The sequence below is a fragment of the Meles meles genome, chromosome 9 (genome assembly GCF_922984935.1).
Source record: "Meles meles chromosome 9, mMelMel3.1 paternal haplotype, whole genome shotgun sequence".
Taxonomy (NCBI): domain Eukaryota; kingdom Metazoa; phylum Chordata; class Mammalia; order Carnivora; family Mustelidae; genus Meles; species Meles meles.
In genome coordinates this window covers 38,672,348-38,915,873 of record NC_060074.1, presented here as the reverse complement: position 1 = coordinate 38,915,873, position 243,526 = coordinate 38,672,348, and the positions used below count along the sequence as shown (strand labels likewise).

Sequence of the window (243,526 nt, the reverse complement as noted above, 5' to 3'; positions counted from 1 at the left end):
ACAGCAAGTATAACAAAGCCAGCTAGCAAGAGCACAGTAGAAGCACTGGGAATGAATTGAGGCAGCCTCTGAAAACTGAACATATTTATACCCTAAGCCTAAACCTGAAGAACATTCTAGAAAATACAAAAATAGACAAGCATACTTTCCACTAGCCATCAGAGCACTGACCTCACGACAGGTTATGGATCCTCTGAAACATTCCACTGTTCACTTGTGAAAGAACGAGAGGAAAAGACCAATAACGTCTTGGGATCATTGTGAAAATATTTTTGACCTCAAAAACTGCCAAAAGTGTAACAGGGACACCCTCAGAGGGCCAACAGCACACTTTGAGAACTGCTATGCTAGAGGAATCTGAAGGAGAGAGTCACTGGAGGTTGAAGTGGCCTTGAAGGGTGGGCACGATTTGGTTAGGGGGCTGGCACTATGACGGGGATATGAGCAGAATCACGAAAGCCCAGGAAGAGTTCAAGTTCAACAGTTGTCTGAAGTGATGGGTGAGGGTGGGACAAGACCTTGACAGACAAGCTAATAAAAGAAGCTGTGAAGTTCACACTGTTAAGCTCAGCCTCTGCAAAGTGGGAGGCAAGTCTGTCAGGCAATGGGTCTCGAGTGTCCTTCCTACCGGAAGCACGTGTCCCAGAAGAACAGAATGGAGCAGAGAGTACCCCCATCTCCCTGCGGAGCATATCAGACTCTCCAAGGGGTGGGGGGGGATTTCAAATTATTACCCTCCAACCCTCAGTACCCTCCTCCACTGCCGTCACCAGGCAAGCTCTGTTACAACAGGGCCCTGGTCCATCTTCTTCAAGGTGTCCCCAAGCCCTCGGCTCAGTGTCTCCCACTGGGCACAAAGCAAGAGACTGAGAAGCACCTGGAAAAAACCCCCTCGTGGTGCTGTGTTTGGTGGTGGTGAGCATGAGCTCCAGCAGCCTCTCTCTCTGGCAGCACCACACCACACAGGCCTGAAGACCTAGCATGGAGGTAAGTAGAGGCACACCTGCAGGACGTTTAGGGGTGGGAGGATAGGAGCAGGGAGCTAGGAAGCAAGCCCACTACTGGAGAACCTGACATTACAGGAGAAAAAAGCTGAATGTTTACTGCCTGTGAACGTGCCGGTGGGTCGAGCTGGGTTCTGTTTACAGGAGTGTCCCCTGTGCAGAGTCCAGGGCGTGGCGCAGAGTAACTAATACAGAAACAGTGTTTGGAAATGAATTAACAAGGAGAAACGGGGTAGCCGCTAAGGTATTCGCTTCAGAAGATTGACGGAGGCAGGAAGACCAGAGGATAGAGTGGGAGCCGAGGTGGGGGGGTGGCGGTGGTAGTGAATGAAGAGGTAAAGAGTTTTGGCAGCTGCCAAGGAGAGAAACAGGACGGCACTAAGAAGGACAGTAGGATGAAGTGAAGTTTCTTTCAAGGAGCGATGGATGCAGGTAAGGAAAGAAAACGGATGGACAGCTGCGAAGAGAGCCTGAAGGTACAAGAGAACAAGAAAACGGGAAAGACCATGGTCCCTGCAGATGGGAGGGAGAGAGCGTGGGAAATAAGGTATCACCTGCCTCTGAAGGTAGAAAGAAGAAAAGGCAGGACCGAGGACGGGGAGATTTATTTAAAGCCAGAGAGAAGAGCAGCTGTGAAGTTTACACTGATAACTTAATCTCTGCAAAGTGGGAGGCAAGTTTTGAAGATTCACTGTGAGGAGTCCAGGAAATGGATGAGACAATAAGTGGACTGTTATGGGGTGGCAGGAAGCCAGATGAACTTGGCCGGATTCTGTGGTGCACCAAGGCTCATCTGAGCATGTTCTGAGCAGATGCTCTGTGCTCTGCCGCAGGGAAGGGGAAGTTGTCTGCCAGCCTGTCAGACACTGAAGGTGGAGGGGGAGGGCCGTCAGGTGTCATAGAGGGTGTCGCTGATCACAGAGACCAGGGAGCGTGGGCTTCCAAGTACAGCCAGTGAAGGGCTACTGCCGGAACGGGAAGACATGGTCTGCGGAGCCCCAGGTTAGAGCAGAGTCGCAAATGCTTGCAGCAAGGGGCGGATAAGGAGACTTCCCTCCAAAGGGAGCCTGGCCTCCCCCAGAAATCTCAGATGGGAATGATACAAAAGAGCCAGCCATGTTGGCCACATGGGAGTGTGGCTTCCAGGGGCTGGAGGTCTCCAAAGTCAAAACATCCACAAACAGCGAAGTGAGGAGCGAATGCTGATGCTGGATTAGGGAGGCTAGGAAGCAGCACATTTGTCACCCAGGAAAGGAAAAGGGCAGAGGTCCCTGGAAAAACATTAAAGGTGCCAGAGGTGAATTCTATGGACCTCCAATAAGGAAGTAGGGAGAGTTGCCTTGGAGGGTCTCACATGGGCACTGGGAGCCCTTTCCATAGTCAAATGAAATAGAAGAAGATAAGAGTCTTTGAGAGGTGCTGGTTCCTAAGTGGAGGAAGTGGCAGGAAGAAGGGATGGAGTCTGAAAGTCCCAGTGAGCCATATTCAACCATCCACTCAATCCCTTACTTAGTTGTCCTGAAAAGTGTGTGAGGGTTTGGAAAAAGAATTAACTCCTTATTATTAAATGAACTTAAATACTTATTTATAGGGGGAAAAAGGGCAATAATTTAATTCATCAAGAACCTAATGGAAAAATCCTCAACAAAATATTGGCAAACCAAATCCTATAATACGTTAAAAAAATCATTCACCACAATCAAGAGGGATTTATTCCCAGGATGCAAGGGTGGTTTGACATTTGCAAATTAGTCAGTGTGGTACATTGCTTCAACAAGAGAAAAGATAAAAATTATATGATCATTTCAATGGATACAAAAAAAAAAGAAGAAAAGCATTTGACAAAGTACAACACCTATTCATTATAAAACCCCTCAACAAAGTAGGCATAGAGGGAACATAGCTCAACATTATAAAGCCCATATATGAAAAACCCACAGCTAATGTCATACTCAATGGAGAGAAACTGAGAGCTTTTCCCCTAAGGTCAGGAATTAGACAAGGATGTCCACTCTCACCACTTTTATTTAACATCGTAGCAGAAGTCCTAGCCAAAGCAATCAGACAACAACAACAACAACAAAATTAAAAGCGTCCAACTTGGTAAGGAAGAAGTAAAACTTTAACTATTTGCAAATGACATGATACTATATATAGAAAACCCTAGAGACTCCACCAAAAAACTACTAGACCGGATAAATGAATTCAGTAAAGTTGCAGGATAACAAAATCAGTGCACGGAAATCCATTGCATTTCCAAACACCAATAATGAAGTGGCAGAGAGAGAAATTAAAGAAACAGTCTTGTTTATAATTGCACCAAAAATAATAAAATATCTAGGAATAAACTTAACCAAGAGGTGAAAAACCTGTACACTGAAAATTATAAAACAATGATGAAAGAAACTGAAGATCACACAAATAGAAAGACATTCCATGCTCATGCATTGGAATAACAAATACTGTTAAAATGTTTATACTATTTGATAAGTCTTTGTCTGGTTTTGGGATCAGGGTAATGCTGACCTCATAGAACAAGTCTGGAAGTTTTCTTTCTATGTTTTGGAAAAGTTTGGGTAGAATAGGTATAACTTTTTTAAATGTTTGGTAGAGGGACGCCTGGATGGCTCAGTCAGTTAAGCGTCTGCCTTTGGCTCAGGGTCCTGAGATCGAGACCCAAATCAGGCTCCTTGTTCAGTGGGGAGCCTGCTTCTCCCTCTCCCTCTGCCTGCTGCTCCCCCTGCTTGTGTTCTCTCTCTGTGTCAATAAATAAATAAGATCTTTAAAAAAAATAAATGTTTGGTAGAATTCCCCTGGGAAGCCATCTGGCCCCAGACTCTTGTTTTTTGGGAGGGTTTTGATTACTGTTTCAATTTCCTTGCTGGCTATTGGTCTGTTTAGATGTCTATTTCTTCCTGTTTCTGTCTTGGTAGTTTATAAGTGTCCAGGAATACACACATTTCTTCCAGATCACCTTGTTTGTTGGCACACAGCTATTGGCAATAAGTTCTAGCAATTGTCTCTATTTCTTTAGTATTGGTCATGATTTCTCCCCTTTCATTTGTGAATTTATTAACTTGGGTCCTTTCTCTCCCCTCTCTTTTGGATAAGTCTGGCCAGTTCATAGCAACAATGTCCACAATAGCCAAACTGTGGAAGGAACTGAGATGCCCTTCAACAGATGAATGGATAAAGAAGATGTGGTCCATATATTCAATGGAATATTACTCAGGCATCAGAAAGGATGAATACTCACCATTTGCACTGACATGGATGGAACTGGAGGGGATTATGTTAAGTGAAATAAGTCAGGCAGAGAAAGACAATTGTCATATGGTTTTACTCATATGTGGAACATAATGAATAGAGCAGAGGACCACAGGGGAAGGGGGGGGGGGGGAAACAAATGGAAAGAAATCAGAGAGGGAGAAAACCATGAAAGATTCCAGACTCCAGGAAATAAACTGAGGACCACAAACTGAGGGTTATAGAAGGGAGGTGGTGGGATGGGGTAGGGGGTTAATAGGGTGATAGGTATTAAGGAGGGCACGTGTGGTGATGAACACTAACCACAGCTCATTAAATGCAACTAGTGAATCATTGAACCCTACATCAAAAACAAATGATGTATTATATGTTTGTTAATTGTATATGTATTATATGTTGGCTAATTGAATATTTTTTAAAAGTCTATATTATCCAAAGAAACTAGAGATTGAAAGCAATCCTTATCAAAATACCAACAGCATTTTTCACAGAACTAGAACAAGTAATCCTAAAATTTGTATGGAACCACAGAAGACCCCAAATAGCCTAAGCAATTTTTTTTTAAGATTTTATTTACTTATTTGACAAAGAGAGAGAAAGTGCACAAGCAGGCAGAGAGGCAGAGGGAGAACCTGCTCAGCAGGGAGCCTCACACAGGGCTCGATCCCAGGATTCCGAGATCATGACCCGAGCCAAAGACAGGTGCTTCATTGACTAAGCCACCCAGATGACCCTAGCCAAAGCAATCTTGAAAAAGAAAAACAAAAACAGAGGTACCACAATTCCAGACTTCAAATTATATCACAAAGTTATCATAATCAAAACAGATTGGTACTGGCATAAAAAATAGACACACAGATCAACAGAACAGGATAGAAAGCCTAGAAATAAACCTACAGTTATATGGTCAATTTATCTTTGATAAAGGAGGCAAGAATATGAAATGAAAAAAGACAGTCTCTTCTACAAATGGTGTTGGGAAAACTGGACAGCTACATGCAAAAGAATAAAACTGAACCACTTTCTTACACCACACACAGACATAAACTCAAAATGGATTAGAGACCTAAATGCGGGTGCCTGGGTGGCTCAGTGGGTTAAGCCTCTGCCTTCAACTCAGGTCATGATCTCAGGGTCCTGGGATTGAGCCCCGCATCGGACTCTTTGCTCAGCAGGAAGCCTGCTTCCCTCTCTCTCTCTCTCTGCCTGCCTCTCTCTGCCTACTTATGATCTCTGTCAAATAAATAAACAAAATCTTAAAAAAAAAAAAAAAAAAAGAAGACCTAAATGTGAGACCTGAAACCATAAAAATCCTGGAAGAGGGCACAGGCAGAAATTTTTCTGACATCGGATGTATCAACATTTTTCTAAATATGTTCTCTGAGGCAAGAGAAATAAAAGCAAAAATAAACTATTAGGACTACATTAAAATAAAAAGCTTCTGTACAGCAAAGGAAACAACCAACAAAACTAAGCTGAATGAGAGAAGATATTTGCCAAAAATATATCCAATAAGGGGTTGGTATTCCAAATATATTCTAAATGGTATTCTAAATATATAAAGAATTTATACAACTCAACACACACACACACACACACACACACACACACACACACACAAAACAGGTAATCCAATGGAAAAATGGGTAGATGTCATGAACAGACATTTCTCCAAAGACATTCAGATGGCCAACAGACACATGATGTCTTTATGTGCATGAAGACACGCTCTTCATATCTCAATATCATTCCTCACCAGGAAAATGCAAATCAAGACCACAATGAGCTATCACTCCACAACTGTCAGAATGGCTAAAATCAACAACACGAGAACAACAAGTGTTGGTGAGGATGTGGAGGAAAAGGCATCCTGGTGCATAGTTGGTGGGAATGCGAACTGGTGCAGCCACAGTGGAAAACAGTATGGAGGAGCCTCAAAATTTAAAAATAGATCTACTCTAAGATTCAGTAATCACACTAGTGGGTATTTATACAAAGAATACAAAAACACTAATTTGAAGGGATACATGGACCCCAATGTTTATTGCAACATTATTTGCAATAACCAAATTATGGAAGCAGCTCAAGTGTCCACTGATCGATGAATGGATAAAGAAGATATATATATATATATACACAATGGAATATTATTCAGCCATAGGAAAGAATGAAATCTTGCCCTTTGCGACATGGACGGATCTAGAGAGTATAATGGTAAGTGAAATAAGCCAATCAGAGAGAGAGAAAAATACCATATGATTTCACTCATATGTGGAATTTAAGAAACAAAATAGCAAACAAAGGGGAAAAAAGAGAGATAAACCAAAAAGCAGACCCTTAACTATGGAAAACAATCAGATAGTTACCAGAAGGAGGTGGAGGGGAGAGATAGGGGAAATAGGTGAAGGGATTAAGAAGACACTTATCTTGATGAGCACTAAGTAATATATAGAATTGTTGAATCACTAGGGATGCTGGGTGGCTCAGTCAGTTAAGTGTCTGCCTTCAGCTCAGGTCAGGATCTTGGGGTCCCAGGATGGAGTTCATATCAGGCTCTCTGCTCAGCAGGGAACCTGCTTCTCCCTCTGCCTTCCTATCTCCCTGTTTGTGCTCACTCTCTCTCTGATAAATAAATAAAATCTTTTAAAATAATAATAATTTAAAAAATAAAAAAGAAATTATTGAATCACTATACTGTACACTCAAAACTAATATAACACTGTATATTAACTGCACTGGAATTAAAATTTTAGAAATAAAAAATAAAGGACAACTGGGTGGCTCAGTGAGTTAGGTGTCTGGCTTTGGCTCAGGTCGTGACCCCAGAGTCCTGGGATCAAATCCTATGTCAGGCTCCCTGCTCAGTGGGGAGTCCGCTTCTCCCTCTACACCTGCCCCCCGATTGTGATCTCTCTCTTTCTCACTCTCTCTCTCAGATAAATAAATAAAATATTTTAAAAATATATAAGTAAATAAATAATAAATAAATAATTTAGTTCATCAAAAGCTCGGAATATTCTCTGGACAACTAAATTAGAATGTTCTCTTATACTGTGCTCAGGGTCTAATAATTTCAAATGACCTTGGGTAAATCCTATCACCTTTTCAAATTCCATTGGTCAAATGTGGTATTGGCTCCAAAAGAAGTGATATGTGGCACTTGTGGTTAAGAACACAGACTTTCAGTACAGATTTAAACCTCAGCTCTACCACTTATTTGTCATGAAATCTTGGGGAACTTGTCCTCTTTGAGAAGAACTTCAGTTCTGCAGGCCATACAGTCTGCATTGTGATTACCTAATACTGCCATTGTTCTGTGAAGGTGGCCATAGATAATACACAGACTGTGTGCCAATAAAACGTTATTCCATAGACACAGGTGGCTGGTCCAATTAGGCCTACGCCATAGCTTCCAGATGTCTGATCTATGAGACAGAAATAATAAATAATCACTTACCTTCAAGTGTTATTGTAGGAATGAAGTTGGTTTCTACCTGTTTCTTGGCACCTGATAGACACTCAACAAATAGAAGCTGTTATCCTTATCATTCTTATTATTATCTTCACTATTTCTAAGTTTATTCCAACTCCGTCTGTGACCATGGATCTATGGCTGTAAGACTTACCGGATGTGCAGCACAAATTTCACAATGGAAAATTACTTTTCTGAATGGAGATCTACATGGAAGGGACACAGATCTGGGAACATAATAAACAGGAAACATGGGGGTTTTCTGTGGCTCCTGGCCCTGAGCGTTCCACATTAGGAGGACAAACCCCTGCTATTTCGCTTCAAAACAATAAATATGTAAAGCTAAGATATCAGTTTTCCTTTGTAAAGTGACCTGGTACATGGCATGATGTTCCTAACTACTGGGGCATGTTTTTCTTTCATGTGGTGGTAGCTTGTCTACGCAGCATTGTTTTTTGTTTTTTGTGTTAATTTTTTTTATTTTTATTTATTTATTTGACAGAGAGAGATCACAAGTAGGCAGAGAGGCAGGCAGAGAGAGAGGGGAGGAAGCAGGCTCCCTGCCAAGCAGAGAGCCCAATGCAAGGCTCGATCCCAGGACCCTGGGATCATGACCTGAGCCGAAGGCAGAGGCTTTAACCCACTGAGCCACCCAGGCGCCCCTACGTAGCGTTTTTAACATCTAATTGAAGACACTCATTGTCATTTGAAACCAACTGTTCAGAGTTGAAAAACTTGGATATTCTCCCACAGTATATTATCTTAACACAAACTGAGATAAATGTCATCCCATCAAAGCTCAGAGCAAAAGACTATGCCATGCAAATGTTTATGTTTTTAGTAAGGTTGTTCTGTATTAGTCTTGGCATTTTGGGAGTCAGTCTGGGGTAATTAATGAGGGCTGGTGACTGTTTTGGACAGAAGCAGCTGGGAAAACAATGATAAGTGGCAGTTAGTGAGTTGTCCCTATCCCGCTTCCCATCCTTCACTCCAGTCAAAATCTCAGTGTGGGGCGCCTGGGTGGCTTAGTCCGGTCAACGACTAACTCTTGACTATGGATCAGGTCATGATCTCATGGTCGTGGAACCAAGCCCCACATTGGGCTCCACACTTAGCACGGAGTCTGCTTGTCCCTCTCCATCTTCTCCTCCCCCTGCTTTCTCTCTCTCTCTCTCAAATAAATAAATAAAATCTTCTTAAAAATTCATAATCTCAGTCTAAACTCTTGAGTCAAGGGGTGCCTGGGTGGCTCAGTGGGTTAAGTCTCTGTCTTCAGCTCAGGTCTTAGGGTCCTGGGATCGAGCCCCGCATCAGGTTTTCTGCTCAGCAGGGAGCCTGCTTCCTTCTCTCTCTCTCTCTTTGCCTGCCTCTGCCTACTTGTGATCTCTGTCAAATAAATAAATAAAATCTTTAAAAAAAACCCTTGAGTTGACTCAGTGCACAACATTTTGGATTCCCTGTAACTGGGGTTGAAGGTACCTGCTATGCTAACTTCTTCAGAAAAAAAAAAAAAAAAAAAAAAAAACAATAACAGAACTTGATATATATTTATTTTTTGTTTATAAATTTTCACGCTTGCTGTTATGTAGTTGGTCTTATAACACTCAACATATAAATCATCAGAAGATATCAGCATTTTGCTTTTATTATTACAATGGGAAATGAGAGCAAAGTAGAAACACTTCTGACTTAAAAGATAGGAGAGGACAAGGTTATAAAGTGCTGTGTCATTTTGCCATGAAATGGTATGTCAGGCACAGAGCAGAGTAATTCATCTACATGAAGGCTGTCCATGGGGGCAGAGAGACACCACCATAGCTATCTATTTCCAGCTGATGGGATTGCCATGTGGGATCTAACATGGAAAATGAGTGGGAAGAGGGGCAAAGTGTTTCAATGGCTGAGGGTACCAGTCCCCCGCAGGATTTTAGGTTGGTGGTATTGGTTGGTTAGTTGGGTTTTTTGTTTGTTTTGACCAAAAAATGTAATTGGGTAATAAGGCACCCAAATTATTAGGGCTAATAATCACGGGAATAATCTAATAACCTGTGTTATTTTAACTGTTATCAGCAATAGTCAACGCATCAGTAACTCATTTGTCATTGTTATTTGCCCTCAGCATCTATTTTTGTGTTATATTTTCCGTAGATAGTAAGCGTTTTCTAATGGCCTTGTTTGTGATTCATGCTGATTCATGCTGACTCTAGAACGCCCTGCCTGCCCATAAGCTTTCAGTCTCAGTTGATTAAACACGACATACGAAATGCTTCAGCCGCTGACATTTACATCGATGTTGCGAAGGAGCTGGGGCTTATTTATGCAGTCGTGTTGCGCACCAACTGCGCGTACACACGGTCGCGGCACACACGTGGTGTCAAGCGATGTTCCCGCCCTGAGTGAAGTCAGGGACTTCGGGGAGAAACAAGGACCTGTGCAGCAGCGCATGCTCCCGGCCTGCCAGCCTCTCCCCTGCATTACCCTGGCAGAGGCCCTCCTGGGTGGCGAAGGCAGCCGGGCTCTCTCACCTGTTAAACCTTGCTCTGCGCTTGGACTAAATCCAGAACAATGCTGACAGGCACCTCAGCTGCCAGGAAGCAGACTGTGCTCACTTTAACAGATGTCGCTGGAAATCTATGAGTGAGTTTTAAGGGGGTGAGTTTTAAGGGATGGGGGGTTAAAACCTGGTTGGGTCTGAACACAGGGTCAGCAAAAAAGAAAAAAAGAACCCAGCACTAAAGTCATGGCCCCGAGCCGTTCAGGAGGACTTGCGTGGGGAGATCAGCTCCTGCGGACGCTCAGGGCATCACAGGAAACGCCCCTGCTCGGAAGGCAGGGGGTCATGTACTATTTCTTCCAGGCACTGAAGTGCAGGTTGCAGGACAGAAGAAAAGGGAACCGTTCATAAAGTGATGGGAGGTTGACAGCTACGTTTTTCTGTAGCATAAGAGGAGTCATCAGATAATTCGCTGCTTTGAGTGTGATGGGAGTGGTGTCGGGGGTGGGGGAATTCTTCATCCTCTTGAAATCACTGGAAGAAAACAATTTGCAAATTACCCATCTTGGGAATGTAGAGTTTCCTCCTTTCAAATGGTACTATTTTTACCCCCTCTTCCAGGTTAACAGATCACAAAGGGCACTTGGGTTTTCACTCAGTTACCCACAGCTTGTGATCTTAAAAATCCCCAGGGTAGAAGGGGTAGCTGTTCACATTCCTAGGGGGAGGACCAGATCCCAGGCTGTCCACAAGCAGGGAAGAAGCCTGGCATCCAGGGGCCACATGACAGGGCCCTGAGTTCAAATGGAGGAGAAGAGAGCTGGGAAGGCAGCCACGCCCCCAGGACTCCTGTGGCCCCTGCCCCTCCTGGTTGCCCATGGGGACACCGAGCCTCCTCTATCAGGCAAAAAGTCAGGAGCACAGAAATCCTTCCAAATGCCTACAGAAAAACAGATATGTAGTAAAAACCTGCGAATAATCATTTATTGTTTGTTTCTGTACAGCAGAAGCCTCTTTTCTTACGGGTGTCTCGGCTTCCTGTCCTGCAGCCCTTTGTGGGGGCCACGATTTGGACATAGTTCAGGCAAGGCCCTGCCTTGTCGGGTTGGGTGGCCTGTGTGTGCAAACCCAGGAGGCTTTCCCGATGGCTCCTTGAAGCAGCAAGTTCAAATCTGAGTTCTTAGTCGAAGGAAACGGAAGAGATTTGGATACAAAAGGGAACTACCACCAGGCCTCAAGCCCCACCCCCACCGCAGGTAAGAAAATGTGTCCCTAAAATTGACTGTCTCTCTGGCTTCCTTGTCTATGTTTCCTCTTGCGAAGCTGTCGCTGGAGCTGCAGCTTGCTGGTGAAGAACATCTGTCTCCAGCCCACCTCCTCGGCCAGGGCGCGCATGTCCGGTGTGATGGTGTCGCAGGCGGACTCCACTATCTTCTCCCACAGTTTGTCGGACGTGCACAGCTGTGGGCGGGAAGAGCCAGAGGTGGGTTATGTCAGACACGGAATAAGGACAACTCACTTACTCACAGGATCACTATCTGATTCCTGTCGTCTGCAAGATACTGGAGGAGATGTGACGTGGGCACGAGGATGCACCAGACACGGTTCCCACCTCCTTCCTCTCCTCTTGGAGGAAAGGCTAGTGCATGAATGCCTGAAGGACGAAGCGATATTTGATTCATGGAATAAACCAAGTCATGATCTCATTTAAGAATAAAAATAGGTGTCTGTCAAGATATGTCTCCAAAGGCAAAGGAAACAAAAGCGAAAATGAACTTTTGGGACTTCATCAAGATCAAAAGCTTCTGCACAGCAAAGGAAACAGTCAACAAAACAAAGAGGCAACCCACGGAATGGGAGAAGATATTTGCAAGTGACAGTATAGACAAAAGGTTGATATCCAGGATCTATAAAGAACTCCTCAAACTCAACACACACAAAACAGATAATCATATCAAAAAATGGGCAGAAGATATGAACAGACACTTCTCCAATGAAGACATACAAATGGCTATCAGACACATGAAAAAATGTTCATCATCACTAGCCATCAGGGAGATTCAAATTAAAACCACATTAAGATACCACCTTACAGCATTCAGTCAACTTACACACAATGTTGCTGAAGAACCATGGCAGGCAAGGAAGGCAGATCCGTATTTAGAATGGGGCCAAGATCCAGGAAGGACAAACTGCTGCTTCTTCCATGATGAAGTCTGGGTGTTATTCACCTGCCCCCAAGTGACTGACTGGGCCCCAGTGGAGTACAGCCTTTCCTGGGGGCTCACTGTTAGCCTCTCCTGAGGCAATAGCCAGACTTATCTTGAGAGGAGGAAGCTACTGTTGAGGCCACACACATGCCCCATCCTTGCCATTTTGTTCATGAACCCAGCAAACAGGAGGGTGCCTGGGAAACGCACTGCCTTTCACAGACGAGAGCATTTGACCCACCGAATTACTAAAAACCTTCTCTGCATTAGTGCCTTTTGCTGAGCAGTCCCATGGGACACAGATATCTTTATCCTCTGGCTTATCCTGAGAAGTCCATCCAAACACCCCTTCCCTAGGAATCACCACAAATCTCCAAATTTGGTTCTCTTCAAGACGTTGACCGTCTAGCCAGAACAGTAGCCTTTAACCAGGAGAAATCCAAGAGCTGTTTTTCAAAAACAGAAACTTTCCTAAAAACAAATTCTGGTCTTGACTCTAAGGCCCTTGAGTACAAGCTGTCCTTTCCCTCTGGAGGCGTGCCCACAGGTCTCAGCAAGGACCCAGACAGGCCCCCGCCATGGAGGCTGCAGACCCTTGAAGCATCATTGACTCTGCAGGCTCACAAGAAGCACGGGGCACACGGCTGCTTACAACAGGATCCAGACCAGCAGCTGGGCCCCACTTAACGACTGGCGGCTTTAGAGCTAGGTGGAAAAGCACACTCTAATTGCATACGTACCTTGAAAACTTAAAAAACGTCCACAAGGAGCTGTGGCTGCTTTCTTATGGTAGCAAGGAATTCTAAGTAAGGCACGGGATCTTGGGTTTAACTTACTGAGATGGCAGGCCTCTCCGTTTTTGCACGGCTCATCCCCACCCCCTTGGCATACGCATATGTTGCCAGAGCATCTGTGGTACCGGCTACCTCCTGCTTATCGGGATGACATCATCAACGTTGAGCAGCCCATAGGACAGCGCCAGGATCAACAGCTCTGTGGTCTAAGACCCTGGCCAGAGAACTAACGGGATCCAGATGCCAAATGAAGAAGGTGTACTGTCCTGCCCATCCGGGGAAAGCAAGTCCACTGGAAAGTCCAGGAAGACAGGAGGATGGCGTGTGACAGGGTGGTGGCAAGGGAGGAGGTGAGAGAGGGCGGGACTGCAGCTCTGTTTTGAAGGTGGAGCTCATCGACTTGTGAATGAATTAGATGAGAGGTGAGAACAAAGAGAAGAATTAACGATGAGTTGTTTGGCTTGAGCTGCTGGGTGGATGGTGTTGCCAGTGACTGAGAAGATAAGACGGTGGGAGAAGCAGAATTGGTCAGTAGGTATGTGGTGGGGGGCGGGGGGCGGGAGGAGATATCAAGAGGTCTGGTTTTGATATCAAGAGTGATGTCTACACTCCTCCTAGGTGGAAGTGCTGAGCATGCAGTTAGACTCAACAGTAAGGAGTTCAGGGGCGCCTGGGTAACACAAGGGTTAAGCATCTGCCTTTGGCTCAGGTCATGATCTCAGGGTCCTGGGATCAAGTCCTGCGTCAGGCTCCCTGCTCAGGTGGTAGCACAGGTGGGAAGCCTGCTTCTCCCTCTCCCACTCCCCCTGCTTATGTTCTCTCTCTTGCTGTCTCTCTCTCTATCAAATAAACTTAATTAAATTAAAATTTAAAAAGTCAGAAGTTCAAGGAGGCAACCTGGCCTGGAAACACACATTTGAAAACTATCAGTGTGTAAATACTATTTAAAGCCCTCGGGGATGCTTGGGTGGCTCAGTGGGTTAAGCCTCTGCCTTCAGCTCAGGTCATGATCTCAGGGTCCTGGGATCAAGCCCCGAATTGGGCTCTCTGCTCAGCAGGGAGCCTGCTTCCCCCTCTCTCTCTCTGCCTGCCTCTCCCCCTACTTTTGATCTCTCTCTCTGTCAAATAAATAAATCTTAAAAAAAAAATAAATAAAGCCCTGGGATTAGATGCTATCACATAGGTGTGACTATAGAGAGAGAAAATGCCCCGGGAGGAGCTCTAGGACATTCCAACATGAGAGCAGTCAGAAAATAAAACAGTTTCCAGCAAGGGAGTCTGAGAATAAGGAAGAAAACCCGGACAGCAATCCAGTGTTTCAAGGCTGCTGAAAAGACAGGAATTTACAACTGACTGGTGTTTTTGTAATTATCATGGGCAAATGGTAACCTTGACAAGAGGTTCCCATGGCAGAGTGGGGACTGAATGTCTGGATAGAGTGAGTCCAGGAAGGGACAGGAGGAGACAAAGTGGCTATAGCAATTACGGTCACTCTTTTGAGGGAATTTTGCTTGAAGAGCAGAATGGGGAATCAGGTCAAGGCGTTTTGTTTTTTTTTTCTGTGCTGATGGAAATGGCCCAGTAGTGGGGGTAGAACTAGTGACAGAGACAGCTGCATGCGCAAAGGAGCTGAGCAGAGGAGCTGAAACGCACAGGTGGAAATATGACCTTGGGTAATAAGGAGGAGAACTTCTTACCTGGGGCAGGAGGTTTACAGAGCTGATGGGCAGAGGGATGGGGGAAGGGACAGCAGGGCAGTTCTCTGGTGACTCCTTCCAATTCCTCCATGAAATAAGAGGCCACAATATCAACGAAGAGTGAGGAATCAGGGGACTTCAGGAGAGAGAAGAGGGTGTAACATAGACATCTTGGAGGGTAAAGGAGAGAAAGAAACTCAGTTTCTAGGACAAAAGAGGTATTTTATGTATAATGTCGTGTTTGGTTCTGAGTCGGTTCTTAATGCCAGACACACGTTGAAAAAATATGGTCCCACGGTCGCCAAACTATGGAAAGAACCAAGATGCCCTTCAACGGATGAATGGATAAGGAAGATGTGGTCCATATACACGATGGAGTATTATGCCTCCACCAGAAAGGATGAATACCCAACTTTTGTAGCAACATGGACGGGACTGGAGGTGATTGTGCTGAGTGAAGTAAGTCAAGCAGAGAGAGTCAAATATCATATGGTTTCACTTATTTGTGGAGCATAACAAATGACATGGAGGACATTGGGAGATGGAGAGGAGAAGGAAGTTGACGGAAATTGGAAGGGGAGGTGAACCATGAGAGACTATGGACTCTGAAAAACAACCTGAGGGTTTTGAAGGGGCGGGGGGTGGGAGGTTGGGGGAACCAGGTGGTGGTAATAGGGAGGGCACGTATTGCATGGAGCACTGGGTGTGGTTCAAAAACAATAAATACTGTTACGTTGAAAAAATAAATAAAAATTAAAAAAAATATATGGTCCCAAGAAACACGGAAAAAGAGAAGTGAAAGAATGAAGGCCTCTTGTTTCTAATGCTGAAGATGGGAAAGCAGGGCCTTGTGTTCAAGACAGCACACTATTACGATCCTGCCTGCAGGTAGATGGGTCTTGATGTGTGTGCATCTCTGTTCTGGACAGCCAGTTTGTACAGCAAAAGATGGCAGCATCTCCAGTCCCAAATGGTCCCCTAAGCAACCGGCTCTGGCTAGCGAGAGGTGAGGAAAGCAGTAGCCTTCACCCCCTAACCTGTGGGCTCAGACTAGTATGAATAGCACCACATCAGAGGGTTGATGCCCAAACATTGGGTCATGGGGAAGCCCAGCTGCCTCCCTTATCTCTGGGAGGAAGGCCTGAATGATTACCAGGCAGCACCCTCCCCCAACACACACACACACACACACACACACACACACACACACACACACACACACACGTGCGCGCGCGCACACACACACACACACAGCAGAGCTGATGTCAGCTCCCGGCCCTGGATACAGCCCTGCTCTGCCTGTTAACGCCGCCATTTCTACCTGTCCCTCACAAGACGCACCCCGCCCTGAGTACCAGGATTGGAAACCACGCCAGCATTCAACAGCCATCTGAAGGGGAACCGTGGGTGCCCCTGATTTCTGTCCTCCTATTATGGGCCACCATTTCAGCTCACCTGGCCTGTAGGCTGACACCCACTCCCCTCCCCACCCCCAGCCCCAGGCAGCCAAGCATTCTCACTAGCACCACCCAGGGCCTGGCCTTGGCTCTGTCCTGCCTTGCTCTCCTGCATCCTAACTTCCTTCTAGGGAGGGGGAGACACATCAGTGTCATGTCTATTTCAGGACACCATTACATTCCGTTTTAAGCAGAAATCAGCCAGGACTTTTTACTTTTATACTTCTCTATATTTTTATGCTACTCTAAAAGTACTCTAATATAGGAAAAGAAGGAATTACAAATAGAAATGATAGTAAAAGAAGGCGTAAGAACTTAAGATCCTTTCTGCATAAATATCAAAGCAAAAAGTATTACACATTCACATAAAGGTTACCGGGACACAGCAATACTGAATCTTCTGATATTGACAGCCCCCCAAGCATTCTGATATCAGTCAAATCATTGTTATCTTAGCCCATCTTCAACAGTCCTTCAAGATCTAATTTCTCACTCAGATCACAACATATTCTAAATATAAACAACAAAGGGAAACTCTTAGAAAATGTCTTAATATTTTAAAATTAATGGATCTTCCGATCCTCCTTTAAAAGATTTGAACTCTTAACACCAAGGTAGATGACTACCCCTTTACCAGCACGATTCATCTCAGGATATCAGTGTGCCTCATATAATGAAGAATTATTGAAAAGAACTGTGAGATTTGGAGGGAAAGAAAAGAATTCTCAAAAGGGAGCTAAAACTTTCACCGGTGTAACTTCATTTGTGACTCATATTTTATATTAGAAATACTTACAGTTTGTTTTATATTATAAATTGGTCTACATAATACCCCCATTTAAGATGCCCAAACCCTGGGGTTCTTTGCTTGGTAGATGCCAGGCGGAGAAATAGAGGTATGTGTCCTGGCTGTGGTTCCTGGGACTGTGAGCCAAGGCACAGCTAATCGTGGATTTAGCTCCCCCTGGCGGTGGTGCATGAACCTAACACACATGATGCTATCTAAAAGTTGAAGGGGATGGGAGGGCTTATCTAGTTAAGACCTCTCCTTTTACAAATGGGGAAATTAAGGGTCTGTAAGAATAAGGGTGGGGGCACCTGGGTGGCTCAGTAGGGTGGGCATCTGCCTTAGGCTCAGGTCATGACCTCAGGGTCCTGGGATCGAGCCCGGCATCGGGCTCCCTGCTGAGCAGGGAATCTGTTTCTCCCTCTCCCTCTTCCTCTGTGTTCTCTCTCCCTCAAATAAATAATCTTAAAAAAAAAAGAATAAGAGTGCTGTCCAAGGCTCCTGGTGGGGAGTGGCTGACCGGGGAACAGAACCCAGCTCTCTCTCTTCGTCCGATTTAAACACCTCCCCATACCTGTACACAGCAAAGCTAGGAAAACACCCCCAACACCCCCACCCCCAAACTTCCAGCCTTTTACAGTCTCATGAGACCTTTTATCAGTACCATTTTAATATCAAATTCTTGGACAGGATTCAGAATTGGGTTGCTGTAAATACAAGCAAACACACAGATGCTGGCTCCGACTCAGACCCGCCCACTGACCAGGGTGTGGGCCTCCCATCTCTATTTTCACCTGCTCCCCAGGTGCTTCGCCTACTTGGCCAGACATGGGAACCACAGTCATAGGGAGTCTGCAGCTGTCCCTGAGTCACGACCAAGATGAGTATGTTTATATGCCAATCACTGTCATCATCCTGCCATGTCTGGGCCTTACCCTTTCATCTAGCTGCTGAGGTTCTTTTGGGTCTACTCTGCTGTAGTTTGCTGGAGAGGGATAGGATCAAGGCCTGGTGCTTCCTGGGCCAAGGCAGGTTCCCTCCTGGCAGATTACCTGGCAGGACTTTGGGGCAATCACAGAGCTGGCCCTCGGCTGCCTTTCTCGTATCCCATGACACGAGATTCACCTTTCAAGTGTGTGCTCATCTTAGCAAAGCTCCCAGAGGATGTCTCTTTGTTGTTCACCCCGAGAAATACAACCACCCAGCACCCAGGCTTTCAGGAATTCATCCATGGAGGCTCCACAGTTGGGTCAACATGGAATGAGAACAAGAGCAGAGGGAGGGAGTTAGAGGTGGGTCGGAAGCAGGAGATTCCTAGGGAACGGAACAGTATAAGCAAATGCCAAAAGAGCCTGCCCAGCACATGAGAGATGGCCAGGAGAAAAGCCAGCAGAGAAACCTGGAAACAAAGATGGGTCAGGGAGTGGAAGGCCTAAACAGGCCCTTTAGGTGTGACAACAAAGGGGTTGCTGTGAACAAGGCCAGGGACATTTACTCATATTTCTGAGGCATGGACAGAGGAGGAGGGAAAGAAGATGAGGAGGTTGAGAGGAGACTAGTGGCTGTAGGGAATTTAGGATGTCATAAGACCAGTGAAACTTTTGGAAATCAAACAAAACAAAAATTAAGAACCAAAATAAGGTTGCTAACTTTTTTAAATTTTTCCAAGTGATGGAGTGGCTCAGTGGGTTAAGCCTCTGCCTTCAGCTCAGGTCATGATCTCAGGGTCCTGGGATCGAGCCCTGCATCGGGCTCTCTGCTCAGCAGGGAGCCTTCTTCCCCCTCTCTCTCTGCCTGCTTCTCTGCCTACTTGTGATCTCTCAATCTGTCAAATAAATAAATAAATAAAATCTTAAAAAAAATGTTTTTCCAAGTGAGGATAATTTGTTAAAATGATTGTGTTTTAAGGCCATTATTTCATAAAAGAAAGGGCATTCGGGGGCACCTGGGAGGCTTAGTCAGTTAAGCATCTGCCTTCCAGTCAGGTCATGATCCTCAAGTCCAAACTGAGTCCTACATTGGGCTCCCTGTTCAGCAGGGGGTCTGCTTCTCCCTTTCCCTCAGCCTCTCCCCTGGCTTGTGCTCTCTCCCTCTCAAATAAATAAAATCTTAAAAAAAAAGGGGGGGAAGAAGAAGAAGGAGCATTTTAACTCTTCCTAAAATAGGAAGGCCTAACCTCCAGTAAAGGATGGTCATTTAGACTAGCTCACTCGGTAAAGCATGAAACCCTCAATCACAGGGTCGTGAGTTCAAGCCCCACACTGGACATGGAGCCTACTATTAAAAAAAAAAAAAGATGATGATGATGATCATTTAAATGGAATAAACTTGGTTTGATAACAAACCTTTCATATCTCATTTACTTACTGTTTTCATTTCATCGTGGATTATAAAATTCCACTCCCACTGATGATGCTAGTTTCCTGAGGGTGAACTACCCTGTAAACTTGTTTTGTTTTGTTCTGCTTTGTTTTCCCAAGGAGAAAAGGAAAGAGATTGGCTGCAAATCGAGTCTAGAGTTTTTGCGTTCTTAAGGATGAGGCTGATTTGAAAAAATTTCCGAGAGGAAAAAACAAATGAAAGAAAGATTTAAAAATAGGAACTAAGGGGGCCTGCTTCCCCACTTCTCTGCCTGCCTCTCTGCCTACTTGTGATCTCTGTCTGTCAAATAAATAAATAAAAGCTTTTTAAAAATAAAAAAATAAATTAAAAAAATAAAAATAGGAACTAAATGCAATATAGTATGCCAGACTGGTTCCTGAAACAGCAAAAAGACATTAGTGGAAAAACTGATGAAATATGAATAAAGTCTGTGGCTTATAGTTAATAGTCTTTTATCAGTATTAATTGCTGAGTTTTGATAAATATCCCTGGTTATATAAGATGTCAGTGTTAGGGAAAGCTGTGAGGGTATATGCAAACTGTGTGTATTATCTTTGCAACACTTACAAATCTAAAATTATTTGTAGGGGCACCTGGGTGGCTCAGTCATTACGCATCTGCCTTTGGCTCAGGTCATGATCCCAGGGTCCTGGGATCCAGCCCTGTCTTGGGCTCCCTGCTCAGTGAGGAATTTGCTTCTCCTCTCCCTCTGCCATTCCCCCTCCCCTGCCCTCGTGCTTGTTCTCTCTCTCTTTCTCTCAAATTAATAAATAAAATCTCTTTAAAAAAATAAAACTTTTTTTTTTTTAAGATTTTATTTATTTATTTGACAGAGAGAGATCACGAGTAAGCAGAGAGGCAGGCAGAGAGAGAGGAGGAAGCAGGCTCCCCGCTGAGCAGAGAGCCTGATGTGGGGCTCGATCCCAGGACCCTGAGATCATGACCTGAGCCGAAGGCAGAGGTTTAACCCACTGAGCCACCCAGGTGCCCCCAAAATAAAACTATTTGTAAACAAAAAGGTTTTTAGGGCCGCCTAGGTGGCTCTGACTCTTAATCTCAGCTCAGGTCTTGATCTCAGTTCAAGCCTCGCACTGGGCTCTGCACTGGGTATGGAGCCTTCTTGAAAAAAAAAAAAAAAAAAGCTTTTTAAAAATAACAAAAACCCAGAAGAGAAAGGAGATAAGTGGCAGACTAAATTCCCTTGGCTCGGACCTTGGAGCCAGGTGGCAGGCAGCACTGGCCTCTCAGAGGAGAGGAACACCTCCCTCCCACCCAAAGGTCAGAGGAAAGGGTTAGACTTGGACACAAATAATTTGCTAATAAATTTGCCTGCAGAAATTTGAAATGGAAATTTTTTTCTTTTCATTTCATTTGAAATGGAATTTTTTTTTCAAGGTAGCAAATGGCAAGACAAAACAAAGTAATTGACAAATATAGGTGAAAACTAAGTCAACGGTATGCAGATAAAATATAGACTGAAGACAGAAATGAGCAGTAACTATTACATGGAGAGAAAAAGGCAGCAGCAGCCCTGAACCATTCTCCATCTTCAAAAAATTCTGCTCTGCAAGGATACCGAGAGCTGAAATCAGCAACCCAGAAAAGGCTTCCTTTAGAACAGCAGGTAAATTACGGAGGATATTTCCAAGACAGCACTGAAATAATGGCAGGACGCTAAGAGGGAGCCATCGAGAGCGGAAGGGAGCAACACCTGGGGAGAAGACAGTTGCTCAGCGTCGGGAATAAATTGCACAAGACACCGCGGTTGCTGCCACTCTCTGACAAATCCTTCCATTTCATTTTGGGAACAAGTGTGGGCCCTAGCAGAAGTTTTCAGTAGATCCTGACTAGTATATTCATGTATTTAAAATTCTTTTTCATAGAAAGTAGAAATAATCAGCTTCTTATCAGCAGCAAATCTTTAATACATATTTTAATGGAAAAAATATATAGCGATTAATTATAATACTCCCTTCTGGCTCTCCATTTCTAGGGGGAAAACCAAGTAAAAATATAAGCTTTTACCCTCAAAGAGGATACATGAAATAATATAGGTTATATTATTTAAAATGTATATATATATCAAGAAATATGATGGCATGATTATGAAAAAAAGTGTTGACCTTTTAGGTAATAAGATTATGAATTAGGGGCACCTGGCTGGCTCAGTCGGTAGAGCATGTGACTCTTGATCTCAGGGTCCTGAATTCAAGCCCCACATTGGGTGTGGAGCCTACCTAAAAATAAATAAATAAATATAAATAAAATAAAAATGGGTGAATACAGTCTTTTTTTTTTAAGATTTTATTTATTTATTTGACAGAGAGAGAGATCACAAGTAGGCAGAGAGGCAGGCAGAGAGAGTGAGAGGGAAGCAGGCTCCCTGCAGAGCAGAGAGCCCGATGCGGGACTCGATCCCAGGACCCTGAGATCATGACCTGAGCCGAAGGCAGCGGCTTAAACCACTGAGCCACCCAGGCACCCCTGGGTGAATACAGTCCTAAAGATTTTTTTAAGCATTTTATTTTATTTTTTACTTTTTTTTTAAGGTTTTATTTACTTATTTGACAGAGAGAGAGGGAACACAAGCAGAGACAGTTGAAGAGGGAGAAGCAGGCTTCCAGCCGAGCAGGGAGCCCAATGTGGGACTCCATCCCAGGACCCTGGGATCATGACCTGCGCCAAAGGCAGACGCTTAACCAACTAAACCACCCAGCAGCCCCAATACTTATTTATTTTTAGAGAGAGATGGATCTGATGCATATGCCAGGAGCAGGAGAGTGAGAAAGAGGAAGGCAAGCAGACTTTCACTGAGGGCGAAGCCCTATGCAGGATTCAATATCATGACCCTGAGATCATAACCTGAGCTAAAACCAAGAGTCAGATGCTTAACTGACTGTGCCACCCAGGCACCCCATGAATAAATGTCTTTTTAAAAAAAGATTATGATTTAATTCATCTTGGGAAATGTTGCATGTTCTTTTATAAATGGACATTGCCCCAGTATATTACAACTAAATACCAAGTTAGGTTTCTTCTGTTTCAAACAAAGTCCAACTCTAATTAATTTAAGCAAAAAAGGATTTAATGGAAGGACGATATGTGCATTTAGGAATAACTAAAGGGGCAGGAACGAAGGCACCTTCCAGGATACAGGGAGAGGAACCAACAATGGTTGCCTCAAGGCCCTGACGTTGCGTGAAATCCGAACCAAGTGCATCTTCCGATCTCATCATTCTGCTAAGGATTCAAAATAGTGTGAGAGAGTCTATTTCGTCAGCCTTGGGCATGGAGGAGGACAGGGCACTATGATGAACGATTTCCCCAAAACCATCAACATTGTGAATAGATAATTCTGCGAAGGGCTGTTAATGGAAGAAACGGAGACAGATAGAAGACTCACTACTCAATGCCTTCTTTCATGTGGCCATGCCTCTGCCTGAACTCTTGCCTGGACTTGGAATGCCCCTCGACCTGAAATGCCCCTAGTCTTCCAGACCACCTCGTGAGCTCTTATTTTACCTTGAAAACCCAGAAAAAATAACTCCTTCTGTGAAGCCTGACAGAGGAAATCACTTTGCTCTCTTTGTACCTCATACACACATCCTTTGTTGAACTGCTCACATTATACTGTAATAATCTGTATCTGTTAGGGCCTCTCCTATTAGACTGTAAGTTTCTTGAGGGCGGGAATAATGTCTTTTCATGTCTGCTACCTCTGTGCATAAAACAGTGCTCATGATCAAGTAAGTATTCAACAGATGTTTGCTGAAATGAATGCAAACAATAAACTATGAGGAAGGAAAGAAGGAAGGAAGGGAGGGAGGGAGGAAGGGAGAGAGGAAGGGAGGGAGATAAACTTTGAGGAAGCACAAGGAAAAACCCGCATAGACACAAAATAATTATCTGTTACCTGCGCAAATCTGCGTGATGTTTGAGAAAGCCTGGCAATATCTTCAAGATCCAGATAAGAAATGATATTCAGGAGCAAATTGTCTGAGAGTCGTTCAAGGAAGTCAAATTTACCTTCACATAAATTGAAGACATAGTCTAATATTCTTGCACCAAATATTAAGGCAATTTGGACTGTAATTCAAAGAAACCAACAAACCAACAAAGTTACCATGTGTTGACAGGTAAAAACTATGATCTTTATCAGTAAATTGTGCTATAAGGCATTCTTCCCCAGGGAGTAATGTTGGATTATGCCGAGTTATTCCCACCTTCACCAAGCTTTGGTGACACGCATTTGTGAGACATTTGTTTTCAAGCACTGTCCCTGCCATGAGATTGGAACCTTTGAGGGACACTCACTGTTTTAACCCAGTGATGAACCACATCCCCTTAACTTCATCAACACCAAATTCCAGTCCAGGCAACTGACTTAACTAGTCCAGCTCCATCCTCACTGTCACCCCCGAATGGGCAAAGACGCTGGTCCATGTGGGTTTTCAATGACCCTCCTTATCCCCAAATTGGTCTGAAACATATGAATATCTCTTCATTTTAGCAGATTTTTGTTCTCTTATTGATATACATTGTTTCTTCACCAAACTTTCTTCTTCCCTCTTTACCTTCTTTCATCCCTACCTTTACATCATGGAAAAAAAAATAGAAGCAAAGAGGAAAATAAGTGGATAGTTCATGAAAACTGAGTTAACTTTTGCCTAATATTTTCTATACTTTTCAGTTGTTTCCAAATTGGAAAACAGTTCCAAAGAATCAACCAATTATAATGGTCTATGTTAAGTATGTTCAATGCAAGAAAGTTAGTTTGTTTTTTTTTTAAACTCAGTTCCCTTAAAAAAAAAACAAAAACAAGAAATAGTTAATAAATGGGAAAACATGTTTGGAAGGATACATATTCAAATTTTAATAGTGGTTAAATCTGGGTGGTGATTTTCATTTTCTTCCTTTTGTTCATCTGTATTTTCTCATCTTTCTACAATAAACCTGTATAACCAGTGTAATTTTTTTAGATCCAGGAAGGAAGGAAAGAAGGGGGGAGGGTAAGAAAGAAGAGAGGGAGGGAGGGAGAGAGGGACGAAGGAAGGAAGGAAGGAAGGGAAGCCCACTAGGAAGACAGGGTGATGATGGAGGAAGCATGTGGATTCCAGTGATCCCAAAGCTGGGAACTTTCTTGGTTTCTTGAAGCTCCTTTTTTCCCTTCTGACTCTAAAAATATCAATAAAACTAGCCTTTCTAGAGACCTGTTCTTAGAAAAGAGAGCTCTCTATTCTACATGGACTAAATACCCAAGATTTGGGAACCACCTTCCTTCCTCAGCCTGGAGCATTTCCTCCGGAGCAAGTAGAATGGCGCTGTCAGGAACCCTGGGCTCTGTTGCAGAAGTCAGCAGAACCGTGATTTAGCTGGTTGATGGGTCTCTGATTTCAGGATGGATGTGGGGTGAGGGCCATGTTTATGTCAAAGCTCTAATTGTGCAACTCAGAAGAGCCAGGTATATAAGATTTCTCTCCAAAACTGGTTAGTCCAGCATTCCAAAGGCATTAAGGGTTTTAGTGGCTTCTGAATTCCAAGTGCTTCCCATTCAAAGCACTTCTGAAGTCCAAGGGCTTTCCAGAGGGAAAAATAACCCTGTCAAAAATTCAGCTCTAAAGGATAGGTATCGTGGAGAACTCCCAGCCCACCAGCAGAAAAGAAGAAAAGGCAATACTTAGTTAATGGAGGGAGAAAAAAGCCCTTAGTATAAAACATCCCTTAATATAACTGGAGATGTTTGTTCATTTTTAAATGCCAGGAAAACATGTTCAATGCATCTTCAGATGTATTTTATGAAGTCTCTACCAGTAAAGTCCTTAAAATGTAAAAATTATAAAAGGATGTATGCACCTAGGGATGTAATGTGACAGTTTCAAAATGTATGGGCGTTGGGGTATCTAGAAAAATATTTTTTGTTTATTTGTATTTTTTATGTGGCCAACATTTATTTCTTTTGAAATAAGAAACAAAAAAGTTAAAACAAAATCCATTTTGAAAAGTAAAATCACTGCTTTCTTGTTGGACTGTGTGTCCACCAACCTCCAAGATGGCTCCACAGAATCTCTTCTCCTGGATTTATTTTTCTGTGTTTCCATCCCACACTGAGTTAGAGCTGATCTATGTAACCACTAGGATATTGTCTAAATGAAATTCCAAGTCTTTGTCATAAAAGACAGTGGGGATTCTGCCTTGCTGCTGCCTCTTGGATCACTCTCCCTGGGAGAAGTCAACGCCATATGCTAACAATGCTCAGCAGCCCTCTGGAGAGTTCCACGGGCAAAGAAATTGAAACTTCCTTCCTGGCTACAACTGCCACTTTTTCGTCAGCCACGTATGTGAGTCATCATGGAATCAGAGCCTCCAGATGACTGAGGCTCCACGCAACACCATACAAGACCCAAAGACTGAGCGAAGCTGCTCCCAAATTCCGGACCCACAGAAACCGTTTGAATTAGTAAACATTTATTATCGTTTTAAGCCATTAAGTTTCTGGGCAGTTTGTTACACAACAGGAGACAATAAGGATTTGGGTACTTCCAAGTGTTGTGGTGCCATAATGAATGTGGGAGTATCTTTGAAATTGGAAAGCGTATGGAAAATTTGAATGAGTTTGAGGAGGGTGTTAAGTGCAAGGCTAAAGAGATTTCAACAAATAGTATAATAAATAAATAAATGGCTGGTTAGTAGAAGCTTGGTAGACTCTGAGGAGGCTTTACAGGCAAGGGCTTAAAGGAAAATGAAGAAAATATGATTGAAAACTGGAAGATGGGAGACCCTTGTGATGTAGTGGCAGAAACATTATTGCCTACTGAGATATGTGAAGTAAGAAATAGACTTAAGGGGAGGTGATTCAGCTACGTAGAATTCCAAGTGAGGTGTTGAACATGCTATCTGACTTCTTACTGCTTAAAGTAAAATGTGAAAGCAAAGAGAGAAGCTAAAGAAGGTTTCTTAAAAAGCTGCCAGGATCTGCTGGTTTTGAATTTTCTCTGCCTCCTCAGATGGCAAACAATGCTAAAATTAAGAAATGGTTCCAAGGCAAAGATCAAATCCCGAACAAGCTCAGGAAAACCTGGTATGAAGATCAAGCTGAGTGCATGGCTGAAAAATGCTTCATTAAGAACCATTCAGTCAAATTTTAGTGCTTCCAAGAAGCTGAAGGGTATTGCCACTCGGGAGTCAAGAGCAGAAACCAAGGTAGAGAAGAGCTTGTCTCAAAAAGGTGTGTAGGTGTGGTTTTGCTTAATGGAGTGAACCCAAAAAAAGTCATAGACAACTATGACATTTTAAAGAGAATTCTATGGGTAGAAACACTGCTTGCTGACTTGAACTGAAAGGGTCAGAGGCAGTGCAAAAGGAAAAAGACCCCAGACACTCAAACTCCTACAGGCAGGAAGTAGGCTGAGAAAACTAAACCTACAATGATGGGTTACCTTTTGTGAACAAGGAGGATGACTCAGGATGGATCCAAGGGTCCAGGAGGTAAAACCAAGAGCCATGAAGAATTAGCAGAGCTCTTGAGTTCTCATCAAGAACTGATAACCTCACTGAACTCTACCTCTAAAACTAGTAATACACTGTATGTTAATTAATTATGTTAATTAAGTTGTCTCATGCCTGTCCCACCATTACATGTCACATGGAGAGGGACAGAAAACTTGTCTAATTCACAGCCTTCATATCTAAAGGAGCTATTCCTGGGGAACTGCACTTAAGGCCTTGTACCTGAGGTGCCCATCCACCTATGGACTTGATCTATGTGATGAGATTTTGAACAACTAAAGATACACCACAAGAAGAAAGAAATTTACATAGGGAATGCCTGGGTGGCTCAGTCAGTTAAGCGTCTGCCTTTGGCTCAGGTCATGATTCTAGGATCCGAGGATTGAGTCCCTCATCGGGCTCCCCACTCGGCAGGAAGCCTGCTTCTCTCTTTCTCTTTGCCTCTCCCCCTGCTTGTGCTCTCTCTCCCTCTCTCTGACAAATAAATAAATAAAATCTTTTTAAAAAAAGAAATAAAAGAAAAGAAACTCACATAAAAGGAAGGAAAAGAATTTCAGAAGCAATGATGAAGACAGAAAGGCAGTAAACATGGGCAAATCTGTATTAAACATATTTGAAATAACAAACTGTCAGAGTTGTCAAACAAGGCAAATCAAAACGCCATTCCATAATTGTAATTTAAGGTAAAGGCTTAGAATGTAAATATTCTAAGGTTCTTGATATTCCAGAGGCAGATAGAAATACCAGCACAAAGGAAGGAAGGGAGGGAGGGATAGAGAGAGGAAAGAAGAGAAAGAGAAAGGAAGGAAAAAATATATCAGGATAACTTCCAAAATAATGGCTCTATAATCAGCTGGAGATTAGCTCACAGCAGAATGAAACAGAAAACTCATTTTAAGGTGACTTAACAAGTAGGGGGTTATTTTTTCCTCAGTTAGTGTGTAGAGATGGGCAGTAGGGGCTGGTGCAGGAGCTCCATTATGTCATTAATATCCCCGGGTTCTTTTATCTTTCGGTTCCATGTTCTTACGATGTGGTTGTCACACTAAGCGTCACTCTACGATGGTCTCTGTCCCCTAGACATCATAATCGTGCCAGTTTAAAAACTCTCAGATAAATAACACTTGCATACATACACACACACACACACACACACACACACACATAATTCTGGTTATACTATTTATAAGAGACATACTCAAAAATAACAATATGGAGAAGCAAAAGTAATAGAATGGGAAACAGACCAATTTAAACCAAAAGAAGCTGATACCGTTGTATTACCAGACAAAACATATGTTCCAGTAAAATTCCCCATTGGAGATAAGGAGGAACCACCAAGGTGTAATTCACCAGGATGATTTAATACTTCTAAACTGGTATACCCCTGTGGCCCCTGGATGGCGCAGTTGGCTAAGCCTCTGACTCTTTGTTCTGGCTCAGGTCATGATCTCAGGGTCGCAAGATCAAGCCCCACATCAGTCTCTAGGAGCAGCAGAGCATCCAGGAGTGTGCTGAAGTTTCCCCCCTCACTCTGCCCCTTCCTGTGCACACTCTCTTTCTCTAAAATAAATAAATAACTATTTAAAAATAAGTAAATAAACTAGTATACCCCAAACAAAATACAGAGCAAACACTGATAGAATTATGAAGAAAAAATGATAACCCTCCACTACAGTGGGAGCTTTTATAACCCTCCTATCGATACTTGATACATCACACGAAGTGAAGTTATAGAATATTTGAGTAACACTATTTAAAAGCGTTATTCAGGGGTGCCTGGGTGGCTCAGTGGATTAAGCCGCTGCCTTCGGGCTCAGGTCATGATCTCGGGGTTCTGGGATCAAGCCCCACATCAGGCTCTCTGCTCCGCGGGTAGCCTGCTTCCTCCTCTCTCTCTGCCTGCCTCTCTGCCTACTTGTGATCTCTCTCTCTGTCAAATAAATAAGTAAATAAATCTTTTTAAAAATAAATAAATAAATAAAAGCGTTATTCAGTGGACATTGCTGTAGAAAGACAAAGATCAAATATTAATGAGCTATGCATCCAAATTAAAAAGAAAAGGTTACCACCCTCAATCAGAAGAAAATATAAAGATAACAGCAAAGATTAATAAAATAGAAAAGAAACAGTGGAGGTGATCAGAGAAACAGAAGGGTTGATTTTTTTGAAAGATTAATAAAGTGATAAACTTCCAAGAATAAATAAGAAGAAAAGGACAAAAGCATAACTCAGTCCTATTAGGAATAAAAAAAGAATATAACTAACTTCAGCACTTGCTTTTAAAGAGCAAGGTATAGGATACAATGTAGAAGATTCTTCTTTTTGTGTTAACGTATTTTACCATTTCTGGAAGGATATATAAGAAACTGTTAATGACGGTTGTCACAGAAACTGGGAACATGGGGCCAGAGAGAGACTTACTTCTATTCTAAAACCTCTTTAAACTGATTTAATTTTTGTATTACTATGTGTGTGGGTTCATTTTTTTTTAATCTCAGATATTAGTTAATAAAAAAAAGTGATAAAATACAAGAAGAGTGTTGCTGAGATCTGCCTTCCCTGCTCTGTAGCCCAGTGCCAGGCTCCCACACTTGCTCTAAGTGCTTCTGCCTCCAACACTCTCCCACTCTACCTTCACCCACAGGCCCCCATCCAACATGGGCAGAAACGAGAAATCCAGGCTGAAGTCAAGGAGTAGCTGATTTGAGAGGACAAAAAGAAGGAGGGGACTAGGCTAAGAGGTGGTGGGTAGCCCCGAGAAAACAAAGTTCCAGGTCAAAGGCTAAATTATGGGCTAAGTGAAGAAAGGACCCAGAGGAAATGGATCATGGGTCCATGGCATGGGACTGACAGATTGGGAATAAGGTAAAGCCAATAGTTTCCCACTCTCTTATTTCTGTTGTACCAACATCCCCAGGATCTAGAACTCAAGCCAATACTCCAGGATTATTAGTATTGATAGTATTATCAATTTTCTGTTATTGTTCCCTATTTCAAACATGCAGTCCTGTTTTTTTCATAAATTATCTAAATGTCCAAGAAAATTTCAGTTCTTTGCATCTGAACTATATCACCCACGCTTCCTTTTACAAGCAGTAGCAGAAATAAAAAAAACCTTTGTCAGTCAGTTCAGAAGATATGGTTGTTGAAGCCATTTGGTTTTATCACAGGGATTTTTGTGGATTGGCCTAAATACTTAACCACCACTTATAACTCATTCAAAGATCAAAGCAATCAACTTTAGAGTGGACTTAAGTTAGGAAAACAACTTATTTTTAGGTTGGATTCAACCTCAACTCATGAGTCAGCACTTTCAACTGGCACATTTTTGCTTTAAACTCAATTTTAACAATATTTCCAATAGCTAATTTTCTGGCAATTCCTACTTCTTTAACTCAGGGGAAAAAAATCCATAGATGTTTCTTCAGATTTTTAAAGGTCTCAGAGGAAAAAAAAAAATTAAACTTCATAGACAAGTGGACAAAGAATACAAACAGGCAAATTACAGAAAGGATATAAATGGTAATTAAACATGACAGGATGCTCACCTTACTAGTTATCAGGGAAATGCTAATTAAATATGACACTATTTTCACCATCTGACTGGAAAAGATGAAAAAGAATAGTAATACCCAATTAGTGATGGCAAAGGTGCAAGAAAGCCATATCCTGTCGGATAGAGTATAATTAATACAGCAGTTTTTCGGAGCCCCGTCTGTGAGGACAGTGAAGTAATTGGCATTTTATGCAAATTTTGGATTACTCAAAATTAAAGTAGGGTGACATCAAAATATTAATGAAGTCTCATTTTATGAATAAATGCTGAAATAATATAAGTTGCCCACTTTAAAATTCTTTCAAAACTAGCATAATTAGGGGCCCCTGGGTGACTCAGTCAGTTAGGTGTCTGCCTTTGGCTCAGGTCATGATCCCAAGGTCCTGGGATCAAGTCCCGCATCAGGCTCCTTGCTCAGCGGGGAGCCTGCTTCTCCCTCTGCCTGCCTCTCCCCCTGCTAGTGCTCTCTCTCTCTCTCTCTGACAAATAAATAAAAAATAATCTTAAAAAAAAAAACAACCTAGCATAATTATAAAGGTCAAACAAATTAGAGATCATGGCATCCATCCCATGGCAGGCCTACTCAAGCTAGCTAACAGAAATACCATTGCTGGTCAAGTGAGCCTTGGGCTACAGATTCAGTAACAAAATAAAATACTCAAAATAAAATACTTTACCAAAATTTATAATGTATATTTTTTTGGTCCCAGTAATTCCATGATGAGGAATCTATGTTACTAATATTCTCACCTAAGTGTGCAAAGATAAATATGCCCCAGAGTGTGCCCAAAGGCTTCTGAAAATGCCCATCAATGGAGAACTGTCTATTTCTACCAAGAAACAGCACACAGCCTTGGAAATGGACGAGGTATTTCTTTATGCATGCTAACAGAAAAAAAAGTTCACAATAATTGCAAGTATAAAAATTAAAGAATTCAAGATTGTATTTTTGTAAACAAATACGCACAATCCCAAACAGAAAGAATTCAAATGCAAAAGAAACTATTTATAGTGGTTATCTCTGGGGAGTAGAGCTTGGAGGAAGAGAGAAGTTTTCACTTTAAAAATTTTAAAAACTATAATAGCTGGTTGTAGGTGTTAGGCAAATTCTTAGCCTTCATTCAATTACTCCTCATAAGGACCCTATGAGCTAATGCTGTTATTATTCCCATTATCAACAGTCGAGGAAACTGATACCCAAAGAGACTAAATTAGGGGTGTCTGGCTGGCTCCCATGCTGGAGCATGCTGCTCTTGATCTCACGGTTGTGAGTTCAGCCCCACTGGGTATAGAGATTACTTTAAAAAAAAAAAAAAACAGACTAATCATTTGCCCAAGGTCACACATGTAGTGTGTTTGAAGCCAAGATTTGAATAGAAATAATCTTTATTAGGCAACACTCGACTGCCTGCTAATAGTTTTCTGTGTACATAAGTATGAATGGCTTTTTAAATAAATATATGAATTTTGTCTCTTAAAAAATGCAAATCTAGGGGCACCTGGGTGACTTAGTCATTAAGCATCTGCCTTCGGCTCAGGTCATGATCCCAGGGTCCTGGGATGGAGCCCTTTGTCAGGCTCCCTGCTCAGCGGGGAGCCTGCTTCTCCCTCTCCCTCTCCCCCTGCTTGTGTTCCCTCTCTCACTGTCTCTCTCTCTCCCTGTCAAATAAAAAAATAAAATCTTTTAAAAAAATGCAAATCTAGGGGTGCTGGCAAGAAGGGTGGAGTCAGAGAAGAGTCAGAGATGTGACCACGGAAGCAGTGTGAAAGCAAGAAGGGCTGGACAGGCAATCATCACGGCCTTGGAGGACGGAGGAAGAAGCCAGAAGCCAAGGGATGCAGGCGCCTCTAGAAGCTGGAAGGGGCAAGGAAACAGATTCTCCCCTAGAGCCTCCAGAAGGAAGGCAGTCCTACTCACACCTTGAGTGTAGCTGGATGAGACTTCTGATCTCCAGAAATATAAGACAATAAATCATTATTATTTAAGCCACTACACTGGTGGTGGTTTGTTACAGGAGCAATAGGAAACCACTACAATTATTACTAATTTAGTAATGATACACCCTGTTTACAAGATTACAGGAATTCCCCTACCTGAAAAGTATGTATTTTGCTATGGGCTAAACTATGTCCTCCTGACCACCCCCAAGTCTGTGCACTGAAATCGTAAACTCCAGGACCTCCGGAGTGTGACTGCACTAGGAGAAAGGACCTTTATTTATTTTTGAAGGTAGGCACTGTGGCCAATGTGGGGCTTGAACTCATGACCCTGAGATCAAGAGTCAATATGCTCTACCAACCCAGCCATCCAGCCCCCACCCCCACCCCGGGAGAAAGGACCTTGAAAGGTGAGGCTAAATGGGTCATATGGGTGGGCTCTAATCCATTCTGACTGTTGTTCTTCAAAGAGGAGGAAATGTGGACACGTGGAGAGACACCAGAAGTGGGCACACACACACAGAGGACAGGCTCTGTGAAGACACAGTGAGGTGGCCATCTGCAAGCCAAGGAGAGAGGCCTCAGAAGAAACTAACCTTGCCAGCACCTTGAGCCTGAACTAGCCTCCAGAACTAGGAGAAGGTCTATTCCCGGTGTTTCAGTCATCCAGTCTGTAGTACTCTCATGGCGGCCGAGCACACTCAGGCAGATTTATGTGATGTGTTCCTCCAGAGCTGCTTATAACTACCGTAAGCATAAATATACTAGTAAGTTCTAGAATTTACTCCTTGTGTTCTTATATGAATTTAAAGCCATGAAAATAAAGTTTGAGCACAGTAATTTTGTTATTTTAAACAATATTCCTTCATCAGAAAATGTATTTTCATTCATTTTAACAAACATATACTAACTGCCTACCAGGTACCTGATCTTGAAAAAGGAATGATTAATAAGATGTGGTCCCTGGGCTTGAAAAACCGTCTTAAAAAAGTATCAGTCTGGTAGTGTGACCAGACTTGGTGTAAGGGCTTTTTTCACCCTCTGGAAGAAACCATTGATCAGAAAACTGAACTCTGTTAGGACCAGATTTATAATTAAGAAGGATCTGTTTTAGAATTTACCTTGTCCCAGTCCCTAAGAGTTCTCTCAAATAATTCATACAGCAACTATTTACAGAGCTATGTATTGCTCTAGGTGGGTGCCAAAGATCCACTGGTAAGTAAAACAAAGTCTTTACCATAGTGGAATTTACATTCTAGTGATGGAGACAGACAATAAATGAACAAATAACATAGATTATATCATGTGGTGAAAAGTGTTATGGGAGGGGCACCTGGGTGGCTCAGTGGGTAAAAGCCTCTGCCTTTGGCTCAGGTCATGATCTCAGGGTCCTGGGATCAAGCCCCACGTCGGGCTCTCAGCTCAGCAGGGAGCCTGCTTCCTTTCCTCTCTGCTTGCCTCTCTGCCTACTCTGTCAAATGAAGAAATAAAATCTTTAAAAAAAAAAAAGTGTTATGGGAGATCCGGTCTTCCAGGTTAAGGAAGGGGGGTTGTTGTTTTATGTGGTAGTCAGGGAAACACTCTCTAATTAGGCAGTTTCAGCAGAGACCTGAATGAAGACAAATCATGGGGACATCTGGGAAAATATATTCTTAACAAAGGGAATAGCAAGTGCAAAGGCCCTGAGGTAGGAGCATGCTTGGTTTATTCAAGAAGCACCAGGGAGGCCAGTGTGCCTGAAGTAGAGTACGCAAGAGAGGAGAGTGGCTGAAGATCACTACAAGACTTGGATTTTTACCCTACGTGAGATGGGAAGCCACTGAAAGGCTTAAAGCAGACAAGTAATGTGACCTGATATATGTCTTGAAGGGCTGATTCTGGCTACTGTGACGAGACCACACTATTGTAGGGCAAGGGGAGGAAAAGTGAGACCAGTTAGAAGATTAACTCGGTAATCTGGGTGACAGGTTGTTGTTGGTTCAACCAGAGTTGGAATTGGTGAGAAACGTTCTGTATTAGTTATCTACTGTTGAGTAACAAATGATTCCCAAATTTACCAGCTTAAAACAACAAACATGTATTTTCTCACAGTTTCTGAGATTCAGGAATGTGGGAGTGGGTGGTTCTGTCTCAGAGTCTGTTTCTCCTGAGGTTCAGTCAAGACCTTATGTGGGTCTGCATGATTTGAGGCCTTGACAGTGGTTCTAGGGTCCACATTCAAGAAAGCTCCTGAATATGGCAGCTGAATGAAGGCCTCAGTTCCTCATCACACGGGCCTCTCCACAGGACTGCCTTGAGCCATAGCAGCCAGCTTCCCCCAGAGCAAGTGATGAGAGAAAGAGGGAAAGGAGAAAAGTCAGACGTTGTAGTGTCATTTATAACCTAACCTCCAAAGTGACACAACATCACTCCTGCCAGATTGTACTGGTCACACACGTTGACCGAGTACAGTGTGGGAGGGGATGACACAAGACTGTCAACACTGAGAGGTGGGCATGTTTAGGAACCATCCTGGGGACTATGAACCACCGTTCAGATTCTGGTTTTGTTGATGGATGACATCTAGCGTGTGAGAGAAAGAAAGGGACCAAAGCTAACTGTAGGATTTGGGCTTTTTTTTTTTTTTTTTTTTTGGCAGGAGGGAAGATCAGGAGCTATTTTTGAACATGTTACATTTGAGAGCCCATTAGAAGTAACTCAAGTGGAGATGTCAAGGGAGCAGCCAGATAAAAATCTGAGTGGGGAGTTTCTGGGGAGATGGGCCAGCTGGAGATATCATTTTGGGACTTGTCAGTGTATGATGGCATTTAAAACCGGAGCCCAGATCCAATCCCCCAGGATTTAAGCCCAGACAGACAAGGGAACAGGCACTGGAGATAACCCTAAGCCCCCAGCGGTTAGATTTTCAGAGAAGAGGAGGAGCCAACGAGGATGCTGGGAAGGGACCAGTGAGGCAGGAGGAGAACCAAGAGCTTGGTGCTCCTGGAAGCCAGGAGAAGAAAATGTCCCCTCCAAGTTCAGTGCTGCTGAGAGGTCAAGGAAGTAAGAGTAACATGGTTCCGGTCCTCTGCCAGGACACCAAGGGTGACCCAGATTCTAGAGACCTATCGCCAGTGTGTACCATAGGAGTTGGAGAGGAACTTCAGGTGAGGAAAACCTTGGGGGGATCTTGGGAATATGATAAGAAGTGAATGGGAAAAATCAAACCAAGTCAAACATCAATACTTAAAAACAGCAAATAATGATTACGAGTTGATTATGTAGGATGTGTGGCTCTAAATATGGTTCAGGTGTCAGATCACTGAATGCCCACAGCGACCACATGGAATAGCCATTTTTTCCCCAGGTATGAGGAGAAAGTGGGCTTACAGAGGGAGTCAGGGTCAGCCTGTGGTCACACAGCTGGGTAGGAGCAGCAAGGGTTCAAATTCTGGTCGCTGACCAGTGAGCCTCTCTCTGGGCCCAGTGCACGCCTCTTCTGCTGTAGGGATGCCTTCTGAGGGATTCCTTAAGGACCAAGGAGGAGAAAGGGGCCAAATAAAATCGCTGTCTGGAGTTTTCTCCTCTGCCAGAGACCCGGATGCTGTAGAAGTCTAAAAGTGAAACACAGGTGCCTTTGAACTTGCCAGGTGATTTAATTCAGTGTCTCAGTGCTCCTCCTGTCCAGAGACCACCAGCCAGTCCTGAGACTGCAGCTCTCAGACTGCTGTTCTATTTTATTTTATTTATTTTTATTTGTTTTATTTGATTTTATTTTTTAAAGATTTTATTTATTTACTTGAGAGAGAGCAAGAGTGAGAGAGGGCACAGAGGGAGAGGGAGAGGCAGACTCCCTGCTGAGCAGAGAACCCTACGTGGGGCTTGATCCCAGGACTCTCAGAAATTACTACCTGAACGGAAGGTAGATGCTTAACTGACTGAGCCCCTCCAACTGCAATTTTAACTGACTGAGCCACCCAGGCATCCCCTCCAACTGCAATTTTAAAAGCCCCACCTTATTGCCTATTTTCCCAGGATCGGGAACCCCATAAGTGTTATCCACAAGCCACTGTTGCCCCACCCCCTACCCCTATATCCTAGCAGGGGGCAAGGGTGTGGAAGGTGTCTGGGACAAGGAAGAGACTGTACTCAGAACACAAGCAATGCCAATGTCCCTTGCCTGATTTTGTGATTGGAAAAATCACATGGTCTGCCCGTGAATATTTCTTGCTTAGACATAAGCTTTGCGGTAGTTACTACAATGCTCGGAAAGTAAATTGGATTCTGACCTGAAAGTGAAATGTGTTATATGTGTTATATATTTTTATTTTTATTTTTAAGATTTTTAAGATTTTATTTGTAAGTCATCTCTATACCCAATGTGGAATACAGTCACTCCAAGACCAAGAGTCATCCATTCCAATGACTGAGCCAATCAGGGTCCCCTATAGCAGTTGACTTCATCACTGTAGAAACCTGTCTATTTTACAGTTAAATAAGCAAGGAGTGCCTGGACTGATTTTTATTCAATGAAAAGTGGACAGCCTTTCCCCAACGTGGTTCTTTTTAAACCACTAATGCGTAAGTGCTTTCTATAAGGAGGTTAACTAAAGAAGATGTATGCAACATCAGGAATTGAAGTCAATCAACCCAGACTTTCAACTGTTTAAGGAAACAAAACCAAACCAAACCTACTCTCTGCCTAAAAAAACAACTATTACACGCTATAATTTAAACAGTAGAAGATCTTTTAAGAGTGTTGATTATCAAAGATCCACCCAGAATGTGTCTTTAAGAATAAGATTAATGTACTTAATTAATGTACTTAAAGCAACTGGGTGGCTCAGTTGGTTAGGCCACTGCCTTCGGCTCAGGTCATGGTCCCCAAGTCCTGGGATCGAGTCCCGCATCGGGGTCTCCGTGCAGGGACTCTGCATCTCCCTCTGACCTTCTCCCCTCTCATGATCTCTCTCACTCTCTCTCTCAAATAAATAAGTAAAATCTTTAAAAATAATTAAATAAAATAAATAAATAGAACTTCTAAACTTAAAAAGAAAAGAAAAAGATTCAGGCACTTGATTTTTTCCCCTCTTGGTGTTTAGTCCTGGCAATGCCCGTAATTAGCTGTGGAACCCTGGAAAGGCATATCTATTCTTAACCTTATTAGTGAAATGGGGATAATACTGGCTATTTCACAAGGATATTGTAATGAAAAAATGAGAATGCATATATAAAAGTTTGATATTAACTCCTAATAAAATAAAAATTTCTAAAATGGCTTCTAGTTTTCCGGTTTTGTATTGAAGGTAAATAATTATTAAGGAGGTAAGTTAAAGGGACTCCTTTTAAGAGACACATACTGAAGTGGTTTAGCATGAAATGATGTAAGAACTGAGATTTGCTTCCAACTAATCCAGTAGGAACAGTGGCTTAGTGTGGAGATTTGGGCCACATTTTGAGTTTCATTGAAGCCAGGTGACAGGTATCTAGGAATTCATTAAAAACCATTGTTTGCTTTTTATTTTTAAAGATTTTATTTATTTATGTGACAGAGAGAGCTCAAGAGAGCATAAGCAGGGGGAGAAGCAGCAGAGGCAGAGGGAAAATCAGGCTCCCTGCTGAGCGAGGAGCCCAAACGCAGGACTTGATCCCAGGGCCCTGAGATCATGACCTGAGCCAAAGGCGGAGGCTTAACTAACTGAGCCACCCAGGCACCCCAGCTTTTTATTGGAAATTTTCATATTATGAAAGCAAAAAGCACAGGGGAAACCAGAGGGCAAACCATGTGCTTCCTGATTAAGGCTACTTCTGAAGCAAACCTTGATGTTAAAAAGAAATGGCAGCAATTTTGCCAAAATGCATGAGAGTCCAAGGATTTGAGAAGTTGACTGTGTTTTCAAATAACCTTTCAATTTATTGTTAACTAAAAGAAACCCATTTTAATTAAATGTTGTAGGAAAAAATTCTATTTATGCGATTTAAGATTATTAATGGAACTGACACATTAACCTGGAGTCTTAAACACTTGAAGATTTTTCCCAAGAGAAATTTCGGGATATGTTAGCAATTATCTGTCTTTGAGTACATAATAACATATCAGTATTTCAAATGACGATATGCTGGCTATTTCTGTGACAAAATCTGTCACTAATTAAAGGAAACTGAGGGCGCCTGGGTGGCTCAGTGGTTTAAGCCGCTGCCTTCGGCTCAGGTCATGATCTCAGGGTCCTGGGATCGAGTCCCACGTCGGGCTCTCTGCACTGAAGGGAGCCTGCTTCCCTCTCACTCTCTCTGCCTGCCTCTCTGCCTACTTGTGATCTCTCTCTGTCAAAATTAATAAATAAAATCTTTAAAGGAAACTGAGCAAGAAGTACATAACGTGCTCCCTTCCTTACCTTGAAGGTGGGAGTTCTCTAGGAACTCTTCATGAGAGTCTTTTGCTTCTCCAGGCTTTGCTGATCGATACTCACTCCTCAAAGAGATCTTCCACCACCTAAAGACTACCTGTGATTGAATAGAGATGGATAGCAATAAAACTGATTCCGAAACCCAATACCAACAAGTACAGTTTGGTGTGGGATTTTGTAAAATCCCCGCAGTAGCCACTAAGGCTACGTGTCCAACGTCAGCTGTAACTTTGCCATCTGGTGTCACATCACATCAGAAGTGAGGTCTGCGCATCAGTCAACATTCTCCTTAGAGACTGGGGTCACAAAATCAAAGTGCTGGAAGGAATCTTAAAAATCTATCATGTCAATCGATGTTAAAATCACGCAGACCAAAATGGCCATCTGTCTCTTGAGGGTCTCTGAGAGTAGGCGTTCTCTAACTTGGGGAGCCAGTTCCAAAGTAATTGCTCCACTCTCTGCCTCCCTTCCTGTCTGCAGGACGGACACAATGAGTGGATACTTTCTTACATGACCAGCACGGGGGAAAGCACCATTATGCTTTGCCTGATGCATGTAAGGGTCATTACACAGGACGCTTCTTGGTAATGGACCTGCTCGTGGCCCGTTGGACTTCTAGGAGCCTGTTGGTTTATCTGGAGCAAACCTCATTTCCATGGTTACGTACTGCAAGTTCTATGTTGATTTCACCGCAGTGTCAACTCCTGGCCCCGATGAGGAGCCCCCTGAAGCCTATCCAATTTGTCTCACGTCCTTCAACCTATAATGGAACTGGGGAATTATTGAGATGACAAAGCTTCCCCCAACTTGACAAGCAAGCCAGATTCTTTCCACACTTAGATGAGGGCTACGTGGGAACAGATGGGTAAGGGGACGGTGCAGAGAAACTGCTTGGCTTCCTCTCTCACTAGCATCACCGTGTAAGGTTACAGTGATGGTCTGGAAGGCTTTGCCCAAGGCAGAATTGTTAAGCAGGTGCAACTTGCTAGGGGCCCTCCCCTTATTTATAGTTTCCTCTCTCCCATCCCCACCTACCTATCACTCCCTGGGGTCCTCACAGGTCCTGGGTATGCCTTTTTGGGCCACTGCCCTAGTCCCTACAAGCTCTTTGCACCGTCCCTAGGCCCTTGTTGGTGTGGTTCTAGAACCCCTCCTCCCCAGCCTTTGAACTGCCTGACCACCTCATTGCTCGTCACTCCTTTCTCCCTGCTTACAGGCCTGGGCTTCAGCCAGCTTTCCACTCCTTGTAGGGCTGCCTTCCTGTGCCCTTGTCGTCTCCTGAGGTCCTTCTCCCAACCTCCTCCCCTTCCCGGATATCCAAAAGGTAACCACCCAACTCTCAGGGCTGTGGAGACTCTTTACATCATCTTACCTGGCACCCTGTCCAACAGAAAGTAGGACTTTCAATTAAAGGCTTACTATTCATAGAGGTTTACATATAGAATATGTAAGTTATAAACACCTAAAGTCTCACAAAACTTGTAGAAAATCCCTTAACCTGCCACTTTTGATTTTCCTGAGCAGGATCCTCACCAAAATGGTTCTCTTAAACATCTTTCCACCCCAGGCCCACAGAGGTGACGGTGTTTTGGTCCCTAGGGCTGCTGTAACAAAAGACTAAGGGCTTAAATGACAGAATTCATTGCTTCACAGTTCCGGAAAGCTGTCGACAGGTTTGGCATCTCGGAAGCCTCTCTCCTGGGCTGGCAGACAACCACCTTCTCCCTGGGGCCTCATATGGCCTTTCCTCTGTCCGTGTGAATCCCTGGTGTCTGTCTCTTCTTATAAGGATACCGGTCATATTGGATTAGGGTCCCACCTTTATGACCTCATTTAACCTTAATGACCTGTTCAAAGGCCCTATCACCAAATCCCAACCCTGGGGATTAGGGTTTGGACATAGGAATTTTAGGAGGACACAATTTATTCCCTAGCAGAGTCATCTGTTACAGTATCTTTTACTGTATCTCTATGATACACGGAGACATCAGCAGAAAGAGCATGAATTCTTGAGAGAGACAGAACTTTGCTATTTAATCGCTCTAAACTTCAGTTTCCTTTTTTATTCCCTTTCTATTAGACATCATTGAAATTAACATTAAATATGATAAATATTTCTTTTCTATTGAGGAAAGATGCCAGGCAATCCGAATCTAATGCTGTCTCTATACCACATGATCTGGAACTTTTAGAACTAATGGGCAGGTCAGAAATAATTTAGTCCAACTTTTGCAACTCATACAGAGGAACAAAATGTTTCCAAGAGGTTACGTTAGAAGTGGTGCGTTGTCTCTCTCTACGACCACATCACCGGAGGTACGTTACCGTGAAAGCAAGTCTCGGGTTGAATTCTGCCACAGGAAAGACACCACCAAGCAGGCACCACAAGAGTCCACACTACATTTCTGGAAGCTAAATGGAGTCTCCTCTCTGCCGTGCACTTGGGCACGCTGCGGGAGCCTTCACAGGGAATTATCTCTCTGGGGCAAGTGCGCCCATATTACAATGATGTAATCAGCTACCCTTCTAGCCAAATCAAGCAACTAAATCCCTGGGGAAGTGGAGATTCCAGAACAAATGGAGTTCTAGATGAGGCACTACTCCAGCAAAGTTGTTACCAAGCTTATTTCTTCTGTTGTTTGAAAAAAGGCAGAGAGATGTACACAATCGTGGAATCACAGTAACGTATTCCTGAAAATAATATAACCCTGTGCGTTCACTATACTGGAATGAAGGTAAAATAAAAAATTTTTTAAAGGCAGGGAAACACTTCTACAATCTTGTCTCCTATCTTGCACATCACTCATTTCATCAGTGAAAAATTATTCCCAATATTCATTAGACTAATTAAATAGCCCTCCGGAACTGATGTAGGAGGCAGTTCTTGAAGTGCTTGCAATACTGTCCTCTAGAGGGAGGATTCCCTGGGCACAGACTCAGGTTAACTTGCACACAGATAAACATCCTACTGGATTCAAGGGAAATTACTGAGAATATAACACTTGCGTAAGGAAAGATGACTGGCTAGAACCAGAATCCAAGCCTCCTTACTTCCTACTCAGAAACACAGGGTTTGTTCTGAGGCACAAACCTTTCTTCAAATATGACCTTTATGCTACAGGTCAGCAGATCAGTTCTCCACAGCAGAACACAACAGTCAGAATCACTACTAAGCCTTGTTAAGACTCAACTATACTCCATATACTATACTTATTAAAAGAGAAAATTGGGTATTTTCTATCACTTATTGTCTCTCAGATTGGTAAAGTTGTGTTTTCTTTGTTTTTTGTTTTTTTTTTTTAAGTGATAAAGCCTAATATTGGTAAGGACAAGGAAAAATAGAAGCCCTTAATGATCATTGAGAAGGGCGTAAATTGATTTGGCAATACTCCTCAAAAACCTGATGTTCATTCGTACCCTTGGACTCAAACATTCTACTTGTTAAGAATTTATCCTCATGGTCCCGGGGTGGCTCAGTGGGTTAAGCTTCTGCCTTCAGCTCGGGTCCCTGCCTGCCTCTCTGCCTACTTGTGATCTCTCTCTCTGTGTCAAATAAATAAATAAAGTCTTTAAAAAAAAGAATTTATCCTCAGGAATTTATCAGAAACGTGTATAACATGTTTAATGAAGGATAGTTGGGAGAAAGGCAGGCAGGGACAAGAGGTCCCTGCCCTAAGAGGTTACCACCCTTAAAAGGATTTGACACCACCCCGGAAGGAGCCCCACCCTTTCCCACGTGATAGGTAGATGACAAAAACCTGATTGGATGACAGGCACACGGAGTTAATCAGATTAAGACAGGCCAAACCAAAAAACCCATAAAACCCCTAGACCTTGGGGCACCTGGTCAGTTGGTTAAACATCTGCCTTCATCTGAGATCATGATACCAGGGTCCTGGGATTGAGCCTTGCATGGAGCCTGGCATTGGACTCCCTGCTGAGTGGGAGTTGGCTTCTCCCTCTCCCTCTGCAGCTCCCTCTGCTGGTGCATTCTCTCTCTCTCTCAGTGAAATAAATAAATAAAATCTTTTTAAAAAAAAATAAATAAATAACCCACGATCTAAACACCAAATCAGCAACCCTCGTGTGTCCCCTCTCTCTTCAGGAGCTTTGTACTATGGCTCAATGAACTTTGCTTTGCTGCCCATCACTGTTTGTCTGGTCTACCTCTTCATTCTTCTAAGCAGCATGACCCGGAACCATGAGCACTAAAGAAGAAATCCTGTAACATTTTGATATAAGAATGTTTGTCATAGGTTAATTATGACAATGAAAAATCAGAACTGACCTAAGGGTTTGATACTGGGACTAATTGAATAATTATGGCACACTTAGAAGATGGAATACTTTGCAGCCAATAAAAGAATATGTGAAAAAATAACACAGAACAATGTTAATGATCATTCGTGAAAAGGATCAAAATATATACCACTAATCCAAATATTAAAAGAAAATATTTATATATGCAGAGGGAAGGAACATCAGTGTAGCAATAAATGCAACTGTTTCACGTGACAGATCCAGCTTGAAGAAAGCTGAGCTAAGGGGTATCCCCCAAATATTTGTAAAGTGATTGCTAACAATTCTGGTATTAGCTCATCTTATGCCAAGTCATATATTCATATATAGTTATTCACATATAGTTATTGTTACGTATTTATCTCTTATTTTGAAAATCTTAAAGTCTATAAATACTGTTTTATTTATTTTTTTAAAGATTTTATTTATTTACTTATTTGACAGACAGAGATCACAAGTAGGCAGAGAGGCAGGCAGAGAGAGGAGGAGGCAGAGAGAGAGCAGGCTCCCCGTGGAGCAGAGAGCCCGATGTAGGGCTCGATCCCAGGACCCTGAGATCATGACCTGAGCTGAAGGCAGAGGCTTTAACCCACTGAGCCACCCAGGTGCCCTATAAATACTATTTTAAACACTGTTCTTATTTCTTGGCCACAAGAGTGTGCACACAGGCACAAGATGGAGGGAGGGGCAGAGGGAAAGAATCTCAAGCCGACTCCGCACTGAGCATGGAGCCCAAGCAGGGCTCATCCCAGGACCCTGAGATCATTACCTGAACTAAAATCAGGAGTCGGAGGCTCAACAGACTGAGCCACCCAGGCACCCTAAGCATCTTGTTCTTATTAAGTGTGAATGTTTTGTTAATGAACATTCCAGCAAGAAAAGCTGCAGAGGAGTTTGCACTGTTTTCACAGGACTGTTGGGATTTGGCTGGAACACGCGCTTTACTGTGCTCCCCCCAGGTCTCCTGAATCTCCCAAAGGCCTGTGAGCTGTAGGCGACTCTTTATGCATGAGGAAACTGACCCCCACAGCTTAGAAATCTTGTGTCTACTCCTGCTGCCGAGGCATCTGCTGACCTTGCCGGTCTAGTTCTCATGCATTGTTTCATACCTGCTCCAGGAAGGATGGGCAGTGAGCCTTATTAGAAGGTACATGCCACAAAAAAAAAAAAAAAAAAAAAAAAAAGAAGAAGGTACATGCCACTATTTGGTAGTTTAGTAGAAATCACGTGACCATTGGAATTCTTAAAAATTTTTATTTATATTTACCGTCTTTTTATTTTTTTTTAAAGATTTTATTTATTTGAGAGAGAGAGATCACAAGTAGGCAGAGAGGCAAGCAGAGAGAGAGAGAGAGAGAGATAAGGAAGCAGGCTCCCCGCCAAGCAGAGAGCCCGATGCGGGACTCAATCCCAGGGTGGGATCATGACCTGAGCCGAAGGCAGAGGCTTAAACCACTGAGCCACCCAGGCGCCCCTATTTATATTTACCATCTTTTTAGCTCTCTTATGTATTTCCAGTAAATCTTAGTAATAAACTTGGAAATTGAGTTTCCTTTTGAAAAAGAGGTCAAAGGCTTCTCACTAATCCCTTGGCACCTCTTCTTTACCATTTATGAAGGCAAGATGATGAGGCATTTGTTGTTCATCTGGCAAAGGTCCCTAAACGTTAGGTCCTTTCCCCCACTGGGCCCGCAACTCACTAGGCAACTCTTGAGGGGTCACTGGGAAAGAAATGGGCCCAGCTGGGCATCTCAGTATCTGACAATATTTGGACAATGCACATCTCGGTCCTCACTCCCGGGCTGATATTGTGCTAATCCCACCACTCCCCTAACTGAAAAATCCTTCCACTGGGACAAAACCAGAAAGAGTCTGTGATTAGACAGGTCTGGATTTAAACCCTGTTCTTTGTCTTTTACCTTGGGCAAATGTCTTCATCTCTTCCGGCCTCAGTTTCATCTCCAAAATGGACATAATGACGATGTCCCCTCACTGACTCGTGGATGGATGACATGAGATAAATCCAAAGAACCCAGCCGGATGCCAGATACGGGGTACATCCCAAAGGAGGAGGTCCTTGCCTCTTTCTCCCTTCCCCTCTTGTTCATCTGCTGACTAGTCCCTTATACCTATAAGAGCCAACTCAGCCCCAAATACCAAGTATCTCTTTCCTCCTCAATATTTGGTTCTTGATCGTATTTTTCAAAGACATTTATTTCGGCTTTTCACTCTGACCAGGTGTTTGATTTATTAATCATCGACAATCATTAAGAATTGCATGCTCTTTGCTGTATTTCCTCAACAGTTTAATTATCATCCATCCAGCTAAAAAACAAAGTTGCTCATGAAGGTTTGGAATGACTTGCTAGATACCACACACTCAATGGGGGATTCCAAATCTTTCTAAGTGTCTGTCTAGGAAATAGGTTTGTAAGTTAGTATGTGGCTGTTTCTGCTTTCTCTTGCAGACCACTGTTATTTTACCAGATCAAATTTCTCCCTGCTTTGGAAATCATATATAATTAGGGGATTTCACACAGTGGAGCTGAGATACTGTGTCATGGAGAGTTTGTGGAATCAGATCTTTTTTTTTTTTTTTTTTAATTTTTTTTTTTTTTAAGATTTCTTATTTATTTATTTGACAGAGAGAGATCACAAGTAGGCAGAGAGGCAGGCAGAGAGAGTGAGAGGGAAGCAGGCTCCCTGCCGAGCAGAGAGCCCGATGCGGGACTCGATCCCAGGACCCTGAGATCATGACCTGAGCCGAAGGCAGCGGCTTAAACCACTGAGCCACCCAGGCGCCCTGGAATCAGATCTTTTATGAGGGGAAGAAGGATTTTGTTTTTAACAGGCCACCAAGAAATGGAGATGTGAGGACTGCAAGGTAAACCCCATATGTAACTTTAGCTCTCGATATTACTCAAAAGCTCACAAAGCACTGGTTTTCCAAAAGGCAGAAAGATGTTATTTTTTAAATGAATTATGAAGATAATTTTATTTCACCTTATCTAAACCAGACAACAATTATGAAGGTTTCCATGCAAATTTACAAATCAAGTATGTGCTATCAAGTATGTGCTCCTCTCTGTTTCTGTGTTTGGTTCAATTTTTCTAACTACAGCAAAACTTAGATATTCAAAAAAAAAAAAAAAAAAAACTTAGATATTCAACTATCCAAAATTTCACTCTGGAATGGTAGTAATTTTTATATATTAGGAATAAAAGAAACATTATTTTTAATATTAGTAGTAGTAGTATTTAAAGAGAGAGAGGGAGGAAGGGGCAGAGGGTGGGGAAGAGGGAGAGAATCTTAAGCAGGGTCCATGCCCAGTGCAGAGCCCAACATGGAGCTCCATCTCACAACCCTGAAATCATGACCTGAGGTGAAACCAAGAGTCTGGTGCTTAACTGACTGAGCCACCCAGGCGCCCCAACATTATTAATGGATAAAATGAGTCTAAGATGAAAACGAAATTAAAAGAAATTTATAGTAAGAGCTGACTGCATTGAAATATTTCAAGGATTCAGTTGCCCTTGGAGAATCCAGTTAGTAAATTCCAAACACAATGAATGTGATTAGGAATTGATAGCAGACAATGTCGGTTGCCACCCATCTGCCTTTCCTAGTAGAGCCGGGTTGTCCAGCAGTCTCTCTCTTCTGTATAGCTTATGCACAGAGTGCAGACCTCATCTCTAGCTCCAAGAGGCAGGACATGATGGGTCCAGTGATTCTTGGCAGTTTTTCCCCTTTGCCAGGGATTGGTATGGGCATATGATAAAGTTTTGGCCAATGAGACATCAGGAGAAGGCTCCAGAAGCTTTGGGAAGATTTTATCACTTACAAGGAGAAACAGGGCACCTTTTTGGGCACTGATCATTGTGCTTTGATGTGATTGCTGGAGTTGCTGTAGCCATTTTGTGACTAGGAGGGGAGCCAGGCTGAGATGACAGCTGTCACCTAGAGGAGACAGAAGCAGTATATTGTGGAGAAGCGGAGTTTGAACACTGTCACTGTTCTGGGAACCTCTTTTTCTTTGGATGTGTTTCATGTGAAATAATACCATATTTCATCAGATCTAATACACTATCCATTGTACGTTATGTCACAGCATTATTTTATGTGCGATGTGGAAAGAAATAACACTGGCAAAAAAACTGACATACAATTTTTTTTTTTGAGATTTTATTTGTTTATTTGACAAAAGAAGAGAGCACAAGCATGGGGAATGGCAGAGGGAAAGGGAGAAGCAGGTTCTCTGCTGAGTAGGAAGCCTGATGAGAGCTCGATCCCAAGACCCTGAGACCATGACCTGAGCGGAAGGCAGATGCTTAACAGACTGAGCCACCCAGATGCCCAGCATGTTTTTTTAATCACTTATTTTATATTTATTGAAAGGCTCTTTTATTCATCACTAGACGTGTATTTTGTTATGTTATTTTTATCATTTGTATTACTTCATTAATTTTATAAATTATATTGACACAATATATGTATTTTGTTAATTCCGATATAATACATTTATACTGTCCTTGTACGTATCTAAAAAAGGAAAATATAAGTGGAATAAATAGATGAAGCTATTCCTGAAACTTCCCCAGATTCAGAGTCTGAGTTTTCTGGATCACACTGTGGATGAGAGCCTTCATTGTTTTATTCAGAATATGGTCCTCTGTGACATCAGTAACATGATGATGACCACAAAAATATAGAGCTTTTTTTTTTTTTAAGATTTTATTTATTTGAGAGACAGAGAGAGAGAGACCGCGAGCGAGAGAACACAAGTGGGGGATGTGGGACTCAATCCCAGGACCCTGAGATGATGATCTAAGTGGAAGGCAGACACTTAGCCAACGGAGCCACCCAGGTGCCCCTAAAGTACTAAACTCTTAAGTTGGCTTTGGGGCTATGGAGAGTTTGCCTCCTTTTGGCTTCTATTTTGGGAATGCTGTAAACATGTCTGATTCACCTCCGCACTCTCATAGCTTCTGGATTTTCTTCCAAGCTGCTGCTTTGATGCCTGGGCATCTGAGTTGTTTTCAGTTTCTAGCTCTTATGAATAAAGTTTCGTAAACATTTGTGTACTGGCTGTTGCCCTCTTTTACTCCTTTTAAGTTGTTAACCATCCTCTAATCATTAACAATTCTTTATAATAAACTGTCCCTAGTAAAAGAGCAGTATGGTTTCTGTCTCAGTGGACCTTGCTTGAGATACCTGATTCAAAACTTCCATCACTCATTATGTAGGGCACTTGGTAAGAGCTTTTAATTTGGGGCTACTTCACGTCTGGGACATTTTCTTGTATAATTTTTTTCAGGATTTTTTTTTCCTAGCTATTGGATGTCCTGGTCGGATTCCTTTCTTTTCTTTTTTCTCTATTTTCCCTCTTTTTTTCTATAAGGATTCCTCAATTTTATCTCCCAGCCCTTCTGTTGGGTTTTTCATTTTTCCTATCCAGTTTTTTCTTTTCTAAAAGTTCTGGTTAATTTTCTGAAATTTTTTTAATGGCGTGCTGTTCTTGTTTCATGGTTATCATACCTCGTCTTACCCTGCCGAGGCTATCACTGATGAGTATTTTATTCTGTCTGTGTGCATTGTCTTTATTATCTCCAAAATTATATTTTCTGGGTTTTGGTGGTGGTGGTGGTGGCCCTGATGATTCGTTTTGCCTTTCCAGTCTGAGAACTCTTAGCTATCCATGAGTATCCAGGAGTGGGGCGCTCGGAAGATGATTGGCAGTTCTAGCATTAAGCAGGGCTTGTCCAGAGGAGGACCTCATTATAGGGTGGTCTGATGGGGTTCTTTGGTTGGAGGATCCTCAGTATGAGTCTCTTTTGATCTCTTCACCTGGCCTGGTCTGATTCTCCAGAGAAGAATCTTCTAGCTTTCTGCCTAGAGGGCAGGAGGCTGGCTGCCTACAGCATCCCGTGAGCCTCGGGAAGTCAGAGTGAGTCTCCTAAATCAGGTTGTGGATTTTCCTTTCATTTCTTGCCATATTCAACACTGAGTCCTTCTGTCCCAGTGACCTGGGACTTGAGGCCATGGTATCCCTCCTTACCACTCCAGAGACCAAATCTCTGGAGTCTTCTGGAGGGTGAAGCAAACTGTTGATGGTTGTAGAGGAGGGGAGGAGATGAGGAAGGTGGTTCTAACCACATCTCAAATAGTTTAATCATTCCTATTGTTTTCAGGTCCTTCTTTACCCTTGCTTTCATTTTTTTTTTAAGATTTTTATTTATTTATTTCTTCGACAGACCGAGATCACAAGTAGGCAGAGAGGCAGAGAGAGGAGGAAGCAGGCTCCCTGCTCAGCAGAGAGCCCGATGTGGGGCTCGATCCCAGGAACCTGGGATCATGACCTGAGCCGAAAGCAGAGGCTTTAACCCACTGAGCCACTCAGGCGCCCCTTACCCTTGCTTTCAAAAGAACCCATTATTACCCATTCTTGAGCCTCCCTGCTGAGTTTCTGGGGCACAAATTTGATTGCTTCCTGACTTGCCCACCACTGGCTTAGATTTCAACTTTCCTGGGGCTGTTGAACCCAGCTACCAGTAGATCGTCTGCCTTCTAGCTTGCAAAATTGTTGCCTTTCCTATTCTCTTTGTCTCTGCGGGTTATGCTTTAGAAAAACACTGTAATTGTCATTTTAGTGGTGTTGCTAGAGGGAAGGAAGGTATATAACAGTTGTTTTTTTTTTTTTTTAAGATAGCATTTGTCGGAGAGAGAGAGAGCACAAGCGGGGAGTGGCAGGCCGAGTGAGAAGCAGGCTCCCTGTTGAGCAAGGAGTCCAATGTGGGACTCAATTCCAGGACCCTGAGATCATGACCTGAGCAGAAGGCAGACACTTAGCCAACTGAGCCACCCAGGCATCCCTATATAATAGTTCTTTAACTGGAAGCTGTGCTTTGTGTATTCTTAAGATGCTTAAAATGCCGCCATAGAGAATCTGAGATACTATATTTCTCAACTTAAATACACAGAGTAATGTAAATAATTGAGTTGGTAGCCAGTATTTAAACTTGGGAGTATCTGTTACATTTATAATAATTTTAAGATATTTAAAAGAATGTGATCTACATTTTTACATTTGTTTCATTACAGCTTTGCACACACTTGGTTTGATTTTGTTAGATTTGTTATTCTGTCTCTTCAGATTTTAGAAATGCTTGAGAAAGTCAAATATATTAAATCTGTGGTATAGATTGAAGCGTTTAAGACGATTTAATTAAGTATGTAGAGAGTATTTACATTTAAGATAATTTAATTTGTTAAATTTATAAGTTCCATCGCTTTAATTAATAATTTCTAAGATAATCTGATTAAGTTTGTAAACAGTGCTTAAAAGTTTAAAGGATTATGATTTGTTAACTGTAGTAAATTCATTTACCGTTCATCAAAGGATAACAAAACTAAGTGTTTTGCATTGTCATTCAAAATTACATGATTTAGGGGCGCCTGGGTAGCTCAGTGGGTTAAGCCTCTGCCTTTGGCTCAGGTCATGATCTCAGGGTCCTGGGATCGAGCCCCACATCAGGATCTTTGCTCGGTGGGGAGCCTGCCTCCACCCGCCTCTCTGCCTGCCTCTCTGCCTACTTGTGATCTCTGTCAAATAAATAAATAAAATCTTTAAAGAAAAAATTTCATGATTTACAATTGAATTTACTAGGTTTGTATTTGACTGTTTAAAGAAAAATAGGTTTGGGGTGCCTGGCTGGCTCAGTCAGTGGAGGGCTGCCAGTGGAGGGCTTGCCAGACTCTTGATCTCAGGATTCTGAGTTCAAGCCCCACCTTAGGTTTAAGGCTTATAAATAAATAAACTTTAAAGAAATATAGGTTTTTAATTTTTAACTTTAATTGAATAGCAGTGATAAACACAAATAACTAATAATCAAAATATTTGTATTAATTTACAAATTATAAATGATTATAAAATAGTTCCCTAAATCCAATTAAAAAGATTGATTTAGGTGTTTGGGGACAACTTAGCCATTTGGGGAAAAAAATTTTAATTTATGCCTAACACCAGGATAAACTCTAAACAGGTCAGAGATTTGCGAGTAAAAAATGAGAGCATACAGGAGCTAAAGGAAAAAATGGTGAATTCCTTTATTATCTTTCTATGTCTCAAAATCCAAAAGCCTAAAAGAGAGGATTGGTAAATTCGACTATATAAATATAAAAAACTTGGAAACATAAGAATGTTTAAAGCAATTTATTCATAACAGCTCTGGGTTGAAAACAACCAAAATATTCATCAACTGGTAGAGAGACAAATACATCCATATGACAAAATATAACTCACCAATAAAAGGAACCGCTGATACCTGCATCACAGAAAGGCAAACAGAAATCAGGTGAGTGGTACCCAAGGGATGAGGTGGGAGAGAGGAATGACCGCAGAGGGAGATGAGGGAAACCTTGGGTCGACAGAAATGGTCTCTCTCTTTAGTACGGTGCTTGTATTAGGGTGATTTTTACTATACTGAAAGTGTACCTTGAGAATCCTGATTTTCTTAAAGTTTATTTTTTTTAATAACCTCTACACCCAACGTGAGGCTGGAACTCCCAACCCCAAGATCAAGAGAAGGATGTTTTTCTAAGTGAGGCAGCCAGGTGCCCATAATAAGCCTGGTTTTTTAAAAAATGTATCAGACAAAGTCAAAAGAAAAACAATACTCTGAAAAGAACATCTGCAGTTAAGATCACGACAATAGGCTAATCTCCCTTAAAAAAATTGTAGAAACAGAGAAAAGGCCAACAAATTAATTTTTTAAAAAGATTTTATTTATTTATTTATTTATTTGACAGAAAGAGACAGACAACGAGAGCAGGAACACAAGCAGGGGGGAGTGGAAGAGGGAAAGCAGGCTTCCCGCTGGGCAGGGAGTCCGATGCAGGGCTAGATCCCAGGACCCCAGGATCATGACCTAAGCTGAAGGCAAATGCCCAACCATCTGAGCCACCCAGGTGCCCCAAATTAATTTTAAAATGAGCCAAAGACATGAAAACAATGTTCACAGGACAAAACATTTACATGGCCCAGAAACATATGAAAAGATGCTCCATTACACTCAAATAATAGAAAAGCATATCAAAATCACATTGAGATATCATTTCTCATCTATCCAGACTGGCAACATCCAGCAGACTGAAAATTCCCTCTGTTAGCAAGAACGTGGGCAAACAGGTACTCTCAATGTGGTACAAAAGCTATAGAGGGAAATCTAGCATAATCTAATAAAATTACAGAGAGGAAGAAGATGGATGACTATTTATTTATTTATTTACTTTAAAAGATTTTATTTATTTGACAGAGAGAAAGCAAGCACAATCAGGGGGAGCAGTACAGGGAGAGGGAGAAGCAGGCTTCCTGCAGATCAGGGAGCCTGATGTAGGGCTGGATCCCAGCACCCTGGGATCACAACCTCAGCCACCCAGGCGCCCCAGGATGGTTTATTTAATAAATAATGTTGACATGAGGCGCCTGGGTGGCTCAGTGGGTTAAACATCCACCTCTTGATTTCAGCTCAGGTCATGATCTCAGAGTTAGGAAGGTTGAAATCTAGCTGTCTCCGACGCTGCTGGGCATGGAGACTGCTTAAGATTCTCTCTCCCCTAAATAAATTAAATTAAAAAAAAAAAAAAAAAGATTCTCTCTCCCTCTTTGTCTGCCCCTCCAACCCCCCTGCCAGTGTGCACAAGTTCTCTTTAAAAAAAAAAAAAAAAAATTGACTTGATAAGCCATCCATCCAAAAGAAATAAATTTAAACCCCTACCTCCAACATTCAAAAATAAATCTAGATAAACGAATATAATAAATGCAAAAAGTAATAATGTAAAATGTATTGCTTTAAGAATAATAAAAAATACCATCTTCATTTTAGAAAATGGTACAGGAACCAGGGATAGTATCACACTGAGCATGATTATGCCTGTTTTTTATTATTTATTATTGCAGGGTAGATGACATGTACTATTTTATTAGTTTCAGGTGCACGACATAGCACAATTTTAAACATTAAGCAACGCTTGCCAAATGTAGTTACCATCTGTCACCACACAACGTTATTACAATATTATTGACTGTGTAACCTATGCTGTACTTTTTCAACTCTGTGATTCATTATTTTAATACTGGAAGTTTATACCTCTTAATCCTTCACCTATTTCACCCATTTCCACCCCCCCCCGCCCCCACTACCGTCCTCCCCTCTGGCCACCACCCGTATGTTCTCTGAGTTCAAGAGTTTGTTTTTTAATTATACATGCTTTTAATATCATCCTATTCTCTCGCTAAAACCTTGGAATCAGAATTCCAGATTTTGACTGATTAGAAGCTGCTATTTTAACTCAATAATTCACTACAGAGGTTGTAGCTTTTAGTTTTGCTCCCGCAACTCGGTTTTGAGACCCAGAAGTGCAACTTTAAGCAGTATTCTTTAGAGAAAAAATTCTACTACAATAGAGCAAATTGGACGTCCTACAGAATTTACAATGACTGTAATTGTCTCCTTACCGTGCTTAAAGACCTGGGAGTTTATACACCAGACACAATAGCACATTATGAAGATTTTCTGCAAGCAAAACTTTCACGAGATTTTGCACAAAGGAGGATATGTAAGAAAACCACACATACTAACAGTAGGACTCTTGGCAGAGGAAGGGCAGCTGGGTGGCTCTGTCATTTAGGCGTCAGGTCATGATTCCAGGGTCCCCACATCAGCCTCCCGGCTCACCAGGGAGTCTGCTTCTCCCTCTTGCTCTGCCTACCTGTGTTCTCTCTCTCTATCAAATAAATAAATGAAATCTGTTTTTTAAAAAGTATCTTTGCAAAACAAAATGGGTAGGACGCCGGGCTGCCTCAGTCAGTTCAGCATCCAGTTCTTGACTTCCCTTTAGGTCATGATCTCAGGGTCATGGGACTGAGCCCTGTGTCAGGCTCCACGCTGGGCATGGAGCCTGCTTAAGATTCTGTCTCCCTTTCACTCTGCCCCTCCCCCGAAAAAAAATAATACATTGTTTAAAAAAAAAAAAAAGTAAGAAAGAAAAGAAGACCGGTAAGATCCCACATGAGTCCTTACAATCCAGGAGAAAAAAGCAGTAAGAGGTTAAAACATATGTCACACCAAAGTAGGGGGGATGTCACTGACTGTTCTACAATGTGAAGGCACAATGTCAAGGGGGTCCAAGCAGTTGTTTTGGACCCAGAGGGACATTCCAGTGCTAGAACTTAGTATCAGGATGACCTTGGGCCCATCTCATAATCTCCACTTGCTCACTCCTATCAGTCCCATCTTCTGGGAGGACTAAAATGAAATGATACATATAAATGGGCTTAGCAGAGCACCAGACAGGTTTTCATTTTCCTAGTCTACCAAATTATCACTGGGATTTGTTTATGCAAGAGGTCAAAAATGGGGCGCCTGGGTGGCTCAGTGGATTAAAGCCTCTGCCTTCGGCTCAGGTCATGATCCCAGGGTCCTGGGATCGAGCCCCACATCGGGCTCTTTGCTCAGCAGGAAGCCTGCTTCCCTCTCTCTCTCTCTCTCTGCCTGCCTCTCTGCCTACTTGTGATCTCTGTCAAATAAATAAATAAAATCTTAAAAAAAAAAAAAAGGGATGCAGATGCAGTTCCCCAGGTTTAGAAGCACAGATCAGCTCTTGCACTCTGGTTAAGAATGTGATGAAAGCCATAGTTTCCTCAGGCTGGAAATGGTGGGCTCCTTGTCAAGGGTAGCGAGACAGTGTGAGTCAGGGCTCCACCAGTCAGTTCTAACACACACACTGACCCCAAAACACTAAGTGTGCCTGTCAGATACGTATGCAGAAAAATCTCAAAAGAAATTCAAAGTACTCAGAACACCTGGTGGCTCAGTCGGTGAAGTGTCTGCCTTTGGCTCAGTTCATGATCCCTGGGTCGTGCTCAGCGGGGAGCCTGCTTCTCCCTGTGCCTCTGCTGCTCCCCCTGCTTGTGCTCTTTCTCTCTCTCTGACAAATAAATAAAATCTTTAAAAAAAAAAATCAAAGTACTCAATAAACAATAAGATCAAACCAAAACAAAAAACAAAACCCCTCCAAACATAGATGCAATTGCTTCTTTAAATTATTATTATTTTTGAATCAGTACATTATTATTTTCTGGAACAACACCCAGAAAAAATAATACAATCTGGAATCCTCTCTCCCAAACCACAGGTAAGGGCAGAAGTGACCAAGCAGGAAGAAGGCCCAGGTTTCCACGGCTCCACTTCAAGGGCCCCATCTTGGGATGTACATGCCTTCAGGTGGCAACCTGCCTTCTTGATAAAATTATTATTTACAGCTTGAAAGTATCTTTGCTTTGACTTCCGGTTACAAAATAGTAATCTGCTTGTACAAAATCTTTTTTTTTTTTTTTTTAAACTTCCCCCAGCTTTCTTGGGTGTCTAGTTAGAAGGAAGTCTGCTTGTACCTCATTCCCTGGAGGGGAAGGGGAAAGTAGACCCAAGTGGTGGAGAAAAGGACAGTTTCTCTCTTGAGGAGGCAAACATCTGCTATCAGAAGTATGGTCGCCTTCTCTCTCAGCTTTCTCTCAATCACCCCAGAGGAGATTGACTGACCCATTCTGTATTACTGCTTCTTCAAACTCATCCGCAGGGGAGGGCAACCCCTCAGGAAGGAGCTTTCAGGCTCTGCCCATGTAATGTTTCCCCCTTCCCGATGGTTTCTTTTCTTCCTGTTTGTAGAATGAACACCTGCTACTGAATGCTCTGATCTCTTCCCTTACTTCTCAGTGCCTATCTGCTAGTCAAAACACAACCACCTAAGTCCCTTCGTTTCTGGGAAATAAAGATGACCTAATTACCGAATGTATCAAAATTGGAGGTCCTTTGGCAAAACCTTCCTCGCCTTCTGTTATGGACTGAACTGTGTCGCTCCCAAATTCCTATGCTGAAGCCCTCACCTGGGGACAGGACTTTTGAACAGGTAAAGGTTGAACAGGTAAATGAGGTCGTAAGGGTGAGTCCTAATCCCGTTCGACTGACGTCCTTAAGGAGGAGAGGAAGAAGCAGGGGGATGCACATTTTCAGAGGAAAGACCACGTGAGGCCCGCATGAGAAGGTGGCCACTTGCAAGGCGCCAGGAGCCTTACCAGGCACCAAACCTGCCAACACCTTGATCTTGGGCTTCTAGCCTTCAAAATCATGAGAAAATAAATTTGTTTTTTTTTTTTTTAAGCCACCCAGTCTGTAGTATTTTGTTACAGCAGCCCTAGCAGACTCATACAGACCCCCAAATGATGACAAAATAATAACAGATGTTTTCAAGTGTTTGCCACGTGCCACGGGCCATGTACTTTGGACTTTGCCCCATTTCAACTTTACAACAGCCCTGGGAGCTTAGCATCATTGCACATTTCACAGATGAAAAACTGGTTCTGACTCACTCGCTGTTCAGTGAATCTGAATACGAGTCTACCTGACCCCAAAGCGTCTACATCTGCTCACCATGTCGCCGCACTGGAATGGCGGAAGGCACTGACTTCTCCATGTCCGTGATATGCAGGGAAGCGGTTGTGGTGTTTACAAAGCTAATGGCGTTAATCCTCAAACCCTGAAGATTTCGCAGCGGATGGGTTTTTTACTTACTTCTGGTGGGTGGTATGACTGACGGGCTAAGTCACAGCATCTCATGTACTTCCTCCCCATTCCACGAGCACATAGGGCATCTCACTGTTCCAGAAAAACTGACCAAGGGGCGCCTGGATGGCTCAGTCATTAAGGATCTGCCTTCGGCTCAGGTCATGGTCCCAGAGTCCTGGGATAGAGCCCCACATCGGGCTCTCTGCTCAGTGGGAAGCATGCTTCTCCCTCTCCCACTCCCCCTGCTTCTGTTCCCTCTCTCGCTGTGTCTCTCTCTGTCAAATAAATAAATAAAATCTTAAAAAAAAAAAAAAACCTGACTAAGCCCTATGCCCGTGAAGCTCACATTCCATGGGCATGTGTGTGCAGGAGATGGACAGTAAACAAAACAAGTAAGTATATGTCCTGGTGTGTTAGAATGTGAGATAAATGCTGTGAAGAGGGGCCCCTGGGTTCAGTCGGTTAAGTGCCTTTAGCTCAGGTGGTCCTGGGATTGAGCCCAGCCTCGGCTCCCTGATCAGCAGGAAGTCTGCTTCTCCCTTTCCCCCTTCTCTTGCTCTCTCTCTCTCGCTCTCCCTCTCTCATGCATGCACTCTAATAAAAAAAAAAAAAAAAAAGTTTTTTGTTTTTTTTTTTTTAAGTGCTGTGAATAAAAACAAACTAGGGAAGCCAGACAGGGAGTGCTGAGCCTGGGATGAGGGTTCCATATTAAACAGGGTGTTTGGAACAGGTGTCATTTGAGCCCTTCCGAAGCCAGATGGTGAGAGGAGCCAGTAAACTGCTTTGCTTCTCACCCAGCATGCCCCCATGTAACGCTTCCAAACATGCAGGTGATAAGCAAAATCCCTTTCTAGCAACCGACCCTAAAGCTGAGTTGCTCACTGGAGACAAACGGTCCCCGTAGCCTATCACGCAACCCCAGGGTGACATCTAACAGGCTTTCCTGCTCAACTGCAGACTGTAAGGGAGAATAAGAACAAAAAGGCAATTTCGGACGCTTTCCTCAAGTGCTTTGGTATTCACTCATGCATTTGTTTTCACAGTGTATGCCAGCCCCTTGGAAGATCTTGTCTGGAGCCCAATGCCTCGTCCACTTGGAAAATGCTAGCAAACGCAATGAGAAATTGGTCTGGGCAGGATCGGCATCCTTTCTCGCTGTCCAGTATCATTTCTAATCATCACCCCAGCGAGTTGTGTGTGCCATGTCTGGGTTATACCACGGTGCATTTGCACACGCATGCCCAATGCCTAGAGTGTCCTCCTCCGCCTTGTCCTCCTGAAAACTTATTCTTCAGACTTAGTTTGAGTCACTTTCTTTGGGTCATCACAGTCCGTAAAAGTTCTTACTTGTCTGCTACTCAAAAGACCTGCCGCATAAAGAAATGTTCTCAGTCTCTCCGGAAAACAATTAGGCCCCATATATGGTCAAAATTCCAACAGGATTTGAATCAACTCTTCAAAAGGTCTGTAGTGATGGTCACAAATCCATGTCCTTGAGTCAATCGACCGATCAATCAAATAAATACTTACTGTGTCCCTACTACTTGCAAAGCAGTGAGCCTATCTGTGTATGGAGATATCTATATACCTATCTGAGCCAACTGTTTGTGTATGGAGATAGGGTAGTGTAAAAAATGAGTAAGTCTTGTTTAAGAAGATCCTACCTGTAGAGCCAGAACATGAATTCAAAGTGATATAAAACAATTATTTATCCTGGCTTGTAAAACGAATATACAGCTTTAATTCCTTAGAATTTATACTGTTGTAACAATGTAGTAAACAGGACACTCACTTGCTTAACACACATGTGCAAGAAATAACATCTTTTCTGTAAATGAATATTATTTTATTTTTGTATAGGTAATAAATGCATATGGTAAAATGAACAGGGTAAACAGGGAAAAGCATCTACCTCCATCCGGACCCCACCGGAACGTGTTTCCTAACCCTAATCTTGGTCCCTTTGGCACCTCCTTCCTCTCTGCTGACGTTGAGTCCAAGCTCCTGGGGAGCAGTGAGGCCTCTGTGCCACTAATGGTGAGCCAGCAACAGGTGAAATGCCCTCCATGCCATCTGTTCTTGGGTTATCCCAGCGCAGAACACAGGTAAGGGCTGTAGCAGTGTCCTCCTGGTCCCCTTATACCAGCTTTTCCCGCCACTGCTCCCCACTCCCACCCCCAACGGTGGCTCGCAGAAGAAGGTGGCCAGGAGGCTGTCAAGAGGCGGGTGGGGCCAGCACCTTCTCAGGCCACCTGCTGGGATGGGAAGGCACTTGAAACCTCTCGGCACTCTCCCCTATTCATCTGCCTTTCCTATTCCTCACTGGGGAGGAAGAGGGCAAAGGTCTGCTCAGTTCCTAGAACTTCAGTCTACCTGGGGAGTCCACTGGGTTTTTGACCTTCACCCCCAAACCAGCGTGGAGGGAAATGGGCAAGGGCTCTTCTGGTGAGCCAGCAGCAACTAACTCCTCTTTCTCTCCTCTCTGAAGCACACCCCACCCCCCCCCCCCCCCCGGGCTTCTCTCTACAATCTGGGAGGTTTTCTCTACTGGAGAAGGGGAGTGGGGGGCGCAGCCGGAGAACCACTTCCATTCGAACTGTGGTCTGTGCCAAAACCTTTAAGCACCCAGCCCCCACCCAGTTTGGGCTTTTGAAATTTAAAATCCCAGGGCCTTGCATCTCAAAGCCTGATCTTGGGAAAGTCCCCCAAGGCCATGCATGAAGCTGCTTTGAGGGAGGAAAGCAGGTCTCGAAGGGAAAACAAGATAAGAAAATTCAAGAGGTCCTCAGTCAAATTTAAGGTTTTGCGTGGCCTACAGTCTGGTGTGATAGTGTAATCTTTCAAATGTACAGTTTAAAATAAAATAATCCCTAAAAATATTTAAATTAGGTACAGTAATTAATATGATTTATTAATATGAAAATGTTCTCTTGAGCAGAAAAAACATTTTCTTGAAAAAGTGTAAGTGAAAAACTTGATTCAAAGAGTTCTCTACCCACCCCAAAAGGAGTTCTCTCCCAAGTTACATTAATGCCCACAGTGCAAAACTTGGCAAGTTTTCTTGTCCATATAGACGAGGTTCCATTTAACAGCTGGGTTTAACAGCTGGCCAAGCAACCCATGGTCCTTTCTGTTTAAGCTACACTGGAATCTGGCAAAAATCATTTGTACATATTTGACAAGCTACACAAGCCAGATTTTTCTGGTTCCAGTCCCCGACTTCTGACCTTGGACAGAACCTGCCTTATCTCCTGTTAAAAAGAAACCACAAGCCCAAAATGGAGTCACTTGGGCCAGGTCAAGTCACCAAACCAGAGCTTACTATTTAATCTAATTAGAGTTTTATTCTCCCCCACATATGTGGTCTTAACCAGTCAGGCATTCTCTGGTCAGCACAGGCACAAATGAGGTAACCTGTCACCCGGGCCTTCTCCATCCTCGGCCCTGGTGAAGATGAGGTAATCACCAATAAGACCACCCTCCCTCCCCCTAAGCGAAGGTGATTCTGCCTGAAATAATCCTTTCTTTTCTTTTGTTAATTGTCTTGCCCCTTCTCTGCCTATAGAATCCTTCCATGCTGCTTGGATCTCCTCTCCACTTGCTAGGTGGGATGGGACCTAATGTATAAATTGATAGTAAAGTCTATGAGATCTTTAAAAATGACTCGGTTGAATTTTTGATATTTAACACTCCATACCTCCTCCCCTGCTTCCCTCTCCTGCAGGCTCAGCTCTTGACTTTTTCTTTTTTTTTTAAGATTTTATTTATTTATTTGACAGAGAGAAAGCACAAGTAGGCAGAGCAGAAGGCAGAGAGGGAGAGGAAGAAGCAGGCTCCCTGCTGAGCAGAGAGCCCAATGCGGGGCTGGATCCCAGGACCCTGAAATCATGACCTGAGCAGAAGGCAGAGGCTTAACCCACTGAGCCACCCAGGCTCCCCTCTTGACTTTTTCTTCAAGCCATGATTTTCACGTGAGGTCTTGTTCCCACAGCTCTCATCCACTGCCCTGGGGCTAGTCCTTAAGCTACATGCTAAGATTCTTTCTTCCTGTGACAAAGTAATATACAATTTCCTCCAGATATCTCCTGTTTGAAGGAGCCTTTTCCAAGTGTAGTCTATGCATTGGGTCAAATTCCTCATCCTACCACTTTTCAGCCCAGTGTATAAGGCTCTGCACAACTTTGGGGACATGGTTTAAACCAGCAGTGATCTCAAGTGGTTTAATGGGGAAACATTCATTCATTCAACAAATACTTAGGGGGCGCCAACAATATACCATGCACTGTTCTGGGTGCTAGGGATACAGCAGCGTACAGAAATGATGAAAAGTCCCTTCGTCCATGGAACATTCTAGCAGGGGGAGAGGGACCATATAGGTTTGCTTATTTCTTTATTGTCCCCATTTCAGTGATACACCATCTCATTAAACAGAACTCTAAAAGTGCCTGTAGTTCCTCACCTTCCATTCAACTGGTTACCAACTTTCAATTCAACTCCTAAATCTTGCTCTTAATCCACCCTTTCTCTGTATTCCTACAACTGGCTTTAGTTTGGGCATGACAGAAATATTTACACACAAAAAGTGGCAACTGCCACAAATCAGGGATCCCCCCATCCAGAGTCAGTCTTAAAGCATCTCCTAGCACATTACTGATTAAGCCCTTAAATGTCTTCCCCTTGGTCAGATAGAGGATTTTCTTTTTAAAGATTTTTATTTATTATTTGAAAGACAGAGATCACAAGTAGGCAGAGAGGCAGGCAGAGAGAGAGGAGGAAGCAGGCTCCCCGCTGAGCAGAGAGCCCGATGTGGGGCTCGATCCCAGGACCCTGAGATCATGACCTGAGCCGAAGGCAGAGGTTTAACCCACTGAGCCACCCAGGCGCCCCGTGGGTTTTCTGTTCTCCACCCCTCCTCCCCATGGCACTCTCCCAAAAGTCAGTCTTCACACATCTGCTGCTAGGATGCCTACTAGGCTTCTAAGATATCCCTATGATCGTGTCAATTCTCTGCCTGAAACTCTTGCAGAAATCCTCACTCCTTTCAAAGCCTTAGTGTTGCACATAAAACATTCCTGATCTGGCCCTTCTTATCTCTCCAGCCTATGTCTGATGTTACCTTTTGGTCTACCTACATATCAGCACTTGTTTTTGTTTTTGTTTTATTTGTTTTTTAAGATTTCATTTATTTATTTGTCAGAGAGAGCACAAGCAGGAGGAGTGGCAGGTAGAAGGAGAAGCAGGCTCCCTGCTGCACCAGGAGCAAGACAGGACTCATCTGAGGTCTGAGGACTCTGAGATCATCACCTGAGCCCAAGGCAGATGCTTAATCAACTGAGCCACCCAGGAATCTCTAACTGCATACCAGCCCTGGTATTTGTCTCCCACTCCTCTGTGCTTTTGCATAGGCTGTTCCGTCTGCCTGGGATACATGGCTAATTCCCAGGCATCTCACAAGACTGTGAAGGCATGACATCTTGAGCTCCCTTTCCAAGCTGAAGCTGGTTAGATGCCTCTCAGTGTGCGCTCACAGGATCCTTTGCATAAGTCCCTCAGACACATAAACCACTGCACTGAGACTGGTTTCCTTTTTGTTGAGCTCTTGGTTAACCTATGTGGGACTGTGATCCTCACTCTGATTCTGGACAAAAGGACTTTTTGTAGGTTCTTCCTTAGGTTTTCCTTATCTTACTCGTAGATTACACAGTCTTCCTGGATGATCTAATCCATCCCTGACTTCCTTGGCTTTCTACCATCTGTGTGTTAATGATTCACCATTTATATCTTCAGCCCAGATCTCTTGGCTTAATAAGCATCTCTACCTGGATATGCTGCCTTAATATATGTAAAACAGAATTCAATTATCTTCTCCAAGCCTCCTCCTCCCGGGTTCTTGTGTCAGTGAATGGCATTACGAGGCGTTGGCAAACTCCAGCCAATAAGCCAGCTATCCCCACAGCTTAGGCAAGAATGGCTCCTACATTTTTTTAAAAAAGAAAAAACAAAACACAAAAAATAATACAGAATATAGGAGGCACCTGGGTGGCTCAGTCCTTAGGCGGCTGCCTTCGCTTGGGTCATGATCCCAGGGTCCTGGGATTGGGCTCCACATCTGGCCCCCTGCTCAGTGGGAGGCCTGCTTCTCCCTCTCCCACTCCCCCTGCTTGTGTTCCCTTTCTCACTGTGTCTCTATCAAATAAATAATAAATAAAAATATTTTTTAAAAAAAGAATACAGAATACAGACCATATGTGGCCCACAATGCCTATAGTATCTTCTATCTGGCCCTACATACAGTTTGCCAACTCATGGGTATTCCCATTTGCCAAAGAACCTGGGTATCATAACGGTATTAATTAATTAATAGTAGTAATAATTAGCAGAAATTGACTTTACCCTTTTGAAACCCTGGGTGTTGTACATATTTCACTTTATTCTCCTATCAACCTCTATCCATTAGGATGCTTTTGGCTACATTTAACCAGAAACCCTGATGAGAAGGCTGAAATGGGAGTCTAGAAAGAGGGAAGACTCAGACACGTGTGATCAGTGGTTCAATTATATCATCAGGGACCTAGGTTTTTCCATCGTTCTGCTTTCTGGAGCTCAGGCAATATTGGTGGCAGCTAAAGTCTCATTCCCATATGGTCATGGACTTGGCTATCTGGGGCACACAGGTAGCAACTGGGGCTACGTGTGTTCTCATGAACATCTGCTGAGAGAGGGAGAGACTCCTCAACCATGGAATAGGAGGACTTCTGTAGGACTGAGCCAAACAGGACAACTTGCCCCACACCACTGTCTACTGTATAACCTTCTCCCTTACCCCAGATCCAAATAGTAACTGAGACTTCAAAACAATCTCTTGAATTTATTTCTGTTCTTCACAACTATATCCACCAGTCTGTAACAGCCTAGGAAGAGAGGACAATTGTCTTTGATGCATGTCCAGCATCAGCCATCATAGTGAATTATAGGAATGAATGAAGAAACTTCATGCATGTATCAGGTTATCATTTTATAGTGGAGGAAAGTGAGTTTCAGGGGGCCAAAGTCACACAGCTACTAAGATTTACTTTCGGTCTGACATGGAAGCTCATCTTACTTGAATTATATACCATGGTCCCCTTCCTCTTGTTTTGTCATCTTCTCCTTTTCCATTGGCTCTTTCTTCTTAGCCTTAAACATGCTCAAACCTCTCCTTCCTAACAATCCCTTTGGCAATGCTTTCCCTACAATCTGAATCTTCTCTGACCCTTCCCTTTATAAACAAGTTTCTTGGAAAAATGTCCCCTTGCCTGGTCTTTACACTTCCTTCTTTTCCATTCACACCCATTATGTCACTGACTCCATCTTGCAAATGTTACTGGGATCCTCCCAGCTCTGTACCAAAGGGCAACCCTCTCATCTTTATTTCACTATTCTCTGCAGCATTTGACTCCTTCCCTTCATCCCCTCTTCTTCCCAGAATCTTCCCTGATTTCTAAGGTTAAGTTCTCTAAGGATTCCTTGCCTTGTAATGTCTCCCTGTCTTTGCACAGGATGGCCCAGAATCCCCTCAGCTTCTATGGCCCCAGTTTCACCCAAGCTTCATGATATCTACTGTCTCTGTATATTATAGCCCACTGAACCACAACTATTTGTTTATCTTTTGTGACTATTACTGCCCTCCAAGACAATCTTCAAGTCTTAGTTGGAGACTTTTTTGTAGCCTGCAGACAGCCTCTGGTGAAAGACACAGAATGGCTATCGATAAGCTTGCTGAATGAATGAATGAATGAATGAATGAACACACCGACTTATCCAACAGCACATAGCCCGAAAATGGCAGAAAACAAATCGAGAGGGGCGCCTGGGTGGCTCAGCGGGTTAAGCCTTGCTTTTGGCTCAGGTCATGATCTCAGGGTCCTGGGATCAAGCCCCACATCAGGGTCTCTGCTCAGTGGGGAGCCTGCACCCCCTGCCACCTGCCTACTTGTGATCTCTCTGTCTCAAATAAATAAATAAAATCTAAAAAAAAAGAGAGAGAGAGAAATCAAATCAAGAGAGGTCAGAGATTTTTCCAGGAGATGATACTGCTGAAAATGACAGTAAGGGGGCGCCTGGATGTGATCTCAGGGTCTTGGGGTTGAGCACCAAATCGGGCTCCCTGTTTCTCCCTCTCCCACTCCCTCTGCTGTGTTCCCTTTCTCACTGTGTCTCTCTGTGTCAAATAAATAAACAGAATCTTAAAAAAAAGAAAGAAAGAAAGAAAGAAAGAAAGAAAGAAAGAAAGAAAGAAAGAAAATAAGTTTCCTAGGTTTTAGAAGTCATCAACATGTGGGATATAAACTCCATAAAGTTATACTTTGGAAGATACAAAATTCAAGTAACCTTTCTATTTATAGATTTATATTCACAAACATTTAGATTTACTTTGCATTAATTTACTTCTGTTTAAACAAAGCTTAGTATGTACACTCATTGAGCATTTATGTATTTCATTTAAAAGTCAAAAAGAATAAACTAGGGATACCAAGCAAGGGAAATCTAAGCAACTGAGAAATTCTTACTGTTACAAAAATACCAGAAAAGCACTTTTCTGTAAATGAGCAGACTATTTTCTGTTAAGTAAAATTAAATACTTTAATCATACTTAAGCATATTAAATAATTTAAAAATTAAGGCAGCAATTCAGCCACATCTTCTGATTTTACAGCCTAGGGAGCAGTAGAGAAGGGGGGGGGATGTTACCAAATAATGACTGCCCGCTGCTTTTCTTCCTTTTTGAAATGCTAAGTAAGGGCAAATCCTGGAGAAATCAACAGGATGAAAACGAGGACGGGATTCTCCTGCAGTGTCACTCAAACGGCCATAAAAGAGGAAAAGATTAAGCTCCACAAAAGGGCTAAAATTTTTGCAGACTGGACTGCAGCCTATCTCTAGTCAAAGTGGCAAGCACTCCCTCAAAAAAAGAGGTGATATATTAGAATTGTAAAATCGGGAGGTCCTACAGTGAATAGATGTATTCTATTAATTCTAATAGATATTATTCATTCTAATAGATGAACATTAGCCTTACCTCTTTAGGGAGCTACCCTATTTTATTCGCATTTAACTGCTATGAATTGCATACGTGCATTGCATGTCTTTGTAAATAAGCTTTTCATACCAAAAAATAAAATGACATAAAACATAAAATATAATAAATAACCCGAGATTGTGGTGAGGAGATAAACTGCACAGAGTTACTCTGGGGTAGGAGTCCATCTTTAAAAACCCATACTGTGTGCATAAAAAAATATCTTCCCAGATTTGCTAAAAATTACTGTGGATACATTTCTGAAGAAAAAATAAAAATAAGGAATCCTAAATGAATGAAGTTTACACGGAAACCATAAATATATTTCCTTTCCCCACCCCAACTCCCCAGATCTACAGAAAGTAAAATCGAAGAATTGAAATATATTGTCCATTGAGGAGGGAATCAATTAAGATCCAACTATTTTTTTCAGTAGAAAGCTTTAAAAATCTGCCCATTAGGATGTCTTCACCAACTATAGACGACCCACCAAAAGCTGTCAGTTTCCCTGCAGAGTGTTTTCATTTATTTGGCTTTTAGCAACAATGGCTACACCTCTTTCAGAACAGTTTGCTGGTGATAACCCCCCATATTACTTTCTTAATGATATTAATTGTTTAAAGAGAACATTTTTAAAACATCAAAAAGCCCTTATGGTTTTTATAAGGTAATAAAGCTGATTGCAAACAGTTCCAATAATAACACAAAGCACAGTGGTAAGTTAAAAAAAAAAAAAGACAAAATCTAAAACCTCATTTCCAGGTATTAAGCAGACTCTACAAACACAGATTAATCTGTGTGTGTTTGCCTATGTGTATACTTATCAGTTTTACACAAATGGGATAATAGTGAACATGCTCATTTGTGAACTATTCTTTTATTCTGTCATAGACATTGATTCATGCAATGTCTAAATATAAAGTCATTTCTAGTGGTTTCACAGTGTTCCCTTATACAGAAGTATTCATGATTTATTTAACCAATTTGCTACTGGAGGGCTTTTAGTTTGCTCCATCTTATTTTTGGTTATTATAAACAATGCTGTGATGAATATCCAGTTTATGTGCATTTCAAATGTGGGCAATTATCTCCTGAAGGTAAATTCCCTACGGTGGAGTGGTAGGCTTAGGACACACACACTGTGCTCAACTTGGGCAGCACACATACTAAAATTGGAACGATACGGAGAAGACTAGCATGGCCCCTGCGCAAGCATGACGCCCAAATTCGTGAAGTGTTCCATATTTTAAAAAAGAAAAAAAAAAGGACACACACACACTACTTGACTAAATATTGCCAAACTGTCTTTGGGAAGCAAATCGGTAAGGACGAGGTTCAGTGGACTTCAAGAGAACACCCAACAAGATGGCTTACACAAGACAGAGGGTTATGTAGAAGATGAGGCAATTTTTGACCCAGAGGACAAGGCACCTTTCATTTTGGTACTCCATCATCTTCAGAACTTGGCTGTTTCTGTATGGTGTGAGGGGGCTACTTAAATTCTAGCATTGAATCTGCATTCCAGCCAGCAGGAAGAAGGAAGAGACAAGAAGGGTCCAACTCCCAATGCTCTCGTGTGAAGTCACACTCACCACTTCTGGTGACATCCATTGGCCAGAATTTGGTCCTGTGGCTACATATAGCTACAGGGCAGACTGGGAATGTAGTCTTTTTTTCTGGGAAGCTCTTATGTTCAGTTAAAAGTCAGGTGTTCTTTTACTGAGGACAAGGGAAAGTAGATACTGGGGACAACCAACAGTTTCTGCCATAGGAAGGAGGAACCAATTCACACCCCTGTGAATACCACACAACGGGTGCCATTTCCCAAGCCTTTACCAACCCTGTTACCCAACTGTTCCCACTGCCATTGCATTGTGTTAGTTACAAGGACAAATATTTAGCATATTCTCAAATAGCATGTGTAGTTCATGCTACCAGTATCAGTGATGTACACGGCCCCACCTTTCCATCCCTTCCCACAAAAGTGCAAAGAACACACAAATGTGGGGATATATGTGTTACTCTGCCTTGATTTGTGCTTCAGTGTTAAAGCTCTGTGCTTAGCTGACTTCTCTCCTCCCTCCAGGTCATCTCATCCATAGCTTTAATGCTGCTGAGTCAAAATCTTTATTTTCATTCCTGATCACCAGAGACTTAGCAAATGAGCCAGCTGATGACTGTGTATACCCATCTGGGTAATCTACCAGCACGTTAACAATCAACTACCAAAAAAATGGGTCCCCTCATCTTGTCTTACAAACACTTCTTCCTGCATTCCTTACCTTGGTAGCACCAGCTGAGTCATTATAGACGCTTAACTTTCTCTCATCAGAACATTGACTTCATGACCAAATTCTATTGATTTCACTTCCATAACAACTGTTGACATTCCCCTCATCTCCTGTGTGCTCTTGAGGATCAAAATCAAATCTCATGACTCTCTGCCTCCGTGCTTGAACCAATCCAGGCTACCCTCAACATGGAAGCCAAAGGCTTCTTACTAAAATGCGAGGTGAATGGGATGGCTTTCTCTCACTCTCCCCCCGACCCGCATAAAATCCTTTAAAGGCTCTCCATAGACAAAATTCTTGGTATGGCACATGAGGTCTCCCAGCCAGTGACCTTTATCAGCATCGCCTTGCATTAACCCCGACTGTGCCCCTCATTTCAATGTATCACTCGCAGTTCCACAATGCAGTGACTTTGCTAAAGAGGATCCCTCCTGCCTAGAATTCCTGGAGATCTATTCCTTTTTCTCTCTCTCTTTTTTTTAAGATTCAGATCCTATAGACACATCCATAAAACCTTTCCCGACCACACTCTCTGCCTTGTGGCCACTTCTGTGTTTTGTGCCATTTTTGTGTTCCATACTTCCTTCTAAAATATCACAGTTAAGAGGGTTAATATTTATTAACCCAACAAATATTTACTTAATTCCCACTGTGTGCTCAGCATTAAGCTAAGCACCCGATTCGGGATCATGTGTAAGCTGAACACAGACCTTAGGCACTTGCAACTTTTAGTCTACAAAGCTTATATTAGCAAAGCAACTTTCCATTCATCATCTTGGTTTGTTAGAAAAGAAATTGCTTCTCTCTCCCATTAGTCTCCATGGGAGCCTAAGAAACTGATGTTGCCCTGTTGCTGATATCATGTCAAGAGATATTTTCTTCAGGGTCTTTTTGCTTACTCAAATACTCATTTATTTGTGCTTTTATGACTGCATGCTGTTGGCTGCCACTATCCAGAGTCACTTGGATGTTTAAGAAGGAAAAATTGGGGGTAACCTTATTTGACCTATTATTTCTCAAGCTCTTTCCTCAAACTTAATGCCTGACAAAGGCCCAGTTAAGGGGATTCCTGGCAGAGATGAAGATAGACCTAAGAACAGGATGAATATGCAAGATTGGGGTAAAGGGTGGCTGGGGTATGTGCCTGGCAGGGGCAGTGTAAGCAAAGGCTGAACGACAGAAGTGACGAGATGATGTCTACAGGAGGACAAGAGCCCCCTAAACAAGCAGCATGGGGTGAGCTCATAGCATGTCTCAGACACAGCAGGACACAGATTTGGCTGCACCCACATGGATCATACAGGATCCACAGAATGCAGTTCTAAGGCCTGAGTCACGGGCCCCTGCTTCCTTTCTCCCTCCTAGGGCTGCACGGCAAGCTTGCTCCTCCTGTGTTCCTTCTTTCCCTTTCAGATCTTCCCAATTCCCAGCTTCCTCTTTTACCATGTATCCAAAAGAGGAAGAGACTTGAAATGAAAAATCTTACAGAGAAGATTTACAGAAGGCAATCCAGGTACACTCAGTTTTGCACAGACAAGAAATCCCCGTTAGGGAGAAACCCGTGATTTAGAGTAGAGTACTAGAATGCATTCCAGATAGATCAAAAATGTCTGGGTGTATTACTCAGGACTGCCTGAGTCTCAAGAGACAGAAATTCAATCTGGAGTTTAAATAAGAAAGCAGTCGTGTCAGGTTATATAACTTGGAAAGACAGTGGTGTGGCTAGCCTCAGGCATGATGGGATCCAGGGGTGCAAAATGACAGCCTCAGATTATCAACTCTCCCTTTCCTTCTGTTTCTGACCCTCTCTGTTGTTGGCCTCATCATCTTCTATCGCAAATGTGTGTCACTCATGCAAGTGGGGAGCCTGGCAGCTAGAAACTGCAAGTCTACATCACCCCGTTGGAGGATCCCCAAAGAAAATAGAAACTAACTCTTTCTAATTGAGGGTGAAAAATCCCAGGGAATAATTGCATGGGGCCAGTCTGTCAAGTATGCACAGGTGTCCTGGAGGTGGGGGGGGGCAAGATGGTGATGGGCCTGAGTCATGTGGCCATCCATCTGCTTGCCCCTCAGTGGATTCTTCACAGGTGTGGAGGTGGAAGTAGTGGGGAGGAGCAGCGGCTGAAATGAATTCTGGGCAGAAAAAAAATTTTTGTGGCAAAGATCAGTAGACGCATTAAGAGTGGGAAATGGGGCCGGATTGTACAGGTCAATATCCCATAAGTGAAATGGAGAACCAAATACTCCAAAAAGTCTGTGTGCGTGTATGTGGACAGCTGATTCTTGTTATGCACAGAACTTAGGTTCTAGAAAGTCACTGCTGTTGCTGAATTAGCGAATCACTGTCCTAAGGGAACGGCAAGGACAGGTTCCTATGAGCCTCTGGTCACATTTTCATCAACTAATCAATACATAACCTTGTTTTATGTATGCTCCTGCTTAAAGACACTTTATTTAATATATATTGTTGATTCATTAACACAGGCCTCATAGTCAAAAGCACTACCACTCACGTCTGAAGGAAGCTTGTCCAACACATGTATTTTCTGCATCAGGCATATCGCAGCTTTTTTGCACTTAGGAACACCGGGCTGCCCTTCAGCACGAAGCTTGGGGCCAATTTAAAAGTGAAATCACCAAGAAAAAGCACAAAAATAAGAAAACCATGGCACTGAATGGACCATGAAATGCACACTGGGTTGTTTACAGAATGAGAGCTGACACATGAAGGCAGGTGCAAGTTGCCCTGTTCTGCCTCAGTTGGGATCATGCCAGTGGGTGGACTCAGTTTCTCTCTCTGCTCTGCAGGGATCCAAGAATGACTACAGAAATGTCAGGAGAACATCAATTTGGGGGTTATACAAATTTCGGTGAGCAAGCAAATTCACAAATACAGGATCTATGAATAATGAGGATGGACTGCATTTTCCCCCTCAATATTTCAGAAGAGTCCCCTGGCAGTGGGGGGCAGGTGGGAGGATGGCACTGGGTGTGGAGATCAAATGGGAGAAGCAGCAGAGCTGGTGGGAGGCACTGAGGGAGCACCACGGAGGTAGTGACAGATGAACACGAGAGGAAGGGAGGACAGACTTGACTTCCAACCGGACATAAAGGGGTTGGGGGAGGAGGACCACATCAAGGAGGAGGGAGCACTCAGCAGCCTGAGTGTAGAAAAACAAAGAACCAAGTCTGGATCAGAATCTGACTTCAAGGGGCAGAATATGACTTCATTTTTTTCCCCACTAATTTATTTATTTGTTTTTTAAAAAAGATTTTATTTATTTATTTGACAAAAAAATAGCACAAGTAAGTAGAGTGGCAGGTAGAGGGAGAGAGAGAAGAAGCAGGCTCTCTGCTGGGCAGGGAGCCTGATGCAAAACTCGATCCCAGGATCCTGGAATCATGACCTGAGCCGAAGACAGCAGCTTAGCCAACTGAGCCACCCAGATGCCCCTTATTTATTTTAAAGCAGACTCCACACCCCTGTCTGGGGCTTGACCTCATGAACCCCGAGATTAAGTCACACACTCTCCCCATTGAGCCAGCCAGGCGCCCAACTTCAGTTCTGTAATGATTTATTCGTTGGTCCTATCAGATGTTTTGTGTTCCCTGCTTCAGGGTGTTTAAAAAAGCGTACTTTAACTGACTTAAAAATAGGGAAGAAGGGGCGCCTGGGTGGCTCAGTGGGTTAAAGCCTCTGCTTTCGGCTCAGGTCATGATCCCAGGGTCCTGGGATGGAGCACCACATTGGGCTCTCTGCTCAGCAGGGAGCCTGCTTCCCTTCCTCTCTCTGCCTGCCTCTCTGCCTACTTGTGATCTCTGTCTGTCAATAAATAAATAAAATCTTTAAAAAAAAATAGGGAAGAAGTACTGGTCTAGTATTAAAATGTCTCCACTTCGAATCAACCAACCAACCTCACTAATAATAATAGTAATAAGAAACCACATATCGCACTTACTATATGCCAGGCATTGTTCTAGGCTCTTTATTTGCCCATATATTTCTCACAGACTATGAGGTATCATAATTAGACCCATTTTTAGATGAACAAACTGAAGTAGAGGGTAGTAACTTGCCTCCAATCTAGCAGCTAGTAAATAGTGGAATCTGCTTATAGAATCCGTGTTTTTAACTACCATGTTATATTGGCGATATCGATTATGGTTTCCTTATAAAGTCTTTTACCACACTGCTGTCTCCCTGCCTCCCTCACCGCCGTGCCAATTCCCCCCACCTCCCTTCTACCCAACGTGTGGCTTTGTCAATGTTGTTCACTATTTCTCATCTAAAATAGAACAGTAATAAACCATGTCTATCCTAATTTCTTTCTTCTTCTTTTTCTCTTAAAAAACCCCAACAACGACCTTTAGCTATCTAAACCTAGGTCAAGCTATAGCACACGTTTCTTTTCTGCATAAGCCTAAACTATTCATTTTCTTTTTTACAGGCTCCCTGCTGAGCAGAGAGCCCGATGTGGGGCTTGATGCCAGGACTCTGGGATCATGACCTGAGCCGAAGACAGACGCCTAACTGACTGAGCCACTCAGGTGCCCCTAAACTCTCCATTTTCTTATAAAATACCAGTTTGCTATTCTCTCTCAGAAGTTGTTTTTTCTTTTCTTTTTATAGTTTTTAAAGTAATCTCTACCCCCAATGTGAGGCTTGAATCTATGACCCTGAGATCAGGAGTCCCATGGCCTGCCGACTGAACCAGCTGGGTGCCCACTTTTTCTTTTATAGTTGAAGTAGTAATAGGGATGCCTGGGTGGCTCTGTCGGTTAAGCGATTGAGCATCTACCTTTGGTTTTTGTTGTGATCTCAGGGTCCTGGGATGGAGTCCTGCATGGGGGGCGGGGCCCTGAATGAGGAGCTTGCTTCTCCCTCTGCCTGCTTCTCCCCTGCTTGTTCTCTCTGACATAAAATCTTAAGAAAAAAGTAGTAATAAGCTGGACTTTCAGGTACTAATAATTCTTTTTGCCTTAAGCAACTCATTCTTGACAACCTCATGATTAAAGGAATAATACTGGCAAACCGTAAGTAACTCTTAACTACAGAGAGCAAACTGAGGGAACTGGGTGGGGGATGGGCTAGATGGGTGATGGCCATCAAGGAGGGCACTTGTGATCAGTTATATGTGAGTGGTGGATCGTTAAATTCCTGAAGTCAATATTACGCTGTATGTTAACTACCTTGAATTTAAATTTAAAAAAAAAAATAAAGGAGTGATACTTGGAATACTATAATAATTAGTATTTATAAAATAACTGGAAAGTTGGGGCACTGGGGTGGCTCAGCTGGTTAAGTATCTGTCTGACTCTTGATGTCAGCTCAGGTCTTGATCTCAGGGTTGTAAGTTCAAGCTCTGCATTGGGCTCCACACTTAATAAAACAAAAACAACACCAAAAAAACCCCTGGAAAGTTATAAATGGAACTGTTAAATAAATGCAAGTGTTTTAATGTGGAATTGCCTAGAACATCAACACAAACATCTCTTTGTTTGCCAGCTTTATTTTAGTTTTGATTTTGCTTTGATTTCTCAAACACAGCTGGTTTTTAGCTGTGGAGAATTTGGGAGAGGTTGTGTTCAAGAAAGGTGGGAAGTATTTAAGTCAACAAACACATACTACTCTGTGGCAACCCTCTTTATTCAGCACACACAACCTCATGCAGTTTTTGTGAAAAAGATTTTGGGAGATGTCCACAACAGCAGTCTGTCTAGGGTCAAGTACACAACCATGGAGTGCCTGCAAAGTTGCCAATGGGCCAAGGCTCCTGAATGCTTCACATACTTACTCAAGTGCTTTTCTTTTTTTTTTTTCCCCTTTTTTTCTTTTCATTTCTTTCTTTCTTTTTTTTAAAGATTTTATATATTTCTCTGTCGGAGAGAGAGCACAAGAAGGGGGAGTGGCAGGCAAAGCCGGCAGAGAGAGAAGCAGGCTCCCTGCTGAGCAAGGAGCCTGATGTGGGACTCAGTTCCAGGACTCTGAAATCATGAACTGAGCCAAAGGCAGCCACTTAACCGACTGAGCCACCCAGGCATCCCAAATGCTTTTCGAGGCTACTGTTCTATATTTTTGTTTTTTGTCCTATATAGCCATCATAACTTAAGAACCCAACACTTTTTTTTAAAAAAATATTTTATTTATTTATTTGACAGACAGAGATCACAAGTAGGCAGAGAGGCAGGCAGAGACAGAGGGGGAAGCAGGGCTCCCTGCTGAGCAGAGAGCCCGATGTGGGGCTCGATCCCAGGACCCTGGAATCATGACCGGAACCGAAGGCAGAGGCTTTAACCCACTGAGCCAGTCAGGCACCCCAACACTTTTTTTTAAAATAAAGATTTTATTTATTCATTTGAGACAGAGACAGAGAGAGAGAGCATGTGCAGAGGAGAGGGAGAAGCAGACTCCCTGCTGAGCCAGGAGCCCGATGTGGGACTCGATCCTAGGACCTGGGATCATGACCTGAGCTGAAGGTAGATGCTTAACGACTGAGCCACCCAGGCACCCCAAGAACCCAAAACTGTTAATCTTGCCTTGCATATCCTTCTCATTTATGTTTGGAGAAGCTGAGCATCGCACTGCCTATCTCAACCACATCTCCCATCTCTGGAGCTGAAATTCCTTGAGCACACTTTTTTCTGCAGGTGACATCTGGCCTGCCACCCTTGCCATGGCAGATTGGGCCAGGGTGACCATGTGACCTGGACCAGTGAGGACGTTTTCAGTTTTAGGTGATGGAAAACCCTGTCAGCCTAGTTTGGGTGAAAAAGAGAAGCTGACTGACTTACACAGCCATAGGCCCAGGTGGCTCCAGAAGCTAAAAAGGAGGCCACAGAGACCGGATCTCTCTTTACCTCTTGGCTTCTTCCTCTGTGTTGGCTGCATTTGTAGGCAGGTTGTCCTTGGTGGTGACAACCTAGCAGTTCCTCGGTGAGGACAAGATGGCTGCTGGTAGCTCTAGGCTCCTGTCATTACACCTCTGAGTCCAGGGGTAAAAGGAATGTTCCTTTCTCGACAGTTTTTTTTTTTTTTTTTAAGATTTTATTTATTTATTTGACAGAGAGAGAGATCACAAGTAGGCAGAGAGGCAGTCAGAGAGAGAGGGAGAAGCAGGCTCCATGCTAAGCAGAGAGCCGGATGGGGAGCTTGATCCCAGGACCCTGAAATCATGACCTGAGCCAAAGGCAGAGGCCCAACCCACTGAGCCACCTAGGCGCCTCTCCACAGTTTTAACATCAAATTGGCTTTCGTTGGGTTGTCAGTCCGTTTCCCAGTAACCAACGCTACTTGACGAGGTCAGGGTCAGCTTTTTGGTCTGTGTTCATATACGATGAATACGAGGTAGGGGTGATTTCCTGGAGGAAAATCAGGGCACTATTACCACAAGAAGGAAGATAGACACTGGTGGCAAAACCGTCAGCTCTTCACACAAGACCCGAGGACAGGCAGTATAGTGGCTTGACTGTGGCCAAGGAGGAGGCCTGTTGGAAAAAACTCCCCAACAGGGGCAAGTGGCTGAATAAAAACATGAGATCCTCTCTCTGGAGAAAACGGGAACTAGATCTAGAACTGAGTAGCAGATAGGGGCAGCATAAGCAGGACACAGAGACTAGAGCCAAGGAGGGAGATGCAGGGGCCGAGTCCCATAGTAGGGCAGCAGATCAGCCCTGATGAGCTTCGCTGAGTGGAACCAGGCTAGTCCTGTGGCCCCTGGGATCTGCAACGCCCTCAAGTCTCTGAAGCACAGCTGAGCTGCCAAGATTCCTACTATCACTAAGTCTAGGTCTTCTCATGACAAAGACCCACTCACATTAAGTGGGCTGAAGAATCCCAAGGACCTCACCAACATGTAATTCAGGAAAGGTCAAGATAAACAAGAAGGAAAAGAGATAAAGGGACAGAATGTGGCATACGGTGGGAAGGCAGAGAGCACTACATCCTATGCTCCTTGCTGGGCCAGGATGTGGTGGGGGGTGGCGGGTAAGTTGTCTCCCATCATCCTTTCTCCCCCTTCCTTGCCCAAGAGGTTTATTTCTAAGCAGCCAGCTGGAGAGGCCCCTCACCCCACCCCACCCTATGGAAAATGTCCTGGGAGTCTTGAATACTTAGCTTCAAGGTCACATCTGGCTACCAGGGAGGTGGAATGTGCAATCTCTTAGCTAGGCAGCTTTAAGCACACCTAAAAGTTCAGTTCTTTTCTAAAAGGTGACATTGGCCGTAGACAGATGACCTGCCATCTCAGCCACATCCCCAAAGCCGAGCTCCCCCTCCTCTGTGCCACCACAGCCACCCACGGTCGTGTCCCTTCTTGTGGTGTTTTCTCCTGCTCCTCTTGTCCAGTAGCTTCCATATGGTTCAGAATGGCCACTTTAAACCTCTTCTTTACTTTCCTATTTCAGTTCCCTGCAGCTAGTTGGCTATATCTTTTCTTGTCCAAATTGTCAAATGAAGGATCACCTTTTCAGACCAGGCCCTACAAGTCATACAGTTGCTGGTCAGCTAATGAATTCACTGACCTAAAGACAGATGTCCATCTTGGTCCAATTAACTGACAAGGGGAGGGACTGTACATTTCGGATGGTGACTTACCTCAGATGGGGTTGAGACAGGTATGTAAAGACTGACATATCCACACAACTTTGTTTTCCCTTGATACATTCAGGTGAATCAAGTAGGTGGGCAACAGATGTCCTTACATATTGTATTAGTTTCCTAGTATTGTTTTAACAAAGTAGCACAAACTGAGTGGCTTAAAACAGTAGAAATTTTTCTTTTTTTTTTTTAAGATTTTATTTATTTATTTGTCAGAGAGAGAGAGAGACAGAGAGCGAGCGAGCACAGGCAGACAGAGTGGCAAGCAGAGTTAGAGGGAGAAGCAGGCTCTCTGCAGAGCAAGGAGCCCGATGTGGGACTCGAACCCAGGATGCTGGGATCATGACCTGAGCCGAAAGCAGCTGCTTAACCAACTGAGCCACCCAGGCGTCCCACAGTAGAAATTTCTTGCCTCAAAGTTCTGCAGCCTGGAAGTCTGAAATTATGGTGTTGGCAGAGCCATGCTCCCTCTGCACCCTTCCTTTTCTCTTCTAGCTCTTGTGGGTTGCTGACAATCTTTGGTCATCACATGGCTGTCTTCTTATAAACATTGGTTGTACTGGAGTAGTGTCTACCCTACTCTAACATGACCTCATCTTAACTAATAATATCTACAACAACCCTAATTCTTCTTTTGTTTTGTTTTGTTTTTAAAGATGTTTGAGAGAGAGAGAGAGAGAGGGAGAGAGAAAGAGCATGAGCAGGGGAATGTACAGAGGGAGAGGGGGAAGCAGACTGAGCAGGGAGCCTGCTGATATGGGACTGGATTCCAGGACCCTGGGATCATGACCTGAGCCGAAGGAGACGCTTAACCCACTGAGCCACCCAGGCACCCAACAATCCTATTTCTAAATAAGGTCACTATATGAGGTAAAGGGGGTTAGGACTTCACCATCTTTTTGGGGGAGGACACAGTTCAACGATAACACATACCTACTTGGGTTGCATAACCAATTTCTCCACAAATCAGAAAGACATCATTATAGCAGACTTAACTACCAGAAGTACAATCCTTACTCAAAAGGTATATGACTCTGTAGTGAGTATATGATAAATATGTGTTCACTATGTCTTTCTGTATTCATCAAATGTTCTTAGTTATGCCAGTAATACAGTAGTCTTGGTGTTAGTAACCTTCCTCCAGAAAAGAAAAAAGAGTAAAAAGAAAATCAGTATTGAAAGGTAATATAGAAGGAATAATTTTTATTTATTTTATAAATATATGAAATATTTCACTGCTTAAAATCTATTAATTGGAAAAAATAAATTTATCCAGTAGACAACATACAAAAACCAGTAAAAATGCATCCAACTGCCTCTTATTCCCTGTAGTGTCTTATGTGGAGCCTTTGCAAAGGCCAAGATGGCTGCCGTATTCAAGGAACAGAGAACCTGTGTTAAGTAATGACCATGTGGAAGAGAGTAATGGAGGAGCTAGAGGCAACGACTGAAATGCAGCTTGGCATAAAAGGATATGAATATGTAAATAACTTTTTCCTGTGGAATGCCAACCTCTCTCTTACAAAAAAAAATGCCATAGAGACATTTTAATAGTTTTAGAGAAGACAAAAACTCATCTTGGAACTAAAGGAATGTGCCAGAATATAAGGTAAGGTAGGAAGGGAATTTTGCCAATAATTTGTATATGTGAAATCCTTAAAACATTACTATGAAGTAGTAAGTATTCTTTCTCTCTCTCTCTTTTTTTTAAGATCTTATTTATTGACAGAGAGACACACAGTGAGAGAGGAAACATAAACAGGAGGAGTGGGAGAGGGAGAAGCAGGCTTCCTGCTGAGCAAGGAGCCCGATGTGGAACTCATCCCAAGACGCTGGGATCATGACCTGAGCTAAAGGCAGACGCTTAATGACTGAGCCATCCAGGCGTCCCATATATATATATTTTTTTTTTGGATAAGAAAATGAGACCCTTTAAGAATCTGACTGCCAATCTCTCTTCCATTCTCATGGAACCTTCCTCCCTCTCCCTCATGCTGTCCACACAGCTGCGTTCATGCCATTCTCCTCGACAAGAAACCTTGCTGCATCCCTATTACCTAGAACAGACTTTTTCATAGTAGAACCCTTTTATTAAGGGAAACTCTATAAGACGTTATTTTCATTGACTTATGTGGATTTATATCAATTTATGTTTATCAAATAAACAAAAGGGATATTTTATGAAGTTTTTAAATGTTTAGATTAATAGTATTATGAAGTTAACAAGAACAAAGAAACTATTCTCATAAAAACAGCATTCTGAAATTAGGCAGTGAAACACAGACGAAGATGAATATTAGTGTAACTCAGCACCCACAGTCAGTTAATTTCAGCATTTGGTGATAAAATAAAAAGAAAACCCTGATCCATGCAGACAATCATAAATCTGTTCCCTACATTATATCCTAGCGATCTTTTAAAAATGCAAACCTGATTAACATATTTCGTCAACTCATTAAAATGCCATCGACTTTAAGTTGCATCATTATTTTATGTATAGTCCAAAAAGAAGAAAAAAACTAAATGTTGATTTGGGAGATATTAAGATGTAAAAAAAAAAGTGTGTCTCACAATTATCGAAATATCGAATGCCAGCCACTTCATCCTCTTAAACATATCCATGGTGTCTGCTTACCTCAGAATCAGGACACCGCTCCTGATGTTCTAAGAAACCTCCATGGCTTCACCACCATGTTCTCTGCATTTGAGCAGCACTGGCCTTCTTTCCATTCACCCAGTCTTCCAGATGGCAGATCAAGCTTTACTTCCTCTGGAGAGCCTTCCCTGACCTCCCAGACCAGGCCATATCCTTGGGCACTTGGGCGCTTGACAGCACTTACTATGGTTGACATCTTTTTTTTTTTTTTAAGATTTTATTTATTTGACGGAGCGAGCGAGCAAGCAAGAGAGACAGATCATAAGTAGGCAGAGAGGCAGGCAGAGAGAGAGGGGGATGCAGGCTCCCCGATGAGCAGAGAGCCCAGTCCGGGGCTTGATCCTAGGACCCTGGGATCATGACCTGAGCCGAAGGCAGAGGCTTAACCCACCGAGCCACCCAGCTGCCCCTATGGTTGACATCTTGTTTGGTTCCCATCTTAGTTTGGCTTATGTGTTTATATGATCAGCATCTAGCTCCAGTGAGGGCAGAGAACATGCAGTTCTGCTCCCCACTGTAACCATAGTGCTTGGCACAGCAACTGATAACATTGGATACATAGAAAGTATTTAAACATTTGTTGAATAAATGAATTGAAATAAAAACTTTAAAAAATTCATGTTGCTGCTTTTAGGATATCAGTTCAGAGGATCTAGAAGATCCATGAATGTGAGTAGTAAGACTTCCATTTCACGGTTGAATCATTAACAGTATCTACCAAATTCTTTTTTTTTTTTTTTTAAGATTTTTAAAAATTTATTTGACAGAAAGAGAGAGCACAAGTAGGCAGAAACGCAGGCAGATTCGGCTCAGGTCATGATCCCTTCCCTTCCTCTCTCTCTGCCTGCCTCTCTGCTTACTTGTTTTATCTCTGTCTGTCAAATAAATAAATAAAAAAATTAAAAAAAAAAAAAAAGGCAGGCAGAGAGAGAGGGAAGCAGGCTCCCTGCTGAGCAGAGAGCCCGATGTGGGGCTCCATCCCAGGACCCTGAGATCATGACCTGAGTCAAAGGCAGAGGCTTAACCCACTGAGCCACCTAGGTGCTCTATATCTACCAAATTCTTGTCTCCTTATCACAGATACCAAGTTTAGACAAAAAGCTTGAAAATTACTTACTACGTGTTAAAACTCCCTCTAGCTCAATGATATTATCGCAAGGTGGTCAATGTGTTTTTGTAAACTCTCAGTTCCAGGATTCTGTGCTGAGCTGGTAGGTCTGAGTTTTTCCTGATTTTTCAGGCTCTCTCTCTCTGCTCTGATTATACCTGCCTTGTACAGGCATGAACCCAAAGAGGGTTGGTCAGAGCTCAGCCTTCTGAAACAATGACACATTTGTAAGAAATTCTACTGTGTTCACAGTGATGACAGACGCTCTCCTGCCTCTGCCTGGAGATCTTTGGCCTGCACCAAAATATGTTCACCTAGATGATGGAAGCACAAGCTAAGGCTTTAAAATTTGGTGTATAAAAAACATCTGAGGTTGTAGGTATTTCTTTTGTATACCAAGTTTTAATTTAGTGAAAAATATTCAAAATATTTATTTGAATAAAATGCTAGTGGAATCTCAAAGGTACATTTATTTGCAAAACCAAAGGGTATGTGAAAACCACTGATTGGTTCTATTGAGTGTTTTTTCTTACTTTTTTTTCTTTTTAAAATATTTTATTTTTTACAGCAAACTCTGTGGGACCTGAACTCATGACCCCAAGATCAAGAGTCGCATCTCTAATGACTGAGCCAGCAGGTAGCCCTGGCTGTATCGTTTTAATGCTTGATTTGCCAGGGACTTCCTGATCTCTCCCCTGGCTGCTTCTCAGTGGGGCCAGCACTCAGCTTCACATTTTGCAAGAGTACAATACTTATGACTCGTCCCTGGAATGAGCTCTGCCCTCACACACCTTTGGCACAACAGACTGTCCCTAATTTTTCTGTTTTGGTCTCCGCTCACATCTAGTCTTTGTGAGTCTTCCCTGACATGCTGCCATCCCAGGATTCCCTCCAATGCTCTCACCAGACAGCTCAGATCTCTGGTGGATGTGACCTTGCTAAGTCCGTCTGTCTCCCCACTAGACTGCACTCTTCCTGAGGGAGGTGAACTCATCTTTGCTTTGTTGGCATGGTCTGGGACTTGGTGTACAGTAAATACTGAAAGAAGCCCTTTCAGAGCCTTCCCAACCTGAGTAGTTTCAAATTTTGCCAGTGGAAAATATCTATCTTGTGGTTTTAAATTGTATTTCCTTGATCACTAGTAAGAGTAAGCATCTTTTCACATTTTTATTTATTTTTTAGACAGGGAGACTGTGCACGAGGGGTGGGGGTCGTTGAGAGGCATAGAGGGAGAGAATCTTAGGCAGATTGCATGTCCAGCTTGGAGCCTGACCTGGGGCTGGATCTCACAACCCTGAGATCATGACATGAGCCAAAATCGAAAGTTGGACGCTTAACCAACTGAGCCACCCAGGCACCCCTTTAGGTAACTGTTTCTTCATGTTCTTTGCCCACTTTTCCATGAGGCAATTTATCTTACTAATTCGCCTTGAAACTTTCAAGACTATTGTTTTTTAAAGATCTTATTTGTTTGGGGGGGGGGATCAATTTGGTGAGAGGAGCAGAGGCAGAAGGAGTAGCAGCCTCTCCACTGAGCAGGGAGCCTAATGAGATTATGACCTGAGCTGAAGGCAGAAGCTCCACCAATTGAGGCAATCAGACCACCTGAAACTTGCAAGGCTATTTTATTTTACTTTATTTTTAAAGATTTTATTTATTTACTTGACAGACAGAGATCCCAAGTAGGCAGAGAAGCAGGCAGGGAGAGAGCAGGAAGCAGGCTCCCTGCTGAGCAGAGAGCCCAATGTGGGGCTCGATCCTAGGACCCTGGGATCTAACCTGAGCCGAAGGCAGAGGTTTAACCCACTGAACCACCCAGGCACCCCAAGGCTATTTTAAAAGATCTCCCAAGCAGTAAATTCCATATCCTCTCATAGTCCTTTATCCTGCTGAGCTAGTTCTTCCCTGTGTTTAACCTAAATCTCACACATGGCAGTGGGCATTTGTTTCCTCTTGTGTTGACCCCTGCTATATAAATGGTTACTAGCTGATTATCAATTATGATGAAATCATTCCTAAAAAAAATGTATTAAATAACCCAGGCCTCTCTTATGTAGTTAAATAACAAATTATTTCAACCTATACTCAAAGATCTTATTTTCTAATTATTTTTCTCTTTACTACTGAACTCTTACATTTTTATTTTGTTAAAGATTTTATTTATGTGACAAAGAGAGAGAGAGCGCGTGCACGCACACAAGCAGGGGGAACTGCAGGCAAAGGGAGAGGGAGAAGCAGGCTCCCCGCTGAGCAAGGAGCCTGATGTGGGACTCGATCCCAACACCCTGGGATCATGACCTGAGTTGAAAGCAGATGCTTAACCGACTGAGTCACCCAGTTGCCCCTGAACTCTATATTCATTTTTCAGTCTAGAATCTAGAGACAAAAATGGGGCCCAGTGACTGGCTAGTGGTAGGCATAACTGGAAGACGACTTTATGGTTCCTGATGTCTGTACTTTTATGCCATATGCCTCCCATATGGTGTCCCCACTCCTTACAGGGCTACTTTCTTATTTCATTGCTTGATAACCACTTCTAAAATATCCATCAGCCAGACTGAAGAAGACTACAGAGCAAGGATTCCCTCTTAGTAGTTCTTACTCTGTCCCAAGTACTTGACACTCTTAACCAAAATTTTGTGAATCTTGTACCATTTGTCCACAATAGTAAGGAATCTACATTAATAATGCCGAACCTATCCTCTAAAATGGACACCATTTTAGCAAATGAGTTTTAAGACAAATTTATGGCTATATTTCTTCTTTTTTTCCCCCTAGCTTACTGGCTACTTTGTCCTCAACCCTCCATTCTCCAAGTTAGCATGTATTTTCATTACCATGCTCTGAGTTTGGTCCTCTGTCCAGGGAGCCTTTATACGATGGTTGTAATCTGATACCTTAATACATGGGTGTTTTCCATAGAATATAATTTTAAACATGTTAAAATCAAAATAGACTGCATCAAGTCTTCCAAATTCCCCTTTCAAAGTCATAAGGGATGAGTCTGACAAGGCTTTTCTCTTCATGAGTATTCATGTATCTGTCCAAGTTTTTTGTTTGTTTGTTTGTTTGTTTGTTTTAAAGCTTTAATTCAGGTCATCCTTTAACTTTAGAAATGTATTATTCTCCTAGAGTTGTCCTTACACAGTACTATAGACTGGATGGCTTAAGTGTGAATTAATTATAAGATAGAAGTCAAGGTGTTGGTATGTTGGCTTCTTCCGAATCCTTTCACCATGGCTTGTAAATGGCTATCTTCTCCCTGTGTCTTTACATCTCTTCTATCTGTGCAAGTCTGTGTCCTAATCTCTTTTTGTAAGGACACCATACTGGATTAGGGCCCACCCTAATGACTTCCCCCCTCCCCCACCTTTTTTTTTTTTTTAACAAAAAATAGATTGAAAAAAACTAAGGCTGAGAAACATCAACATTAATGTGGGCATAAAGGCAAGCAGCACTTGAGTTGCCATAATCCAAAAGAACCTGGAAATAAGAATCCAGGGGCTATAAAGAAGGGACACATTTCAAGAAAAGGCTGATCAACAGCATGAAATGTCAAGTACGCTGTCATAAGGTATCCTTTAGTTTTGGCAATTACAGAGTTACTGCGTAACATACCAGTAGTAAGAGGAAGGTAGGAGTTGTCTTAAGGAAGGAAAGAAAGGGTCATGGAAGCAGTGACTACTTTGTGAAAGAAAAGATTAAAAGATGAGAGACACAAAGGGACGCAGGGTCAAGGATGTGATTTTTTTTTTTTTTTAAGGTGGAAACTTGAAGGGAGGAGAACTTCAAGAGCAACTTGTTACATATTAATCTCTGAATCATTCTGAGTCATTTGTTGTTTTCACTGAAAAATTTTTTCTATTTCTTTTTTTAAAACAGAAATGGAGATGTAGCTATAGCATTTGGAAAAAGCCCAGAGAGAGTAAGTAAGGCTGGCTGGCCAAAGGTTATTCTCTTCTTGGCCATAATATACAGATTTCAGGCAATTTATTTAAACTCCCTAAATCCCAGTTTCTCATCTATATAACAATCATACTTATTTTATAAGCTCGTTACAAGGATTAAATGTCTCACCTGTTATAAGCACTCAATACTGCTTACTATTATTATAATGATTAGGTTTGTTATTAAAAGGTGGCTTTAGAGGGATTGAAAAAATTCTAACTGACTGACTGGATTTTAAGATACTTCTTAGGTGAATAATTGTTCATTGAGACCTTTAGTAAATAAACAACAAACTGATTTTTTACTAAAGTAATCATATCTGTTTCAATGCTAATTCATAGTAAAGTTTTATTCTTTTTAAACCCACAGTAAAGATTTATTCTTTTTAAAGATTTTATTTATTTACTTTTGAGAGAGGGAGCACAAGCAGGGGAGAGGGGCAGAGGGAAAAGCAGACTTCCTGCTGAGCAGGGTGCCTGACGCGGACTCAATCTCAGGACCCTGAGAGATCGTGACCTGAGCTGAAGGCAGATGCCCAACTGACTGAGCCACCCAAGTGCCCCTAGAAATTCTAAATATGAGATAGATCTTAGAATACCAGCATAGTTATTTACTTTTTTAAAAAATCAATTTATTTAAACTAAAAAAAAAAAATCAGCCATTTCTCCCAATCCCAACTCCCTGGTTCTGGTAATCTGTTCTTTCTATATATGAGTTTCATATATACATTTGTGCATGCACGCATGATACACACACATACATATATATGTATATACACATATATTAAATTTCACATGTAAGAGAGATCATAAGGTATTTGTCTTTGTCTGCCTTATTTCATTTAGCATAATACCCTCTAGGTCCATCCATGTTGTTGCAAATAGCAAGATTTCATTCTTTATTATGGCTGAATAATATTTTGTGTGTGTGTGTGTGCGTGTGTGTGTGTATACTACACCTCTTTTTAAAAAAAAATATTTTATTTATTGACAGAGACAGACACAGCGAGAGAGGGATTACAAGCAGGGGGAGTGGGAGAGGAGGAAGCAAGCTTCCCGCTGAGCAGGGAGCTCGATATGGGGCTTGATCCCAAGGCTCTGGGATCATGACCTGAGCCAAGGGGCACATGCTTAATGACTGAGTCACCCAGGAACCCCTGTACTACCACATCTTTGTCCATTCATCTGATGGTGGACACTTAAGTTGTTTTCATATCTTGGCTACTATAAACAATGCTGCAATGAACATGAGGGTGCATAAATCTTTTAAATTAGTATTTTTGCTTTCCTTGGATAAATACCTTGAAGTCGAATTGCTGGATCATATGGTTGTTTTATTTTTAATTTTTTAAAAAGATTTGATTTATTTATTTGACAGACAGAGATCACAAGTAGGCAGAGGCAGGCAGAGAGAAGAGGAAGCAGGCTCTCCTTGGAGCAGAGAGCCTGATGCGGGGCTCGATCCCAGGATCCTGGGATCATGACCTGGGCCGAAGGCAGACGCTTTAACCCTCTGAGCCACCCAGGCGCCCTTATTTTTAATGTTTTGAAGAATCTCTATATTGCTTCCCACCAACAGCCCGTGAAGGGCTTCTTTTCTGCACATCCTCACCAACATTTGTATCTTTTTGAAACTAACCATTCAGACAGGTATGAGGTAGTATTTTATTGTTGTTTTGATTTGCATTTCTCTGATGATTAAATGTAGAGCATCTTTCTGTATCTCTTAGCCACTGGTATGTCTTCCTTGGAAAAATGTCTATTTATATCTTTTGCCCATTGAAAAATGGGATTTGTTTTTGTTTTTGCTATTGAGTTGTATGAGTTCTTATATATTGTGGATATTAGTCCCTTATCAGTTATATCATTTGTAAATGTCTTCTCTCGTTCAGTACATTTCTCTTTCATTTTGTTGATGGCTTCTTTTGCTATGCTGAAGCTTTTAAGTTTGATGTGGTCGCACTTGTTTACATTGCTGTTGTTGGTTTTGCTTTGGGTATCAGATTGAAAAAATCATCACCAAGACTTCTGTCAAGAAGCTCACTGCCTGTTTTCTTCCAGGATATTTATGGTTTTAGGTCTTAACATTCATCTTTAGGCCATTTTGAGTTTGTATATGGTGTAAGATAGTGGTCCATTTTTATTCTTCTGCGTGTGACTAATTTTCCTAATATCATTTACTGAAGAAACTGTCCTTTCCCCAGTGTATATTCTTGGTTTCTTAATTTAATTTAATTCTTTAATTTAATTTCTTAAATTAAATTAAATGACCATACATATGTGGGTTTATTTCTGGGCTCTCTATTTTGTCCCACTGATCTATGTGTTTATTTTTGTGCCAACAGCACACTAGTTAATTACTAAAGCTTTGCAATACATTTCAAAATCAGGGAGCATGACACTTCCAGCTTTGTTTTCTCATGATTGGTTTGGCCATTCAGGGTCTTTTATGAATTCATAAAAATTTTAGGACTGTTTGTTCTATTTCTGTGAAAAATGCTTGTTCAATTTTGATAGGGATTGCACTGAATCTGTAGCTTGCTTTGAGTAATATGTATATTTTAACAGTATTAATTCTTCCAATCCATGAATATGGAATATCTTTCCATTTATTTGTGTCTTCTTCAAATTCTTTTTTTAAAAAAGAGTTTATTTATTTGACAGAAAGAGAGTGAGAGACAGTGAGAGAGGGAACATAAGCAGGGGGAGTGGGAGAGGGAGAAGCAGGCTTCCTGCCAAGCAGGGAGCATGAAGCCCGATGTGGAGCTTGATCCCAGGTACCTGGGATCATGACCTGAACTGAATGCAGATGCTTAATGACTGAGCCACTCGGGCACCCCTTTAAATTCTTTCACTAATGTCTTGTAGTTTTCAAGGAGGTCTTTCACCTCCTTGGTCAAATTTATTTCTTGGTATTTAAATCTTTTCGATGTAATTATAAATGGAATTATTTTCTTAAACTCTTTTTCTAATAGTTCATTATCAGTGTGCAGAAATGCAACGGGTTTTCGTGTATTGATTTTGTATCCTATAAACTTCCTGAATTTGTTTACTAGTTCTAATAATTTTCTGATGGAATTTTTAGTTTTCTAGAATATGTCATCTGCAAATAGTGATAGTTTCACTTGTTCCTTTACAATTTGGATACTTTTTATTTCTTTTTCTCGCTTAATTGCTCTGGCTAGCATTTCTAATACTATGTTGAATAAAACTAGTGAATGGGCATCCTTGTCTCATTCGTGATTTTAGAAGAAAAACTTTCAGTTATCGCCACTGATTATGATGTTAGCTGCAGGCTTGTCATACATACAGTATATGACTTTATTATGCTGAGGTATGTTTCTTCTATATTGTCTTGCTGAGAGTTTTTGTCATAAAGGAGAGTTAAATTTTGTCAAATTTGTAAAAATAATAATCTTTAGGTACTGGGTATGTTAACCCTTTGCCTACAAAATCTGTAGCCAACATTTTCTCCCAGGCAATTTATTAATTTTAAGTATCATTCATGAAACAAACTTTATTTTTTATTAAAAAAAATTTTATTCTTAAGTAATCTCTACACCCAACATGGGGCCTCAAATTTACAATTGCGAGATCAAGAGTCACATGCTTGAGTAAGCCAACCTGGCACCCACAAAACTGTATTTCATTTTATTTATATTTATTTATTTTTAAGATTTTATTCGTGTGAGAGAGAGAGCTTACAAGCAGGGGGAGCAATAGGCAAAGGGGGAAGCAGTTTCTGTGCTGAGCAAGGAGTTGGCTGAGCTGAGCAAGGAAGGAACCCCATGGGACTCAGTCCCAGAACCAGAGCTGAAGGCAGATGCTTAACCAACTGAGCCACCAAGGCATCCCAAAACTTTATTTTAAATGTACTTGATCTGCCATTCTTCTTTTATGGCTCCCAGATTCAAGTTTTGTGAAAACTCTACTTCTAGACTCAAATAATATTCTCCTTTATTTTCTTATGGTACTTTCCTAGCGTATGTTTGTGTGCATAACATGTACTTCTTCAATCCACATAAAATATTTTTTTTAAAGATTTTATTTATTTTATTTAACAGACAGAGATTACAAGTAGGCAGAGAGGCAGGCAGAGAGAGAGAGGAGGAAGCAGGCTCCCTGCTGAGCAGAAAGCCTGATGTGGGGCTCAATCCCAGTACCCTGGGATCATGACCTGAGCTGAAGGCAGAGGCTTTAACCCACTGAGCCACCCAGGCGCCCCCATATAAAATATTTTTAATGGACAGTATGAGATAGGGATTTAGTTAATTTTTTGTGGCTTTTTGGTAGCCAGTTATTACAATACTCAATGGTTCTTCATTTCCCCACTGATTTCAAATGTTAAGTGGGCATTTATTTGTTTATTTTTATTAAGGAGATTGGGGAAGGAAGGGTAGAGGAAGATGGAGAGAGAGCATGAGAGAAGGGAGGGTCAGAGAAGCAGACTCCCGCTGAGCTGTGAGCCTGATGTGAGGATGAATCTCAGGACCCTGAGATCATGACCTGAGCTGTAGGTACACACTTACCACTAAGCCACCCAGGTGCCCTGGAGAGAGACAATCTTTTTTTTTTTTTAAGATTATTTATTTATTTGACAGAGAGAGCACAAGTAGGCAGAGAGGCAGGCAAAGAAAGAAGGGGAAGCAGGCTCCCTGCCGAGCAGAGAGCCCGATGCGGGGCTCGATCCCAGGACCCTGAGATCATGACCTGAGCCAAAGGCAGAGGCTTTTGCCCACTGAGCCACCCAGGCGCCCCTGGAGAGAGACAATCTTAAGCAGGTTCTGTGCTCAGTGCAGAGCTGGACACGGGGATAGATCTCACAACCTGAGATCATGACCTGAAAGGAAATCAAGAGTCGGATGCTTAACTGACTGAGCCACCCAGTTGCCCCTTAAGCAGGCATTTTTTTTTTTTTAAGATTTTATTTATTTATTTGACAGAGAGAGAGAGAGATCACAAGTAGGCAGAGAGGCAGGCAGAGAGAGTGGAGGAAGCAGGCTCCCTGCGGAGCAGAGAGCCCGATGCGGGGCTCGATCCCAGGACCCTGAGATCATGACCTGAGCCGAAGGCAGTGGCTTAATCCACTGAGCCACCCAGGCGCCCCAAGCAGGCATTTTAGATGAGACTCAAAGGAGGGGGAGAATTTGGATGTGGGGATATGACAGGAAGTGATTCTAGTGATTGGGGCCAAAGTCACAGGGACAGCATGAGAAAATAACGGGTGTTCTTTAAGGAATGCTGAATATGATGGTCCTGGAGCCAGGAAGCACCCAGTTTATAATAACCTCAATAATAATTTAGAGAAAAACAGCAACCTTGAACTTTAGAATATAGCTGAAAGACCTTAGTGGGTTCTTTTAATTTTTTTTGAAAAATAAAATTCACTATCCATTCAGAATAGAAACTTTTGGCAAACCTGAAATAAAAGGAAACACCTTAAACCTGATTTGAAAAAACCTACAGCACACATCACACTTTTTGGCAAAAACTGAAAGCTTTCCCCATAAGCCTAGGAACAAGACAAGAATGCCTGGTGTCATCATCTTTCTTCAACATTTTATTTTTATTTATTTATTAAAGATTTTATTTATTTATTTGACAGACAGAGATCACAAGTAGGCAGAGAGGCAGGCAGAGAGAGAGAGGGTGGAGCAGGCTCCCCGCTGAGTGGAGAGCCCGATGCAGGGCTCGATCCCAGGACCCTGGGATCATGACCTGAGCTGAAGGCAGAGGCTTTAACCCACTGAGCCACCCAGGCGCCCCTTTCTTCAACATTTTAGTGGAAGTCTTAGCCAATGTCATACAGTGAGGACAAATAAGACATGAGGATTTGAAAGGAAGAAATATATCGCTATGCACAGAGAACATGAATTTGTCATAAAATCTGAAAAAATATGAATCACTAAAATTAGTAAGTGACTTGGTAGGATCACCAGATAAAAGAATATTTACTAGAAGCAAAAATCAATTGTTTTTTGGGCACCTGGGTGGCCCAGTTGGTTAAGCAGCTGCTTTCAGCTTGGGTCACGATCCCAGAGTTCCGGAATCAAGTCCCGCATTGGGCTCCCAGCTCCACGGGAAGTCTGCTTCTCCCTCTCACTTTCTCCTTGCTCATGCTCTCTCTCACTGTCTCTCTCTCAAATAAATTTTAAAAAATCTTAAAAAAAATCAATTGTTTTTATTAGTAGCTACAAATAGAAAATACAATTTTGAGAAGCAATGTAACTTAAAATAGTCAAACAATTAGAAATCTAACAATATATATGTAAGATTTCTATACTATAAGAAATCCATAACCAAAATTAAGGAATACCTAAAAATTTTTTTAAAAGACGGATATACTATATTTGTGGATTGTGATATTGTAGCGATGTCAATTCACCAAAAATAGAGCTATATATTCATTGCAATCGCAATCAAAACACCAATAGGTATTTTTGTAGAAATACAAGCTAAGTGTAAAAATAAAAAAATTAAAAAAAATAGGATTCAAGAGTATCTATAATCATTTTCATGAAAAGGTGAAATTTAGGGGTGTCTTGGTGGTTCAGTCAGCTAAGCATCTGCCTTCGGCTCAGATCATGATTCCGGAATGGGAGGGGCAGGTCCTTGCTTAGCGGGGAGCCTGCTTCTTCCCTCTCCCCCTACTCATGCTTTCTCTTTCAAAAAATAAATAAATAAAATCTTAAAAAAAAAAAGGGTGAAATATGGCTGATCTGGCATTGGGAGAAGACCATGTAAATATTTAAACATTTCTTCAGTATTTGCTGCTCTTGTACCAGGCACAGTGCTGGGTATTTTCCAGTTAGCATTCCCCAGAACCTTAGCTCTGGAGATGCTCAGAGAGAAAAAAGGGTCCCACAGTCATCAGCCTACAGGAAAAGCTCCATGGTACAGTCTCCTCTTGGGAGATTCATGGTAGACAGCAGGATTTTAAAGGCTCTGACAAATGCGGGAGAAGAGAAGAAAATAGATTGTGTTTAACCCAGGATTGTCCAATCTCATTTGATGATACAAGCTCTCTTTGAGAAACCCTGGCCTGGAGTGCTTTTTATATGTATCTGTTCTTCCCATATCAGTGAAATAGCCAAGAGTTGATTTTTTTCATTGTTCATTTTATGGATGAAGAAATGGAACCTCAGGCAGGTAAAGACTTATATAGGTCACATAGCTACTAATACAGAATTTTCAATGCAAATCTAATTTTTCTTAAAAAAAAAATCCATTACTTTTTCCAGGGTGAAACACTACTTTCATGCAAAATAACACTTTAGAAATGGACTAAACCTTTGTGATCTCTTAGAGTAGTAACCTTATAATGTTGATGAGACAATTGGGGCCCAGACAAATTAAGTGCCTTGCCCCAGGTCAAGAGCCTGCAGACTAGCAGGAGGAACAAAAGAATCCATGACTCAGTGACTCCCAAATTCAGCGCTCTACTGCCCCATATAATTAGGAGACAAATATGTGTCAATGCAGGGTGAGACCAAATTAACTGCCTAGATTGAGGAGGTGCTTGCAGATGCTGAATGAACGATTTACCTGAGAAAAGATGATACTGGAGCTCTGTCAAGCTGTCATGGAATTTTGAAATGAGGGTTTAGAAGCCACTTGACAACTGGGTTATAATATGCACTGAATGTTGTCATTTTCAAGAATTTAACCCCTTATTTGTATTTTTATCCCTCTCTCCTGGAAAGTGCCACATGTCACCTTGAAAAATTAAAGGGAATTTAAATTTCTGATCAAAAGCAATTTCACAGCTGGAATTGGGTGCATTCCGGAGTAGCACAGGTTAGGAATCATTTTTCTGAAGTGTGTCAGATCTGAGGAATAGAAGGATAATGCAGTAGGCAGGAACACCTGGCAGAACCTGTAGGGCAGGGAAGGGTGTTCACTGCCAGTACTGCTAAGAGCGGGAGGGAAAACCAAAACACTCCTGAGGAGGGCCTCCGGGAGGGCTGGGCTGAAGCTGAAAGTTCTAAGAGTGAAGAAGGGAAAAGCTTATATTTAACAGCAGAAGAAAAAATGAGGGATTTTCGGAGGCAAAGAGTCAGCCTCCCAAAAGAGGAGAAGTCAATCGTAAATAACAGGGAAGAGGAAAATAAGCGAATGCAAGCATTCCACTGAATTCTGGACATTCTGTGCAGAAACATTTTGGTTGTGAATGGTGACCATTGGACACAATGGGCGAAATAGATTGCAGAAACATTGTCCATTAGTGGGAGACAGTCCCTTAGGGACAAGGAAAGAGTAACAAGAAACAAAAAAAGGAATGTATGTTTTACTTTCCTTTGCTTTATCTTCTCTATGCCAGTGACTCTTGTGGACCTTATGTGGGGAGTGGGGCTAGAGTAGACCATGATTTAGGGGTTCCTGGGTCCCCTGGGGAAATACCATCATGATCTCAATTTGACTGCACCCCACCTGCCATCTAAAATGTGCAACCTGAGGGGCGCCTGGGTGGCTCAGTGGGTTGAAGCCTCTGCCTTCGGCTCAGGTCATGATCCCGGGGTCCTGGGATCGAGCCCCGCATCGAGCCCCGCATCGGGCTCTCTGCTCAGCGGGGAGCCTGCTTCCCCCTCTCTCTGTCTCTGCCTGCCTCTCTGCCTATCTCTGTCTTTCAAATAAATACATAAAATCTTAAAAAAAATAAAAAAAATAAAATGTGCAACCTGGTGTCTAGTTAATATAATTTTAATTCACTTGAGAAGTTCTGTTCCTTAATGGCTCCTTAATACTATCTCACCCCCAACAAAGCAACAGAAGACAATCTTTTACTTTCTCAAAAGTAAGTATTACCTACATTAAAAACTAAAAGCAAAAGACCCCATAAAATGAGTAATTTCTAGACATTAAAATTTCATAAGTAACAATCAATCCATTTGCACTCTCTGAATTTGTCGAACTAGAACCACTCCCTCCCCCTGGTCAGTAGTCTCTGGTGACACAGTTATTAATGCTGTCCATCATGTAACGTGGGAGGTGGCTCAGAGGTGATACCGGTTCAACAGATGCAAGTTCAAGTACAGAGCAGGGCAACTTCTCAGAATAAGTGCTATCCGCTCACATTTTCATTTTCAATTTTTATTGCTTTTCTCGGATTATAAAAATAAATGTTCACTGTAGAAAAACTTGGAGCTTTCAAAAATATATAATGCAGGAGTGCCTGGGTGGCTCAGTGGGTTAAAGCCTCTGCCTTCAGCTCAGGTCGTGATGCCAGGGTCCTGGGAGCAGCTCTCTGCTCAGCAGGGAGTCTGCTTCCCTTCCTCTCTCTCTGCCTGCCTCTTTGTATACCTGTGATCTCTGTCTGTCAAATAAATAAAATCCTAAAAAAAAAAAAATATATATATATATACATATATGTATATATATATATATATATATATATATATATATATATAATGCAGAAGGTGAAAGCAATCCAAAATTCCAACCCTCAGAGTAAAGAGCTTCAACTGTTTCCTCTGACATTTATTTAAATTTCATTAACATTTATTCAAAACAAAATACAACTGTTGTGGTGGTCGTTTTTTTCAAACGGGATCATCACAGTATCTGTGATATCACGGTAATGTTTAACCCAGAAACTTACTTTTCTTGCTTAAGATCTGTTCTACTAAAGAGATCCATCACATTCTTGTTAAAAGATTGTATAGTATTCGTTGGTATGAATGATTCAGTCTAACACAATTTCCACTAATGGAAGTATACTTTTACAATTATTTCACTCTGGTGAACTTCTTGCTCACATATCCTAGTACATAAGTGAAAGCATTTTTGCGAATGAAATCCTAGAAATGGACTTGCAGGGTCAAAGGGTGGGTGTATTAACATTTTTATTAGGCTGTGCTTGAATCTTAAATCTTTAAAATTGCTGTGCAGTTTGAAACAGTATCTGCCAGATTCTTTGTTGCAAAACCTAAACATCAGCCACTAAGTCTAGTTTTAATTCCTTTTTCAGAAGTCTTTGGAGAGGACAGTTTCCTGTCACAGGCTGCCATGCGACCTCACATGTTTTCTGTCAGAGCTACAACTCTAAAGCACGTCAAAAATATTTGTTATTTTTGAGGAGTGAGCTTTTGGAATTTCTTTTCTTTCTTCTTCTTTTTCTTTCCAGATGACATTAGCTTTTGGTATCTTTTTGGAGTTTTTAGTAGGCTTAAGTAAAATAGGTAAATTAAGGTAATCTATTACTCATTCTTCCTCCTTTCATTCGCTGGACCGACTATCACATGTTGGTACTCTTGGGACCACCGCCTAACACAGGTGCAAGAGGCCATTATCTGTCAATTCTCATCATACAGTTATTGTTTCTAGCAGTTTTCCATTATTTGTCACATTAAACTTAAGTCACCAGGGGTGGCCATCTTAAGCAATACTTCCACTTCAAGAGAATAAAGAAGACAGTTGGCAAGAGTAAGACTGGTCATTGTACCCTCCTGAGCCTCCTACTCTAAAGTGATTTTTTTTTTTCCTCTGGACACAGATTTTAAATCATCTGTGCTATCCATTAACTTGGCTATGAACTTCCTTTGTTCTTGAAAAGCCATTTCAGTGTTTATATAAATCAAATCACTAACTATATTCTCTCACCTAGATTACATGCTCCACAAGAGGAAGGATTTTGTTTGGTTTACTGATGTTTCCCCAGCATCCAGAACAGTACCTGGCACATAAAAGGTGCTTAATACAGATCTGTGGAATGAAAGATGAATTCCTTGAAGCCAGAAATCTTGTATTTTGCATCTCCGTAGTAAATGCCAACTTGCTGATTAAATTAAGGAAAGGATCTTCATTCAGGAACACAATTTAAGATTTTCTTAGAAGCAAAGTGTGGAATATCCTTTGCCTAAATAATAGTCAAGGTTCTTTCCAGTTCTAACTTACTATGAATCTAGCAGTTTTCAAAGAATTAGAATCCAATATAAGAAAATATATATACTACTAAAACTAGAGTGAAGATAATTGCATAAATCTTTGATTTAGAAAGCAGTGCGGTGATTTTTGTAAGCCTTCAGATCATTATAAAGATCAAATGTGAGAAACTATATTGACTAAAAATTATATTCTGTAAGTGCCTTTCTAAGGAAAAAACAAAAAATCATGGTATTGAGTTGTTAATTGGGAATGCCTCTATAAGCATAAGAATATGTATTTACTGTTACTGTATAAGTAAGAAGGCAAAAAAAATTTATGTATAACATCTATATTATGGACTATACCAACAGTGGTATGACCCTAATAAGCGATATCTGCCTTCACATCTGTGTGAAATGTGCAGTTATTTCAATTTAAAGCCAATAAAAATAAAAGCAGTGAAAAAGAATAAAAAAGAATCAGAGGGACAGAAAGATCCATCTAAATCTGGGGCCTATTTAGAATAACATACAACATTTTTGGAAATAAAGGAAGAAAGAGAGAGGAAAAATTTTAGAATGTCACTTCAGAAAAAGTCCATCTTATAAAACTCATTTTAATTCTAGTGTTTTAGTACTTATTTATGTCAGACCACCTCAAAGTGGATGTTTGGTTTCCTGTGCTGAGCCTTAGAAAAATTGTCTTGTGGTCAGAAAATAGCATATTCTCAAGACAGTTGACTGAAAAGACTGTTTTTTTGGCTTACTATTTTTTACAACCAATTTTACTTTAAAAAGAGAGTGAATTAATCAGATTTGAGATGAACTTGCACTGGTTGAACTGTAGTGGATATATTGTCTGCTTAAAAAAGAAAATGAATCAGCTTGAAAAGGATTTTATATAGAAGCAATTGACATGAAGAATAGGGCCTCAAATGAAAGTCAGTTTTTGATCTGAGAAAGAGAAAGAAAGAAAGAAAAGAAAAGAAAGAAAATGAAAGGAAAAAAGGAAAAGAAAAATGAAGAGAGAGAAAGCTGTAAGAAGACTTGGGTGGGGGAGGGGCATTTCATAAAACACAGGGGCTAGAAGAAGGCGTGTGCCCAAGTTAGACTACAGAGCAAAGTCTGAACATCAACAACAGAAGCATTCTTGGGGAAAACTAATGGCCAGGAACACTCTTATGGTTAATTTACTAAAATAAAAAGGTAAACAAGTATTCATTCGTTGAGGCTTAGGACATGATAGTACACATGACAGTACATTTGTAATAACGGACTTTCAAGAAAAAGAAATCCTCAAAAAAATTTTTTTAAGAGACAAATTATGGAAAAAACATTTTAACATTTTAGAACATTTTAACTTAGGTGAGGTAGATGGAAATAGAAAACAAAGTATGAATATGGTAAGGTGTTACTGCTTTCAATCATTAATGTTAGAAAGTGAAAAACTGTAGGATCATACATCTTAAGACGAATGGAAAATCATTCTAAAAATGTACCAAAAAAATGAATTTCAGAAATTTAAGAAATTCCAATTAAATGTGTAAAAATCCCCCCGCCAAAATGTTCAATTAAATATCTAAGTTTGACAGGTTATCACGCTTTTATTATTGATATACTTGTAATATTTATAAATATCAGGTTTAAAAATACATATGGTATTTTTAAAAGATGCTTTTGAAGCTATTAAAAAAGCATTCTTTGCCTACTTAAGGGCTCACGGGAAAACTGATGCCATATTCAATAGCTACACCGAAACAAGTATGTACAAAATTCTAAATTTCATTTTATAGAAATACATCTGTTAAAGTACAAGGTGCTTTATCTCAGAGACAGGCTTAAGCTCAGCCAGGAATTAGAAAATGTGTTCCGAGTGGAGGCCCAGTTCAACCTGATCATTTCAAGAGCACAATAAATCAACCAAAAAGCCCACCTTAAATAGCTAAAGTAGTCATAAAAATAGGCTGATGGTTACTTTACTCCAGCGATAACATAATCCTCAGTCTTATTGTTGTGGAGCAGATGTCATTATGGGTGGGGCTGACGCGCAGAGCAGCTGAAACATTTTTGTACCACCCCCCCCCCCCCCCGCACACTTTCAATGGGATAGAAGGGGCTCCAAAAAGGTAAGGGGAAAGCTCTCAACGATCAATTCCTACTGAAAAAGAAGTTTTGATGTGGTCGTGGTACCGGAAAGACCACAATGAGATTTTAAAAATCCCCCATGATTAGCTCCTACCCTGGAAAAGAGATCTTCCCTTTCTCCCCTCCCCTGCCGGCTCCTCCTTGGGACACTTGGCTGAGTCTTTCTTTCTCTCCTTCCCACGCTGAGGTGAGGTTGCACGCCAGCCAGGGACGCGTTTTTCTCTTCGCGCGGAGAGAACTCTGCGGGTAGGAGCCTCGGGTGGCAAGAAGGGAGAGGGCGGCGATGTGGGAAGGCAAAGAAAGCTCGCCAGGGACGAGCCGGGTTGGGGCTGGGAAAAGACACGCGGACCACCGAGGAGCCGGCCGAGGAGGCCCAGGTGACGAGGGAAATCTTCCCGGCTCGGAGCTGGGACCGGACGCTTCCGGCGGGCCACAGTCGCTCTCGGCCTAGCGCGGCTCGCGTTCCGCGCTCCACCGGGGCGGCAGGGTGTTAGAGAGGGTAAACCGCGCCTCGCACTTGCCTGGGACCGGGTGACCAATAACTGGTAGTAGTCTTTGCTCGGCGCTGGGCCTTGTCCTACAATTTCGAACAGAGTCTCCGGCAGCCACGACGCCATCTTGGGACGCCACCGCCGTCGCTAAGACAACCAGGAAGGGGCGGGGCTTGATTGGGGTCATGGGGCCAAAGCCCTAGTTTAAATCGAACCCCGCTTTTGAGCTAGCAGAGGGTCTCTGCCTTGGGGTGGTCGACCTCTCTCCCTTGAGTCAGAGGGAACTCTGGTCCGTGAAATTTCAAACCTCAGGTCCCTGGTGACCCGAAAGGGAATTAGTTCCTGCTAGCATGGAGGGGAGGGGGTGACCCCGGCGGAGGGATACCAAGCACAGCCCCACATTCCCCTTCCTGGTCCCTCGAAGGGATCGGGAGGAGATCTCAGGCGGCTGGGAGAGTCGCTCCGGGCGGTGGGGGAGGGAGGAGCGATGTGATGGGCCGCGAGTAGGTAGCGGGGCCTTTCCCGCGGACGAGCTCGTCAGCCTAAGCCGGCGGGGAAAATAGTTCCCGGAGGGTGCTGGAACGGGCGGGGAGGGAGGCGGCGCGGGCGGAGGCGCACGGCGGCCGCGGTGCTGCGGCTCAGCTGATAATTGAAGGGACCCGGGGAGCCGCCGCCGCCGCCGCCGCCGCCGGGGGGGGGGTGGGGGGAGCGAGTGGAAGTTACTGCCGCGCCACCGAGTCCGGACCGGAGACTTTGGGGCCCAACTAGGTAATTGGGGCTCAGCTCCGAGCGGCCGGGCCAGGCTTGGGGGTTGGGGTTGTGCCGAGGGGTGGGGGGGGGGGGGCGGCAAGGGGGGTGGGGAGGAGCTGGAACAGAAAGTCCCAGGAAGCCCGGTTGTGTCATCGCCGCGATTCGGCCCCCGCTCGGCCTGCACCCGGCGGCAGCGGCGGGGCCGCGGAAGGACCGGGCCGGGGGTTGACGAGCGAGGCGCTCGAGGGAGACCGGGGCTGGGCGGGAGCGGGGGGCTTCGCTGGGTCCCTCCTCTGGCCCCCCGCGATGAGGAGGGCCCTTCACGGAACCCGGGTAAGACGTGCGGGTCTTGGGGAGCCCGGTGGGGGCCGGGGGGGCCGGAAGTGGGGTTTGGAGCTTGGAGGGCGTCTAGGAAGCGAGAAAGTGGGGGGCCGGAAGTGCAGGTGGGGGGTGTGAAGACGGCAAGGGTTCCCCGGAAATGGGACGGGGGGCCCGGAAACCGGGAGAGGGGAGGCTCCAGGGCCGGGGACGGCCCGGAAATGGAAAGTAGGGAGCAGCTCGAGTGACAACAGTTGTGGGAAGCGAGGGTCAGAGGAGGGAGAGGCCGGAGTGACTTTAGACCGCAGTAAGGGGTTTCCTGCCAAGGGGGGAGGGTTGTGGGCGGGCGAGGCCGGAGACAGGGGTCTGCGCTGGGCAGTTTCTTTAGCCTTGGGAAGTTGAGATTGAGTGAGGATGACGGAGAGACGGACGTGCAGTGGGGGGGCTGGAAAAGAGGCCGAGAAACTTGACTGAGAGGAGCAGAGCATGTTTCTGAATAGATCAGAGTGGAAATCGGGGGTGGGGGTCCAGGACTTGGGAGGGAGGTGGACCAGTTGTCACTCCAGTCGTATTAGCATTCAAAGCGAGTCAGCCGATTAATTTATTTATATGTGGATTACATAAAACCTATTATATCGTTTGTCCATTCAGTTCACCCTCTCCTCCATCCTCCTCCATGGTGAGTGGGTTTCTAGTTCAGAAACAAGTTAAGGGGAGTTCAAATAACGAAGGCTGGAAAAATCCCAAATCCTGTCCTTCGTGGCGCTTCCTTCCTTAGAGTAACAGGAATCCTTAATTTGCTACAGGGAAAAGAATTAATAAAGATTTAAAAACACATGCAAATCGGGAGGAAATAACTTAACACATTTGAACTGCTGGGGGGACCTTGTGTGGTAAGGAGGAACGGAAGGGGCTGCTCCTAAACCCTTAAGACACGTTCGTTTGTCTTTTGATAACACCGTTTTACTTTGGGGACGTTTAGCTTAAGCGTTGTGTCTGGCGGTGGGTAGAGTTTAATTGCTTCGTTAGTTAATTGAAGGAGGGACTGTGTCAGTGAGTAAACGTTCGTGTGTGAGGGATTCAGGGGTATGTTTCCTAGTGCAGTGAATGTGTTCTGAGTGGACGTCTAACTGCTCCCCTGCTGTCTTCCTTTCCTAGTCGGCCTTTCCCGGATCTTGCCTGGCTGCCAGATCACCCAATCCCCGGGCTTTACTCCGTTTTGTAGGCCCTTTAGTGCTGTGTTCCTATTCCTCTCCAGTCTCTGTAGATATTTCTGGCATTTCATTTTTTAAAGACCCAGAAAGTTGAGGCTGAGGATCTCCTCTCTAAAAAGCAAAACAAAACAAAAAATACAGGGTAGAAAGTTGAAAGAGCTATTGAGTGGGGCAAAAAACCGATGCTTGGAACAAAGGTCTTAGTTGTTGGGGAAAAAGGCAAGAGGCCTATATATGAGGCCTGTGTGTGGTGTGTTTGTGTGTCGCATTTACTCGGGGGTGAGGGGTGTGGAGGGGCGGTTAAGGTTGAGGAATGGCATCATCAGGTTAGAGACAGTCATTTGCAGATAGTTTTTTTAAGGTTTATTTTCATTATGCGAAAAGATCAATACTAAGTGTGAATTTTGAAGTAAATTTTAAGGTAAATTTCTTTTGAAACAGCCATGCTCCATTTTCAGGCCCAGAAACATTAATGAATTAGTGTAGCTTTTACACATCATTGTGAGATTGTTTGGGGAGTTTTTATTTCATTTATTTTACGCTTACGAGAGCATATTAACATAGTTGGAGTTTGTGGGCTTTGTCTACATTTGCTTTTCTATGAATGTGCCAATATCCATAAGGATTTGAGAATTGCCATGTAATTAATGTAGAATTTAATTAACGTTATCATTATTTCTATTGGATTCCCAGTTTTTAGAGAGTTTGAGGGGTTTGTAAGTCTGCTGAGCTCACGGTTATTTAGTTTGTGTCAGTGAACAGGCCTTTTGTTTTAGTTTTTCATTTCCTTTCTAAAAGTTTTAGAATTTGGCAGTTAGAGTTCCAGAAGCTGCTAAGCTAAAATAATTTTTTTAAAAATTAAGGGGATGCTAAGCCAGCATAAAATCAGTGTTTTCACTGCGCAAAGTAAATTTGAATATTTACCTTTCCATGCTAACTTTTAAGATTACTGTATTTATGTTATCTAGATAAGATTTTATGATCCTATTTAAGCACCTCATTCCAGCTAAGAGACAAACAATGGCTTGGGAATTCACACAGTGCCAGTTAGTAGCTGTGTGACCTTGAGCTATTCACTTACCCTATCTGGTCTCCAGTATTTTTTTTTTTTTTTTTTTTTTTTTTTTTTTCATTAGAGAGCTCCAACATGAACAGGGGGGAGGATCAGAAGGAGAAGTAGATTGCCCTGCAGAGCGGGGAGCCCCTATGCAGGGTTCGGTCCCAGGTCCTCAGGATCAAGACCTGACACTTAACTGAAGGCCAACTAAGCTACCCAGGTGCCCCTGGTCTCCAGTTATTTTATTTGTGAAATAGGGATGGGTAACCACTGTTTTACCTCACTGGGTGATTTTTGAGACCCAGTGGATATAATGGTTGTGAAAAACTACAAACTGCTAAGTAAATATAATACATTATCATTAGTTTTAGAAAATTATGTTAGCTATTTTGAGGTCACTGAAAACACAGAGCTTCTCAGCAGTGGTCGTGGTGGGGGGGTGACCTTGATGTGAGGTAGGTTGCAGATACGAAGTTACAGCAACTTATATTTTGAAACTATTAAATCGGTAGTGGAACTTGGGCCGAATTTCTGTTTTTTATTATTATTTTTTGCATCAGCATGGTAGATATTTTTTCACTATACCTCCTACTGAATAAATACGTTAATCATACTTAGAGAAATTTCTTTACATTTTATTATTGACGACATGTTCTGGTCTGTGGCTCTTAAGAAATTGACTTTCTACCATTAAGATAAAGTATTGCCAAATCTTGATCTGTTTTCTTTACAGGATTTAGGGGGATTTTAAAAATATTACTATTTTTTTCTTTTAAGTGGGTGGGTGAGGATCTTTCTGAGCAAAGATACCACCAGTTGCCCCTTTATTTTTCCGTTTGCTGAGGTACTTCAGCAGACTCAAGTTGAAAAAGCAACCTGTTTGTTGCTTTTCCTCTTCACTCACTTCTTTCTACTGCTAGTAGAAAGAAGTGCACTTTTCCTTTACTTAAACCATTTCGGTTCACTTCAACTGGCCCCTTTCATATCACTTCCTCAAAAATTTATACCCCATGACCTTTCCTTTTTATTTCTTGGTTATCTAAATAAGCCCCATTTTGGGATTAGAGTGCTAAATTTGTTGACATGTGTTGCTTTTGTTTCCTCGTCTGGATTATAGGCTTCTTGAAGACAAGGATTATTTTGTATCATCACTGTGTTTTGCATGAAGGTGCACACGTATGCCTAATTGAAAATAATACCCATTTTTCCTTCCCACTCCAAACCAGTAATGTTAGCCTAGTCTTGCTGACTCTGCAACCAGTCTTCCCACTTGGAAAGTTTCTTAGCCTCAACAGATTCCTTAGGATGCTCTTTGGTTTTGTGATCACAGCCTCTTGTATTTCTGACTGCTATGCCATCGAGTGCCTGGAAAGGGTGGAAGAGTAAGAAAGAAGTTGATATTATACAATAAATAGAATCTATAGATTGTTATATGATCCTGCTTGTAGTTCTTAACATGTAATGTCAGCCTTACATTTGTCTGTTTTCTTTTAGTGCCTTTGTATAGTTCATATTGATTTCTTGAAGGCCTAAACCTCCAGCAGTTCTCTGTAATCGCTTCCTGGTCTACTGGGTGACTCGAACACACAGTAGGTGCTCATTGTTACAGTAAATAGATAAATATACTGATGCTAAACCAGTCTCTTGATTTTAAAGTAAAATTTAACTTGGCCAGTGTCCTGGATTTCTTAACAATACAGTTCTTTAAATCTAATACCTTAATTTACTGATTTTAGGTTATGGGCAAGAAAAGTTGTTTCCTAGGCTGAGATAAGTCTTAAGAGTACTCTGAGGCCTTTCAAATTTTGGTTGTGATTGTTACTGTTTCATTAAACTGGGTAGGCCAGAAGAAAAAGGAACTTGTACATTATTCAGACCTACCTGTTTCATCTTGAGCACGCAGAAGCTTTTGGTAAACTTTTGCAGCTCTGCGTGATTTAAAAAGTCTAGTGGTCTGTAGTGGGGAAAAAAATCTGCTTGCCACTCTCTCTGTCCTTTCATTAGAGAACAGCATTCATTGTTCATGTGAACACCTGATTTGAAGGTTGAAGACTTGGGTAATTGTCTTGACTGCCTTTTCTGTCTTTGTGACCTTGGGCGAATAGTTGAACCTTTGTGAGTTTTAAGTGCCTAATCCGAAGTGTGGTTTTTGCCACCTAACCTAGGTTTGTCATTTGTATCCTAGACACTGTATTTAGGAGATAAGGCTAGGTAGATTGGAACACAGGGCCCTTCCTCACTGGTTCATTGCAGCATTGACCGTTGCCTCATTTGTTAACATCCTTCTACCTAGAATATACTTCTGTTATATGTAGACGTGAAAGTCTTTGAGGATATGATAGTGTTCCTTAATGGATGACGAATTCCTTGAAGTCTCTCTTCCCCTTTTTTAAAATGCCTCTAGCAGTGTCTGGTCTGCATTAAGGAATCTGAATGTTTATTAAAGGAACAAGTTTTGTGAGAATAAAATACTGCTGTAAGTGAAAATAATTTCTAACAGTTTAACGTCTTGTTTTGACAAACTTTTTGAATCATAGTTGATGCTAAAAAAGATTTTGTGTTTTCTTTTTAATCTTTTGGATATTTTTTAGGACTACGAGTTACTTTAAGTCACGTATAAAAACAATGAGGACAAGCCATTTCATAGTCTTTAATCATCCTTTATTTACATACAATAGTTGATCATTTAAATTCTACACTGAGGCCCTAAATATATTTTGATACGATGCGATGCATATATTTGCTAAGTATGCAGTTGAGTTTTATACAGCATTTTTGTTTAGTTTCTTTTTTAGAAAGGATGTATTTATTTCTGTAAATATAATGTTATTACCCATATGTGGATTTTGAAGGGTATTTATAAGCTGAAGTGTCTATCAGCAAGTCTTCAAGACTTAAAGTTACAGAATTTCAGTGTGTATTTTAATCAACTTGTCTGTCAAAACCAATGAGTTCTATCCTGATTTCAAAACCCCTACTCATTCTACCTGTGGGCAGCATTCTGAATAAATAGATGTACCTTGTAACTGTATCTTCTTGAGGTCAAATTAACTTAGTTTGAAGTCCTTAAACTGGTAAACATCTGTGATGCCCTGGAAACCCAAAATGAGTTTTTACAGATAACTGCCAGTCTGAAATTCACTGTTGAGTTGTAATTTAAGCTGCTTTGTGTCCTTAGAGAGCAGGTTCATGAAGATCATATGGAGGGCCTCTCTCCCCCCACGCCCCCCTTTTTTTAATTTTTCTGAAAACCTAGTGCTTGTAGTTGTCTTGTAAATAGTAAATACATGAACGTGCTGTAACGTCTGCTATGTCCCAGTATGTTGTAATCTTGTCTGTTTTTGCAGCCTTGGCTGCCTGCAGTCCGATTGAGCTACTTGGTCCTCTCTGAACACACTCCAGGAACTTCAGCTTCCTTGCTTGGACTTTGATTAGTCTGCCTGGATCGACACCCTTCCTCATCTTGTGTCTCTTGTAGCTACAGATAGACACTTCACTTTTTTCCAGAACCTCCTGTGAGAGTTTTACTCCTCACTTCTTCCTTCCATGACATCTTAGTAGTTTTAGTTAACTGCTTTTACCATCTGTCTTACATAATTAGTCGCTTACTTCTTCTTAACTAGATCTTTAGCTTCTTGGTGATAAAGCTCTCATTTCTTCCATCGCAGCGGTGGCTGGCATAAGGCTCCTGACCAGCATTGTACATGACGGTGACAGTTTATTTTGGTGACACATTGAGGAACTATATTGTTAACTAAATAGTAGCACCATTTGCCATAGTTTCTGTCAGCCTGCTTATTTTCATTTCTCAGGGTTTGGTAGCTGAGTGTTGGATGCTAGAATATAAATTTTTCAGAATTAGGCTCATGAACATCCCTTTTGAGGGATTGTTAAGGCACTACACTATTTTACTAACTTTGTTACCTTAGGTTTAGCATTTGGGAATTATGTTTACTACCAGGTAAAAACGTATTTATCAGTACATATTTATCTAGTGCTTACTGTGTGCCAGGTCTCTGCTAGAAGGAATACAGAAGGTTCTAGTCCCGAGTTCCATGGTTTCATTTAGTTGAAAATCACTTACCTTGTTGAACTTACGTGATAACTACATATGGTATGGTGTTTAGCATAGAGAAGTATCCTGTAGCTATGGTAAATGCAGGTTTTCTACATTTAGAAAACCTGATAGAAGAATCTCAATTAAGAAACTGATCAATTAGGGCATGAAATTTGGCTTTACTGAATAAACTGTTGGAAGTGCCTTCATTGTGCAAATATTTCCTCAGCAACTAATGCATGTGCATTTCTGGTTTCATACCCTCTTGAAAAATGCTGAGGAGAAATAGATTTATAAAATGAGATTTCTTAAGTTGAAGAGATGTGCTTTACTGTAGATGAGTTCAAACTATGAGAGTAGAACACAACATTGAACATTGTGCATATTGTTAAGTATAAAGTTGGGTTTTACACAGTGGGTACTCAGAAGCTTAGAGATTCCTGAGTTGAAGTTGACTAGGTTGAGGAAGACTTCATGGAGAGACTTCAAGTCTCTGGACTTGAACTGACCTCATTTGTTTGGGTAGAGAGAAGGATGGGGAGCTTAAAAATGTGTAATTGAGGTGAGGGTCTAATGGTCACATAAACTGGCCCTTTGGAGTAGAGGATCCACATCTGTGAAATAGGAGATCAGGCTGAGATGATTGAGGTTTTCAAATGGGAGAAATTAAGAAATTAGTTTTAACAAATAGACCTGCTGAGTTTAGTGTTGATCCCTGAATAGGTGGTGATAGCATGAAAAAAGTGGACAGAAATAATTTGATTTGTAAATGATCTACAAAGAAAAAGTGCTTTCAGATCTTATATAGATCTTATCTTTTATAAAATGGCTTCCGTTTCTAGGACTGTATAAGGGGTCACTATGGTAAGTTTTGGGGTGAAAGAAGCAGTAGAGGTAAAATATCTTGTTCAGTTTCCCTATTAGTAGTTGGACTACTTCTGTTAAATAAGCAGGAGCTGTCTAAATGACTCTCATTGCTCCTCTGTTCAGTCATAGTGTTCTTCCCCTTCGTGGAAGCTGGCAGTCATTTTATCTTAACACACTCATCTATTGTTTATTCAGTTTTTTTTTTTAATTCAGAGTACTGTTGGAAAATTAGTATATAATTTTTTGTGAGTTCCTCAGTAATGTCAGCCCTCTTTATAAGGGAAACTTCTGCTAAGCACCTAGTACAGTAAAATAACAAAACGTTTTTAAAATAGTAAATTGTGGCTTAAATATTACATAATTTTTTAAAAAAGATTTTATTTATTATTTGTGAGAGACAATGAGTGAGAGCACGAGTTGGGGTGGGGGTCAGAGAGGCTCCCCATAGAGCCCAATCCCAGGGCCCTGGGATTGTGACCTGAGCAAAAGGCAGACACTTACCCAGCTGAGCCACACATGCACCCCTGCATACTTTAAAAAAAAAAAAAAAGATTCAGTTATTAATTTTGAGAGAGCTCATGAGTGCAGAATCTCTGGAAGATTCTGGATCCTCAAGAGTGGGGAGTGGCTCCCCACTCCCCACAAGTGGGGGCTTGGTTCCACAACCCCAAGATCATTGGAGCTGAAGTCAGATGCTTAACCAACTGAGCCACCCAGACGTTCCAGTATTTATATATACTTTTAAAAAGTGCAAGTTAATATTACCTGTTTATTGTTGTTGTTGTTGTTTGTTTTCCGAAGGGGGGGCGGGGGCAGGGGCAGGGGCAGGGGTGGGCAGAGGTGGGCAGAGGGAAAGGGGAATGAGAATTTCAAGCAGGCTCCTTGCAGAGCATGGAGCCTGATGGTGGGGATCATGACCTGAGCCAAAATCAAGAGTTGGACGCTTAACCAATTGAGTCACCCAGGTACCCCAATATTGCCTGTTTAATCAAGTTAAATATCTTAGTAAAATATTTGCCTAGCACTCTGGCTGATGTCATAGCAGATTGTTGTTATCCCTGTTACTTTTATAAAAGTACACAAAACAGGATTTCAAAATTAGGAAATGAGATTAGCTGGTGGCTGAAGGGTAACTAAAGACACAGAGAACAATGCTTTATTCAGGGGTCTGGTAAGCAGTCATATTTAGTTTTCTTTTTTTTTTTTTTTCAAGATTTTATTTATTTATTTGACAGACAGAGATCACAAGTGGGCAGAGAGGCAGGCAGAGAGAGAGAGAGAAGAAAGCAGGCTCCCTGCAGAGCAGAGAGCCCAGTATGGGGCTCGATCCCAGGACCCTGGGATCACGACCCGAGCCTAAGGCAGAGGCTTTTTTTTTTTTTTTTTTAAAGATTTTATTTATTTGTTTCACAGACAGATCATAAGTAGGCAGAGAGGCAGGCAGAGAGAGGAAGAAGCAGGCTCCCCGCTGAGCAGAGAGCCCGATGCGGGGCTCTATCCCAGGACCCTGGGATCATGACCTGAGCCGAAGGCAGAGGCTTAACCCACTGAGCCACCCAGGCGCCCCCACATTTAGTTTTCTTTTTTCTTTCTTTCTTTTTTTTTTTTTTTTAAGATTTCTTTATTTAACAGACAGAGATTACAAGTAGGCAGAGAGGCAGGCAGACAGAGAGAGGAGGAAGCAGGCTCCCTGCTGAGCAGAGAACCCGATGTGGGGCTCGATCCCAGGACCCTGGGATCATGACCTGAGCTGAAGGCAGAGGCTTTAACCCACTGAGCCACCCAGGCGCCCCCACATTTAGTTTTCTTAAAGCAGCTTTTCTAGAGTATTCTGTAGACTTTGCTGATTGCAGTTTGAATTCATTTTATTCTTAAGTAGAAACAGAAATGTTAGCAGTTAGTGCAAGATTGATGGTTTAGAGGAAGGCTCAACAGGTGACTTAGACCTGTTAAAGGTGTATAGCACAAAATTTGTGAGGGTTCGTGGACTTTGGAATAAAAACGTTTGTGAAGGCTGAGTATTTTACTACTGCAAGAGACGAGTGTCCTTTATTTTATTTTATTGTTTTAAAGATTTTATTTATTTGACAGACAAAGAGGAAGAGAGAGAGGGAGAGAAGCAGGCTCCCTGCTAAGCAGAGAGCCTGATGTGGGACTCCATTCCAGGACCCTGTGATCGTGACCTGAGCTGAAGGCAAATACTTAACTAACTGAGCCACCCAGGCACCCCGACAAGACTGTCTTTTAATTCAAGGCATTGGTGCAGCTTCCTAATTTTTCCTTTCTTAAACCATGTTTCCTTGTCTTGTGTCCACCTAGGGAGAGCGGCCTAGTCTCAATAGAGAATTAGACTTAAAGTACTTACTACCCCTGGGTCCCAGACCCACAAGCATTTCTCCCTTTCTCCCAGCAGATGGCAACAATTAGGCTGATTTTTGAGGAGATTTCAGTACTTCTTAGCTTTGTGATCAGACTAGTTTCCTAATTATTTCTGAACTGTCATTAGGAACTTCAGAGTTAATTTACACATCTTGACCTCTAAATACTTTTATTAGGAAACTAGACTGTTAATTGCAGAGTTCATTCTTTTTTTATTTTGCTCTTCATCTGCTCTTTTGAAAAGTTTGCCCTTCCAGTTGCTGCTGTGAGGTAAGACTTGGGGAATTTCAGCCTTTGGTGTGGCACTGTAAGATAATCTGCTTCTGCCTCTTTGAACCATCTAGTATTACTTTTCAGCTGCCTGTATATTAGGCCAGGCCATTTATTCTCCAGGTACCTTCTCATTACACTAACTATTCTGAAGGGAGTTACCAAAGAGATAGTCAACCGTCATTTGGGATCATCGTTGTGGCACTGGTTTTAAGTGATACACAGTTTACAGTTCTTGGGTCAGCTAAGGAATCAGAAAACTTAATGTTCGCTGGAATAGCAGCGTTTTCTTTTCTGTTGGCTGGACCTTCAACTTAAGCATTTACTTCCATTCAGCCTGTGTTAGTTCTTTCTTGTTATTAAAAAAGAAAAATAAGATTCATAATGCACAATTAACTTTTCAGAGTTTACTATACTTAGAGATACTTAGAACTTTTTACAAGATGTCTGCTGAGTTTATTTAAATTTTTAATACAATAGTAAAGGATTTGGTAAATTTCCATATTAAGAGTTTTAAAGTTAGGAATGGCTTAATCTGTGGTTCTTTTTTTTTTTTTTTTTTTAAGAGAGAGAGGGAAGCAGGCTCCCTGCTGAGCAGAGAACCCGATGAGGGACTCGATCCCAGGACTCTGAAACCATGGCCTGAGCCGAAGGCAGCAGCTTAACCCACTAAGACACCCAGGCGCCCCAATCTGTGGTTCTCTTAAGGAACATATAGTCAGAGACTTAGTAAAACAATGGTTCTAAAAAATCATTCTGGAATTATGTCTGTTATATGGTCCAGTATTTGAGTCACGGTCCACTGGAAGGAATTAGGCTGGTTTCAGCAACTGCTGCATTTATATTTTAGAGGTGTTGCTTGAACTGCATTAGCAATACTCCGACTTAGAAAAATGCTCCTGTAAGATGTCTGTGTTCTCAGTGTAAGTAGTCTGAAGTTAGCAGTGGACATAGAATTTGTATATAAATAAGAAGCAAATGACATGTATTATTATAGATCTTTTTGAATACTTAAAGTCCTAAATCAAGATTTGGGATAAGGAAGATTCCTAAGATGTGGTCCTTGGCCTTGAGTTTATAGTCTCATTAGGGAAGGAGATAAAGTTGGAAACAAAAGTACCCATAAAAACTCTTAAACTGAGTTTAAGACTTATTCAGATGTCTTACCAGGTGACTAGTTGTTAGGAACAGAATTACTCAGTTATTTCTCAATATAGTTGTCTTCATCCATGTATACTTGATCACATTTAAGTCCATATTCAGTTCCTTGTTACCTTTCTGATGTGGCTGTTACTATGAATATGTGTGATATAATCTAACACTGCTGTAGACCAGTCTAGTGGTATGGGAGATGAATGGGATAAGAATAATAAGAAAAGGTTCTTTGAATAATGCAACAGCAACCAACCTCTATTGAATTCTTCCCTTGGCTCACTGGTACATAGGTTAGTCTCCATGGGAGGAGGGGTGCAAAATGGGGAGGTAGGTGGACTGGGGATGGATAGGTAAGTTGGTAAATAGAAGAGAGTTGGGCATTCTAGACAGGAAGGTGTAATGAGGGTAGATCAGAGTCTGCTTCAGAAGAGGGTAGGGAAAAAAAAAAAAGAAGAGGGTAGAATTTTTCAGTGTTCAAGGAGAGTTTAATTGTACTGAGTAAATAAATTCTAGGTGCTGTGTTTATTTTCTGTGTTTACTTAAGTGAGTTTTTTGCCCAAAACTTCCCAAAGGGAGAGTATACCATATTCTTGCTTTGCTTTGAGTATCTCTGGGTTGTTCATAACCCCAACTGGAATAATAGGAAATACATAAATACAGTATAATGGAAAAATAAGATGAAAGTATGAGCCAATTAATATCTGTGCATACATTTAAATGAGTATTTTTCTTTTTAAAGTTGGCATTTTTATCCTGAAATTTTAGTTTTCTTAAACAATTTTGCTTTTTTCATGGGTATACACATTTATATGTATTTTGAAGGCAGTGCCCTGTACAAAGGATATGGGCTTGAAGCCAGAAACTCTGATTTAAACAAGATCTTGCATAAGTAGTATATACTTGAATGGTAGCTGCTGTTGTTTTTATTTATAAATTTATAAATTTAAAAATGTCTATTTGGATGGTTTAGAGGAAGGCTTATACACTGTTTTCCAGAACTGGGCTCAGCAAACTTTTTTTTATAAGGTGCCAAATAGCAAATATTTTTGGCTTTGTGGGTCCTGTAGTCTCTGTTGTAATTACTCAGCTGTTGTGGGGCAAAAGCAGCCATTGCCTTTGTTTTAATAAAACTTTATTTACAAAAGGGAGTGGTGGTCCCAATTTGGCCTGTGTCCCATAGTTTGCCAGTCCCTGCCCCAGAGTATTACTTGCTCCCTTTACTTGGTTCACAGGATTTAGAAATGACATCTGTATGTCTTAAAAGATAGCATCATAATGTGTAAATGATACAAGGAATTTGGTATAAGTGACTAAGAGCAGACTGGGATTTAACTTAAACCCTGGTTCTGATACAATTAACTTTGTGACCTTGGGTCACTCACTTTATTTTGGCTTCAGTTTTTGCATCTGTATAATGGGAATGATAGTAATACCTATTTTAGGTTTCTTGTGAGGATTAAATCGGTTACCGTGTAAAACTTTGAAACAGTGGCTGGTAAAGGATAAGTGCTCCATGGGTAATATGGTTAATAACCATTCTTTTTGAGAGAAGGCATTTCCTTTGTTGATAGTCTATCTAAAAAGACAGGTTTGAGAAGGTGGATTCCATGAGTGGTAGAGTTTAAGGAGAATGGTTGAAGGAATCATTTGACAGTGTGGGTGGACTCATCAGCAGGATGAATTTGGGTTCCAGTTTCCTGGTTGTTGGATCTTGGACAAGTTATTAAGGTGTAAAGTATAGAAAAATTTACTTTATAGGATTCTTTTGAGTTTTTTGTGAGAGAGAAGTGCTAAACACGGTGCCTTGTTCCCGGTAAGGTGATTGAATGGTAGTTGCTATATTACACATTTTTGATTAGGGTACTGACTTCTAGAAAGTTTAACAGTAGCTTTTACTCTATATAAAAGAACTATATAATAGTTCTTTTTAAATGACTTATTTTCACAGTTGCTATAAATGTATGAAATTATAGTCAACAGTGTGTGAATTTTTCAGATGTCATAATTTAGGTGTTAGTAAATTTAATGGATAATTAAAATGACACTTTAAAGATTGAAAGTAAAAATATTCCCTGACCTGGACTAACATTAAGTCTTTTGAAAAGTTTTTTGGGGGAAAGTATCTATATTTGATCCAGGTTCAAATGTTCTGTCATTGCTAATGATAGCCTTTTTGACTACTACTATTAGTTTCAATAAAATGTATGATATGGCTCAAGTTGTTTTTTTTTTCCATTTTATTTATTTTTTTCAGCGTAACAGTATTCATTCTTTTTGCACAACACCCAGTGCTCCATGCAAAACGTGCCCTCCCCATTACCCACCACCTGTTCCCCCAACCTCCCACCCCTGACCCTTCAAAACCCTCAGGTTGTTTTTCAGAGTCCATAGTCTCTTATGGTTCGCCTCCCCTTCCAAATTTTTTTTTTTTTTTTAATAAACATATAATGTATTTTTATCCCCAGGGGTACAGGTCTGTGAATCGCCAGGTTTACACACTTCACAGCACTCACGATAGCACTTACCCTCCCCAATGTCCATTCAAGTTTTTTTTTTTGATAAAACTTTAGACTTATAAAAATGTAGTTAATAAAAAAAAATGTAGTTAAAGTAGTATAAAGAATATCCCATATTCCTTTAACTAGTTCTAAGGTCAAGTTTTTTTTTTTTTTTTTTTTAATCATTAGAGGATAAGTCTTTTCTCTTTTGGAAGTTTTCTTAGGGGCGCTTGCGTGGCTCCAAAGGTTAACTGTCTGCCTTTGGCTCAGGTCATGATCCCAGAGTCCTGGGATGGAGGTATTGGGCTCTCTGCTAAGTAGTGAGCCTGCTTCTCCCTCCCTCTCTGCCAATGGCTCCCCCTGCTTGTGCTCTTTCTCTTCCTCCCTCTCTCTCAAATAAAATCTAAAAAAAACCCAAAAAACTATTTTTACTCAATAAAAAGCTTAAAAACACCTTTTTTTTTAAAAAAAAGAAATTTGTAGTGTGGAAATACATGTAAAATCTTCTGAAAAAAGGTCAGTGCAATGAACACATTTTTTTTTCATGTGGCTCTTTACCAGTCATTATACATACTGACTTTTCAGAGGATTGCGAATGTGTTTTGTGCCTGACTCTAGGCCATCATTAGGGAACATTATTATTGGCAGTTGGACACTCTGAAATGGCCTGCTTTTTAAGGGACTTAATTTGCTTTGTATAGTGAGTGAACCTTGCCCTTTTCCTTATTAGTTGGTGGTCCTGTGTGTTTAGGCACTCTGTGTGTCCCACCTTGCTTCCCCGAGCTTTTAAGGTGTTGAATTGCAAAACTACTTGCTAGAAGGCTTGTACCCCATGGCTTTAAGAAAGTGATAATTCTGGTAGCTTAAAGATATTTTAAAAAGTATATTCTCAGCACTTTTCTGCTTAGTTGAGGGGATCAATAAGGCCTTTAAAAAAAGATCCTTTAAACCTCCTGTATCTGAAAATAGTAAAATAAATGAGAGCCTTATTCTGCAACAAGTGAGGGCCTGTTGTGTGCCTGGCAGACATGTACAAAACCTTTGGCCCTTAACTTTCGACATGCAATCTCTTTTCTCTCCTAAATGCTCTCTGCCTTTGCCTGCCATTCCTTAGTGATGACTACTATCTGTACTTCTGCCTACTTGAAGAGTCTTAGGTAAGTGGACTTAAATGTTAAAAAACAAAAACAAAAAACAAAAAAAAATGTTAAAAGTGTAGTTTTGGATTCATAAAAAAACGGTGCAGAGTTGGTTACCCTATACTCCTCACCCAGCTTCTGTTTTGTTAAGATCTTACATTAGTAAATTTTTGACTCAGCTAATGAACTAGGATTGATAAGTTATTACTCCCTATACATTATTTGGATTTCCTTAGTTTTCTTCACCTAGTGGCTTTCTGTTCCAGGATCTCATCCAGGATGCCACATTACATTTAGTGAGCAACTTTTAATTTTTGAGGCATTTATTTCTGATTATGAAGTACAGACTGAGTGAGAGTTAAAACTTGAATAAAGAAAAACAAAGTTAAGAACCGATCCATAATTTCTTTACCTGACAAATCTCTTTACCTGACAGTATAGACATTTTTGTTCTTTCTTCTAGCTTTTGTTTTAATAAAAATGGGTCCATACCATTTTTTAAAAAATACTTTATTTATTTATCTGACAGAGATCACAAGTAGGCAGAGAGGCAGGCAGAGAGAGAGGAGAAAGCAGGCTCCCCGCGGAGCAGAGAGCCGGATGTGGGGCTCTATCCCAGGACCCTGAGATCATGACCTGAGCCGAAGGCAGAGGCTTTAACCCACTGAGCCACCCAGGCACCCCCATACTATGTTTTCCCAGTACTATTGTATGATGAACATTTTCCTATTTTGTTATTCTTGTTTGCTTTATATTTATCATAATTTATTCAGCCTTTCTAATTCTTCTGTCAGATTTTAAAAAACCTGTTAATAATGCTTCAAGGAACAGCTTTGTGTCTAAAGCCAAATTTTAATTTATTATGTTATTTTTTATTTTTTTAGAGAGTGCACATGTGGGCCAGCGGGGTGGGAGGGACAGAGAGAATCCTAGGCAGGCCCCATGTTCATCGAGGAGCCATCTCAGGGCTTAGACTAATGACCCTGAGACCACAGCCCAAGATGAAATCAAGAGTTGGACACCTAATTGCTTGAGCCACCAGGTCCCCCTAAAGCCAAGTTTTTAAATGAGGGGTCTCTGTCTCTTATCTTTGTATGAACTTGGAAAGCGTTCTTGTGTGTGTGAGAGAGAGGTGTGTGTGCTCATAGCATTTGGTGGAAGAATTAGAATGCTCCATAGGACTCCTCTCTGTTCTGGCTCTTGCCCATCTCTGACGTTCTCTCTTATTTTATCTTTTGGTAGCTCCCCCTGTTGCCGGAATGCTCTTCTAGATCTTACATATCTATCTCCTCATCGGTGAGGTCTTGGCTCAGATGCCTCAAAGATGCCTTTCCTGGCTACCTTATCCATAATAATTCCTTTTTCTGATAGGGACATTTTGCCTGCGAATAATAGAAAACTTGACTAACTGGACCTAAAACAGATCAGGGTTTCAGTTTCCTCATTCACGTGGTTCAGGTACACAGTGGTTCCGGAAAGGATTGCACTGTTTCTGCTCTGCCGCTCTCAGCAAGTGGTTCTTCAAGATGACCAGATAGCTCTGTCATGGCTTGAAGTCATTGAGTCCATCACATTTGAGGTAGGAAGGCAGGGAAGATGGGGCCTTTTTTTTTTTAAATAAGCTCTGTGCCCAGGGTGGGTTTTGAATTCCTAACCCCCAACTCAAGAGTTGCATGCTCTAGTAACTAAGCCCGAAGGGCACTCCACAAGCCTTTTTTTTTTTTTTTTTAAATTCAGAAAGCGAAAATATTCATGAAGGATGCTCACCATACCTCTTATTTGCAAGAGCTAGGGCCTACCTGTCGTGAAAATAAGAGTAATGGTGGTGGGGTATGAATATAGGTTTAAACCTCTGGCTTTTAAATTCTTCTGATGTTCAGTCCATGATTAGAAATGCCCTACTTTGCTTCACCAGTGTATGTGTAGAAATGTGTATGTAACAGAATTAAATGTCAGACACTACTTAAGCAATAGGCATGCTGTTTTCTATTTCATTTAAAATTTCTGGTTATGACCTTTTAAGTCTGAGAATTCTTAACCTTTTCTGTGGTGTGGACCCTTTCACAGTCTTAAGCTGTGGACCCCTCAAAATAATTTTAAATTCCTAGAATAATTGTATGAGACAAAACCCCCAGAATATCAAATGTTGAAATCTAGTTTTTAAACTATTAAATTAGTATGTTGTCATCTAGTAATACATTTCTTTATTAGCACTTTCAATAACACGATCTAGCAACTGTTCAAAGCAGTGATGGGTGTAAATGATATTTGCGGTATCCGCAACAATTGTAATGTGATAGGATAATATCTGTGATTTCTCTTGGTGCAAAGCCAAAGGTACTGCCAATAATGCTGTGGTTTGTTGCTTATTCAGGATAGAAGGAAATGTTAAATTTCAATTAGAGGTTAGTGAAATTATTTTTTTTCAATCTAAGTTCATGAACTCCTGATTATGAACCCCTGATCTAAATTGATTTCAAGCCTCTACTCTTACAGTTTGAGGAAAAATACTGGCTTTGGCCCAATTATGACTCATCCCTTAGGGCAGGGAGTAGCACTTTCCTCAGGGGTGAAGGCCTCTTATGTGGCAGGATTCTTTTAGCATGGAGGAGTGTGGGATAGATGGAAATTGGGTAGGGAACGTTATCTTCTGCGTTCTCCTGTCTGTAACTTGGGTGGTTAAGTTGATTTTAAAGTTTCCTTAAAGCAGTATTTCTGACTTAAAAGACACCTCAGTGCCTTTTGCACAGTTAGACTGCAAACATCTGTTGGTTGAATACATTTTAGGAGTCTACATTATCTGCCACTCAGTCTTTAGGTTTTCTTCAAGTTTTGTTAGAAAGTAAACTAGTACTTCATTTGGATCACTGGACTTTTTGAGTCCTAAATAACTTCTTTTGGAACAGCTAAGTGATACTATCCATGTTGGATTTAATTGTTTTGTTTGCTTTGGAAAAAATAAATGTTTAAATTGATCCAATATCAGATATTATGAAATACAGTCATTAGTTCCTTTGTAAATACTTCTGGTTTTCATTTTATTTTTGTATTTAATGACAATGTTGGGAAACAAGAAGTTAACTGACTTTCTAACCAGTGTAAGGACTATGAAGTAGAAAAGGCCATCATTACTTTATTAGAATGGAGAATAGGAAGACCTATAAGTAGTGAAGAAATTGAATGATCAGTCAGGTTTAGGAAATGGATTAAAAAATATATTCCATTTTATGTAGGAGTCTTTTCATTCTTAACAGTTGGTTTATAGTACCTTTCAGTACCTGTTGGGGAGAGTCTGGTGTGTTACATTTTACTTGCTGACATAGTTGAAGATCTAAAAGCAATAGCTTTAGAATTTTCCTTTTTATGCAATACTTCAGAAGGCAGGAAACACTTTCAAAGCAAAACAGTTTTTTTAAGTAGTTCTGTCTAGATCCATAATTCCTATGCCTTACAATTCACCCGTGTAAAATCTACAGTGTTTTTAATATATTCACAGAGTTGTGCAACCATTGCCGCGGTCTAATTTCAGAACATTTCATTGCTCCAAAATAAACCCTGTACTCATTGGATTTTGTTTAAAATTGACAATTCAGGGGCGCCTGGGTGGCTCAGTGGGTTAAGCCTCTGCCTTCGGCTCAGGTCATGATCTCAGGGTTCTGGGATCGAGCCCCCGCATTGGGCTCTCTGCTCAGCAGGGAGCCTGCTTCCTCCTCTCTCTCTGCCTCCTCTCTGTCTAGCTGTGATCTCTCTCTCTGTCAAATAAATGAAATCTTTGAAAAAAATAAAATTGACAGTTCAGATGTGATGTGCAGTCTTTGTGTTAAAATCATACCCATTTAAAAAAACAACTAGTGGGGGCGCCTGGGTGGCTCAGCGGGTTAAAGCCTCTGCATTTGGCTCAGGTCATGATCCCAGGGTCCTGGGATCGAGCCCCGCATCGGGCTCTCTGCTTGGCTGGGAGCCTGCTTCCTCCTCTCTCTCTCTCTGCCTCTCTGCCTACTTGTAATCTCTGTCTGTCAAAAAAAATAAATCTTTAAAAAAAAAAAAAAAAACAACTAGTGTTTCCCATTTTGTAGTGTGGGACTACAGATGGAAACTACTTGGTACTTGGATTTATCCTCGAAGGAGGGTTCATCCCATTTGATAGTTTTTCTCCTTGAAATTATTATTATTATTTTTTAAGATTTTGTTTATTTGACAGATCACAAGTAGGCAGAGAGGCAGGCAGAGAGAGAAAGGGGGAAGCAGGCTCCCTGCCAAGCAGAGAGCCTCATGCAGGGCTTGAAGCGGGGCTCGATCCCAGAACTCTGGGATCATGACCTGAGCTGAAGGCAGAGCAGAGGCTTTATTTATTTATTTTTTTTTAATTATTAAATTTATTTATTTATTTATTTGACAGAGAGAGATCACAAGTAGACAGAGAGGCAGGCAGAGAGAGAGAGAGGGAGGGAAGCAGGCTCGCTGCTGAGCAGAGAGACCAATGCGGGACTCGATCCCAGGACCCTGAGATCATGACCTGAGCTGAAGGCAGCAGCTTAACCCACTGAGCCACCCAGGCGCCCCGAAGGCAGAGGCTTTAAACCACTGAGCCACCCAGGCGCCCCTCTACTTGAAATTATTATCGTTTGAATGTAAACAGCCTGTTAACTAGAAACTATGCTTATTTGTTGGCGGTAACACTGTCACTTGGACAAAGCTGGATAGGAAACTTCTTGGAAGATGCCAAATTTACTTCAGAGCCAAACTCAAGAGTGCTGGTTCTGCCTAGTAGGGAGTAATTTGCCAGTTCTTTTTGATATTTCAAGGTAGAAGTCCAACAGGTAAAAACTGAATTTTTGATTGGCTTCTACAAACTTGCATTCATTTTCTTATCATTTAGAAGTTTATACAGATGGGGCGCCTGGGTGGCTCAGTGGGTTAAAACCTCTGCCTTCCGCTCAGGTCATGATCTCAGGGTCCTGGGATTGAGCCCCGAATCTGGCTCTCTCTCAGTGGAGAGCCTGCTTCCTCCTCCCCTTTCTCTCTCTCTCTCTCTCTCTCTCTCTGTCTACTTATGATCTCTGTCTGTCAAATAAATAATAGTAATAAAAATCTTTAAAAAAATTAGAAATTTATACAGAATGTTTTGTTTTGAAAGACAATAGCACTGTCTACATTGTCTTTGATAAGCGGTTTGGTTGGCAGAGTTAGATGTGAATTGCATCTTTGGAGTTTCTTTTGTCATTTCATTTGTTGAGGAGCTTTCAGACTTTCCTTAGATTTCCTCTCCCGCCATTTCCTCTTCATTCATTCATTCAAGTCCCCAGGCCTGCTGTCTTTCTGTCTCAAATGCCCTCTTTTGCCTTCCTGCCCACCACCCTCTTCTGGGCAGATCTTTTCATCGGTAAGAGTTTCCATATTTCCACACCTGAGCGGTTTATTGCCTCCCCTAAGAAGGCTTGGATTGTTCTCTAATAAGTCCCTTCCAGTAGTAGTCTCTCGGTTTTCACTCTAGTTATTTGTCCACAGCTTGGTCTTTCTCCCAGAGTTCCTTAGTGTTGCATGCATTCTACCTGAGATTCTAATGTTGTCATTATCTGCTCACCTCACTCACTTTAAAAGAGGGCCAGGGCTAGCTGATGTCTCAGCACAAAACAAAATCTTCCCTAACTCTTTTGTCACTTCTGGTTTATTCTTACTTTCCAGACCAAATGCAACTGTCCTGTTTTATGTTTTGGTGTTGCTTCCTCTTTTTACTTCTCCTTTAGTTTGTTTTGGCTATCTTTTTTAATTATTTGTGGGTGAGAAATGACTACACAGAAATTGGTAGCTTTGGTTTCGTTCAGTTCTTTCTCTTACTGCTACTACAAGTTGGTACTTGCATTAGATGTATTTCATCTTAATATTTTTCTCCTTTAAATTTTAATAAAGGATGGGAAAAGGCACTAAATTTTATGATTTCTTGATACTGATTTTATTGTATTTGGCAATGCTGTTTGGTACAGTTTTTAGAGTGGCATCTTATTTTAGTGGTACTGTATGTGTTACCACTTATTGTTGAATTTTTTCACTTAGGGTTATATGTAGCATTTTACAAATCGAAAATTACCAACTGGATTTGATGCATATGAATTTATACTTAAAAAAAAAGATATATGTATTTATCTTAGTGATTGAGAGAGAAAGTGCGCAGGTGCGCGGGTTGGGGTGGGATAGAGGGAAAGAATCCCAAGCAGACTCCCTGCTGAATGTGGAGCCCAATGTGTGGGGCTTGATCCCTTGACCCTGAGCCAGAATCAGGAGTCAGCTGCTCAACTGATTGAGCCACACAGGCACCCCTGAATTTACACTTAAAAGGCTTCGTATAGGAAAATTAGTCTGAGAGTCAGGAGATTGGAATTCTAATCTGATTTCAGTTTTAGATAGTTGAGCATAGATGAATTTCCTTCAAATCTCTTCTGTTAAATATGAGTAATACTTGTTCTTGCTACAACTCTGGGATTGTTATGATTAAAGAGACATAAGCAAGGTATTCATATAGAACAACAGTATAGAAAAAGTTTACATAGTTTTGTCTTTGTTATTGGAGAAAACAGCGGATTTCCATGAATGAGTCAGACTTAAAAGAACATCTGAATTTGGAGGCATTAAAAGTAAACTAGGATGTAAAGATTTTATTTATTTGTCGGAGAGAGAGAGAGAGCGCACAAGCGCATGCGCGCGCACACCCCCACAAGGAGGGAGAGTGGTAGGCATACCAGGCAGAGGGAGAAGCAGGCTCCCTGTTGAGCACGGAGCTGGATGGACTCAACCCAGGACCCTGTGATCATGACCTGACCTGAAAGCAGATGCTTAACGGAGCCACCGAGGTGTCCCCTCCTCCACTTTTAAAGATTTTATGTAAAAAGTAAATTAGGACTTAAAAAAAAAAAATTAAGCCTGGGGCACCTGGGTGGCTCAGTGGGTTAAGCCTCTGCTTTTGGCTCTGCTTTTGGTCATGATCTTGGGGTCATGAGATCGAGCCCCACATTGGGCTCTCTGCTCGGCAGGGAGCCTGCTTCCCCCTCTTCCTCTGCCTGCCTCTGCCTACTTGTGATCTCTCTGTTTCTGTCAAATAAATAAATAAAATCTTTAAGAAAAATAAGCTTTAATTTTTAAACACCTAGCGTTATTACTTGAGATAAATACCCATGTTTGTCTAATGAAATATTTTATGTGTGGAATCAGGAAGCTGAGCCTCAGGAGGAATTAACTGAATAGAGCCTATTGTCTCTATTCTGTGTCTGCTTCCTAATACAGCTGTCTTAAACATAATGCCAGACTTCTGCACTTAACAGTCTAGGTACCCAATCCAGGTACCTTGGGGAAGGACTTTTGAGTGGTCCAGCATAGGTCATTTACAAGTCCTGAACCCTGGTTAACTTGTGGTGGGTTTTGTAGGATACAGGGGACTGTCATGTAGTATGTTACAGCTTCTATAAGCACCTGTGAAACTACATTAAATAGAAATAGGTGAGACATGGTTGTCTAGTACGTATATCCCCTTGTAGTATTTAATATATCTGAATTTGCAAAGTGCTGTGGAGCTCTTCAGAGTTGTAATATGCAGAAACACTGAGAGAGTTAAGGCAAGATTTTTTTTTTTTAATACTTGAATACACAAGATTTCAGATGAACTTTAGTGGGGGCAAGTTCAAGGTAATGAATCAGAAAAATGAATCTAAACCTTGCCAATGGATAATGAACTTCAAGTTAATTGCCATTTGACTGGTAAAAAGTATTTATATACTGCTGTGGAAGTGTACTTACACTGTGGGATATTCTAGTCCTATTTTTGCTATTGATTTCTGTTCATTTGTATTTGTGGTCAAAGAAAATGCTTTGTGTGATTTCATTTCTTTGAATTTGTTGGTTTATTTTATTTATGAGGCCCAGTGTGTGGATAGTTTCTGTCAATATTCTGTGTACGTTTGAAAAGAATGTGTATTTGCAATGTTATATTTGTCCCTGTTAGGTCTATTGATAATATTATTGTTCACATCTGTATCCAGACTAATTTGTTTTTTGGTTGTTTTGTTAATATCAGTTGCTGAGAGAGGAGTTTTAAAGTTCTGGATTTGTATATTTTTCCGTTTTCCTTACAAGGTTTTATTTATTTTTTTTTTTAAGATTTTATTTATTTATTTGACAGAGAGAAATCACAAGAGAGGCAGGCAGAGAGAGAGGAAGGGAAGCAGGCTCTCCGTTGAGCAGAGCCCGATGTGGGACTCGATCCCAGGACCCTGAGATCATGACCTGAGCTGAAGGCAGTGGCTTAACGCACTGAGCCACCCAGGCGCCCACCTTACAAGGTTTTAAAAGCTGTCTTCCTGGGGGCATCTGGTGGTTTGTTTGGTTGAGTGTCTGACTCTTACTCTGGCTCAGATCAGATCTCAGATGTTGGGATCTAGCCCCAGGTTGGGCTCTGTGCTCAACAGGGAGTCAGCTTGAGATTCTCTGCTTCTCCCTCTGCCCCCTTGCCGCCCCCCCCCCCCCCGTTTGCTTGTTCTCTCCCTCTGTCTTGCGAATAAATTAAAAAAAAAATTCTTAAAAAGGGGAATTGCTGTCTTCTTGAATTGAATCTTTTATGATTATGATGGAGCTATTTTAAAATTATTTACTTTTACTTTTTTTTTAAACTAAATGTGTGGGGTTTTTTTTATTATTTTTTAAAGACTTATTATTTATTTATTTATTTATTCTCTGTGTCTTTAGTTACCCTTCAGCCACCAGCTAATCTCATTTCCTAATTTTGAAATCCTGTTTTGTGTACTTTTATAAAAGTAACAGGGATAACAACAATCTGCTATGACATCAGCCAGAGTGCTAGGCAAATTTTTTTTTTTTTTTTTTTTAAAGATTTTATTTATTTATTTGACAGAGAGAGAGATCACAAGTAGGCAGAGAGGCAGGCAGAGAGAGAGGGGAAGGGAAGCAGGCTGTCTGCCAAGCAGAGAGCCCAACACGGGGCTCGATCCCAGACCCTGGGATCATGACCTGAGCCTAAGGCAGAGGCTTTAACCACCCAGGCACCCCTACTTTTTAAATTCTTTTAAAAATAAGCCCTATGCCCAGTGTGGGGCTTGAACTCATCATGACCCTGAGATCGAGTTGTATGCCCTGATTGAGTTAGCAAGGCACCTTGAAGAAACCATTTTTATCTCTAGTAATGTCTTTTTAAAAACTTGTAATGTCAGTTTTTAAAGAATATTTTATTTATTTATTATTTATTTAACAGAGAGGGAGAGAGATATCACAGGTAGGCAGAGAGAAAGGCAGAGAGACGGGGCGGGGGGGGGGGGGGAGCAGGCTCCCCGCTGAGCAGAGCCTGACACGGGGCTGGATCCCAGGACGCTGAGACCACCATCTGAGCCAAAGGCAGAGGCTTAACCCACTGAGCTACCCAGGCGCCCCAGTGTTTTTTTTTGTTTGTTTGTTTGTTTTTTAAAGATTTTATTTATTTATTTGACAGAGATCACAAGTAGATAGAGAGGCAGACAGAGAGAGAGAGAAAGGGAAGCAGGCTCCCTCCTGAGCAGAGAGCCCGATGTAGGGCTCGATCCCAGGACCCCAAGATCATGACCTGAGCGGACGGCAGCGGCTTAACCCACTGAGCCACCCAGGCGCCCCCGCCCCAGTGTTTTAATGCTAATAAACTACTCCAGCTTTTTTTGGTACAGTGTTTGCATGGTATGTGTAACTTCTTATTTTGTTTCTCTATCCTGGTGTTTTAGATCTGTCTCTTCTAGTTGAAATGTTTTGAAAATCCAACTAGAGATTGAATTTTACCATTTTGTTTTCTAATTTGTTACCCGTATTTGAATTTACTGTTTTTAATAGATGTATGATTCCAGTCTTTGGTTACTTCAGCAACTAAAAGAATATATCTAACAAGGTCTATAATTAACTCGCACGTTTACTTGCAGAAAACATGAAGACCTCAGAATAGTAACTCAGTTTACCAAGGTCCTCTGGGCTTTAAGATACTGTTTTCATTTTACTTAAATCATTTTTTATAACCCTTAGGTAGTGTAATTTCATAAAATTAACATTCATTTACATTTATCTGTTTGTCACCCTTATTTATTCTTGCATCTCGGTTCTATATCAGGGTCATTTTCTTTGTATTGCTGGTGGAAAAACTCAGTTTTTAATCTGACAAAAGCTTAATTCTGCCGCCCCACACACTTTATTTATTTGAGAGGAGCGGGGAAAGAGGGGCAGAGGGAGAGAAAACTCCATGCCCAGGGTGGGATCGGATGTGGGGCTGGATCCACGACCCTGAAATCATGACCTGAGGCGAAACCAAGAGTTATGTGCTTAACTGACCGAGCCTCCCTGGGGCCCCAAAACCTTAATTCTTCCGAAGATAATTTCATTTGGTATAGAATTCTCAATTGGCATGTATCTTTAGTGTGCAGAAGAAAATAAAATTCCATTGTCTTCTAGCTTTTGCTGTTGCTTTCAAGAGTTCAGCTGATAGTCTGTAAAAAAATAATTCCCTCCTTTCCCTTGTGCTGTAAGATTTTCTGTCTTTGGTACTTAGTTTTATTACATGGTTTCATTATGATATGTCTAAGTAAATGTCTTTTTATTTATGTTGTTTAATCATTTGGGCTTTTTGAATTTAAGGGTTGGTATCTTTCACCAATGCAGAAAATTCTAAGCCAATAAATATTTAGATATGCTTCACCATGTCTTTGTTCTGATACTTCTGAAATTGTGACTAAACATGTTTGAACGTCTTAATTTTATCCTCATTATATCTTCTTTATTTTTAATCTTTTGGCTTCTGTGCTGCATTCTGTGTAATTTATATCTTAATGCTTTGCCTAACTTTGTCTAGTATGCTGCCAGACCTGTCTATTGAGTTGTTTTTATTCACGTATTAGAAATTCTTTCTGGTTCTCTTTTAAATCTGTCTCTTTGAACAGTTTTTTGTTACCTTTAGTTTTTCTCAGTTTTGGCCTTTCTATGTTTAAACATAGCATTTTGTTTCAGATTTGTCTGATAACTCTTATATCTGAAATCTGTGTAATTGTTTTTTTCAAATCCTTGTTCACAGTGCCTTGTTTACGTATGCGTTGCTCACTGTCTGTAGTTTATTTGCAGAGGTTTCCCAAAGCCTGGGATAGAGAAGATGGGCTTTGCTTCTGTCAGGTATTTAGGTGCACCAAGACTTGACTACTCAAAGAATAGCCCTTAGGCTGGCGAGGGAGCTTGTTAGAAATGCAGCATTTCAGGCCCATACCTGTATTTTACTAAGAATCCGCATTTTAATGAGATCTCTAGGTCATTCTCAGGCAGGCTAAATATGGAACAGCTGCATTAAAAAATTGACAAGATTTGGAAAACTCTGGTTTAAAGTTTCTTAGATTATTCAGATTGTTGAAATTTCAGATTTTTCAGAATATGACTAGAAATCTTGGCCACACATGTACAGATTTTCAGATACAGGTTTATTTATTTTCTCTCTCATTTGGTGACTCCCTGTGTCCTCTCTGCTTAGCAGCAAAGTGATTTAGCAGTTGGGTGGGGTTGGCATTAGGCACGGTTCTGGCCATCTCAGTCCCCAAGGTATATATAGCCCAGAGTGGTGTTTTTTGTTTTGTTTTAATGATAAAGACTAAAATTTGACTTTTTTTTTAATATTTATTTGACAGAGAGAAATCACAACTAGGCAGAGAGGCAGGCAGAGAGAGAGGAGGAAGCAGGCTCCCTGTGGAGCAGAGAGCCGGATGTGGGGCTCGATCCCAGGACCCTGAGATCATGACCTGAGTCGAAGGCAGAGGCTTTAACCCACTGAGCCACCCAGGCGCCCCCATGAGAACTTTTAAAAGACCGGTAACACCATGTGTTGACGAGGTCATGGAACAACTGGAAATTACATACTCACTGGGGAGAGTGTAAAATACAGCTGCTTTGGGAAAGGTCTGATGATTCCTTTAGAAGTTAATCATAGAGCACCTGGGTGGCTTGGTTAAGTGACTGCCTTCAGCTCAGGTCATGATCCTGGAGTCATAGGATGGAGCCTCCCAGAGGGCTCCTGCTCAGCAGGGAGTCTGCTTCTTTTTCTGACCCTCTGCCCTCTCATGTGCGCCCTCTCTTTCTCAAATAAATAAATAAAAATCTTAAAAAAAAATAGAAGTTAATCATAATCTTCACAATGACCTTGGGAGTCTACTCTTAGTATTTATTGAAGAGAATGAAAGCATATGTCCATTGAAAGACTTGTGGAAGAATGTTTGTAGCAGCTTTATTCATAATGGCCCAAACCTGGAAACAGTCCTTGTGCCCATCAGCAGAGGAAAGGATAAACAAAATGATAGGATCTCACAGTAGAATACTACTCAGCTGTATATACTGATTCACTTAGCCACGTGACTGACTCTCAGGATATACTGAGTCAAAGAAGCTTTGTACAAAAAGTATACACCTTCTGTGGTTTAATTTGTAGGAAATCGTGGAAGAGGTAAAATTAATCTCTGTAGAATGGTGGTTTTTAGAGTTGAGAAATGCAGGATTGACTGGCTAGGGGAACAAAGAAACTTTTTTGGGTGATACTCTAGCTTGATACAAGGGTTTAGGGTACACATTTATTTAGGATTTACTTGTATACATTTGACAACATTCATTAAATTTTATACATAAGATTTGTGTATTTCACTGTATGTAAATTTAACAGAAAACTTGAAACAAAATTTGCACTGTGGTTAATGAAACATACAGAGTATAATGATGTCTGCAGCTTACTTCAAAATGCTTCAAAAGTAGGATGGAGGGGCGCCTGGGTGGCTCAGTGGGTTAAGGCCTCTGCCTTCAGCTCAGGTCATGGTCCCAGGGTCCTGGGATCAGCCCTGCATCCAGCTCTGCTCAGCAGGGAGCCTGCTTCCCTTCCTCTCTCTCTGCCTGCCTCTCTGCCTACTTGTGATCTCTTCCTGTCAAATAAATAAAATAAAAATCTTAAAAAAAAAAAAAAAGTAGGATGGATATTTGGCCAGACAGACAGGGGTGAATAGTTAGGGATACATCTCATAGGGATACATCTATGATAAAGGAAATTAACATCCTGCTACTTGTAAAAGCTTAAGTGGTGGAATTATGGGTATTTTTTTATTGAATAATTCTCAAGTTTTTGTATTTTGAAAATTTTCATAATTGGGGAGAAGGTAGTGAGTGAAAAGTAAAAATGATAGTGAGTTCAGGAAAGGAATTGGGTTTGTACAACTAGCCTGTTTTTACACATTTTATTCAACTTGTATTTGTGCCATTTTAAGAGGGATAACTATTCTTTTGATTTAAAAATGCCTTTTAATTTTTTTTTTAAAGGATTTTATTTATTTGACAGAAGACAGTAAGAGAAGGAACATCAGCAGGGGGAGTGGGAGAACAGGCTTCCTGCCTAGCAGGGACCCCAACGTGGGGCTGGATCCCAGGACCCTGAGACCATGACCTGAGCCAAAGGCAGAGACTTAACGACTGAGCCACCCAGGCACCCCTTAAGTTTTTGATTTAATTTTGTTTCAGCTGAGAAATTTTTGTTGAGGCTAGAAAGCGTGAGAACCACTGGTCCATAACTACTTTAGTGGGCCAAAGACTCTTTTTCAGCTCACCGTCATTGCTGTCTGTATCCATTTACATACATGTAAAAGATCTATTGCTTAGTTTAGAAGAAGGGCTTTTGTTAATATACTTCATTGGTCAACATGGGCTAGTTTCACCTTGTTCTCATTGTATTCCATGTTTACATGTTACTTACTTGTTCTTAAGGCGCTGTTAGTCGGTTCTTGAGATTTAGCAGGATGCTGCCGCGCAGACTGCCTGAAGTGGAGGTGTTTTGTCTTTCGCCAGAATGGAGCGGTACGGATAGCTGTTTACCTCCACTGCAGATAAATTGGGTGAAGTGTTGAACTGCTTCTGCATCCTCTGGAGTTTATTGTTAGGCAGTTGGATCTTTCGGTATCAGAAGACTGTGTGCTCATTAGCCTCTTATATAAGGAAGGTGTACTTCTACACTTAGGAGCTATGGAAGCAGGACCGTATATAGGCAGATGTATAGGGTCACTGTGGCCATGTCTCAAATGATGGGGGCCAGGGTTGTTTTTGTATCTTTACCTCAGGAAGGCATGTCTTTGATAATCTTACAGTGTGCTAAGAGTTGGGAGGCAAAGATTTAAAGGATGAATTAATGAAATGTAGGTTGACACATTTAGGTCAAGGATGATTTGTTCTATATCCAGAAGCTTAATTTTTCTCATTTCTGATAAAGTGAAATCCCTATGGACATATTTTTTTAAAAAGCAAGTGGTGATGACTCTGTAAACAAAAGCAAGTTTCCTTTCCCCTCCAAGATTGTAGTAACATATATTTGAGTCCTTACTCTTTCTGTGAGAGAGTTAGGGAGGATCTCACACATAGACAGAAATCAAACCGTTTCATGAACCTCTGTGTACCCAAGACCCAGATCCTACACTGTCAACTCTTAGCCATTTTTTTCACTCATACTCTTAGCCTTGCCTCAATTATTTTGAAGCAAATTTTGGTTGTTATTTGATCTGTAAATATTTCAGTCTGCTTCTTTGAAAGATGAGAACTCTTTTTAAAGACATAAGCTTAATCTCATGACTGTACAATAAAAAATAGTTCCCGAAGATCTGTAAACATCCAGTGTTCACAGTTTCCATACTGGATTTTGTTGCTGTGTCTTTTAAAACTTAATATGTAGGCGCTGTCTTCTCCTCCCCCTTGCAGGTTGGTTTTGTTTTTTGTTTTTTGTTTTTTTTTTGGGAGAGAGAGCAAGAGAGCACACGTGTGGGAGGCCGGGTGGGTGGGGTAAAGAGGGAGAGAGTATGTTTTAAGCAGTGCAGAGTCCAGTGCAGGGCTTGATCTCAACGACCCTGAGATCAAGATCTGTGCTGAAATCAAGAGTTGGATGCTTAACTGACTTGAGCTACCCAGGAGCCCCTGCTTACTGTATTTTCTATTTTATTTTCTTTTAATTTTCTTAATTTAATGAGATCTACTTATCTTCATTTTATAGATGAGGAAATATAAGCCTTTGATAAGTAACAAATTTCTCCTAGGTAACATGGTTTATGGGTAGAGCCAGAATTCGAACTGATTAAAGAAATAGGTACTCTTTACAAGCTTCCCTCTCTTCTCTCCTGTTGTCATTTAGGTATATTTTTCTGGGATTTTTTTCCCCTTCCATATGTACAAATACATATAGAACCCTCTCCTTTCATTCTTGTCCTCTAGTCTCGGAGAGGTATTACCTGATGAGTCAGCCTAAAGTAGCTTTTTCCTTCCCACTTCCTGTTATTCTCTGCTTTGTCCTATTTTTCTCCTATTCCATCTTCCATGACACTTACCGCAGTGTGCAAATAGCTTGATTACTTTTTGTTTCCCCAATTGAGCGTGAGCTCCATCCAGGCAAAGATTATGTCTGTTGATGCCTGTCAAGGCTCGCAAATATTTGTTGAGAGAATTAAAGAAGTTCTGTCCTTTGCAGGAGTGCAGTATGTACAAATCTACCTCTTTGTTTTTAGGACCTCAAAGCATGCCATAGACTTGCTACAGTGTACTTACTTAACCATTCCCTGCTGAGAACATTTGGATTCTCTCCACTTACCCTCTATGAGATACTGCAGCTAGCATCTTGATTACATATATCCTTGCAGACTTGTGCGAGTGTTTCTTTAGGTTAGATTTCCAGGAGATTCCTAGAAGTGGAATTGCTGGATTCTAAGAAGATGAGTGGCAGTTTTTAATTACGGCATGGAGGAGAGTCCTGTAAAGATTGCAGAGGATTCTGTGGTACATGATGCCCCCCAACCCCCGCAAAAAAATGGTGTAACCTGTATCAGTTCTGAAACCTAGCTGATACGAGAATAATGTAAGGAGCATTTAAAAAAAAAAAATCAGCTTGATTTCCCTTTACCCACATTTTGGTAGGGCCTAGGAATCTATATGGGAAAAAAAAAAACAAAAACGTTAGATTTGGGAGTAACAGCTTTAATATTTTTCTTAGTTGTAGGTTTGTTACATGTTCTGGTTCATTATAGACAGTCATTATACTTATTTTTGGTAAAAATGCTACTATTTATAGGAATGTGGGGCACTGGTCTGTAGAGTATATGATATTCTAAATGTGAGGGTTTTTTTTTTTTAACTTGAAAAATATTTTCTGAGACTATTTCCAAATTTAGATACAAAATCTTGTGACATGATTTTAAACAAAAATTTGTCACTATGCATTGTTCTATCTTGTACTAAAGTTACAGTCTGTATCTTGTCTCCCCACCTTTGAGTTACATTTTTTAGTTTTCTTTTTCCTTGAGCCTAACTATAAACTTAGTAATATTTGTTCCTGAAAATTCTCCAGGATCTACACTGTTGATTATAGGTTACATGTTGTTGCTTCCAGAGCTTGGTACCAGTCCATGATTGTTATCACTGTGTTGAACTATTTTTTGTTGTTGCAAGGAAGGCTAGGTATACTTTCTAATACAAGCAATGTTAAAGAAATTAACCTCTTCGATTTCATTATTATGGTGGAGTTTGCAGCAGTGACGATATGTATTGAAAAAAAATATTTTGAAAGTAATTGCCTTATTACCAGTAAACCTATGCTCTGAAGGTCATTTACCAAACATAAAATTGTTTTTTGTCCGCAGGGAACACCTTGCTGTAAACTACAGGATACTTGTATTTTGCTTTCAATAACTGCGATTCTTAATCAGCAGGCATCTTTCTGTCGCTTGGTGGAGAGAGGCATTTTACCAACTATTACAACCTCCCTCTATCAGTAACTCTTCTCTTTTGATTATCATTGTGTGATCGTGGTGTTGCGAGGTTTTTATAAGGAAGAATTTACGCACTATGTTTAAGAAAAGCCAAAGTAAATGTTAGGTTAGAGTGTAAAATTTAGAGCAGAATCAGATTTTAGAGACTATCTAGTAGTACCTAACCTTTCCCTTTTGTCTCTCTCCATTCCTGGGTAGGTGGAAAAGAACATCTTTAAGAGGATGTACTAAAAATGCTAGTGATAAACTGACCTTCCACCCCTCCCCCGGACTCCCCACCGATTGGCTAATTATGGTAGCCAGCAGGATGGAGATCTCTTGAAACTGGTCTGTGAGCCATCTTTGGTACATGGGTAAAACTTGCTGACTCTAGTCTGTAATTCCTGAGACCTTAACAACTAGAAGGAAACACTCTATTAAATGCAGTTAGTATTTTGAAGGATTATACAAGTGATAGGAGCTACGACAGGCTTCATATTAGGGAGTGAGGTGCTCTCTGTTTTAGGAGTAGCTGGGCAGATTGTGTCTGTTTGTGATAAATTGATCATAGAACGATGTTACACAAAATAGACTTCCAGTGCAGTGATTGATACGAGATTTCTGGCTGTTTCAGTGTGTCATTCTCTGTGGTCTGTTTTAGGCAGTAAGAGTTCCATTTTCTTGGAAATTGGAAATGACTTTTTTTTTTTAGTATGTGTCTGGGGTATAGAAACGTTTGAAAATAATGTTTGAATTTTTCTGTAGTTTTTAGTAAAGACACCATGTGATTTAAAAAATGAAAATGAGAAAATCTGCTAAAATGGTTTTCATGGGCTTATTTTTGGGGGCTATTTTTACCCACTAAGTGTCATCTTCTGTAGAGTTAAAATTACAACATATGGAATTGTGTACAGAATTTTCTGAATAGAGAAATGGGTACATGATTCAAACTGTAAAAGGCCTCAAAAGGGTCCTGTTCTAAAAGGGTAGATGATTTAAAGTTTTTTTTTTTTTTATGTATTCTCTATACGTAATATTTAAGCCAATGATTACTTATTTACACACAAATTATATATGTAGATGTATTCTGTGGCCAGCATTCTATACCTGCTTTTTTGCTTAACAAGATCTTGACAGTGGTTCCATTTGTAGTGAGTGCATAGAGCATTTTCCCTCTCAAAATCTTAAGATTGTTTCCCTGTTTTAAATAATCTGTGTTAAAATTGTGCAGTAGTATTAGTTTTTCCTTCTGTTTCTTTTTATTAATCATGTCCTCCTTTTTCTCTCCTTCGGTTGTTTCGCCAATTCTGATTTCTTCCTCTGACCTGCAGTTAATTTTCAGTTTTGCTTTTGGTTATTCTCCCTTTGAGCAGAGCTGATCATCTTGGTGCAAGGCGGTTGTGCTATCTTGGGCTTGGTGGTTTAGTGATTGTTTGCCCCCGCTGATCTTAATTTTGGAGTTGCTGTTTGCCTTACCTGCTTCTCTCTCCCAGTTGTAGGCTCTTTTTTGTCTTTGTTAATCAGGGAGTTATTAAATACAAATGGTGTGCCTGCCTCTTTTTTTTTTTTTAAGTTTTTTTTTTTTAAAGATTTTATTTATTTATTTGACAGAGATCACAAGTAGGCAGAGAGGCAGGCAGAGAGAGAGGAGTAAGCAGGCTCCCCGCCGAGCAGAGAGCCCAACGTGGGGCTCGATCCCAGGACCCTGGGATCATGACCTGAGCTGAAGGCAGAGGCTTTAACCCACTGAGCCACCCAGGCGCCCCTGCCTGCCTCCTTTTTGCTAGCGACGCCTCCCTTGCTATTTTGGCTTGTGAAACTGGCCCCAAAGGAGGAGGTACTTCCTACGGTTCTTAGTTTTTTCAAGGAAAGGGTCATTGATAGGAAACCTTAAGATATTCTTTCCATCCTTTTCTTTAAAAACTCTGTGGTCTTTACCTCCCTCCTGTTTTGGGTATAGATTTTTGTTTGGGGGGGGGGTTGGATAGATTTTATTATATCTGGCAAATGGTCTTTCCACGATTTAGGGTGTGTCCATTTTTACTCTGTTTCAGTATAAATGGAATATTCTTATGATTTTTTTTTTAAGATTTTATTTATTTATGTGACAGAGACAGCGAGAGGGGAGAGTCGGAGAGGGAGAAGCAGTCTACCTGCCGAGCAGGGAACCTGATGTGGGGCTGGATCCCAGAACTGTAAACTTACCTTGACCTGAGTCGAAGGCAGACACTTCACGACTGAGCCATACAGTCGCCCCTTTCTTATGAATTTTTAAGATTTTACTCATTTTGCTTGATTTCAGGAAGGGAAATAAAGAAAACCTTTACCACGCTGTCTCCTATTTCTAGGAGATAACTGTAAGTGTCTCATTACATCCAAAAATCTTGTGAAAGAAGTGTGCTTTTAGACCCAAGAAATACTGGAGTCTCATCATGTGCTAATTAATGTATTAACAGAGGCAGTTGGGAATCCCAGGTCCTGCTGAATAGTATACTTTGTGAAAATAATGCCGAAATTTTTGCTAGATGGGCGCTTAAAGTAGAGTCTCAAGGCGTATTACAGTTGTAACATGCAGGTGTTGGCATCGGTGTGTGTGTCCAGTGTCCTCAGTCTGGTGAGGGCAAAATTAAGTCACCTCTTCTTTTCTCTTTATAGTGTCACCTAAGATACTGCTTCTCCGATCATTTAGTGCATTTTCTGACAATTTCATTTACGTATTGGTCAGTTAAACTGATTTTTTTTTTTTTTTCCAAAGAACTGTGAAAGAATTAGAATCTTTAGGATATGCTCCAGTCTTGGGATGTCATGGTTCTGTAATGTTTAACTCTTTAAAGAAGGCAAATGTATAATTATTCTTGTTTGTTCGGCCATAGAACATAGTCCTAAAGGGCATGGACTTTAGGTCAAATCTGTGTTTGAATGTGGCATGATTACCTGTTGGCCTCATGCTGTTAGGATTGTTTTACGGAAGTTCCACAGTTTCTCTGAACGATGATAATTTCCAGTATCTGTTTTTTTATAAAGTTGTAGAAATTAGATGAAAAGGCACTTAGCTTCGTACATGGTAAGCACAGAGTAAATGTTACCCATAATTGTTTTTATTTTAGTTTTCACTTTAAAACCTGCATCTTTCCACTAAATAATTGTTTTCTAGTGTTTAAAGAAATAATTTGAAAATACTATTTTTATATGTTGTATAACATTCAGTATTCTGTCATGATGTTGGATTGTTTTGATGCCCCTGAATTGAAATAAATGCTTAGCTGACCCAGTTCTCAAGTCACTTGGCCCTTTTCCCCTTACCCTGTGGCTCTTCTCCTCCTTTCTGCTCTTAGTGGGCGGGGATTGTTTCCTGTCTCTCAGCACCTCTCAACCCCTTGCTCTTAGGGAAGCTGAAAGGTTATTCATTTCTGTTTTAAAGATAGTCTTGTTTGAAGTCCTTGACATTTGTACTTATGAAAAAAATGACTTCTTTTGTAAACAAGGGTGACTACTATGCCATTTTATTGTGGAGTTGTTTAATACTACCACTGGGATGTTTAACTCAACCATACTTGTTCTTAAGTCTAGACTTTTTTTTTGGGATCTGGTGTATGGAGTTGTTCACATTTGCAGTTCTGGATGCCATTACTTGTAACCTGAAAGTCCATATGCCATATCTTGTTGCATGCAGACTACTTCATTTTGTAACCCTTCCCTTACCTTATTTGTAAAGTGGGAATAGTAAAATGGTTTATGAGGCTCGTTGGCACGTTTATACTTTGCTTAATAGAATAAACAGAGGAGTAATGTGTTACGGAGTTGTTCATTACTATTGTGATTAAACTCTGGTTTCAGAATTGAACCCAAACCAAGTCACCTTTGGAGGACCACTTCTAAATAGAGGGCCTAAGAAATGGTTTTGGGGAAGACAGTGGATAAGTTCACTTTTAGTGTCAGTTCTGGAAGCTGAAAACTTTTCTGCAGACACCGTTGTGTGGATATAAGTGTTAGCTTTTTTTAGTGTTAATATCTGTACTGTGAAATAATGCAGGTGTTTTTTTTTTTTTTCGGTTTTTGGTGTTGACTCTTAGGGTAATAGGTTGTGATTACATGAATAAACACATTAGTTCATTTTGAGGCTATTCATGAACTCCGTTCTGTGTTACTAAATGGGAGATTTGCTTTCCATTCTATTAGATGTCCTTCATGTGATAAAAATTCTGTGTAAGTACTAACCTCTGTGGTATTCCTTTCATACATGGCCATTTGATTAGGAAGAACCACATCTTAATTTTTGCTATCTGTTCTCTCGTTGTTCTGAGTTTTACACTAAATGAATGGTTGAATTTTTAAGGTTTTTCCCCTAACCTTAACCTCTCTCCTGTGATTTTTGAATACAAAATTAGAAGGAAAATCAGTTTCCAAAATGACTGCATTTGAAATTTCTTTGAAAGAATATCCTTTTTATAAAATTTTAAGAATGAATTTTAAAATGTAGGTTAATAGCATTTCTGTTTTTCTTGAAAAAGTTGTTTGCCTGAAGAACTAAATACTTACCTATTTATTTATTTGTCAGAGAAAGTACAAGGGGAGAGGGATGGCAGGCAGAGGGAGTCAGTAGGTTGGATCCCAGGACCTCGGGATCATGACCTGAGCTGAGGGCGGGTGCTTCACTGAATGAGCCTCCCAGGGCGTCGCAGAACTAAATACTTCCTCACATAAAATTCAAATGCTATTTCACCTGAACAGTGAGTAAGTTGTTTGGACATTAGCTGTGAACAAAGTCATGAGTTTTAGTCTTGAACATTCCCATTAGTATTTCTGTGCTTTTCCTATTGTGTTCAAAGTCCTATATGCCATCTATTTTATTTCATTTCTTTAGGAATTAATATCAGAAGTTTTTGGTGAAAAAAGCCCAGTGATTCTTTTCTTTCTTTCTTTCTTTTTTTAATATTTTATTTATTTATTTGACAAAGAGAGATCACAAGTAGGCAGAGAGGAAAAAGAGGGGGAAGCAGGCTCCCTTCTGAGCAGAGACCCTGATGGGGGGCTCGATCCCAGGACCCTGAGATCATGACCTGAGCTGAAGACAGAGGCTTAACCCACTGAGCCACCCAGGCGCCCCCTCAGTGATTATTTTCATAGAAATGAAGCTAATGGAAGAGTTCTATGTTTCAGGACTTGGTAGTTAGGGTTACTAATAAGCTTAAAACTTCTAGTTTCAACATGAAGATGGAATCTTTTGAGTTCATATTCATTTCAGGTTATTAAAACAAATTCTAGCAATATAGATTTTATATTGGTGTAACTCGAATGTGTTTTACAATTTAATTAGTGAAATACATTTAGGCATAAGTAATTGGTTAAGACAGTACTGAATATTCATAGAAGAAGAAGGAAAAATGATTGGCGGAAAAATGATTGGCACAGTAAAAACTTTGGGCCCTGATCTGGAACCAAACAGGAGTTAAATTTGATTGAAGTTGAGGTGGTGGTGATCTCCAGAAGGGACAGATCTCCTCAGTATCAGGATTCAGAGACTTGAGGCTTTTTGGATTTGTCTGTAATGTAAAGAGTTGAACTTGGTCTTCCTGGAAGGGGTCTCTTCCAGCTTTGGATTTACCGGTAACCTGGCAGATGGGGATGGGGAGGTGGGGGTCCTGTTCGTATCGTATATTAATCTTGTATTTACTTTCTGGGGTTTTAAACTAAGTTAAACAGAGCCTTTCTTAAAGATCAACTTAAGTGGTACCTTACTGGCTCAGTCTGAGGAACATGCAATCCTGATCTTGTGGTTGTAACTTCAAGTCCCATGTTGGGTGTAGAGATTATTTAAAAATAAAATCTTTAAAAAAAGAAAAAAAGATTAACTTTAGTAATAAGTGTCTTCTTTCTTGCCACCCTTTCTTAAATCTCAAGAATTATCCATATGCAGCCCGTGGGCTGATGATGGTATTGGTAGATAAGCTCTGAAGATGTTTGGGGTGTTACTTAGATTACTTTGGTAACTATAGGTCAGAATAACCAGTGTGACTTAGACTCCTTTGACCGACTTAACATCCCGTGACAGGCAGTGTACATTTAGTAGCAGGAACTAGGCAGGTGAGATCTTCCATACTTATTTAGTAATAGTCTTTGCTTTTCAAAGTGAAAGCAGCAGTATCAAACCGTTCTCCTGTATCTCTGCTTTTTAGGGTCCAGGTGAAATGGCATCGTGATGTCTGAATTGGTGAAGCTTCTTGGGTGAACTCTGAGATAGAACAGCTTTTATTTAGTTCTGTAATAGGGTGTAGTTGTCCTCAGGCACGGTCCAATAGAGCTGTTTTAAAACATCTTCAGTTTCTGCACCCACAGAATTGGAATCTCTGAGGGCAGAAGGCAGGCATGCGTATTTTGACAGAGCTTCCCAGGTTATATTGTGAAGCTCATCCTTAATTAAAAATGCTGTTGTGTTTATAGCAAAATTCACTTTGAAACATATTGCCAGAAACGTAAGACTCACCTTGACAGTGGTTTTTATGGTGAAGTCTCCCTCAGTGTGTTGTTTTGCCAAAAGTATTCTTTTCTTTTGAGTAAGTGTTGATAGTAATAAGAGTAACAGTTAACATGTACTGAGCCTTTGCAATACCAGAGGCACTGTGTTGCATGGATTTCTCATTTAATCCTTCCAACTACTCTAGGAGGTAAGTTCTTTATCCCCATAAACTTCTGGTAGATGGAAGCACAGGGAACAAGTTGTGTGGAGTCAGGATTCATAACTCTGGAGTCTGCATTTCTAACTCCTCTGCTAGAGTGACATACCTAATGGCTTACAAAAGGTAAATAAAAATGACTACTTTCATCACAGACTTCAGACTCCAGGTCCTCTTTCTTAACGGGAGGTAGGTTTTTTTCTTGTTGTTGTTGTTTGTTTGTTTGTTTTTAAAGATTCTATCTATTCATTTGAGAGAGAGAGAGAGAGAGAGTGTGTGTGTGTGTGTGTGTGTGTGTGTGCGTGTGTGTACAAGCAGGGGAATGTCAGGCAGAAGGGAGAAGCAGGCTCTGCTGAGCAGGAAGCCCAGTGCAGCAGTAGATCCTGGCACCCAGATCATGACCTGAGCTGAAGGCAGATGCTTAACTGACTGAGCCATCCTGGCAGCCCTCAGCATCAGGGAGTATTCACAAAGTGATTTACGATTCCTTCTATCAGTTTGCAATGTGTAGACAATATATGAGGATACATAAGTGACCTTTTAAATATACTACACACAGCTGGGAGTTTTATACTGTTTACCCTCTAACATATCTTGGGGCAGAGCTTTCCATATTGGTACATGTAAATTTAATTTTTCTGCTCAGTGTCTTCATACTATTTCCCATTTTTTCTTTCTAAAATTGATGATAATCACTTTAGTAGTTTGTTTAGTATATTAATTGGTGATGTGGGCATATGTGACAGAAACAATCCTTTCCTACTGATTTGGGTTAACCTGTAACTCCCAAGAAAACCCACCTCCTGTTACAGGACATGGAATCTCTTAAAACAAAATCCAGTAATAGATTTAGCCGTGATTAATTTGCATTCTCTTTAGCACCAGTTCCTGTAATGTCACATTCATTCTCTTCCCTCCCCTTTAAATGGAATTAAAGAACTCTACTTGGAGTTTGACTTGAGGCTTAAGAAAAGTTGTGAAGGTTTGATTTATACAAACTGTGATTCTTCATTTGAACTGATTTTGATTATCAGCATTTTTTTGTTTAATAATTAGATTTCTTATAGAAAGTTCACATTTATGATTAAGAACCATGCTTTGAGCTGAATTGTTAAACTAACGAATTATTCTCTCAATTTCTAACAACTCTTTGAGGTAGGTGATACATTGATTTCACAGAAGAGATAAATGAAATCTAGCGAATAAGTGTTTTGTCCAAGATCACAGCCAGCATAGCTGATGTTGAAATCTGGGATCTCTGGGACCATTTCTCAGTTCACTGTACTTGAGCTGCTTTTTCCTCATTTCTCCATAGTTTTAAGGTTTCTTTTGTATTTATGATGGTTTTGTTATTCACAGCAATACTGTGAATTGGATCACGTGTCGTTTTTAATTCTATGGTTGAGGAGTTGGAGGCTAGAGACTCTGGTTTGTACCAAGGCAGATTCCTTTATTAAAACTTGTGCTATCACGGTACTTGACCTGTGGTATTCTGAGGTTGAGTCCAGTGCCCTTTCCTACACACCACAGGAAGTGGAGAAGCAGAGATAAATTTCTGCTTGTGCTTTGAGAATTTCCTGGGTGTTCCATGTGAAATCTGTGTTAATTTCATGTGCTGGGTTTGGACCACATGCCTTGAATTTGGTATATTCCTGATATCTTACAAAATACGAATCAGATTTCAAATAAGATACTCTAGCATTGGTGAAGGCTGTACAGATTATTTACATAAAATTTCCCCTTCATCTTGGGTGCCCTTCATTTGGTTTCTGTGTTGTACCACACATAGCTGATCTTTCTCTCCCTCTTTGTTTTTTCCTTTTTAGTGAATGGTAGTGTCTAGAAAGGGTATGTCCCTTCAAGAGAGAGGTGCCAATGTCCAACCGGCCTAATAACAATCCAGGGGGGTCACTGCGACGTTCACAGAGGAACACTGCCGGGGCCCAACCACAAGACGACTCGATAGGAGGAAGGTATGTATTTGATGGTAATTTATAAGTAACTGGTGAAAAAAACCATTTTTTAAAACTCATTATGTGGACAGAAACTGAAATGGTTTGCTACCAATGGGTGAGCAAGTAACACAAATAAAACTGGAATTTAGAGCAGTCCTTTCATCATTTCCCAAATGTGCTAGGCTCAAAAAATAGTTGTCAGTCATTGACATTATCAGAAATCTAATTAAGGGTCACGAACATGGTATGTCCTGTTTGGTTTGCCCTCTCCACTCTCTCACACGCATGCCTTCACTGGACTTTCAATTGATCGTTTGTGGTGCCTTTGCTTTATGAGTGTCTTTATTTACTTCAGAGAGGAAGCATCGTTTGTTTTAAGATCTTGAGTTTTAAGATCTTGAGATCTTGAGTCTAGCTTTTTGGGTTTTTCCCCGCATCTTGTTGTTTGATAGCATATGGATGCTGACAGGCTGGTGAGGCAGTCTGACTTCGTGGGCTATCACTTCCTCATCATTTTCTTAGCCGTCGCTGTTTAGCAGGTTTTTCATCGGAGTACTTGTATAGGAGGTAGTGTGAAGAATCAGATGCGTTTCTCTGGAATAAAAATTCCTTGTCTCATTGAGCCAAGGACTGTCATTTTATGTATGAGATATTCTGAACTATACTTGCAAGGCCTAATTCTCCGACCCACGTTTAGATTGCAGTCAGTAATGGCAAGATCCTAATACGACTACCTGATAGAACACTGGGGGGCTTTACCATGTATATATTGTCCAGTAAATTATATTAAAAAAAAAGTCAATTGTGAAGAATATATCAACCTCTCCTGCTGATGTTGGGCTGTTTGGTAGTTAAACATACGGACTTTGGATGAGGACCGTGTTCAGTACAGTGACAGTCTCTGCCTTTAAATAGCTGTGTGTCCTTTGTTCTGTCTTTCAGGAAACCTCAAGTTCTTCGTTACAGTGGGGGGATATCTGTGTCATAGGCCTGTCAGTTAACTTCAGCAATTTGTGCCACACTGGTAGCATGGTGCTTAGTATAGAGTTCTGTTCTGAACTTGTGTTTTTCATTCAGATTATTCTTTGTAGCAGCCGCGCTTTATTTATCTGTTGATTAAAAAATACCCATTATAAAAACACGGCGTGTTTCTTTGAGAGAGTTTGGAAAACACAGAAGAGTGTCAAGGAAAACATCCTAACCGTTGAGATATTATCACTGTTAACACAGGCATAGTTTCCTTAGTGTCTTTACCTCATGAATATATGAGCCTGTATGTGCATGTGTTTACACATAAGTACTTGTACCATTTTGGGGGTGCCTGGCTGGCCCAGCCAGGAGAGCATGTGACTCGATCTCAGCGTCATGAGTTTGAGCCCCATGTTGGGCTTAGAGATTACTTTAAAAAAACATTAAGAAAATGTGTAAGTAACTTGAACCTTTTGCACGACTGCAGTTTTACATAGTACATACTCAGGTTCTATTTGAACTCTTGATCATGACTGACAAACATTTTGGTCTTCATATAGTACCCTGGTTCTAAAATCCACAGTGATGTTTCAGCACCATTGTCTTCCTCTGTGTGTTGGTATTGAATATTTTACTGTATTCCGTATTTTAAAAATATGAGTGGGAAATAGAAATGGAAGTGGTTAATGTTATTAAGATATATTAGTTTAAGTAACTAATAAGATTGTAATCAAGATGGAACTGTAATTTGATTTGTAGATTGGCACACTTTTGCCATAGTTTATTTGCTTTAAGTCTGTCAGTCATATGTTTGGTTGGTGCAGCAACTGTGGAAAACAGTATGTAGATGCCTCAAAAAATTAAAAATAGAAACATCATGCAATTTAGTAATTCTCTTGCTGGGTATTTACCCAAAGAAGACAAGAATACTAATTCCAAAAGATACATGCACTCCTTCATTCATTTCAGCATAATGTATAATAGCCAAGTTATGGAAGCACCCTAACCATCCATCATTTAGTGATTTAGTTTGAGAATCTAGATTTCGATTTAGTGATGGATCAGGAAGATGTGGTATATGTATACAGTGGAATAACACTCAGCCATAAAAAAAAAAAAAAAAGAAATCTTACCATTTGCAGCAACATGGATAGAGCTAGAGGGACTTGTGCTAGTTGAATTAAGTCAGAAAGACAAATACCATATGATTTCACTAATATGTGTAATCTAAAAAGACAACAAACTAAAAACTGAAACAGATTCATGCAGAGAACAACTTGATAGTTGCCCAGAGGGGAGAGAGATGGATGGCAGGATGGGTGAAGTAGGAGAAGGGGATTAAGAGTTCAAACTTTCAGTATTAAAATAAGTCACAGATGTGGAAAGTACAGCCTACAGAATATAGTCGGTAATGTTGTAATAATGTATGTTGACAGATGGTGACTACACTTATTGTGGTGAGCACTGAATAATGTATAGATCATTAGATCACTGTGGTGTTCACCTGAAACTAATATGACATTGCCAACCATACTTCGACAACAATTTGAAAAAAATTGTATGCTCAGTTGTGAAGGATAAAATTTTAAAACGTGTTTGGAATGGCAGAAAACATGCTAAAGAATATACAGCAGAGTATAATGAGGTTTTAGTACTTAAATCCTTTCTCCCTTTCAGGAATGTAGCCTATTTCATTTCTTAAACAATTTCAACTTTTGCAGGTTTTCAAAAAACATTTTAGCAAAATTAGCACATAAAAGAGGATCAAGTCCTACCCTCCTCCCCCTTAAAACTCAGTATCATTTGTGTCATTTGCTTTGTTTAAAACACATGACTTTTAAAATCTTTAATGTTCCATTGTGTGGCTATCCCATAATTTTTAATAATTCTGAAAATACATATTTTCTTCCTTTTATGTAGATAAGTATAATTACGGTCAGGACATTCAAATTTAGGATATTAGCCCAAAAAAGTCTTAACCAGTTTGACTAAGAATATAAATTAGGAGATATTCATTCAAATTTATTTTCTCTTCTTAGCTTGATTCTTCACTCATGAAAGAATCTCGAACCTGGAAAGGACCTTTTTATCAAAGCCCAGGCTGACATTGAAAGCCCTGTAGAGTGTGCTCTACTAGAAGTGATCTAATCTCTAGAAACCTCTCTGGTGATTTTGGGAGTGAGAGAGAGAGGACTGGGATAAGTTGAAAGGGAGCAGTTAACAACTATATTTTCATTCTCTTTATCTGACTCCTCTTCATTAGTTTTCCTAAGTAAAATGCTGTTATTGTCAGCTTTTGATTCAGAAGTAGTCCTTATCTTGAAAATGATGACACCCCACTCGTGGGGTTAAGTGTCTGCCTCCAGGTCAGGTCATGATCTCAGGGTGTGGGATAGAGTCCTGTGTCGGTCCTGCCCTCTGCTTGGTGGGGAGCCTGCGGGAGAAGCCTGCCACTCCCCCTGCTTGTGCTCCCTCTCTATGTCAAATAAATAAATAAAACCTTTAAACAAAAAGAAAAGAAAGAGAAAATGTATTCCTAGTGATACAGTGATTGGACTCATGGTCATAACAGCATCCATAGCAAGAGCAGTGCACTGTTGTGTGTTTTAAGTTAAAAACTTATTTATACATGTTCTTCCAGTAGAGACTCACAGAAACTCCCGAGTGTGAAAAGTGTGTTGTCCCTGTTCTGAATGTGGTAGTTTGCTCAAAAAAAAAAGTGTGTTGTCCCTGTTCTCTGAATGTGGTAGTTTGCTCAACTTTATACAGTTAGTGTGTGGAATCAGGACCTGATTTCCAACCACTTAACTCTGAAGTCAGTGATTTTTTTCATTATGCTGAACTTTTTTTTTTTTTTAAAGATTTTATTTATTTGACACAGAGAGAGAGAGAGATCACAAGTAGGCAGAGAGGCAGGCAGAGAGAGAGGAGGAAGCAGGCTCCCTGCAGAGCAGAGAGCCCGATGCGGGGCTCGATCCCAGGACCCTGAGATCATGACCTGAGCTGAAGGCAGCGGCTTAATCCACTGAGCCACCTAGGCGCCCTATGCTGAACTTTTGTTACTGCACAAACCACTTAATCCATATGATAGAGGACTTGGAGGAGGGTATGAAGTATGTGTAATGGAAGAATATTAGCTCATTCAGTTGAGGATATAAGTAGCAGTTTTTCCCTCCTAGAATTTTTAAAATCATTCCTTTTTAAAATTCACTTTTTTTTTTTTAACCTTCATCAGGCTCTCTTCTTTGCATAGCTTTCTTCCTGTGACCATTCCTTCCCCCAAATCAAGGTCACTTACCTTCCTTTTCTTTTTTGAAGAATGGTGTTTTTTTTTTTTTAAGATTTTATTTATTTATTTGACAGAGATCACAAGTAGGCAGAGAGAAAGAGGAGGAAGCAGGCTCCCCGCTGAGCAGAGAGCCCGATGTGGGGCTCGATCCCAGGACCCTGAGATCATGATCTGAACTGAAGGCAGAGGCCCAACCCACTGAGCCACTCAGGCGCCTCTCGAAGAATAGTTTTCATTCATCCTTCAGCTAATAGAAATTAGGATCTTTGGTATATATTTAATCTCCTCTGATTACTTTCTCTGCTCTCTGTTCCTCTATCCATAAATGAACTAGATTTCTTCCTCCTCTATGATTCTCTCTTTACCTTCTGTAGTTTTTTGGGCTGTAGCTGATCTGTTCTTCTCTTTCCTGTTTTCTGTCAGATTTGTTTTTGAGAGAGGGAGGGATTGAGCTGAGGGCGGCACGGCGCGGGAGGGGAGATAATCTTTTATTTATTTATTTGACAGACAGAGATCACAGGTAAGCAGAGAGGCAGGCAGAGAGAGAGGAAGGAAAGCAGGCTCGGGAGGGGAGATAATCTTAAGCAGGCTATACACCCAGCCGGGAGCCTGACACAGTCCTCTCACTACCCTGAGATCCCGACCTGAGCCAAAATCAAGAGTCAAGATGCTTAACCTGACTGAGCCACTGCACCTCTCTGTCAGAATTTTTGATGGAGTGAGCAAATGCTTGAATCCAGTCTACTCCACCTTCCCAGCCCCATTAAAAAATTTGTATGCAAAGTTTAAATTACTTACTATGAAGTAAAAACTCAGTTATAAGGCCTGTAGGTAATAACCTTTTTTAACATTGTCAGAGCAGGGACTTTTAAAAAAATTTTTTAGACAGTATTAATTTTACAGAAAGTAAATAGATTGGTATTTTGCTTTAAAATCTGTTTCAATTGGATGAGATACAGAAAAGCATAAAAAGAGCATGAATATCTAGAGATAAAGTTTGTGTTAAATCTGTCTTGAAAATACAGTTTAGCATTAGCCTGTTACACTGTAAATACAGTTTTGGATCCTGTTTCTTTTGAAAGCTCATCATCCCAACAGGTTTTGTTGGTAATTGTTTACAAATGGCCACTTGACTTACTGAATCAGTATATAACATTTTCCAGAATTACTCTTTAGTTTTTGGATAGTTAAATGTTTGCAGTGGGAAGATTGCTGCTCATGCTTGAATGTTTGTATTTCAGGTGCCTCTTAAGGATAGGTTCCCGGAAGTGAAATTGCTTGGTCAAAGGGAGTTTTTTATGGTCAACTTGTTTCACAAGATGGTCAGCTTTTTCACCCATTTACTTACTTGTCATCATCAGGAAAAAGAGTGCTTTTCCTCATCATGTTGTTCATATTATTTTCACCCTGTTAATTGGCTACAGAAAAAAAATCATCTGTTTTATTTCATTGGCATTTCTAGATAATGAGGTTAAGCATTGGAAAAATAGGTTTAAGGAATGAGATGTGAGTGAGAACATTTTTCTTTTTTTAAAGATTTTATTTATTTATTTGATAGAGAGAGATCACAAGTAGATAGAGAGGCAGGCAGAGAGAGAGAGAGCCCGATGTGGGACTCGATCCCAGGACCCTGAGATCATGACCTGAGCCGAAGTCAGCGGCTTAACCCACTGAGCCACCCAGGCGCCCGAGAACATTTTTCAACATAAGTATACCAGTAAGTTAGTATGTGTTGTGAGTCTCCCCTCATACAACTGCATAGTAGAACTGACCTTTAAAGTCACTCAGCCAATGTGAGCCCCTCTTGTAACAGCAGCCATCTTTTGTTGAATTGCCTCCTTCAGTTCTTGACCCCTGTGGTTTGAATGGTAGGTGTTCTTTTCCAACATGATCATACTCTGCTCTTGGCTGCCCGTTGCCTAGTCTTTTGCCAAAGCTGGGAGAATATGCAGTCCTCTATTGTTCTGAGCTGATTGGTGGGACTAGGGTGGTCACATGATTCAAACTGGAAACTTTCTCCTTCCTGGTAGCAAAGAGAAGATGTGAATCTGAAGTTGCCAAATGGCACATCTCCTGCCTTAGAGAAGAAGATGGACAGGCAGAGAAAGCAAATACATAATTTCTGGCAAGTTTGAGTTCTTAGTTCTTTAGAACTATGTTGACTTCTGTCTTCTCTATGTTTGATTATTTAGCTGTTTTGCATCTGGAGATATGTATTATATTTAAAGATTTTGTTTGAGAGAGAGAGAACATGTAAGCAGGAGGAGGGGTGGGGCAGGAAGAACCACAAGTAGACTCTGCCCTGAGCTCGGAGCCCAACGTGGGGCTCAGTCCCACAGCCCCGAGATTACCAACTGAGCTGCCCACGTGCCCTGCATGTGTATTATTTTAATAAAGCTTCTTTTGGCTTTATTTTTGTAATTTTTATTTTTTAAAGAATTTATTTATTTGACACAGAGAGATCACAAGTAGGCAGAGAGAGAGAGAGAGAGAGAGAGAGGAGGAAGCAGGCTCCCCACCAAGCAGAAAGTCTGATGCGGAACTCGATCCCAGGACCCTGAGATCATGACCGGAGCCGAAGGCAGAGGCTTAACCCACTGAGCCACCCAGGCGCCCCATGCTTCTTTTGGCTTTAAAAAGCCCTGTCCTGCCTTAACCTACTTGTAATCCAAACTCCGTGTAAGATTGTCTTCATCCGTTTGTAGAACACCATGCTGGTAAGCCCCATCCATGCTAGAGGGTAGTTATAAAAATGAGAGTAGAAAGCCTTTATGACAAGCTGTTCCAACTCAGTAGGGGAAATGGGCATGTTGGTGATGATTATAGTCAGGTGAGAGACATTTCTAGCGATGACCTCATTGATTTGGGTTCTGAAGGCTAAAGAAGCAGTTGCAAAGCAGGTGGTACATGTCAGCTATATTTGTCTCTACTTGACATGTGGTGTCATTAGTTAGAGGGTGTGGATTTTATTTCTAATTTTTTGTACCACTTGCTGCTTTCCTCTGAAGTGATAGGTGTTCAACAAATACTAGTGTGGGTTCGAAATAAGAAGGTTGACTTCCTTGGCATTTCTAGGCGCAGAAATAGGACCATCTTTTATGGAAATGGTCATGAAAAGATGATTGGAGTGAAGGCAGAGTTGAAATAGGACAGGGTCGAAATGGGCTACATAACAGGATGGGTGAGAATATGCTACAGGAACTCTATTTAATGATCTAGCCACCAGAACACATGTCCGTCCTGGGTCATCTGGTGGCTCTTCTCTGTGTCTGCACATTCAGGGATTCATGCAGTTTGCTCCCGCTAGAGAGCACGGAGGAATTGCCCTCTGGCTCTCTAAGGCTTCCCCTAGAAGGGATTCATTTCCGCTCACATTTCCCTTGACAGAACAAGTTGTATGGCTGCACATAACTTCCAAGTAGTTTGGCAAATGCCACCCTACCATGTGTTCTGGACAGAGAAGAAATAGAATATTTATAAACTGCACATTATAACTGTCAAAGGCCATTGAAACTTTTTTTTATTCTTTTTTTTTATTCATGTCTACAACAGACCGTTTGTTTCCTTCCCGAAATTCTACTTGGCGCAACATAGCCATGCATACGGTGTATTTTCTTTGCATCTCCTACTTAATTCACCAGTAGGATACCTTTTCTATATTTTGTGTGTGTGTGTGGAGGGGGGGCTCCTCTTTTTTTATCCTGACCTCTACAGGTGGAAGTTCAAGCTTTATTTATTCTCTTTGTGAGGACAAGAATGTTAATGGCAGACATGGTTAGTGTGGTGTGAAAATGATATCATTGTTTCTTGAGACTAAATTGAAACCACGTTTATAAAAACATATACTAGAGTTAGCCATGTAACTGTTTAACTTGCTCCTTTCAGTAATGGTGAAGCTTACTGCTGTAGTTAGGTACTCTGAGTTTCAGCCTCCCAACCATGTACACATATACTCTTTCGCTCCTAGCGTTGTTTTGGTAATGCTGAGAAGGCTAGTCTGTCCCACCAGGTCTTTGGGCTGGGAGGCAAGATTTACAGTGTTGTGTTAAACAATGGCACAGTTGCATTTGGTCCAAGGATGAACAGAGGCTACTTTTTTGTAGTTGGAGGTTTTGCACATAGGACTTTATTTATTTATTCGATAGTGAGTGAGATAGCACACGAGGAGGAGGGGGGGAGGACAGAGGGAGAGGGAGAAGCAGGCTCTCCACTGAGCGGGGAGCCCAATGTGAGATTGGATCCCAGGACCCTGGTATCATGACCTGAGCTGAAGGCAGGTACTTAACTGACTGAGCCACCAGGCGCCCCTTACACACAGGGTTCTTCATAGTTAAGTTCTTTCTTGGACCAACAAAATAATATCTTAGGTGTTTTGTAAATTTCTTTGCAGTATAGATTTCTTGCTTTAATCACTAAGTATGAGATTGTGTTTAAAAGTCACATGATAAGCATATTGGAAACCTGTAAGATGTCAGCTGCCATAGAGTTTTCATTTCCTTAACTGAGGCTTTGCTTTGATTCTTCTGTCCTTCCATATTGAGTGAATCTGATGTTCCACACACCAGTTTTTACGAGTGCTTTCTCAGTATCGGAATGGTTTCCTAGAAGAGTATGGGCATGAATGAAAAAAGGAATATATACAAATGCTCCTTCCATAGTTAAACGGCAAGTTTAGCATCCCACATGGAAGGCTGTTTCTTGGTAATAGGGAAAGCAAAAGAAAGCAGGAGGGCTCTTTTTTCGACACACTTTCTTCCATTTTTCTTGCATATCATTTGCAAAGCCTTAAGTCATTTAATTTGATGTGTATACAATCAGGGACAGAGATACCAAAATGGATAGGAAAAATTTCATAACTGTAGATGCAGGCCTTTTCCTTTGGCCCTGAATCCCTGTGTATAGGTTCAGAGAGTCAGAATGCCTGGGCTCAGTCTTAGATTTCCTGCCTGGGGGCCTACATCTTTAGAGTGGAAATAGACTGCCTTGGGTGTCCTTTGAGGGTTAAGTTGGATAATGCATTTAAAAAATGAATGTGGGTTTATCACATAACCACACCTTTAAAAGTATGTATTCTGGGGTCATCTTAAAAAGTTTTTTTACTCAGATAGTTACAAAAACCAATGTACCTTATGAAATACTAAAGACTGTATCACTAATCTATCACTAATCACTAACTTACTTTGGATTATGTTGGTGTTTATATTACTTTACCCAACTCCTTTGTGAAATGTGGGGGATGAAAGCATATTGAGCTGTTTGGTCCCCTCTTGGGGGCCATCTTTTTCCACAGTTTTAATAACATTCAGTCCCTCTGCCTTGTTTCTGTTACACAGTAAAGTACAGACTGTAGTTAGTTTATTCATCCCTCCTCCGTATTGCTTGGGTCGTTGAACATACAGAATTTTTTGCTTTTGCCTTGCTATTTGTAATGCTGTAAATCTCCTACTGCAGACTGTTACCAAAGGACAAAATCTAGATCCTTTGACAAGGCATTTAAGCCCTAGCCTATCCTTTCAACCTTGGTTCCTAATGTAGCTCTGTGGTCATGGAAATTCGTATCATTGGCCAGGTGCCATGTGGGTTTCATATTTTCCTCTCTCTGCTTTTGCCTACACTCTGCTTTTGACTCAAATGTTCTTTTTCTTCAGCTTTTCATTCTTAGAATGTGATTTAAATCCATGTAGTCTATAAAGCCTGGATTCTCCTGCTAGTAGTAATTTCTCCCTGTGTTGGTAACTTTATAGCACCTGGTAGATCACTTTGCTTTATGAGGCACTGACCTGTTTGAGGACAGGAACTCAACTGTGTGTTACCCGTATTTATATGCTTTGTCATGACTTGCATATATTTGAGTTGGCAAACCTAACAAATCTTTTGAAATGAGTAGTTTGTTACAGTAGTTCTCAAGTCTGTTCTATTGATCTAACGTTCCCATCCTGTAATGTGTATCATAGAGTGTATCTTTATTATGATGCCCCTTTGTTAGCTTGAAATAAGAAATACAACATACCTGCCTAAGCAGTTTAGAAACATAAAGTGTTTCTAAATATATAGAATGTGCAAGCATTTTCATAAGGGTAAGAATAAGCAAGTAAAAGGAAAACAGTTGGTACCAAAAGATTTCAGTAGGTAAATGCTTGGGCGCATTGACACAAGATGACACTGTATTCACATTTATTGAATGTGGCAGCTACAGCAACGTGCTTAAATGCTATAAGCAACATTTTCATTGTAGACTTTCCCCGAATGACACATGACCCTTGGTAAAGCTGCAAAAAATGTAATCTTTTGTTGATTCCCATAGATTGCTGTAGAAATTTATGTATATTAAAAACCATGCAGGAGCACCTGGGTGGCTCAGTGGGTTAAAGCCTCTGCTTTCGGCCCAGGTCATGGTCCCAGGGTCCTGGGATCGAGCCCCGCATCGGGCTCTCTGCTCAGCAGGGAGCCTGCTTCCCCTCCTCTCTCTCTCTCTGGCTGCCTCTCTGCCTACCTGTGATCTCTGTCTGTCAAATAAATAAATAAAATCTTTAAAAAAAAAAAAACCATGCAAACCAAGTATAAGCTGAGAAATTATGAGAATGTATTTTACCTATATCGTGGCCAGATTTCAAGTTTTTTCATAAGGTTTTCATGTATTACCAAGGCTACTTGAAATCTGTGGGTCATGGGACAATTTTTCGTTTTGTCTATGCTATATTGCACAACATTTTTTTTTCATCTTTAGTCCATATCTGCTAAGTGGTAATAGCACCTGGTTCCCTAATGTGTTTTCATAATGTTCCCTACAGGGAGAACCGCTGATGTTTAAAACATTGCTTTATTAAAAAAGTTCTTTACAGGGCGCCTGGGTGGCTCAGTGGATTAAGCCTCTGCCTTCGGCTCAGGTCATGATCTCAGGATCCTGGGATCGAGCCCCGCATTGGGCTCTCTGCTCGGCAGGGAGCCTGCTTCCTCCTCTCTCTCTGCCTACTTGTGATCTCTCTCTCTGTCAAATAAATAAATAAAATCTTAAAAAAGTTCTTTACAGTAAATTACATAATCCATGGGTTAGCATTTTGCCATAACTAAACATAGGAACATTGGTCAGACTAATCAGCTTTTGTTTTGTGATTGAAAATAGGAAAACAGTACATTTTGCTGAGAACATTAGTGAGTTTTTTGTTTTGTTTTGTTTTTGCTTTTAAAGATTTTATTTATTTATTTGACAGAGAGAGAGAGCACGCACAAGAAAAGGAACGCAAGCACAGGGAGTGGGAGAGGGAGAAGCTGGCTTCCCACAGAGTAGGGAGCCTGATGTGGACTGTATCCCAGGACCCTGGGATCATGACCTGAGCCAAAGGCAGACATGTAACGTAACGACCGAGTCACCCAGGCGCCCCGAGTTTTTTGTTTAAAGTAATTTAAATGAACTTTCCACCCTCATTATTGAAAAAATCAAGTGACTTATTTAAAACATGCATTTAACTTACAAGTATTATAAACAATGCATTTAATTTTTAGAAGACAGAATTATAAGAATGCGTTTAATGCAAAAAAATTTAAAGCATAAAAATGCATGCACATCTGTATGCGCATACAAAAAACAAATTTGGATATTTAATTAAGCCCCAAATCATTTGTGTTTGGTAATATGTACACGTATTTGAACTGTGAATATGTCTGGCATGAAAATTAGTTTCAAACGAAATTTAATACCTGTGACGTAAAGTGTTAAGTGGTTACTTATAACTGGGCACTCATTTCACATTAAGACAAGAATGAGTTCTTTGATAAAAGATTTTATCCTTTCTTAGGTGGCCTCTGGATTAGAGATGGTATTTAACCCTTTGGGCTACAAGTATTTTATTAAATAGTAGTAAAGGTAAAATGAAGTATCTAGGGCGCCTGGGTGGCTCAGCGGGTTAAAGCCTCTGCATTCGGCTCAGGTCATGATCCCAGAGTCCTGGGATCAAGCCCCGCATCAGGCTCTCTGCTTGGCTGGGAGCCTGCTTCCTCCTCTCTCTCTCCTCTCTCTCTCTCTCTGCCTGCCTCTCTGCCTACTTGTAATCTCTATCTGTCAAAAAAATAAATCTTTAAAAAAAAAAAAAAATGAAGTATCTAGAAGGGGCAGTCAACTATGATTTGCCCAGAAGTCAACAAGATGCATTTAGGTCTTAAAGCCACACAACCCAGAGTAGATTAGTCTGTTCTAATTAAAGAAACTGGGTTTCTTTAATGTGAGTTGGACCACATATACTTGCTAAATAGGGAAATGATGTCATTATAACATGGAAGTGGTGTTGGTTCACAGGCAGTTTTTCCTATCCTGTTAATACATGAGCTGAAGTGGAATAGACTTTCAATTAGTGTGAAAGGTTTGGTAATCTATGAAAATCTTACGAAAAAAAAAACGTAGAAATCTTACAGAAATGATTTACAGAGGTCACTTAGAGCAAGAAATAGCTAGCTCAGTGCCTTTCAGAACCACTACACTTTGCACTGTTAAACACTTGAAGGAAGCTCAAAACCACTTACTCCTGTATTTATAACAAAAGAAAATGAGAAAAAGGAAAGCATCCCCCGGAATTGTATTTTTAATTCTGAAGCTGGTCTTAAGAGAAAATGTCTTTAAAAATTCACACTTAAAATGAGAAAGTACAAAAATAAGATTCCAAAGAGTGGGCCAACTGTGATTATTGGTGCAAATGTTAGTGGAGATTTAATCTTTAAAATTGGTGATGTTTTTGTTAGGAACATGATTATAAAATAACATAGGTTTGAATGCTCTGTGCCCAGTCATATTTTCACCATTAGACTGGTTATTTTTAGTGAGTGATTTTGTAGAAAGTGAGGTTCCCCACCCCACCCCCCAGGAATATGCATAGGATGATATAAACCTCCTAAATATATACATACCCACCCACTTTTCCACCTATCCTTGGGCTGTACTTTACTAAATGGGCTTATTCTGGTGCTTTTCAGAAGAGTTTGTCATGAATTTGTGTTATTTTTGCAAATTTGATTTGTAGTGGCTATAAATTTTACTGGGTCTTAGATTATGCTTTTTAATAAAAATTAATGTTGAGCATTAAGGTCTGATAAATGAGGGAGTTGGTGAAATGAGGGAAAAGGCATCAAGGCTTGTTGAGTGTTGAATCCTGTGATACTCTAATTGGCTATTCTAGATTGGGCGTTACTATTTTATGGAGATTTACTTTACAGTGTTCTAAGCATTAATAATTTATAAATGGGCATAATAAAACAGAGCCCTGCTTTGGGAGGCCACATATTGTTTCTTTATGATACCATCTGGTTGCCTACTCTCTTCTGGTAAGCCAAGGGTTAGAAAACTGTGTATGACCCCCTGGGATAGATCCAGCTTCCTGCTTGTTTTTGTAAATAAAAATTTGATTGGAACGTAGCCATGCCCATTTGTTTACATATTGTTTATAACTGCTTATGTGACACCCTAATATTGCCCACAAAGCCAAAAGTATTAACTACCCTTGACAGAAAATGTATTAAGACCCTGCTAAACACTGGGTGTAAGGGTAGTAATGATCACTATTTAATATTTTGGAATGTTTTTAACCAGTCCTCAATAGGAATGTTACACTTTATTTTAGGAAAGGTGCAGTCAGGTCAATGTGGGCATTGTTGGTTTTAAGCTAGTTTTGTGAGTTTCAGTTTCTAAGCTGGGTACCTTTTTTTTCCCCCATTGTTATGAAATTTTGAGTATTTTGAGTATTTATGTGATAAATCCTTTTTAGGTCATTGAAGGTGTAAGGACAATAGAAATCCAGGAGTTCATTTAAGTGGCTATAAAGTTAGGTTTGTTGAAGAGCCAGGAACAATTTTGGGGGGTAAAAAGAGGAGGGCTGCTGCCTCTACATCACTCTCAGTATTGGACCGATGTTGGTCAGATTCTGTTGACAAAGAGAATGAATTCCCTCCCCCATCCTCTAGTTTAACTAGGAATATATTATGATAAACATTTGTTAAGACTGCCATTTGAATATTTAATGGAACGTCACCGCAGAGTCATCTAACTCTGGAGGAAGTTTTCTTTTTTCTTTTTTTTTTTTTTCTTAAGATTTTATTTATTTATTTGACAGAGATCACAGGTAGGCAGAGAAGCAGCCAGAGAAAGAGGTGGAAGCAGGCTCCCTGCTGAGCAGAGAGCCCGATGAGGGGCTGGATCCCAAGACCTTGGGATCATGACTCGAGCCTAAGGCAGAGGCTTTAACCCGCTGAGCCACGCAGGTGCCCCTGGAGGAAGTTTTCTTTTAAAATTATTTTAAAATTATGATCAAGGACTACAGCAAGGGATATTTTAAATTTTGTAATGAAGTAGAAATTACGACTCAATTAAAAATGAAACCTTTGCAGACTTGACTAAAATAAAAATAGAGAGAACCTGAATGACATAACTTATAGATACTGTTCTATGGATATTGAATTGTATACCTAGAAAATAGAACATTATACCTTTTAAAAAGTAATTAGGGTGACGTAAAAATTTACTCAGTTCCACTTTTTTTTAATAGAACTCTCAGATCTGTTAGTAAAAATATAACAAAAACAAAGCAGTTTCTAGAAATTAAATCTCTCTAATAGGAAACTCATGGGTTATAACAGAATTTCAGTCTGCATTGGAAGAGTTATCTAGGAAAAATGCAAACTAAATCACAGTGGATAAATCTTACAAGATTCAGCTTGGATACACTTCGAAAAAAATACATGTATCTTGAAAAATGCTTATATTCATTACTGCAGTCAAGACTAAGACACTATACTAGTAAGTCTTTAGAAAGTGCTAGCCTGTCATATATTAAAATCTTAAAAATGAAAATGATGTTACAGATCCAAAAATTTTTTTTATTGAGAAGCTAATTTCATACCTTCTTTCAAGAATCCAGTAATGAACTCTTCTGGAAAAATGGAAGAAAAAAGTAAGAGACGAGAAACCTTAAAGCATCTTTTTGAAGAAATGATGGAACTTTTATGATATGTTAAGAACTATATGGCATCCTTACAGATTCAATTAGAATGGTCATGTGAGGTTTCAGGGACTTATTTCTAAGTTCCTTGGAGATGATGTTCAGAATGAAAGCCTTTAAAGAAATTTTTTTTAACAGCTTTGGTATTAATGAAACTTTGTTGTTCTTACCAGAATATGCTCTTTTAATGTTATTTACATGAAGGATGGATGTTAGCTGTGAATTAAAATAGTTGCATCTTTTAATGTTATTATCTCTCACAGACTCTGTAACACCAGCTTTTCTGGGTATATATTAATGCATGCTCTTTTTTTATTGCTTATGTAAATGTAATGTAATCATTGTCTGAGATTAAAAAAAAATCTAACAACTGAAAACAGTTATTCATGTCCTACCAACTTGCTCTTAGAACAGTACTGGCACAGAATTTGTATTATTACAAATACAACCCAACCGTGTATCAGTGATGGACTCTCTTGAATGTTTTGGAATATTTTGTGGTCAGTTCTTTCTCTCTTTCTCTAGGACTTGGTTTTTGGTGTGCTTCCTATTGATTAGTGCATTACATTTTTAGCAAATATCATTCTATCGATTTCGTATAAGTTTATTTACTGCTTAGTGCTTCTAATGATTTTCCGTGTAAAATCAGTTTAAGAATTGATTCCTTCTGCCTCTGCATTTACTGGGCTAACCTGAATTATAATCTGCAGATTGGGAATCAGTATCCTTGTGGGATCACAGACTGCCTCTTCTGTAAAACTTTTAAGTTGTTATACTCATATTATCTATTTAAAGTAGTGTTTAGATCTAAAGGCCGGATTTGCGTTTGCAAACATTTAGCATATGTGAGTGTGCAGTACCATTGTTGAAAAATTCTTTATTGTTTGAGTAACTATAATATTGCTATTCAGTCATGAAACTTGGTAATAAAAGACCTGCACTCTTGGGTTTTGAGGTATTGGTTCTAAGGCAGGTTTTTGGCAAAATTATTTAGTAGAACAATAATTTAATTATGGAAATATTTGGGGGAAAGGGTAGGGTGAACAATAAAGAATTGGGAGACTTAAAAAAAATGAAACAATTCACTTTTCAGTACTGTATTTGCATCTCAGTTTCCTGATAGATTTCTGTTTTGATTTTTCTGCTGACAGGTCACATTTAGGGCAGGCAAAACATAAGGGATATAGCCCTCCTGAGAGTAGAAAATCTAATTCTAAGGCACCCAAAGTGCAGTCTAATACTACTTCTGAACTGTCAAGGGGACACCTTTCTAAAAGGTAAATCTTCACATTGCTTGTACATTTTCAAGGCAGAATTATTTGCATTTAAATCATTGCATAATATTAAAATTTAGCGGGTTATCGCAAGATGTTGTGATACGTGTTTTCATTATTCCCTGATTGTAACTTTGAGGATTAATAGTTTATTTTGCAGTGGTGTCAAGGCAGTAAGCTCTAGACAATGCATTTTTGCCCTTGGAGAGTTGTGAGGTTCCCCTTTTGATTAACAAACCTTTATGAGCATCTGAAATGCCATTTTACCACCACCCCCCCTTTTTAAGGTTTTGTTTTTAGTTTTTTATTGGTAGAGCCAAAGGTCAGTGATTTCTTAAGATCTAATTAGCAGGAGTCTTTTAGAAAGGTATGATACTATACAATTCTCTTACCTTCGTTTTGACAGTGCATACATAAGTGGTTACGTATTTTAGGCTTTGACAAAGAAGTTGTATTTGTGAACAGAGCACCTATATTCTAGTTTCAGCTAGTTCTGAACTGCTAAGAATTCCTTTTCTTTTAATCTTAATTCTTGTTTTGTGATTAGGAGGGTTAGTGTCAGTAATCTTTGGGCTGAAGAATTACTCTGATCTAATCAAATATTGAACTTCTAATCAAATATTTAACCATCCAAAGTCACACCTGCTTTTTTGACATCCCCCCCCCCCCCCCAATTTGAACCATTTGAAAACCTGTGTTTATTTAGCCTGGACTTAATCAGGAAGACTTTTGCATTTTGTTTTGTTGTTGTTTTTTTGCATTTTTTTAAAAGCACTTTCTTGCCCAGATTTGAGAAGTGACTAAGTACTATATGACAGGTACAATGACGACAGACTGATATTAACTCTCTTCTTATCTGACCTCTCAGAAGCTGCAGTTCATCATCTGCTGTCATAGTTCCACAACCAGAGGATCCAGACAGAGCCAATACTTCAGAAAGGCAAAAAACGGGGCAGGTGCCTAAGAAAGACATTTCTCGAGGAGTGAAACGCAGTGCTAGTCCAGACTACAACAGGACCAATTCTCCTAGCTCTGCCAAAAAACCAAAAGCACTTCAGCATACTGAATCTCCCTCTGAAACCAATAAGCCACATAGTAAGTCAAAGAAGAGACATTTAGACCAGGAGCAACAACTGAGATCTGCACAATCGCCGTCAACAAGTAAGGCTCATACCAGAAAGAGTGGGGCCGCTGGCAGTTCACGGAGTCAGAAAAGAAAGAGGACAGAGAGTTCTTGTATAAAGAGTGGTTCTGTGTCTGAGTCAACGGGTGCCGAAGAGAGATCTGCAAAACCCACCAAGCTGGCTTCAAAATCCGCCGCCTCGGCCAAAGCTGGGTGCAGCACCATCACTGATTCTTCCTCCGCTGCCTCGACTTCCTCCTCTTCTTCTGCTGTTGCCTCGGCCTCCTCCACTGTACCACCAGGGGCCAGGCTGAAACAAGGAAAAGACCAGAACAAGGCCAGGCGTTCCCGTTCAGCGTCCAGTCCCAGTCCAAGAAGAAGTAGCAGGGAAAAGGAACAGAGTAAAACTGGTGGCTCTTCAAAATTCGATTGGGCTGCTCGTTTCAGCCCTAAAGTTAGCCTTCCTAAAACCAAACTGTCTCTTCCAGGGTCTTCTAAGTCAGAGACATCAAAACCTGGACCTTCTGGATTACAGGCCAAATTAGCAAGTAAGTATATGGAAGCTTCTCTCTACTACTTCTTCGTTTTTGGTTTGTTTGTTTTTTTATCCCCAAGAAAATTTTTCTTGGTTTGTCAAAAGTGATTATGCTTTCAGAGTAGTCAGATTTTATTTTTCTTTTTTTGCAGCTTGAGGCAGTCTTCCGTTTATTACTATATCTGTTTGTAACAATATGTAATACTTGATACTACATTTAGTTTCAATGAGACCAGTCAGGAATGCCTTCTTATTTCTAAATGCCATTGTAGTGCCTGTATCTTTAGACTTTTAGCACCTGCTACTAAATTATTTCCTATTGTCAGAGTGGGACATCAAGTTGGATCTTTTTCCTTAACCAGGCAACAGAATTACTTCAGTTATGAGTTGCATTTGACCATGATCAGAAGTCGAGTGGTGGTTTTTTGTGTGTGTGGGGGGGGTGGTCGTTGGTGTGATACATTCATGATATATGGAAATATGACTTAAAGTTTCAGAATAAATGTAGCCTAGTATAAATGAAATCTATTCACGTCATACTTAATGGCCTTTAAAGAGCTCAGTCTGAAGATGAATACCCCTTACGTTCCATACACTGGGCCATGTAAATGGGAAAGGATGTTGCCTTCTTGAACAGTGGAGTAGAACTGACATTTCAGAATAATGCGTTTCAAGCAAAGAAACAAACTAGATGGGCAATAGGGATCTTGAGATACTTTCCTTTTTCTCTTTTGTTCAAAAGACTTCTTTACGGGAAGCAGCATGTTCATGTCATTAGAATCGATTAGAGCTGGTGGTGGCCTTCTTCAGTTGCGTGATTGCTGTGATGCTGAAGGCCGTTCTTTTCTTTTTTTCTATCTTGAGAATTCTAAAAAATAACAAAGAATAATAAAGCACTTAATGTAGAGTTCCAGCATGTAATTTTTATAGTATTTACCCATCTTTTTTCTTTTCCTTAATTTTTTTTTTTTGCCCCCATAGAACATTTTTAGATTTGATTTTGATAGGGCCAGAATCTTTTCTTGGTTATTAAAAAATTTATATAGTGTGGTAGTATTCTTGTCAAAGTTTAACTGATAGTGAATTAGTCTAACTCTACCTATTCTTGGATCAAAGACAGTTGTTAGCTGTTTCCTTTAACCCTACTATCTGTACTAACACTTGATTCAATATTTGCTAAACTTTGACAAGAATACTAGTAGACCCTATGTAAAATCTTGTGTTTAACCTATACCGTAGGTTTACCATGAAGGTAAACTCTTTTACATTGTAGAATTTTGTTCAGTTGGGTATTTTAAATATATCTTATATCTCTGTTAAAATCTTTTGAATTTGAAGGTATAGATCCTGGATTAAGATTGGTACCTTAAAGTCATAAGGAAATTAAAAGCCAAGCTAAAAAGGGACCATCAGCTGTCCATAGGACCTGCCAAGGTTTTCTTGACTATTGGGGCTCATTTATTCCTGCTTTTACACCTCTTCCTTTCTGTTTTAAAGTGAAGTAGAAGCACGCAAGCATGTGTGTGTGTGTGTGTGTGTGTGTGTGTGTCTGTGTCTGTGTCTGTGTCTGTGTCTGTGTCCGTCCAACATAGTAGCTGTGTGGCCTCCACAGCCATTGGGCCAGGATGAGGTTATAGGTGGTTCGGTGGGATTCCATTCTCTGTTTTCTGCCTTCCAGTGTGCTGTGCTTCAAGATCAGACAGAGCTCCCCTCCTGCAGCTCTGATTTCCAGGAGGGTCCAGGGCAGGGCGAGAGCAGGTTGTTCTTAAGTGTCACGTCCTCAGCTCTTCTTAGACACTTGTTTTCTTTTCTTTGGAGTCTGTTAACATAATTTTTTAGAAAAAAACCTGACAACCGTCCCCCCCCCCCCCCCAATGCAGTTTCCTTGGTTCCTCTCCATGAGAAAGCATTGGGAGTTCTGACGTGACTCCAAGGCCAGTGACGCTCATGCTGCATTTCACGTGGTGGCAAGTGGAGTAAAATTCAACTCGTATCAACTTCCTCACATTCACAAAATCTGTGTGTGTCGTATGGTCACGAATACCGCTTTTCCGTTTTTACTACCACTACCCTAGTTCTCACCTCTCTCAGCTCTTAATTAGCTCTTAATTATAGCCTAAGGTGTTGGAACAGGAGACGGGAATGAGCATTTATTTCACATTATTTTTGAGAAATATCAGGTATCTTACATATGCATTCCGTTTCATTTTTTTAAAAAACTGGTGTTACTAAGTTACTAGTTATTAAGGAAATTTATTTCAGAGAGGTGGGATAACCTGCCAGGTGACACATCTCACAAATGGCAGAGCTAGAATTGGAAGATGGGTGGCTGTGTGTAACTTGAAGCCACTGCTGCCTCCTCTTCACTGCTTGCTTTTCACTCCTGTTTTCTCTGTTGAACTGTCACACCATATTTGGGTTATTAGGAGATGAAAGTCAATTTGATCCTTCTTTACTGATACTGATTCATGTTTAGGGATGAATATTGTGTGAACCCAAGGATTTATATCATTCCAGTCACTGTATATTTGCTTCTTTTCAAATAAGTGAAAAACCTTTGAAACAAAATAGTAACAAATATTGATATGTAACATTCTTGCCAAGTGCCTTGCCTGATAACTTGTAAATCCTTTACATGGATCATGTCATTTACTCCTCATCAGCCCTGTGTGGCAGGTACTGTTGTTTCCATCTTACAAGTAAGGAAACCCAGGGTTAGTGGTCAGTTTGCCTCCTTAAGGTCACAGAACCAAGAAGCCATAGAGCCAGGAGTCCTTCCAGTTTTAGTATATGTGCTGCCAAAGCGAGCACTATAGAGCCAAGAGTCAAACCCAGACCATCTGGTTCCAGAAATCAGTCGTGAAACTGGAATGCATAGGATTGAGTAGATCGGATGAGCTAAATCTAGGAAGGCTTCCTGAGGTCAGACAGGGCCAGGTGGATTTTAGGCATGATTACTTAATGTATGTCTCTTGGGGGAAAAAGGAGTTAATATAGGAAGCAATACCACAGTAGAACTGAAGGTACTTGATAATTATACTTAAGACTGTAGGGGCAAAATAAGGTATTTTTATGGGAATCTTTTTTGAGTTTCGAGTAATGGCATGTTGGGAATAGAAAACTTATTATAGAGGTGAAAATCCTGGGTTGGAATCCTAGTTCTCCCGTTTTATCAAGTGGCGACTCTGGGAAAGTTTGTAATCTTTTCCTTCTAAATGGGTATAATAGCTTATTTGAGAATAAATGATTATATGAGGACACTTAGTATAGTAGTTAGTACATGAGGTGCATCGTAGAATTTAGAGCAGCAGAAATTGAGTATGCTAAGACAGAAACTATGTTCAGCAACCATTTGAGAATGAAGGATTGATAAATCCTTTGATCAAGTTTAAGGTATAACTGTTTTTAGATTTAGAAGATCTTGATTTGAAGTTGTTACTACTTTTTTTCTTTTTAAGATCTTATTTATTCATTTGACAGAGGGATCACAAGTAGGCGGAGAGGCAGGCAGAGGTAGAGGGAGAAGCAGGCTCCACTCTGAGCAGAGAGCTCAATGCAGGGCTCGATGTGGGGTGGGGCTTGATTCCAGGACCCCAGGACCATGACCCGAGTCGAAGGCAGATGTCCAACTGACTGAACCACCTAGGCGCCCCAGAAGTTGTTATAACTTTATAGTTTTGTGAAGTTGGGCAAACCATGCAGCGTAATTCCGGATCTTATTGGTAAAATAGTAGTAATAATTCATCTTTGGGAAGCATAAATGAAAGAAAGTATGTGAAAATAACTTTGTATAATTAATGTACTGACATATAATGGTGACTTGAGAGCTATTGTCATATATTTGAAGGGCTCTTTACACATGAGGAAATGTCCGCCCTCCAACAAGACATGGGGCATGATTAGATTCAGCGGGTAGAGGTTGACAGGCAGATTTATAATTAGTGCATCTCGTGGAACCAGAATCTGTATGTTATCCAAAAAATGGATTTGGCCACTTCCTGAGATAAAAGCATTCCAAATCGATTGTTTTCTTCAACTTCTAAGAATCAGTGAACCTATTAATTAGAATGTGGTATGTTTTCTCAGGTAAAGAATCACTGATGAACGGTTGCTCAGTAAAGCTTCATGGGAGATAAAAATTGTTTCTAAATTGTAGGAGTGACGGTACTTACATGATACTTCATGAAAACTCATTTCCATAGTCAGATACTACTGGAGGAGATTTAGGATTACATTAACACATTGAAGTCTGTGAGAAATTTTATGGTAACTTCTGCTTAATAGTATTTTATAGATTGGCGTGATCATCTTGGGAGACAGCAGTAGTCCAAGGAACCTCTGGGAAATGATAGAATACATTTAGTCAGGATACTTAAGCAAGACGACCTTTCCCAGTGTGCTGTTTTGGCAACTGATGACAGACGGATGAACGAGTTCCTGGTCAGGAATTAGGGCTGGCAGGAGAACTAGCGAAACCGCTACTTTTGAGATGTGTTTCCTAAAGCCTCATGGCTTGCCAGCTGCAACTGATCAAAATAGCTCTATGACAGCGGTCACACTGTATCAGTTGATAGAAGTTTTGAGAATACCCCAGAGGGGACAGTGTTATGTGACAATTTTTATTTTACTTTTTCTATAATCTTTTTAAAAAATTTTTTTTATGTGACAATTTTTAATACACATTTAATAAATTATTCTTGCGGGGCGCCGGGGTGGCTCAGTGGGTTAAAGCCTCTGCCTTTGGCTCAGGTCATGACCCCAGGGTCCTGGGATGGAGCCCCGCCTTGGGCTCTCTGCTCAGCGGGGGGCCTGCTTCCTCCTCTCTCTGCCAACTTGTGATCTCTGTCGGTCAAATAAATAAATAAAATCTTTAAAAAAAAAATTATTCTTGCTTTGTGTTTAGCATAAGTAAACAGACATTTTCAGAAATTTGTATAGCATAAATGTAAAAGCAGTCCAGCAGTGTAATGGTACAAGTGAGTTTTGAAAATATTTTTATATTTTAATATATTTTAAAATGATTTTATAATTCATTCGGCTTCAAGGTCTATTTTGCTAATCTGACTTAAAAGAAAGCTAATCTTGAAGTATGACTTTCAGAGTATGTAGTGTCTGAATAGTAGACGGTGATGGATAGTGTAGAAATACAAGAAAGTTTGTGATCAAAATTAGGGACTTTTGGGAACTTATTTATAGAGAAATTTAAAGATACTATATTTCTAGTCTGATGGTCTATTTATAGATCTGGTTTTCCTCTCATTATTTAAGTGGACATCATGCACACATTATTAATAACCTAGTCAGCAGTACTTACCAGCTTGTTTCCAGCTTGAGTTTCATGCTCCTCTGGTGACTTGAATGCAGCCTGTGGCCATTATTAGAACTAGACAAGAATCAGGTAGATGCAGAATTCTGGGAAGGTATTTCGGCTGAGATTAGGACTCTATCATTAGTCTGAGACAGAGACCTGTTTCTTTGCATCCCTAGCATGGTGGGAAGAAATAAGAATGTGTTGAGCAGGAGAGAATTTAAGAGTTAAAAATCTTGATTTCACCTAGAGTCTTAAAGGTCCTCTAAATAATTAAATTACCTTTCACCTCATGAGGTGTTGGCTGAGGAGCTTAAAGGGAAAAGGATTGAGTGTTGAGAGTTCTCTCTATTGTAAGACAGCTGTGAAAATAATTAGCAACTTAAAGCTCTAATTTAATATGTAAGTGGTTTGAAAAATTACTGATTCCTAATAATTTTGAGGCTTTAAAAATTAGAAAAGTGAGGGGCGCCTGGGTGGCTCAGTGGATTAAGCTGCTGCCTTCGACTCAGGTCATGATCTCAGGGTCCTGGGACCGAGCCCTGCATCCGGCTCTCTGCTCCGCGGGGAGCCTGCTTCCTCCTCTCTCTCTGCCTGCCTCTCTACGTACTTGTGATCTCTCTGTCAAATAAATAAATAAAATCTTAAAAAAAAAAATTAGAAAAGTGAGTTGCCAGATTAAAAAAGAACAGTGAATGGAAACTAGTATCATCAGCTAAAGAGTTAAGGCTTTGTTTTTTTTTTTTTAAGTTTTCACATTATTATTTTTTAAAGATTTAGTTATTTTAGAGTATGTGCATGCGGTGGGGAGAGAGAGAGAAGCAGACCTCACTGAGCATGGAGCCCGATGGGGGCTTGATCTCACGGACCTGAGCCAAAATCAAATCCAATTTTTAACCAACTGAGCTACTCAAGCATCCCAAAGAAAGCTTTTATTTTCCATTGCAAATTTTAAATTATCATGGTATGTATTTTTGTATACCAGTTCAGAATAAGAATTAATTTAGCCACATTATGTTTTACTAAAGTTACATAAAAGTTTTAAAAAACAGCAGTCTTCCCACCACATTGCCGTTCCCCAGGGCCGGTTATTTTGGTATTTATTTCCATGTATATAGAGTGTGTGCTTGTATGTTTATTGGTTGAGTTTTTTCAGTTTAAGGACTACCGCCTTTTATGAAGGAGTCACCGCACCTCTGTACCCACCAGGCATGTACTGTATACACTTCCCCTCTGCCCAGGCATGATCAGTGCCCACCCGATGTGTGTATGGACACATAAATGCCATTTACAGAGTCATGTCAGAAGGATTCTTTGCTTACATGTTCTTGTTTTTCTTAATTTAAATAATTAATTTGTTGATGTTTTCCCTTTTCTGTGAACCCATTACTCCAAACTCTTTTACTAATTTTTTTCTCAAGCTGTCTACTTGGCTTTTGTTAAATTGTCCTGAAGAAATAAGGCCTCTGGATGGCTGCTCATTTATGCCTGCTTCACAGCTTTTATTTATATAGCCTGGGCATTTTCTTCAGTCTTTTGTTTAGCTTTCTGTTTCCAGATCCCACATTGTCTTTCCCAGTTCACTATTTTGTTTCGATGGAATATATCTTCTTCCACTTGCTTTCTAAGAAAAAACGCTTATGAGATTTTTAAAAGCCTTTTTATTATTTTCAGATTTTGACTGTCTGAAAATATACAACCTTGGTACTTGTTTGATTGGATATAGAGTGCTGGGTTAGAAATCATTCTTAAAAATTTTGAAGAGTCACCTTATTTTTAAGCTTTCATTACTAGAGACATTCTGATTCCTGATCTGTTGTATATATAACCCATTCTTCTAGAAGCTTGTAGATCTTTTAGCTCCATTATTTAGACATGTCATGGTATTGCCACAGCTGTGAGTTTGGTCTCATTTCTTGTTAGGGTAACCAACAGACCTTGGGTCATTCCCCAGACTTAGGACTCAGCCTTAAAACAGTGGTTAGAACCAGGCCGACCAGGACAGTTTTTCACTGTATCCTTGTTTCTTTTCTCTTTCTAGATTTCCTATTATTTATTATTTTGGATGATTGTCCTCTTGGAAAGTTCTGATGTTTTCATTCTGACTTTGCTTTTTTCTTCTACTTTCTGGTAGATTTCTTCAACTTCTTCCAACCTTTCTATTGATTTTTTTTTCTTTTTTTCTGTTGGCTCTCTTGTTTTTATTTTCAAGAGGTTGTTTTGTTCTTACTTCCTTTTTATTATGTATACATTTCTTTTTTTGAGGACCTTAATATGGTGAGTTTTCTTACAGTTCTCATGAAGTTTTTTTTGGGGGGGGGAGGTTGATTTGGTTTTGATTTTCATATTAGGAATTTTCCTCAGGTTTTGGTATTTCCTGGTGGTTTTCTCATACTCAGGTTTTTGGTCCACCAACAATTTGTAAGCTCTGAGCACACAGGAGATTTCACTGAAATCCATTCTCTAGTGATCTGTTTGGGCTAGTCATTACAAAACCTGTCATTATTTTTAGATCTTTTTCTTGGGTGCAATTCCACAGAGAAGATTTATTCACACTCCTGGCAGAGGTAAAAGCCAAACTGACCAAAGTCTGGGGGTTGAGCAGGAAAAGAGGCCTAGGAAAGAGGCCCTCTGTCATTTTATCTCTCTGTTCATACTTGATCCCTCCTCCCTTCTCTCATTTTGCTATGGCACACCTAGATACAGCTGTGTACTTTAATTGAGAATTTCTTTATTTTATACTTTGTAGAGAATAGAGGTCTTGTGTTTTGCTGGGTCAGCAGTGAGATAGTTACCCAGCTGTGCAAGTGGGGGAGGGGAGCTAGGGATCTGACTGCTTCATAAACAGCCTGTCAACCAGTCCTCAGTTTTATTCCAGAGTCATCCCAGAGGTACCTGGTACCATCAATTCCTGAACTTTGTGGGATTCTGAGTGTCATTCTCATTAGTAATTTATCTTAGTTTGCTGCGTTAAGTTTTCTGGAATTTTTAGTGCTGGGATTTCTGCTTTCCATCTTGTAAAATTGTGTTGTGATAGTAATCTCTTCCGTTCTTCTCATCTTTGTGGATTTATGCCTCAGATTCTTTTAATGGTGGTTTAGTGGAGTTTCTGGAGAGGACAGAAATGAATATATGTGTGTCCAATTATCTGTCTTTAACTAGAAGGCACACACTTTGTCATGTATATGCACATATTTCTTCAAAAGTTGGTGCTTGATCTCCATGACAGTAGAGGGCTGTTGTAAGCCACACTCCGTGCTAGACATGTAACAAACACTAAATTTTATCCTCATGACAACAGGATGAGGTAGTATCCCTGTTTTAGGTCTTTAGAAACCAGAGTGCTTTATTTGCTTAACACTAGACCTTTTTCCTTTCAAAAGAACTGTGAGTTCTATCATTTGAATGGCTGTGAATGGATGTATCCTAATTTAGCTCATTCTCAATAAATAGGCATTTACTTCGTTCTGAATTTTTTTAATTGACTAGAGCTTTGTAATTTACATCATTATCTCCTTGTTAGCTTTCTGGTTATGTTCTTTTAAAATGTTGATGTATATTTTGAAATTGCTGTAGAAGTATATGAATTTACATTCTCACTAGTAATGTAAAATGCCAGTCTGTTCATATACTTATTAGCCAAAGCTGTATCCCTGCAGTTTTTATTACCATACTGCTGTTTACTTAACCATTCCCTGTGATTGGACGTTTAGCTCTTTTCCAGTATCTCATTATTAAAAGTAATGCTTAGATGAATATCTTTGTACATTTCTAATGTGTTTAATTTGTATTGCCAGATCAATGCATGAAATTGCTCTGCATTGGCTAGAAAATAAAAACTTGGCTTAGAAAATCCCATTTGGGATTTACCTTACTGTCATCTACACATTTTTTTGTTACTGAATGATTTTAAAATAAACATCTGTGATCCCTCTTTATATGCTAGGTTACTTTCCATTTTGTGAATTTATTTTGGCAAAGTAAGCATTAATAAGGATGTATATACTGAAAATAGGTACACAGCAACCCCAAGTTATACCAGGTTCTCATGATTCTGTTTTGGCTGAAGGAATCAAGATCAAGTTACTGAAAATATTCCCACTGTTAATTAATTCTTTTTATTGGGTCTACTTTGTCCTGTGGCAAAATGTCCCCATTGCATGATTCTAAATTGAACTCTTCATGTGTGATAGTACTCAGGTTATTTGGTGCATTTTTTTCCTTTTATGAAGAACAAGCAAGTCATTCTGAATACCTTTTGAAACAGACTCAGCATGTAAATAAATGGATAATTGATAGCTTTTTATCTTTTATTTCTGTTTATTTATTTTAAAGATTTTACTTACTGAGAGAATGTGACCAGGACAGAATAGAAGCGGGGGGGGGGGGGGGGGGGGGGGTGTCAGGGGTTTGGTCAGAGGGAGAGAGACAAGCAGACTCCCCACGGAGCATGGAATCAGATCCCTGGACTCTGGAATCATGACCTGAGCTAAAAGCAGATGCTTACTGACTGACTGAGCTACCCGGGTGTCCCATTTGATAGCTTTTTAAAATTTATAAACAAATTGGGGATTTGCATTTCAAAACTCAATCCTCCCCCACTACTCCCCCAAAAAACCAGTCCTAATCATCCTCTGACACCTTTAAATGTAAATGAATTGTAGCAGTTTTAAATACCGTTGTTTAAAATAACTGGTTTGTGTATCTTATTTATTGGTTTGTCTACTGTACCATTTTAAAAAGGAGATGTATTTGTTATCTGCGGGAGTTTTGAAAAAAATTGTAACAAAAAATCAAGATAACTAGTTCTAGAAAAATTAGTACTTGAAAATGAGATATTGTTTAGCTTCGTCTTGTTTTTCTTCCTAAAATACAAGGAATTTTGTTTGTATTTTGTTTTGGACAAGTTTTTTTTTTTTTTTTTTAATTTTTAACTGGTTTTTGAAACTTAGGTGAGTCCATATACTGTTGGACTTTTTCTTTTCAAAGTCCAGCTTAATAATTACTAATTTTTTTAAAAGGTCCATATAGTAAGTATTTTAAGTTTTACTACCACATACAGTTTTTATTACATACTCTTTTTTTTAACAACTCTCTAAAATGTAAAAGCCATTCTTAGCTAATGGGATGTACAAAAACAAGTTGCCAGTTGGAATTTGGCCCACAAGCTGCAGTTTGTCAACACCTACCTTAGAAACAAAAATGTTAATATAATTGTATATTATATAAGATATATATTATATGATATGTATTATCTGATATGTGTCATACATACACATCAATACCGGTCAGTTCATAGGACTGGTAAAGCCAATAGATTGGGGAGCTTCAGGTTTGAGTGGGTCCGGGAGCTCAAAAAGGTGACACTGTCAGTCCCAGACCTATGTTATGACTCTCAACACCTTCCCCTCTCCTCCCCAAAGATGCTATCCAGTCATTTATGTATTAAATTTTAAGGAAGTTCCTGATATCTTTGGAGCATATGCCTATCCTTGAGCAAATCACTCTTTTGTGGCAGGGAGGCAGGGTTGTAACGGACTATGATGGAAATAGTCTGGCCTGTTTGAGTCCCACTCATATAATGGGAGTGTACTGTGAATGGTACTTCCATCAGTATCACGCAAAGAAAAGAGTAGGAGAGAGTTCTCAAAAGAATTTAAAAAAACAAAACAGGGTGTTTAGAAAAAGGGTTTCTGGGTATTATACAATAGATGTCTACTTGATGATATTTGTTGATTTATTTTAAAAGATCTTATTATTAGAGAGAGAGAGGGATAGCAAGAGAGCATGAAAGGGGAGGAGAGGGAGAAGCGGGCCCCCTGTTTACATGGGTCTTGATCCCAGAGCCCTGGGATCATGACCTGAACTGAAGGCAGATGCTTAACTGACTGAGCCACCCAGGAGCCCCTACTTGATCATTTTTAAAGGTTGCTTTGAAATGAATATGTAAGTTGGAAAACAAAAACATTCATGTAGTTGAATTCAGTCATTATTCACTGAATAAAAGTGTTAGGTCAATCTCTCCCCCATCTCACTTGACTTTCAAACAACGTTATCAATAAATTGACATTTAGATTTATTTTCACTATATAACATAAGGACTCTTTAAGAAACTAGAATGTTTAATTATTGCATTGTTAAATTATTTTATCATGGAGGGCTGTATTTTTGTTTGGGACTATGTGGATATACCATATCAAAGATTAGCATCCTCATTTAATTCATGAAAGAATTAAAAATAGAATAAAAGCCTGGCCATGAATATGTATTATCTAATTATTCTTACTTTTAAAGTAACTTAGTGGAATTAATAGTGAGAACCGTATCTTTCTAGGATTTGATATTGTCCTACCTCTGGTTACTCTTTGCTGAGGTAGGCAGATCATGTTACTAGTGCTCATTCTTCCTGCAAGTTACAAAATTGGAGTCATTTCACAATAATGTAATGCAAAGAGTAACACTTTTAAAAATTTGAAGTAGAGAAGAAAAATCACTGTAAGTAGCACCACAATCATACGTATCTTTGTATTAGCTAAGAAAATACAGTTTCTAAGACCCTCAGTTGTTCATTCTTTTCAGATGTTGTATTTTAGAAATCTGAGCTTACAAGTGGATACATAAGAGATTTAGTTATTTCACATTTTGTATGTCCTAACTTTGCAAAAGAACTAATATTTTTTATAAAAGATGAAACCCTGAACTTGGAGCAAATTAGTTGTGGGTTAGGAACACTTGTTCCAAGAAAAAGAAAAAAAGGTAAGAAATAGATACGCTGTAGAGGATCAAAGCAATTCAGACTTTGAAGAGAATAGTACTAACTTCCAGTTTCACTTTTATCCACAGGAATAAAGATGATCAGAATATATTTATAGGAACAAGAGCATATATTCTTAATACCAAAATAATGTCAAGAGCTTTGGTGAAAGTATGTCTGCATTTATACCTGACTTCATTACACATTAGACATTAGTATATTAATCTGACCAGAGCTATTTTGGATGCTTCTCAGAGTGGCCTCATAAAAACAAATGATAAATGCAGTTTTTGCTGCATTAATGCCTCTGTGTGTGTGCGCGCGTGCACGCGCATGTGTGCCTGCATTCTCGTGCACCTGTATTTTAATTTGTTTTCAGTGAGGTTGTTGGTTTCTACTTACATTGTTTCCTCTTTTATTGAAATAACCCTTATTTGACCAGTAGAATGGGAGGAGATACATTCTGATTCTACAAAACTACAGTGTTTTTACATGAAGTTTTAACGTTTTCTAATTGAACTCGTAAGGCCCAGTTTTAACTTTGGCCACAAGTATACTGACAATGTAGTAGTCCCTGTTCTGCTTCAAAATAAACTGAAGAATTGCGTGGTTTGTCTGGGGTATGTACCTTTAAGCAAGTCAGTTAATAGTTTTATGTCTGAAAAGTAAGAATTATCTTTGTCTGGACACATACACATCCTGTCACCTGAAAGATAAACATGGCATGTAGACAGATTATAGGACTAGCTTAATATGTTCAACTAATTGGCATCACTATTTTTTAATATCTGAAGAATTCTGAAGTTATTTTATCCCTCCTGTTTGTGCTCTCTCAAAGAAATCTTTAAAAACAAAAAAGTTCCTGGGTGTGGGGTAACAAGTGACCCAGAGAATTGTTATTACTGTGTAATTAGTGTCTGAAAAAGGAAATGCTCACTTTTTAAGGTGACGCTGTAGTTCTGGAAATAAGCTTTTTCACTTGGACACCTTTCATTGTTGGAAGTCTTTGTGTAGATAGAATACACCACCCAGTATATTATCATGTACAGTAACATTGGGCGAGTGGGAGGGTGAATAATGGTTGATGGCCTCTGCATTGTTTATGAAATAGTAATAGACTTAATTGTTGTACCTTTTTAGAATCTATTAACCCTATGAAGAAACCAGTTTTAGCTCCCAGAATAACATGTAAGGTGTGCTTGTATGACTTTTCCCCTTAATTATCCAGTTATCTGTACATTGGACATTCTTATAACCTTCACCTCAAATATGTTTTCCTTGCTGATGGGGTGATGTGAAGAACAGAAAGCATTTTGTTCTTTCATAGTCTTAATCGATGAATTTTATATAAACTAGATGAAAGAGACAGTTTAAAGACAATATTCTAATGAATGAAAATGAAAAAATGGAACATTTTGTTAAATTTAGTAAGATCCTGAAATACATAGTAAATTAAAAAAAAAAGTCTTGGCTTTATTAGTGGAGGAGTAGAGATGATAGGAATGGTTAAAGGGCATGGTATGAGAAGAGGACTACTGTCATTCACAGTTTGGGATAGTTCGAGTCAAGGTTAAACCCAAGTGGGTTTTGCCAAGTTTATCATGACGGGGAATGCCAAGTTCCATATTAACCTTGCCAGGGTGGATTGGGTAAGTAAAGGCACCTATGACAGAAACCTAGCAGAGTGCTAGAGAGCCCGTGGAAGATGCAATGGATTTTTGATCTGAAGAACTGTGTAATTTTTTTCTTTATGATAACTTTTTTTTTAAAAAGTTCACTTTTGCATTTCACGTGTATAGGTTTAAGAAAATCTACCAAGAAGCGCAGTGAATCCCCACCTGCTGAGCTCCCCAGTTTGAGGCGGAGCACACGCCAAAAGACCACGGGCTCCTGTGCTAGTGCCAGGTAACAAACACTTTGGTTTTTCTAGTTTACGAGCCAGTTCCTTATCTTCTGTTCAACTTCCATTAGAATCCTTCCCTTTCTGAGTTTTCAAAAATTACTGAAATTTTCACTTGAATATTGAGTAGTAAAGAAACTTATCCAATATAATTGAATTCTTCCCCAGTGTTGATTTACATGTTTTTGCTAAGTATTAATCATGCAGTTTTTTGACAGCACTCTTACCCTCTACCATTTCCTCTGTTGCTATGTTATTTTCACAGAGTTACTGCCAGCTATTGGACATTTCATTGTTTTTAGAGTTCCAGTTGGCCAGTAAATCTCTAATGAGCATCTTAATGCAGATTGGGGTTATTTTTCAGAAGTAGCTAAATTTCCCAATAGTATGATTAATGGAGCAAAAGGGATGCCTGTTTTAATGGTTGTAATATTGCCTAATTAGTTTCTCAGAGTGTTCATCACTTGAGTTTAATGGATCAGGGGGAGAGATGTACTTCATTTTCGTTTTGTATTATAACATTTACCCCTCGTGGAGGAAGGTTGGGTGTCATGTGTCCGCTTTCATGTCTTCAGTTCCCATTTTCCCAGTTGCTGGTTTGGATCTCATTTTCAGAAAATCAGCTGCCTTTGATCTGATACAGTGTGTTATTTCACATTCTTTTATTAACGATTGAGAATCTTTGGTCAACATTTTTTTTTCTTAATAATTTCCTCACCTTTTCACACGTGGTCAGTTGCTCAAATGCCTTTGTGTGGCTAGTCATTGGCAGCTGGGTAAGACTTACTCCTCTTTTATATGTAGTTAGTTCTTCTAAATGTGCCCAAAAAACAGTAATGGGGGTGAATGGTTTCAGTTTGCCTTTTTCCTACTCCCACTCAGGTGAACGGGAAGGTTTTAACTCTGCTGTTGTTTCTCCTCTGAGATGAGCCACAGTGACCTCTCGGTGACAGATACGGTAGTGACACAAGGAAACAGAGTGACTAATTGCAAGTCATAAGAAAAGGACTCGTGGCACTTAAATCTCTACTTTTTCACTTATTTTCTGGTTCTATCTGGATTGTTTAAAATGCCATTTAAAATATCTGGAGTTAGTAGGGGTGCCTGGGTGGCTCAGTGGGTTAAAGCCTCTACCTTCAGCTCAGGTCATGATCCCAGGGTCCTGGGATCGAGCCCCGCATCGGGTTCCCTGCTCAGGGGGGGAGCCTGCTTCCTCCTCTCTCTCTGCCTGCCTCTCTGCTACTTGTGATCTCTGTCAAATAAATACATTTTTAAAAATCTTAAAAAAAAATAAAATATTTGGAGTTAGTATACCTGTTCGCTTCTGTGGGTTCTTGGCAATAATTTTATGAGAACCCTGAGAGCCAAAAATTTGGGGCTAGATTTTGAATTTGGCTCCTCCAGAGTTGATAATCTGAGATATAAACCAAATTCACTGTGGTTGATACTAATTTTAAGTTGATGTGAAGTCAGGTAATCTAGTGTCCCATCTTTGTCTGCTGCCTGCCTTCTTCCTCCTCACGACCACTGTCTTAGCATATGTGAAATTACTTACAGTTTACATGGTTATTCTCTATACCAGCTATTAGCTGCCTGCCTGAAATGCTCTTTATCTCAGACTTTTTCTGTATTAGTAGCAATTCGTCTTAACTTTAGTGCTTTTCCAGCCTGCTACAGCCATGTCTTCATTTCTCTTTAGACTAATACTCCTTGACATCAAACTGTGGAGCACAGTGTGTATCACATGGGTTGTGCAAATTGAATGTTAAATAGATGAATTAATTTGAATCCCACTAATTTGTAGCTTGGTAAATTGGGTCTGGAGTGAGCTGCTTCCGTAGAAGAAAAGATTGGCTAAATCTTTTAAAATCCCTAAATAGGGATTTTTTACTGCTTGGAAGAACAGACTCTTCTAGTACTCTCTGGTAATTCAGAGCCTTCGTTTATGTGTCACTTATGCCTGCCGCTTCCTCATTGTTTACTGGCCAGCTTCTAGTTCCACTGCAATTTGACTTTGGTCTAAAACATTTCCTTAGTAGTATGTTTCTTCATTTCCTAATTTGGAGGCCTGCTATTTAAACAATACCAAGTTAAAATAATTTGGCGGAAATCTTGTTTTTACCTGATTTGCTTACTGATTTCTTTATTAAAATAGAAAAGCTCATCATCAGTAAAATATAATTTGGTTTGTGAGAAATAACTGATCATCATTATTTCCATATTACACTGTGCCTCAGTCCTAAACCAGTTTCTTCCTCGGTGTCATCTGTATGTGTTTATAAATGTTAAATCTTTTAATTTTTTTATTCTAAAGGGCGGATCTCTTGTTCATTATTAGGGTAGTTCTTTTTTTGTTGATTTAAATTATCTGGAACTTAGGTGATAAGAATTTCCCACATCTTTTCCTCTTCTTCCCTCCTCCCCCTGCATTGTCAAGCATAGCCTGTGTATTGATCCACTATTTAGCCTGGAAGTGGGGATCTCTTTTAAGTCAGTTGAATTCTTTCAGTAGGAGTCACTTTTCCATTTAATTGAAGTGCAGAAAAATCATTTCTGCCTTGTAAAGATGATAACAGCTCATAGCACCACAAAAGCATGTATTGTGAATGCAGTGTAACTTGGAAGAATTTTAAATATACAAAGTCTTGGTTGTTACCCATAATGATTTTCTGCAACAATTTCTATGGAAAAAGAAGAAACTGGCTTTGTGTTCCGTGCATTGGAGCTTTGTGCTGCATGGACATTGCTCCTGGTCACTGGTAGTGCTGCCTGTGATGGCATCTTTCTGTTGCAGTCGGCGAGGCTCTGGCCTGGGCAAAAGAGGAGCAGCTGAAGCTCGTCGACAGGAGAAAATGGCGGACCCTGAAAGCAGCCAGGAGACCGTGAATTCTTCAGCTGCACGGACAGACGAAACTCCCCAAGGAGCCGCAGGTAGATTGGCATGTCTTAGCCCTAAAATGCATTTATGTATCTTACCGATTTGTTGAGAGATAAATTACCTTGCAGGCATACCCGTTATAAGGCAAGAGAGGAGGCAGAGATATACTCGATATCACCATCACATAAACATGTTCTCCTTTGTTTTACTTTATATGTTTGGTTTTTGATGAGTTGGATTCATTTGGTTTTATTTTTTAATTCTTTTCCAAGTCCAAGTTTGTACTAATTACATTCAGAGGGACTTTAGGAAATAACGTCACTTTCTGTGAAGGTTCTTCTATGTCAGTGTGGATATACAATAGTTGCACAGTGATTGAAAATTTAAGTTCGTAATAAGAAAGTAAGGATATGGCTTATTGCTTCTTCATACATGTGTAAATTTTAATGGAGAATGTTGTAACCCCTAAAAAGTAGTAAGTGTTCTGCTAGAAAGGAACTTTAAGAATGCTGTTTGTTTTTTTGGGCTTATTTTTATTCTGCTTGATATTTTAGCACAACAAAAATAAGGCTCCTCCCCCACCCCTTTAAGCTTTAAAAATGTATCTGTCACCAAAAGGAAAAGAAGGCTAATACTCGAGAAGTTAATTGTCGCCAACAGGTTTTAAAATGTAGCTTGTCCTAAGTATTTCTCTCCAACACTAAGAACAGATGGGAAGATGTTACAGGTCATTATTACTTCATTATGAGCGTGGGTGTGATGAGTCCCTTTTGTCAGAATGATACACATGGGTTTAGGCCTAGGTATGTTCTTGCTTTAACGGTGCTCTCTCACCTAAGATTGGCGTGTGTGGTAGTTTTCTTTCATGCCTGTGCTGGAGCCCATGTTGTACTTGGCCAGGAAGGTTCTAGTTTGCCCACCACTGTTCATGTTTTGTGCTGCTTGTCTCAGCATTCTGTCCAGCTTAACATTTTTACCACTGTCTGTTTTGGTTTTGTATCTTAAGTGGCATGGCAAACTTGAATCATCTCTTCTGGTGGGAGGGGACATTTTTCATGCACTTATTTTTTTTTTAAAGAATAGTTTTGCAGAAGGGTTAAGTTTTGAGGGAAACTACAGCCCATTGCACATACAATGTGCTCTTGATGCCACACAGGCTATGCTTCTCTGTGTTTTAATGTTTATTTCAAGTCTACCTATAGAAGTGGGGCAGTTCCCACATGGAGGACAGAAATGGAGCTGCCGAGTGTGTTAAAGTGGACTCATGACAGTGATTATTGGAGCTCACATTTGTAGAGTATGCACTGCTGCAGACACGGTATTAAGCACTTTACATATACTCTCATTCAATGTTCAGAACAAGGTGCTGAGGTGTGAGTGCTGTTCTCCTCCTTTTTTTTTTTTTTTTTTTTTTAAAGATTTATTAATTTATTTATTTGACAGAGAGAAATCACAACTAGGCAGAGAGGCAGGCAGAGAGAGAGAGAGAGAGAGAGAGAGGGAAGCAGGCTCGCTGCTGAGCAGAGAGCCCGATGCGGGACTCGATCCCAGGACCCTGAGATCATGACCTGAGCCGAAGGCAGCGGCTTAACCCACTGAGCCACCCAGGCGCCCCTGTTCTCCTTCTTTTTAGCAATGAGGGAAAACTGAGGCACATAGTGGTTAAGGTTGTGCGAGTGCCCCTGGCTGTGGGACTCTGAAATCCAGATTTTCGAAAAAGAGGGGCACCTTTCTGATGGCTGTGTCCTTCCGCATCCCACACAGTCCCAGAGTTAATCTCAGATGGTACCACTGGCAGGCAGAATGAGGGGCACTGTGTGAAGTTTTGATCCCTGGTGTATTTACCTAAGAGGATAAAAACTTCAGGGGATTAGGTCCATAAGCCTGCCTCGTAAATGCTTGTGTTCCTTGTCTTTGAGAGTGGAAGTTGTTCTGTGATCTCAGTATTTTCTACGTTCAGGGGAAAGATAACACGGGCCACTCAGCACTGCTTGGTTTCGCTTTGGAAGCAGGATGCCTTCTAGGTGCCGCGGGCATCCTCTCTGCCAGCCCACTGAAGGAGTGCTGCGGGAAGAAGCACATTCCTTATTAACTGGGCATGGAATTCTTCGGTGTGATGTACTTTAGTTTTTCCATATGTACAATTGGAATTTAAAGAGAAATAAAACTCTCTAGTGTGGAGTATAAACTGATGGTGGTCATAACTTAGAGCATCTCTTGGCAAGCATCTGTTCACAGGCAGCTCTTAGAGAGTTGATGTAATACTCTATTGGAAACATTTGTTTTGAAATAATGTTTTTATTAATTGAAAGAGATTGATTTAATCTCTTCAGTGTTTTTATGGTTGTTTTTTCCCCCAGCATTATTTATTTTTGGAGATACCATCTTCCTGACCTATTCCAGTGATGAAATCATTGAAATAAGCTTACTGCTTTTTGTACATGTAGTGTTTAAGCATTGCTCCACCTTCGGCAGACCTACTCCCATCACCCTGACTTGGCCAGTATTGTTGACACCTAGGAAAATTGGTTGATAACGGTGTACTTGCTTGGTCACCTTGAAATCTACTTATATTTGGAGCCACTTCCCTCGTTTTTCGTAGAAGAGAGATGCTAGTTCTTGGAGTTGAAAGTAAAGTGCTCGCCACATTTTCCCATGAGTTGGGGGCCTAGTTTTGGACTTTATCAGAACTGTGTACCTTTTCATAGTGCTGGTAAAGTCTTGTAAATACTAGAGACTCTAAAGTGAGAAATCAAGTATTCTTCCTTACACCTGCAAAACAATCAGATGGCAGGGAAAAATAGCCCATGTTCTGACACCTAATTTTGCACTGAGAATCTTAATTTCACAGGAAACAAATAGGGTGAGTTTTAAAAAAGAAAGCAACCCCAGTTCTGTCAGTTTTTTATCTCCCTAACTACTTTTGTTTGGAATCCCTAAAAATTAGATGCGTCTGTATCACCTGATACCAGGGCCCATGTAAGGCATAATTACATTACTAACAGTTATTATTTTGGCTTTGCGCAAATGTTTTCATTACACTCCTGAAAAAGTCCTGCTACTAATTGCCTTTAGGGATCTGGTAAAGGTTCCTGTCAAGTGAATTTGAATTTTATCAGCATTCTAATAGTTTATTGTCTTTCTACATAAGAGGCCAACCTAATTGGTTGTTATAAAGATGTGGGGTTCTGTGATAAATTTCTTATGTTCTAATTTAAATATTTTTTTCCATAGTTTTAATTCAGCTGTGTATTAGAAACTATCTTGCATGGTGCCCTGAAGATATGCTAAATACTAGGTGGGGGAGGTAGTGGTTTAAACAACAACATGATAAAGATTGACACCTCTTAAAAATCTGGCATCAGATTTTCTCTGCTTGATAATCTTAGGTTTATATTTGTGTCCGGACAGATCTTGTGCAAGTTGCCCAAGGAGGTTTGACGCCTTGACTAAAGAATTTTATCACTGACTCCTCTTGGCTGGTAACACTTCCTTACCTGCGTCACTTTACAAACAGCCACTCAGGGGCCAGCCTAGTTTGGTTTATCTAATTCTGTAATACTACAGAGAACTTTAGTAGACAGATGATTACTGTTTGCCATCAGTGGGCTGCCCAAGGATTTTTTCCTTTGGGTTCAGTGATTGATTTCTGTCAAAAGAGGCCCTCCACCTCCATAGAAAAATCAGAATATCCTTGCCCCTCCTTATGGTGACCCTCTAATACATAAACTGAAAAAACCTAGCATTACCTTCCCAAGTGAAATTTTGTTTTGCCTTGTTTTGTTTCCTTAAAAAAGATGTGGTGCCAGAGGGTACTTTAAAAAAAAAAACCAGTGACTTCATTTGTTAAGGCTTTGTATTTTCTCTGCACATAATTGGGAGTTTAAAAACAAGTTTAAGAGTCACTTTAACAAATTCAGTCATAATCGGAACCTTAATAACAGTATTTGTTAACAAGATTTCTCTTTAATGTGAAGAAGCAGCTGTACTAGAATGAAAAATTAGTACTGAAGAATATATTGAAGGGGCCATTAGAGTACAGTATTTGAGTACAACTGATGAAAAGTCAGACCACTGGGCTCAGATCTCTGATCTGAGGGTAGCCAGTCGACCTTGGGCAAGTAAGTACACTCAAAGTCACAAGGCCTCAGTTACCTCACGAGTGTGAAAAAGCTGAGCAGCCTCCCTATATGGTCGTAAGGAAATAGACACAGCTTGCAGATGGTAAGCATTTTGTAAAGGCCGCTTATAAGTAGCATTCCAGAGTGCAGTTACTCTTTTCTTCCCCAGAAGTTTGGATTTTATTAAACTCTGATACACTTTAATATCGGTATTTCTTGCTAACCTGTGAGTAGAAACCAGGGAGCTAACCTTTCCTGTAAAGGGCCAAATAGTTGATGTTTTAGGCTTCCTGCAGGCTCTGTTGGAACTAACGACCCAGCTCGGTGGTTGTAGCAGGAAAGCAGCAACAGACAATGTGTAAAACAATGAGTTTGGCTGTGTTTTAAAGAAATGTTATTTTGTTATTGACCAAATGATGTGCTGGATTGAATTTGGCCCGTAGGCCATAGTTTACTGACTCCTGTTTAAGCCATACGTTTTTAATGCGAATTTTTTAAAATCCCAGTGAAATCATAGAAAATAATGAGGTGTGAAGAATATTATTAAGAAAATTTACAGTTGGTGGCTCGTATATTACTATCTCTTCAGAAAAGCTCTGTAAATTCACATCCATTATCCATGTACTTTTAACAATCAAAAACGTGGTTCTGAGCTGATCTTCTGTCAGAGCTTAGGGTATTGTGGATAATGTTGTCATACACAAGTTAATTGTATAGAATAAATGCTTAAAGACTCAATGGACACTGAGAGGAGGAACAGCAAAACTGCTGGTTTTAGAGGAATGTAGTTTCATCTGGTCAGGTTCATAATAGAATCAGCCTCTCTTTGCTTAGGCTGATGAATTGCTGCTCAAGATAGCTTTTTGGGTAGTAGAATCCTTCTAAATCTGAACTCTTTTTTTTCTGCACTGGTTTTGACATCCTAGTTGCCCTCTATTTTGTCCTGAAGTGCTTTGCTGTTGGTTGTAATGTGTATCTTCCATATTTTACCCTGGAAATAAGAAGGGTATCATCTGCATGCTCTTAGAGAAAACATCTGAGTGATTCTTGTCAAGATTGCAGTTGAGAAGTAAGGCCGACTGAAGAAGACACACGTCTGCTTGGAACATTGCCCCCAGATGTCAGTTTTGCTTTCTGTTCCGATTGTGACTAATTCCCCATCTATTCAACCTTATGGTGGTTTTTGGCAGTGTGATCTTCATGGATTTTTGGTACATGATTTCAGGACAGGGCAACAGGACAATTTAGGAATAGTTTCAGAGGCATGAGGAATCTGTCAGAACCATGTATGGAAGGAATGTAAAGCTTGTATTTTTATGCTTGTTGAACTCTCAGATAGTTGAGCCATCCTTTCGTTCATCGAAGCTACAGGGCGAAATCTACAACAGCTGAGCGTGCAATGGGGAGACACATTTAATTGCTGTCTTTGTTGATGGTAGTCTGTAAAACTCTGTTCTTTCTTTTTTTTTAAGGAAAACCGGACATAATGAGTTTGAATGTTCCTCTCCTAACCCTCACCTTGTTTTCTCCCCCCCTTTTGAAGCCTCTAGTTCTGTTGCAGGGGCTGTGGGCATGACCACCTCTGGGGAGAGTGAATCCGATGATTCCGAGATGGGACGATTACAAGGTAAAGACAGTTAATGAGCTTACAAGAAACCATTATCAAAGGCTGCCTATGACTTCTGTTCTTTGTTAAAATTAATGCAGATAAGCTCATGGAAACATAATCTAGCAATGCCTGTACTTAAAAAACTTATTTGTGATGATTTGGATTTGGAAGATGATCTGGCTCTCTCTTTTTACTGTTTAGACAAAATCTGATAATATATGTTTTTTGTTTTTAAAATGTTCTCTCTTACGGCTGCTTATATAGTTGGTAAGGACTTAGGAAGTTCTTGAAAAGGGCATAGCTTAAAATGTCCTCTGGTATCCGCTAACAGTAATGCGTCCTAGTGGGGTGCTTTTGCTGTGTTCTTTTATGTTCTTGGTCACCTATTTTAAAATGAATGTAAGTGTATACCTAAACACCAGGTATTTTAATGGTGTGCTTTTAAAAAAGCAGCCTTATATTATGTGTATGCTCTTTACAGATGGGTGGTGGTGGATACGTATTTTTATTGTGTTCAGACAGTTGGTTTGTATGATAGATCCCCAGTGTGAGGCTTCTGAGAAACATTATTTAGAAAGCACTTTCACATTGCTTTTAAGTTCCTAAAGTAACTTAGAGCAGTCTCTTTTCAACTAGAAGTCTTTGTGGAACACATTTTTTCTCACCTATGGGACCTGATAAAAAATAATTTTTCTATATGTTTTTTAGAAGATCTCATGACCAGTATCAGCGAGAAAGCAACAAGGGTGCTTAACCTATAATTTCTTCAAAGTAAATACTTACTCTGGGTTTTTCTTCGATCATTTGATATAGTCCCCTCTGAAACTGATATTTAGTATCTCCATAAAATCTTAAGATACCTTCAAACTAGCACTTCGGTGTTCTAACTTACATTAATTAATATCTAAGAGTGGCCTGAAAAGTTTGATGTATTTTCTCTTAAAAAAGGGGGGGGGGATTAACAGTATGTGTGAGATGAATCAGTTGCTTGAAATTTTTATGTAATATCAACTGTATTTACAATTCAACTATTCCTCATGCCTTTCTTTTTTCTTTAGCTTTGTTAGAGGCCAGGGGTCTTCCTCCTCATCTCTTTGGCCCTCTCGGTCCCCGGATGTCACAACTTTTCCATAGAACAATTGGAAGCGGAGCTAGTAAGTGAATACTCTTAAATTTGCCCTCCCCCAAAACGTTTAATAATTAGGTGAGTGCTGTTTTTGCTGTTTATCTATTGCTGTAAGGAGGCTTTCATATAAGGAGGTTTTCATGAACTTAAAGCTGTTTTAAAAAATAGGGTTTGTACTCATTCTTGCCTTTAAACGCAGTGACTCTAGGTTCTTCTGTACTTTTATTTTTGATTACTGGATTTGAGTCATTAGCAAATCATCCAGAGTTATGGCAAGATTGAATCTTTGTTTAACTCTAGCATAGTAAAGAGTCTCAGATGATTACATTGATTATATTATAGCATCTGATTGCATGATTTGCATAGATTTGAATCTTGATTTTTGTGTGGCATAATAAAATTTAATCCGTAAGACAGTCAGTTGTAGAGTGAGCCGGAGAGAAAAGATTTCTCAGCAGAATTACCAGTCGCTAGACTCATTTAATCAAATTAACATATTATAATCCAGAGATTTGTCATATATGATAGACAAAACACTGACTCTTGAAGTGGCAGTGTGTATCAGGAATAACTTCTGCATAATTACAAATCCGGTTAAATTCTTTCCTGGTATAGAATACTATCTTTAGCTTCTTTAAACAGAATTTACATTTAAGCAGTTGTTTTTTTTTAATAACTTCATTGATAATGTTTCCAAAGAATCAGCTGGCTATTTTTAGACTTCAGTCATGATTAATTTCAACACTTCTAAAGTGTTAACTGAAGTTTATTGACTCTGACCTCACTGATATGTGCTAATATAATTTTCCATCAAATATTCCAAGTTGTTCTTGTTCTTATTTTTTAATGTGTGGACATATGCTCACATATGTGTATTTATGCTTAAGTCCCTTTCAAGTTTCTGGCCTTAGCATTTGACAGGAAATTTAAGAAGCAGCTGGTATTTTTGGTTTGGTTTGGTTTAGTTTTTGCTGCCGTGACACTCAACTCTCAGATAACATACCCTGTTGCAAAGTTCTCATGAACCCTTAAAGGAGGATTCTTACTTAGTGTCATTTATTAGATACTGGGATTGTCCTGAGTCATGAACAGGATAGTACAGAGTTGTTTCCCACATGGAGCTTCCATGCTAGAGGGTGACCCTGGCAATAAAAAGACTGTTTTCCGGCAGAAAAATTTCAGTTAGTGCTAATGCAGTGGAGGAAAACAAAGTGAGGATGTAGGTTGGCTCATGAGGGGGTGTATACTTAGGCTGGTTAGAGTAACCTTTTCTGAGGCAGGGTGAATTCGTGGATACCTAAATGAAGTGAGGAGACCAACCCGGTCCAGGTGTGAGGGAAGAGGAAGTACACCTCAGCATGTTGGAGAAAAAGCAAGAGGGGCCTGTGGAAAGGGTGAAGTTGTAGAAGAGAAATCTGAGAAGGGTAGATACTCACTAGGTCATGTAGGGCCTGGTAGGCCTGCAGCAAGTATGGGGTTTAACCAATTAAGGAACTCAGGAACCATTGAAGGATTAAGAAAAGGACAATGGCATGATAATGTTTTATGAAGAAGATAAGATATATGCAAAAATTGAGAGAACAGTAGTAGAATAACCTCCACGAACCCATCAATAATTATTAATCCTCAGCAATTATTGTTTCAGTTAATATCCTCAGTCATTCTCCCCACTCCCAAGATTGTTTTTAAGGCAGTCCTATGCATCATTTCATTTGCATGTCATTGAATTTGTAGCTATAAGGACAAAAATTTTTAAATTTTAGACAGTACCATGGTTAAGAGGAATCCTTACTTTTATTAGTTGCCTGTTTAGAGTGCAGATGTTCTAGGCCTCTCATAAATCCATTTACAATTTTTGCTTATTTAAATCAGGATCAAAATATCTGTACATAGCCATCAGTTAATACATTTCTTAAGTTCTTGTGTGTGTGTGTGTCTGTCTGTCTGTCCCTTGAGAGAAATTTGATTTCACGTATTTTACCACTTCATTTATGTCTTGGAGAAGGCTGGGAAAAAAACTTCCTAAGTTTTAAGAGTATTAACATTAGGGGTACCTGGGTGGCTGAGTCAGTTAAGCATCTGCCTTCAGCTCAGGTCATGATCCCAGGGTCCTGGGATTGAGCCCTGCATCAGGATCCCTGCTCAGTTGGGAGTCTGCTTCTCTCTCTGCCTCTCCCCAGAGCTTGTACTCTCTCTCTCATTCACTCTCTCTCAAATAAATAAATAAAATCTTTAAAAAAAAAAGTATTAAAATCATCCATATCAACTTCATTTTAAGGGTTGACCATTGCACATGAAATTAATGTGAGCCATAAAATAAAACCAGAGTAGAAAAAGTGGCCTCCCCACCCCCTGATCCAGTTCAGTGATGCCTACTGCATGGCCAGGCTTTGTCTTTACCCTTATCACATCCTTCCTCCCACATTGTAGGAAATGAATCCCAGGCATTATATAATATTATCTAGACACATTTAATAATGTAGCTCAAGATAATGCCCATTAAAACATAGGACCACCCCTCCCCCCTGATTACCATTATCATACTTGAAAAATAAAGTGGTAATTTCTTTAGTAATTGTCTAGAAAGTCCAATGAGCATCAAGTTTTCTTCTCTCAAATATTATAAGTGTGCTTCTTTATAAACTGGTGGTTGGATCTAGAGGCTTTTTCAGATTCAAGTTTTATTCTTTATTTCCTTGGTAGGGAAAGACTAAGCAAAAGTGGTAGTATGTTCTAATACTTAGGAGGCACATAAAGTCTGATTGTCTCTTAAGCCATCAAAACTCAGTGCCTAGGTGACAGGGATTATAAAATGATAGTAAATCACATCTAATGAGCAGAATTTATGCATTAGAAGTAAAAGAGGTAATTTAGTAGAAATATATTAAGAATATCTTCCTTCTATTTTGTTTCACAGGAGAATAACCAGTATAGGAAAACAGATTTCTCCCCATACCAGTTTGGAAAAGAGTTGGTTTTTGGATCCTCCAAAGTGCCATTATTATTGTTTTTAAATATCACTTTCAAGTGGAGACATTTCAGTGATTTTTTGATGATTAAATTGTCCTGTCATTGGATGATGGCATCTTTTGGGAGGTGGCTTCTCAGTCTCTCTGATATGATCCCTAGCAGTTTTTTGTGACTTCCTTTCTGATACGTCAGATTTAAAACCTCCACCTCAGATACCTGAAATCAGGGATTTTCTCAGAGAACACCCTGGTTTCTTTTATATGAGATAGTATTTAGAGCTCATAGTCTGGGGCATAGGTCTACTCATTGCTACTGAGGTGGTCTCTCTTGTTTTTTTTTTTTTTAAGATTTTATTTATTTGAGGAGGGAGGGGAGAGCACCAGTGCGCTAGCCGGGAGAGGGTAAGGGAGAAAGAATCTGAAGCCAACTCTGCTGAGGCAGTGATGGGGGACTCAATTCTAAGACCTCGATATAACGACCTGAGTCAAAACCAGAAGTCTGGATGGATAACTGACTGAGCCACCCAGGTGGCCCTGGGATGATCATTATTATTAGGCATGTGTAATGAACAAACATAGGAAATAATTGTATTTTATCTTTTAAAATAAAATCATGAGTTTCCACTTTCAATGTTAATTCAAATTTAGGGCTGGGAGGTTTTTATCTACCTTTATTTTGTATCTTCTTTCTCCCAAGCTGGAAGTTTCAGTTCCCAAAGATAGTAATATAGTCACTTATTTGCTTTCTCCTACAATACAAAATTCCAGCTTAACACCAAAAGTAATATTACTGAGAGTTTTAATTTTTCATGTTTTTGTTGTTGGCTGTTCTTGGGGACTCATTCTGTGGTCAGGTTTTGGTATTTTAAAGTCTCTTGAAATGATTCCTTCTCTTCATTCAGGCCTCCAAGTTGATTTGGTTCATTTGCTTGATTTCCTTTTAATTTCTAGAGGTTGCTTTTAAATTTTAACTTCAGTTTTATCCTTATGGGATATTTACATGGTGTAGAAAGTCTGATCTACAAATAAGGTTTATTTAGGGAAATCTTAGCTTCTTTTGCTATTCCCTTTACCCTGCTTCCTCCTCCCTCACAAACAGCCTTTGTTAATTTTATGGCTTGTCCTGTTATTTACTTAAAACAAAAACAAATTCATATTATCTGCTTCACACTCCCTTTTTAAGATTAGAGGAGTAAGCTTTATACACTTTAGGTTGCCTTTAACAGTATTTTGGTGATCCCCTTCCTATACCTGCTACACAGGGAGAGAGGAGATTCCGGATTCCTTTTTGTAGATCTGCCTTAGTGCTCCACTGTGGGGATGCATGGCTTTTTTATCATGTCTCCTCTTGGACATTCAGGTTATTTCCAGTCTTCATTGTGTTTCAGTCAAACACCACATTCGTATTTCTTCCTGCATTATGTTTGGAGTAGATTGTTGTAAATCAGCCTTATTGGAGCCATACCATTTTGCATTTCTTCCATCATGTGTAACGAACAGTATGGCATCGTTTTTTTTTTTTCTTCTTCTTACTTACTTGACAGAGGGAGAGGAAATATAAGCGGGGGAAGTGGCTGAGGGAGAAGCAGGTTCCCCACCAAGCCGGGAGCCCAACATGGGGCTTGATCCCCTGGGATCAGGACGGGAGTCCAAGGCACATGCTTAACTGACTGATACACTCAGGCATCCTTTTTGGCAGTGTTTGTCTTCTGCTAACTTTTTAGTTCTGTATCCCTGTAGTCTGTTAGTGGTTACTGTAGAGATTTTAATGCATGTCCTTGGTTTGTTATAGCCTACCTTATATTAATACTTTATTACATGCTAATTAGTGTTAAGAACTGAACAGTCGTTTCACTCTTTTTATCTCCTGACATTCTTTGTGCTCTTGGTTTTGTTTTGTTGTTTTTTTTCTTTTTTTTTTTTTAAGATTTTATTTATTTATATGACAGGCAGAGAGAAATAGAGGAAGGGAAGCAGGCTCTTGGCTGAGCAGAGAGTCTGATGCGGGGCTCGATTCCAGGACCCTGAGGCCATGACCTGAGCCAAAGGCAGAGGCTTTAACCCGCTGAGCCACCCAAGCCGCCCCCTTGCTCTTGTTTTAATTTGTTTTACTTACACATGTGTTATAAACACAATAAGACCTAGTTGTTGTTTTAGATTATCCATATTCGGTATTCTTTTGTCCACATACACATCCCATTTTCAGTGTTCTTAATTCCTTCCTGCAATTTCTCTCCTAATCAGAGTTGTTTCCCTTCTCTTCAGAAGAACTTCTATTTTCGTGTGGTAAATGAGTACCAGTAATGATTTTTCTTTGCCTTTGAGAAGATACTTTTACCAGGTATAAAATGCTCATTTTAGCACTTTGTGATGTCTTCTGTTTCAAAGTCTTACTGGTGGGGCGCCTGGGTGGCTCAGTGGGTTAAAGCCTCTGCCTTCGGCTCAGGTCATGATCCCAGGGTCCTGGGATCCAGCCCCACATCAGGCTGTCTGCTCAGCAGGGGGCCTGCTTCTCCCTCTCTCTCTGCTTGTGTCTCTGCCTACTTGTGATCTCTGTCTGTCAAATAAATAAATAAAATCATTTAAAAAAATTATAAAAGTCTTACTGGTGCCCTTTCAAGGCAGTATCTTTTTTTCCCTCTGACTTCTTTTAAGATTTGCTTTTTGGGGGTGCCTGGCTGGCTCAGTTGGTTAAGAGTCCCGACTCTTGAACTTGGCAGTCAGGACATGCAGGGCTTGATCCCAGGCACTTGACTGACTGGACCACCCAGCTGCCCCTCTGTCTTGATTTTCCTGGTTCTTCATACATCTAGTAGTAGTTTATGTGCTAGTCATTTTGTATAAAAGAACTGAAGCCACTCCAGATAACACTTTCCATTGTAGAGTTGTTTCCCCCTTTTCTGTATTGAAACAAAGGGTTAGGAGCTGATCATTTTGTTCTGGTCAGACATTAGCTTGTTTAGACAAGAATGAGTTTTGTGTGACTCGTTTCACCTGTGGCTCATCCCTCTCTGTGCCTTGTGATCCCTTTTGATTGAGACCCTTGCAAGTCTCTGTCTACTTAGACTTGATTCATTATGCAGTTTGAAAATGTCACAGATGTCTTGGGGGTAGAACCCAGTGACTGTATATGTTTGAGGCAGGCCTCCTCCCTCTGTAGGGCCTTTGTCTTTCTTCTGAGCACCATGAGACTTAACAAGGTTTTGTTCTGTCTTACAAAAACTTCTGATTCAGCCCCAGCCCTCTTCACAGCTCCAGAACTGGGCCGATGTCCATTGGGACCAATTCAGTCAGAAACAGCATCTTGGGGCGCCTGGGTGGCTCAGTGGGTTAAATACTCTGCCTTCGGCTCAGGTCATGATCCCAGGGTTCTGGGATCGAGCCCCTCGTTGGGCTCTCTGCTTGGCGGGGAGCCTGCTTCCCTTCCTCTCTCTCTGCCTGCCTCTCTGCTTACTTGTGATCTCTGTCTGTCAGATAAATAAATAAAATCTTAAAAAGAAAAAGAAACAGCATCTTCCTGTGACTCCCTGACGTGCTCTGGGTTCTCTCCCCCATTCAGATCAGCAGTTGGCACACTCCTGCCCAAGGGCCAGATTCAGCTTCCTGCTCGGTTTTATAGAGCCTGTGAACTAAAAGTGATTTTTACATTTTTAAATGGCTGAAAAAATTTTAAGAGTAATATTTTGTGAGATGTGAAAATTAAATGAAAGTCAAGTTGAAGTGTTCATAAATAGTTTTATTGGAATACAGCCATGCTTACTTGTTCATGTATTGTCTGTTCTGCTTTTGTGCTGGGGTTGAGTAGTCAAAAGCAACAGAGCCTATGGCTTGCAAAACCCAAAATACTTATGGCTCTTTAAAAAAAATGTTTGCCTACCAACCCTTGATCTCTGATAGTGCTTCTCAAACTATGGTCTGTGGCTTGCCTAGGGTTCCTGAAACCCTAATATTAAAGCCATTGGTCAAAAGTCTAGTAATAATTGGTAAGGTTTTTCCTTTTCTACATTGCTGTTTGAATTTTGTTGATGTTGCAAAAGCTGTTATGTGTAAAACTGTTAGTACGTTTTTGAGAGAATCAAAGCAGTGGTTCCAGGTTGCGCTAGTAGCCGTTACATTCTTCAGTGCCAAGTGCTACTAGTCAAAATAATCCCAGTTTTATGTAAGGATGCCCTTGCTAAACAAAGTTACTAATTTTACTGTCTTTACCAGTAAGTACATGTCTTTTTAGTAGTCCTTGTGAAAAAGCTGGGCCCGAGTTTTACGCATTCTTCATCTCAAATAATGTTGCCACAGATTGAGAGTAGCTGCAGCGGTGGCCATACTGCTCTTTTATTTAATAAAGCTTGACATTGAACCAATTTGCAACAAAAAAATTATAACGCTGCTCATCACTGAATTTTTCTGTTTTAGAAAATACGGTTTTGGGGCGCCTGGGTGGCTCAGTGGGTTAAGCCGCTGCCTTCGGCTCAGGTCATGATCTCAGGGTCCTGGGATCGAGTCCCACATCGGGCTCTCCGCTTGGCGGGGAGCCTGCTTCCCCCTCTCTCTCTCTCTCTCTGCCCGCCTCTCTGTCTACTTGTGATCTCTTTCTGTCAAATAAATAAAATCTTAAAAAAAAAAAAAAAGAAAATACGGTTTTCACAAAACTTTGTTTATATTAGTATGTAATGAATTAATGAGTATTTGAGTTTTTTCTCTCTTAATTCCAGACACATTTGTAAATAAATACAAGTTAGATATAAGCCACATGGACAGAGATGCTTTGGGGCTCCCGTGGTTCTTTTCTTTTTTTTTTTTTGGCTCCCATGGTTTTAAAACCAAAATTGATCAGAACATAAATTATGACTTTTGCTTTTTATTGTCATTTTCAGTTGGTTTAAAGTTCTGTGGTATCTTATAACTATGCTAACATGATCTGTGTCCTAGAATTGCCAACTTCCATGTTTATAAAATACCCAGTGGATATGTTAGTTTTTCCTGTTTTGGGTGGTTGTGCTAGTAGGATATATGAAGTATTTCATCCTTTAAAAGCAGATCTAGAAGCAACTGAGGGCTCTTCTGTTTTCAAGAGTTTATGTTCCATTCATTTGTTTTGCCTTTCATTTCAGTGCAAAAATGATAGGCCTGCTCTAAGTGGAACTCCTATTTAGTTTGAAAATTTTAAAGATGGCAGCCATCTGAACTTGATGTTCTTGCAATATATTGTTGGGTAGATTCTTCGTTATGGTGAAGGTAGGTAGGCAGTAATAGTTACATGCAGTTCGTTCTCCGTAGTCTTAAATCTTGCAAGGATCACCGTGTGTCCCCTTTGAAAGGCTATGCTTTTAGGAAGATCACTGTAACTTAATTGAAATAAAAATACTTTGGTTTTCATACGAATTCCACATTCATTGACAATTTCTACACATTTGACATTTCTTTTTTTTTTTTTTAAAGATTTTATTTATTTGACAGAGAGAAATCACAAGAGAGGCAGGCAGAGAGAGAGGAAGGGAAGCAGGCTCTCCGCTGAGCAGAGAGCCCGATGCGGGACTCGATCCCAGGATCCTGAGATCATGACCTGAGCCGAAGGCAGCGGCTTAACCCACTGAGCCACCCAGGCGCCCCTACACATTTGACATTTCTAAGCTGTTTCCCTAATGACTTGGAGAGGACAAATCCCATACGCTGATAAGAACCTGTGAAGGTGTAGGAAGAGAAAGGGCTTGAAATTAGCATTAGCTATAATTTGGTGAACATTAATTATGGTTTCAGATAGGAAGGTGTTCATGAAAATTTGAAACACTTTTGTGGCCTTTATTTTTGAGTATGTTACCTAGATCACTGACCACGGTCTGTCCCTGTGGGCGTTGAATCTTAGCGTTTTTCGGTTCTTTGGGCAATGAATTTGGGCCTTAAAAGTGGAAGTCATATGCAAAGGGAATGAGAGGAGGTGAAAAGGCCAGTCCTTTGCTGTTTTTAGAAATACTGCATTCTAGGGGTGCCTGAGTGACTCAGTGGGTTAAGCCTCTGCCTTTGGCTCAGGTCATGGTCTCAGGGTCCTGGGATCAAAGCCCCACGTCAGTCAGATTCTCTGGTCGGTGGGGAGTCTGCTCCCTCTGACAAATACATAAATAAAATCTTAAAAAAAATATATTGCATTCTCTCCACTCTCTTCTATTAGGTACATTGCTCTGTTTGTCTTTATTTTCTTGCCCTTCCACTGTTACCAGGATTCCATTTATTCTGAGCAGGACTTCAGGAGTATGTGGATTCTCGTTGAAGGCTGGCCATCACTTTTTAACAGGTGGTTATTCCTGCAGAAGGCTTTTGCTTATTAGTCTATATGTAAAAGTCACTCTGTCAGAGGTAACAATTCGTATTAGTCTTACGGATATCTTTTTGTTTTAGCTAGTAAGAGCCGATCCACCTGTTTCATTTTAAAAGAAAAATTAAAAGACAAAAATCTATAAATACTGTGAGATCACTCTAAGTTAAGATAAATTCAACCAATTTAATTCAATTCAACCAATTTAATTGTGTCTTGAATTACATCAGCAGCCTGTCTTAGCCTTAGACTTAGCCTTTCACTGGGATCGAAAGATAAGCAGCCCGCTGCCACGTAGAGTCACACCTTATACCTACTAATAATTTCCTTAAATGTTTAAAAGTAATGATTTTTTTTCCTCCCTGTGAAGGCTCCAAGGCCCAACAGCTTCTGCAAGGACTGCAAGCAAGTGATGAAAGCCAGCAGCTCCAGGCAGTTATCGAAATGTGTCAGCTATTGGTTATGGGAAATGAGGAGACGCTGGGAGGGTTTCCTGTCAAGAGTGTCGTTCCAGCTTTGGTAAGAGAGTTTGCCCCTCATTTTACCTCAGTTCTCTGAACGTTGCTGAAGGATATTTATTTACACAGTTTGAACTAAGAGATGGTAGAGTGTGGCTTTGTGCTTTTTACTTCATGCTTCTAGATCTTGGCAGTGATCACTAATAATGAATTTGTAATTTTCTAAACTACTACTTCTTGATACTTAAAATGACTGGTTTTATTTTATTTTTTTTTTTAATTTTTAAATTTTTTCATTAATATATAATGTATTTTTAGCCCCAGGGGTACAGGTCTGTGAATTGCCAGGTTTACACACTTCATAGCACTCACCATAGCACATACCCTCCCCAATGTCCATAACCCCACCACCCTCTCCTGACCCCCCTCCCCCCAGCAACCCTCAGTTTGTTTTGTGAAATTGAGAGTCTCTTATGGTTTAAAATGACTGGTTTTAAACCTAAGTTGTTTGTTGCATTAGGTGATATCTAAACTTACATGCTCTCTCTTTTAAACTGGTGATACATGAGCGGTAATAAGCTGCTCCCTTGTGGCAGGTCTTGTGGGCCACAAAGCTTTTGTGTAGTAATTGTGTGCAGGAGCAGAGCATTCCAGCCACGATACATACGTGAATCCTTCAAGCTTAGGTTTTACGTTAAGTAAAAATGTAAAGAAATGAAACAAAACCTTTTAGTGATTTTTTTTCAGTACAGTCGTGAATTGATGTTTAGAATTTATAAACATCTTAATTGCTTGAGCTTTTTAATGGGACAACAAGAGGAAGAGAAGTTGCCACTACTAAATGTAGGCCCCTGAACACAGTAAGTCTTAAATAACAGCTTGGTAGTTTTCTTAGTTGAAGATTAAAAAGATTGGCTTATATGGGAAATTAAGATTTAAGTCTGAGTGTAAAACAAAAGACTAACATAAACATGAATATACTCATACAGCATGTGAATATATTGGAAGTTAAACCAAGTATCATGTTAATAAGTCTTCGTTTACATAGCAAATAAAATTGACAAAAACATGGTTGATGTGTCAGATTGTCTTGTTTGATCTCATTATCAAATTATGAAGACAGTTGAATGAAGCTCATTGAAACACAAGGTGATGCCATCTTTTGTTCTTGTTGAATGGCTCAGCTCTGGCCAGGTGAGAAAGGATGGGCCAGTTTCTTCACTTTCTGCCAGGCAGACCTGGATAGTGTGAACTGGCACTTAACTATTACCACTTCCATTCTAGTGAGGGCTGGCATGTTGATTTCTGGATGTTCCGTGAAAGGAGTATTGATTTTTGTGTTGTTACATTTTGCCTGTGTCTGTATTCACACTCACCCTACCCATTTCCCCAGGAGCTGGTTTTGTTTCCTGAATTAAACTGCCTTGTTTTGTTGTTATTGTTTATTAAAAAAATAACAAAGAACCAGGCTTATACTATGTAAGATGCAGTTTTTATTAGTTGAATAAAGATGCTATTAAATCTATGTGCAAATGTTGACACATAATCTGATGTACTTGATTTGCTGGCGGTTGATTAGATTTAAGTGCTTCATCAACCTAGGTAAGACAGCTCCTGCTAGTAATACTGACTGTTGTTAATGAACTGGTCAGATTAATCTTCTATCAGAAATGAATATTGTGAATATATATCCATCCGTCACCATTCACTTGTGTGACCCTGGTCATTTTTGTTGAAAGGAGTCTGTTAGAGCAGTTCCTCTCAAACATGGTCTTACAGTGTTTATTCCATCTTAAGAATTGGAGAACTTGTTACTTTTCCTGTCAACATGACAACCCCTTTCAATCTACAGTGGGTGTTTCAAATGACTGGTTGTAGGTGATTTGAGTTCCATTGAACCCCAGAATGGGGAGAGTGTGTGTGTGTGTGCGCGCGCGCCAACAAAGGAAGTGATCAGGACCTCAAATATGTAGGTGTACTTTACCTAGCATAATTCATAGCTGAGAAGGCACTCCTGTTAAATGAATATTGTATTAGAGTATCTGATGTTCATTATTAAATACATTTATTTGAAGTGTACTTTGTAACTTGAATTCAGTGCATTTAAAATTTCCCGTTGAACTATGAATGATTGCTTCCCCAGGTAGGAAATTTCTTTGGTAGCTTTGGCTGCTTCAAGAGGATGGAGTACATACATAGCCCTAGCAGTTTTGAATTTCTGCCTTTGAAAAACATGGCTAAAATCTGCTTAAGGTCTTGTCCACAAGGGAAACTAAAAGAAATCCATGTAGACTCATTCATGTAGTTGTAGAATAAGATGATTAATTTGGGTTTTAATTAGTGCATAGTTAGTTTCTGATGTGATAAGTAATGTGTTTGAAGACTTTACAGCTGAGTTATATGGTGTTTAGCTCAGCTTGTAGAGAAGTTTATTCACAAGTGTTGAAATAGTAGTCTTGAATTTGTCTGTACAGTTGTTAACAAATGCCAGTGCATTGCTGGTCTGTTTCTTTAGGTATGAAGTATTTACTGATGCCTGTTAAAACAGGCATCTAAGAAAGGGGGCTCGAAGTACCAGAACAGTTAGTTGTAAGCCTTTGTTTTCTGACCTGGATCATGAGAGGTGATGATTATCTAGCACAGTTCCCAAGTCAGAGCTATAATCTGCATCCTGCCATCCTCAATATAATCATTTCTTGTGTACATATGCTAGGTTTTAACTTGGTACTGTTTTTATAAGAATAAGGTCTTGACTAATACTTTACATTTGAGTTGATGTAGAGGAAGAAACAGTTCCTCTAGGGGTATAGATAGCTTCTAATAGTTTGTTCTCATCTTTTTTTTTTAAACAGATAACATTACTTCAGATGGAACATAATTTCGATATTGTAAGTATGTGATATATTTTTTTAAACACCCCAGATGAAATTTTGGGTTCTTACTGAGCAAAAGTGCCGTCTTATTTGTAGATGAACCATGCTTGTCGAGCCTTAACATACATGATGGAAGCACTTCCTCGATCATCTGCTGTTGTAGTAGACGCAATTCCCGTCTTTCTAGAAAAGGTAATCCTGCTTTTGCTCAGCTTGTTTGAAAGCAGGCGTAGGGGAATCAAGTTGAAGACTCTTGACTTCTGAATTCTAAAGTAGTACATCGAATTGTAAGGCCACCTTAAAAGACTTTTTAAAGGATTCATTATCTAGTCAAAGTATATTTTTTAGCCAAGATGTCAGAAAGATATTTTGTGTTTAGCACACCAGTAGTTTAAAGTTGATGCTAATAAAGCATTTATGGAATCATTTCAGTTAATAATTTTTAATGAGAGCATTTGTCAAGAATATAAAATCTTTCAGAGAAGAACTTAAAGCACTTGATTAAAATAATCTCATTATTTCTAGAAAATATCCCAATGAGGTTGATAGCTATTTATACTCTCATTTTACAGCTGAGAAGGCTGAGACAATGTGCTTGCTCAAGGTTATAAAGTGAGTCAGTGGAGAAAGGAAATTTTTTCATATGGTCTTTGGTAGGTTGTGTTTTGGTCTGTTTTAAGGGCCTTTTTCTTTTTAATGCATAATAAAATTTGCATTATCTGATAACCTTGAATATGGCATAAGGGCACAACTTGAATTTTAAAATTTGTTAAATAAAACAGCCCATTTATTATAAATAGAAAAATTGAAAGTTATCTAATTGGATTTTGTTTATTCCCTATGTAAAACCTATTTTTCTGTGTCTTTAAGCAGAACAAGATTGTTGGAAGGAAACTATATTTACTTGTTACAGCTTGAGCTCATAAATCACTGGTTTCCTATGGTGGTTTTCATGTTAGAGTTAGGGGCAGTGTATAGATTGATGGAATTAGCAAAAATACTGTGTTTATTCGTGTAGAAGATAAGCAGCTGGAGAAGCACTTGAGTGATGGTCTTAAGTTACCTATTTTTACGTTCCCAGCTGCAAGTTATTCAGTGTATTGATGTGGCAGAGCAGGCCCTGACTGCCTTGGAGATGCTATCCCGCAGACACAGTAAAGCCATTCTGCAGGCGGTAAGTGTTGCTACCGAAGGACTGTATTTCATTTCAAGTTGGATTTTAGATCTGCATTTGTGCTGGCTACTAGACTGCAGTCTCCGTAAGGTGCACATGGTGTTTCCAAAGTGATGTGCTAGACTTCTTAGCCCTTTTTCTTTTTTTTTTTTTAAATTGCTGTGAGAGGGTCTTTCTTCAGTTTAACAGTTTTCTGTATTTTAGGGTGGTTTGGCAGACTGCTTGCTGTATCTAGAATTCTTCAGCATAAATGCCCAAAGAAATGCACTAGCAATTGCAGCCAATTGCTGCCAGAGTATCACGCCAGACGAATTTCATTTTGTGGCAGATTCCCTCCCACTGCTTACCCAAAGGCTAACCCATCAGGTAAAACATGAACCTATTTTATGTGCCATAAAACATCTTTATTGTGTTTTTTAGAATGCCAGTTTTATCTAGGGTTTTAAATCATCCAACTGGGTATATAAATTGGAAATATTCTGATCCATGTGTTTTTTTTTTCCTCCTGGGTTTTCCAGTCGTGCACCATACTAGGTTATTTTATATAATTTGATGGATTTACCCAAATGTGACAGCATTTCCGTATTTTGACTTTAAGGGATGAATTTGTTATTTCAGCAAACATTGAGTGTTTTCTGTGTGATAGGATCAGAGTTTGCTTTAGGGAGATCATCTCTTCTCTAAGGCATTGGGTTCTGCAGGAAAGATCTGGAGGATGTGGGCTAAGATCAGAGATGAGATGACACTGCAGACTGTGACTGTCGGAAGGAAGTTGGAGAAGAGCAGGGACAGTTATTTAGGAGATGAAATTGGCAGACCAGGTGATGGAGGATGAGAAGCAGGGCTTATAAAATCTGGTGTGGGGGGCAGTGAGTTAAGCCTCATAGAGAAATTTGAATTTTCTTCTAACATAAATTGTCTTAAAATGTTGTTAATTGCTAAAAGAGTTTTTAGAAATCAGGCTCTTAAAGATTTTATTTATTTTATTTTGAGAGAGAGAGAGCATGAACATGACTGAGCCAGGGGAGGGGTAGAGGGAGAGAGAGAATCTTGGGCAGACTCCCTGCCGAGCACAGAGCCGTGTGTGGGGCTTCATCTAACCATCCTGAGATCATGACCTGAGCTGAAATTGAGTCAGGTGCTTAACCAAGTGAGCCACCCAGGCACCCCTAGAAATTGGACTCCTAAGTCAGCTTGGGAGTTACACAAAGTGTGTTTAAAATCATCTTTGGCAGTTTGGTATAGAGAATATGTTCAATAGGAATTTATGTAAGAGAGCTACAAAAAAGATTATTGAGTCACTGTGAAATGTTTTGCCTCTGAGATGATCAAGGTACAAGTCATGCTATTTGTTGTTTGCTTACTTAATTTTAAAAACTTAGTAGACTTAGGGTCCTGGGTGGCTCAGTTGATTAAGTGTCTGCCTTCGCCTTTGGGTTATGATCTCAGGGTCCAGTGTCTGGCTCCTTGCTCAATGGGGAGTCTGCTTCCTCTCCCTCTGCTGTTCCCCGCCCTTGTGTGCATGTTCTCTCTCTATTTCAAGTAAATAAGTAAAATTAAAAAGAAAAAAAGTTGGTAGGCTGAGATAACCTGTGCTTACTGGGTCTAGAAATATATTCTGTAGTTGGGTGTGATTTCCATACCATATTTTGGAAAAAAGGGTGAGAATCAGAAGTTAAATTGTTGGGCATGTTATTTGTAGCACCCTTTATAGACCTAAGTACTGATAGTGAAGATATAGGGCTTTTATGGTATCAGAATTATTCTCAATTTTGTATAAGCAAGCCAGTCTGGTTTTTATATCTGAAACCCATTTACCAGTTAGGAAAAAAAAAAACACTATCAAAACACTTGTTAAACAGTTAAATTGTTCTTATAAGGATATTTCATGCTTTCTGAACGAGGCCTCTGTAATAGTGTTTCTAGATTGTTTTCATAGTGATTATAGCAAAATGACACCTATTTTCTCACATCATCGGTAAACCTCTGGTTCACAAACATATACTGAACTGTTTCCAACTTTTTAGTGTATACATATTCTAAACATTTCTACTGCGAATGCTTTTTTAGAATGATGTTTATCTTTGTTGTGACTTGTGGTTAAGTATTAATTATAGAAGCATAAAAGTTGTTCCTTCGTTTCTGTATATTTGCTCTTATTTATTGGGGTCTTCACATAGGAGAGAAGTTCTCTCAGTATGAAGCTCTTTGCTTGGAAATCATGATGTTACTGATAGTACCTTGCTTAGGCTCATTGGGTTTTCAAGGCTCACATCTTAGTGAACCGGCCTTGAGCAGTTTGGGGTTGGGAAGAAAATTAGGTAGTGATGTAAGACAGTGATATATTTTATATTACTAAACTTTATTTCTTCTATAAAAAATAGGACAAAAAGTCAGTCGAAAGCACTTGCCTTTGTTTTGCACGTCTAGTGGACAACTTCCAACATGAGGAGGTAAGCCTTTAATCTTTGGTGGTATTTTCATGAAATTGTTGATTGTTGAGTCATGGTATAACAGTATTTTTTCTTTTGTTTGTGAAGAATTTACTCCAGCAGGTTGCCTCCAAAGATCTGCTTACAAATGTTCAACAGCTGTTGGTAGTGACTCCACCCATTTTAAGTTCTGGGATGTTCATAATGGTGGTTCGCATGTTTTCTCTGATGTGTTCCAACTGTCCAACTTTAGCTGTTCAACTTATGAAGCAAAGTAAGTACTACTTTGTTATCCACCTTTAGGCAGGAGAAGCAGGTTCTTAAAAAGTGTTTATTAATAAATGCAGTCAATATAGACAAGTAAAAGGGCTTGTTAAAAGCATGGACACTGGGGGTGCCTGGGTGGCTTAGTGGGTTAAGCCTCTGCCTTCGGCTCAGGTCATGATCTCAGGGTCCTGGGATCGAGCCCCACATGGGGCTCTCTGTTCAGCAGGCAGCCTGTCCCCCTCCCCCACCTGCCTCTCTGTCTACTTGTGGTCTCTTTCTGTCAAATAAATAAATAAAATCTTTACTAAAAAAAAAAAAGGGACACTGGAGAGAGTAAGGGAAGAAAACTGTTGATCTGTAATACATTTGTGTGGGGACAGTACAGTAGTGCTTCCTGTGTACAACGTATAACATCTGCAGTATATTAAAAATTTATCCTGGTGGTTCTAGGGCTAAAAATGCAGGCTCATTGCCTTCTCTCCAATAGTAATTATGTAGTGATGCTTCATTAGGGGAATACTGAGTTACGAGTAGTTGCCTGTCCTCTGCTTCCCCTTCTTTCTGCCCCTCTTAGAGTTTTCCCAGCAGTTTATCTGATTCCACAATGCTTCCTTCCTTAGGAATTTGGAACTTACTTGCACACATGAATCTCTCTCATCTTTGCTCTCGAGTATTTTCTAGGCCCTTCTCAGCCTTATCCATCAATACAGTTCTGTTGTACTGCCGTGTTGCTACCGCATCTCTCATAAACCTTAGATTTTGCAAGTTAATCTCAGAAGACAGTGTGCTTCAGAAAACCACCTGTATGTTAGGATTATTGCTACTAGGGTGTTGATCCCATTTATACAGGATGCATTTAATGGTGGTTAATTTCATATTTTTAATTCTTATCTCTGAGGATATTACCGTGGGAGCATTAGTGATGGTGTTCAGAGACAGAGAAACCTCTGGCATCACTGTCTCAGATAAATATTTTTTACATTATTTACGTTTTTTATATTTAGTCACTTTTTTTGTGAATTGGCCCAGCATTTTGCAGGAAAGTAGTGTTGTTGAGCTGTTATATTCAAAAGATTCTCTTAAAGCACTAATCACTCCTAAACTTGGCATTCCAGAGATTTGTACGGCTTGTGTCATGAACAAAGTGAGAAGTTGGGGAAGGTCTTGAGTAGTGTTGGCGCATGCCCTAGGAGCCCTTTGAATTTTGCTGAGCCCACCATCTCCTGAAGTTTGAGTTCAGAGTATTTCTTGTTACCATGTGTGGCACCACATTTCCCTAAAACGGTTTAGGAAATTGTTCACTGACTTTTGTTCTGCTTTACCATTTCGGACTTTTTCCCCCTTCGGATGACTGTTCTTACCTTTTGCTTATTAGTCCATGAAGTTTGCCGTACATTTATCACTTGGAGGCCACTAGACTTAGATTTTGTTTGTTCATCAGTAACACAAAGGAAGCATGTTGTCACCCTCTCATCTCTTTTTTTTTTTTTTTAAATTAAAGAATCCTTACAATGTAACATAGCTATGTATTCACATTTCTGAAGAAAGTTGGCAAGACTGTACTTTCTCAAGAAATTTAAAATAAATTTCTTAGTGAAATTTATGTGGGGCAGCAAGTTAACTATACAGGCTTTTGCCCAGATCAGTAGTGAATACTTTCCTCCATAACAAAATTTAATGATGACTGCCAAAACATTTCAACGAAATGTTTGTAAAAGATCCAGTGCCATCTGTACCTTTAGTTATTTGAATGACTAAACCTGTGAATAATGGGAACTTCCTCATGTCACAGTGTTCTTGCAGGAGGCTGGTTTTCATGCAAATTCCTCTATAAACTGATGTCTTCTGGCATTGGAAACTTAGGGTAGAGGATATGTTAATGACCTTTGTATTAAGTAGGCATGTTTGTCTTTAAGGTAATTACTTCCTGACCATGGTATGGTAATATTTTGATGCTTGTAATTTCTTTGTTTCATTGTGTTGATCACCCATTTTCAGTATACTTAAACTAAAGGCAAATAAACTTGAATTGGGGATTAAAATGTACGTTGACTGCACTTTTGTACAAAGTACTGTGTTCTTCACACACAAATAAAAACAAAAACAAAATTAAAAAATTCCCAAATTCTCTGGTGTGGATTTTGTTTAAATGGCCAACTAGGACTCAGACTGAAGCCTTTAGAAAGAAAATTTTCTTAAATTACTTTTTTTAGGTTTTCATTATAGGTCATTTGGCTTTTTAATTCCTATATATGGCATATTGCTGTATAAGAAAATACCTCTTTTTAACTTTTTATTCATGTATAGTTGACTGTAAGAAAATAATTGATTGTTTTCCCCCATAGGAATGATTGCCTTTTAAATTAGGTAATATAACTAGTTTCATGGGTTTTTGGTTTCTGTTACTGGTTTTACAGACATTGCAGAAACACTTCACTTTCTCCTGTGCGGTGCCGCTAACGGAAGTTGTCAAGAACAGATCGATCTTGTTCCACGAAGTCCTCAAGAACTGTATGAACTGACATCTCTGATTTGGTAAAGATTGGGCTGATAATAACAGCTGTGGCTTATACGCGGGTATTTTATTGAGAGATCTGTCATTTACTAATAGTTCAGGAAGCTACTTAATGAAATAATTGCACCTTTGTTTTCAGCGAACTTATGCCATGTTTACCAAAAGAAGGCATTTTTGCAGTTGATACCATGCTGAAGAAGGGAAATGCGCAGAACACAGATGGTGCAATATGGCAGTGGCGTGACGACCGAGGCCTTTGGCATCCCTATAACAGGATTGACAGCCGGATCATTGAGGTAGTAGTTTCATCGTACCGTTTAAATATGTTTATTTTGGTGGCGAGTGGGTGTAGGGATGGAGTGGGGATGTGGATATGTGTACTTAAATGTGCTCAGTTTTGAATTAACTCAAGATTCTCTCATTTTGTCTCCTGAGAACAAGGTCCTCATTTCTGTTCAGGTCAACTGCTTCAGCTGCTAACTACCTGATTGACTTGGAGCAAGTAATTTAAGTTCTTTGTTCCATAGTTTCCTCATTTCTAAAAGGAAACATTGGAGGAGCCAGGCTATACATTTTCAAAGTCCCTTCTATCTCCCACCCAGAGATGCCTCCCATAAACAAAGATTTATAGACAAATAGCTGTTTGTCAACATACTTTAAAGAAAAAAAAAACAAGGAAACAGTTTTAGTATAAAAGTGTAGGTGATGAAATGGTTAAGTGAGTTTTGATACCCACTAGCCTCATATGTAGTCCACATGTTAATGGGATACATTTCAATGACATAAAATGGGATATGGAAAAATGAACACAGTATTCAGAACTTTGTGACTCTTTGGGGCACTCAACAAAATAAGAGAGGAATAATGAAAAGGAAAGGTGCACCGAAATATTTAGTGTTTTTCTATGAAGGTTTTATGTGTGATTTTTATTACTTTTGTTAACTTCCATATTAAGTATGCATTGAAATATTTCAGAAAATTTTCAGGTCAGAAAAATGGCCTTCTGTTAGGAACTGTGGGTCACTGCATTATTTGGTACACCATGCATCATTTACTGGTATTTTCAATACGGGAGATAGCTTTAAGTCATACTATATTTTCTAATTTAAGTCTGTGATATTTGAATTTTTTTTAGAGCATCACACTTGAAGAGACATTCTTCTTTAAAGATGTCTTCTATGATTAGTTTTTAAAAATGAAATTTTGAAAAAGAACTTTGAAACCATTGACTTCCCGTTATAAAATCAGGAGTTCTTAAGACTTTTAAGTTCCGAGCCAGCTTTCAGGAGGGAGTGAGGTGTAAGGGGTCTTGGTGTGTGTTGTTCACCTTAGTATGTAAGCAGGCCATGTTCTCTACCATTAAGCTGCCTTTTTAGCATTGTCCTGTTAATTGCATTTTCCCTATTAGCTTACTCTCTTACGTTTAAGGAGTCCTGTCTTTGATTTAACCTAAGAATTCCGTAGCCTGGACTGTTGTAAGAATGAGTACTCTATCACATCTTTGGCTGTCTTATCTCAAGCAAATAGTATTAATCAAAGCGTGTCGTTTTATTTATGTACTGTGCACACATGCACACCCGAGGGGTTACTCTCCTAGGTCCAGGCGTGTCCCTTTCAATCTTAAAGTATCATTTAAATGGGAAGTCTTTTTACCTAAGGATAATTTTATAGAATCATTTTGTTTAAAGAAGATTTTGTGGGCTGCTAAAAATCTATGATATAAATACTATTTTAAGAATTAGATACTAAGATTTTTTTCAGGTAACAATTTTTTTTCTATCAGCAATGTCTTAAAAGCTTTCTTAATATAAACGATGTCTTCCTTACGTCAGGGATTCTACATAACTGGATCTTCCATCAGGAATTGATCTGTATTTATGTCTCCAGGGACCTTATAGAGTCTGTGGTGTATAATTATGTTTAATTAAAAATGATTTATTAAATGAATGAGTTTTGTCATGGCCACACTGTTAAATCTTCCATACTCTTTTACTTCACCATCTGAAACCTGATGAAATAAATATGTAAGTTAGCGTTTATGGAGGGTCCCTCTGTGTCTTAAGTTAATAAATTTCTCCATGTTTATATTCAAGGTTTCTCTCTCTTTGCTCTCAGGCAGCCCATCAGGTCGGTGAGGATGAGATAAGCTTGTCCACTCTGGGACGAGTTTATACTATTGATTTTAATTCTATGCAGCAAATCAATGAGGACACGGGAACAGCACGTGCCATTCAGAGAAAACCTAACCCCTTAGCCAATACTAACACTAGTAAGTACTTTTGAGTTAATAGTACTGTATTGTCATGTGAATAATATTTCTGATGATAAATAATTATTTCACTGAGTGTCTTTATCAAGCTTAAAACCATTGTGTAGTGGTAATTAATTTGTTGTGGTTTTTTGGTCATGTTCTAACTGATGCATGAGCCAGCACTGCTTCAGCACTGCTGAAATGGGACCCTCCACATTTTTTTCCTGCTCTGTGATTTGTTGTCCTGGGCCCCGGCTGGAATTGGCCTGTGTTGTTTTTTGTTTTGTTTTTAAAAATCTGATCCTCTTATTCCTCTTACACATTTAGATCCACACACACCTATCTGCTTAGTTCTTTACAACCTTTTTTGTTACACGTTCCTATCGAAATTCTCTTCTTCACTAATGAAGAATAGGTTTTTTCTGTTGAGGTTTCTGACATTTGTCTGTGTCCTTGGGGATTCAGTCTGTTGCTTTGCACCTCTAGTGTAGAGTGCAGGGGTCAGCGGACTTCTGAGAAGGGCCAGATAGTAAATGTTTAAAGCTTTATGGATTGTACAGTGCTCGTACTGCATACCGTCATTGTAGCACAAAACAGTCATATTAAAAAAGAGAAAGAAATGTATGTGGTCATGCTCTGGTAAGATAACCCCCCCCCCCACCCCCCCCAAAAAAAAGAGGAGCTGGGCCAGATTGGGCCTTTCCACCATACTTTGCTAACTCTGGTGTAGAGCTTACTTCCTCATCACTTTATTTCCCTTGTACCTTGTTCCCTCTGAGAAAAGCCACAGATCATCTTGTTTTTCCCATAGCTTCTAGTCACATACCCACTGTCCATTTCGTGAACTTTGTTTATTTCTTACCAGTGGTATAGCTGGCTAATACTGAAATATCCTTGGTATTTTGTTGAACATATGCTATTAAAACAAGAGGTACACCGCGCTGATACCTTGTCCTTTCTAGCTGGCTCACTTTTGTCTTAATGCTGCCTTTGGTGTCTTTGTGGACACCAGGTGATCACATTACATAAGTTAAGGTCTTTTTTTTTTTTTAAATAACATTTCAAATAATTACAACAAGTTGAAGGCTCTGTTGTTTACTTCTTTGAATTTGTGAGGTCTGTAAGTTTAGAATTGTACATTTTTTTTTTAACAGGTGGATATTCAGAGTTAAAGAAGGATGATGCTCGAGCACAGCTTATGAAAGAGGATCCGGAACTGGCTAAGTCTTTTATTAAGACATTATTTGGTGTTCTTTATGAAGTGTATAGTTCCTCAGCGGGACCTGCGGTCAGACATAAGTGCCTTAGAGCAATTCTTAGGATAATTTATTTTGCGGATGCTGAACTTCTGAAGGATGTCCTGAAAAATCATGCTGTTTCAAGGTGTGTTCATGAAAATAGTAAAACATTGTAGAAATTCAAGTCTCTGCAAGTAATCTCAGCAATCTTTAAAGTAATAATATAGGAAAAAAATGCATAAAACAGTTCATTTGTAATGTCTCGAGGCCTTCGTTGTCTCTTTATATTTATACACACCTTGAGAAAGAGAAGTGGAAAAGTTAAGCATTTAAGACAAATTTTAGTTGTTTTCACAGTGAAAATATATTGCTCTCAAAATTAAAGTAGTATGGCCAAGAATAATTCTCAAGGTTCAGACAGTTGTTTTATATGCGAATGCTTTCTTTTTTTAGTCACATTGCCTCCATGCTGTCAAGCCAAGACCTGAAGATAGTAGTTGGAGCACTTCAGATGGCAGAAATCTTAATGCAGAAGTTACCTGATATTTTTAGTGTTTACTTCAGAAGAGAAGGTAATGTCATTCATGATAATTAATTAGTGGTTAATCTTTTAGTCTAAATAGTATTTCAGTAGCCGTATAGCTTTAATTTAGAACAAAAATAAACTTAAATCTTTTACATAAGAAGTTTTCGTGCTTGTAACTTATGTACATATAAAGTGTGTCTTCTGTAAAATCCATTAGCTGACGTTGTGTGAGATTAATGGGCAGATGATAAACACTTTGTTATGTTTTAGTAATCTGAGTGTTCATGGGCCAGAAGCGATCCTTGACGTTCCTTTTCATGTGGATAATGCACACCTGCCCATAGAGATGCTTGAAAAAGTCAAGAGTTCACTTGCATTCCCAGTGAATCCCATTAGTAGATCAGAACACTAGTAAAGAGGATTATTATTTACTTCCTTGGATTTAGTCCCCTAATTTGAGGAATTTGAACATGGATGTCAGTCTCGGAGACATAGTCCTTTTCCATTCTCTTTTTGAAGATCACAGAGATGAAACCGTATTGCTCATTTGGGTGTTTTATCCTTTTCAAACGTGCCAAGATATTAAAGGAGTTCTTTCTCATCAACAAATCTCTTTATGGCTCTTTTGGTCTTTGAAGGTACTTTGGTCTTGTGTGAGGGCACAGGAAATAATGGTGTTTTACCCTCAAGTAATCCTTCTTAGCTTCACCTTCCATCTTATCAGCAGTCCCGGTTCTTTCTGCATATGGTCTATTACCCTTCTTTCATCACATTACACTGGCTCTGTTTCTCCTCACATCTCAAGAGTGCTGTAGTCATGCTAGTGTCAGAGTATTAAGTGGAAAGAGGTCTTCAGTATTTCTTACTAGTTCTGTTTAAATAACGGGGCTTTTTTTTTAAATCCCAACTCTACATATTTACATGAAACGGAAGGCAAACTCTATCGTTAGCAAATGGGTGCATTTATGAATAGATTATTTCTTTGATCACATAGATATTTGGTATGTGTTCTTTTTAGCCTTGGATTATTTTTAATTTGCATTCTGTGTTTCAGTTTTCATGGTCTGTATTAGTTGTTGTTTGCCTTAGTATTATCTTTCACATCTATTTCATCTTTCTGATTTGGAAGTATGTCAGAATATGTCTTTTTCTCAAAGTGATTTTTTTTCTTTTTACATTTCTAGTACCACTGTGCCATCAGATTGGAATTTCCATCCCCCCAAATTTACATAGTATATACAGTTTGAAGTTTATGGAGGAGTTTTGATTAGTTCTTTACTTTGCATCTAGCTAGATATACTGTTCTTTTAGGTTACTCTTAAATGTCATTTATTCCTGCGGACCTTGCCTTCCTTCCAGAGTCTGTAGGGTTCCTGATTGCTGTGTGCTCTGTCAGAACTTACTTTCTAAAGGGCAGTTTATTTTTTATTTGTTATTTCTTATATTGTTTTGTTTTGTTTTCTCCCCGATAACTGCCTGAGTTCATTTTTCTCATCCGTGGCCATATTCTTAGTACCTAGCACACAATCTGTCATGTTATTGCTGTGGATATTATTCGTGGAATGTGAATGCCTCAAGTTTGAGTTCATTCAGATATTCTGTGTTTTGTTGTGTTTTTGTGGTTTTTGTTTGTTGGTTTGTTTTAAGAATTCTGATGGAAAGCTCTGGACTGTTTCCCAGAAAAAAAAAGTGAATCTGTGAACATGCATTCATACCTTCACACGTATACCTTGGCATACAGTTGATAGTTCTTGGCAACTACCCCCCACTCCCCACCACCACTGTCCACCATTCTCCTGTGGTTCTAGCCCAGATGTAAACCCCTGCCTTGTAAGTTGCTGTTTAGCTCCCCTTGTCTCCTGCAAGGATGTGAAAAATCACCATCCTTGGATTGCTGGTGTTCTCTTTTGGCCAGTGGTGTTACTGTGATCTTGTCTCACTGTGCATTTGAAGTCAGGTAAAAACTGTAGCGAGTCTTTCTCTCCTGGCTATCAAGCCACAGGAGCACTACTGCATTTTTGTAGTTCATTTGTTTCTATAATAGTATTTTGAATTTCCAGTAGAACCTTATGTGCGACTCTGTTAAATTTCCTGTGATCACGTTTTGAATTTAGATCTCTTTATTTAATGTTGAATTTGCCTCCTACTTTCCAGAATGGAGTCAAGTCCAAAACCCTGGCACCTAAGTCATCATGCTCCACCCTACCCCCACCCTCATTTGCTGGATGCTTTTAATTCATTCCCCGTGAATCAGTGTTAGCATTTAGAGATTCTGTAATCGTGGGGAAGTGGTCTTGGTTAAAACTGACTGTTAAATCTGTTACTACATAGGTGTAATGCATCAAGTAAAACACTTAGCAGAATCAGAGTCTTTGTTGACAAGTCCACCAAAGGCATGTACGAATGGGTCGGGATCCTTGGGGTCCACGACGTCAGTCAGCAGTGGAACAGCCACGGCCGCCACTAACGCCACGGCTGACTTGGGGTCCCCGAGCTTGCAGCACAGCAGAGATGATTCTTTAGATCTGAGCCCTCAAGGGTAAGTCAGAGTTTTGTGCTGATTTTTATGCTCTTTGCCTTTACCTGTGTCCTGGTACCTGAGATTCACACAGGGAATAAAATGGTAAAATATTAGAGAGGACACTTCGTATTTTCCCATCCTGTTTAGTTCGATGTTTAACGGGCATGGGAAGAGACTGAACACTTACGGGAAAGCCACTCTGTTGAGCCATGCTTAGGAACTACAAGAGATACTAGGTATTTCCAGTGTCATATCAGGGAACTGAGGCTCAGGAAACTTTCTGAGTGAGCTAATTGAGAAGTCAATGATGAGCACAGTGTTACACACTTACTTTACAGATGTGGGATTTGAGCCCTCATATTTAATGGCATATTTACTGCACTGTTGCATACATACCAACTTCAAGACATCTAGATAGTGAGATAGAAATACTAAACACTAAAAAAAAAAGAAAGAAAGAAAAATATTAAACACTAGAGTTTTTTGAACTCCACAGGAAAAAAAAACCCAATTTCCCATTTATTTTTAATTGGCAAATGGGAACTTTGCTCTTAATAAAAGAAAGTGGGAGTTCTTAAAATAGGTCTGCTTCCACCTTCCTACCCCTTTATTGAACTGTGCTTCTGAGAACATTACCAGACCCTCATTTTAGTTTTCATTTTGTTGTGATGAAACAAATTACACTCTGAAAGTGTTTTTGTTTCTTTGACGTTAGAAACTGAATATTGCTATATGACGCACATGATGAAATATTCATTTCTGGAATCCAGAGTGTAGTTAGTGTAAGAACTCCTTCCTGCTCCTTTTAAGGTGTAACATAGATTTCGGTAAAACATACTGTATTTAATCAGTGAGGTCCAAACATTTAATCCTGTCAACTGCAAGGGGGCGTTGTCCTAAGAAGCTTATCTCGCTCAGGATTCCTGCTCCTTTTGGTGCCACCTGGTGGCACTTGTCCTCTCTAGCTTAAATAAGAATTTTGGCAGTTCTGGGACTTGGGCTGCAGACTGAGACTTCTGACACAGTGGCTATTATTTTAGGAAGCTGCTTAGTTTGGGTGATACTTATGTCAGGGGCCCAGTCCAACGGGATTGAGCCTGGGCAATATACTGGGGATCCTTCACCTTCTCTCTTTTCAAGTTGGATTTGCCTTGCCTGCCTCTCTTTTCCCTTCGTCTCCAGAATGACTTCTTGCCCCTGCTGCTGTAGTAACTTGTGTTACTGCAGGGTTTCACTCTCTAGCACAGGCATGGTGCCCTGAGACCTCAGGTGCTTGGTGAAATGTGATGCAGCTCAGACAAATGCAGTATTTCTGAGCTGCTTAAAGGAATTAGAGTTCATTATAGTTTCTAGAGTTGAAAATTTCTAAAAAATGAGGGAAAACTTTCAAAGTTTTAAGCAGTTCCATTCCTTTGTAATATGGTTTCAAATAAAGAAAAGTTCATATAAATTTATGAAGGGGGAATTGTTTAGTTGTGTTTGAAAGTTCATTTGTCCTTGGGGTGCCTGGGTGACTCGTTTGTTCAGGCATTCAGCTCTTGGTTTTGGCTCAGGATCGAATCCCATGTCAGGCTCCATGCTCAGTGCAGAATCTGCGTGAATATTCTCTTTCTCTCCCCCACTCCCCTGCCCCTCCCTCACTTGCATTCTCTCTAAAATAAATCTTTAAAGAAAAAAGTTCACTTGTCTTGATTGTGAAGCATAAACATATTTGTGATTTTAATAGGCATGTCAGACGTTAGAAGACCTTTAAAGGGTTTTTTAGTTTTGTTTTTCTGGGGGGTTTTTTTGTTTTGTTTTTTTCTAATTTTATTTGGGTTGCAGACCAACTGAACCAGAACTTCTTTTTTAAAAGATTTATTTATTTATTTGAGAGAGAGAGTGCGCTAGCACGGGGTTGGTAGAGGGAACAGAGGGAGAGAGAGAGAGCAACTCAGGCTGACTGCATGCTGAGCGTGGAGCCCAACGCAGGGCTCGAGATCATGACCTAAGCTGAAACCAAGATTTGGACAGTCAATTACTGCCCCATTCAGGAGCCCAAACATTTTCCCCATCTTTTCCATATTAAGTAGTTTTGTTATTCTGAGAATCCGTTGATATTTCAAACTATTTCTGCTGTTGTTAAGAGTATTGAAAATAAGACAAAGTCTGTATATGTTCTATTTCAGGTATTCTAATTTAAAACAAGTTATTCATACTATGACTTAATAGATTTGTTTATAGGTAAATTTGAGTAAAAAAAAATCACGAAACTATTTATAAATGCATTCATTTAGGATGTTACTGTATTACATACCATGAAAGTACTTTCGGTAGTATCAGGAAAGTATCTTTAACACTCAGAGTCCTGTTGTATATATCTTCTTGTCATTTATTTTAGGGAAGAAATATAATCAGAGTTAACATTCTTTTTCTAGTTTGATAGCACAGTTCTTTTTAATATTGGGTCTTTGCATCCTAAATTTGTTCTGTGTACTTTTCTGTATGTGTACAACATTTTATAATAAGAGTTTTAACAAAGAATTTATCAGATACTCTATTTGGTTTTACTTTTTTTAGTAGTTCAGTGTAGTCAAATAAGCTGTTTTTCTGGGTTAATCATTTTTTGTGTTTCTAGACCTCTAGAACACGACTGGTGCAGAGTCTGCATTAAATAAGTAATCATAAAATGAAGAATACCCTTTTATGGCAATATTTTACAACTCCTTGTTTCTGCCATTTTAGCTTGCTTTTCAATGAGCGATGATAATAAAGCGTGGTAATTGCTAAACTTATCCCATGTTTTCCCATGTGATAGTCGATTAAGTGATGTTCTAAAGAGAAAACGACTGCCAAAACGAGGGCCAAGAAGGCCAAAGTATTCACCTCCAAGAGATGATGACAAAGTAGACAATCAAGGTAATTGCTTTGGTAATGTGGTGGGCTGCAGAGGGAAGGACAGTAGCAGTGAGTGGCATGTACTTCCAAAAGCTCTTGACAGCTTTTAAGCACACCTGGGTTTCCTGAACAGTAGTTTCAGTAAATTCATCTAGTATTGTAAACAGGAATGTTAAAATTTGGTTGGTTTTTCATCAGTATGCTGAGATGACTTAACTCTCATTACCGCTTCTTTTCATAGCTAAAAGCCCTACCACTACTCAGTCACCTAAGTCGTCTTTCCTGGCAAGCTTGAACCCAAAAACGTGGGGAAGGTTAAGCGCACAGTCCAACAGCAACAACATTGAACCAGCACGAACTGCGGGAGTTAGTGGTCTTGCCAGGGCTGCCTCAAAGGACACCATATCCAATAATAGGTGAAGTGGGGGAATTCTCTATTAGTTTTGTTCTAAGATTAGTGAAACTCTACATTCTTGCAGTCAGCACACTTACTACGTGGAGATGAAACATGGACACAGCCTTTTAATTTATGCTCAGAAATGGCATTACTCAAGATTGGAGCAGATTCTTAGTTTTTGAACTCTGGCTTTTTCCTAAATTCAGTCACACTTTAAAACCATTTCGACATTTCTGGTTGGGAGTTAACATATGTTCAAAACCAAATAAATTATGTTCCCCATGGAACCTGTTCTTTAATTTTGTTCTAGACAAGGGAAAGCTGACGTATTTGTGTGCGCACTCACAGACTCCCCTTCTATGATACCCTTCTTTCCTCTACCCTTTACACTGGAACTTAAGGGTCTTAGAATAGAGGCTTGTTTGTTCTAAGCTGTTTAGAATTGTATCAGCTAAACTTTTTCACATACCAGTTTTTGACTGTTTTTGTTTTGTGTTTTTGTTTGTTTTTTGTTTTTTAATTTTTTATCTTCTCAGTCTGTGGCTTTGAAAATTTTTTTTTTCCAGCCCTTCTGAGTTGTTTTATTTAGTTTCTTTGACTCTGGTTGTAACATACCAACAAGGATTACTTCCTCTGCAAAGAAGAAATTTTTAAAAATCAAATGCCACTGGGTTAAGAGATAGGGTTTTGGGGAGTGGGGTGGGGTGGGGTGGGTGAATTTGTTTGGTTGTATTCCCAATTTTGGCTTTAACTAAGAAAATAAGCAAATGTATATCTAAAGCCATCAGAATTTGTAATTTAAATAGCCAGGTCTCAGCTAATAGCACAGGTGCATGTTCCTGGTCTGTAGTTCTTCACTTTAGCTCTCTAAGGAACAGGATAAAGGACAAAGCAGGTATGTCTGTCTGTCTACCTAATGAAGCAGCCGTGTAGAGTTGCTTTCAGGCAAACACTTAGGGGTAGAGTTCCCAAGAAGGTAGAACTTGTACATTCTTCATGTAATGATCTGAATTATAGTTGAAGTACATGAGCATTTCTCTACTACACCTTAGCCCATTTTGAAAATGACTCTTAATTTGATTCATCTGAATTTTAGAAGCATAGGTGGAAAAGGGTTTTAAATGTAGCAGCTATTTGCCTTTGATGTGGAGTTACAATTGAAATCCTTTCTATACACGGAGACTGAATTTAATATCTTGTTTTTCCTTCTTGCAGAGAAAAAATTAAAGGTTGGATTAAGGAACAGGCACATAAATTTGTAGAGCGTTATTTCAGTTCTGAGAACATGGATGGAAGCAACCCTGCACTGAATGTCCTTCAGAGACTTTGTGCTGCAACTGAACAACTCAACCTCCAGGTACCACATGGGCTGTGTGGTGTTGGTCCTTCGTCGTCTTTTCCAGCATCTCTTCTGTCTTCCTGTCCTTTCCTTGATGACTCTGACTTTCCATGAATTTTGTTGTCCTAGATCAGCTTTTTCGCCAGACATGTACCTTTAGCACTGACTTAGCTATAACTTGTCCCTTGACTTTTGTGCTTCATTATTTTATCAGTAACTATACTAGGAATCTCATCTTTGACTTTCTTCTCTTCTCATCCCTTTTTTTTTTTTTTTTTAAAGCGTTTATTTAGAGAGCACATGCATATGAGCTGGGGGAGGGACAGGGCCAGAGGGCCAGCAGATCTCAAGCAGACTCTGCTCTGAGCATGGAGCCTGATAGGGAACCCATTCTCACGAACCTGACAGATCATGGTGTGAGCCCAGATCAAGAGTCAGAGGCTCAGCTGATTGAGCCACCCAGGCGATCTGTCACATTCCATATTTCTTGACAAAAAAAAGAAACTTGAGAGAAATGTCCCACAGGTACATCTCAGCTATGGGTATTAGAATTGATGGGACCCTCCTTAACGCCTCAGCCACATGGATCTGATAGTCCTTGGAGAGGGAGATTGAATAATAAGCCTTTTATATTTCATCTGATTCTTAGCCTGTTTACATTTTTAATGTACTTTGAGTACTTCGAGTAGTACATGTTTTCCAAGAATTGTCCATTTCATCCAGGTTTTAAATGTATTAATTTAAAGCCATACTTTATATTCTTGTTTTATCTTATCATTGTGGTATTCTAGCTCTTTACCCCTCAGTTTGTATTCTCAATTCTATGTCTCATTTCTTTATTTATTTAGTCTCTTGATTTCTTTTATTATTATTTATTTCTTTATTCAACATTGGCCGAATGCAAGACTTTCCTTTTTTATGCTAGTAGTATGGATGCTGGTTTTCTTCAATGAAATCCTAACATTTCTGACTTTGCATGTAAGATCATAGTTTCCAAGGTTCTACCAAGAATGCATCACTCCCCCCACCTTCGTTTTTAAAAATGTTGAGAATGTATTCAGTTCCTTTTGGGGAAAACGTGCACTGTGCATTTAGTTTTAAGTCAATATAAATAATCAGTACAGATAAATCAGTATATCATTATAGAAATACTGTTCCAACTCTTCCAGGTGGATGGTGGAGCTGAGTGCCTTGTAGAAATCCGTAGCATAGTCTCAGAGTCTGATGTTTCATCGTTCGAAATCCAACACAGTGGATTCGTGAAGCAGCTGTTGCTTTATTTGACATCTAAAAGTGAAAAGGATGCTGTGAGCAGAGAGATCAGATTAAAGAGATTCCTTCATGTATTCTTTTCTTCACCAGTAAGTTATCTCCTGATGCTTCTCTGTCATCCTGTAAGAATCATTGGTCACTGATATTTTCACCTCAGTAATTTCCATTAGGTGCTGGTCAAGATATTGAGGTCAAGTCTCTGGCTTCTGATACACAGTTAGATTTGGATTTCTTGGTCTTTTACATAACAAATACACTAGTAAAGCAACAGAATCGTGATTTAATGGCATAGGTGCTACACTACACTCTCTATGGCCATTGTATCTTGTCTTTGTTTTTTTTCGGTAATACCCCAGCCATTAATAGTAGTCTCTTACTTGTGAATGTATTTTATTCTCAGTATTTGTTTTTAAACATGTTGTCAGCAATATATACATATAGGGAAATATGGTAAGATAGCTACAGACATGAGAGAGGGAGCATATACGTTTCCATTTTGCATATAAAGTACAGTATTAACAATTTTATTGGAGTGTACGCAGTCACCATTTATAATCTGGATTACCAAACCAGAAGGCTCAGAGAAGCTCCACTTCCTTCAGCCTCAGTGAGTAAGAGCAAGAATGTAACCATTCTTGGACACTAGTGACTTAACATCATTCTACTTGTTACAAAACTACTTGAGAGAAGTCATCCTCTGGATCATCTGTGTAGTAAGACTAAGGGTAATTTCTCCTATGTGTTGGTGAAACATTTGAGCACTTCCTGTATTGTTCTAACTTGGACTCGTAACGCAGACTTGTTACTTGTTTGAGATGCATTAGATGTGTAGCAGTTTTGTACCATGCTTAAGATTAAGTACAGGTCTGTAATCTCTTACCTGAAACTCCGTGCAGCTGAAAGGGTTTCAGGAGTTCTACAGTACGGTCCCAGTGGATTCTAAATAGCGCTTCATAAACGTTGAATATTTTTGCAGGAAAGCATGTGGATATTCCTGCTCAGTACAGGTAAATAAAGACTGCAAAGGGCCTCATGTCTGAGTCAGATCTCTTCACCAATAAGTTGTGTTTTCAAGCCTTTTTGGACTTAGGAATTAAGAATAAGGGATTGTGGGCCTGTACAAAAAAAGAGTCTCTTTGAAATAATTTAGATGGAAATAATCATTCCAACCAAATCTATCAAAAGAGACTAGAGGAATAGTTCTCTTCTGTAAAACTGCCCGTTAAATTTTCTTGTTGAAGAGTGTTCCATTTTCAAGAGGCCTTGCTTATTAACCTGTTGGTTTATTTATAACTTTAGCTTCCTGGAGAAGAGCCCATTGGAAGAGTAGAACCAGTGGGTAATGCACCTTTGTTGGCATTAGTTCACAAGATGAACAACTGCCTCAGCCAGATGGAGCAATTTCCAGTGAAAGTGCACGACTTCCCCAGTGGAAATGGGACAGGAGGCAGGTAAGGATCATTGCCTGGGTGTGCCCTTGCCATCGGACTCTGTGCTTCATTTTGTTGAGGTAAAGTGCCAAGAGGTCTGGTAACATCTTCATCTGCTCTAAGACCATTCGACTTTAATGACTGAAGAAAAACACTTTATAGCTTTAAAATCGCCCCATGTGTTTTAAACATGTTTTGGAAGTACATAACCCATTGATTGTGTTGCTGAGCTGTTAATAGGCTTAGTGTTCCTTAAATTGATAGACTTTAATATATACGGATCTCTCCGTGAATTTGTAGATAGATTAATAAAATATTTGCATTCTGTACAATAATGTGATTTAAGTGGTTATACCTTTGATGGGTTTCAGCAAATAAGTGTATATTTTGAAGTTTTCTTGTTGCATTAAAACTTCTGCTTTTTCCATAATACAGTAGTTTTGCTGGACTCATGAAATGCTATAGAAAGAATTCACTGTAAAAGTTCATTATGGTATTTTCAGGTTGTTACAAGGTTTCTGGAATATTATGATTAGAAGTCTACAAAGTAAGAAACTAGTTTAGTTTTAAAATATACAGTCTGATGTGTTTTGAAAACATTTCAATTTTTTATTGAATTAAAACGATGTATTATTGGGCAGATGAAGGGATCCATGTGGGCTACGGTTTTTTTCTGGCTTTGAATATTATTATAGAATGTGGTATTCAGCTTTGATTATTATCCTGTCCTGGAAAATTTTATGAAATTGGGGGCATTTTCATCTGTGTCTGAGAAAATTATAAAGTTTTTCATTTTTACTTAGATTTGTATTACAAAAATTTATGTTTACATATATGTGTATAAATATATGTGTGTGTGTGTATCTCCTGTCCAATGGAATATTCTTTCCCATACTCTTATTTGCATGTCTTATGGAATCTTGCAGATAACTGCATTTTAAGCCTATCTGTGTCTCACTATTGTCAGCCCTTTCCAGAAGTGAGCAATTAAATATCATTACCAGGGTTAGACTGGTGTAGCTATCAAACTGCTTTGTTCAAAAGACCGTAGCAAAGTAAATTTTAAAGGTTAGTTTTTAAAGTAATTTTATAACAGAACTGTTTGAAAGCAAAAAAGAGGGCTTTTTCCTTTGTTTTTAAAGCCATAGAATTTCGTTAGACTGTGGCAAAATACTGCAGAAGTGAGCAGGCTCAAATGGTTGCGGAATTTCTAGTCTAGAGAAATATAGTTAAATCTCAGTGGTGAGGATTTCTGCTCACATTGGTTTCCGGTATGATAGAGATGAAATGATGATTTAATGTTTTCATATGCATACATACACACCATCTTTTATTTCTGACTTTATAACAACTTTCACTAAATAACTTGAATTGCTGGCTTGACTATTTACATAGCTGGTAAGTAAGTGCTTATTTTGTGTCTTAAAAAAATGAAGTCTGTATTGTCTTTTGTTTGTATTAATTATGTTGATTTTGAAAATAATAGAATAACTTTTTTTCACAAATTATCTTGAGCTTTTCTCTCAACAGAGGATCACAGGCTTTAAAATTTTTCAACACACATCAGTTAAAATGCCAGTTACAAAGACATCCAGACTGTGCGAACGTGAAGCAGTGGAAAGGCGGGCCAGTCAAGATCGATCCCCTGGCTTTGGTACAAGCTATCGAGAGATACCTTGTAGTTAGAGGTACTTTCCCTAGATGTGTGTTTTCTGTTTGTACATGCATTGGGCTGGGAATATTAAGGGATGTGGGAACGATTTCCCTGCTTAAGGCTGCTTCTGTTAAAACCTAGCACTGGGAACCTGTGTTCCCATCATTCATTTTTACATAGCCTGTGGAAGCATGATACACTTCCAAGGGGTTGATGGCTGACTTCAGTGTTGAGTTCATTTATCATGTTGGAATGTAATGCAGTAGAAATGACACTCTGTAGGTGACAATTTTCTTAGCTCTTTCTGCTTCATAGGTCACAGTGTAAATGTGTACTTTTTCTAAGAGTATGTTCATTTACTCTGTAAATGAAAAGTGTGGGCTTTTCTTTGCCATGGACAATTGCTTAGGAGTTTAATGGCCTTCTTGGGTCCTCAGGGTATGGAAGAGTAAGAGAAGATGATGAAGACAGTGATGATGATGGCTCTGATGAGGAAATAGACGAGTCTCTGGTAAGTTGCTATTCTCACCGTGTTGTCATGCACACACGGTTCAGGGCCTGGAGCTTAAGTGGGTTTTCTTTTGCTTCATTCAGGCCGCTCAGTTCTTAAATTCCGGCAATGTAAGGCACAGGCTACAGTTCTACATTGGAGAGCATTTGCTGCCATATAATATGACCGTGTATCAGGCAGTCCGGCAGTTCAGTATCCAGGCCGAGGACGAGCGGGAGTCCACGGACGACGAGAGCAACCCTCTGGGGAGAGCCGGCATTTGGACAAAGACTCATACAATATGGCAAGTCCAAAACTGACTTCGTTTGCTTTGTCATCGACTTCCATATATCGTTCTTGTGTTTTGGAATTCATAGTAATGGCTGGCTTACATAAGGAGAGGGGACCCAAATCCGACATTTTATTATTAAAAGCAGCTTTGAAATATTTTATCTGTGGGTACGTGAATGCATGCATGTGCACGTGTATGTATGTTTGTATTTGCCTTCCTTATGACTCCTGGAAAACGTACTCATGGGCAATAATCACAGTGTATGTCAACTTTTTAGATTCGTTTCAAGTCTTTAAAGAGGGCAAAAACCTCTTCAAAAAATGACATTCCTTTAGGTAATAAGCTTGGCATCTCTGAGCCCTTAGAGGCATTTAGATGCAGCCTTCTGCATTGTTTGTGAATGTCTTCTATTTAGATTTAAAGAGAACCAGTCTTCAGGGCACCTGGGTGGCTCAGTCGGTTAAGCGGCTAACTCTCGATCTCTGCTCAGGTCTTGATCTCAGGCTTGTGAATTCAAGCTCTGTGGTGGGCTCCGCTTTAAAAAAAAAATAAACTACAGAGAGCCATTCTTCTCTGAACCAACCCTGGAGTTCCTCAGGTGGCCTCTCCTGGGCCAGTGGACCCTTTGTGGTGGTTTCCTGAAACAGTGCCCGGGTAATTCTCCAAACCCATAAGTAGGGAGAAACAGGATAGATATCAGAGTTCTGGTAACTGTGGTCAGCCCCTGTAGAAGAGTTGGTATTTTTAAAATCGACATTTAATTTACATACGCTCCAATCAATTTAGGTACAAACCCGTGAGAGAGGATGAAGAAAGTAATAAAGATTGTGTTGGTGGTAAAAGAGGAAGAGCCCAAACAGCTCCAACAAAAACATCACCTAGAAATGCAAAAAAGCACGATGAGTTATGGCATGGTAAGTTGGTCCATGGGAGGGGAAAACAAATTGCCACGGGGCAGTATCCTTCTTGTTGTGGAAGTTTTAAAGGAATGATTTATATCTAGCAGTGAAACCCTTAGATATGATACAGAAAAAATGAAATTACCACAAATGAAAAATTAAGTACCGCAAAATTAAGTTTTGGAAGAAAATTGGGAAAAACTCATACTGTTCTCATGAAAAATTTATGTTTTCATGAAGGCTAAAACAAATTTCGTTAGTGGAACACATGTACTAAAGAGACTGATGGTGGTCAGGCAGGCCCTCCCATTTTTGTCATTTGTTACAATCTAACAATTACAGAAGGAATGAGAAGTTTTGCCAGGTAGTGTAATGACTGCAGGATGGAGTAGCACCTCCCAGTTGATCTCTTTTCTTTTGTAGTATTTCCTTCCAGTTTCCGTGTGCTCACCCACCCCCGTCCCCCATTTCTGTGAGGGTAACAGTGCTTTAACATTCGGCTCAGGCCCCTTCTTGGAGACCATCTCTTCCAGGAGTTCCAAACAAAATGGTGTCAGCTACTGGATTTTTTTTTTTTTTTTTTTTTTTTTTTTTTGTCCTCAGAAATAAGGGCATTATAACAATGTTTTGTTTTCTTTTCATAAAACTTAAGTTCTGTTATAAAGGATTTTTGTTTTGTGTTTTTTTGTGTCTGTGTTTTTGGTGTTAAAAATTGCCCTTTTATGATAAGGATAGTGTGGTAATTCTTAATTCCTTTGTTTGGTAAAAGTAAATGGCAGCAGTTTGAGCCCCTGCCCCCTGCCCAAGCTATCGTAGATCCCCTTGGAAACTCTCAGTCTGTCCCTATCCTTGGCCTCAGATTAAATAGCCAAATCTTCTATCAGATTTAATTGGGAATATTTGTCTCTTTTACACGGTCATTTTAAGGTGGATATAAAAATTTTAAAATCCAGGAAATTTATATAAAACTAAACTTAAACATTCTGTCTTTATTATTCTCTGTGGCCGTTTTATTGTTAGTTGTTTCTTCTGTTGAAAAGAAGAAATGGGAAATGAGTCCGTTTTTCTCCTTTACAGTTTATTTGGATATGGGAGGAAAGCAAAATTTTCATAGGCTTGTATGATGTATGTGTAAGATAAAGGAAAAAGTGATCAAGCTATCAATACTCTGATAGGATACCAAGCAGCAGATCTTCACAGCTTGTGTTTACTATTTCCGGGGGATAAGAGGACACCAGCTCCACTGGCACAGCCTTTCTAACTTGGGTCAAACCTTACCTTTGATCTTTTGCCCTCTAGATGGAGTGTGCCCATCGGTATCAAATCCTTTAGAAGTTTACCTCATATCCACGCCACCTGAAAATATAACTTTTGAAGACCCATCATTAGATGTGATTCTTCTTTTAAGAGTTTTACATGCCATCAGTCGATACTGGTATTACTTGTATGATGTGAGTAATGTGGCCTGCTTATGGAGTTTCCCATCGTGTGTAGTGCGTGGCATGTTACCCATGGTTGATGGCTTTTTCTGTCTAGTGGTTGATGAGTTTTTGTTGTACTAGAGACAGCCATAAGGATTCCGTTCAATGCAGGGGGATCATAGCCCAGTGAGATACAGCATACTCACCAGTGGGAGCTTCTCCTGCACTTCCTGTGGCTGGCCTACATTCTTGGATTAGTGTTCTTCCTGGCTGTAACTTTATTAAGTTAGGCTACAACATAAAGAATGATGTGAATTTATTTATTTATAGAACTGATAGAAAAATTCAGTACATTGGAGCAAAAGTTCATTTGTCTAAGTTGAAAAGAGGGAAGAATGACGGAATTGGCCTCACACAAAACATAGCTGCCACCTCAATGATTGGGTCAGTGCTAGTGGCCTGTAGGGGTTGTGGTATTTGAGATCTGCATTGTAGAAATTGTCAATTAGGTTGAGACACTTGAATGAGGAGCTGTATATCGTATGTTGGGAACCAGGTGGAATCCAGGCCCTCTGCATACATTTTTGAAGATAAAGAGTTAGTGGATATAACCCTAATGTTTTACTACATGTAGACTTTATTTATTTATCTATTTATTTATTTATTTATTTTCAACATTTTACAGAATGCAATGTGCAAGGAGATTATTCCAACTAGTGAATTCATTAACAGTAAGTTGACAGCAAAAGCAAATAGGCAGCTTCAAGATCCTTTAGTAATCATGACAGGAAACATCCCAACATGGCTTACTGAACTAGGAAAAACCTGGTAAGATGATCATTTCTGAAATGGTGTCTTGGGAGTTATTGTTGCATTGCTCTTCATATATTTTGTCACAAAAACAGTCTTCACTGGACCTATTTAAGTGTTTAAGTAACATCATATTTGATCACAGCTTGCTTAATATTTAGTGTTGCTGTCTGTCCTCTAGCTGGGGCGAATACAATGTCTACTTGTGACAGTATGTGTCTAAATACATGAAATAGAAAAGTATGCAAGGATATTTAAAGAGATTAAAATCCTCTGTCTTCGTAAAGTTGGACTCCAAAGGTATATAGTTGGTTGATTTTCTGAGCCTGTTTGCATCCAGACTTACATTCTCAGAGACCATAGAACTGTACCACCGATCAATACAGTAGTCAGTAGCCATGTACATCTGTTTACATTTAGATCAATGAAAATTAAGTAAATTAGAAATGAGATTTTAGTCACGTCTGCCACATCCTTATGTGGCTACCCATATTAGAACAGACGTTGAATATTGGTATCACCACAGGAAGTGTTTTTAGCAGCTCTGTGTCAAGAACTTCCAAAGTCCTACATCAAGAGGCAGTAGGACCTGTGTCCCTGTAGGGTTTCTTCTCTGGAAATCAGCATGGCTGTTTGGTAAGATTGAGTGACTTAGAAATGCCAGAGCTGGAGGAATATCGTGAGCTAGTAAAGCCATTATTATTCTTTGTGTATATGTGGTATGGGGATGGTTTGGCGGTGTCATGAAGCAGTGATCGTATTTTAAAATCAGGGTTTTGCTAGTCAAGTCATACTTCCTAAAAGTCTTTGGGTGGATGAAGATAATCTTGAATAGACCTGATTTAAAGTATAGGATTTTTAATAGTTGAATTTCACATTTCACAGCAAAAAGCTACTTTTAATGCATTATTGATCCCTTAGAAATTTCATACAAGAGTTATGAAAATTCTTCCAAATTAGTTTGCCAAGACCGTTTTTATTGGTTCTCTTATAATTCTTCCTCTTTATCATAGTAACAAGTTGTTTCTAATGTAGTGGTTTGTATGGTTTGTGATTCTAATTCAGATAATCTATGTCTCATCTTTTTACAGCCCATTTTTCTTCCCTTTTGATACCCGACAAATGCTTTTTTATGTAACTGCATTTGATCGGGACCGAGCAATGCAAAGATTACTTGATACCAACCCAGAAATCAACCAGTCTGATTCTCAAGATAGCAGAGTTGCACCTAGATTGGATAGGAAAAAAGTAAGTTTCTCCCCCCAAATATGTAAAGGTAAACCACACCGAGCTTTTGCCAGTAACGGGAATGCTGGCGCTGCGGCGCGTGGGAGCAGTGCCTGTGGTGCGGAACCATCACACGGTCACCGCTGTCCCTCTGCTTGTCTGTCTTCTCTGCAGCAGCCGGGGTTTCCTGTCAAGTCTTGGAACCAGGCTCTCTTGTGATTCTTTTTCATCCCACAGTTAAGAGTCCTTTTTTCCCCAGTTCTTTTTTCTTAGTTGTCATAACTCTCGTGCCAAGGAAGAGTCCTGTCTTCTCCCACCAAGCTTTTTCTTTTTAATTTAGGACTCACACTGTAGCCTCCCTTTTATACTTGATCCATACGCGGTAGGTAGAATTAACCAGATGCACTTTAGTCCCTTCGCTCATCACTCTGATCAGAGGTGACCGAAACAGGATTCTTTTTTTTTTTTTTTTTTTTTTTTTTTAAGATTTTATTTATTTATTTGACAGAGAGAGATCACAAGTAGACAGAAAGGCAGGCAGAGAGAGAGAGAGGGAAGCAAGCTCGCCGCTGAGCAGAGAGCCTGATGCGGGACTCGATCCCAGGACCCTGAGATCATGACCTGAGCTGAAGGCAGCGGCTTAACCCACTGAGCCACCCAGGCGCCCCGAAACAGGATTCTTGATGGGATTCCTGGCTCGTGCCTAGCTAGCCCCTGGTTGCTGACCTCTGCTTCCTGGGCTTCTCACCTTGGCTCCACACTCAGAGCTCTGACCACTCCACTGTGAGCCATTCCAGCGGCGACCCCATCTTCCATTTGTGACACCACTGCCTTTTGCTTCTAATGTCTCTGTTCATCTTCCTCTTTTCTTACTGAGGATTCTTACTCAAGTGTGTCTTTTGAAAACCTGTAACTCCAAGACTCGTGAGAGCCACTAGTAATGACATGAAAAGAGTTAGAAGGAATGAGAAGCAAAACAAAAATTACCTTATACTTTTTGTTTGTTTTGCAAAGCCTTGCTATTTCTATCTTTATTTGTGTCACTAGGATTGTGTCAGCGGCAGTGTTGGTAGATTTGGAAATCTAGCAGGACATGTCTTGTCCCCATGAATCTCGTTAGTAGATGTTTGTAGTTGTGCTTGTAGGATCTCTGCAGGTTGGGGCCGGGAGGTTTCAGCTCACCTGTCTCACATGCCACTGCCACACCGATCTCTCCATGATGTAATTGTAACTGTGCCCAGGGAGAGGCCACGTAGCTGCAGCCTAACTTGCACTGGTGTCTGGCAAGGTTACAGAGAGCCTTTCTTCTCCACCTGGAATTTTCTCAACATGTCTTGGGCTCAAGATAATACTTAGACTTAACTTGTAGCTTTGTTGTCCACATTCATAGCAACACAGTTGCTTCTTAACCTTTCCTGACATATGCTTTTCTAGAAATGGTCTTGAGGCGCTCCAGTGGCTCAGCCAGCTCAGCATCCGACTCTTGGTTTTGGCGGGGTCATGATCTCAGGGTCGTGGGATCAAGCCCCACACCACTCCATGCTGGGCATGGAAGTCCACTTGAGATTCTCTCTCCTTTTTCCTCGCCCTCTGCCCCTTGCCCCACTCAAGCAGACGCATGCACACTGCCTCGTGGGCTCTCTCTCAGATAAATGAAAAATAGTATTTTAACGGTTCATTTTTTTTTTTTTTGCACTCCAAGAAATGCCAGCTGTTTATTATAATAAAGTGTAACACGAGCATTGTATCCTCACGTTTGTGCTTTGTTTTTCAGCGTACTGTGAACAGAGAGGAGCTGCTGAAGCAAGCAGAGTCTGTGATGCAGGATCTGGGTAGCTCCCGGGCCATGTTAGAGATCCAGTATGAGAATGAGGTGAGCTTACCAGCGTGCTTGTTTTTCAGCTTCATTTGTGCCTTTAGTAAGACTTTGTTGGTCCTCTGAAATTCTAAAAGACAATTGGGAAATTAATCTAGAAATTGGAGATTTGCTCTGTGTAGGATGGCCTTGGAAGGCGGAAACCCTCCAGTTTCCAAGATTAAGATGGTTTTTTCCTGCATAAGAGCAAATGTTTGTGTAATTCTTAGGTTGATAAAGTGAAAGGATGTTTTAAGCATACCTTTCAAAATGTTTGAACTGCTTTTAAAAAAATAAGCAGATCTAACCCATATAATAAATGTACACTTACAACATGTACAATTCTAGTCGTATAAATTCTAATGTCCAAATGTATTCAGTCTGGAAACATTACCACATCAAGATCAAGAAAACATTCCATCACCCCAAACTGTTCTACTAGATCACTTTGCCTTGTGCCCCTCCCCCTGCCTCCTGCCCCCAGGCAACCATCGGTCTTTTTTCTTTCTTGCAGTTCTGTCTTTTCTTACAGTGTCCTAGTAGGTATGTAGCCGTTTGTGTTACTCTTCTAACACTTAGCACAATGCTTTCCAGAGTCATCCAAATTATTGCATATATCTGTATATTTCCTTTTATCATGAATAGTAAGAGACTGTTTTATAGATATTTCAGGAAAGGTTTCATCACCAGGTGATGCACATTTTTTTTTTTTAAAGATTTTACTTTAAAATCTTTTTTTATTTTATTTTTTTTTAAAGATTTTACTGAGCCTGGGTGGCTCAGTGGGTTAAGCCGCGCCTTCGGTTCAGGTCATGATCTCAGGGTCCTGGGATCGAGTCCCGCATCGGGCTCTCTGCTCAGCGGGGAGCCTGCTTCCCTCTCTCTCTCTCTCTGCCTGCCTCTCTATCTACTTGTGATCTCTGTCAAATAAATAAATAAAATCTTAAAAAAAAATTTAAAAAGATGCACATTTTAGTTTCCGGTTTTTAACACGTGTGAATGATGCTGCTGTGAACATTGGTTACAAGTCTTTGGATAGACACTTTGTATTTCTCTTAGGTAAATTCTTCAGGGATGAATTGCTGAGCCAATTAATAAGATCCATTTTTACTTTGTGAGAAACACCACAAACTGTTTTCCAAGTAGCTTTGCCATTTCCTATTCCTGCCAATGATGGAGCTTGTGAGTTTCGGTGGCTTCCCATGCTCACCAACTCTCGGGTCTAGTTTTTTTAATTTGGGGTATTTTGGCAGGTTTATAGTAGTATCTTACTATGTTCTGTTTGCATTTTTCTAATTTCTCATTTCCATTTGCTTTATCTGGCCATTCATATATCTTCTCTGGAAAAGTGTCCATCCACATTTCTAGCATCGTGTTTTATGATTAAGTTATTACTCTGGATATAAGTTCTCTATGAAATGTCTTTGGAAGAGCAGACATTTCTAATTTTGTTGAAATCCAGTTTACCAATTTTTTTCCCCCGGTCTGCGCTTTTTTTAATCCGAAGAAATTTTCCCCTCACCCTTGGTTTTCAGAGATTTCCCCCCGTGTTTCTCTAGAAATTTTAGAGTTTTGGCTCTCATACTTAGGTCTGTAACCCATTTTTAGTTATGTATAGCATGAAGTAAGGGATTAAGGATATTTTTCCTTTTTTCTAAAGAGAGGCTATTTTATTTTTCTAGCACCATTTGTTTGAGAAGGCATATTTCTCCCATAGTGAATGACCTTGGCTGCTTTTGAAAATGAGTTGATTGTGAATATTTGGATCTATTTCTGGATTTTCTGTTGTTTTTTGTTTTTCTATACTGTCTTGATTACTGTATCTTTATAGTTAGTCTTGAAGTCAGGTAGTGTGAGTCCTCCAACTTTGTTTTTCTTTGTCAAAGTTGTGGTTATTTCTCAGTCCCTACTATTTCCGTGTAAATTTTAGAATCAGCTTGTCAGTGTCTACAGAAGGTCTCCCAGGATATTGAAAGGGATTATATTGAATTTTGGTCAGTTTGGGGAGAAAATTGACATGTATTAGTGTTGAATCTTGGAGTTCATGAACACCGTGTAGACTTCCATCTGTTCAGGTCTTTTTATCTCTCTCAGTTTCACTTTCTAACTTAAGTCTAGAGGTCTTTCATGTGCACATTTTGTTAAAATTCTCCCCAAATGTTTCTTGTTTTATGATGATGTTGAAAACGATACTCTTATTTTCTGGTTGCTATTAGTTTGTAGAAATACGGTTGATTTTTATATCATCACCTTATTTTATGTGACTTTGATAATTTTTAGTTCTAATAACTTTTTAATAGATCATGTAGGATTATTGCAGAACCCAGGTTTGTGAGGCTTAAAGGGCTGGATAGTAAAACATGCCAGGTCTGCGGGCCCTACACTGCCCATCAGGACCACTGCATTTTGCCTTTGTTGTACAAGCAGGAAAGTGGCCGGAGACGATACTTACATGAATGAGCCTGGCCGTGTTCCAACAAAATTTTATTGTCAATGAAATTTGAAGTTCATCTAATTTTTACATGTGGTAAAATATTACTGAAGATTTTGCAACCACGGAAATTGTAAAAACCACTGTTAGCTTGCAGATGGTACAAAAACAGGAAGTGGACCGGAGCTGTAGTTGGCTCACCTGTGGTGTTGGACAGTCTTGTCAGCTGTGGAGAAAAAAATACGTTTTTACTTACTTTCTAACGTTTGTCATTTCTTTCTTTTGAGGCACTTTTATATTTCAAGAGATTTCAAATAATGGTTTTCTCTATATTTTAACTGTGGAAAAACTCTTGAGGGTACTTTTCCTCCCTCTTTCCCCTTAATATTTTTAAGACAAAACTTGAGAATGTTTAGACGTCTAAAACTCGTAAAGACCTAAAATTTCCAAACCTTCTATTAACACTGATGATAATAGCCAGTCACTCTGCCCCTCCGTTTTCTTGTCTATAAAATGTGAGGTAGAGTACAACCACGAACAGTTTGCAGTATCACCTATGGTTATCCAAGGAATTTTAATATAAGTTTGATTTTTTTTAAGGCATTTTCATCTCATTAAGACTTTTGAAAAGTTAGTTTGAGAGTATTTAGTCATGAAAAGTAAAACTTGAAGTCATTGTGACCTAGGAAGTAGACCATGTGCTGGGGATCCGCGTTATGGCAGAGTTCCTGCAGTCAGAGCATTACGGTGTAGTGGTGGGGGGCGGGGAGGGGCAGCACAGGACAGAGGTACAAAGGACACCAGTCCTGCTGTCCCAGGAGCGTGTGAGCAGGTTCGTAGAGTTCGACTGATAGAAGAGAGCAGGCTGTGGGTCGAGCAAAGGATTGGGCTTTGTGGCGATGGGGCAGAGGGAGATGGAGTGGAGGCCTTGGCTACTGGGATAAGAAATTGGCATGCTCTTTTGAATCCACCCTGACCATGCCTCTTGCTCAGAGATACAGTTCTTAGATGTTTACATGTACATTTCTTCTTCATAAAACTGCAAGACCTCTGCCCCAGGTGACTTCTTTTCTGGAGGTTATTTTTAACTTTATTTTTTACTTTTTTTTTTTTTTTTTTAAATTTTATTTGACAGAAATCACAACTAGGCAGAGAGGCAGGCAGAGAGAGAGGAGGAAGCAGGCTCCCTGCAGAGCAGAGAGCCCGATGTGGGGCTCGATCCCAGGACCCTGAGATCATGACCTGAGCCGAAGGCAGAGGCTTTAACCCACTGAGCCACCCAGGCGCCCCCCATTTTTTACTTTTTTACCCCAGTATATTTTTTTCTTGCCAGGAATGTCTTTCCTTCCCTCTTGCATCCTTCGTGGTTCTGTTCACATTGCCTCTCACACAGAACCTGAACAAGTTCACGATAGCATCACACTGATTGCGCCACGGGTCATCAGGACTGAGTTACTGATGTAGAAGTCTTAATTTAATAATCTCCATTGCTGGGTCCTACCCACTAATTATAGGAAAGATTCTAGGAGGATCATTGGGGAATAGGGCTTGGGAAGAGTACTGACTTTTTAGATACAAAGGGCCTCAGGTTGTATAGCAGATTCAACTGTACAGGTCTGCAAGTGATCATTAGGAAGACTCCAGAGTAGCTCTAGAAGAATTCTAATTCAAAGTATCAAATCCAGATGGGCCCCATCTTGAATAGGGATGATTGGTAAACCAGTGTCTAGGCTCAGAGAATCTTTTAGCCCCAAGATTAGCTGGGGCTACAAATGACCAACCTCCGGGAGGGTGAAGTGTTAGGAGTGTGAACTCTAGAGCCTGGCGCCAGCACTGCCTGACTGTGACACTGGGCGGCTCTGTAAAGTCCTTGGTGATACCTCAAGAGGGGCAGAAGAGATGGACCTTTCTCATCCCGTGTTGTTAGAATGATTAACGGTAGAATGTTGTCCTGTGGTAAGTGCTAGTACGTGTTAGCTTTTGAAAGAGAAAGACTCAGTTGTCAAAATTCATTTTTCTGTGTTTTTACTTCTAGAGCTTTATACTTCCTTTTTTTTTTTTTTTTTAAAGTATTTATTTGAGAGAGAAATCACAAGCAGGCAGAGAGGCAGGCGGTGGTGGCGGGGGGTGGGGGGCGGGAGCAGTCTCTCTGCTGAGCAGAGAGCCCAGTGTGGCGCTCGATTCCAGGACCCTGAGACCATGACGAGGCCTAACCCACTGAGGCGCCCCCTTTTCCTTCCTTTAAAAACAAATGAAGCAAAACCAAAGTACCTACCTTTCTAGTGGAGTGACTGAGTAGAACAGAAGCCTGAAAAGGTAAGGTTGATCTACTGCAGGGCAGCTGGCCAGCCCAGGTTATAGGGTGAATTGTCAGAACAGCTTTGACTACCTCCTTCCACACCTTACAGATTTGCTGTGATGACATGTTTACAGTGATACTAGTGCCATTTGATATTTTAAGTCTGTTTTACCTTTAGAAATAACAGCCCATTCCTTGGATGAAGGAATTAAACTGATCTGATTTGTGATTTCTGTTTAGCCTAGGGTAATTATGCTAAAAGGAAGAAAAAAAAAAACTTAAGTGACTCTAAAGCACCATCTGCTGGATATCAGATGTTACTGCAGTTTTTTCTTTTTTTCTTGGCTTCTCTTTTTTTTCCTTTCCTCCTTCTGCTCCAGTACTCAGGATTCAGTGGAGAACAAAGTATACAGAATTCCTACCATCACAGAACTTTTTTTTTCCCCACGTATTTACGCATATGCATATGATAGGTCACATGATGAAGAGAGAGAAAGGTAGATCAGGATGGGGAAGGGATAGGGAAGTTAAGAGGACATTTGACAGGCAAGTCATTACCATTCAGGGAAGGGTTTCTCCAGCGAAAGAACAGAGAAGCAAAAGCCTGGGTGGCTCAGTGGTTTGGGCCGCTGCCTTCGGCTCAGGTCGTGGTCTCAGGATCCTGGGATCGAGCCCCGCATCAGGCTCTCTGCTCGGCAGGGAGCCTGCTTCCCTCTCACTCTCTCTGCCTGTGATCTCTCTCTGTCAAATAAATAAATAAAATCTTAAAAAAAAAGCCTCGAGGCAGATTCCTGGCCCTTCTGCAGAATGACCAGCCAGAGGAGGAGTCAGGCTATGGGAGGGGTCACCCAGGCAGTGCAGGTCGTCGTGAGCTTTTGCTCTGAGTGAGATGGGAGGCCTCTTGTCACTGTGAGGCTAGGAGATGCCGGGAATGCTGGTGCAGAGAGCGTGCGGGAGGCTCTAGCAGTAGACCAGATAAGGGACCAATTCAGAATATATTTTGAAGGGGGGCTTACAGTGTTCAATGATGGGTTGGAATGTGCAGAGTGAAAAAAAACTGTATGTCGCCGTTCCAAAGTTAGAGTGAAATACTTCGTGGATTGGATCTGATCTGTTAAGCTAGTTTGGATACTTTAAAAAAGTAACTGTGATAATGATAAAATAATGCCCATTATCTGCAAATCATCTCTTAAGTGAACTCTAGTTCTCTTGGTCAGGATAATGGTTTGAGGTGGCCTATAAACTACTATATTAACTTGTCATAAGCTGCATATCTAATTTATGGTCCGAGCTGGTCAGACCTTTATAAAACGTGAAGGAATGACTAGTCTATGAGCATAAACACGGGATGCCTCTCATGGAGTGCGGCTTTTCATTCAAAGCTGTACAGTCACGTCCAGGATGGTTTTAAAATACCAGTGCCCAGGCTCTAAACCACACCTATAAAGCGAGAATCGGGACATGCTCACCATCTCCATGCAAAAATACTGATAAAGCTCTCAGGAGTTTCAAGGGCCCCAGGGGGCTTGAGAAGCATGGACGTACTCTCTGAGGCTAAGTTAGCCCGGTGGGTGCTGGCATGGGTCTGACCTTCCCTGGGCCCTGTGTTCTGCAGCAAAGCAGTGTTCAGTGGCTGCTGTGTGTCCAGGCACTCTTGAGGGTACAGAGGTGAACTAAAGTAGCCCTTGAGGGAGAAATGGAAACACATAATGAAACTGTGGCAATGTGAGGTGATGTGAGAAGTCGCTGAACAAAGAAAAAAGAGCAGAGTCCTTGGGCTGAAGAGGAGGCTTCTCTTGAGGAGACGACATTTGAGTTGGTTACAGCTCACCCAAGAAGGCTCTGGAAGGAGATCATCCTCAGACAAAGCCTTCTTATTCGCCAGGGGTGTGAGAGCTATGGCAGTGCTGTTGTCAGTGTTGAAGCCCGCAGCACACAGTGCGAGTGTGAGAGTCCTGGGCAGTAACAGAGGGTGGCTCGTTCTTGTTCCGGGGGATCAGGGCTGAAGGAGCCCGGTCAGGACAGTTGGGGAAATGATGCATGAAATAAACAGTTGCTGCTAGTATCCATATTGCGAAGAGGTTGGCCCAAGAAAAAGGCAGCGTAAAGTCTGAAAATTTGAAATTGTTCTGCCTTTTTTTTTTGTAGGTTGGTACAGGTCTCGGGCCTACACTGGAGTTTTATGCACTTGTATCTCAGGAACTACAGAGAGCTGACTTGGGTCTCTGGAGAGGTGAAGAAGTGACTCTTAGCAATCCAAAAGGTAATATTAATGTGTGAGGTCGTCAGTTTGTGCTTCTCACATGAGGTAAAAGGGCCTTTATAATTCATTAAATAGATTTACTTTCTAGTAGAGGGCCATGGTCTCTGACCTTCATTCAATTTTTTAGCCTTTGTTTTCTCTTTTATCAAATTAGGGAGAACCTTCCAGCTTTAGAGAGTTCATTCCATGATCTGATTTTGAGAATACTGAATTTCTTAGATATTCTTAGTTATCAGGTTTTGTCCTGTCTTGTTTTGTTTTCGGAAATAGCATCTCAAGTTTTGTGGCTTGCTCATTTCATAGGAAGCCAAGAAGGGACCAAGTATATTCAAAACCTCCAGGGCCTGTTTGCGCTTCCCTTTGGTAGGACGGCTAAGCCAGCTCACATCGCAAAGGTTAAGATGAAGTTTCGCTTCTTAGGAAAATTAATGGCCAAGGCTATCATGGATTTCAGATTGGTAAGTTGGGATTATTTGCTTGTCTACATTTTTCTGTGTCTATGTACTCTGAGAGAGTATCTCAGTCCCCTGCACTTCATGCTGGGTTTTAAAACAGTGTGTCACAGACTTTAATGGGCATATGACTTACATGGAGATTTCTGTTTAAAAACACTAATTCGGGACCATTATCTGAGATACTTGGTCAGTATGTAGAAGACATTTTCTTTCATCCATTGTCAGGTTTCCAAGCTGACAGTTTTGTCTTGCCTGCAGAATGGGCTGTTAACCAGTTATTTTAGAAGTTACATTTTTTCCAGTTTTAATTAGTTGGTTCTTTTTAACCTCTTTTCCCCCCAGATGTGCAGTAATGCAGACTACAGTGGAATTTAGTTTATTCCACCCCAAATAGATTAAGATTCCTGTAAACAGTCTTAGTTTGGAGGCCCTTATGGAGAATATATGTCCATCATTGAAAGATAACCTTTTTAGGGTCACTGTTTAAATAGGATTCTTTGGTGTACTAAATTTTTCACAATATCAGGGCCCCAAATTGGGTTTAAATGGGAACAGTTGTGTGTAATGAGAGAATCAGTTCGGAAATGTGGTTTTTTAGAGGGGTGAATTATTACTCAACATTTATAAATGATCTCTTAGAGTGTCAGTTACAGAACTGAGGCAGTTCTAGAAGCTTCACGTGACTGTTAGAATATTTTGTATACTTCCTTTCAGGTGGACCTTCCCCTTGGCTTACCCTTTTATAAGTGGATGCTGAGGCAGGAAACTTCACTGACATCACATGATTTGTTTGACATTGACCCAGTTGTAGCCAGATCAGTGTATCACCTAGAAGACATTGTCAGACAGAAGAAAAGACTTGAACAAGATAAATCCCAGGTAAGCTTAGAAGATGAGGAAATGGTCAAGTGGATCCGTTTCTACTGTTGCAAGATGAGGTCTTCATTAAATGGTTTCTATTTGACCCAGTTACTATTTTACGTTATTTTACTTATTTTATTTTAGAAGAGTTTCAGTTTTTTTATTAGATTAACTGAAACGATTTCACAGTGAGTAAGATGACCTATAAAAACAGCAGGTGATAACAGCTTGATTAACAAATAAATGAAAAACACTCCTGACTTGAACCCATAAGGCTCTTACTTATTAAATTTTAGGTGGGCGTTATGTGTCTGGGCAGATACTGTATCATACTGAATTTCTTTGGTAAGCATTTGAACCAATGAAAACTATTCTCAGGACAGATTGTTTTTCCAGAAAGGTAGCTTAATTTAGGAACAGTCCATCTGTTTATAGAAAGATCAGGAAAATAGTTTTAAGGGGTGTGGTAGGTGTCCACTATTTCTTAGTAACATCTGTTGAGGCTTCTTTATTAGAGTGGGTAATCTTGAGCTTTATATCATTAATGTATATTCTTTACATATTAATAAGAGAGTAAAAATTATTTGACCCAATCTGAAATTAATAGTAGGTTCTGTATCAGGCAGAAGAAGACAAAGTTATATTTAAAAAATAGCGGCATAGAGTCAGCTATATTTGGGCAGGCAACGTGGACCAGTGTTAAATCAACTCCGATTTTATAAATTGTGTAAAGTAAGAATAGAGCAGATTTTGTAGGGAAAGTGTCACATCTGATAAACTGGAGAAGAGCTGTCGACAGATGAGAATTTTAAAATGCCTTATCAGGGAAGAAGGTGATTTGTAAGGGAATTAATTTTATCCTCCTTATTAATTGTGATTTTTGGAAAAATCAGTTTATTGACAGCAACTAGCATTTTAAAGAGGCCAAGTCCATCTTTTCCATAGAAGATATTTTGTCTTAATATTTTTTAGAATCAGTTTTATGCTTACTGACTTTATAAATTTTATTTCTTTAATTTTTTAAAAAATATTTTTAATTTATTTATTTGATAGAGATCACAAGTGGGCAGAGAGGCAGGCAGAGAGAGAGGGTGAAGCAGGCTCCTTGCTGAGCAGAGAGCCTGATGCGGGGCTCCATCCCAGGACTCAGAGATCATGACCTGAGCTGAAGACAGAGGCTTAACCCACTGAGCAACCCAGGCGCTCCCAACTTTGTAAATTTTAAAAATGAATGCAATCTTATTTGGAATCACCTCTTAGGGAAATGGTGGCCCCCAAAAAAGGAAGGAAAGGAAATAAAACAGCACTGTTCCACGTGCCGTATGTATATTAATTCATTTAATCCACAACACGCGTCAAAGACGTAGGTGTTTTGTTATTCTTCTTTTGCTCATGAGATACTCAGGGCAGATAGGTTCAGTAACTGGCCAAGGTCATGGATCCAGAGTGTGGGAGGAGAGCTGGAACTCGTATGCGAGTTCTGCAGCCTTCTCTCTCACACACCTTGCAACATGCCACCGTTCTCTTCAACTCTTTTTTGAGATTTGTTTACAAATCTTAAATCTTTATTTTTGATGTTGTGAATTTAAAAGTATAAAATGCATAGCACAGAAACCACATTCCGTGGAAACTGCTGTACTGTATTAACCAGTTTTCATCTAGTGCCTGAGGAATGGTGGTATGTGGTATTCTGGAGCCCCTCACCTCATTGTTTATGAAGTATACAGATGGAGCAAACTTGGTAGTGTAAATTCTTAAAAGATACATGGGAAATGGGCTGAAGCTTACTAGCTCTTGATGTAATGTAAAGTCTGGAGAAATGAACAGTGAATTCCTTTTAAATATCTCAGGGACCCTATATATTCTAGATTCCTCTCAGTGATAGCATTTTGTAATGCAGACCTTTATAAATAAGTTGTTCCCTAAGTAGCTGTGGAAGAAGAGACTTTCGTTAGGATAGCAGTGACCACCTTGATCTGTGTGAGAGGTGGGGGGCAGTTTTGAGAGCTTTCCAGGAGGAGAACATTTGAGAGATGTTAATGTAACTAGATTACTATCTAGTCTTTCTGAGAAATACCTTAAACCTAAAATGAAAGGCCTTCCTTCTGGTCTCCATCAAATGATTCACCTGCCGCTAAGGAGAGACCTAAACATAGGCTTTTACAGGGAAGGACAGATTAAGATTATACCTTAATCTTAGTGTTGTCTCCTCTTCTGCATTCTGAATTAATCTGGATGGCTTTCATTTTCTTCTTAAAAATGACTAATTTTAAATCAGAACTTCCTAGGTTTTTTTAGTTTAAATGACTAATTTCTTGCACCTGGACTGTTCATCCACTGGGAATTTCATACTTGGAGGTATTTCCAATTTGGAAAGCCATTTCGCTCTCTTTCTCCTGTACCATGTACCTTCATTTTCAGGTAGTAGTTGCAGTTTTGCATGTTGGTTTCTAATCTAAAGAAATGTGTAAGTCTTAAATATGTGTAAGCATTTAAAAAAATAAATAATACAAACTGCTTTTAACATTTGTCTTTAGAGTATAACTCGAGGGCTCTTTTGGAACCTTTCTTCACCGCAGCATTATTGTGTGGATACAGATCTGTTGTCACAGTCCTGAAGTCCTGAAGTCATAGGATGAGAAATCTCCAGGGTGTCCCTTAGTTTTGAGCTTTTCAGCGGGGGGGGGGGGGGGGGGGGGATAAAAGTTAATTACCATTCCTTAGATAGTGTGCTATTTGTATTTACTCAAGTAATCATTCTTTGTATTTACGGTTTCCTGTCTAAGGAATGGCAATTAACTATGTGTATAATTGGATTCATGAAGATTAATACAGAACTTAGGAAAAGTTTGTTTGGCTCTGTAACCACTCTCATATGGACCATCATGTAAGCAATTATGACTTTTTGTGAAATCCGATTTGAAATGTTGATCACGTTGACTGACATCTCATTTTGAAGGGGCAGTTAAGTGAGCTTATTTTTCCCCAAATAAAAATAGTTGGATTCTGAAATGCTTGAGATTATTTCCTTTGGGATCTGTGGCTTGTTCATGTGTAGATGACAACACAAAAAGAAGTCCTATAAGAGCAGAAGGAGCCCTTAAAATGTATTAGAGTATCTTTTGTCTTATAAACACAGACACAGAACCAACTGAATGACGGTGCCTGACATCTCTCATCCCCCCTTTTCAGACCAAAGAGAGTCTACAATATGCATTAGAAACCCTGACTATGAATGGCTGCTCAGTTGAAGATCTAGGATTGGATTTCACTCTGCCAGGGTTTCCCAACATCGAACTGAAGAAAGGAGGAAAGGATATACCGGTCACCATTCACAACTTAGAGGAGTATCTAAGAGTACGTAGTCGCGGCGGCCTTCCAGGGGAAGGCCAGCATGGGGACGCGGGGCTTCCTGTTGACACTGCTCTAGGGGAGAGGGATGCTGCCTGTCCAGCCCAGTGAAACCCTTGGCACCCAAGGTCACTGCATCAATCCATTTCTTCAGGCTTTAGCATCTGTCTGTGCTTGAGAGAACATGTTGGATAATTCATGATCCTCATGTGACCTCAGATTTGCTGTCCTCGAGCTTGAATACCAATAACATCACCTTGTCTTCATTTAAAAGAAATCAGTGAAAAGGAGCTATCACTTGTGTTCTTGCTAAACTGCATTTTGTCTTTCTATCAAAGTGGCTAACTTGATAGAATTAACACACACACACACGTATGTTTATGGGGTAGCAAAGACTTTGAGATAGTTCATGGTTCTTAACTATATTTGCTAAATTAAGGGAAAATTATTTTGTATTGAAAAGAAATTCTATTTTAAGATAACTTGAATAGATCTTTATTAGTACCTTTAAAAAATTTTTCTTTTGGTTTTTTTCTGACCTCGAGTGGGAAGAGCTTTGGGTTCAAGATCGAATATCAACTACACCCAAACTTGGGTTTTTTAGCAACCTACAGTGGGATTTTGGGTAGAACCTTGGAAACATGTTGGCTCTGGTTTTCTTCATCTGCTAGAGAAGGAGAGTAGATCGCAGAGGTCTTCAGACATTGTTTAGTGTCCCCGACAGTTCTGTGACTGACAGACACCCCCTTCAGTATTCAGAACACTGTCTGCTTTTACTACCTGCTTTTTTCCTTGAGAAAGCTGACCGTTTAGCCTACTGGCAAATGACCAGGTGAAGGTTCTCTGAAAATAATTTGTAATAATGCTTGTGTTTTTGTTTTTATTTTTATCTGAACATGTTCTGTATTTCTTGAACCCAGTGGGTTAGCCGGAGTCACTGATGACTAGATAATGTTGGACCGATAGCAGGAGCTTTCTGTTACTTTTCAACTTCCCGGGACTGCATTTGCACAGTTGGCCCTTTGCTAAGTGAAGTGGAAGGGTTGGCTTCTAAGAACTTAATCAGGATTTAGATATAAAATTTTCACACTAAAAATTCAAAACACTTAATAGTTGGTAATTGTGAATCTTGAAACATCAGCTTTACTTCTAAATAACATTTTATCCTTTTGGGACACTCTCATCTGTTTCTCATCTGGAAAGGTACTGTTCTGTGCCATTGGGTTTTTACATAAAGGAATTTTTAAAAACACACTAAATATAAATGCTTATGGGTTGGTTTTGTTTGGTTGGTTGGTGGTGGTTGTTGCCGCCTTACATTTTCTTTTTTTTTTAAGATTTTATTTATTTATTTGACAGAGTTCACAAGTAGGCAGAGAGGCAGGCAGAGAGAGAAGGGAAAGCAGGCTCCCCATCTAGCAGAGAGCCCGATGTGGGGCTCAATTCCCAGGACCCTGGGATCATGACCTGAGCCGAAGGGAGGTCTGAGCCACCCAGGTGCCCCCGCCTTACATTTTCTTATTGGGCAGGTCCCCAGTTAGAAGTTGACCTGAGTGATCTTTTATGCAGTTTTCTGAGAGGTATTTTAGAGACTTTAATGACTTGTATTTTGTTTCCTATTTTTTGTTACTGTTTTTCTAAGTGATTAGGAAGGATGTTTCACTGTACTTTGCCACATATTGAGTAGGAAAGAGAAATGAAATCTTGTCAGGGTTTCTAAAAGACCTTTCTTTTTGCAGCTGGTTATATTCTGGGCACTAAATGAAGGCGTTTCCAGGCAATTCGATTCCTTCAGAGATGGATTTGAATCCGTCTTCCCACTTAGTCATCTTCAGTACTTCTACCCGGAAGAAGTAAGTAGCTTATGTCTCAAAGAAGGAACAGCTCGTCACTCCATGTGTACCTGTAGTTATCTTAGTGGGCTGTCTCTGTGCCGTCTAGCCAAAGGTTGTTGCAAACAACCACAACAACAAAAACCAAGCAGGGATGGGAGTTGTGGGAGGTTTGGGAAAGATCATTTCCTGAGCAAAGAGCCTTAAATACAAAATATAGTAGAATATAAATGTAACATTTGTTCTATATAAATACTAAATATAACTTAACTCTTAGAGAGTGGGGTCTGTGAGTGATTGGTGAGCACATAGCCTCGTTATCACCTGACCCTGGATGGGGTGGGATGCAGGTGTCTGGGGCATTGGGCCTGGCGGGAAGGGGCCTGGGTCCACAGTGGTGAACACAGAGGAGGGGGCCCTTTTTTTTTTTTTAACCTAAACTTCCTGGATTAGGCGAGACATTGCTTTATGATTGGAGTCAGTCCTTAAAGTTTTAAGGGAGTGTTGCAGATGCTGTTGAGAAGGGGGACATGAGCCTGTGTGCAGTTTTCCAGCCTTCTTAAGTGCAACAAGAGTGAAAAACTACTCGCTAGTGAGGAGCTGGCATAGGAAGGAGTGAAAGTTTGGAATCCCTTTTGTTTATTATTTGAGCGGTAACTTTAGAATACATGCCTGTTACTGGCTAAATCCAGCTTTCTTTGAATGTATTCATTCATTCATTGTAATCTCCATTACGGTTTTTATGTCCACTCCGATTTGCCACTGACTGAAGCAGGTGGTGTACCTGGCGCTTTGAGGTACTGAATGTCACCTGGAATTGAAAGCAGCAGGCGTTGCTCCTGGAATTTGAATTCTGGTCCCCACCACTTAACCTTCTGACCTTATCTAGGTTATTGTATCTGATCTGCCTGCCTCATCCATGAATTGCGATAACCTCTGTGTTACTGAACAGGATGCATTAAGTACCTTAAAAGTGGGTTACATACAGTAGACACTAAATTTGATATGCCCTGAATTGGATTTTCTCAAAGTACTCAGTCATTCTGTAGATGGGCAGTTAACTAGAGAAAAGGTGGTTTAATTTGAAGCTGATGTTAGATTTTCCAGGCAGATACGAGCGCTTGTTTGCTTTCTCATGTTCCCCTGTGATGGCTAGCTTGGTCCCCGTGCCGCCCCAGCCACCATCTGGCTGCCATCTGCCTCTCTTTACAGTAAAGAGTGGGAAAGCTGCCCATTTGCTGTCTCCATTCAGCTTGCTTCTCCCACTTCTCTCTCCAGCTCAGTAGTCTGTGTCTTAGCTTCCTTCATGTATACCCTTGGATTTCTAGAAGATAGGATTTATGAACTCTCCGTGGCTAGAAGTAGATTATCAAGGGAAAGCCTCTAAAAACATGAGAAGAGTCAGGAAACCTTAAACCAAGGGTTTGTCCCAGATTATCAAGGGAAAGCCTCTAAAAACATGAGAAGAGTCAGGAAACCTTAAACCAAGGGTTTGTCCCAGGTTTGTCCCAGGTTCTGTTGGCAATTAAAGATTTCTCTAGGCCCCAGTCTTTGCATGGGGGCGGAGGGCTTCTTCCTGCAGCTGGAGAGGAGACTGATTTCATAAGTGCAGTAGAAGAGCACATCGGACAAAAAGAGGTTCTCAGCAGAACTTTTTGATGCTGAAAATGATACTCTCCTTTGGCACGTGTAGACCTGTATTCTATTGGCATACCACAAAACATGCCTGTGAGTTTCACTCTGTTATGCAGCTGTGTCTTGAGTAATTTGTTGTTGTGTGAACACGCAGTTGGATCAGCTCTTGTGCGGCAGCAAGGCAGACACGTGGGATGCAAAGACACTGATGGAATGCTGCAGGCCAGATCACGGTTATACTCACGACAGGTAAGTAGTGGGGTCGGCAGGGTTTTCATTTGATGGTCAAGAGTGGGTGGTGTGTGCGTGTATATGTATACATCATAAACATTTAAAAATCTGTCTACCTATTTTATTAAAAAAATTTTTTTAAACATTTATTTATTTGAGAGAGCATGGGCACAAGTGAGGAGAGGGATAGAGGGAGAAATAGACTCCCCACGGAGCAGAGATCCTCATGAGGGGCTCAGTCCTAGGACCCTGAGATCATGACCTGAGCCAAAGGCAGATGCTTAACCCACTGAGCCGTCCCGGCACCCTAAATTTGTCTACGTATTTTAAAGGAGACTTTTCTGATATTTTGGCCTTGTTTCTGTTAAGACCTTAGGACCCATAGATTCTTTATCAAGCATTTCTGTAAATATGAACAGGGTGGGGGAGGGGAGAGGACAGGTCTCACCCCGTAACCCATTTTTCTGTGTAGTAAAACGGAGACATCTGTACAGTCCCTGACAAGTCTTAACTTGTTAGAGTAATCCTGCCATTTGAATTCTAGCTGTGACAACAGAAACCAGTTGGATTTCAGAGTGTACTGGAATGTGAATTCATACGTAGTGGTAGTTAAGTTTTTACAGTATGTAGCTAATTGTGAGGGTCTGCATTGTGGGGTGATTCAAAACTGTATTTTAATATGATGCAATAATTGTGGTTATTTATTTCTGTTGTAGTCGGGCTGTGAAGTTCTTGTTTGAGATTCTCAGTAGTTTTGATAATGAGCAGCAGAGGTTATTTCTCCAGTTTGTGACAGGTAGCCCAAGATTGCCTGTTGGAGGTGGGTATGCCTTTGCTCGGTGGGTAAATGGGTGTGCCAGCCAGTCAGACACTTCAGTACCACAGCAGGAGATTCTGTAGTTGACTGCAGGGCCTTAGTTATAACACTGTAATGCTTCTAAGTGTTCACTCTGTTTCACAATGTATAAGAGCTTTCACCTCAGGGACGTTCATAGGGATGGTCTCTTAAACACATTGAAGTAGGATTGTTAATGAACACATAATGCTACTTTTCCAGATAAAATTCAGATCCTCAGGCCATTTGAATTAGAAACTCTTAGAGGAGAATGCTTTGCAGAGTCTACTTTGCTAGAAGTAAGTCACTCCTAATAGGAGTTGAATTGGTATTCTGTTTTAAAAGTCAGAAAGCCAAAGGAACTGTTTGCCTCCATATTCTACACGGGCTTGTTATGGTAAATAAAGCAGATACCAGTTACCTTACACTAAACGTGTATCAAATGTGTAGATTTAATTGCTAAGCAAGAAAGAACACCTGTGTGTGTGCTGACCCCATGCAACAAGGCGGTGCGACGTTTCCTGGTAGTGATAGCGGGAGAAGGTGTGTTTGGGATTCCAGACTGATTCTTCTGGATGAGAAAATGTTCTCCTCTGAGTTGGCCATTTGCATCCTACAAACTTGCTAAGTTCCTTGGTCTTTCTTCCTTCCCTTTCGTCAGGCTTCCGGAGTCTGAATCCACCTTTGACAATTGTCCGGAAGACATTCGAATCAACAGAAAACCCCGATGACTTCTTGCCCTCTGTCATGACTTGTGTGAACTATCTTAAGTTGCCGGACTACTCGAGCATTGAGATAATGCGTGAGAAACTGTTGATCGCAGCGAGAGAAGGGCAGCAGTCGTTCCATCTTTCCTGATCACAACGAGAAATGCAGTGTCTGCCTGTTACAGCAAAAGAAAAAAATCATGATTTCTTTTCTAAATGTATCACCTGAGTCAAGGAAACATGTTACGCCTTCTTGTTGTAGGAAAAACGGCTTGCAGATTATACAAGAGACACTTGGTTGATATTCATTAATGGCCCCATGGACTTAAAAGTGATCAGGCCCTAAAACGTTGTTGTGATGAGGGTTCTTTAGCAAGTTCTTGTTTAAATTATCATTTATTTGATGAGTGAAGTTTTTAACTTGCTTTGCTGTGTGAAATTTAAAAAAAGGGATGTTTTTCCAGGCTGAAACAATAAATGTCGCTGTGCAGTTTAACTCCGGGTGTGTGTGTCCATCGAGCCAAGTCTGCACTTTTGTCTCCTTCAAGGACACCTCTGGTACATAAGGACAGACAGAAATTCAAGCTCACGTGTCTTTGACAGATGCGGGCTCGTAGGTTAGCTGTCCGTGCCCACCACTGCCCCGATTGCGCTCCTGGAGTCACGTGTTGTCTGCGGCCCCCGTGGTTCTTCCGCATACAGCGCTCAAGGCGGCCCCATTTCCGTCAGCCATGGGCTTCTGTTCTGTGATCTCTCCCTAATTAAGATAGTTTAAAACTCATTGAATGGAAATATATTGTCGATATAATTCAGCCTTTGTAGCCAGGTAGACTTTTCTCATAGCTTAGTTTGAATCTAGCTGTAGGGCACTGCTGCCCTTTCCCCAGTGACACACAGGACCGTTGACACCGTGACTCTGGTGACCACAGCAGCCTCTGGGCTGAGGCCGGGAAAGCTCACTCATTTCCTCTGTGTAGGTTCAAAAGTCTGCAGCTCGGGCTGGCCGGGATCTATTACTCTCAGACCAGAGCATTTTGAATTGATGTAACATTTTCAAGAAAATTGGCAGTTTTCAGCCCCTGTTGGAGTAAAGGAATTTTCCCCCCTTGTTCTGAGTTTTTGTTCAGAGTCGTCTTCTTTCCACACTTCCCCCACACCCCCGTGCTAACTTGGGACAGAGTTAAGCCTTTGTCTCAGCACCAATAAAAGCACCTGTAAGCAATGATCTGCCCAGTTGTTTCACGTGCTCATTTCCCAGATCTACAACAATCCATCAGGTTACTGTTTTCACCTGGAAATAAAGTTTGCTTCACCTTTTTGTTTTTAGTTCTGTGCCGTATGCATAACTTCCCATTGTGTAGATGTATTTCAGTGCAAGCAAATCATCACATCTCCCTGAGTCGCATCATGCCTGATGTCGCTATTCAAAGAATTTACAGTAGTAACTTGGAAGAACATAAAACATGGAAAGAAAACAGGAGGAGATTCTTTCCTTCCTAAGCCTGTTGCATAAATTCGAGGGAATTTTCATAATTCATCTTTTTGGAAATGAGAGATGAGGTCATTGTTTTTGGTGGTTTTTTTTTTTAATTGAACTTCAAGAAATCAATTCTCTCTTGTTTTACAGACTGTTCCAAAGTCTGTCTTAATTGGTGTAGAAACCCCTTTGTTTCCCATCCCTCCAATGAAGAGAAACTTAGTGGCTTGTTTCATTTTTGATGATTTTGTCATTTTACACTTAAATGGCCTTACATGGAGCCTCCCCCCTCCTCACCGAGAACTTGGGCGGCGACTCCCCTCTAAGTGTGGTGGAGCCGTCAGAGCAGCTCAGGGGGGCTCTGGCAAGTGAGCAGCTCCACCATGACCCCCAAGAAGGGAGTCGTGTTTCTGCAGTTCGGGCATTGACGGCCAAGGAGCCGAGCGGTGCAGTCAAGGGACATTTGTGTTAAAGAATGAGCCGATTTGTTGGAACTATTCTGATACCTTTTTACAAACTAAACACAAAGATTTTTGTGTGAACATAGCATTTTGCTCCTCATTTTTTCTAAGCGTTCTGTTGTTATAATTTAGACCTGTATAAACAAAGCAATGTTTCCTACAAAATATCTGTATCTGACATTTTATCCATAAGGTGGCCATTGGCAGCTACGGCCTCGTTAATGTCCCACATCAACCAATACATTGGATGGTTTTGAATCAAACTCTGGTTGTTGCAAAGTCAGTAGTTCGCCTGTTTAAGTGCTTGTAGTCTTTAGTTCCTCCTTCACATGTGGGATCCCTTGTTAATTAAGGGCAGGAAGACTCTTCCCATTTTAAAGCAATCTCTCTAGGCAGAGGCCTTAATCTTGCATCGTAGGGAAGAAAGTGTGTACTTCATTTGCTATTATTACAGTTTTGCCTTAAATTTATTTGCTTAGTAATCCTACCAACAAGCACTGATTTCTGAGGATGCTTTATATACCTAGACGGTTGGGTAGTGACAGAGACTTTTTTGTCCTTTAACTTGCTGTGGTGGTGTTTACACAGGTAGCTGATCTGATCCACTTTGTATATGAGAACATATTTTTAACTATTTTGCTTTAAGAAGGAAGAGGTAATTAAATGTAATCTCTTCATCCCAGCCCCTGCACAGTGAATTGTGAGTTCTAAGTAGTCTCATCAGGAACACACATGGAGAGAGTTCTAGATGCCTTAGCCCAACCCATCAGAAAACTTGCACACAGCTACTCATTTTAAGGACACAGGCTTCTCTCTTCCAGTGCTTCGACTCTGGTTTCTGCATTTGTAGTGAAAAACTTTCTTTGACTTCGACATTCTGTAAAGAAGGTAGTCTCCCTCAAGCCTCTGTTACCTGTTTCCGTGACTCGGGGACAGGGCATGAAAGAGGGTGGGGCAGCTGACTGACTAGACACTTCCAGGTCTGGAGCTAAGAGCTGTATGGTGTCCTGTGCAGAAAGGCCATAAGACTGAGGGAGAGGCCCCAGCATCCGAGTCCCAGAAATTAGGTCCGACTTCTGATGTAACACAGGAATAGCCAGCCAGCGAATTCTATGTGTGTCTTCCCTCTGGTTGATTCGCCATCTGCTGAGGCTATGCTCCCAATTCCTGTCAGTGCTTAGAAACTCAGGAAATGGGAACGACCCTGATATTCCAGGAAAGTTGTAACAAGAGAGCAGACTTGCAGGGGAAAGACCTAAGCATGCATTCAGAAGCCAAATCTTTGTGTGGGATTCTGGGTGCCATTGTTCCTTCTCCATTAGCAAAGATTTACTTCCCTTATCTTCTTAGGCTTTGGTTTTTTGACCCATTTCATTTTCCCTACTGTAATGAGAACGTTTGTTGTTTGGAAATGTCATGCTCTGTATTTCTAATTCTCAGAAATGCTTCTGTATGAGTCTTAGGTTTGATGTTGCCATAGTTGGCCTACCCAGCAAAGGATAACCTAGTGACAGATCACTGAAAATGCTTCCTCTGTTACCTCAAAAGAAAAATCCAGACAAAAGATAGCAGTTATATTTATAGAAAACGGAGGATTGGCTGTTTTCCAAGTACTTCAAGTTATTGCAAGAAAAGTTCTTAAACTCTGAAGACTTGTTCTGCATAAAGGAGACATTCTTTACTAATGGAAGAGGTGGTTTTATTTTTACAACAAGCCTACTCATCTTACCAAACCTATAACCAATTGCTGATCTCCTGTGTAAAGCCTTTTTTTTCCTCTTCTCTGAAACAGTGGTTTATATGAACTGTTGGAATAATGGAACCTCAGACTACAGATGTGTATGTAAAATTGGATAAATGCACTGACTTCCTTCTCCCTGAATATATTTTTAATAAACAGCATTATCCTACATGGTCAGTTTTATTAAATTATGGACAACCAGAGGGTTCTTCTGAGAAGTGGTATGCTTGTATGGGTGGCTTTTGGCAAGCTTCCTGTAGTGGTAAGTAACAGTAGTAATCTTAGCCTTCTCTGGAAGCAGATTGTGGAGGAAAACAAATATATTCAGGGATGTGACCCTGGTGCTCGCTCGTTGGTGGTGAGGGTTAACACCCTCAGATTATCCTGGGCTGTGGGGAAGCAGTACCTTTGGGATGGGGAG

General features: G+C 40.4%; 2 protein-coding genes and 1 non-coding gene across 22 annotated transcripts; 2 read left to right on the top strand and 1 right to left on the bottom strand.

The window, feature by feature from the left end:
• Positions 1-9,335: 9,335 nt before the first annotated feature.
• On the bottom strand, positions 9,336-98,175 carry FBXO36 (F-box protein 36). Its single transcript, XM_046018019.1, has 4 exons — positions 98,060-98,175; positions 38,942-39,050; positions 23,478-23,650; positions 9,336-11,698 (listed from the first exon to the last, which is right to left on the bottom strand). The coding sequence occupies exons 1-4, from the start codon at positions 98,153-98,155 to the stop codon at positions 11,510-11,512; spliced, it is 567 nt and encodes a 188-aa protein (XP_045873975.1). The 5' UTR covers positions 98,156-98,175; the 3' UTR covers positions 9,336-11,509.
• LOC123951229 lies at positions 67,072-67,179 on the top strand. The gene has a single exon (XR_006820379.1). It is a non-coding gene; the product is annotated as a U6 spliceosomal RNA (small nuclear RNA).
• On the top strand, positions 97,765-243,274 carry TRIP12 (thyroid hormone receptor interactor 12). 20 transcript variants are annotated; one of them, XM_046018012.1, is made up of 43 exons: positions 98,470-98,797; positions 139,036-139,182; positions 155,556-155,681; positions 156,547-157,202; positions 157,290-157,349; positions 171,198-171,303; positions 174,093-174,229; positions 179,841-179,924; positions 180,965-181,060; positions 190,679-190,827; positions 193,619-193,654; positions 193,736-193,831; positions 194,721-194,813; positions 195,018-195,179; positions 197,198-197,266; positions 197,354-197,519; positions 199,930-200,047; positions 200,167-200,323; positions 202,143-202,296; positions 203,433-203,661; positions 203,970-204,088; positions 206,374-206,581; positions 209,361-209,461; positions 209,682-209,856; positions 211,053-211,194; positions 212,346-212,537; positions 213,748-213,899; positions 215,409-215,566; positions 215,970-216,043; positions 216,127-216,326; positions 217,101-217,228; positions 218,513-218,664; positions 219,320-219,462; positions 220,536-220,692; positions 222,446-222,544; positions 229,405-229,519; positions 229,823-229,977; positions 230,689-230,853; positions 234,028-234,192; positions 235,926-236,039; positions 237,808-237,902; positions 238,601-238,704; positions 239,381-243,274. In XM_046018012.1, exons 2-43 carry the CDS (start codon positions 139,085-139,087, stop codon positions 239,575-239,577), a joined length of 6,102 nt encoding a protein of 2,033 aa, XP_045873968.1. In that variant the 5' UTR covers positions 98,470-98,797; positions 139,036-139,084; the 3' UTR covers positions 239,578-243,274. The 20 variants fall into 20 exon arrangements, with proteins under 20 accessions (XP_045873956.1, XP_045873960.1, XP_045873968.1 ...); XM_046018009.1 differs by having other exon boundaries at positions 199,921-200,047; positions 200,167-200,326; positions 215,394-215,566; XM_046018000.1 differs by lacking the exon at positions 98,470-98,797 and adding an exon at positions 97,765-97,784 and having other exon boundaries at positions 156,547-157,349; positions 199,921-200,047; positions 200,167-200,326; positions 215,394-215,566.
• The last annotated feature ends 252 nt before the right edge of the window (positions 243,275-243,526 follow it).

Excerpts from the sequence above, each read along its gene's own strand:
- FBXO36 (XM_046018019.1), bottom strand. The coding sequence starts at position 98,155 with ATGGCGTCGTGGCTGCCGGAGACTCTGTTCGAAATTGTAGGACAAGGC. Across the intron at positions 39,051-98,059 it reads TATTGGTCACCCGGTCCCAG|GTAGTCTTTAGGTGGTGGAA; the intron begins GCAAGTGCGAGG and ends ATTCAATCACAG. Across the intron at positions 23,651-38,941 it reads AGAGAACTCCCACCTTCAAG|TCCAAATTGCCTTAATATTT; the intron begins GTAAGGAAGGGA and ends TTTGAATTACAG.
- TRIP12 (XM_046018000.1), top strand. The coding sequence starts at position 139,085 with ATGTCCAACCGGCCTAATAACAATCCAGGGGGGTCACTGCGACGTTCA. Across the intron at positions 197,520-199,920 it reads TGTTCAACTTATGAAGCAAA|GTTTTACAGACATTGCAGAA; the intron begins GTAAGTACTACT and ends TTTCTGTTACTG. Across the intron at positions 209,857-211,052 it reads GACACCATATCCAATAATAG|AGAAAAAATTAAAGGTTGGA; the intron begins GTGAAGTGGGGG and ends TCCTTCTTGCAG.